The sequence below is a fragment of the Kogia breviceps genome, chromosome 12 (genome assembly GCF_026419965.1).
Source record: "Kogia breviceps isolate mKogBre1 chromosome 12, mKogBre1 haplotype 1, whole genome shotgun sequence".
Classification (NCBI taxonomy): Eukaryota; Metazoa; Chordata; class Mammalia; order Artiodactyla; family Physeteridae; genus Kogia; species Kogia breviceps.
In genome coordinates, this window is record NC_081321.1 from 40,566,266 (window position 1) to 40,851,913 (window position 285,648).

A 285,648-nucleotide genomic window follows, 5' to 3' on the forward strand; every position below is an offset into this window, starting at 1 on the left:
AATGGTAGCCCCAGAAGTTTCAGAAGACAGAAAAGAACAGGCAAAAATAAACTCCAGGTGAATGAAAGACCTGAAGTTAAAAAACAAAACAAAACCTTCAAAATTATCTGAAAAACAAATAGAATATCCTCATGATCTAATTTCTTAAATCAAATTAAGAAAAAGCAAAAGTATGAAAAATGGACAATTTTGATAAAATTTACTATAACAAATATTAAAATCTCCTACATAAAAGACATCTCAAACAAGGTTAAAATACAAGTGACAGGGAGATGGGGAGAAGGTATCTGCAACATACATGTATATCAGAAAAAGATGGGTATCTGTAAAGGACTCCTACAAACCAACAACAATAAAGAAGAAGAGAAACAACCCTATAAAAAAATGGACAAAAGGTATAAATAGACAATTTCCAGAAGAAGAAATCCAAATAACCAATAATACATAGAAAAACCTACTCTACCTCTCTAGTAATCGGGGAAATGAAAATAAACTGACAATGAGATTCATTTCACATCTACTGGATTAGTAATAACCTGAAAGTCTGACCATTTTAAGTGTTGGTGAGGATGTGGAGAAACTAGGACTCTTATATCCTGTAAAACTGACACAATCACTTTGGAGAGCAACTTGACAATACATATTTACTGAGGTTGAAAATGCACATATCTTTTGACCCAGAAACTCTACTGCCTTACAGCAGTGTTTTTCAATCCATTTAGTAGGTCATGAAATAAATTTATTGGGTCACATCCAGCATTTTACAAAAATGAAATAGAATAGGAAATAGAGTGTATTTAGCAAAAATAGGTATTTTTTTTAAACTTTTATTTCATATATTTACTGGGTCTTGATATAAAATGCATTTCTTATTGTGTTACACTTAAAAAGAAATAAAAACACTGTCTAAGAGAAATTCTCATTAATAAGGACAAGAAGGCATGTTTGAGGATGTTCCCTGTGATGTAGAGTTTGTAATAATGAAACATTGAAAACAAAGTATATGTCTATTAGCAGCAAATAGATAAACAAATTGGAGTGTATTCATGTGATGGAACACCACACAGAAGCTACAATTAATGAACTTGTTCTATATGGATGAATTTTGAAAACAAGTTTGAGGGGAAACAAAACAGAAAAATGTCACACTAAACCAATTATATGAATTTTTAAAACATATAAAAATACTATATCCTATATATATACCACAAGTAGTATATGGTACACATATTTTTTTTTTTTTTTTTTTGCGGTATGCGGGCCTCTCATTGTTGTGGCCTCTCCCATCGCGGAGCACAGGCTCCGGACGCGCAGGCCCAGCGGCCACGGCTCACGGGCCCAGCCGCTCCGCGGCATGTGGGATATTCCCGGACCGGGGCACGAACCCGCGTCCCCTGCATCGGCAGGCGGACTCCCAACCACTGCGCCACCAGGGAAACCCGGTACACATATTTTTTTAAAGTATTAAAAGTGGACTGGTATAAAAGGGATGCCTAAAGGAAGGAAGGGAAATGGAACTTGGGAGGAGAAAATAAGTATGATATTATTTATTCATTTTGGGTGGTGGACACATAGATGAATGTAATAATATTCTTTGTTCTTTTCCTTTAAAAAATTTTTTAACACATAAGGAAAAATAAATGGAATTATAAAGTTTTTAATCTTGCTCTGAGATGCAATAAAATAAAAATTGCATTAACCATTGGTTATTAAAACCCTTTGGGGAATTCCCTGGTGGTCCAGTGGTTAGGACTCTGTGCTTCCACTGCAGGGGACATGGGTTCAGTCCCTGGGTCTGGGAACTAAGAGCCTGCATGCCATGAGGTGTGGCCAAAACAAACAAAAAACTCTTTCATCCCTCGATTTTTTTCAGTACCTTAAGAATAATCTGCACCACATCAGCCTGTCAAACTCAGTAAATTAGTACCTAGAGGTGGCAAATCACTATGTTTATTATCTGTACTAGCAAAAGAGATTTATCTTTCCCTGAAGCTTCAGTCTTTGCTCTTCACACATGCTGTTCCCTCTTCTCAGAAAGCCCTTTTCCTCTATTGTCTGCCAGTCAATCTCCTCCATCATCTAGTTCAGACCTGACTTCTCTTCATGGTGAAGCCAGAGGCTGAGACCTATCTTTGGCTGTGGGTACAAGGCCACGCACCTTCCCAGGCCTCTCCTAGATACTCTCGCAGTTTCCCTCCCCCCACAGGAAAGTCTGAGGTCGACACTGAATTGGATATCCTTGAGCAACAGGCGTTAAGCAGTTTGGGACATGGAGATTAACATCTAAAATGAAAGGGGTGGGCCAGAGGCTAACCATATTCACTGCATATGGTTTTCAACATATGAGCTCTATAAATATACATGCAGAAAAAATTAAGTAGATGCCCTTCTTTTCTCTCCCTTCCCTTCATCAACTCCTGGGGATGAGCTTCTCCTCCTCTTTCTCAAAAAAGAAAGTCTTCATGGATGACCCCACCACCACCAGAATTTAATTTACTACTCCTTCCTTTAACTTTCACTGTACCTTGACATTTCTCTGTTATAACATCTATCACATTAGAGCACAATTATTTTTGAATGTCGATTATCTCTACTAATCCTCTGGGTTTTTTGAAGGAAAGGCCTGCCTCATATTTGCCTTTATTTTCCTGGAACCTAGCAGAATGGCTGCAGAGCAGGCCCTCAATGTTTGCTGAATGAATAGCAAATGCTGATGACAAGCTAAACGACGCATAGGTTTGGGAAGCTCAAACTGAATCCCACTTATTGTACCACAAAACTGGAACCACTTAAAGATGGTCATCATTTGGGGGCAGTCTGATGGTTTCTATCTCTTCTCCAGACCCTTGTAATAACCTTACTGGTATCCTTAACCTCCCATCTTTTCCCACTCTTATACATCCTGGAGGACACTTCTCCAGGCTAATTTTTACAAAACATCCTTTTCACCTTGTCACTCCCTTGGGCAAAATGCATTATGATTCCCTAATACCTTTCAAATCAAATCCAAATCCCTAATCTTCACACATAAGTCTGCCCAAGCATCCTCCCTTGCTCTAGTATTCCAAATGTATCTCCCAATCATTTTATTTTATTTTAATATGTTCCTTATCAATGAATACTGTATCCTTTTTTTAATTGGAGTATAATTTCTTTACAATGTTGTGTTAGTTTTTGCTGTAGAACAACGTGAAAAAGCTATATGTATAAATATTTATCCCTTCCCTCTCGAGCCTCCCTCCCACCCCCTCTCCCAATCACTCTATAATGTGAAATATACTGGGGCTGGAATCTATCTGTCTGACCTCTGAGTTATTCCAATCAATAAGAACAATGCCTGGCCTGGGGGTGATGCTCAATAATTGTGGAATTAATGAATAAACAGACTATTTCTAAAATATAACCATTTGTTTCAGCCAAGCTAGTTTTCTTTTTGTTCTCTGCAAGCTCTTATCAGCCCATCTTTGTGTCTGCTAATACTTAATAAACAACACCTAATAAAACATACTGCACATTTTAATATATGTGCCCAAATATAATGCAACCCTGTTTCCCCAAAGAGAACTAAAAAAATAGTTTTTGGTCAACCTGATATACATGAGATAGTCAAACGGCTACTTTAAATAGTTACTAATTTAGTGAATATTTAAGTCTAATACTATTTAGAAACACATTTTAAATCACTTATAAAATATTTAGATATAATGCTTTTCCACTCAAATTTTATAACAATTTAATTCAAATTATCAGTGCCTTCATCATCATTCAAGTCACTTTTATTGTCAACTTGCTCAATTTGCATATGTCATCCTACATATATCTGAATTGTTTGAGGACAGTTGTTTTTTCCTTTTTAATTCATGCTATGCTTGCATATTCCTGATATCCATAATATAACCTCTGTTACTTTTTTTTTTCTGTTGCTTTTAATATTTATTTGTTTGCACCAGGTCTTAGTCACGGCTCCAGGGCTCCTTAGTTGCAGCAGGCGGGCTCCTTAGTTGTGGCATGCTCACTCTTAGTTGTGGCATGCATGTGGGATCTAGCTCCCTGACCAGGGATTGAACCCTCGCCCCCTCCATTGGGAGCACGGAGTCTTATCCACTGCGCCACCAGGGAAGTCCCTCTGTTACTTTTAAAACGCTTATTTGTAACAATATCTAACACCTAAAACTGTGAGGTCCTAACCCGAGAATATTAATTAAATTTGTGTTAAATTTTTTTCCTTTTCTTTTTTTCTTTTTGCCACACCACCCGGCTTGCACCTTGCAGGGATCTTAGTTACTTTACTTGACCCGGGATTTAACCCAGGCCACAGCAGTGAAAGTGCCAAGTCCTAACCAACGGACCACTAGGAAATTCCCCCTTTTGTCTTTTTAAGTGATTCCATCCAGTGACCTCTATATGCTTGCAGAACTAGCACTGACTGAAGTTATCTCAGGCTGCATTCTCCCAAGCAATACTTTGATTCAAAACAAAATATCATATATTAAAAAAATCAGACATTGTGGACTATAATAGGAGACTTTGTAAGAACACAAAATATAAGGCAACTTCCTGAGGAATTATTTTGAGAGGAAAAACAGTACCTTATATTCAGGTATTAAGGTATTTATTAATTTAATAAATATTTAATGAGCACTGCTTGTGTGCTAGGCACTGTGCTAGGAACTGGAAATACAGTGAGCTTAGAATCTCACAGGGAAGACAGTCATTAAATGTATAATGCCACAGTTAATTAATTATGATCATTTAAGTACTATGAGGGATAAGTTTAGATAGCTACAAGATGAATAACTAGGGAACCTAGGTCTGTGGGGTTAAGAGTCTCCTATACCACGCTGTTTATGTACAATGCAGCAATAATTCATGTGCCCAGTCAGTCTGGGTTTAAATCTTGACTCAAACCTTGAGTAGGTTATTTAACCTCATTTTCCTCATTTATAAAGTGGAACAATAGTATCTACCTTATGAAGTTATAGTGAGGATTAAATGAGTTAATAATACACTTAGAACAATGATGGCACTCAGAACCTGCTCAATAAATGTTAGCTATTGTTACCATTTCAGCTGAAACCTGAAAGACAAGCCAAGAGGAAGGGAAGAAGGAAGAAACTCTAAGCAGAGCAACATGTGCAAAAGTCCAGAGGCATAAGGTTGCCTGGCCTATTCTAGAACGGAAAGGCCAATGTTTCTTAGCATAGAAAGCTAAGGGGGATTCACTTTGTTATAAAGCAGAAACTAACAAACCATTGTAAAGCAATTATACTCCAATAAAGATATTTTTTAAAAAAAGAAAGCTAAGGGGAAAGAGATACCATGAGATGTGAGGTGAGGCTGGTAAGGTAGGCTGAGATCAATTATGCAAGGCCTTGTAGGCCAGGATAAGGAGTCTGAACTTTATCCCCCGAGTCAGAGGAAAGTTGAAAGGTTTTACAATCGCGAGTAACAAGCTTAGATTTGCAACTTCAAAGGCAGTCTCTGGCTACAGCATAGAGAACTGGTTGGAGGGAGGCCAAAATAGATGAAAGGAAAACCAGCAAGGAGCCTACTCTGGTAATCTAGATTAGAGGCTTGTCGCTTAGACTAGGGAAGTGGCACAGAAGAGAGAAGGAAGCTGGATGATTGAAGAAACAGAAGACAGAACCAACAAGGCTTAGTGTATGTATGGTAGGGTGAGAGGGCATGGAGGGAGAGGCCCTAAACAGTATATAAACATTTAAGGAAGAAATGAATGAATTTGTGTTCCTGCCATATTATTTTACCACATGAAATGTCTTCCTTCTACTCCATCCTTCCAGGCAAAATTCCTTCTCATTTCCTCCACAAAACTGTCTGAATGATCTTAGCCCCTTCTTTCTGGGAGTGTTCTAGAATTTTGGAGCTGAACTTCTTTTTGGCCTTAAGAAGCGGCATGTGGAACTTCCACGATGAGGGACTGAACCCGTGCCCCCTGCACTGGAAGTGTGGAGTCTTAACCATTGGACCACCAGGGAAGTCTTAGAACTGAACATTCTTGAGAAATACACTGAGGGCTGTTGAGAGAACTTAGAAATTGTCTGAAGATGGAGATCATGTTTTAGTCAACTTTCTATCCCACCCACTCCCATATACCTAACACTTGTAGAAATCCACCCATTTATTTTTCCTCTGAATACATGAGTGGTTCAAGCATAAACAGTCTATGCTAACATAAAGCTCTGTGACCCATAAAGCATTATACAGATGCGGGAGCTTTCACAACCATTTTCTTCTCGGGTCTTCACAGAACTCTTATAAAATAGGTACTACTGTAGAGGAAATAATCTCATAACTAAAGTGACATGTCCAGGGCTTCCCTGCTGGTGCAGTAGTTAAAAATCCACCTGCCACGGACAGGAATAAAGACACAGACATAGAGAATGGACTTGAGGACACAGGGAAGCGGAAGGGTAAGCTGGGACGAAGTGAGAGAGTGGCTCCGAACTCAGAAATATTTCCAATTCAGTGTCTATTCTCCAAATTGAGGCAGGACTATGTCCCATTTTAGCACGAAGAGGCAAGAGCCATCGTCGCCAAGTTTCCTGAATTAAAACTGAACAGGACTCTGAGGGGCTCAGGAATACAAATCCCTTCTGTGTCCCCTGTTTCTTGTTTATAGGATATAGACTTCATTCAGCCTCCTTGACCTTCCCTGAATTCCAAAGGGCAGATTCAAACAGTTGCTAATCAGGAAAGGGAGGGGATGCAAAAACAGGGGAGAAACAGTCAAATGGTGGTGCAGCCTTGGGCAGGGTCCTGGCTCCTCCTCAAGGAGTATGCATAACTATATCTTTGAGTTCTTCTGCAGAACCGGGACCCCACCCAGGTGGAGGATGGTAACTTCAGGCTGAGTGCAAGATTCCTAGAGCACCGTCCTGTTACCTCACCGCCAAACAATGAGAAGAAGCCTGTAGCCCTCACCCCAAATTTTGCCTTCCTTTTCTGGGCCCAGCAATGACCATCCTTTTAGGCCTCCTGTTTGGCCCATCTGTTTCAACTGTTTACAAGGTTCATCTCCAACAGGGTCCAACAGTTTCAGACTAAATTTAGCTAAATTTGTTACTACGAGGGTGAATGCTGGTTTCGGCCGCAGAATTTAGATCAATTTAGATCAGGTGGCGAGAGACTTCTACTCTACTAGGCAGGACTACGCCCATTCTCAGCAGAAAGTAGTTACAGAAGAAAAGAGACCTCCTCCCCAATTCCCAAGAAGTATCTTGACTATGAAGTCTCTCAGGGGGGAGTTGTTAGGGGAACCACTGACTGAAACCACCCTCCCTGGCTAGGCAAGATAGTAACCACGTGCATGAGTTATCTTACAACAGGAGGTCCTGGTAAGAAACGTGGAACTAATGAGCTAGAATTCAGAAAAGGTCAAAAGGAGAGAGGAGACGCCAGTCCATATGTCTTACCAACCTTCCAGAATCCTTCTCGCAGGAATACAGCTTGGCTGAGCAATGCCTGCACCACCGGGAAGGCCCCTGAGTCAGAGTGATTGGCCAGAGACAACCCGGAAACTAACCCCATCACCATAAAACCTGAGACTGTGAGCCACCACGTGGCAGAGCAGTTCTCTTGGGTTCCCTTACCCTGCTGCTCTCCACCGGGGTTCTCCTTCCCAATAAAGTCTCTTGCTTTGTCGGCACGGTGTGTCTCCTTGGACAATTCATTTCCGAGTGTTAGACAAGAGCCCACTCTCCCCCTTCCTGCAATACCACTTCTGGGAAATCGTCCCAGTTTCAGATATTAATTAATGTAGTCAAACATGTTTATTGAGCAACTATTAGGTGCCAGGCTTGACACCTAGCGGTGGGGTTAAGGTACAGCAGTGAACAAGGCAAGAAGGTGCTTGCCCTCAGTCTGGTTCAGGGAGCCGGTCAAAAGAAACAAATGTATAAATGATGTGGGTAAGTGCTATAAAAAAAATACACAGGGTGATGGGAGAAAATGTATGTCCCTCTAGTCAGAGACAGCCTCTCAGAAAAGTGACAGTAAGGTTGAGACCCGAGCTTGGTCTTCAGGAGGCACTTACCTTAAGACATTATTCCCACAGACCTACTTTGAAAAACGCCTACAAAACGAAAGAGCGACCTTGGTCCACAGAGGGGCGGCTCCCAGGCATCCAACCTTAGCTGCAAACTTTGACCGGCACTAGAGGGCGCCGCGGGTCCTCCTAACCCCCATGAGGCACCGTGGACACAGGCCCTGCCTAACAGACCTCCGGCACCTGCCGCGCCAAGGCCCCGAAGTCCGCATACGGACAGAGAGCAAGGGCGGTGGCGAAGGCCCTAGAGCATCGCGAGGGGTCACGAAGCCCTCAAAGAGAGGACATTCTCAGGATCACAACCCAACCAAGGGCAGATACTCTCTAGCTTCCTTCGGGACAGCCGGTTTCCGGAGCCTCTAAACCAGGAAGTGCTGGCGGCGTCCAATCCTGGCCCTCCTTCCGAATTGAGCCTTAGCGTCCGCTCCTCTCCCGGGCAGCGCGAGGCGAACGGTCTATTATTACCAATCAGCTCTTAGGAAAGGCGCATGCGTTGTCAAACGAACGCAACGTACGGGAACTTTGACCCGAAGACGACTTACTCTCGTCTGCCCCTCCCTCACTGCGAAGATGGCGGTCTCCAGAGTGTGCTGGGCTCGGGCTGCTTTGTGGGGTTCGGCGGGGCCCTCTGGACCTTATGTCGCCCGGAGGCTGCAGTTTGTTCGCTCTGGCCTGGCCTGTGGGGCCCCTCGGTGAGGGACTTGGAGAGAGAAAAGCATTTTTGACGTTCAGGCTCTTCCACTGTCTCAGTTTTGTTTGCATGCTGTCTCTTAATTCTCAGGGCTCCACGCCCCGGCTCCTGGATTTTTATTCTGCCGCTCAGAATTCTCACCGGGATCCCTGCTAGAGACCTGGCTTCGTGACCCTCTCAATTCTCAGTGCCCCATGTTGTCTGAATTCCCCACGTGTCTTGAGCCTCCCTTTTTCGGCTCAGATTTTACTGCTACCTATCTGGATCTCACCTCTCTGGCTTTAGCCTGCTGCTCAGATTGTCCCTCAGGCCTTCCGCTCTCTCCAGACTCACCACTTCCCCGATATCCATTCTTGCCTGGCCTGTCATCTGCCCTATCTGTTTTTCTCAGTCTGACTGCTTATCTCTCCATGATCTCAAGATCTTTGGATTTCAGAAGTTTCAGGTCTTAGCATACATTGTCTGAAGCAGATGTTTTACATTATGGACCCCAGGCGTGAAGGAGCTTCCAGGGCTGGTTCCCAGATAGTCTCTTTCATCTTCCTTGTAGGTCTTCAAAGCTTCACCTTTCTCCAAAGGCAGATGTGAAGAGCTTGATCTCTTATGTGGTGACCAAGGCAAAAGTGATTAATGGGAAATACCATCGTTTCTTGGGTCGTCATTTCCCCCGCTTCTATGTCCTGTATACAATCTTCATGAAAGGTAAAGACAAAACTAAAATAAAAATCCATTGAATCAGCTCTTGGGCAGTGTCGGAGAGTTAGAATAAGTAAGATCACTTGCAGGCTCTGCGATGGGGGTGTAAGCTGGTATGTCTTCTGTTTCATAAATGCTTCAGCATTAAACTATTTCTTATAAGTTAGCCCTTCTTGATGTTTCTAGAAAGGTATGTTGAGAAACAACTTCTGACAACACCCGGGAAGATTATAGGTATTTTTGCACTTTTCTTAACCACACATCTGACTACAGTAGAAATTATTTGTCGTGCACAAGGGCAGAGATCTATAGCTGCACAGACCTGCCCTGTGATTTACCAGTTGACTTGGCTTGTAAGAAAATGTGGTCTAATGTTTGTCACAGATCTCTCCTGGGTAGCACGTTGCGGAAACAGCACTACGCGTACTTGGTTTCTGAATGTTTTGGTTCAGATCAGAGCTCTGCTAGTTACTAGGAGATGGTACAGTGTCAAGTGTCCACTCTGGAGCCTGACTGCCTGGGTTCAAATCCCATCTAGTCACTAGCTGTGTGAGTGGACTTGTTACTTAACCTCTCTGTTCTTTGGTTTTCCCATCTGTAAAATAAGGGTAGTAATAGAACCTACCAATTGACTGCATGGCTATGAAGATTAAATAAATCATACATGTAAAGTCCTTAGGACCTGATTCATAGTAAGTGCTCAATAAGTGTAGCTATAACTATTATACTCTATACTTTTTTTTATCATAACACCAATTACAGTAAACTCCCACATTGTCAGCTGTGAATATTATCATAATTATTACTAGCTTCATGTACTTGCAAAAGCTGTAAAGTGGAGATAAGAATGGCTGCTTTGTCTGCTCCCCGATTTATAACTAGAATCAAGTGAAAAAAAGAGTCTGAAAGCATTTTGGTTGTTTGTGTTTAAGCCTTTTATTATAGAAAATTTCAAACATAACACAGAAGTAGAGTAATACAGTGAACTTCCATATTCTCAACTCACTTCAACAATTATTGACTCACGGCCACCAGTCTTATATCATTTATACGTTGGCTTTCTCCTGTATTATTTTGAAGCCAACCTAGACATTATACCATTTCATTCATAAATTAGAAAGCATTTTTATAAACTAAAGTTCTAGATCAGTGTAAGGATTATCTTGGAATGAAGAGAAAATGCAATCTTACAAATATGTTGAATTCCAGTAATTATAAAAGTGTTCTAGAAAGGAGATAAGTTAATATCTGGTTGAGATATACAAAGGGTTAATTGAGCAAGACTTCCTGAGGTTAAAGAGCTTTGAATTTTTATTTTTAAAAGGGAATGAGTGGGCTTCCCTGGTGGTGCAGTGGTTGAGAGTCCACCTGCCGATGCAGGGGACACGGGTTCGTGCCCAGGTCCGGGAAGATCCCGCATGCCACGGAGTGGCTGGGCCTGTGAGCCATGGCTGCTGAGCCTGCGCGTCCGGAGCCTGTGCTCCACAACGGGAGAGGCCACAGCGGTGAGAGGCCCGCATACCAGGGGGAAAAAAAAAAAAAAAAAAAAGAGAGTGAGTAATGAACCAGAAGAGGGAGACCATTCCCTGGTAGATCACAGAACGTCAGCTTGGCAGGAAGAGAGTTGATATGCTGGGGGCAGTGGGGTGGAAGGGGGCAGAGGGGAGAAGGATAAGAAACGAAATATAGGTCAGCCTCACAAGAGTTTCAAGTGACCTAGTTTAAAGCTTTGATTTAGAGCAGCATTGGGGAGGGAGGGACAAGTGTGTGTTGTGGGTGAACATGGAACAAAAGGCTGTGGTAATCAGATTGGGATAACATCACACTCTGTCCTCTACTTTAATGAGGTAGGATTGCAGATGTTATGGGCTGATGCCAAAAAGGCTAGAAGAATAAAGACAAATATGTGGAAGCACAATATAAAGTTTCATCAACTTTCATACCGGGAGATGGAGCATTTGAGACAGGTATGCGCCAAGGGCAGATATCCAGAAGTTCACAGTGATAGAATTAAAGTTAACCCAGAACTCAAGTCTTTTCGTTCCTATTTTCTTCACCACTGACCAAGTTGTTGCCCCTTGCCATGAGATCAGATCATTTGTCAGAATCAGTTCATTCAGAGTTGTGAGCCTCCATAGCAGAGCTCCGTAGAGTTTCTGGAACACTTTCTGAATAAAAGTTGTGAACAGTAAAGTCCAGTTTGTTTCTGAACATATGAAAATCTGCAAGGAAGTATCCAAAGGCAGCAGGAAAGTAGTATTTGGTGGTAACTTGATGGTAGTTTTGAAGCTGAGAGTAAGAATCTAGGACCATTCTGCAGATCAGGAAGAATTTACTTAGGGATTTGGTATACTGTCAGGCCCTGTACTAGACATTGTTTGGGATACAAAAGTAAACAGATCAGGGCTCCTGTCCTTAAGGAACTTACCAACTAGAGGTAGATAGAAATAACCTTGATCCTTACCTGGGCTCTAATAGAAGTTTACTGCACAGTGGGGTGGAGGGATTGTCCATTGTACTAAAAACTTACTTGGGTTAAAACTGCATCTGTGTTTATTTCTGCTTAGTTCCGTCGAGACGTCACCAAGTGTCTTTTCCTAGGTATTCTTTCCATTCCACCCTTTGCCAACTACCTGGTCTTCTTGCTAATGTGAGTACAGAGTTCTGTCTCTCCGGCATACTGAAGATATGTAGATTTTTTTTAAATTACAAATTAAGAACTTTCCATTTCAGAAGTTAGACAGAGGTTATCAAACTTCTGCTCCAATTTTCTCATTAGCCCAAGGTTCATAAAAGCCACCTGGGTTATTGCGACGGCTGTAGGAGTAGGTGGCCTGGCTTCTCCCTGTCTCTTAGCTGCTCCTGTGTGATGTGAAATAAGATAATGATCTTTTCCATCATCCCTAGAGGCAGCAACCCACTCTCTTAGAGGCATAGCAACTTGGGACAGATTTTTTTCTTCAGGAGAAAAATGCATTTCCTGTTCTGATAATACAAATCTTTATTACTTTACCTTATATCTGAAGATGACAGTTTTAAATTATGACCTTGCATGTTGTTCTAGTTGTCTGTTTTTGTATAACAAACAACCTCAAAGCTTAATAGCTTAAAACAACCACCATTTTCATGATTTTATGGGGCAGGAATTTGGGCAGAGCTCAGGTGGGTGAAAAATTTTTCTCCCGTGTCCCTCAGTGATAGTTAAAAGTGGTGAATGGACTAGTCTGGACAGTCTAAGGTCACTCTTAGGTCTGGTGCCTTAGCCGGGATGGCTTTGGAAGACTGGAACTGTCTACTAGGGTGCCTGCATATGGCCTCTGTAATATGGTGGCTTCAGGGCAGCGGGACTTCTTACATGGCAGCTTAGGGCTCCAAGAATGAGTGTTCCAGCAAATAAGAATCTGCATGGGGCTTCCCTGGTGCCACAGTGGTTAAGAATCCGCCTGCCAGTGCAGGGGACACGGGTTCAAGCCCTAGTATGGGAAGATCCCACATGCCGCGGAGCAACTAAGCCTGTGCACCACAACTACGGAGCCTGCGCTCTAGAGCCCGCGAGCCACAACTGCCAAGCCCATATGCTGCAACTACTGAAGCCCATGCGCCTAGAGCCCATGCTCTGCAACAGGAGAAGCCCCTGCAATGAGAAGCCTGCACGCCACAACGAAGAGTAGCCCCTGCTCGCCGCAACTAGAGAAAGCCTGCGTGCAGCAACGATGACCCAACACAGCCAAAAATAAAATTAATTAATTATTTTTAAAAAGTTTCAAGAAACTTAAAAAAAGAGAGAGAATCTGCATGGCCTTTTTATAACCTAGCCTTGGAAGTCACAAAGACTTCTGCTCTATTCTGTTGGTTGATGCACTCACCCAGATTTTTAAAACCAGAGACACAGACCTCACTTCTCAATAAGAGGAGTGCCAGGGAATTTGTGACCATGTTTTAAAACCACCACCTGTATAGAGAACTGAATTAGAGGAATTCCATTTTGTATACACATAGGGACTATGAACAGTTCGAGGTTGTCAACATCACATACAAAGTCCAGCTCTGTCTGCAGCTTTGTCCAAAATATGTTCATCACATGCTTTGATTCAAAAGGAGTCATTTATCTGATCGCTGCGTACAAGGCTGTTCCCTTACTGCTTCCTTTTACATAACCTCAGTTATGTTGCTTGAAATTGGGCTTCAGTGTATCTTTAAACCTTGGTCTGACACTCATTTACAGGAAAGAACAGTAAGGTAGGGAAATAGTGTTTCCATCTCTTCCTCCAAGCATTCATGTCTGCTAAATGCTTTCTTAGCTCACTTTGAAAGATGCCAGTTTCAGCAAGTGACTTTGTGATTCCTTTTCTTTTCAGGTACCTGTTTCCTAGGCAACTGCTGATCCAACATTTCTGGACCCCAAAGCAACAAATTGATTTCTTAGATATCTATCATGCTCTCCGGAAGCAGTCCCACCCAGAAATTCTTTGTTATTTAGAAAAGGTTATCCCTCTCATTTCTGATTCAGGACTCCAGTGGCATATGACAGAATTGTGCACCAAGGTATTCCTCCAATTAACACTTCCTGCAAACCAGGAATCTTGTTAGATCCAGCGTGCACTAAAACTGGGTAAGAAGGCTAGTCTGGACCTTCCTAACATCTGCCCATCTCTTGCCTCTCCCAAGATGCAACGTGGTACCCACCCAGCAATACATGATATCCTGGCTCTGAGAGAGTGTTTCTCTAACCATCCTCTGGGCATGAACCATCTCCATGCTTTGCAGATGGTGAGCACTGAGACTTTCTGTATTCCATGGCCTCACCTCGCTTCAGGTCTTACTTGCAGTAACACCGAGTTGACTTTCTCCCCCTATATTGTGTCACAGAAAGCCTTGAGCCGAGCAATGCTTCTCACACCTTATCTGCCTCCTGTCTTGTTGAGATACCGTTTAAAGACTCATACCACTGTGATTCACCAGCTGGACAAGGCTTTGGCAAAGTTGGGGATTGGTCAGCTGACTGCCCAGGAGGTGAAGTCGGTAAGCGCTTGATTGCAATATCAACCTGCAGTCCTTGGTGGGCTTCTGAGCTCACGGGGCTGGGAGCTTCCAAGGAGCTCCTTGTCTTGCTTGTTAAAGCAGAGCCCAGGTTCTTTATTCTTTCACCTCATTTCTATGTCTTTTTTTCTGAGTGAACTTAACTAGTGGGAAGGAGTTGCCCACAGTAATTTTGGTTTATGTATGTTTTCTTCTGGCCCTTCAAAAAGCAAGGACACTACACTTTAGATCTGTTGTTTTAGATTTGCTTCTCATCCTGTCCATCAGAGTTCATGTTGCCATGGTGAAAGGTTTCTTGTGGGGATGAGGTTTTTTAACTTACTTAAAGAGGATTTGGGATTCTCTGTGGGTTTATATTTCCTTGGCATACTTGCTCTGTGATAATTAAGGATTGTTTCTCTTCTGATCTATCTAGGCTTGTTATCTTCGTGGCCTGAATTCCACCCATATTGCTGAAGAGAGGTGTCGAACTTGGCTGGGAGAATGGCTGCAGCTTTCCTGCAGCCTGAAAGGTGAGACAAATGCCTGTGGTTATGCCACTAATATCCAAGTCATTTTTGTATTTTATTCTGAGGTTTTATTTGGGAGTTAATTATTAAGTAGCGTGAGACCCTTATCTAAAACATATGTCTAATTGAAAGGGCGCAGACTCACTTTCCTACAGGGGCTAGGCAGGTAATGAAGTAGACTGTGCAAGACAAGAGGGAGGACTAGGGATTGTGGGAACCTGAGCGTGAAGCAGGGTTGCCCAACGTTGGCACTACTGATGCTTTGCTGTGGAGGCTGTCACGTGCATTTTAAGACGATACAGCAGGCATCCCTGACCTCTGTCCACTAGATGACAGTAGCACCCCCTCACCCAGTTCTGACAACCAGAATTGTCTCCAGACGTTGCCATGTAACTCGGGGAGAAGCGCCAGTCCCAAGGCATTCAGATTCAGAATGAAAACACTCAATTGCCTAAACAAAAAGTATCTGTGGGTGGGTATTAGACCTGTGGGTCTCCTGTTTGGAACCTTTGGCTAGGCCTTGATATCTTCTAAGCCTCTGAACATCAGGATAGGCCTACTAATCTCCTTGGGGCTGAGAAATGTCCCTCGAGGACCAGCTTCTACCGGAAAATTCCAAAGGGTGACAGTGGGGTTTAGTACCATTACCATCTCTGAATTTTCTCCTGCCATCACATGAGAATCAAGTAGATATAGATATTTGCTGGAAGGAAAGACAGTGTACATGCAGGGACTAGAATGAAGCAGGGGAGCTTTGAGAACAGTGGCCTCTTAATGTCACACCTCCCTGCACTTGGCTTTCTGCCTCTGGTGTCAAGCCCTGCATAACAAGGTAACTGGAAGGCAGACTCTTCCCTGGCCAAACCATTAACGTTGATGTTGTTTTCAGAAGCTGAGCTGTCCCTCTTGCTACACAATGTGGTCCTGCTTTCCATCAACTACATTGGGACAAGGCACTGAGCCGACAAGGAGCGGGTAGCATTGTCCTGCATGCAGTCACATAGTCCAGCAGCGTGGGACCAAACAGCACTTGTCAGCAAAGAGTGTGTGCCCTGTTAGGCGTGTGCAAGGCAGAGGAGCAGGTGCCCGTGTGGCAGCTGGAACTGAAAGAAACCCTCCTACCGGGGCGGCCCACGAGAGGTGTCATCCCAACTTCCTGAGAGTTCGCTGGAGCTGGCAGCAGCTTTTGTACTGGGCTTTTACTATGGTGGTTTTTTTTTTTTTTTTTTTTTTTTTTTGTGATACGCGGGCCTCTCACTGTCGTGGCCTCTCCCGTTGAGGAGCACAGGCTCCGGACACGCAGGCCCAGCGGCCATGGCTCACGGGCCCAGCCGCTCCGCGGCACGTGGGATCCTCCCGGACCGGGGCACGAACCCGTGACCCCTGCATCGGCAGGCGGACTCTCAACCACTGCGCCACCAGGGAAGCCCTACTATGGTGTTTTAAGTTCGGATCCCAGGAAGTGAGCTTTTGCCCCAGGTGGGAATCCTCATTTGGCCTAGGACTTACCCACGGCCACATTCGTTACAGCTGTTTTTGTTCAAGACAGTTTCTGGCTGATGAGGGGAACAGCACTACTTAAACTGGAGCCCTTATATCCGTGCATGTACTTTGAAGCCCCTGTCAGCACTTTGATATGACCAAAAATAGGGATTTTTATTTTTTGTTCCCCTCACAGGTCTAACCACTTCCCTTTTTTTCAAATCCTTTGAGCACCTTAACTTTTTTTGGTTGTTGTTAAGTAAATAACTTATGGGAACATTCTAATGGAAAGATAAAAGGAAATACAAGCACTTCTTGACTCAAGTGTTTATAGCCTTCCCCTCCCTCTCTTAATTTCTGGACTGGGCTACAGCCCCTGTGGATCTAAACGCTTTGCTACTTCCACTGTGTTGCAGCGATCCAACTGTAGCTGACAGTGGCTGCCTTCTTTGGGCTGTGGATCAATCCTGTAAGGTACTAATTACTGCCCAGCCCCGGAGACCAGGAGAGGTCTACTTTGAGATAGTAAGTTGGGTTCAGCTTTTGTCTGTGTGTATCAGTGACCTGTAGTAACTTATTGTAAATGCATGAAGCACTGTTTTTAAGCTCAAGTAAAGACTGCCTGAAACCAGTTGCTGGAAATTACTTATGCATACCCTAATCATTTTACTAAGGCTCCTTTTACAAGACTGACTGACATAAGCTAACTAATGGCGAGGTAACTGGTTGGAATAGAACCTTCTGATGGGATGGAAATGACAAAGGAGCTAATTTGAAGTTGATCCTCTTGCTGGATTTTAAGATGGTAACCAGGAATAGAGAATTTCATATATATAAGGTAATGGAATTACAAAGTGGGCCCCAAGAGTAGGGGCTGAGGTGGGAAAAGCTCCAGCAGGGCAGATCAAGGCCTGCTTCAGCTGAAAAGGTATGTTAGGGCATATGATGCAAGTCAAGCTCTTGATGCTCCAAAGAATGTTCTATTTTTCCACCATAAAACATTCCTATTGTTAACATTAATCCTTAACTGACCTAACTGGTTTTATATACAATGCTAGAGAAGCATCTTTTCTCTAACAAGTAACTGACTTGTGGTCTGCCAAGATAAAGAATAACACACCATTCTTTTGAATATTTCTTTAATATTACATTTAAATATTCTCTTTAAATACAGCATTATCACAATGTAAAGGACCTAAAAGGCAAAAAAAAAAAAATTTTTTTTTCAGAGAACCAGACAAGCTTTGGATTCACATTGAAAATACTACCTGTGTACAGTATGTGAGAAAGGAAATTGGAAAATAATTAAGCGTTGTAATAATGAATAATTTTTTATCTAGGCCTAGACTAAGCGGGACTGAAGCTCTCTGCCTCTGTGATCAGAGGCCTAGCCTTTCTAGCAACCATGAACTATAATTCTGTCCAACTCAGGTAGCACCAGAAACGAGATGGATCAGGTTTGTAGAAGAGGCCCTTTGCCTGACAAGACAGTTAATGCTAAACGTTAATATTTAGCATTTAAAAGCTTGGGATAGGTGAGTCAGAATTGCAGAGTTAATGAAGGGATGGACTTACATTAAGAAACCAGTTTTTCAGAAAAATCAAATTATCTTGGAGGTTGGCAGAGTCTAGTTACACGCAAATTGTTGGTTTGATCCCAAATGCGTGTCTTACTGAACAGGTGAAATCCACTCCCTAGCTTAGGCTGGAGCCTTCCTAAGGAGGGAATGTATAACGCTCACCTTCACCTTCCAACACAAACTTCTAGATTTTTCTCCAGTCAAATTCCCAATTAAACTTCAGTCTTATATCTGAGGGGACCAGTCTAAGGTGGCAGAGTGTAGTTCAGTTCAGGATAGCACCTAGATCTCAGGTACTTCAGACTCTCAACTCCATTTCGTGAGACTAGAGGATGGGGAGAGATAAGGGCCTATGACTTATTAACTCCCCTGCAAATGTAAAACCCAGCAAAAACTGGAATGAACAGGAGAGGCAGAATGCATTAAAAGATGTATCTGTGTTGAATATGAGGCCTTTCAGGCTCAGTTTAGGTTTGATAGGTGAAATGCTGCTGCGATGTACATGAATGTTGCTTTCAGACACCAGGGCCTTAAGATCCCACAAGAAAAGGCTTTATGAGCAAGATAAGTAGGAACAGTTATCTCCTCCACCAAAAAAAAAAGTTTTTTTCCTGGTTAATAAACCATAGCAGTAATGAAGCATGGTGTAAAGGATGCTAAAGAAGAGTGTTTCGCTCCCTACTGCCTCCCTCTTCAAACAGAGGCCATAAAAAAAAGAGTGAAATAAAACAAAGATAACTTTGCTAGTAAAAAGATTTCAGTGGTGTTCAATGGAGGACATCCTGGAACATAAGCAGGACGTAAGAGAACAGGAACTGTATCCCCCCTAATTCAGGTACAAATTGAGTCCCACTCTATAGACCACTCTACAGTCAGAACTTCTTCAGAACCTGGAAGTTGTATGTAGCATTTAAGAACTGAGTTTGGCTTCCAATCTTTATATATCGAGATGGGAGGGATCCAATAAGCATTTGCAGTTATTGGGGGTGAACAGTATAAGAATATAGTATAAGAACTCTAACCCTGTATATCCAAGAGGGTCCACGAGGGCAGATACAAGGAAACAAAACCTAGTTGGTGAACTTGCCACATCCTACATTCCTTTAAAGCTCAAATTTCTCCAATTGGGGTGGGGGGGACAACCTGGGTGAAAAAGCAAGCATGGCACAGTCATCTTTCCAGACAGCAGCCTGTTCCTGCCGCCTCCTTTGGACACAGGTTAATCCTCTATATAGGCCTCCCATGGGATGTGTGAGCCCCAGACTAAAGCTGCCTGATGGAGCTGGGGTTAGACATATACAGAAGACTCAGGCTCTTGATGCCACATCCCCAGCCAATCTAGCTCTTTCCCTTCAAAGGAAAAAGGACAGAGGGGTTTTAAAAAAAAAAAAAAAAAAAAAAAAAAAGACCTGTTTAACTCTAGTACCTAAGAACACGTGAAAGAAACAATTCAAGTTAAGACCAGGAATCCCCAGTGTGGGGAACAGGTCAGAGAACACCAAACATGTCAAATATTAACTTATTTACCAAACAGGGGCCCAGGGAACGCAGGTTAAATTTTTATAGATCCTGGATGTTTTGTACAGAAGCAGAGACCCTTTCACCCCCTCCTCTCTAGACTCAACCAGCTGATGATTCCAACTGTATTATTATGATACACCAAAGTGGGGTATCAGAGTAACCACTGAGGAAAATGAGCTTGCTCCCCACCTGGAGCTCAGGAGAGGGAAGGGGCTCTGTCATGCTGTTCCAATTGTGTTCTGGTCCCTACGTGAACAGCTGTTTCAATTACCCAGCTTCTCCTGTGAGACTGTAGTGCTGTTCCAATGGCCCAGAAAGCTCAGTATGCAGCCTCCTCTGCCCCAAGACTCTATCCCCAGATCGAGCTGAGGCTGGTCTCCTTGGTTCTGTTGGCCCTTTAAAAAATATTTGTACAGACAATCCTTTCCCACCCGTTCCCCAAAGACCCCAATAAAATAACATGGGAGCAGCAGCTGCTTCTACAGTTTTGTTTTTGAAATGGTGTTAGATAAAATAAGGGAATAAATAGAGAATGGGTAAGAGGCATAATCTCCATCCCCGTGTCACACTGCCAGAGGGAGCTCCAGGGAAGGCTCTTCAGGGGGCCGGTCCTCACTCTGCTGTGCAGTCTTCTCCACCACACAGCCCTCGTCATTGTCCGTGCGCAAGGGGAGGTTTGAGGGGGACCAAGAGGGGCGGAAGTCTTCATCCTCAGGCTCCTCGGGGTTACGATCTTCGGGCACTAGCGCTTCTAGAGTGGATGTTTTCCCCACCTCTGACTTACAGAGGGCAGCCGGGTCTGTGGGGCCACAAGCCACCAGTGAGGTAACCGGGAGAGAGAAGACACTCAGATCCTTCTCCTTGGGGAACGAGGGCGGGACTTCTTCCGTACCAGGCTCTCCTTTCACCCCCAGGACTGGCCTCTGCTCCACCTGGTAGTAGACCAGGGGCCCACTGTTCAAGTAGGATGGGTTGTTCACGGCTGAGGCAGTTGGCTGGTCCGAGTTCTCAGCAAAACACAGCACGGAGGAGCCTGGGGGCAGCTGAGCCTGGATGAGGATGGGGGCTGTCAGGCCTGGGCACAGCTCTTCGGGAACAGCCAGGGGCTCCTCCAGGATGCACACGCCCAGGCTCTCTATGCTGGAGTCCAGGCTGGCACTGGAGCCACTCGAGTCCTCCTCGGCCTGGAGCCGCTCCAGCTCCTCTGCACTCTGCAGGTGCAGCACCGCCGTCTCATTCTCAGCGATGAACTCCTGGAAGTCCTGTGTCTCTGAGCCCTGTGTTGCCGCCAGGCTGCAGCTGGCAGCGGGGGAGGGCTCCTCGTCTGGGGCTGGCGGGCGGCTCACCTGCCGCTTGCTCTCCAGCTCCAGCTTCATGATGGTGTGGAGGTAATGAGTCCGGACCCGGATCGGGTTGAATTCAATGCGCCCAGCCATGTTCCCACAGCCGTCCCGGGAGCAGCCACATGGAAAGGACATGCGATCCACCTGAGGAGGGGACAAGGAGGTTGAGGCCAGATGAGATACGAGACGTTAGCTGGCGAACACAGGGAGTCAGGGTTTGAGGTCCTCTTACAAGAGAAACAACCAATTCAAAACATAACCTGCAGCGTGAGCTACCGGAGCACTAGATGGGGAGTTATCAGACCACCTGCCTTTCCATTCTAGCACAGCCACTAATTAGTAGTGTGACCTCAAGAAAGTCATTTCTCTCTCTAGGGCTTTGTTTCCTCTTCTAAACAAAAAGAAGACAAAGATCATGTCAAAGGGCCCTTCCAGTCAAAAGACCGGAGATACCTCTCTGAAAGCTGACAGTTCTCAGAGAAAAGAAATGTGTATGCCTCAGAGACTTTTCTAGAACCTACCTACTTTATTAAAAAAAGAAAAGGCCAGAGCCCAAGCCTACTGTGTTCTTTGATGACAGTCATGGGAAAGGAGGTAGAAGATCTCGCTAGTCCAAAGCCAATATATAATGAGGAAACTAGGCAAAAGTGCCTTTGTTTGCCAAGGTGCTATAGTGAAGGTTCGAACAAAATAATGGCCAGCTTTTCACTACCTGCTTCATTTTCCCCTGACGGTTGGCCAGCTTGGTTTGGAAGCAGTTATCAAGATAATTAACGTATACACCAGGGATATCTGGAAAGGAGATGCTTTCTACCTCCTTATCTCCCTTTTGAATCCCCCAAATGAAAACACCCCATACATATCAAAAATAAAATTTAAAATGTGAGAAGACAAATAAGTCTGAACAAATACAGTGTCTTCCTATGAAATCAACTTCTAGAACTCTCCCCTTCCAGTTCTTAGGAACAGTCCATTTCTTAGGACTGTCCTCAGGTCTGTGTATAACAGACTGATTCATTACAGGACTCAGTCTGAAAAGCATTATCTGGTCAGACCTGCTATAGCTATCTGATACCAAGCTGAAAATAAGAAAGAAAAGGTTAGGGTAAATCCAACCACAAGGACTCAGCACCACAGCCTCAGTATACAGGTTCCAGATAAATTTCATTCTTTGGGATGGTACTGCCATTTTCAGTTGAGATGTGTCTTCCAAACTGTCCCTTGTCAGACGGCCCTCTGGGGGATGATGCTTTCTATCTTTTAGGACACTATGGATTTAAGCCCAAATCTGATCCTGAATTAGATTCTGAGGACTATTCTGATTTTTACAAAATTGGAGTAGAGATACTGTGAATAAGTGTTTGTAGGATAAAATCTAAAGGCCTACCTCAGTTCTCTGCTTCCATTTACCTCAAGGAATCAGTCAATATTCAAGGACAGCTATTAAATGTTAAACTCACTAACCCCTGTTCCTCCATGTGCCAACAACTGCTTATCACCTCTGAGGTGAGATACACAGAAAAAAAAAAAGATCACTGCTATCTCCACAGCCTAAGAATCCCGTCATACTTGTTTTCTTTGTTGGTGGAGGAGGGCTGTAGAACTGAAGTGTTCACCCGTGCATGGGCATCTCCCACATAAACTGGCACCCACACTAGACACCCCTGACTCTAGGGTGGATATACTGTCACAGCAAAACGTGGACCGACCTGGCATTTAATCCCAGCCTGGCTACAGGCACACGCTTCCGGGTCACAATACAGTCGACAGTCACAACCACACTCTTCCCGCGACAGTCGGATGGCTCGAAGTTCTTGCTTCTCTTCAGCATCAATGCGGTGGACCCCAGAAGCCCTCAGCAGGGCCCGTCGCCGTTTGGTGGGCAGAGGCTGCAGGAAGAAGTAATCATCCACCTCCACGTTTTCCACATCAATATCTTCATCTGAAACATCATCCAATGTCAGGCAGTCGGCCTCCACCGACTCCACTGTCCCGTTCTTGGTCAGCTGCCAAGAGACAGGAAGGAAGGTCAGGCTCTAGAGCATTATTAGCAGGAGCCTTCTCACCGGGTGCACCTAGAGCAGCTTGGGCCAAGTGAACTTTCTGCCATGACGGAGATATCCAAGGCAGCCCATCCTGACGCACGTGTGGCTACCGAGCACTATAAATAGGGCTAGTGCAACTGAGAAACGGAACTTTTACCTTTATTTAATTTTTTTTTTTTTTTTTTTTTTTTTTTTTTTTGTGGTACACGGGCCTCTCACTGTTGTGGCCTCTCCCGTTGCGGAGCACAGGCTCCGGACGCGCAGGCTCAGTGGCCATGGCTCATGGGCCCAGGTGCTCCGCGGCATGTGGGATCTTCCCAGACCGGGGCACGAACCCGTGTCCCCTGCATCGGCAGGCGGACTCTCAACCACTGTGCCACCAGGGAAGCCCCTTTATTTAATTTTAATTACGTATAAATAGCCACTAGTATGGCTGGTGGCTACCGTACTGCATAGAGTCGGTCAAGAGAACAATTCTAGAGCAGGAAGACAGGAAGCCTGTGCAGCTCTAACACCAGCCCGTCAACACAAGGGACATCACCTTTCTGGATCAACGTTTCTTAAAACCTCTGTCTCACCTTCCCTCCCAGAAGATAATCTTTTCCCACAAATATACCCTCCATTCCCAGGCTTGTGTCCCTTAGCTTCAGCTAACCTGCCTTCTCATACACGGAAGGAGAGAAGGTATTTCAATGGCTAGATGCTCCTTAGATGTAAACAACCTTGCAAAACACCTTTCAGTTTGCACCCTAAAGGACCCCAAACCACACTCTGGGAAGAAGAGTACATTTAAGTATAGCACAAGACTACCTACCAGTCTTTGTCAATGAACCTGAATCCCCACAGTGTGAATAACTTTCTGTGCATACACAGAAGAGCTTCATTTTATGTGGAGGAGAAAAAAAATGAAAGAAAGCCCTCACTTCCAAGCCATGGCCTAGAAGAAATATATTCTTTCTCCTTTCTTTTTCTTTGGCCGTGCCGCGTGCCTTGTGGGATCTTAGTTCCCCAACCAGGGACTGAACCTGGGCCCTCGGCAGTGAAAGCGCCAAGTCCTAACCACTGGACCACCAGGGAATTCCCTCTTTCTCCTTACTAATCCTTTTTTATTTGGTTTCAAAAAAAGTCTGTATGTGAGGTAGGGTGGCATATATGATACTGAGTGTACTCTCTGCAGGCAGAAATCTGGGTTCTCTGGGTAAGAAGGACAGAGAGCCAGGAAAGGGAATCTTAGTGGAAGGACAGGCTGAAGACAATGTGTGGCTGAATGAGTTTTGAAAACTCACTAGAGAATTCAGGTAAAGAAAATGAGGCCTCACAATCTCCAGGGCTCTGGAAGCTACTAGCAGGATAAAAGCCCAGCTTTTGGCAGGTTTGGCTTATTTCATCAGCCAGCCAGAAAAGTGCTGGTAAAGGAACAACTCCTGGGAGAGATGTGATACAAGAGACCTGGCTAATAAGGTATAGACCTGTTTTGTTTGTTTGCGGGGGAGGTGATAAGAGAAATGAGAGAAATAAAGTGGCGCTTCTGGGGATCCCCTAGACTATTATTTCTGTCCCAGGCAGGCCAACTACGAGGGGCCTTTCCACAGACGCTAACATTGCTCCTGCCTGTTTCACCAGGGTCGGCCTCCTCCGAGGCACCCTCCCTCCTTGCGATCCTCTCAAAGGAAAGAGATGAGACATGCAGTACAAAGAAACTCATGTAGATATGAGAATTTAATATATTCCAGCAGAGGTGGCATTTCAAATCAGTAAGGAAAAGACTCTTCTAGTCATTAAACGGTATTGGGACAACTGTATATTCTTTTGAAAAAGTAAGTTAGATTCCCAATTCATACTATTCATAATAATGAATTCCATATGGATAAAAGGCCAAAAAAAGTAATAAAAATATTAGAAAAATTATAGTTACTAATACTGATGCAAAGCACCAGCAGCTTTTTTTTGGAGGGGGTGGAAGTCCAACGGGAAAACAAATATTTGATGGCATATGGGAGATGTAAAATGTATATTTTTTGAGACCAACTGCCTCCCCTATAGGGTGCTAAACAAGGAAGAATTTCTAAGAAAAGAGTTAAGTGGACCAAAGTAAGGGTGTTCTCTTGACATAGAAAGATGTGTTAGATGCCACCATTGTGCTGCTCACTAAATCTGCTTAATAAGTAGCAGTCCTGTTTCTCAGTCTCAAGTTTGCCTGGCTTTGTCCCTAGACCTCCTACAAGGGAGGACACAGAACAGGGTGTCTGCTCTGACATGTCATCCCTCTACCAGATTTAGGGGAGATGTTTCTTCTTAGGGAATAGGAAGAAAACCTTCATTACAAATGATAAGAGTGTTTATTTGCCCAGCTGTTGCTATAGCAGCAGGAAGGTGATAGGGCCAGTGACAGAATTCCTCAGACAGAATAAAGGGAAACCTGAATGTCGTTCTAGTTAGAAAAACAGGTATAAGTCTTTAGGCATAGACTTTGGGCAGCAGACATAGAGCTCTCAAAGGGAGAGAGCAGCGAGATCTGGTTCACATACATCCTCTGCCACCAGTTCTCCAACCCTACCACATTCTGGTGTGTCTCATTAGGATTTCACCCACAACCCTGGAAATAATGCAGCCACCTGTTTTAACGTGGGTCCGCATACTTTGAGCCCAGAAGAACTTGGCCAGGCCTGAAGCAGTGTTCTCCAAATTTGGAACTAGGAACTCTGGGGGCAATTTTTGCAGACTGGTGGAAACCATGGCTATGGGTGCCAAGCAGTGCTGAGAGCAAATGTGTAGCTATAAAGAGCCTTCTGAGATGGGTCTTCCAGCCCTGTTCTCCTCCTAAACTTGAAGCGCTGGTGTGGCATCAGACTGCAGGCCCAGTACTATACAGATCGAAATAACTATTTGGTAATGCTATTGTTTATACCTGAAAAACTATCACCTAGAAGCAATGGGAGTTACAGAATAAGCAGGATCCTTTTCAGAGGATGTAAAAGATCCAAAACCTGTTCTGTGCATCAGGCCAATGGACAATCATTTGATGAGAAACCGAAACACTGCTTCCTCAGGGTCCAGGGGTGGCAGACTTGAATATCCTCAGGTATTCACACTTTAAACTTTAAAAACACTTGCAGAGCGGGCGAGAATAGGGAATTCTAGGGAAGCCATTTTGCTATCTCTGCTAGACTCCCTACCAGAGACAAAAAGAATGCCATCTCAGACTGAGATTTGAATCCAAATCTGAGATTTCTCACTAGAAAGATATGGAATCTCTATGTACCAAAGGCAACAGTCCAAAACCAAAACAAAACAAAAACACCACATGATAGACCTAGATGGTTTCCTGCTTTATCTTGGCACATGGGAAGTACCAGACCCTAGACCCCTTAGGCACCTTCATCTTCTTGGCGTGGAGTTTCTCCTCCTTCAGGTGTTCACGAAGAATCTCCCGATGGTTCACCTCCTGCTCCTGAGCAAACTCACAGAGCGTGTAGCTGCGTACAGAGTTATGGCGCTGGGCCATGCCCAGAGAGCTGCCGCCCTGGCTGGGCACGCTGGTGAAACCCTGGCGCCGGGCAAAGTAGTACACAGTCACCTGGTCAAAGCGCACATTCTTCCTCCGCAGCTGCTTCTGCCGCTTCAGGATGGATGTGGCTGAGAAGGGAGCACAGAAAGAAAACTTTAACCCAGAGATGGCCTGTTTGGGGACCTCATTCTTTCTCATTCATCTAGGCTCTCAACTCTTCTCCAAAGGTGCTCCCTGTATCTAGAGACCTTCCTAATTTTCAAATCTTAAAAGAACAGTTGGAAGGGACCTTGACAATCAGCTGGTCCATACCACTGCCTCCAGACTGACTTCACCCAAACAGATGATCACAAAATCTATTTTTAGACATCAGCTGGGAAGAGAATCTCTAGGTAATCTTTTCAGGATGTAACAACCTACATAGCTTCATTGTCCAATACAGCAGCTACTAGTCACATGTGGCAATTTAAATTAATTAAAGTGAAATAAAACTGAAAATTTAGCTCCTCAGTTACACTAATCACACTTCAAGTGCTCAATAGCCACATGTGGCTAACGGCTATCACAGTGGACAGTTGCAGATATAGAACATTTCTATGATAACAGAAAATTGTTTTGGACGGTGTTTTGTTGTTGTTTTGGCCGCGCCACATGGCTTGCAGGATCTCAGTTCCCTGACCAGGGGCTGAACCCGGGCCACAGCAGTGAAAATGCCGAATCCTAACCACTAGATGACCAGGCAACACGCCCTGGATAGTGTTGCTCTATAGCAGGAGATGGCAAACTTCTGTAAAGGTCCAGGTAGTAAATATTTTAGGCTTTGCAAGCCATGAGGTCTCTGTTGCCAACTACCACTCAATTCTGCCATTGTAGCATGAAAAGCCATCATAAACACTGGGTGTGGCTGTGTTCCAATAAAACTTTATTTACAAAAACAGGCAGTGAGCCAGATTTAGCCCACAGACAACCCCTGATCTACAGAATCGGAAGTTCTTTCCAAGAACCTAATTGAACCATAAGAATTAAGAAGTGTGGAGATGCCCCAGTTGTCCAGGCAGTAAGCATTTATGTCCTGCTAGAGCTACAATTTTGTGGAACTCTATAGGACTCTGGTGGGGAAGCGTAGACTCCTAGACTCCTCCTTCTTCAGTTTAATTCAACCCATTCTGGGGACTCACAAAGCACAGCAGAAGTAAAACCAGCTAGAATAATTCACATTTAATAGAAGTCTATGATATTAGAGCAATGAGGTCCTCCAAAGAGCAAGGCTGAGCTAAGGGTGGGAGAGATTACGAATAAGGGAAAATCTCCAAGCTGGACAAAAGCTGTCTCAAAGAGCTACAGTGGACTCCAGTGCTTGGGGTACATGCGGGTAGGCAGGGAGGGAGCAGCTCACTCACGTGTGAAGCTGGCAGTTGTGGGAGGATTGAGGCTGTCGCAGCTGTCAGCGCTGTCACTGCTGGAGATCTCATCATCGGAGTTGGAAACTGATGAACCCACATCCACATCATCAAACTTCCTCTTGAGACCCGAGCCCGTGAATGCATCCATTGGTTTCAAAGGGGTTTCCTTGGGAAGCCCACCACGTTGGCCCCAAAGCCCCTGCTCACCACCAGTCAGTCAGCCAGGTGCATTAGGATTCTGCCCAGGGGAAAAGAGGAGTCAGCGCTCCTGTCCTCAGACAGACCCCTCCCAAGTCTATACACAAGGCTCTCCAACTGAAGAAAGCACCCGAGCTAGCACTGATGTCTGCTCTCTAGAAACAAGGTCATCTCTCTCCAGCCAGCAGTCTCCTACTTTTGTCTCTCCCCAGCCCTCCAGTCTCAGTCACTCTCAGGATAATGAGATGACTAGCGGCAGCACCTTCCCAGTGGAGTGAAGGCCTTTGCTTCCAAGCCGGCTGGACTCTAGGCTTCATTAGCCCTGGGGTAACAGTAGCTGCTCTTCTGCTCACCCAGGAGAGCTCTCTACAGGGTCAGCAGGAGGGACTGGGGATCAAAGGCAGAATTAGGCTGTGCCTAAACCTAGACTAGATCCAATTATTTTTCCTAGTGGAAATATAGCCTGGCATTTCCTAAAGTGTATCCATTAAATAAACTACTTCCATAGATATTAATAGCTTTTACATGGAAATGGGACCGCTGTGTCAAAATACTTTAGAAAACTGCTTATGGAAGACCTTTTAGAGGCTTTTAATATGCTAATGAACCTGGTGGAGGGTGGGAGGAAATAGAATGCAGCGTTTTGCACCCATGATTAGGGAACCCTTTGTTTCTAGAGTATCTTGGTGGGGGGCAAATGGTCCTGGGAACACACTTTGGGAAATACTACTCTAGGCTTTCAATTTCAAAGTACATTGGCAGTCAGGGAAATGCTTTACCCAGATCTTCACAAATGTAAAGTGTCTCACCAGGCTCCTAAAAAGGTCAAATTGGGCTCTAAAGAATGGACTGAAGATTAGAATCTGCACTGGCTTCAAAACCCAGACTTTCGCAATCACCTACAGCTCCATAAAATAGGGCTCAGCTGACCTACCATCATCCTCTGTGCAAGGAAGATGTAGCTTTACAATCTTTGCCCTCTATAAAGAAACCAGCAAGGGCACAACAAACAGCAAAAGGAGTGACAATTTACTCTGGTTACATTGATATGGCAGGCAGTGTTTTCAACATGCTGCCACACAACCAAGGAATCTGGGATATTCCATTTCCCAGGTACAAATGTTTCTCCTCCATCTTTGGACCTAAGTTTCCAAGGATATGAATCTGCTCAGCAGAAACGCTGTCAAAGCTGGAGCCACAAGTGAAGATCTGAAACCTCCCTGCTTTTGCCTCAGTAATGCCAGAATCTCCCCAGACTATGATCTCACTAGTTGCTAATTTATGCAGCAGGAATAACAACACTGCCCAGAAAGCCAGGGCTGCATTACTGCAGAGCAGCTACCCAGAATATACTGTGGTGTCAAGAGATGCCTGCTACAGAGCTGTTTTTCTAGACTGTCTCTTGGAAGCGATTTGCCTGCTCTTGGGTCAGCTCTACAGTCAACCAGACCTAATGAGTACTTTAGGAACTTCCTAATTTATCTAGCCAGATCTCATCAAAATTCTGCATTCAAGTCACAAGATGCACCTAAGAAACCTGTCATCATAGGTCTCAGAAAAGCACATTCCTGAAATAAATTGGCCAGAAAGAAAAAAAATAATCAAGCACTAGATAAGAATTGTAATTAAATTTAAAAATGAAACCAAAGTATCAATTTTGTTCTTCAGGTTACTGATCTTACCATCAGAGGTCACATTCCTAGGACATGGGTAAGAATGGAGACAGCCAAGGACTTTTATGGGTTAAGATTTCAGCTGCGCTTAAAGATACCTATTAACTAACAAATTTCTCATTCCATTCTATTATTGTGGGAGGGGAGACCTTTGCTATTGAGTACATATGTGGGTGGAATAAAAAAAAATAAAAGAATGTTGACCACTGAATTTAATATTTCCTCCCCACTTAAAAATCTTATCAACCACATGAAAAAGCAGACTGAGCTCAAAATCCTTCTCAGAAAGGACGTTAAGTCTGGCTTCAGGGTATCCCTTCTCTTCAGGTCACTTTTTGTGCACTCTCATGCAGCCAGGATTGCAGGCTGCTTGTTCTATTCTCTTTCTCTCTTTTTTCTACGTCTTCCTCACTTCCATTTCTGGAATAGAGGTTTCTGGGCAATGACAGGAGGCAGGTAAGAAAGAAGAAAAAAGACGTGAAACCTAGAAAAAAAGTATTTGCCTTAAAATGTCTGAACGGCTATATATGTAAATAATGTGCATATTGACTGAGCTCTCTTTACCCTATCCAGGATGTTAGCATCACTTTTTATGCCATTAACCCATTCTTAAAAAAAAAAAAAAAAAATCCGACGATTCTGTCCTGACAACCAATATGTTTAAATTTCAACCCAGCTCTCCCCATCCAACTCTCTGGTGTGAACTGACTTGTTAGATAAAGATGTCCCCCGGGCACCAAGAAACCTCCCATCCACTTCCACTGTGGCCTGAAAAAATCTTTCTCTGAAATAGCAACAACAAGAATAGGCTCCACTTTCCAGTTTATCAATTCAACTTCCTTTCAAACCACAATTAGAAATCAGTCATTCCCACTTCTCTCAACTATTTATTCATTGGCAGAGGATCGGTGCTTATGTTGGAGAAAATCACTTCTAAGTTATACTCCAAGCACTTAAACCCATACAGAAATAAACATGATGAGACTGGAAATGCAGGTCATAACTGACAGTTAACTGTCAAAACGACCAACCCAAACAACAAATGCTTCTGGAGAAAATAATGCAAATCTCTATAAAAGCTTTTATGCCAGTAAAATGAAAGGTCAGCTGACCCTTTCTAGCTACATGTCTTTCTGCCTTTTCTTAAGTGTTTCTACTAGTTGAACACTTCCCAAAGGTACATGAAATAATTTTGATCCATAGTATATAGAAGTTTTTAGGCTAGCACCAAATAAAATAGATCTACAGCATATCTGTACTCTAGTATTAAACTTAAGCCCTTTCAGGCCTTTGTGGATTCCTATAACCACCCCCAAAAACAAAAGCCCAAATATGTGAGACTAGCAAAAAAGGAACTGCCCCTCCCCCCAAGTTTGTGGATGCAGAATGTATTGACAAAGTTTAGGTAATGAAAGCCTCTCTCATAAATGAGTCCAAAATAAGACAACGTACATCTCACAGGGGAAGGCCTCTCTACTCAAGTGAAACCCAACCTGCTAAAGGTCAAGGGTCAAAAATCTCTAGTAAGATCGTCAGTGCTACCAGCTGTAGGGTTAGAGGAAGGAAGGCTTGCTGCTAAGTGTCAGGATCAACCTAAATAACCTAAATAAGATGACAGGTCCTGTTTCTCCTTTTACAGGTCCTGTTTCTCCTTTTACAAAATACTGTGAGTTGCTTCTCAAATACTATGAATTTCGTGGATCCATGTGTCCGTGTGATTACCAGGATCATGGACTTACAAAGTGCTCAAGTGAAAACTAGGTATTTCAGGGAAGCCCCCTTACAACCGTCACTCCCTGGTTTTTATCCCTTCACTGACACAAGGTTAGAATTTGGCTTTCCATGTTTAACCTCCCAACGTATGAAGGACATGAGATCTTTGTGGTAGAAATGGAACATGATGCTGCAGGAGCCATTAACTCTCAAGGATATCCAGTCATTTATAACTCTGGCACACAACAACATCCTCCTGGCTTTGGACATTTGCAAAATGGGAAGTCAGTAAAGAAAAGGAAAATCTGAATCAACTATGGATTTACCTTGAACTGAAAACTGCAGGACAAGGGGACACTGTGTCTCTTAGGGATAACTTCTAACGTTTCATACTGAAGAACGGTTTGTGTGTCACACTGCCACTCTAAACCCCTTTAAAAGGATGAATCAAGAACATGGCACTAAAAGGAATGGATGGCAGTCAGCTGCGTGTTTGGGCCTGTGAAAAAAGATCAAGCTAGCAACCAGGGAAAGTGATGCTTTCGTTTTCCCACACAACGCCAGAAAAAATGGGAGACATCAGGAACCTGGGTTGAAAGGACATGTCAAGTCACCAGTTCCCTTTAACGGACACCCCCGCTGAACACTTTAGCTCCGGGGCACCTTTTCTGATTCCTGCTAACCTTCCCGCTCATTCCAATCGTCTGCAGACCCTACCCGGTTTCCCATCCCTTCCTGCCTGCAACTCACAAATTCCCAACCACTCCTCCCACATTTTCCTCTTTTTCCCCCCTCCCATTCCTTCACTTCCCTCCATCGTACATCATCTCCACTCCATTCCGAACTCAACCCGCATCCGAATTCCTGCCGGCTTCTAAGCCGCCCGTCGGTCTCCCTCAAGCTGCCCCCGCAGTCCGGGCCCGCGTCCTCCGTGCCCCTCGCTCCCACGCCTCTCCCGAGTCCTTCCCTTCCCAGCGGCGCCCTAGCTCCCCGCCCCCCCACCCCCGACCGCTCCCGTTCGTGCCTCCCTCACTTCTGACCCCTCCATCCCCGCGGCTCTGGGTTGACCACTCCTCCACAGCTGCCGGGAGGCCGATCCCGAGAAAGGACGAGGCGGCACCCTCCGCCCCGCACCCCCAGGCCCATTACCGGCTCCGCCGCAGCTGCCTCCTCCCGTGATGGTCTCTGCCGCCCCCGCTGCCGCCGCCGTCGCCGCCCTAGCCCGAGTGGGAAGGAGGGAGGAGAGAGAGAGTCCCGGGGCCGCGGAGACAGTCTGGGTGTTCTCAAGGCGGCAGGGCGGAGAGAGACGGTGGGTGGGCAGGTCGGCCGGCAGGCGGCGGAGGGCGGGCGGCGCCGGCAACTCGGGCGCCCCCGGCAGCAGCCGCCCAGAACCGCCCCGGCTCCGGCTAACAATAGGCTTTGGCCGCAGCGTTCAGGGTCTTATAGGCGCCGGCACGTCCGGACCTAGCCCCGGGGCAGGCTGGGAAATGGAGTCTACGTGCTGGCCCCACGCCCAGCGGCATGCCGGGAGTTGGAGGCGGCTACCAGCGCAAAGCCGAAACTCGCCCGCAAACAGGCTCAGGAGGCGGTGACTCCGCTGCAGCGGACCCTGGGAAAGCGAGTTGACGCCACTGCAGCCTTTTGAAGAGGAAAAGCGGAGACCCTCAGCTACAGATCTTCGGTGACTAAACAAATTCTCCTCTATATCTCCCCTTTTCCTTTCGCCAGGCCCACACTCCCATGCCTAAGGAACTTAATCCCCCTTATCCTTGCTCAGGGGATCTAAGTCTTAAGCAGCATGACGTGCTGCAGCCTGCCCAAGGTATAAAGAAAATACAAGCAATGCAGAGTAATCTCAATATGTATTGATGGATTGTTTTCTTTCCAGAAATTTCTTACATGACTTCTGATCTTCACAACTGTGCAATCTTTTTTTTTTTTTTTTTTTTTTTTTTGCGGTACGGGGGCCTCTCACTGTTGTGGCCTCTCCCATTGCAGAGCACAGGCTCTGGACGCGCAGGCTCAGCGGCCATGGCTCACGGGCCCAGCCGTTCCGCGGCATGTGGGATCTTCGCGGACCGGGGCACGAACCCATGTCCCCTGCATCGGCAGGCGGACTCTCAACCACTGCGCCACCAGGGAAGCCCAATCCATTTTTAAAACGGGACAAAGACTCAGAAGCTGTACGTCTAGAGTCGCTTATTCACCATATTTCATTGTCTTGATAGCATCACTAGGTAAGTTATTACAATGGTGCCAGTTCGCCCATTACTTCCCTGTGCCTTGGCTTCCTCATCTGCAAAATGGGGTTAAAAGTATGTATCTCATAGGGTTTTGTGGAGATTAAATAGTTAGTAGTATAAAATGTTTGCAACAGTGCAATGTGTTTTTCCTGGACACACAGAAATCAAAAAGGAAGAGAAGACCCCAGACGCTGTAGAATCAGTGGGCTGAGTAACAAAAAAACAGCCTAAAGGCCATGCTGGGTAGGCTAAAAGTGTTTCATATGCCTACACATCTAGAATTTGAGCAGTCATGGAAATTTGTCAGAGTACCATCAGCCTCAATGCCCAAGCTTAGCCAAAGCAAAATTAGGCACATCCTTTGAGGAGACAGCAGAATCCAACCTGGCAGTAAGCTCTAAATCAGTCAAAAAGATCATCTGGACTTACAAACATCACAACTACTTATCACAGAGTCGCTTATTCACCATATTTCATTGTCTTGATAGGATCACTAGGTAAGTTAAGCTTAAGAGCAGTAGAACAGAAGATACAAGGAAAAGTGAAAAGAAATGCTAATATTATTAATATGTAAATTATAACAATGGACATCTAATTCTAAATGTGACTGCTTTGTTCCAGACCATGCATAATTCATGGATGGGTGGGGTTTAGGGACAAAAAAGTCAAGTAGGAAGAAAAGACAGATGATCAAGAACAACAGACGAAGATGAAAACCAAAGGTCAGATTTTATGTCCTGGTTTATACGTGTTTATACGTCTGTCTTGCAGTCATGTCTACATGTAAAGGTGATCTTGTAGTCAATAGTATCCTAAATTTATTAAGCAACTGAATAAGTATATTACGTACAAAATAAAACTGCTTTACACTCATTATCCTTTGTAATCTCCCTGACAACCCTATGAATTAAGCATTATCTCCTTTTTAAGATGAGAAAGTTAAGGTTTAAGAGATTATTTTGTCCAAGGTCACATCCAGGAAGAGCAAGACCTGGGATTTGAACAGAGGCTTATCTGACACTAAGTATGTACTGCATCAACTACTCTTTACCAAACAAAAGATAAAGAGTACACTCTCCAGGGAGGTTGAAAATGAATCGATCACAGGACACTATGTGCTGAGCTTCTTAGAGAAAAAGAGTTAAGTAAAATCTAAGCCATTTCATGTACTTCCCTGGTGGTCCAGTGGTTAAGAATCCCCCTGCTAATGCAGGGGACACGGGTTCGATCCCCGGTCAGGGAACTAAGATCCTACGTGCCGCGGGGCAGCTAAGCCTGCATGCCACAACTAATGAGCCTGCGTGCCACAACTAGAGAGAAGCCCGTGCACTGCAAGGAAGAGCCCACACGCCACAATGAAAGATCCCACCTGCCACAATTAAGACCCAATGCAGCCAAAAAATAAATATTTAAAAAAAAATTTTTTTTTAATCCAAACCATTGCATTTGTTTTTCTGAAAGGGAATTTGTAGATTTAGCCCTGAAGTTTTATGTTACTTTACTAATTTACATTTAATTAGAATCCAGATCTAGAGAGACCGGCACTTCTTTGTGACTAATTCCACACTAACCAAAAGAGATCAATACAGCAAATCTGCGAAAAAGACAGGGCCATAGCAACTTAAAAGCACAAAAAATCGAAGCAGCTGTGTGTTTTATCAAGGAAGGTTTCAAAAAAGACACACAAATTGATCTATATATGTGCATAACACACACAAAAACCCTATTAAAAAAGCAAAATAACCAGGTTTGAGGGGGTAGAGTGCAAGGGTGAGTTTAGAGAGGTCAAGCTTAATAAGCTTAAAAAAGGTGAATGAAAGTCTGAAGTAAAGTTATAAAGATGTCTAGGGAAAGATATTAACTAAACCCTCAAATGAAAAATTAGACATTAGAACTCAGAAAGAGGGGGTTCCCTGGAGGTCCAGTGGTTAGGACTCCGTGCTGTCACTGCCAAGGGCCTGGGTTCAATTCCTGGTCGGGGAACTAAGATCCCACAAGCCACACAGCACAGCCAAAAGAAAAAAAAAAACTCAGGAAGGAAACAGGAATCTGTAGTGATTAAAATGAGGAATGTGTATCTCATCTTATGCAAATATATGAAAACAGATTCACAAGATAAACTGGTTATTACTCATGTCCCAAAATAATACAAATAGTCCCATATAATACAAAATACTTCAACAATACAATAGTATTTTTAAAATAGCAAGTTCCTTTATAAAATTGACTTTAATCCAATTGAAAAATTTAATTCATATACAACTTTTAAATCTCTGAATTTGAGAATGCAAGTGCTAGACTTCGTTGCAATTTCCAAATTAATTTGTTGAACAGGCCAGAATTCATAAGGAACAATCAATACAGAGGAGATCTGGAAGTGAAGAGGAAAGATGCGGATAAAAGAAGGAAGTAGAAATAGATGGAAGTTTAAGGTCAAAGGCAAAATACAAGGTCATTAAAGAAGCATACAGGAGAAATAAAGTATTAACAAAACAGAAAACAAGTGCTGATAGCATTAACCTCACATCACATAGGGCATCTTTCTTCCTCATTTAAGTCTTGGAGTTTGTATAATGAAACAATAATTTAATCACAAACTAAAAATAAATATTCTAGCAGGAAAAGCCTTAGCTCACGACTAAGAAAATAGAGCATTTTTAGGAGAAGCAGAAGAATGAAGCAGGATTACTTTATACGAATTAGTATATAAAAAGATGCAGCTAGGTGGGGCATTTGTGCCATTCCTGCTGAGACTAGAGTTCTCATAACAGAGCAGCAGACCCCATAACAAATCAAATTCCCATAGAGGTACCATCCATGGCCAGGTAAGACAACTAAAGATTCAGAAAAATGATAAAAAGGCTCAACTGCAGCTCTCTGGTCCCAAGTTATCTGGAATTGTTAGGTATTGGCCAGAGAAAAAAGCTTCAGCGAAGGAGGAGAAACTCGGTCTTGTTTTCAAATATTTGCACCTGAAGTTTGTGTTGCTTTCAAAACTGAATGCTGAAGCTTCAGTCAGTCCTTCATGGTAGGTTGAAGATAGCCCAAATCTCTGCAGCAACCCTATATGAGTTTCTCAGGAGACTTGGAGATACAAAGGGTTTTCAGAACACTCTTTCATTAGGCCTAAATGAAAAATGGCTAGGCTCATTATGTCAAGCCTTCTTCACTTGCCATGCTCCTCCAGCTCACAGTGGTGAGATCATGCTCTGCCCCTCACAACGTACCCAGTGCCTGACAGTGCCTGACTTCCAGGAATCAGGTCTGCCCCCTCAAGAGAACCTCACCTTCTCAGGTCTTTCAGACTCTACTTGCCTTGTATCTGTCGTACTGTGATCTCTTTCCAGACAAGATGACCACCCCCATTTCCCCTCCCTTTAAGTGGCGTCTTAAATAAATCATATATGTGGGCAAACATTCTTATTACTGGGGTATAATATTGGACAATCTTATTACTTAATAGCCACATTTTACGTAGTGACTGGTATTCAGTCCTTAAGAGTTCTGCAGTGACCCTTTTACTTCCCAATAACTCCCTTTTAACTATCAAGTCTTTATACAATAGATTCTTCTAGATGGAACCTATCATACCAAGGAAACAGTACAAACAATGGTAAGTTAAACAGGATGCTACTCCACTTCTCAGGAGGGCCTAAAATCCAACCATTCTCCTTCTCATATACCCTCACTCTAATGGAAACATTAAACCACCTCCTTTATTTTAAATATCAACCATCACATGGTTAAAGAGGGAAAATCCAGCAAATTTTACTTTTAGGAATATATCTTAGAGATACACGCAAAAAACTTATGAGAATACATGTTTAAATGGGCTTAACCTAAATGGTATCCATAAGGAATGGCCATTTTTTTCTTCCAAAAGAATGATGTCAGGGCTTCCCTGGTGGCGCAGTGGTTGAGAATCCGCCTGCCGTTGCAGGGGACATGGGTTCGTGCCCCGGTCCGGGAAGATCCCACATGCCGCGGAGCGGCTGGGCCCGTGAGCCATGGCCGCTGAGCCTGTGTGTCCGGAGCCTGTGCTCCGCAACGGGAGAGGCCACAACAGAGAGAGGCCCGCGTACCACAAAAAAAAAAAAAAGAATGATGTCAAACTATAAATCCTAACATAGAGAGATGTTCAAGTCATATTAAACATAAAAAGAAAACTGCAGATCATTAGTACTACATGAGCCCATCTCTGTGTGTGTGTGAGAGAGAGAGAGAGAGAGAGGGAGGGAGGGAGGGAAAGAGAAACTTTTTTGCAATGGCTACCTCTATAGAGTGGGACAAGGAGATAAGTTATACCTTTATTGTTCGAATTTATCACTTTGTGTATTACTTTCATTATGAAAAAGCTAGTTTAAAATTTTCATTTAACTGCAAGGATCAATAGTGAACAAACGCAATTTTTTAAAGCAAGTTGAATAATTACAATGTTCTATCACTACACCAATTCTTACCAGTTATATAGCATTAGCACTATAAATATTTGTTTGAAGCTAAAGAAAGCCTAAGAGATTTTCTAGTTAATTTAAGGATCTATGATTACAAACTTAAATAAATTCATTTCTATATAAATTTGAAAACTACTCTTAAAAACCCCTCTATCGCCAAGTAAAAATTAGTAAGTGTAAATTTATAGTAAATATATTAATAGAATTTTGTGTATCATTTACAGTAAACAAGAGTCACAGATTCAGATTTAGAAGGGACCGTGAAAGTGCAACCCTCCCAGCCTAACATTCAGAAATAATTAGAATAAATAAATAAATAAAAATAAAAAATAGCAGCCTGCTGGGGAGAGAGCTGACTTCCCTGAAGCTGAGAACCAGTCCTAGGAACATAATACAATTAGAAATGTCCCCCCAAAATGGGGACATCTGGTAATCAGTCACTAAAAAAGTATTTTGGCCTAATATGTCAAGTTGTCCAGGTTGATTTTAAACAAGTCATTTGACTTAATTTTCTAGTTTCAAAATTTTCAATTTCTTTCAAACCAAAAGAAAACAGACCATGTTGAAGGTTGATTTTAATGAACGAAAATCTCTGTATAAAAACATTTAAACTTTATCAAATGCTTTAAAAATACACACACACACACACAGATCCAAATCCAATACAGAATCTTTTGAACATTATCATTTTTCACCTCAGCATAACATGTAGAGGGATTTCTGGATAAAACTTTACATGTGAAAAAAGACCCATAGTCTTACACATGCACACACGCAAAAGCACACAATCACAATCAGGAAGAACTAAAGTATATGGTAAGAATGCAAACAGGATGGGAATGAATTTCTTGTAAAGCTTATATAAAAGAACGCTACATGAGTAAAAGAACTTTCTATACCAAGAGAAGATGCAGAGAGGGGAAAGAGAAAGCAGAGGTTAGTCTAACTCATTAATAGTTTGAGAAGGTCATTCAAAAACAGTGAATTTGGGGAGTTACAGATAATCCCTAGTTTTCACCACCTCAAATTCTGTGAATCTGATAACTGATGATGCTTTGAAAGTGTCTATGTTTTCATTTTTTTTGTAGGTCGTGATTTGTTCATCATTATTTAGGTGTGGTTTGTCCCTTTTGGTGTTAATTCCTCAGTTCTCGCTCAGTGTTATATCCAATTCACCAGAAGAGCCACAGTAAGAAACGGTGGCAAGCACAGAGGACTGCAAGGGTGGCAGTCACGGATGGCACTTAATAAGAGCCAGACGGCCTGGGTTTGCATTTCAGTGTCACTAGCTGCTAGCTGCCTGTTACTCAGCAAGCTCCTTGGCCACTCTATGTCTCCATTCCCTCATCTTCAATTAGGGATCATTATTACCTACTTCATATAGGGCTATTAAGAGGATTTAAACAAGATAATCCATTTAAAGAATTTATCACACTGCCTGACACAACTAAATGTGCAATAAATGTTACCTAAAATTACTATTAGTCATAGAATTACAGGGGAATCAAAAGAAGAATTTTCTTCTTTCTCTGTATTTCTCTTTAATGAGGTTTTCAGGGGCAAAAAAGGTTAGGGATCTAATCTTATGAATATAGATGTTTGCTTTTATGTTAGAAAAAAAAATTACATGGCTCCATAGCACAAAGTTTAACATCTTTCCATTAAACATCACACAATTCTCATCACCATTATGCCCTACACACACCCTAAATGATGTGAGGTTTCTATTGATATTCAACAACAACAGGGTCCAGAAATTTTAAATAAGAAATAGTTGCAGAAATGCATGTTGGGCAGTAATCTGTAGGTGCCCTAAGAACCTGGGCCAACACAGATGCCTGGGATTCTGCCTCCAAGGCCTGGACACAGTCAGATGGGTCAGGTTCTTGCAGCCCTTCAAAGCTCCATTTGAGACCCCCCCCTTCAAGAGGGGAGTTCCCAATAGGTGAAAGCAGCAGCAGCCACTGAGGATGGAATGCCCCACACCTACTTCAGTATGATATGATAGCTATCATTGGTTTCTGCTGTAAAAAAAAAAAAAAAAAAAAGAAAGAAAAAGGAAAAAAGAATAATCTTTAGTTACCTCTAAAACACAGCAGGAGAAAAATATATGTGGTAAGGTTCTTTAGAGAAAGAAAAAAACAGAAGGACAAAGGGCAGTATACTTAATTATCACAGAATACTTGTAATAAATATGCATTATAAGAACAACATGCCTCTGTTTCATCCTTTGTCCATGGAAGGTGGAAGAAAATGGCAGGAAGTCATCAGTTACTCTTTGTCTACTCTAATAATGGCAAGAAGCCAATTCATAAAAAGGAACAATCTCTAATAATGTCACTTTCCTTACCTCAAATATGGCAGTTAATACTTTCCCTCTCTCCTCAAGTACTATAAAAAAAAAAAACCTCAAACTCCTTCGAGAAAGGCATTTGTCTTACTACTTCATTACCTTTCATTGTGTCCAGAATAAAACAGGCTTCTTCCTGAAAGTTCTGTATCATCTGAAAAGAGCAAGAAATTTTGCTGATTATTAAAACCTTGGTTTGCTCTATTTATTTTGCCTGTGTGTTTTTTTACTATATTAGATATAAGTGAAGAATAATCCTTTGTTTTGTTTTCTCTCCTATTTAGTTTCCAAAAGCTTTAAAAGCTAAGCATTCTAAAACAGCTTTCTTAAAATTCGAGTGTGCATTTTTCTGGGCTAACCCCAAGACTTTCCAAGGGGTATACAGATACCGATAGGCCCATATGGGAGGAATTAAACTTCCATATCTGTTTCTTCCCTAAAACCATCTGAGAACCTCTTCAGTTTTCCTTTCCCACTTCCCTTCTCAAACTCCCTTTTCCCATTTTATAAAATAAAGGCAAGAGTTTCACCCTCCTGAAATCCTGTGAAGATGTACTGCCCTGGGGTATAAAGTCTCCAGGATGCAAAAGTGTAATTGCAAATGGGAACTCAAATGACTGGGTAGTAAAGTCTTATTTTCAATTTTTTCTTTTCACCAGAATTGAAGTGATCTAATCACAAATTGTCAAATGACAGATGATTCAAAATAATTTTTGATAATATCACTATGCAATTTTTGGCACATAACTCAGAAGTTAAAAAAAAAAAAATCCAGCAATGCTGTTACAGCAAACTCCATCCATTCCTGTCTATCAATTTATATGAAACAGATTCCACAGCACTTATATCTAGGGAGAAAAAAACAGGATGGAATTGATGTTGAACTCTATTTCATTCTAACAATCAATAGGCAGTATTTATCTATGGATGAATTAATTGTCTGTGGGAGAGAGGGTAAGGAATCAAGTAATCCCATCCATCTCATTAACAGATGCACTTTTATTGTATTTATTTATTTATTTTTGGCCACACCATACGGCTTGCAGTATCTCAGTTCCCTGACCGGGGATTGAACCCCAGGCCCTGGCACTGAAAGCTGAGAATCCTAACCACTAGGCTACCAGGGAACTCCCTAGATGCACTAATGCATTAATAATTTTTTTCTTAATGTTTAATAATTACTTATAAAAACATATAATACATTTATGTTATTTTAATCCATTGTATAATTATGATGATAATTCTATTCAGAAGAGGTATTATTTACTTTTATTGAAGCAAATTTTTGTTTTAAAGAAATATGGTAGGACAATTAATAAAAGATATTCAAGCATAAAAGTAAGCTATGGTAAGATGAAATTCTATGGGGGAAGTGAATGAAAATATGAGTTTAAGGAAGCAGAGAAATGATATAAAAATTCTGTTAAAAAAGTATATTCAAGTACTTTTTTAAACAGATGACAGTATTAAATTACTCTTGGATTTAGGTTACATGGAATATAGCTAGAGTAGTGAAGTAATCATTTCATTTTTAAATGTCATATAATATGCCCAGAAATGACAACTTTTGCAACTATTTAAACTTAAAAAATTTTAAGTCAACCTAAAAATGTGCAAGGGGATACACAGTTTTTAAAAATCACTGTAGGAGGTAAGCAAACGAAAACATTTGAAAACCTCTTGTCTTAGAAAACAGAGCACTCTGCCCCAGTAGAACGGCTCCTGCTCCTGTCATATGCCCAGACAAATCATTGTCATCTGGTGATTCAGCTGTGCTGAAAATCTACCTCATCACTAATGAGCACATGGATTCCTGTTGGCCCCTGCTTGTAGATCTGGCTGATCTGGCAAGGGGAAATGCTGAAAAGCTGAGCAATTTTTTCTGTCAGTTCAACAGCTGTCAGTTCTTCTAGGTAGATGGCATGATAAACTGCAAAAAGGAGAAAGCAGAGGCAGTCAGTACCGAGTGTCTCTGGTCTGAAACGTAATCTGATCACTAGGAATGCCCACTTTTCGGAAGGACTCAGAGGCAGACTGCCTGAATTGAAATCCCAGCTCAACCACTCGCTAGCTGTGTGACCTGGGGCAAGTTACTTAACATCCCTAAGCCTCATCATCTTCCTCACCGAAATGTTGGCAACAACAATAAAATCTACTGGAAAGAGGAAAACACCAGTTGTAAAAATCAAAACATGTAAAAGTGGGCTTCCCTGGTGGCGCAGTGGTTGAGAGTCCGCCTGCCAATGGAGAGGACACGGGTTCGTGTCCCGGTCCGGGAAGATCCCACATGCTGTGGAGTGGCTGGGCCTGTGAGCCATGGCCTCTGAGCCTGTGCGTCCGGAGCCTGTGCTCCGCAAGGGGTGAGGCCACAACAGTGAGAGGCCCGCGTACCGCAAAAAAAAAAAAAAAAACACCACATGTAAAAGTGCTGAGAATAGTGCCTGGCATATATTAGGAACTCTAATAAACATTACTTCTAGCAAATGCTGGATCTGCTGTTTGATAAATTCCCATCACACATGCTCATAAGTCATCTCCACTTTTCTTCATATCTGTCCTGGCCTGTCCAGAACGACCTACCGAAGAAAGTACCATTTGAGTCTCCGTCCTCATGCTTCTGCTGCTGTTGCTGCTGCTGTTGCTGCTGCTCCCTCAGCTGCAAGGATTCCTGACAAACATAAATGGTTAGCCTTGGGCGCACCATCCTAAGGAGGAAAAACAAAAAACTGTTACTCAAATTTTTCATGGTGAGCACATTTTAAGGAAGAACTTGTGTGTCTACATTAATACTATCGAGCAGGGGTTGAAAACTGGCAGCCCTTGGACAAATGCAGCTCATTTGCTCTGTTTTATTAGCTCCCCACTGGGGGGGGTTGTGGGTGTGGGTGTGGGTGTGTGTGTGGGGGGTGTGGGTGTGTGGGTGGGGGTGTGTGTGGGTGTGGGTGTGGGTGTGTGTGGGTGGGGGTGTAGGGGTGTGTTTTTAACTGAATTCATTCCAAAAGAAGCCCTCATGTAAACCTCTGGTTTTCCTTGAAAAATCAGATCTGGTGATCCAAGGCCCCAATTCTTACAAAACTCCCAATCAGCTGTTCTACTTGAGTGGTGCATGCATTCTTCAGTACACCCCAGACTTGACTGTCACTCATTTACATGTGGTCTCTGTAATCATTTGAGTTTGTAACCTTTGATGTAAAGGTTAGAAAGATTCAAAATGTGTGAGCCACTGTTTTGTGGGTCAGTTCAAGACATACCTTCTACTGATACTTAAAAGTACCAATACGATAAACTAGAAAATCTTATTTCCCTCATTTCTCCTTCAGCCTTCTTTTTGTTCTTTCTTCTTAGACAACAATATTGAATTACCTCTTGCTCTGATCATCTTATTCCTTCCTATTTCTAAATGCTCTGTAGGTAATACTTTTTTAAAAAGTAAATTTATTTATTGTATTTATTTATTTTTGGCTGTGTTGGGTTTTCGCTGCTGCACACGGGCTTTCTCTAGTTGCGGTGAGCATGGGCTACTCTTCGTTGCAGTGTGCAGGTTTCTCATGGTGGTGGCTTCTCATTGCGGAGCATGGGCTCTAGGCACGCGGGCTTCAGTAGTTGCGGCACATGGGCTCAGTAGTTGTGGCTCATGGGCTGTAGAGCACAGGCTCAATAATTGTGGCACACGAGCTTAGTTGCTCCGCGGCATGTGGGATCTTCCCAGACCAGGGATCGAACCCATGTCCCCTGCATTGGCAGGCGGATTCTCAACCACTGTGCCACCCGGGGAAGCCCCTCTGTAGGTAATACTTTTAAAAATGAAAGATCTATTCTTTTCCTCCCAGTCATCAACCCTGGAATTTCACCTCTTTCCTTAAAAGTTTCCAACTTGATTCAATTATCTCTTGAAATATACACAAACACAAATACTTCACAATCTGTTTCATTATTTAGTCACTGATTTGGTTCTATGGCACTGACCTGTAGGTTTTTTCCATCAATATTACTATTTCCTATTTTAAACTGTAAATCCCAAACAGAGACTAGAAATTCCTCTGTATTACATGTAATATTTGTAAGCAGACGCTTAATCAATTCCTACCCAAACTTAAGAATAATCTCTTCTCTAGTAAAACTGAGTTCAGGACCTTTGCACGCACTGTTTCTTCTGCATAGAATGTTCTTCCCTCATGACTGCAAAGCCTCTGTCCTTCTTATAACTCAGTTTAAATGCCCCCTCCTCAGAGAGGTCTTTCCTGACTATATTCTGAATACTCTGTAGGCCACAACCTTGTTTTTTTTGTTTGTTTGGTTGGTTGGTTTTTTTTTTTTTTTTTTTTTTTTTTTGCGGTCGCGGGCCTCTCACTGCTGTGGCCTCTCCCGTTGCGGAGCACAGGCTCCGGACGCACAGGCTCAGCGGCCATGGCTCATGGGCCTAGCCGCTCTGTGGCATGTGGGATCTTCCCGGACCAGGGCATGAACCCATGTCCCCTGCATCGGCAGGCGGACTCTCAACCACTGCGCCACCAGGGAAGACCCACAACCTTGTTTTTGTTTATTTGTTTGTTTTGTTTTCCTTCGAAATACTTATCACTATTCAAAATACTTATAGTTTATAATCTTTATCTCTCTCCCCATCAGAAAGCTCATCAATGTATCACCAAAGCTTAATGGTTCATAACAGGGATAATGGATATTTAACTCAATGAAAAAAAACTAATGCAAAATGGAATATCATGAGGAATTCCTTGGATCAAGTACAGGAAAAGATATTTTTCATCTTTATTTGGCACATAGCTGGCATTCAAAAAGAATGTTTCGACAAGATGTATTTAGCTGTACAAAAAGTATTGTGAAGAGTCCCTGAATCCAAATCCATTTGAAATCCAGCCCCACTGATACTTTAACACTAATTACATACCGGCCTTTTAATGCATTAAAAAGTCTGATTCCATCTGCAGGGCCACAGATTTGAATCACATCATCTCTGGTTAGTTTCAATAAATCTGCCCCTGGAATAAATATAAGAAAATGGGTGATAAAGGCAAAGATTCTCCTTGTTAATGACTTAAAATGGACTCTGTTACAAGGACACCTCATTACTAGTATGCTACAGTCATAATCTCTTGCATGGCATATAGGGCCCTCCATGACCTGGCCCCTGCATCCTCTCCCACCTCAATTCCCACCCAATTAACTTATTCATTTAACCCTATGCTTTCATCATGCTGATATCATGCCTAATAAGCAAGTTGTTCCTCCTGCCTGAAATATCCTTCCACTATCTGACCAACAGACTCTTCCTCAGCCCTCAAGATTTACCTCACGCATCACACATCACACATGTTCCCAAACTCCAGACCCTTACATTTATCTATTGCACCACAACTATTTGTTTACCTTTTTCAGGGTTTTATTTTGATTTGGCTTTTCTTTGATACTAGATGGTGACTGATCAGGAAATATGCCTTATCCATTTGTGTATTCCTACCATACCTGGTACACAGAAGGTGCTAAATAAGAGTGGAATGTGCAAAGAAAACATAATGTAGTGATATCAAGGCGAAAATTTCCGACTACCTGCAATGCTCCTTGATAAAATACTTTATGGATAATATATTTTAAAGTATTGTACAGAATAAATATTTTAAAATTAAAATGAGTTTAAACTAAGAGGTCTTTCTTTTTAGAGCATTTCACAGCACAGCTGCAGCTGGTGAGAAAGTCTGAAGGGTTCAATGAAATTCATTTAATCAGAAAAATGCATTAAGATCTCCCCCCTCTACACACAAAACAACACAGGGATACCAGGAGGCCCTGGAATGTAAAGGAAATCCCATGCTGGGGAAAACAAAAGGACAAGCAAATTTAACCTGAGAAGTTTGTAAAAAGCCTTGTGAATGTGGAAAAACGGTTTCGATGCAACCACTGCTGAGCCTCCTGAGGTGTGGTTGTTGGCAAGAGGTTCTGAAAGAGGGAAAGCATTTTTTTTTTGTAACTAAATAGACTCAACTTTAAAAAGGTAAATGTTACATCATTAGGTAACAACAGCCAAATACACCCACATTCAGACAGGCTGAGTTTGCTTGGAAGTTGTTTATACATCAGTCTTCTTTCTCTAACCATGCAAGATATCCATGGAATTCCATCCTTATCTTCCCCACTAGACTGAAAGTTCCTTAAATACAGCACAGTATCTGGTTCAGGCCAAAATTCAATAAATGTTTGCTTAGTGAATAAATGAATAATACTTCCTAAAAGTTGGGCATTTCTACTGAATCACAGAGGCACCAAAGTATTATTAGACATTAGACTTTTAGACTATACTGACATTTATATAACTTTAGACTTACATCTGTGACTGGAGGGGGTGGCTCTGGCTGGTGGTTTGGTGAACCATTTCTAAAGAAACATTTAAAATGAAAGGATGAGTTCATGACACATACTAGGGTTCATCACCTCATTCGTCATCATTGTAAGTCTTAAGCTAGACATTTAAGGGAATCTGTGCTATCTCATAAAACATTCTTACTCTTGGACCCAATACTTCTATTATCTATTATTTTAGCATAAAGACTTTTGTGTGTTGGGGGGGTAGCAGCAGAAACTATCATTTTTTATTATTGCAGAAACTGAAAATAATGCCAAAATTCCAGTAAGTTGAGACTGATTAGATAAATTATGGCATAAACAATACTTAACATAAGCTTATTAGAATGTAAACTAAAAATATCAGAATATAAAAGTAATCAATATATTACTACTGTATGAAGTGTATAAATATACACACAAACAGATACAGGAAAAAATTAGAATAAAAAGTATACAATGCAGTGTGATCACATACTTTTATAATAAAAAACACAATAATTATTTTTAAAATAGCTTCAAAAATTAGTGCTAATTTGTGATCCAAGGGTTATCTCCACAGCCTTGATCTTGCCCTATACTTCCTTTTGCTCTACAGATTGTCTCTCTTCCCTAATGATTACTTCTTTTATGGGAGAAAAATTTGAGCCTAATAATGAACTACATGACAGAAGAATATTTTAAATCTCTTAAATTCTATATAATATTTTAAATTGCCTATAAGTAGACTGCATAATCTACAGGTTGGTAACAGATTTTTCTTTTAAAAAGGATCTTTTTCTTCTTTTTTTTTATTTTGGCCTTAGCTGCAAAATTCAAATTCGGTAATCAAATTTAGTAATTAACTTATCTCAGGGCCCTAGTTATCTATTTTTTCTACAATTTCTACCTAGTTTTATTCTTAACTGTTACAATTTGAATATTTAAGCTACTTTTTTTTTTTTTTTTTTTGGCCACACTGCACGGGCTGTGGGATTCTAGTTCCTGACCAGGGACTGAACCTGTGCCCCTGCGGCGGAAGCAGAGTCCCAGCCACTGGACCGCCAGAGACTTCCCTAAGCAACCTTAATTAAATACTTTCAGAAGTAGGATGAACATAGAGCCTAAATAAATTCAAAAACGAACATTACAACCAAACAATATACTCACACATTTCACAAACTAACTATTTCAAATTTCAATATGACCTATGTAGAATATGTGTTAAATGCTCGAACTATAAGACAACTTTCTTTAACTGGAGTAGGCATCTATACCAACTTTCAATTATCTCTGATGGTAAAACACAATAAGACTAAATGCATCCCATAGATAATTCCCAAACTTCATTTTAGCTCTCATCTTCACCTTCTTCCCCCAATTATCAAAAATTCATAATAATTAGGTGTTGGGATCATTCTTAGTAAGTAACCAAACAGATTTTCCTGTTTGCACAACTGTGTTTCAATTCCCAACGACCACTCTGATCAGGAAGTGAAATAACCTCAAGAGAAACAGTAAGAGGGAGAAGGGAAAGACCCAGAAAATTCAGTCCCTGAATCACTAAAAACTGACCATAAATGCTGTTTTCTAATAGTGGGGAAAAGGGAATTCCCTGGAGGTCCAGAGGTTAGGACTCTGCGCTCTCACTGCCGAGGGCCGTAAGGGCAATGAAGAACTAAAATCCCATAAGCTTTGTGGCGTGGCCAAAAAAAATGCAATAAAATAAAATAAATAAATAATAGGGGAGAAAAAAGGCTACATAAAACTCTTTCAGTCTCTTTTGAAGATAATCCAAACCTCAGTTAATATATCAGTCCATCAAAGACTGACCAAATAGAAGGTCTTATTGATTTGGAAAGATTTTGTTTATGGAGACACAATGAAAGAATACATATTTAGGACAAACACAAGCCAATTTCCCAGACTTACCCTTCTCCAAGCGAAAAACTGCTATGGGAACTGTTGAAGCCAGGTGATGGGGAATTATTGACATATGTGATCTCGGGCCATGGAGAACACTAAAAACAAAGGACAACTTAGACACAGAAAGTACATTTGACTCTTTCTGTGTCAAATTCCACAAAGATGTACTACTGTTACTCAAATAGCACATCTTTTTTTTTTTTTTTAATTTTATTGGAGTATAGTTGATTTACAATGCTGTGTTAGTTTCAGGTATACAGCAAAGTGAATCAGTTATACATCTACGTATATCCACTCTTTTTAAGATTCTTTTCCCATATAGGCCATTACAGAATATTGAGTAGAGTTCCCTGTGCTATACAGTAGGTCCTTATTAGTTATCTATTTTTTATACAGTAGTGTGTATATGTCAATCTCAGTCTCCCAATTTATCCCACCCCCCGCTTACTCCCTGGTAACCGTAAGTTTGTTTTCTACATTTGTAACTCTATTTCTATTTTGTAGATAAGTTCACTTGTCGAATAGCACATCTTGATTAATAAATCTTAATTCCTCAGAGGCCCTCACAACTAAGAGGACAAGTAAGTTTTGAGCAGACTGTAAGTGATGTTTCTTTTTTTTTTAAATTGAAATATAATTGACATAAACATTGTATTAGTTTTAGGTATATAACATAATGATATATGTATACAGTTGACCCTTGAACAACGCAGGTATTAGGAGCACCGTCTCCCCCTCCACAGTCAAAAACCCGGGTATAACTTGACAGTCAGCCCTTTGTATTTGCATCCTTGGATTGAACAAACTGCAAACCATGTAGTACTGTAGTACATATTTAGTGGGGAAAAAAAAAAAATCTATGTATAAATGAACCCATGCAGTTCAACCTGTGTTGTTCAAGGGTCAACTGTATATTGCAAAATAATTGTATTTTTCTTTTAAGAGTAGAAAGTACTGATCGAAATTGTCACCAAAAGAAATCCTTTTACCTCTGTGAGTATAGTTGTCTCATAGGAAGGTTGATATTTCTCCTTCTCATGAGGTGTTCGTTTCTCCATTTTCTCCCTATCTGTTTTTTGTTTTCTGTCTGCACCTTTGGGCTAAAACGAGAAATATTTTGTTTCAAACTCACGAACTCACCCTTCGACTCAACAATATTACTTCTACGAACTTAAAATAGTCACATGTGCAACAAAAAGGTATGTACAATGAGGTAAAGACAAGATCCATCATTACATCTAAGTCTGAAAACAGGATATTTAAATGTGTGATGGAGTTGAAAAAGAATAAGAGATCTATAGCTACAGACATGGAAAAATCTCTAAAGCACATAGTTAATTGAAAAAAGCAAGCTTCAAAACAATTCATATAATATAATCCCATTTATGTTTCAAAGTAAAGAAAATATGTGTTTATCTAGGTACCTGTGTATATAAGAGCACAGAAGAGAACTAGAAAGATACATATGAAATTATTGACAGTGGTCACCTCTGGGGAGAGGGTGGGGAGTCAGGGTAAGAGTGGTAAAGGGGGACTTCAGTGTCATGCTCTGAATACTGCTGTATTAATGAATCTTTCGCAATGAGAAGATATTTATCCATATGATATCCATATGATCCCTTTTCCAAGTTCCCCTTCTCCCACGACCATCCCTATTTAAATTTCTTTACCGGGCATATCAGTAATTATTTCAATAACTCTCATTTAGGCTGAGCTTTCATAGTTTTTGAAAAAGGGACAAGTTGACTTTCTCACTTGGTGACTAATGTTGCAAATGAAAGACAAGAGAGACAGTTCCAAGGGCCAGCACAGCGCCCGGGAGTACCTTGAAGACTTTGATCTGGCAGCTGGCTGAGTGTAAGTGCTCAGTATATTCCCCGTTCTCATTCTCCTTGAAGGTATCGATTTGTACTCGAAATGGCACTCCCTTCTCTCCACCATGTTTCCTCATAGTGAACTCTGTGCTAATACAATGCACCTGAAAAGAATATAACATCCAGCCAGGTTTCAGTACTGTTAGCCAGCCAAACCAGTCAGCAACATTTTTGGGGCAACTACTAACAGCAAAACCTTTAAACACCTACAAAAAAACTTTTACTCTCTTTTTGATCATGAAGAATTTACACTCTCATGAGGAGATGAGGAAAACTTAAAATGATTTACAAATGCAAACAAAGTAAATATACAGATCTAATGTTAACAAAAAGCTACTGTGAGCAATTCATTAATCGTTTCAGAAAAGACAGAGTTAACATAAAAGAGAAACGGTTTCTGTGAGTAAAACTTTCCTGAACTTTAAGGTAGATTTCAGAAAGCACAGGCACCATCCATGCTGGGAAAACAGTAAATATGAAAGCTCACAAGCAATAGGAAAAAAGAGGTTTGCTAGGCTACTGCATAAAGTCCAAGATCTTGGTAATCTTAATAGTGGAATCTTTTTTTTTTTTTTTTTCTTTTTGCGGTACACGGGCCTCTCACTGTTGTGGACTCTCCCGTTGTGGAGCACAGGCTCCGGACGCGCAGGCTCAGTGCCCATGGCTCACAGGCCCAGCCACTCCACGGCATGTGGGATCTTCCCGGACCGGGGCACGAACCCACGTCCCCTGCATCGGCAGGCGGACTCTCAACCACTGAGCCACCAGGGAAGCCCAATAGTGGAATCTTAGTTGACCAAATACTAGCTTGGGTAAGTTATTTTCTCTAAGCCTCAAGGACTATTCTTACAACACAGGATTATTTTTGAAAGTCTTAAATAAAATCATGTATAAAAAGTATTTACTTAACACAGTGACTACCTGATGAGAAGTGCTCAAACTATTGGCTATCATACAAATAAACTCTAACAAATAAGACTTTTCAAGCAATCTACCCAAAGGACATAATCAGATATGCAATCAAATTTTAAGTATAAAGATGTTCAAAATAACTTCTTGGATAATAGTTAAAAATTAGAACATTCTCAATGCTAAATAATTGTTAGGTAAGTACATCCAAAGAATAAAATATTATGCAACCATTAGCAAGTATTTTTGAGAGAAACAAATAAATTAATTGGGGAAATGAGAAGAGCAATTCAGAAACTCCTCACTGCTTTCAGGCACATGTTGAGTAAGTCTGCACTTGCTGAGAGATTCAACCCTGTAAAGATTTCAAATTCAACATGTTTTATCCTTTAAGAACCAAACTGGTAGTAAGAGATCCTCTTCAAAACTGGAGTCCTATCTGCAGTGTCTTACCTGAATAAACACAGATGTCCTCTTTGCAGGGTCCCACAGGAACTCCACTGTATTTAGTTGGTTTGGATTAGCCCTAGGATCGATTATACCCACAGACATTGGGATATCTGAGAAACAAATGGTTACCATTGAACAATTCTGAGTGCTACTGGGTTTAAATAAGAAAGCACCAATTCTTATATTATTGGTCCCTAGTTACCAAGATTTTTGTGTATCCTAGCTTAAACCTTTTTTTGCCAATAAAGAGTTTGATTAGACCTAACATTGACCTAAATGCTTTCCTTTTGAGTATCTTTTCCATTTTAAAAAGTTTTTACAATAAGACAATTTAAAAGTAGTTTCCTTTTAATTTGCCAAAATTCTATTTAAAGATAGATTTAGTCTACACACTGGCTCTAGTTTCATGAAAAACTTAATTTACAATCTGCTTCACTTACAGTTTTAAGGTTAGTATTACTGCTAGAAGTAAACTAAGAGGATTGTTATAGAAGGATAAAGCAGAGTGTCTGAATAAAGGCAGAAAGTGTTGTATCACAAATATAAGTGGGGAAAATTTAATGTAACAATTGATGCTGACTTATGAAGTCATCAAAGAATCCTATAACAGAGTGACACATCTTATTCTCAGGAGGGAAGAAAAATGAATGGGCTTTAGAACTTTGCTTTCCATTCCATATGGCATATATTTAAATATCATTCCCTGACTTCTATTAATATTCAAACTGGGGGATAAGGCCAGGCTGATATTTATTATCATAACTATGCTATAAGTTTTCTACTGTTTTAGTATCAATGATTCAAACAAGAAAGCATTAAGTGGGTCCCACTCCACAGCATTAGCTATGTTGGATTTATCCTAAAGCCAGTTAGTTTATCAAATGGACATCAAGATATCTGTAGGAGAACCAGTGTTTTCTCAGATAAAAATAGTAGTACTTAGATTTGTTTAACAACTATGCTTACCAACAGGAGATAAGAACCAATAAGAGATCAAAGACACAGATGCCAGAATTAAAAGTACATTCATGAAGAGAGGCTGCATGTGTTTGTAAAGATCCTTCCCTTTATGATTTAAGAAAAACAAATTCTTTTTTGTTTTATTCACTAGTTTGTTGTATTTTTTAGATTCCAAATATAAGTGATATCATACAGCATTTGTCTTTCCCTATCTGACTTATTTCACTTAGCATAATGACCTCCAAGTCCATCCATGTTGCTGCAAATGGTAAAATTTCGTTCTTTTTTATGGCTAATATTCCATTGTGTGTATATGTGTGTATAAATATATATATGTATGTACGTGTATATATATCTCACATCTTTTTTATCCATTTATCTGTTGATGGACACTTAGGTTGCTTCCATATCTTGGCAATTGTAAATAATGCTGCTATGAACATTGGGGTGCATGTATCTTTTTGAACTGTTTTTGTTTCTTTTGGATATATACCCAGGAGTAGAATTGCTGGGTCATATGGTAGTTCTATTTTCAGCTTTTTGAGAAACCTCCATACTGTTTTCCACAGTGGCTGTACCAACTTACATTCCCACATCAGTGCACAATGGTTCCCCAAAATAAGGAAATTGTGGCACATGCTACTATATGTATGAATCTTGAGGATTATGGTAACTGAAATAACCCAATCACAAAAAAGGCAAATACTGAATGATTTCACTTATCTGAGGCACCTACAGTTGTCACAGTGATACAGACAAAAAGTAGAATGGTGGTTACCAGGGACTGGGGAGAGGAGGGAATGGGAAGTTATTGTTTCATGGGTACAGAGTTTCAGTTTTGCAAGATGAAAAAAGTTCTAGAGATGGATGGTAGTGATGGTTGCACAACAATGTGAATGTACTTAATGCAACTGAAATGTACACTTAAAAATGGTTAAAATGGTAAATTTTATGTTATGTATATTTTACCACAACTAAATTTAAAAACAAAAAATCACCCTCAAGTTATGGATGTGATTGTTACAGAACTGAAGTGTCTACACTTTCAACTTCAGCTGTGGAATCATTATACCAGTAATTTCTTATGCTTAATCAATAACCACTTCTAGGTTCATGTTAATTGAGCCCCTGAAGCATTTTGAATCAAAGTAAACATCAAGGAAAGAAAACCTTCTCGGACCATAGTTATAGGCATTTCCTGGCCAATAGATTCTCTTAACTTACCTATGTCAAGAATTCTATCTCCAGGTCGGTTCCACCTCCAGCCCTCCAGCTGCTGATGTTCAGTGTATTGTAGCCGTCTGTCATGGAACACAACACGGAATATACTCTAAAAGGAAGCAACAAAATCAAATGATAACAGGATCCCTTAAAAATCAGTGCTGACAAAGGAAAACTAGCAGGAGTCACCCCCAGCTGGTTTCCAGACACAACTTAAAATTATTTTTCTTGAGACCTGTTATACTCTAAAACCCATACCATACTGTATTTCAAGGCAAACTTTATAAATGCTCAAATATAATCTATATTATAGTTAACTAGTACCATATTTAAAACTTGGCTTAAACATCAGCCTTGATTGGTAACTAGGCATAAAGGACTCCATTGGAAGCATTTCTACATGCCTCTACTGTTACCGTGTAATATCTGGCTCAGCTCTTCAGATACATATGAAAATCTCACCAAGTCGCCTGCTTGCTAACCCACCATACAACCTGTAAACATTGAGGGTAGGTAGGGGCTGTTTCCATCAACTTTCCTTTTGTGGAAGTGCCTATTAATATCCCTCTCATCATCTTCTACAGAAGCTGACCAAACCCCTCTGTCTCAATTATACTGTGAATTCATTACTGTCAGTCCAGACTAAGAAAACTGCTATTCATTAACAGTAGCTTCTGGTTTCTTTGCCACTAGACCAAGTATCCAAAGAGACACTGGAACTTCTCTAAAGATCTCAAGGAGGTTACTTTATTCCACCCAAAAAGAACTTCAGTGAGCCATGAGACTCTCCTGACATGGAGTGCTAAGCTTTCGTTTCTGCAGCTCTGAAAAATCCATGTGAATAGGTGGGCTCACTCTGACCCCAAAGAAGTAACACAACAGTTTACCACTCTGCTAGCAAACTGTAGCAGGTAAGAGATACCACCAAGCCCTTTATGAAAGAAAAAATATTAATCCAAAAAGGGTCAGTAAAAGGATATTATGGAGAGGAACGATTTACTTGTTTTCTTTTACCTTCACCAACTTGCCATTAATTTCTGGAAGTTCTCCAAGTTTCCTATTGTCTAGCATTCGGATTTCATAAGACTGGCCTAGAACAAAAAGTAACTACATATTATATTCATCATAAATTAACTTCCCAAGATTCAGAAAGAATGAAATTCAGTTGGTTGAGTATACAAGAGTATATAACATTATTAGTATTAGTAACAACCATAATCCTTTACTTTATGCTAGGCACAGTGCTAAGTGTTTTCATAAATTATATCATTTAATTGATACAATTCTCTAAGGTATTATCAATTCCAGTTTCACATATAAGGAAACTGAAACATATAATTTAATCAACTTGTCCAAGGCCACACAACTGGTAAATAATAGAGCTGGATACAGTCATACTTCTCAGACAGTGACCAGTGGGGATGTCCAGGGAACATGGATTAGAAAGAGCGAGACTGGAACTAAAAATGGATAGGTAGACAAAAAAAAAAAACAGTAATATATATCAAATACGACACTGAGGCTTTGACTTTAACAGGTCACACTAGAACGATGTACTTTTTACATATAAGTGTACCTAATTAAATATCATGAATCCAGCAGGTCTGCAATAATACTAAGGAATAACACCACATCTAACCTTGATTGAGATATGTCAGGGTTTCATCATGGAGTTTCACTGCTGGAGAGGTGGCAGCACAAAGCACGTATTGAAAAGGGAGGATTTTATTCTCATTATCTGGAGGCAAACTTGACTCTTCTTGCTTAAAAATGGGCAATGCTAGGACATCACTGAAATAAAACAAACAAATGACTTACTTTAACATCTGACAATGGTGTAAGAGCCGATTTATTACTGAAACCATTAACTGCAATTCACTTTGGAAAACCATAAACATTACACACCTTGGAGAAGTTTCTTCCTAACCATTCAGTTCAAATTACCTGCTGTAATATCCCTCTGACCACAACAATGTGGGCAATGACAGACATTCACTACTAAAACCACTTAAGTGTCCAAAGAGAGTGTTTCTAGGAATCATAGACAGGGGCTCCTAAAAGGGCTCTGAAAATTGTATGCAGAGTTCCCAAATGTCAATTTAGGATACTCAGTAATGTAGTTGTTCCCAGAAAGGTACCAACTGCAGAATCTTTATAACCATGTCAGCTCATCTACTCTAAGGATTAAAACAATAACCAAAATTCCAAGAAACCACATGAAAAGCACAAATCAATGACCAGTATATATTTCAAGGTCAGTTTACATTCTGTGGACTACAACTAATATTGATATATCCCTACCAGCTATCTTCTCCAAGAAAAAGCTTCTTATACCTCTCAGTTTACATAAATTTGCAAACCAAAGAGACACATCCAATGAATTCTAATATGTTGCTCATTCTTATGTGCTAAAGAGTACTGGACCAAGTTTGAAATCCTAGCTTTCAGTCTCTAGAAACTTTGGGCAAATCTTGGGCAAGCTCTCTTGAGTCTTCATTCCTTCATCTATAAAATGGGAACCACATTTGCTGCAAAGAGTAAATATACGAGAAAACATTTCGGAAACAATAAGGGGCTACAATGGATGGAAAAGATTAGAAATAATTTTCCCTCAGGGAGAGATATACCATGTTCTTGGATTGGAAGAATCAACATTGGGAAAATGTCTATACTACCCAAAGCAATCTACAGATTCAATGCAATCCCTATCAAACTACCAATGGCATTTTTCACAGAACTAGAACAAAAAAATTTCACAATTTGTACGGAAACACAGAAGACCCCGAATAGCCAAAGCAAACTTGAGAACAAAAAACGGAGCTGGAGGAATCAGGCTCCCTGACTTCAGACTATATTACAAAGCTACAGTAATCAAGACAGTATGGTACTGGCACAAAAACAGAAATATAAATCAATGGAACAGGACAGAAAGCCCAGAGATATACCCACACACATATGGTCACCTTATTTTTGATAAAGGGGGCAAGAATATACAATGGAGAAAAGATAGCCTCTTCAAAAAGTGGTGCTGGGAAAACTGGACACCTGCATGTAAAAGAATGAAATTAGAACACTCCCTAACACCATACACAAAAATAAACTCAAAATGGATTAAAGGCCTAAATGTAAGGCCAGACACTATCAAACTCTTAGAGGAAAACACAGGCAGAACATTCTATGACATAAATCACAGCAAGATCCTTTTTAACCCACCTTCTAGAGAAATGGAAATAAAAACAAAAATAAACAAATGGGACCTAATGAAACTTAAAAGCTTTTGCACAGCAAAGGAAACCATAAACAAGATGAAAAGACAACCCTCTGAATGGGAGAAGATATTTGCAAATGAAGCGACTGACAAAGAATTAATCTCCAAAATTTACAAGCAGCTCATGCAGCTCAATATCAAAAAAAAAACAAACAACCCAATCCAAAAATGGGCAGAAGACCTAAATAGACATTTCTCCAAAGAAGATATACAGATGGCCAATAAACACATGAAAGAATGCTCAACATCATTAATCATTAGAGAAATGCAAATCAAAACTACAATAAGGTATCACCTCACACCAGTCAGAATGGCCATCATAAAAAATCTACAAACAGGGCTTCCCTGGTGGCGCAGTGGTTGAGAATCCGCCTGCCGATGCAGGGGACACGGGTTCGTGCCCCGGTCTGGGAAGATCCCACGTGCCGCGGAGCGGCTGGGCCCGTGAGCCATGGCCGCTGAGCCTGCGCATCCGGAGCCTGTGCTCCGCAACGGGAGAGGCCACAACAGTGAGAGGCCCGCGTACCGCAAAAAAAAAAAAAAAAAAATCTACAAACAGTAAATGCTGGAGAGGGTGTGGAGAAAAGGAAACCCTCTTACACTGTTGGTGGGAAGGTAAACTTATACAGCCACTATGGAGAACAGTATGGAAGTTCCTTTAAAAACTAAAAATAGAACTACCATACGACCCAGCAATCCCACTATGGGGCATATACCCTGAGAAAACCATAATTCAAAAAGAGTCATGTACCACAATGTTCACTGCAGCTCTATTTACAGTGGCCAGGACATGGAAGCAACCTAAGTGTCCATCGACAGATGAATGGATAAAGAAGATGTGGCACATATATACAATGGAATATTACTCAGCCATAAAAAGAAACAAAATTGAGATTTGTAGTGAGGTGGATGGACCTAGAGTCTGTCATACAGTTAAGTAAGTCAGAAGAGAAAAACAAATACCGTATACTAACACATATATATGGAATCTAAAAAAAAAAAAAAAAGGTTCTGAAGAACCTAGGGGCAGGACAGGAATAAAGAACAGACGTAGAGAATGGACTTGAGGACACGGGGAGGGGGAAGGGTAAGCTGGAATGAAGTGAGAGAGTGGCATGGACATATATACACTACCAAATGTAAAATAGATAGCTAGTGAGAAGCAGCTGCATAGCACAGGGAGATAAGCTCGGTGCTTTGTGACCACCTAGATGGGTGGGATAGGGAGGGTGGGAGGGAGACGCAAGAGGGAGGAGATGTGGGGATATATGTATATCTGATTCACTTTGTTATACAGCAGAAACTAACATACCATTGTAAAGCAATTATACTCCAATAAAGATGTTTAAAAAAAAATTTTTTTTTTCCCTCAGAAGTCCTAACTATGGTTAGGGAGAAAGAATATTCTGGGCCCTGGAGACCAACTGTTGTGATCAGCATTCAGTCCAGATCAAACTCTAAAAGGATCTTAAGAGCTGTACCAAATTAAAGAGTATTTCAAATTATCTCAAGACATGCCACGAAATTCTCAAAATAAAATGTATTTTAATTTTAAAAATATGTATATATACTCACTAGAACAGTTAAAATGAAAAAGAATGACAACCCAAATGTTGGCAAGGCTGTAGAGCAACTTGGACTCTCATACTTTGCCAGTAGGAATATAAAATGATACAACCACTTTAGAAAAAGGTTAGGCAGTCTCTTACAAGAGTAAACATGCATCAGCCCTTTGATCCAGCAATTCTACTCATATGTATTTATCCAAAAGAAATGAAAATATAAGACCAACCACAGACTTATACATGAATGTCCATGGCATAAAAGCAAAAACTGTAAAGAATCCAAATGTTCATAATTAAGAAAATGGATTACAAACTGTGGTATACTCATACAACGGAATACTACTCAGCAAAACAAGGAATGCAACAAAATGGATGAATCTCACAGACATGATACTGAACAAAAGAAGCCAGAAAAAAAGACTATATCATGCATGATCCCATTTATATGATGTTCTAAAACAGGCAAAATTAAAGAGCACAGTGGCTTGCTAGCAGGGTGGGGATTGACTTGGAAGGTATACAGGGAACTTCCTGGGAAGATAAAAGTGTTCTATATTATGTTTAGATGTGTGTGGGTTACATGGTCGTAACTGTACAGCTGAAATTAGTACATTTCAACCCATATAAATTTTACCTAAAAGAAAAAAATAAATTATTGACTGGAGGATGGGAAATGGTATAAATGATAAAATAGTAGTAACATGTTGTAATTTTTAAAGCTGGGGAATAGGTACAAGAGGGTTTATTACACTATTTTGTTTACATATGTTTGAAATTTTCTACAATGAAGTTTTTTTTTTAATAGAAAAAATATGTATAGGCCACAGTGTACTTCCAGGTATAAAAGAAAGGCAACAAATACATAACATAAAAAAAACAACTGAGATTCTAAGGGGTTAGAGGTCAGGGATCCAGTGATCCTTGTCAACATTCCTCACATTCAAAATGAAATACACTCAAACCTTTACCTGTAATTTAAATATTATGCTTATACTGTAAAACAAAGAGATCAAAATCAATTTTACTATCCACAGATGGAAAGGCATTCCTTATATGCACCTACATCCCTCAGCAGTCTACATTATCCCCAAACATTAGACTATAAGGTTATTACACTCAGGCAAAAACAACAATTGATAGAAAAGTGACTGCAATCACATGAATCATATATATAACATTATAAATTCTTATTGGAATATGAAACAAGCAGCAAGTGTTCTGATTATTGACCTAAGAATACACATAAGTACAATAAAAATTTAATGGCATGAATGTTAAAAAAAAAAAAAAAAAAGGGAAGGTTAGAAAAGAAATTTCTTTCTGCTGATGTCTAAATAGCAAAGACATGTATGTTATGAGTTGAATCCAGTCAGCAGAGATACAAACCAGTGTTTATGAAACACAGGTTTCTTGTTGCTAAAAAGTATTTCAAAGGCAAGAAAAACAAACGGTGCTTTCCTCTTCCTTAGGCCTGAAGGTGTGTGTGCTTTGCTTACACGGGTGGGATTAAGAGTGGAGAAGGTGTGGAATCCTTCTTTCTGTCCATATTAATTTGTCAGGCGAAACATACTATTGTTCCCATGAGATTATACAAAACTGCAGAAGCAGTGGGGTTTCTAAAAAAGTACTCTGTCCCAGTTCTTCCTCTTCTCAAAATCAGGAAGCTACCACTCTGCTCCCACAGCAAACAGTATAGAAAATAAAGCAAAACACTACAAAATTAAGAAACATGAGGTTAGTCTTTAGGAGACTTTGTTGCCTTATCATCCTCAAATGCATCATATCTGGTAATTCCTTGAAAGATTAGTAGCTATTACCAGGAATCAAGGCAAACTGGATTTTGCAACATAGCAACAGCTAAAACATTATGAATGTAGGGGTTTTTTTCTTCTCAAGTATCAGTGCCTAGTAAGGTTAATATATAACAACAGTTCCTAGTCTTCTCAATATAATGTGGCATTACACCTAACCCCTCATGACTAAGCAAAGGACTGTCATTTGAGGCCGGAATTCTAAAATTCATTCTAAAAGTTACCCTTAAAATTAACTCAAAACAGCACAGCCAACCCAAATACACAAAACTGTATTATCGGGGCCTTCCCTGGTGGTCCAGTGGTTAGGAGTCCGCGTTCCAATGCAGGGGACGCGGGTTCGAGCCCTGGTCAGGGAACTTAGGATCCCACATGCCGCAGAGCAACTAAGCCTGCACGATGCAACTAAGACCCAATGCAGCCAAATAAACAAATAAATTTTAAAAAATAAAATAAAATAAAATAAAACTGTATTATCTCATGAGATTTTAAAATCTAAAATGCTCAAATATATTTGAATTACTCATGTTCCCACCACACTGTGTTGCTTTCACTCTGCTGCGGGAGCAAGAATACCCCTCAGTTCCACATTCCTAGAGGTGGGGGCTAAAGGTCACTGGCAAACCCAGCTCTAGGCCCCTGTTTACACCAAAACAATAACAAACATTCAGCGAGAAACAATTTTAGAAATACAGAAGGCTGCTCCTTCTTAGACATAAACTGAGTACAGAGTTGGAAAACCAACTCTAGTGGACTCTAAGTAGTTGCTACCAATGTATAATTTAGCATTTTATTATATTCTTTGATTGCCTCATCTACTTAATTCATTCCAATGAAACATGAGCTATTTAAAGGGAGTAACTTCTCTTTTGTGTGCTTAGTAAACACTTGTTGACATGATTTATATTTTTATTTGTTTCTCCAGAATATTCAGCCCTAATACATTTTTTTAAAATAAATTTATTTCTTTATTTATTTTTGGCTGCATTGGGTCTTCATTGCTGCATATGGGCTTTCTGTAGTTGCAGTGAGCGGGGGCTGCTCTTTGTTGCGTGTGTGGGCTTCTCATTGTGGTGGCTACTCTTGTTGAGGACCACGGGCTCTAGGCTCTAGGCCCTAGGCTCAGTAGTTGTGGCTCGCAGGCTCTAGAGCACAGGTTCAGTAGTTGTGGCGCATGGGCTTAGCTGCTCCACAGCATGTGGGATCTGCCAGGACCAGGGCTCAAAACCGTGTCCCCTGCATTGGCAGGCGGATTCCCAACCACTGCGCCACCAGGGAAGTCCAGCCCTAATACATTTTGATCATTTTCGAATTTTCAACATCTCACAGTATCTCTGATCAAATATAAGGATACAGAAATCTGAACTGTTAAAAATAAGTTAAGTATATGTTAAAAATGTGCACTGCTAAGTAGAAATCCACACATGGAGTAGAGGCCTAGCAGAAAGCATTTGAGTGGAAGTAATTGAGGAACAGAAACAATATCAGGTATGATCTTTCCTGTACATAACTGGGATTCCATGAAGAGCTGCTTCAGGGTCCTCTGAGGTATAAGTTACCCTGTGACATAAGACAGCCTCTTAATGGTCTCTACTAATGCACAGCTATGGTTTAACCTTCTCCCCCAGGCTTACCATCTCTTGAAACCCTCTTCTAGACAGCCTGGAGCAAGGAGAGGGTGAGGTTTGATGAACTTTACCTTGAGTAAGAGGCAAACAGACAGATGTCCACAGCACCTAAGGAAATTAGAAACTAACTTGGGACAATAAGATGCCATGAACTTCTGGGCTTCCCTGATGGTGCAGTGGTTAAGAATCCGCCTGCCAATGCTGGGGACACGGGTTTGAGACCTGGTCTGGGAAGATCTCACATGCCGCGGAGTTAACTAAACCTGTGTGCCACAACTACTGAGCCTGTGCTCTAGAGCCTTCAAGCCACAGCTACCGAAGCCCGCATACCTAGAGCCCGTGCTCCGCAACAAAGCCACAGCAATGAGAAGCCCTCACACCACAATGAAGAGTAGCCCCTGCTCGCTGCAACTAGAGAAAGCCCACGCACAGCAACAAAGACCCACCTCAGCCAAAAATAAATAAATAATTTATTTTTTAATGCCATGCACTTCTACTTCCCTATTTATAACACTTTAGACTCCATCATTATGAAAATAAAACATGAAATAAAACATGTCAATATCCCTATGTTAGTTACAGAATGAAAGGGCAAGAACTGAAAAGACCACACCCTACACTGAGGTCAGCTTCAAAAGAAAAAAATATCCAGTAAATAACTGGTCATAACACTTTTAAAGAGGAGAGGACAGCAGACTGATTTCCTTGGATTTGTGGGAAGGATGGAAGGGCAGATCAGGGAGGACACCTGGCCAGGAGAGATAGCCCTGCAAGTTTTAACATGAAGCCAGTGAGATGCCCTAACTATCGAGTAATGGTGAAATTAACTGACTTTCTTGGTAGGAGCCCTCTGTCACAAAGTGGTAAAAGATTTTTGCTACCTGAACGTCTGGTGAAAAATCTCATTCAACTAGAAAGCAGCATATATAGTAAAAAATTTGCCTTGCTAATTGTTCTATCATCCAGATGGCAGAATAAGTAGAATTATAATTCTGAACCTAAGTTGACCAATCAACTTAGGTTCAGAAAGAGAAACTGATCAGAAAAGAGGAAGTGGTGAGAGCCTCAAAAGAAAGCAACCAAAGCAGGTAGGCTGGAAGAAGAAGGAACACAGTGAGAGCAGGCTTCAAACAGTGAAGAAGACAGGACTCAATCTCAAAGTCTGAGATGGGAAAAAGTTCTCAAAAATGAAATCTGCCAACCCCACATTATCTGAGATAGAGAGAAAAAAGAAGGGAGGCCCCGTACGTGGGCCTCTCACTGTTGTGGCCTCTCCCGTCGCGTAGCACAGGCTCTGGACGCACAGCCTCAGCGGCCATGGCTCACGGGCCTAGTCGCTCCGTGGCATGTGGGATCCTCCCGGACCGGGGCACGAATCCGTGTCCCCTGCATCGGCAGGCGGACTCCCAACCACTGCTCCACCAGGGAAGCCCTGAAAGAAACTATTTTTTAGAAAGTGGCAACAATATATATAAAAAGCAAGCTTGAGCTGAAGCCCAGAATGTGCTGAGGCTTGCAAATCAGGTAAGAGAAGGCACAGGTACACTCTTTGATGTAAATGGCATATTACTAATTAATATAAAGCAGAGACAGAAGAACATCTCAATTCCTGTTTCTTCTTCTATCTTTTCTGTAAAGAAAAACCATCTTGAGAATAGAAAAAGAAGACCAAATATGGGATTAATAGATCATGATACATAAGACTATCAAAAAGTGCCTGGGGGCTTTCCTGGTGGAGCAGTGGTTGAGAGTCCGCCTGCCGATGCAGGGGACATGGGTTTGTGCCCCAGTCTGGGAAGATCCCACATGCCGCGGCTAGGCCCATGAGCCATGGCCGCTGAGCCTGCGCGTCCGGAGCCTGTGCTCTGCAACGGGAGAGGCCACAACAGTGAGAGGCCCGCGTACCGAAAAAAAAAAAAAAAAAAGTGCCTGGAATGAAATTATATACCTGGATGAAATTATATACCAGGAGAATTAAAGAATGTGCAGATGAGATCCATTGGTGACACTGTGGGTGTACACTCAGACAAATCTCATGATTCTGATAATGCCAAATATCATATTAGCTTTTTATGTCTGTAGTAGCAATTTTCAAAATGAAAAAAGAGTATATTCTTCATACCTTATACCAGAGCGATCTGATATGAAGTCCAAGGCAAGACTGCAGAAAAGGTTATTCAAAGAATAGTTTATGAGTTATCTAGGCAGGGCATCAAAAATCACTGGAAGCCATAACCAAACTACCTCATTTTCCTTTTTTAATATGGTTTGACCAGGGAATGCTATAAGCATAAATATATCTGGATTTCAGCAATGCATAAAAGTCTCTCTTGATATCCTTGCTGAAGGTGAAAAATATGCATTTTATAAGTGGCTTTAAGATAACTATACAACTGCACCTAGAGTGCAGGTAAGTCTAGAAGAAGGTTTAGTGATATGCCACAGGACCGCAGAGAAACCTGTCCTCTGCAACATGTTTTATAAATAAATGACTTCGATGAGGACACTAAAGAGGACGATGATCAAATATGCAAATGACAGGAATCTGGGATGGGAAAGTAATTTCATACATGATAGGATCAACTTTTAAAGTAATTCTAATTGGCTGGAATAGGAGGCTAAATCTAACAGGATAAAATGTAATAAGGATAAATATAAAGTCATGCACTTAGAACTAACAACAGCAACAACAAAATGGCCCAATATATGTGAGAAAGACTAGGACTTTAAAAAAAAAATTATTTGTGAGACAAGCAATGTGACATGGCTGCCAAAAATGCTGATATCAGGTTTCATCAAAAGTGAAGTCTGAGGGGCTTGGCTTCCCTGGTGGCGCAGTGGTTAAGAATCCGCTTGCCAATGCAGGGGACACGGGTTCAAGCCCTGGTCCGGGAAGATGCCACATGCCGCGGAGCAACTAAGCCTGTGTGCCACGACTATGAGTCTGCGTTCTAGAGCCCGTGAGCCACAACTACTGAGCCTGCATGCCACAACTACTGAAGCTCATGCATCTAGAGCCCGTGCTCCACAACAAGAGAAGCCACTGCAATGAAAAGCCTGCACACCGCAATGAAGAGTAGCCCCCACTCACCACAATTAGAGAGAAGCCTATGCGCAGCAACAAAGCCCAATGTAGCCAAAAATAAATTAATTTAAATTTAAAAGTTATAGATAAGATCCCCTTACAGAGCACACAGCATCATTGTCATCTAAATTTCTATCTCTGCACAGCAACAAATCTTACTAAATTATTCTACAAACACCTAGTGTTTTCCTACATTCCAGTTCATTGTCCTTACGGTATTACTAATACTTGAGGAAGCACAAATGAATTATTTAAAAATAGTAAAGATTACGTAACTCAAAAGGGCCTACTATGTTTATAGTAGGTGCTTTATACAACTCTGCCCTGAGTAGTTTAACCCTACTCCCCTGGAACTTCAAACTTCAACTTCAAACCTGGAAAAGGGACTGTTCGATATGACTTCCAAACACAAGCAAGCAGTAGATAAAAACAACACATCTGGATTTTATGCTGATGATGTCCTTGAAAGAGATATTGTTCATCTGACAGCCCTTCTTTATGAATATTGTTTCTGGAACTTTTTTCCAGATCTCAAAACTGGGCTTAATGTTCTTTAAGCACTTTAAGAAGTGCTTCTAGGTATAAACCATTCTTTAGCAGTTAGGAGACCAGAAATTTGAATTGTTGTCATTTATTATGTACATCTCAAAGTTTACCCAAAAATGAAGCTAATTTCTTTTTTCCCTCCAAGTCTTTGTTGTTGTTTTAAATATTTATTTATTTATTTGGCCGCACTGGGTCTTGGTTGCAGCACACGGGATCTTTTTAGTTGCAGCACACGGGATCTTTAGTTGCAGCATGTGGGATCTAGTTCCCTGACCAGGGATCGAACCTGGGCCCCCTGCATTGGGAGTGTGGAGTCTTAGCAACTGGACCACCAGGGAAGTCCCCCTCCAAGTTCTTGAATCTCCCTCATTTCTGCCATGCTGAATTATTTGCCAATTACCACTTATTTCCTTCTATAAGCAATGTGTTTTTTATTTTCCTTTAAAAACTTCTCATTTCAAATCTGTCTAGAAGCCTTACTTACTTTGGAAGCTGAAAAGTATCTGACCAATATCAGATACAAATTTACTTCCAGAGAGCTTGTAAGATATTAAAAGTTTAGTCAAAGCAATCTGAATCAGCAAAGCCCCACCTCAGGAGATTTGCCAGATATAGGCCTGCTTTCTGTTTTTTTCCAACATTACAGGATTAGCTCTTACAGCCTACAAATCTCATTAAAACACTGCTAATTGAAAACATCACCTGTGGCATCATTAGTACCAGGCTCTTTCATTAAATTTCTGAAATCACCGACTCTTCCCATTTAGGTGATGGATGACAACCATGGGTTATATATTCCAGGGAATCTGGCAGTTTTGATATAAAAAAAATAGAGCTCCCATTTCAGTATTCAAAGATCTGATATCCAGCATCATATTATGACCTATCTGGGAAAACAACAATAGTTTTTTGTTTTTGTTTTCCTGTGACTAACGGAAACCACGCTTAGCCCCTTATATTGCCGAACCTCAAAGCTTCTTTTCAGGTCCAAAATGTCTACCAGTTCTTTTGTTTTTGTTTTTGTTTTTGTCTTTGTTTTGCAGTTAAGCTTCCCTCCTTCTTCACTAGCAAGAATCACTCACCACCTTTGAGGTTCTTCTTCTGCCTTGCTCATTCCATCCCCGCTACCAAGCCCAGCTAGCCAGCTTCAAAGCTGGACAATCTCCCTAGTCCCCCATTCCTCCCTGCAGTGAAAGACACACACAGACATTTTTCTGTTTGTTAATGCTTTAATCACTAATGACTTTTGGGGAACTCCTAAAAGTATCAGAATACCAGACCCATGAAATGGTAAAAAGACTTTAGCTATCCCTCTCCCCTTTATACTCAAGAGTGGCAGGGCTTATGAAAATTCCTCCTCCTTCAGACCACATCTTTTTGTGTGTGTGTGTGTGCGTGGTACGGGGGCCCCTCACTGTTGTGGCCTCTCCTGTTGCGGAGCACAGGCTCCAGATGTGCAGGCTCAGCGGCCATGGAACACGGACCCAGCCGCTCCGCAGCACTTGGGATCCTCCCAGACCGGGGCACGAACCCGTGTCCCCTGCATCGGCAGGCGGACTCTCAACCACTGCGCCACCAGGGAAGCCTCCAGACCGCATCTCTGAGGAAGGCCCTTTCTTCTAAAATGGCCAACATATTCCCTGGAGATGATGCAGTCAAAGCAGATCTGTTACTTGCTCCCTTCCTCTTATAGACAGAAGGCAGATAGGTAGGTAGGTAGGTAGATGAATAGACAGATGATAGAGAATTAATTTGCATTTCTAAGGATATGCAGAGCAAAAGACACCCAGTTCACTAAGCTTCAACCCTTCTCAGGAATGATAACTAGCTTTTTATCATTATCCTCCAATCTACAGCCAGAGTAACCTTTAAAAATGTAAATCTAAAGTGGCTTCCCAATGAAATCATGATAAAGCACTAGCTCCTCAACACAGCACTCGAGGCCCTTCCAAACGACCCAGGTTACCTGTTCAGTCTCATCACTCAATATACTCCCCACCTCTCTTTTCCCTCTTTAAAAGTTTCAGCTGACAAACTGTAGCTCTCTTCCCTTGCTCCCCTCCACTCCCACTCAACTACTACCATTGATTTTTTTTACGTGTAAACTAGCACTTAATCCAAACAATAATACTGTGGGGTAGGAGCAACTGTCTCCCCTCCTTATTTGCCAGTTGAAGAAACTGAGGATCAAGTAATTTGAGATGTTGAATAATTTGCCCATGGTTAAATGGCTAGTAAATAGCAAATATAAATCCAAGTTTATTTATCCATTCATTCAATATTTTGTGTGCACTTATGGGCCTGGCACTGTTTTGGGCAGAGAGGAAACAGTAAACAAATTTTATCCAAGTTTTATCCTTCTTTATTATTACTCAATGCCTGGCATAAAGCAGTACCTGTTCAAAACATTCCTGAGGAAAAAATGTAATCAAGAGCTCCTGTTCAATGGTCCAAAGATATTTCTAAAGGTGATGCACGGTAATACTCCGCACATGGCTATTTGTGCAATTCATACTAATAGAATGATAGTATCAATTAACTGATTTCACAAAAAGGACTCAAAGATTTTGCAATGGTTGATTCCTCTGTCCAGAAGCTAAACTTCCAGAATTCTGCCTGCCTGATTCGTTTTCATCCTTCAGGTCTCTGCTATACTGTCATGTCTACACAGAGACATTCCTGGTCACTCTACCTAAAGCAGACTGTACGCATTTTCATCATGGCACTTTTTTCCTGAAATTACCTATCTATCTGTTTTCTATCTATCTATCTATCTATCTATCTATCTATCTATCTATCTATCTAACTATCTATCTAACTACCTACCTATCTACTATTTACCTATCTATTTACTTCTCCTCCCATAAGAATGCAAACTCCGAAGAGTGCAAGGACCTCATCTGTCTTGTCATCCTAGTATTAACAAGGCCTGGCCGTAGTAGGTACTCAATAAATACTGTTTAAATGATTACAACAACAGTTATAATAGGAATAGTAATAATCCCATTAGAAAAATCCAGGTCTTTATAATTAGGCTACTCAGCAATGATTGGGTTATACTTGTGGATGGAATAGTCCAGAAAATGCTGCTATCATTTATTATCAAATCTCTATTGAGCACTTGGCTGTCTACCACCCCTGTGAAGAGCTTCTGAGTATTTGCATGTTACTTACAACTGCCTCCCCACATACAATTTTACTAATTAAATCTCTCACACAATATTTCTAAGCATCTTTCACTACCAAACCTACAACCTTGAAAGCATCTTTTCTTTTGCTCCTGATACAATGAACACAAAATTCCTCCTCCTAGGAAAGGCTAATCCTTACCCATAGACTTAGAATCCATGCATTCTCAATTCCCAAGAACTTTATTCCCTTGTTTGTCCCCATGCATGTACCACCAATCTCCCTTTATTGGATTATACCCATTAGCATATATTCACATTTGAGTATCACCCATCTTTAAAAAAAAAAATCTTCTCACACCTCCCTTCAACTACTGTTACACTTTGTATCTTTCATAACTAAAATTATCTATATGCATTCAGAGTGTCCATTTCCTCATCTCTGATTCATTCCTCAAACCATGACAATTAGGCTTTCACTCCCCATGGAAAGTGCTTGTCTTGTTCACCAATGACTTCCACGCAGCCAAACTAAAAGTCACTTCTCTGGGCTCATCTTACTTCGACTCTCAGAAGCATTCAACATAGCTGTAAGTGGGATTTCCCTGGTGGTTCAGTGGGTAAGATTCTGAGCTCCCAAAGGAGAGGGCCCAGATTCAATCCCTGGTCGGGCAACTAGATCCCACATGCATGCCGCAACTAAGAAGTCTGCATGCCACAACTAAAGATCCCACATGCCACGATGAAGATCCTGTGTGCCCAACTAAGACCCGGTGCAGCCTAAATAAATAAATATGAAAAAACAAAAACAGGGGCTTCCTTGGTGGCGCAGTGGTTGAGAGTCCGCCTGCTGATGCAGGGGAGAAGGGTTCGTGCCCCGGTCCAGGAAGATCCCACATGCCGTGGAGCGACTGGGCCCGTGAGCCATGGCCGCTGAGCCTGCGCGTCTGGAGCTTGTGCTCCACAACAGGAGAGGCCACACAGTGGGGAGCCCGCATACCACACACACACACAAAAAGAAAACCTAAAAAACAAAAACAAAAACCATAGCTGTTAACTCCTACACTGGCTATTCTCCTCTCTGGCCTCCTGAATATCCTCTCCTAATTTTCTTCCTACCTTACCAGCAATGCCTCAACTCCCTTGTGACAACCCCTCTTCCTCCATAAAACCTCAGGGCTTGATTTTGGCTCTTCTCTGTCTACACTCCCAGATGATCTCATTAATTCCCATACACTTAAATAATACCTTATTCTGATGACTCCCAAACATATCTACTAGGTCCAGACTTCTATTTTGAACTTCAAATTCCATATTTAAATACCTATCTAACATCTCCTCTTTGATGTCTCTCAAGGATATCGAATGGGCCAGGTCCAAAAGAGAACTCTCAATCTTCCTCCAAACCTGCTCAGCCTACCTCCCCTCCCCCTATGCCTCCCACCCTTGTACTGGATGGCAAACGATTCATCAGAATGTTCAAACTAGAACCCTTGAAGGTATCCTAGATTGATACTTTCCCCTTATCTTCATGCCCATTAACAAGTCCTATGAATTTTTATCTGAAAAATGTATCTTGAACTCATCTTCCTTTCAGTAAAGTATAGGAATTAAGAGTGTAAGCACTGGAGTTAGACTACTAGAATTTAAATCACAGCAATACTAACAGCTAGCATTTATTGAGCATTTACTGTTTGCCTAACATTGTCCTAATTATTTTATAACATGTATATTAACTCATTTAATTTTCATAAGAACTTGATGAGGTGGGTACTATTATTATTATTTCTATTTTAAATTAAAGCAACAGAGGTTAAGGAACTTGTCCAATCCTGATAGAACCAGAATTCATACTCCTAAATATAGTTCCAGATCTCACTATGCTAGGCTGCCTCTTGGAAAAAGGAGACAAAAGATAGGGAGATCAGTTTAAAGCTAAGGCAACAGTCTGGGTAAGAAATAATGAGAATCTGAATCAGTAATGAAAGTAGGGAAAAATTTATGAAATATTCAAGTAAGTCCTAAATAGAGAGTTATATCATGTTCAAAGACTGAAAGACTGAGTATTATAAAGATGTCAATTTTTCCCAAACTGATTGTAGATTCAATCCCACTCAATATTCCAACAGATTCAACATGACAAGTTGATTCTAAAATTTTATCAATTAACAAAACCAAGAATAGCCAAGATACTCCTTAAGAAGAAAAAAACGTAAGAGATTTACCCTGTCAGATATCAAATATTATTTTGAAGTTTTTAGTAATTAAGACAGAATGGTATTGACTCAGATAGATAAACTAAACTATATAACAGAATACAGAACCCATAAACTGACCCCACATATATAAAAATTTGATTTATGACAGAGCTGATATCACTGGTCAGTGAAAAAAGGACTGACTTTTTAATTAACAATATTGGAAAAACTGGATATCTATATGGGGAAAAATGAAATTGGATCCTTAACAATACCCAATACAAAATTCAACTAAAAAAACCAATTCTGGGAGTTCCCTAGAGGTCCACTGGTTAGGACTTGGCTCTTTCACTGCCATGGCCCGGGCTCAATCCCTGGTTGGGGAACTAAGATCCCACAAGCTGCATGGTGCACTCAAAAAAATAACACAAACACAAACAAAAAAACTAAGTGGATTAAAGAGTTAAGTGTGAAGCAAAAATGTAAAACTTTTAGAAGACAATAAAAAAGAATAATTCTATGGTCTAGAGTAGGGAAGAATTTCTTAAGACATTAAAGTCATATACCATAAAGGAGAAGACTGATAAATTATAATACACTAAATTAATAACTTTGGAACCAGTGACAAATGAAATGATAAGCCATAAACCAGAAGAAGATACCAGCTATACACATAACTGACAAAAGATGAGGATCCAAAATATATTTTAAATTTCTATAAATTAATATAAAAAAGACCAACCCCTCTGCTCACCACAAATAAAAACTTGAATACTTACTTCTCAGGAGACAACATGAATAACATAACATATGAAAAGGTGCTCAGACTCACAAGAAATCAGGAAAACACAAATTAAAACCACAATAAAATCCATACCCACTAGATTGACAAAAATTAAAATACGGACTAAATAATGTATTGGCTAGGATATAGAACAACAAAAACACTTAAAGTATACCAGGAAAAACGCACAGGCTCAGTGGCCATGGCTCACACGTCCAGCCGCTCCACAACACGTGGGATCATCCCGGACCGGGGCACGAACCCATGTCCCCTGCATTGGCAGGCAGACTCCCAACCACTGCACCACGGGGGAAGCCCAGGAAAAACAATTTAGTATTATTTTTTATGAAGATGCACAAACTTCATAATCAGCAATTCCATTATTCCTACAATCCCTCTCTGCCTGGAACAGATTCTCTAACTTTGCATGACCAAATCTTACTCTTTTTTTTTTTTTTTTTTTTTTTGTGGTATGCGGGCCTCACTGTTGTGGCCTCTCCCGTTGTGGAGCACAGGCTCCGGACGCTCAGGCTCAGCGGCCATGGCTCACGGGCCCAGCGGCTCCGCGGCATGTGGGATCTTCCCGGACCAGGGCACGAACCCGTGTCCCCTGCATCAGCAGGCAGATTCTCAACCACTGCGCCACCAGGGAAGCCCCCAAATCTTACTCTTGAGATACCACCTTCAGAAGGTAGAAGTAGTATTTCTATGTTCTGAACTCCTATAGCACTTTATAAGTGTTTTTGGTAAACCAATTTCTAGCCTGCATCATACATATTTATATTCAAGTCTTATCTTCTCTACCAAATTGTAAGCAAATAGAGAACAAGAACCTGCTTGATTTGTCTTTTAATCACCATAGCACTAGATACAGCACCTGCATAAGGGAGCATATGATAAAAACTCAAAGCTACAGAATCAAGCTGTACAAAACCTAGCACATACAAGGCACTCAAATATTTGTTGAATGGGTGAATAAAAATTTGCTTAGTGATTAACTGAATCAACCAGGGATTGCTGTGCATACCAAACATGAACTAGTGGTGAAATAAAAAATCAGAACACTGATTTGTGTATCCAAAGTCCCAAACGAATTTTTCTCCCAGATTCTAGCCTGATGATGCATAGGGAGTCAACTACCAGCTACAACTGGAAACTACTGCCAACAAAGCAGATAAAGAATGAGGGCAGGATAGGAGGAGGTGGAAAAAAGAAAAAGAAGGTAATAAAGTAGGATAAGTAAGGAATGGCAACATTATTGGATTGTAGGTCATCTTCCATAAGAATTATAAAAGGGCAAGAAAACTAAGAAAGCAAAGAAACATTTATAGGGGCTTCCCTGGTGGCGCAGTGGTTGAGAATCTGCCTGCCAATGCAGGGGATATGGGTTCGAGCCCTGGTCCAGGAAGATCCCACATGCCGCGGAGCAACTAAGCCCGTGCACCACAACTACTGAGCCTGTGCTCTAGAGCCTGTGAGCCACAACTACTGAGCCTGTGTGCCACAACTACTGAAGCCCTCACACCTAGAGCCCAGGCTCCACAACAAGAGAAGCCACCGCAATGAGAAACCCGCACACTGCAACAAAGAGTAGCCCCCACTCCCGCAACTAGAGAAAGTCCACGCGCAGCAACAAAGATCCAACACAGCCAAAAATAGATAAATAAAATAAATAAATGTATATATATATAAAAAGAGACATCTATAGACCTTTAGTAAGAAAACAACGAATGGGATAGGACGATTTTAAAGATGAGGAAAGCTAGCCAGCAATAGATCATGCAGTAGAGACTTTTTTCCTTAAATTTATTATGCAGTATTTCAGACACATAAAAAGGTTATTAAAAAAAGTATAACAAATACCTGTGTATACTCCACTCAGATTAAGAAATAGAGCATTAACAGTTAAAGCCCTCTGTATACTTCCTCAGTTATAGTCCCCTTCAACTCTCAGAGGCAACAGTATCCTGAATTTGGAGTTAAACATTCTTACTCACTTCTTTATATTTTTACAGCGGTGCCATTTTTTTAAAAAGTAGTGGATAAATTTTGTGACAAAGGGAGGAATTTCATCTGTCCATCATAAGAGACTCTGAATGAAAGGGAAAGAAAAAGAACAGTTAGTAACAACTGATTAACTCAGGACAAAAAGATGAAGCTTTGGAAGATGGACAGGTGACAGCTGAAGGGGAAAAAAATGAAAGCAAACAGTACTGAAAAAGTAGCACAGCAAAAAAGAAACACCAAAAAAAAAACAAAACAAAAATCAGTGTGAATGGAGAGAAACAGTTGCCTCAGAAACTGCTATACTATTGTACTTGCCTTTGAAACAAAACAGAGTGAGAGTGAGTTCAGTTCATTCACTCAACAAATCAGCACAAACTATTTACTAGACACTCTTCTAAGGTACTAGGGATATAGCAGAGAACAGAACAAAGTCTCTGCCTTCAAGGAACATTTATTCTAGTTGGGCAAAGAGGCAAACAAATGAATAACACATCAAATATTGCAGAAAAGATAAAGAAGAACAGAGAAGGCAGAGTGCTGGTGTGAGGGGAAGGAGATGCTTGCTATTTTATGTGATGGTAGTTAGAGAAGGCCTCTCTGATAAAGTGACATTTAGGCAGAAACCTCAAGGCAGTGAGGAATGTAGAAGACTATCACAGGAAGAGTTACAGCAAATACAAAGGCCCTGAGGTGGGAGTGTGCATAGCATTTGAGGAACCAAAAGGTGGCTAGATGTGGCTGGGGTCAGCAGCAAGGAGAAGGGTAGATACAGACAAGATGGTCACAGAGGCACCACATGTGGAACAATGCCAGAACTGAAGCTTTTACTCAAAGTGAGATGCAAAATCACTGGAGCATTTCCAAGAGAAAAGTAACATGATCTGGTTTACATTTTAAGTAAGATAATCATGTAATTTATCACTCAAACAAGGACACTTTGGTGAGTGAAGGAGGGTGCTATTGATAGTTATGTTAGGACAAAAGGCATTAAGAAGACTTTAATTTTTACAGGCCAGCTGTGTGGAGCCAGCCTGAAGGGGTTCCTCTGGCCAAATCTGGAACAATTGATCAAACAATTGATCTTTTACTATCAGTGATAGTAAAAGACTGCAATCTATTGAATAAAGTAAGAATCTATGAGGCTACACTGATAAAAATGAATAGGAAGGAAAAGCTCTTTCTTTTTTTAAAAAAGTGATTCAGGGGCTTCCTTGGTGGCGCAGTGGTTGAGAGGTCACAGGTTTGTGACCCGGTCCAGGAAGATCCCATATGCCGTGGAGCGGCTGGGCCCGTGAGCCATGGCGGTTGAGCCTGCGCGTCCAGAGCCTGTGCTCTGCAATGGGAGAGGCCACAACAGTGAGAGGCCCACGTACCGCATTAAAAAAAAAGTGATTCAGTTATATATGTATATACATATATATGCATATATATAAATTCTCTTTCATATTCTTTTCCATTATGGTTTATCACAGGATATTGAATACAGTTCCCTCATCCTATATATAATAGTTTGCGTCTGCTAAACCCAAACTCCCAATACTTCCCTCCCCCACCTCCCTCTCCCCCTTGGCAACCACAAGTTGTTCTCTATGCCTGTGAGTCTATTTCTGTTTCATAGATATGTTCATTTGTGTTGTATTTTAGATTCTACATATAAGTGATATCATATGGTATTTGTCTTTCTCTTTCTGACTTACTTTGCTTAGTATGATAATCTCTAGGTCCATCCATGTTGCTGCAAATGGCATTATTTCATTCTTTTTTATTGCTGAGTAATACTCCATTGTATATATATATACGACATCTTCTTTATCCATTCCTTTGTTGATGGACATTTAGGTTGTTTCCATGTCTTGGCTATTGTAAATAGTGCTGCTATGAAGATAGGGATGCACGTTATCTGGAAAAGCTCTTTCATATAGTAGAAAGCCAACTAACAAACTTAGAAGGAAGGACATAATTAGAAAATCATCTATTACCCACCATCATAATGATAACTGATTAGGGCAAGAATCATCAATAAACACTAAAATTGATAGGTAAAAGTCTGAAAAGTAATAGGATATTTACATAGTCTCGAAGTATCTCCCCACAAGATACTTATCAATTACAAAAGACAAATTTACAAGGGAGAAAACTGGCATATGCCACTTTCTAAATGGCCAAAGTTAACATTGCCAGTAATGGAACCAATCAATAGCATGTGCATCCTAATATGATACACAGAGAAGAATTCAGCATCACTTCTTAGGTATTACTACCCAAAGAGCATTAACTGAATTTAATCATGAGAAAACAAGAAACCCAAAGTGAGGGATATTCTACAAAATAACTGCCCTGTATTCATCGAATTGTCAATGCCATGAAAATACAAAGAAAGACTCAGGAACTATTCTAGATTAAGAACAAGAAAGACATGTCAGATGACTGACATGAGATGACTAGCGAAATGTGAGTACGTTCCATAGCTCGATAATGGTATTGTGTCAGCGTCAAGTTCCTGATTTTGATCATTGTACTGTGGTTGCACTAAGAGATTTTCTTGTTTCAAAAAAAGGCACACTGAAGTATTCAGGTGTTAAGGGGCATCATATCTGCAACTTACTCTTTAACAGTTCAGAAAAAGAATAATTCTAGGTGTCTGGAAAGAGGCAGGAAGATAAAGCAAACAGTAAAAGTTAACATTTAACGAATCTGGGTGAAGGGTATGCAGAAATTCTTCAGACTATTTTTGCAAATCTTCCGCAAGTCTGAAATTATTTTTTATTTAAATGAACAAAATACACACACACAAAGGTTTCAGTGTAGACAGACTGGGTGGGGGGTGGTGAGTGCAGAGTTAAAAGCAGGGTTGGACCAATTAAAAGGCTATTATACCTAGCTTTTTTTTTTTTTTTTTTTTGTGGTACGCAGGCCTCTCACTGTTGTGGCCTCTACCGTTGTGGAGCACAGGCTCTGGACGCACAGGCTCAGCAGCCATGGCTCACGGGCCCAGCCACTCCGTGGCATGTGGGATCTTCCTGGACAGGGGCACGAACCCATGTCCCCTGCATAGGCAGGCGGATTCTCAACCACTGCGCCACCAGGGAAGCCCTAAAAGGCTATTGTAGATTAAGGACAGAGGTCATGGAAGATAGCAGAGTAGGAAGCTCTAAGAATTGGTCCTTTCACCAAAAGAACTATTGAGCTGGCAAGAAATGCTTAAAGTAATTACTTTGAAACTCTGAAATCTAGTCCAACACTTTCAGCATCCAAGGGAGTGCCTGATGAAGAAAAAGACTGGTAAATTTTATTTAATTTCAGCATTTGGCATAGCACCTATCATCCTCCAGCTCCCAGTCCCATGCGAGGCAGCAGTGGGAACAACAGCCCAAGATCCTGTTGCAGCTTGCTGGTGCTAGGGTGGGCAATAGGGATCTTGTCCTCCAAAAATAAAGGTTATGTGTCTTTCTTTCTTTCCTTCTTTTTTTTTTTTGGCCACACTACACAGCTTGTGGGATCTCAGTTCCCCAACCAGGAACTGAACCCAGGCTACAGCAGTGAAAGCCCAGAACCCTAGCCACTAGGCCAGCAGGGAACTCCCAAGGTTATGTGTCTTGATCACTGATTTTGATTGCTGAGGAGCTGGCAAAGAGGCTCACCATTGTTTCAATCCCTATGGCTGAAGTGGCTTCCCTAACAAAGTGAGATGAATAGATTCAAAAAAAGAGAACACTCTCTTTTTTCCTTGTCTTTTCTTATTGGATCCAGGAATTTAAGGAAATCTCTGTCAAGTCACTGACAGGGCGGAGATAACAGAAGAGACTTCAGTGACCATATACAGCAAGGAATACAGTCTTTGCAAAACTAGTTTGGAAGAGTCACTAAACTTAAAGACAACTGCAGCTTTCATGCAGTAATGACAGTAATCTCTAAGAAGGGAGTAGAATCTGATTTCCAGAGACATCACATTATAATACTCAAAATGTCCAGTTATCAATGAAAAATTACAAAGCATACAAGCACATGAAAAAATACTCAATGTTGCTAATTATTAGAGATATGAAAATCAAAACCACAATGAGGTATCACCTTACACCAGTCAGAATGGCTATCATCAAAAAGTCTACAAACAATAAATGCTGGAGAGGGTGTGGAGATAAAGGAACCCTCCTACACTGTAGGTGGGAATGTAAACGGTGCAGCCACTGTGGAAAAAATTATGGAGCTTCCTCAAAAAACTAAAAATAGAGCTACCATAAGATCCAGCAATCCTGCTCCTGGGCATATATCCAGAAAAGACAAAAACTATAATTCGAAGAGATACATGCAGCACTATTTACAATAGCCAAGACATGGAAAGGACCCAAGTAACCATCAACGAATGATTGGTTTAAGAAGATGTGATATATGTAGATACACACACACACACACACACACACACACACACACACACACAATGGAATACTACTCAGTCATAAAAAAGAATTAAATATTGCCATTTGCAGCTACATGGATGGACCTGGAGAAAATTATACTAAGTTAAGTAAATCAGACAGAGAAAGACAAATATTATATGATATCACCTGTATGTTGAATCTAAAAAAATAATACAAATGGATCTACAGGCAAAACAGAAAAAGACTCACAGACATAGAAAACAAACTCATGGTTAGCAAAGGGTAAAGGGAGTAAGGAGGGACAAATTAGGAGTATGCAATTAACAGATACAAACTACTATAAATAAAATAGATTTAAAAAAACAAAAAAATAAAATAAAATAAAATAGATAAGCAACAAAGATTTACTGCATAACACAGGGACTTAACTATACTTCAATTAAGAACAAATTACAAAGCATACAAAGACAAAGGAAAATACATCCTATTCACAGGAAAAAAGAAATTGACTGAAACCATCCTCTAGCAAGCCCAGATACTAGACTTACTAGATAAAGATTTAAGTTAACTGTCTTTAACATGCTCAAAGAGCTGAAGGAAACCATGGGCAAATAAATAAAGGAAACCAGGGGAACAATGTATGAATAAGTACAGAATAGCAACAGAAAGACAGGAAGTATAAAAAGCAACCAAACAGAAATTCTGTACAAAAAAGTACAATAGCAGGAATTAAAAATTCACTAGAGGGGTTCAATATCTGATTCAACCAGGCAGAAGAAAGAGTTAGTGAACTTGAAGACAGGAAAACTGAAATTACTCAGGCTGAATTATAGAGTACTGAGTAGAGTTCCCTGTGCTATACAGTAGGTCCTTATTAGGTATTTATTTTATATACAGTAGTGTGTATATATCACATTTTGTTTATCCATTCATCTGTCAATGGACCCATGGGTAAATTCTGATATTTGGCTATTGTGAATAGTGCTGTCATGAACATGGGTGTATAAATATCTCTTTGAGACTCTGCTTTAAAAAAAAGCAGAGGAGGAAAGAAGGAAAGAAAGGAAGGAAAGAAATTACTCAGGCTGAGGAGCACAAAGAAAAATGAAGGGACTTCCCTGGTGGCCCAGTGGGTAAGACTCCATGCTCCCAATGCAGGGGACCCAGGTTTGAACCCTGGTTGGGGAACTAGATCCCGCAGACACACTGCAACTAAGAGTTCACATGCCGCAAACTAAGAAGTCCGCATGCTGCAACTAAGAAGTCCACATGAAGCAAGCAAGAGTCTGCATGCTGCAGCTAAGAAGTCTGCATGTTGCAACTAAAAGATCCCACATGCCACAACTAAGACCCAGTGCAGCCAAAATAAATAAATAAATAAATAAATAAATAAATAAATAAATAAATAAATATTTTTAAATTTTTTTTAAAAGAATGAAGAGGGACTTCCCTGGCAGTCCAGTGGTTAAGACTCCATGCTCCCACTGCAGAGGGTGCAGGTTCAATCCCTGGTTGGGGAACCAGGATCTTGTATGTCTTGTGGCATGACCAAAAAAGAAACAAATAAAAAGAAAAATGAACAGAGTGTAAAGGGTCTATGGTACACCATCAATATGTACCAACACACATATTCTGGGAGTCCCAGGAAGAAAAGAGGCAAAAAAAAAAAAAAAAAATTTAAAGAAAAATTCATCAAAAACAGTCCAAATAGATGAAAGACATGAATCTACACACCCAAGAAGCTCAACAAACTTAAACAGGATAAATCCAAAGAATTCCACACCAAAATGCATTATATTCAAACTAGTGAAAAACAAAGAGAATATTCAAAGCAACAGAAAGGAAGTAACTCATCATATATGAGGGACCCTCAATAAGATTAACAGCCAATATCTCATCAGAAACCATAGAGGCCAGAAGGCCGGGGATAATACATTTAAAGTGCTGAAGGTAGGGGCTTCCCTGGTGGCGCAGTGGTTGAGAGTCCGCCTGCTGATGCAGGGGACGCGGGTTCGTGCCCTGGTCCGGGAGGATCCCACATGCCACAGAGCGGCTGGGCCCGTGAGCCATGGCCGCTGAGCCTGCATCTCCGGAGGCTGTGCTCCGCAACGGGATATGCCACAACAGTGAGAGGCCCACATAGCGCAAAAAAAATTTTTTTAAATAAATAAATAAAAATAAAGTGCTGAAGGTAAAAACTATCAACCAAAAATTCTAAAATAGGACTTCCCTGGTGGTGCAGTGGTTAAGAATCCACCTGCCAATCCACCTGTGCAGGGGACACAGGTTTGAGCCCTGGTCTGGGAAAATCCCACATGCCGTGGACCAACTAAGCCCGTGAGCCACAACTGCTGAGTCTGCACTCTACAGCCTGTGAGCAACAACTACTGAGCCCACATGCCACAACTACTGAAGCCCGTGCACCTGAAGCCTGTGCACCTAAAGCCCATGTACCTAGAGCCCATGCTCCACAACAAGAGAAGCCACCACAATGAGAAGCCCACACACTGCAACGAAGAGTAGCCCCCACTCACCGCAACTAGAGAAAGCCCGCACACAACAATGAAGACCTAATAAATAAATAAATTAAATAGCCATATGTAGGAAATGTTTTTTTTTAAAGAATTCTAAAATCAAAGAGAAATCAAGACATTCCTCAACAAAAGCTAAGGGAATTCATCACCAGTTCACCTGCCCTATAAGAAATGCTAAGGGGAAATGAAAGGGAAAAGCTAAAATGAAAGAATACTAAGTGGTAACTCAAAGTCATACAAAAAAATAAAGATCATTATTATCATCAAAAGTCTACAAACAATAAATGCTGGAGAGGGTATGGAGAAAAGGGAACACTGTTGGTGGGAATGTAAATTGGTACAATCACTATGGAGAACCCTAAGGAGGTTCCTAAAAAAACTAAAAATAGAACTATCATGTGATCCATCAATCCCACTCCTGGGCATATATCCAGAGGAAACCATAATTCAAAAAGATACATGCACCCTAACGTTCAATGCAGCACTACTTACAATAGCCAGGACATGGAAGCAACAGAGGAATGGTTAAAGAAGATGTGCTACATATATACAATGGAATATTACTCAGCCATAATAAAGAATGAAATAATGCCATTTGCAGCAACATGAGTGGACCTAGAGATTACCATACTAAGCAAAGTAAGTCAGACAAATATCATATATCTAGAAAGATGACACAAATGAACTGATTTACAAAACAGAAACAGACTCCCAGACTTCAAAAACAAACTTATGGTGACCAAAGGGGAAAGGTGGGGGGAGAGATAAATTAGGAGTTTCAGATTAACATATATACACTACTATATATAAAAGAGATAATCAGCAAGGACCTACTGTATAGCACAGAGAACTCTACTCAATATTCTGTAATAACCTATATGGGAAAAGAATCTGAAAAAGAATGGATACATGTATATGTATAACTGAACTACTTTGCTGTGCACCTGAAACTAACACAACACTGTAAATCAACCATACCCCAATATAAAATAAAAATAAATTTAATGATTTCATATTTTAAAAAAGATCATTACAAAGGTTATAAATACACAAGATAGTATACTGTATTTTTGGTATGTAACTCCTCTTTTTGTTTCTTATATGATTTAAAAGACAAATGCATAAAATAATAACTATAAATCAACAGTAACAGGTACCTGATGCATAAAGATGTAATTTGTGACAATAACAATATAAAGAGGGGAAATGGAGTTAATGTATGCTCTTTTTTATTAATTGAGATATAACTGACATACAACATTAGTTTCAGGTATACAACATAATGATTTGATGTTCATATATACTGCAAAATGATCACCACAATAAATGTAGTTTAATGTATGCTCATGGTGCTAAGTTGGCATCATTTCAAATTAGATTGCTATAAACTCAAGATATTAACTGTAATCCCCAGAGTAATCACTAAGAAAGTAACTTTAAAAATATACAAAAAAGAAAATGAAGAGGGAAACAAAATGGTACAATAGAAAAAAATCAAACACAAAAGAAGGCCATATTGGAGGAACTGAGAAACAAAAAAGATATGACATATAGAAAACTATCGATGGCAGAAATAAGTCCTTCATTATCACTAATCACTTTAAGTACAAATGGGTTATCTGACCAATTAAAGACACAGATTGGCAGAAAAGAGGTAAGAAAAAAAAGGCCAACCACATGCTCCTTACAAAGACTCACTTTAGATACAACACACAATAGGGTGAAAATGAAAATATTCCATGCAAATAGTAAACAAAAGAGAGCTGGAGTAACTATACAAGTATCAGACAAAATAGAACTTAAGTCATAAATTGTTACAAGAGACACAAAGAAAAAGAGAGAGACACACAAAAGACATTTTATATTGATTTAAAAGGCCAATTTATCAAGAAGATAGAATAACTATAAACATGTACACACCCAAACAACAGAGCCCCCCAAAATAAGAATCTAAAACACTGATAGAATTGAAGAGATAAACAGACATTTCTACCACTGAGGACTTCAATACCCTACTTTAAATAATGAGTGGGACATCTGGACAGAATATCAATAAGGTAACAAAGGATTTGAACAACACTATAAACGAACCAGGCCTAACAGACATATACAGAACACTCCACCCAACAACAACAGAATATACTATCTTCTCAAGGACACATAAAACATTCTCCAGGAAAGACCACGTTAGGCCATAAACCAATTTTCAGTAAGTTTAAAAAGATCAAAATCATACAAACTATCTTCTCTGACCACAACGGAAGAAAGCTAGAAATCAGTAAAATAAGGAAAGCTGGAAATTTTGCAAATACATGGAAATTAGCTCAGTTTTGTTTTTTTTTTAAGCTCACTCTTTTTTTTTTTTTTTTTGCGGTACGTGGGCCTCTCACTGTTGTGGCCTCTCCTGTTGCAGAGCACAGGCTCCAGATGTGCAGGCTCAGTGGCCATGGCTCACGAGCCTATCTGCTCAGCGGCATGTGGGATCTTCCCAGACCGGGGCACAAACCCATGTCCCCTGCATCAGTAGGAGGACTCTCAACCACTGTGTCACCAGGGAAGCCCCTTAAGCTCACTCTTAAACAACCAATGGATGAAAGAAGAAATCACTAGGGAAATTTAAAAATACTTTGAGACAAATGAAAATGAAATCACAACATACTAAAACTTACAGGACACAGTGAAAGCAGTACTTAAGGGGAATTTTATAGCTGTAAATGCCCACATAAAAAGGAAGAAAGACCTCAAATCAAATAAACTAACTTTACATCTTAAGGGACTAGAAAAAGAGCAAACTAAATCCAAAACTAGCAGAAAGAAGGAAATAACAAAGATGAGCAGGATAAAAATAGAGAATTTTAAAAATAGTAAAGGGGACTTCCCTGGTGGTCCAGTGGTTGAGAATCTGCCTTCCAATGCAGGGAACACAGGTTTGATCCCTGGTTGGGGCACTAAGATCCCACATACTGCGGGGCAACTAAGCCCATATGCCACATCTACTGAGCCTGCACACTCTAGAGCCCGCACAACACAACTAGAGAGCCCATGCAACTGCAACTACTGAGCCTGTGTGCTCTGGAACCCACACACCACAACGAATCATGCCGCATGCCTCAACGAGGATCCTGTGTGCCACAACTAAGACCCAACAAAGCCAAATAAGTAAATAAATATTTTTTTTTTAAATAGCAGAGGATCAAAACCAAAAGTCAGTTCTTTTTTTTTTTTTTTTTTTTTTTTTTTTGTGGTACGCGGGCCTCTCACTGTTGGGGCCTCTCCCGTTGCGGAGCACAGGCCCCAGACGTGCAGGCTCAGCGGCCATGGCTCACGGGCCCAGCCGCTCCGCGGCATGTGGGATCTTCCCGGAGCAGGGCACGAACCCACGTCCCCTGCATCGGCAGGCGGACTCTCAACCACTGCGCCACCAGGGAAGCCCCCAAAAGTCAGTTCTTTAAAAAGATAAACAAAATTGAAAAACTTTTAGCTACACTGTCCAAGGAAAAAAAGAGAGAAGATACACATAAATTAAATCGGAAATGAAAGTAGGATATTACTACCAACCTTGTAGAAATTAAAGGATTATAAGAAAACACTATGAATAATTATATACACACAAATTAGATAATCTAGATAAAACAGATTTCTAGAAACACATAAAGTACCAAAACTGACTCAAGAAGAAATTTAAAAATCTCAATAGACCTGTTAACAAGCAATGGAATCAATGATAAAAAAAACCTCTTGGGGCTTCCCTGGTGGCGCAGTGGTTGGGAGTCCGCCTGCTGATGCAGGGGACGCGGGTTCGTGCCCCAGTCCGGAAAGATCCCACATGCCGCGGAGCGGCTGGGCCTGTGAGCCATGGCCGCTGGGCCTGCGTGTCCAGAGACTGTGCTCCGCAATGGGAGAGGCCACAGCACTGAGAGGCCCGTGCACCAAAAACAAACAAACAAACAAACAAACCTCTCAACAAAGAAAAGTCTAGGACCAGATGACTTCATTGGTAAATTCTACCAAACTTTTAAAGAATTAACACCGGACTTCCCTGGTGGCACAGTGGTTAAGAATCCATCTGTCATTGCAAGGGACATGGGTTCAAGCCCTGGTCTGGGAAGATCCCACATGCTACGTTGCAATGAAGCTCGTGCACCACAACTACTGAGCCTGCACTCAAGACCCTGCAAGCCACAACTACTGAGCCTGCGTGCCACAACTACTGAAGTCCACGCGCCTAGAGCATGTGCTCCACAACAAGAGAAGCCACCACAATGAGAAGCCTGCGCACAACAAAGAGTAGTCCCTGCTCGCCGCAGCTAGAGAAAGCCCACACGCAGCAACAAAAGACCCAACACAGCCAAATAAATAAACTTTAAAAAAATAAATAAGTAAATAAAGGCTTAACACCATTCTTACTCAAGCTCTTCCAAAAGAAGAGAGAGAGAGGTAAGAGGAGGAACACTTCCTAACATTCTGTGAAGCCACATTATCCTAATACCAAAGCCAGAAAAAGATACAAGAAAAGAACACTACAGACCAATATCCCTTATGAATAAAGAAACAAAATTCTCAACAAAATACTAGCAAACTGAATCCAACAGCACATTAAAATGATTCTAAACTATGACCAAGTGGGATTTATCCCAGGAATTTAAGGGTAGTTCAGATAAGGAAATCACTCAATGCAATACCCCACACAATCATCTCAATAGAAAAGGCACTGGACAAAATTTAATACCATTTTATGAAACAAACACTGAGCAAAACCTTGAAGACACTATGCTAAGTAAAAAAAGCAGTCCCAATAACATCCAAAAGAATAAAATACGTAGGAATAAATTTAACCAAGGATGTAAAAGACTTGTACATTGGGCTTCCCTGGTGGCGCAGTGGTTGAGAATCCGCCTGCCGATGCAGGGGACACGGGTTCGTGCCCCAGTCCGGGAAGATCCCACATGCCGCGGAGCGGCTGGGCCCGTGAGCCATGGCCGCTGAGCCTGCGCGTCCAGAGCCTGTGCTCCTTAACGGGAGAGGCCACAACAGCGAGAGGCCCGCGTACCACAAAAAAAAAAAAAAAAAAAAAAAAAGACTTGTACATTGAAAACTATAAAACACTGCTTAAAGAAATTAAAGATGACCTAAATAAATGGAAAGACATCCCATGTTCATGGATTGATAAACTCAATATTGTTAAGATGGCAATACTCCCAAAGCTATTTACAGATTCAATGAAATCCCTATCAAAATTCCAATGATATGTTTTGCAGAAACAGAAAAGCTTACCCTCAAATTTGTATGGAACTACAAGAGGCCTAAATAGCAAAAAACAATATTGGAAAAGAAAAACAAAATAAGAGGAATCACATTTCCCAATTTCAGAGCTTATTACAAAGCTGTGGTAATCAAAACAGTGTGGTACTGGCAAAATAGACATATCAACCAATGGAACAGAACAGAGTCCACAAATAAATCTTTACATGTATGGCCAATTGATTTTCAATGAGGCTACAAAGAACATTCAATGGGAAACGAACATATGGCTGGGACAACTGGATATCCACATACAAACAAATGATGCTGGAACCCTACCTCACTTTAGATACAAAAATTAACTCAAAATGGATCAATGACCTAAACATAAGAGCTTACACTATAATCTCTTAGAAGAAATCACAGGGTAAATCACCATGACCTGAATTTGGCAATAGATACTTAGAGTTAACATCAAAAGCACAAGCAACAAAAATAATAGATAAATTGGACTTCATCGAAATTAAACACTTTTGTGAATCAAACAAAGGACATTATCAAGAATGTGAAAAGACAACCTGCAGAAAGGGAGAAAGTATCTACAAACCATATATCTGATAATGATCTAGTAACCAGAATATATAAAAAACCCTTATAGCTCAACAACAAAAGGACAACAACCCAATTTAAAACCGGGCAAAGGACTTGAAGAGACACTTCTCCAAAGAAGATATACAAATGGCCAACAAGCAGATGAAAGGATGTCAACATCACGGTCATCAAGGAAATGTAGAACAAATAATAACAGATACTACTTCACACTCACTAGGATGACTTTAATAAAAAACAGAAAACAACAAATGTTGGTAAGGATGTAGAGAAGTATGAACCCTTGTACATTGCTGGTGAGAATGTAACATGGTTCAGCTGCTGTGCAAAACTGCTTAGCAGTTCTTGAAAAAGTTAAGCATACACTACACACCTTTTACAATGGCCAAAATCCAGAACAGCGACACCACCACATCCTGACAAGATGTGGAGTAACACAGGAACTCTCACTCATTGCTGGCAGGAATGCAAAATGGTACAGCCACTTTGGAGGACAGTTTGGCAGTTTTTTACAAAACTAAATATACTCATACCATATGATCCAGCAATGCCATTTCTTGGTATTTACCCAAAGAAGATGAAAACTATCTGCATACAAAAATCTGCACAGAGATGTTTATAACAGCTTTATTTATAATGCCAAAACTTGGAAGCAACCAAGATGTCCTTCAGGGTTTCCCTGGTGGTGCAGTGGTTAAGAATCCACCTGCCAATGCAGGGTACATGGCTTCAAGCCCTGGTCCAGGAAGATCCCACATGCCACGGAGCAACTAAGCCCATGCGCCACAACTACTGAGCCTGGGCTCTAGAGCCCGTGAGCCGCAACTATGAGCCCGCATGCCACAACTACAGAAGCCCATGCACCTAGAGCCCATGCTCCGCAACAAGAGAAGCCACTGAAATGAGAAGCCTGCACACTGCAACGAAGAGTAGCCCCCACTCGCCGCAACTAGAGGAAGCCCGCGTGCAGCAACGAAGACCTGATGCAGCCAAAAATAAATAAAATAAAGAAATTTATTAAAAGAAAAAAAAAGTCCTTCAGTGGTGAATGGATAAATAAACTGATACATACAGACAATGATATATTATTCAGTGCTAAAAAAAAAGAAATGAGCTATCAAGCCATGAAAAAGACATGGAGGAATGTCAAATGCATATTACTAAGTGAAAGAAGCTGATATGAAAAGGGCTACATACTGTATGATTTCAGTTATATGATATTCCAAAACTATGGAGACAATAAAAAGATCAATGGTAGCAAGGGGTTGGGGTAGTGGTGGGTGAATGAATCAGCAGAGCACAGAGGATTTTTAGGGCAGTGAAAATACTTTGGATGATACTGCATTGATGGATACATGTCATCATATATTTGTCCAAACCTACAGAACATTCAATACCAAGAGTGAACCCTAAGATAAACTATGGACTTTGGGTGATTATGCTCTGGCAATGTAGGTTCGTAGGTACAGAGTGTGTACCACTCTGGTGGAAGATGTTGATAATAGGGGAGGCTGTACATGTGTAAAGGCTGGGGATATATGGGAAATTTCTATACTTTCCTCTCAATACTGCTATGATCCTAAAACTGCTCTTTAAAAACAAACAAAAAAACCTCTTTCAGTTACATAAAATAAAAAAATTAAGTGTAGCATTACCACATGGCTCAAAAATTCCAATCCTAGGTATATACCCAAAAGAAATGAAAACATACGTCTAGTACAGCATGGTGAATATAGTTAACAATATTGTATTGCATATTTTAAAGTTGCTGAGACTAAACCTTAAAAGTTCACATTCTAAGAAAAAAAAATTTTGTAACTATATATGGTAATGAATGTTAACTAGACTTACTGTGGTGATCATTTCACAACATATACAAACATGGAACAATTATGTTGTACACCTGAAACTAATACAATGCTATGCGTCAATTATACTTCAATTTAAAAATGTCTACACAGAAACTTGAACACAAATGTTTATAAACATTTTCTTTATAAACATAGTGCTATGTTAGCATTATTTGTAATAGTCGTCCATCAGTGGATGAATGGTTAAACAAATTGTGATATATACATACGATGGCATATTATTCAGCCATAAAAAGGAACAAATTACTGAAGTATTGACACATGCTACAACACGGATGAACCCTGGAAACATTATGCTCAGTGAAAGAAGCCAGACACAAAAAGTCACACATTATATGATTCTATTTATGTGAAATCCAGAATAGGTAAATGCATAGAGCCAGAACGCATATTAGTGGGTACCAAGGAGAAGGGAAGAAGAAATGGGGAGCAATTGCTTAACGGGTATAGGGCTTTCTTTGGGGTGATGAAAATGTTTGGGAACTAGATAGACGTGGTGGTTGTGCAACATTGTGAACATACTAACTGCCACTGAACTGTTCACTTTAAAATGGTTAACTTTATGTAATATGAATTCCACCTCAACCTTAAAAAAGATGAAAGAAAAAAGTTTTAAGAAAATTTTAATGTTTACTCTTTTAATAATAGCTTTATTGAGATACAATTCATATACCATACAATTCAGCCATTTAAAGTGTACAATTTGGGCTTCCCTGGTGGCGCAGTGGTTGAGAGTCCGCCTGCCAATGCAGGGGACACAGGTTCGTGCCCCGGTCCGGGAAGATCCCACATGCCGCGGAGCAGCTGGGCCCGTGAGCCATGGCCGCTGAGCCTGCGCGTCCGGAGCCTGTGCTCCGCAACGGGAGAGGCCACAACAGTGAGAGGCCCGCGTACCGCAAAAAATAAAAAATTTTTTTAAAAAATAAATAAATAGGGCTTCCCTGGTGGCGCAGTGGTTGCGAGTCCGCCTGCCGATGCAGGGGACACGGGTTCGTGCCCCGGTCCGGGAAGATCCCACATGCCACGAAGAGGCTGGGCCCGTGAGCCATGGCCGCTGCGCCTGCGCGTCCGGAGCCTGTGCCCCGCAACGGGAGAGGCCACAACAGTGAGAGGCCCACGTACCAAAAAATAATAATAATAAATAAATAAATAAATAAATAAATAAAAATAAAGTGTACAATTTAATTGTTTTTACTGTAGTCAGAGTTATGCAATCATCATCACAATTTTAAAACATTTTTATCAGCCCCCTCCACAAAAAACCCCCAGTACCTATTAGCAGTCACTCCCCATTCCCTCCTCTCCTACAGTCAACCACTAATCTACTTTCTGTCTCTATAGATTTGCCTATTTTGTACACTTCTAAGAAACAGAATCATATGTAGTCTTATGTGACTGGCTTCTTTCACTCAGCATGTTTTCATGGAATTTCCTTTATTTTAAATATAAAGTTTGTGCCATGTATTAAAACGTAAGGAAAAAAGTAAGGAGACTATTAAAGGACCACTTATGAAAAGAATACAATCACTGAATGCAATGGCAGATCAAGAATCAAAAACAGAAATCCAGCTAAGATGAATTTTTATAAAATAAAAAACAATAGATGTGAAGCAAAACTATTATAAGATGCAGTAGAAGTAATCAAATCAAGGTAAAACAAATACGTTAGGGAAAATATTTTATAAAACAAATTGCTGTCAAAGAGAAAATTTTCCCTAAAAAAGGTTTAGGAAAAGTAATCACAAGTTTAGTTAAAAAAAGAAACAGGGAGAGCAAAGAATCATTGTCTTTGAGTATAAAAACTCCTCCAATCAGTGTTTCCCAAAATTTGGTTCCCTGGACTATGTGCATCAAAATCATCTAAGAACTTGTTTTTAAAAAATCAGGGCTTCCCTTGTGGCGCAGTGGCTGGGAATCCGCCTGCCAATGCAAGGTACGTGGGTTTGAACCCTGGTCCGGGAAGATCCTCCATGCCACGGAACAACTAAGCCCGTGCACCACAACTACTGAGCCGGCGCTCTAGAGCCCGCAAGCCACAACTACTGAGACTGCAAACCACAACTCCTGAAGTCCATGCACCTAGAGCCCACACTCCACAACAAGAGAGGCCACCTCAATGAGAAGCCTGCACACAGCAACTAAGAGTAGCCCCCGCTCGCCACAACTAGAGAAAGCCCACATGCAGCAACGAAGACCCAATGCAGCCAAAAATAAAATAATTTATTTTTAAGAAAATTTAGATTTCTGGTCTGTACCAAAGATGGGACGCTGTAAACTATTTTTTATAAGTTTCCAGATGACTCTCATAAACGCTAAAGTTTGAGAACTAACTTAATATCTAATTAACACAAATTAATGCAAATGATTAAATGTGTGTAAGAGACAAAAGAATCATGACAGCAGTGAAGTGCATGAAAAAGAGCAAGGTGAAAGAGAGCAAAGAAAAAAAAAGAAAAAAATTTTGCACATTGCACTGTTGAGAAAACATAAAGTGATGTTTGGAAACTCCTGTTGATTTGATCTTAGAAAAAAATTCCAAATGTGTAAATATGCAAGCCATTCTACTAATACTTGTGAGGATCACTCAGGATATGAATAGGAAAGCACTCATAAATGTAAAGTTGCATGGCAGAGAGAGCACATGGTTGATACCCAAGTGTTTGTTAATGTTAGACTATTTTTTTTTAAACATCTTTATTGGAGTATAACTGTTTTACAATAGTGTGTTAGTTTTTCCTTTACAACAAAGTGAATCAGTTTTACATATACATATGTTCCCATATCTCTTCCCTCTTGCATCACCCTCCCTCCCACCCTCCCTATCCCACCGCTCTAGGTGGTCACAAAGCACAGAGGTGATCTCCCTGTGCTATGCGGCAGCTTCCCACTAGCTATCTAATTTACATTTGATAGTGTATATATGTCCCTGCCACTCTCTCACTTCGTCACAGCTTACCCTTCCCCCTCCCCATATCCTCAAGTCCATGCTCTAGTAAGTCTGTGTTTTATTCCCGTCCTACCACTAATCTCTTCATGACATTTTTTTTTCCGTAGAGTCTCAGACTATTTTTATAACAAGTACTGTTACATTTAATTATCTCCATTCTTAACTCTGATAACCTAGACAAAACTAAACTTTTTGCAGTAGAAATCTTTACATGAACAACAGCATAAATTGTCAACTATTATGTCACATACTGACGTGCAAGCTCAGGGTCAGGACATTTACTTTCAGACCAAGTTAATCTCCGTTTTTATGGTAAGACTTATGTAAACAAGGACAGACAAAATTAGAGTTAAATTTCTCAAGGCTAAGAGCACTGCATGATAGAACTCAAATTTCCCTGAAAATCACTAAAATATGCATTCAAGGATAGCCTTTATTATTTTAACTGTAAGCAAAGATTCCTGAAGATGAAGTATTAAGTTCTAATTCATAATTTTACTTCAGTGAGGAAATTCCACTTTGGCTTAGCAGAGTTAAAGAAAGGAAGTTCACTTTTATAAAAGGTGCTCACTAACAGAATGCAAAATTTGTCCATTTTCCCCATAAAAGGCATCCTCCCACTATAAACTCATAAACCTAATTAAAGTGCTAAATTCTTAAGTCTCTTTGACTCATTTAGATTAAGCCTTACAGTGCATCTGGAAACCCAATTATATTCCTTCAAACATTAAGAAGCAGATGTTTCAACATTTCCAGACATGGCTCTTGCACATCTTGTAAGTGAAACAAACTATATTGGGGGAATGAAGTAGCTAACGCATGCAAATATATTACATGGGAGGTTATGTTGCTTTCAAAGGAGATTTTGATTTCTTATCAACATTTGGCTTGATACTTGAAGGTCTAGAAGCATCTAAAAGTTCTTTTTGACACTTTTTCATTTTACAGCTTATGTTTCAAAAGTCAGAAACCCTAGAATTGAGTAAAGCCTGAAAGCAGGTTAAGATACAGATGTGTGAACTTCTTCATTAAAGGTTTCACATTTCCTCCCAAGAAGCAGTCAACCAGCATTCAATTAAGCCCCAACTCCCTAAACATCTCTCACATGTTCAATGTGGCCTCTTCTTCACACAAGTCCAGTGCAACCTATCCACACGCGCACACACACCAACAGTCTGCAAGTCACCCACATTGGCACAAAAGCCTCTCAACATTCATCTGGTTGCTGATCAAGGGCTATTCTTCTTGACACTGCCTGTAATCTCTTTTTCCCTTTCTACCGCAATACTCACTACTCAAAACGACAAAAGAAACAAGTTCGTTTTCTCTAACCACTGAGAGCTTCTCTAACTCTATACACCTCTCTCTCTTTTCCCCCCTTATTCTCTATCCTGCCTTTGTTATTCAGAAGGTGCAGGGTCTGGGAAAATCTCACTCACCTCATGCTATAGGCACCAGCACCCAGTTCCTGGCCGATCCCGGATAGACTAGCATCAAAGTCCTGCACCAGCCCGGATTCAATCACCTCATCGGCCAGAGGCAGCTTCAGAGCCCAGGCCATCCTGGCTCCTTCCTTGCCTCAGGAGACACCGTTTCTTGTACAAAGACGAGCAGTGTGATTCTACCCAACAGGGGCAAGACTGCAAGACTGTAGAAAACTCCAAACCAAGATCTCCCCCGCAGTACTCACCAGCCGCCCCAAGCCCCACCCGCACTGCCCACACAACTAATCTCCCGCACCCTTGTCTCCTCGCTCTTGGCTGCCCTGACTTCCAAACTCCCTACCCCCACCCCCACCGCCACCCCCGCCCAGCTCTCTGGAGCCGCGCGAGGGTCCTTTGGCTTCACTCTTCCAGACTGCCCAAAGGCAACCCTGGACTCCTCGCACTCCCACTCTTTGGGCTCTCCCCTTGAATTCGTGGTGGTCACTCGCTGCTTTCTAAACAGACCAGCAGCAGCGACCCGCTACCTACCCTGCGCACCCACGCCGCTTTCGCACCTTTTCCCCCGCCCCTTTCTGCGGGAAACCCCCCTCCCTCCCGTTAACCAGTCTCCCTTTCCCCTCCAGGCCTCGCTTCCGGTCAATCCCAAAATCACTTCCGGTCACCCCTTCTCAATCCCACGGCTCTTAGAACCAAATCCAGGTTTCCGCTGAGTCGACTCCGAGCCCTCTGCAGCCCCCCACGGCCTCGAAGCATGGGTGGAGAAAGCCCAGCCCCGGTTTGAATCCCAGACTCGCCAAGCTCCTCCACCGCCCACCGCCCCAGCGCCAACCAATCATGGCGCCCTCTTCCTTCGCCGGTCCGGAGAACGTGAATCACCCTGACGCTAGCCAATGAAGAAGCGATTTCGCCGGCCTCGGCAGTGATGATAGGCTGGTTACGCCACGGCTCTCTGCCGGCAGGAGATGGGCTGGGGGGGATCTGGCAGAGGAAAGCGCGTGCGTCAGGTGCCTCGGTTTAAACGTCCCTCCTAGGGGCTACCTGAGTTCTGGCGTCCGCTAAGTAAGAGAGTCAGCACCCTAAGGCGTGGGTGGAGCTTTCTCTCTCTAGTCTTGTTGAACCCACACCCACACCCTGGCTGACTTACTTAAACTCTCCTAACACGCGTTTGTTTGCTCCTGGAATACTGTCTCATTAAACTCACCTCTGAAGGGGTCAGGACTGCTTCAGTCCCACTTCCCTGGATAGTCTTTTTATCTTCCTCATTCTCCCTTAATGCTTTTCAACAGGAAAGGTTGAGATAGGTGAAAGTGTCGTAGTTTTTAAAAGGTGGTGGTCTGAAAATCAGGATTTGTGCTGGCGTCATTTACTAGCTTGGTGACCAAAATAATAGTTTAATCACACCGAGATTTAGCTTTCTCATATTTAAAAAGTGGGGATAGGGCTTCCCTGGTGGTGCAGTGGTTGAGAGTCTGCCTGCCGATGCAGGGGACACGGGTTCGTGCCCCGGTCCGGGAAGATCCCACATGCAGTGGAGCGCCTGGGCCCGTGAGCCATGGCCGCTGAGCCTGCGCGTCCGGAGACTATGCTCCGCAACGGGAGAGGCCACAACAGTGAGAGGCCCGCGTACCGCAAAAAAAAAAAAAAAAAAAAAAAAAGATTGGGTTGGTATTATCCTGTTTAAAAACATTAGCTTACCTTGTTTGATGTGCTATGATTTTAGTAGCACTTTAATATATATATTTTTTCTCATTTGATCCCCATAAAAGTTTTCATTTTATTTTTTAACATGAGGAAACTGAGACTCAAAAGGACAGAGTGATTAAGCAGACTACAACCTCTTTAGAAATTATCCTGAAAGTGATTCTGATTCAGCAACTCCACTCTACATATATACCCTAGAGAACTCTTGTGCATACATACCAGGAGACTTGTATGAGAATGTTCATGGCAGCACTATTTATAGCAGCAAAACAGAACAAAACAAATGTATGACCACAAGAGAAAGGACAAACTGGAGTGTAATAGATTATTATACAGCAGTGAACATGAATATAGCTACACTCAAACACAGGAATAAATCAATCAGAATTGTGGGGGAAATGCAGAAGTGCTCATACAGTGTAACATCACTTTATAAAGCTCAAAAAACAGCAAAATTAAGCAATATATCATTTAGGGAAATATATATATATATATATTCCTAAATATATATATATGTATATATATTCCTTTTAAAAGGAATGAAATGAGGGGCTTCCCTGATGGCACAGTGGTTGAGAATCCGCCTGCCAATGCAGGGGACACGGGTTCAAGCCCTGGTCCGGGAAGATCCCACATGCCGCGGAGCAGTTAAGGCCGTGCACCACAACTCCTGAGCCTGCACTCTAGAGCCCGCTAGCCACAACTACTGAGCCCACACACCACAACTACTGAAGCCTGTGCGCCTAGACCCCGTGCTCTGCAACAAGAGAAGCCACCGCAATAAGTCCACGCATCGCAACTAGAGAAAGCCCGCGTGCAGCAACGAAGCCCCAACGCAGTCAGAAGTAAAGAAAATTTAAGAATTTACATATTAAAAAAAGATACACGGGCTTCCCTGGTGGCGCAGTGGTTGAGAATCCGCCTGCCGATGCAGGGGACACGGGTTCGTGCCCCGGTCCGGGAAGATCCCACATGCCGCGGAGCGGCTGGGCCCGTGAGCCATGGCCGCTGAGCCTGAGCGTCCGGAGCCTGTGCTCCACAACGGGAGAGGCCACAACAGTGAGGCCCGCATACCACAAAAAAAAAAAAAAAAAAAAAATACACATGTACTTCTTCCAAGGTTTGAGCCTAAGTTTTAATTCTGAACCGAAACAAAGATTTCACAAAGGTCCTCCTTGCCACTTATTAATTCTAAAACAAACAGGTGAAATGAAAAGTGACTCCTAAGGCTTGGCCCCTACCAACTGGAATACAGATCAGCCTTGAGATTTAGATCCTTGGGCCCGGGTCCCCCTGAGGGGAGAAGACCTTAGGCAGAGTGTTTACTCCTGGAATTCTGTGACTGTGGGGGGTTGACTTTTTCCCTCCTCTCCCTTCCCCATTGTAACTACTCTTGAAATTGGAGTGCCTGGGCTGGAAACAGGAATTCCAGGGGCAGCCCTGGGGGCTCTGCCTCCAAGAAAAATCACCAGGTGTTCCCCTGGAAATCCAGCAACATCTATCAAGAAACCAAAATTTTGTACCTGTAAATTCATCCCACAACAAAAATCATGGTTCCTGGGCTTCCCTGGTGGCGTAGTGGTTGAGAGTCCGCCTGCCGATGCAGGGGACGCGGGTTCGTGCCCCGGTCCGGGAAGATCCCACGTGCCGCGGGGCGGCTGGGCCCGTGAGCCATGGCCGCTGAGCCTGCGCGTCCGGAGCCTGTGCTCTGCGGTGGGAGAGACCACAGCAGTGAGAGGCCCGCGTACCGCGAAAAAAAAAAAAAAAAAAAAAAAAAAAAAAATCATGGTTCCTGTTAGACATAATAAATATGACTAATTAACCAGAGCACCTGTGGCACAGAGCTCCGAATTCAGTATTCTGGACCATTGGGATCATGGTAAAGGGTTCATTTCCCTAGATTAAGTCCTGAAACTAGACACTGTTTAGATGGAACATAGCAAGACCTACCCTGGTGGGTGGAAACATGGAAATCCTACCCCAAAGATCAGGACAGATAGCACCCCCAGGTCCCATCTTATATGATGTAAGGTTAGGCACACAGGCTTTAGAGATAGCACATCTTGGTTTTAAGACCTGGTTCTGCTGCTCACAAACAAAACAACCCTGACTTGATTTCTCATCTTCTCTGAACCTCAATTTTTTATCTGTAAAATGGGTATAATAATAGTTCTTACTTTATAGAATTATGGTGCTAATTATGGTGCTAATGCATGTTAAGTGCTTATAAGAGTGTCTAGCACACAGTCAGTGATCAGTCAGGGTTAGCTATTATTATGATTGACAAAAAGAGAACCCTAGCACTTGTCCTGCCTACCTCTTAAGATTAATCAATTCTCTCAGAGGCTTGAGGGCTCAAGCTCCCTGGAGGATCAGTACCTATCCATTCCCTAGGTTTTCTTTCTCATTCATTTAAGAAAGTCAGTCACTGTTGCTGGGTCCCCAAGTCAATCACTGGGCATTTTCCTCCAGGTACAGGAAGAGACCATTATCCAGGCAGGCTTTTTTTAGGACTGACTATCTAGTTGTTTTCTTTGTTTGTTTGTTTTAATTGTTATTGGAGTATAGTTGATTTACAATGTTGCGTTAGTTTCAGGTATACAGCAAAATGAATTAGTCATACATATACATACATATATCCACTCTTTTTTTTTTTTAGGTTCTTTTCCTATATAGGTCATTACAGAGTATTGAGTAGGGTTCCCTGTGCTATACAGTAGGTTCTTATTAGTTATCTATTTTATATGTAGCAGTGTGTATATGTCAATCCCAATCTCCCAATTTATCCCTCCCCCCCTTATCCCCTGGGAACCATAAGTTTTTTTCCTACATCCGTGACTCTACTTCTGTTTTGTAAATAAGTTCATTTGTACCCTTTTTTTTTAGATTCCACATAAGTAATATCATATGATATTTGTCTTTCTGTGTCTGACTTACTTCACTCAGGATGACAATCTCTAGGTCCCTCCATGTTGCTGCAAATGGCATTATTTTGTTCTTTTTTATGGCTGAGTAATATTCCATTGTATATATGTACCACATCTTATTTATCCATTCCTCTGTTGATGGAGATTTAGGTTGCTTCCATGCCCTGGCTATTGTAAATAGTGCTGCAATGAACATTGGGGTGCATGCATCTTTTCAAATTATGGTTTTCTCCAGGTATATGCCCAGGAGTGGGATTGCTGGATCATATGGTTAGTTTTTTAAGGAAACTCCATACTGTTCTCCATAATGGTTGTACCAATTTACGTTCCCACCAACAGTGTAGGAGGGTTTCCTTTACTCCACACGCTCTCCAGTATTTATTGTTTGTAGATTTTTTGGTGATGGCCATTCTGACCTGTGTGAGGTGATACCTTACTGTAGTTTTAATTTGCACTTCTCTAATAATTAGTGATGTTGAGCATCTTTTCATGTGTGACTATCTAGTTTTAACTCTTCACATCTTCCTACACTCCAGACAGCAAGTCTTTGAGGCCCAGTCTGGCTTTTTTGATGGACCCTGCAGTTGAGAGAAAAGGCATCTGAAGTATAGGGCAGTCTTTTGGGACTGAGCCCTTTACCTGTGGAATCTGATGCCATCTCTGGGCAGGTAATGTCAGAATTGAACTGAGTTCTCAGACACACTGCTAGTGCCTGAGAAATGCTTTTTGGTGTGGGGAAGCCTGCACACACACTCATTGGAGTTGGGTTCAGAAGCCCAGAGGAACATCCCAGACTTGGGAATAGAAACTGCAGTCGCTCCACAAACCCACCCCTCTTCCTTTAAAGCCTTCCTGGGACAGTTTGCCAGGAACCATACTCAAACTGGTCTGAGCCAGTGGTTAACAGCTTCCACTGACTCTTCTGCTGGGAGCTGTTGGGAGATGCCTCTCTCCATTCAGGACCAGTTGCCGCCCAGATTCCATTCACTCCCATATCACAGTCCAAACCTTGCAGCGCTAATGCTAAAGCCTCTGTACCTGCTTTCTCCCAGTAGCTTGAAGTCAGGGACTCAGCTCTTATTGTTTCCTTGAAAAGGAGGGTAAACATGCATTCAGTCATCTAACTGATATTTATCAAGCACCTGCTCTGTGCCCTTGGCCTCGGTCCTGAGGGGTTGCAGTCTAGTGTGGACAGCCAATATTAGGGTTGTGAGATCTATGCAGGGGTAAGTGCTGGCTTCTGTGTCATTTTGGGGTTCATTATGTTGAGTGCTGTAAAGCTCCTCTGATCCCCAAGCCTGAAGTCAGAGTCTTAGACATCTCTTGTCCCTTGGGTTGGGGAGGGGGGTGGAGCATGATCTAGAACCCAGCACGGTGCCTGGCTCAGGAATGCTGGTTGGGTGGAATCAAAGGTGATACCTTGTTCTCACCAGTTTAGATTATGTAGCCCGAGACCTCATCAATACCAAGGAGGGCAGAGGGGAGGGAGCGTTGCAGGGGAGCATGGCATGAACTCTACTCCTAGGAGGGAGAGACCCTTTTTACAGCCATGCTCTCCCAGCCCTGAGCTCAGGTGGCAGGCCTGCCCATAACATTTGCAGGCCTGGGGAAAAGCACAAAGGAAGACTCATTTACCATATATCTAAATTTTTATAAAGCATAATCAGCCTAATTGTGACTGTTCTCACCTCCTATCATGATAAGCATACCTTCATAATGACCAGGAAGGCCAGGTTTGAATTTGGACTTCTAAGACTCCTTGAAGTTCTGTGCTAGAATGTGCCCCAGTCCTGGCCCCCAGCCTGCAGCCTGTCTTCTCTTCCCCCTCGCAGCGCCCCCTCACATTGCAAAGGGCTTTGTGTATATGTATAGGCATCCAGCCTGCATAGCCAAGCTCCATCCACCCAGCTTTCTGACAAACAGCTGCCTCTTGGTCACCTCTTGGGCCAGGAGTGTGTACACCAACAGCACAATCTATTTTCAGGACCTGCGGAAGAGGGGTTAGAAAGTGGGCTTGGCAGGGAATTGTGGGATCCTAGGTATCAGGGGGCGGTCTAGAAAGAGAAAGGGCACATCCCCCTGACCCTGCACCCCATGGGGAGAGACCTGGCTGGAGGGCCTGGGCGGGGAAGGAGTTCAGGGCACTGATCCTTATCCACTTGCAATGGGATTTTCCAGGCCACAAACTCTGACAGCAAAGCCAGCTCCTCCCCTGGTCTCTGACACTGATTCCCTCACATCACCCTGAGAGGTAGAAGAGAAACAAGCAGACCAGTACAAAAGAAAAAATACTGTTTATTCCACACAACTACATCAAGTGCTTCTCCCCCATTCTCCCCTCCTCACCCCTCACTCCAGCTCTCAGCAGACTTTGTCCCATGTCCGGGATCAGTTAGAACCTCAGCATCAGAGCCTGGCCTAGGAGACAGGAAGGGAATCTAGGCATAGGAAGGTGATTGGATTTCCAAGGACACAAAAATGTCAGGGTCTCTCATTCCAAAGTCAAATGGGTTCCTTAACCCATGTGGCTGAATTCTTTCCCTGGACCCCACCTGGATAAAATGCCTTGATTAGTGCAGGGTCAAAGGCCCCAGCCAATTCATTAAGCCATAGAAAGGTTTGGTCTTTGAAACAATAACAAACAAAACACATGCAAACAGTTAAGCCATTTCTGCCCTCTCCTGCCTTTCCATGGTAAAGGAGCCACTGAGATCTGGCTGATAACCAGAGAGGTGCTTTCAAAACAAAATTGATATCAACTCCCTTCAGAGCCTGATGCTACTCAAAACAAAAATATAAACAAAACAAAAAACCCACCTCAGGGCCATCGCTGCTTTCCAGGGGCCCTGTGGTAGGAGGACAAGAGCAGAGATCAGGCTGGTGAGCTCTGGTTTGGGCACACTTCAGGGACATCCTGTACCCCCCTGCCTGGGGAATTCAGCCTGCAAACATTCTGCCCCTGGACTTGTTCCTCTGAAAGACCAACCGTCATTCCAGCAGAGGAAAAAATGCTTCTAGTTCTAGCCCAGCCTTGGGAAGACACATTTAGATGTGGGAGGAGCTAAGAAAGCATGGCCAGGCCTAATTTAGAGCAGCAGTTCATCAGCTTTTTCCTGCCGTTTGACACAGGACAGATGGTGTCCTCCTGCATATCCACTGCCACGGACACGCCCTGGGTTATATGCTACTCCCAGGGCACCAGCCACGACCCACTTCCATGACCCACTTGTCTCTCCTAAAAAAGAAAGCATCTCTGAACACAAGGGCTTGAGGGTAAAAACCCATATCTGTCTAACTTATTGAACTATAAGTGATTGAATCCTTTACAAACTCTGGCACTACTTTATTCTTACTGAAAACTTGTTTACAACACCCCTCTCAAGTGAGCTTGTCATCTCACTGAGACAGGCTGATACCCCTGAACTTCAGTGTGGAGCCTTACCCTTGGAGACGTAGTCTCTCCTGGGAGGCTGGGGCAGACAAGGTGCCCACCTGCTTCCTCATCCTCCACCACACTGGAGCGCGTTTGGTTGGTCAGGATGCAGTGGCGTGGGGTAGGCGGGAGCGGGCCATTGGACACACAGCTGCCCTCTCACTGGCAGAGCTACCAAGAGGGCGGCCACACTGGCTTTGTAGGGCCTGGGAGGGGGCAGCTGCAGGCAGGAAAGGAAACACAGCATACCAGAGGAAGCGAGGCTAGGCTCTGCACCAGTGTCCGACAGAGATGGTGATGTGCCCTCGCCTGGCAGTCTCTCCTTCAGGGTTTATTGTAGAGACCTAGATACCTGGCTCTGTGAGGACAGGAGTTGTGAAAGGAGGGGGCTGCTGACCCCTGTGACTTGTGTGGGACCCTTTAAGTCTAGTCTACACAGCAAGTCTGGGCTCATCTCAGCAAACCTTGCAGTGCTCTCCTGATCCCCTACTGAATTCCAGGGGAGGCCCAGCCACAGTGAGGCTGGGAAACTCACTTAACAGCTTGGATGAGATGCCAACCCCCAATGTACCATAGCTACCCGCTCTGAAGGCAAAACCCAGCCTGCTCCAGGGGTATTCTTAGCTCAGAAGCTCACTGGGGGGATTGCTTACACAAACACGTGGTCTAAGACTCTGGACAAAGTTAGATTTCTCCTCCAGTATCCAAGACTTCAAGTTCCAAAGAAAATTAGAGTTAAATCACTTTCCACAGAGACCTTCCAGGGCTGCCATCAGCTCTTTCTGGATCTTGGCTTTTGTTCCCCAGGGCCTTGCTGTCTGGCTTCTTGTTTAATTTGCTGCTCTGAGAAGGGCCCGGACTTGGGGGGACGGTGAGTGTGAGGACAAGAGAGAGTCAGCATTCCTTTCCTCATTCCGCACCCCCCCCCCCCCCCCAGTGCCTGCTTAGCTGGGCCGGGGGATTTTCCAGGCTGCAAGCTCTCTTAACCACACCATTCTGATGTGGAGATGGCCACGGACAGAGATCAGATTAAAATCTGGGAGGATGGCCTTATTTACTAAATTCCCAACCTGCTATAGACCCAGGTCAACTCCAGGACAGCTAGAGTTCACTGTTGCTTCCTTCCAACATGATTTACAAAAGAAAAGGTTCCATTTTAGGGCAATTTTCCACCCTCCCAAAGGAACCAGGGAGAGATGGGAGAGGAGATCACATGTTCTGGCCCCAGGGCTGTGAAAACCTTCTGACCTTGAGGTCGAGGCAGACATGGCATCTGACCTTCTGAGCAGCACATCACCCTTTTCAGAATTGTATGTGTTGGGTTCTTTCAGGGGACAGTGTACCCGCAGGCAGAGGGCGGGGGACAGGGGGTGTGTGAGGCTGTGTTTTCCGGCTGGACTAGCCGCTGTACCTGCCAGAGGAGCAAAGGAGGAGGGAGAGTGGAGAGAGAATGCCGTCGAAAACAAGAGCTAATGGCCAGTGGTCCTCAGAGGCTGCTGCAGCCCTGCCCCAGAGAGGGGAGTTTCTGGTTCCCAACCAGAATTCACCCTTCAAAAACCACATTAGCAAAGTGCTTCTTCAAGTGACACCACAAATCCCCGCCCTTGGCGTGACCATCCCCAAGCCTGGGGGCCTCAGGAGGGCCCGCCCCACTGCCCTCCCCAGGATGTGGATGACATGGGGGGAGGGGGAGGGGGCTGGGGCTGAAACACAGGCACACAGTGTAGTCTCACGACCCAGGACAAACACAGCCACGCGTGGCAGAATGACAGACGCCGCAGGGTGGTGGCTGCAGCCGGGGTGCCAAGGGAAGGTACAAAGTGCTGGAACACAGGGCTGGGGGCTCAGCCCTAAGGGATCTGAAAGACATTCAGCTTGCTGGTGTTCTTGAGCGTCTGGCGCCGGTTGCAGAACCAGACCCGCACGACCTCCCGGTCGTAGTTGAGCTCCTTAGCAATCTCGGTGATCTCCTGGCCTGTGGGCAGCGGGTTCTTCTCGAAGTAGGCATTAAGAGCCTCTATGGCCTGGGGGGTAAAGGAGGTGCGGCGCTTGCGTTTCTTGGAGGGCTCACCTCCCACAAACTCCATCAGGTTCTGCTGGCCTTCCTGGTTCCGGAGTTCGGCTTCATTCAGCCACTTCTCCAGCACTGGCTTCAGCTTCTGCGCACTCTTGGGCGTGATGTCCAGCTTCTCAAACCTGTAGGTGACCCAAGCCCAGGAAGGAACAGTGAGAGTGTCCTACTCCCCACACCAGGCGTGAGCGCTGTCCCCCAGGGGCTGTCCTCTTGGGGCTGGTGGGGCTGTGCTCAGTGTTCCCCCCACCACCTCCACTAAAACGCCCTGGCTCAGCCAAGCCCAGACTCCTCAGACTGTCCTGTATCCCAGGTCATAACAGGGAGACCATTCCCATGGCCTCGGTTCAGTAGTGCGATGATAACAGGGCAACTGTTTTAATGAGCACCATTCCAGAACTTTCATATCCACATGGGGGGGGGTCCTTTAAGGAGTCATCTTGAGAGGCCTCCAGAGATGCCAGACGGATGCTGTAAGTACTGCCCTCCTCCAACTGCAGCATCTCTAAGTCAGAATACTCTTTCTGGCTGAGACCGGATGTGATTACAGAATTTCCAACATGGCACGGTAGTCTAATAGTCACTGTAGTCTAATCTATAGAATTGGCAGGCAGATGAAACCTTTTGGCCATCCCTGAACCGTGTGTTTTTTCGTGTCTGAAACCCTCGGCTATCCTTCATTTCTTTTGTTTGTTTGTTTGTTTGTTTGTTTTTGGCCATGTAACGTGGCTTGCGGGATCTCAGTTCCCCGAACAGGGATCGAAACTGGGCCCCTAGCAGTGTCCTAACCACTAGACCGGCAGGGAATTCCCTACCCCTCCTTTAACACCGGCACCAGCACCAGTCTGTACGCTTGCACACAGAAAAATCAGCTACATCACTTTATAGTCATGCCTCAAAAGAGGGGGAGATGGGAGCATGATGGGGGTGACAGTGGGTTATAATTGAGAACCAAGCCAGAACTGAAGTTCTCACTTTTGTGACTAATTTCAGAAGCTGTACTCCTGTCCCTCTAGGATTCCTAAATGGATTAGGATCCTGGCTTTCCCAAAAAAGACAGGATTTGGGGCTAAACTTCAGAGGGCCCCCAGAAAGACTTTGGCTACTCTCGGTGTTCATGTGTACCCTTAGAACAGCTTTCTTTGTCCGGAAGAGGGCAGAAGCCAGGGAGAATATAGAAAAGGGCCAGATACCTGGGCCCCTGTGAGTGCCCTGACCTTGTCCAAGGCAGCCTTACTCACCGGCAGATGGCTGACTGGCTGTAGGCTGGGCCTTCCGTCGCGGTCAGAGCCTGACCCACCTGGGTCTGTGTGAGGCCCAGGGATAGCCGCCGGATCTTAAAGTTCTTGGCAAACTCCCGGATCTCTTCTAAGTTGATCCCGTCCTCATCCAGACTCGGGGTATGTGGCTCTAGGCCAGAGGAAGGGGGCAGGGGTGTGTGTAAGACAGACAATCATCACTGCTTATCTTGCCCATTGGCCTAGCCTGGTGCTGTAGTGAGGGATAAGGACATTTGACAAAAGGCCTATGTACCCTTAAGACCCTCATCACCCCTGTCCCCAAGACAAATAATAATTGGGGGTAAGGGGCCAGGACCAATGTGTATAGAGGTACAGGCCTATTTTCAAGTTCTTCCACCTCTAACTGTTGATCCTCCCCCATTCTCCCCAGCCTGGCCCCAAGCACACCTGTTGGCCATCCACATTCCTCAAATACTGGGTTAGAGACCATAGGGGAGACAGCCAATGGCTCGGCTTCTCAGAGAAGCAGCCAGACAGCTGGCTAAGCAGCCTCCACCATCATCATGCTTAGAAACCAGCTCCACAGAATAAGAAAGCCAATTCCTGGCAATGGGCCTGTGCCCTTCCCCTGTGGACTCCAGGAAGTTTATTAAGGAGAGCGTCATCTAATGAGGTCAGCGTGTCCAAATAAATGCCTCTCCCCTTCTCCACAACCTTCTCTAGAAGCCACTTACTGGATACCAGCTGGCTGACAGTAGGGGTCTCTGAGCAGGTGATCGGGATGGGAACAGAGGCAGCTGGCTTGGCCGCTGGGGCTGGGCTGGCGATGACCACTGCTGGCTGGGGCATGGCTGCCGGGGGCTGGATGGGCTGCACCTGCGAGGAGAAGAACCAACAAACCCCGCTGCCCGCCTGCCTGTTTCATGGGGGTGTTGTCTCTGGTGGGGCCAGAGGCAGGGCAAAAGTGGGCATGGAGGGACTTCCCTGGTGGCGCAGTGGTTAAGAATCCGGCTGCCAATGCAGGGGACACGGGTTCGAGCCCTGGTCTGGGAAGATCCCACATGCCCGTGGAGCAACTGAGCCCACGAGCCACAGCTACTGAAGCCCATGCACCTAGAGCCTGTGCTCCGCAACAAGAGAAGCCACCGTGATGAGAAGCCTGCGCACCGCAACGAAGAGTAGCCCCCGCTCGCTGCAACTAGAGGAAGCCCGCGCGCAGCAACGAAGACCCAACGCAGCCAAAAATAAATAAATAAATAAATAAATTTTTTTAAAAAGTGGGCATGGGGCTTCCCTGGTGGCGCAGTGGTTGAGAATCCGCCTGCCGATGCAGGGGACACGGGTTCGTGCCCCGGTCCGGGAAGATCCCACATGCCGCAGAGCGGCTGGGCCCGTGAGCCATGGCCGCTGAGCCTGCGCGTCCGGAGCCTGTGCTCCACAACGGGAGAGGCCACAACAGTGAGAGGCCCGCGTATCACAAAAAAAAAATTAAAAAAAATTTTTTTAAAAAGTGGGCATGGAATCCTCACTCACCCAGCACACTCCTACCTGTGCCCCATCAAAAAGCAAGACTAGAAGCTACGCATTAGCACCCACCCAATGATAATGACCTCCAAAATAAGCATAGAACGTGCCCCACCAAGCCGGAGCCTTGTTGCTGCCTATGACCCGGGAAGGTCAGAGGCTCAGAAAGGTTCAGCACACCTGGTCAAAGCCCCAACAAGTGTCCGCCCTTGAGATAACTGCTCTCAAATCTCTGCCCTCAAAGGAGAAACCTGAACCTGATTCTAGAGCCTCCAGGCCCCAAATATCCATTAATAGGGAAATGGCAAATGACTTCTGGGACCTCTCTACATTAAGATACTGTGCAGCCATGACAAAGAATAAGGTTTATCTCTTAACTGCTGCCATGGAAAGAGCTCTGAGTCACAGTGCTAAGTGAAAGAAAAATAAGTAAGGTGAAAAACAGTTTTTATGGAATAATTCCTTTAAAAAGACATATGAATTTCGCGGGAAAAAAAAAAATCTTGAGGCATATAAAGCAAACTGTCGACAGAAGTCATCTCTGGAAGTAGAGTTAGAAGGGATTTTTACTTTTTGACATCACACATAATGTTGGAATTTTTATAAATAACATGTATCGAATTTATAATCAGGAGAAACTATAAATATACGAAATTAGTATTTTTAGTATGGTTTTTTTTAAAGCTTCCTGAAAGTGCAGATTTCTTTAGGATGGGTCCTGTTCCCTGAATTCTACCTCCTGGTAGCTTCAAGTCATTCCCTCGTCATCCCCAGGGCCTTGTTCAGAGCTCCTTGTCTCTGGCTAGAATTGTTTAAGCTGTCTCCTAACAGGGACGATGACTCAAGTCTCACCACGATTCTTGGCTCCACCTGGATAATGGAGGGGATTCTTTAAATGCAAATCTAATCAGCCACTTCCCTGCTCAAAACCCTCCCGCGACTCCCCACTACCTAATATTAGTGATGACAATAAAAGCACCCTTTTTCAAGTGCTCTCTGTGTACCAGAGAGCCTGATGTGTAATCTATCCTTTAACATTCATAACCTTCTGAAGTTGGTACTCTTATCACCTCCATTTTATAGATGAGGCTAAGAGGTTATTCAGTGAAGATGGGAAGCTACATACCACTAACTTGTTAGAGATGTGAATTCTTGGATGCCACTTCAGACCTACTAAATCAGAGGCTCTGGGGTGGGGCCCGGGAATCTGCATCCCAGCAAGCCCTCCAGGTGGTTCTGCGGCACACTCACGTTTGAGAACCCCTGCTCTGGCACACTGTGCTTCCTGCAATTCCGTGGAGGTAGAATACTCTCTCATCCAACTCATCCCTTTAGATTAGTTCAGTGCCCTACTCTCCGAAGCCTTGTCAAAGCCCCCAGTGTGCTGAGAGCTCCCTTCTCTGGGTTCCCAAAGCACCTTATCCTGCCCCTAACATAGCCGTTGTCACGCTGACTTATAACTGTCTCTGACGCTGGGCTACCTAAGGTTAGGAAGGGCATCTCATTCATCTCTACATCTTCAGCACCTGGAATACAGTAGGCACTCAAAAACTGCTCCTAGAATGAACACATAAATGAATAATCAATGCCACAGTGCAGGGCGGAGGGGTGGAGGGATGAAGGGGTGAAGAGGGAGAAGGTACAGAACGAACCTCCCAGGGCCTTTCTAGCGATTTGTTCACCCTGGAGCTGACCAAGGCCCAGTTGACTTTGACCACCCCTGTCTGGCTTTCTCAGAGTGCTATTGACCTCTGAGGGCACATATACACATGTTCGGTGTGTGTGTAGGTAAGGGGTCGGGGGACGGTGGTGCTGTTTTCCCAGGCAGAGAATGCGTGGACTCATGTGGACCTTCTACCCTGGAACCTCCCCCCGCTTTAGGGAGGTGCCCTGCTTTCCCAGGGCCTTCAGAAAATAGTGTTGCCCTGCTCACAGCCTGCAGGGAGGCCACCCATGCCAGACAGCACTGCCTGCCCCCATCCCCCAACCCAGCCCTTGTACCTCACTCTTAGCGGGGGACTCAGGAGTGCTTGGCTTCCGGACAGCCATGGGAGAAGGCAGGGGGCTGCTGGCCAGGGCTGCGATCACCTGGCCCTGGGCGTTCAACAACAGCTGCGGGGTCACAGCCTGGACCTGCAGGCTTTGGGCTGGTGCTGGGGCCGCCATGCTAGCCGAGTTCACTACCCACGGAAGTGTTCCAATAACCTGGGAGGAAACATAGGGACCCCAAGTGTGAGGGCAGCATCCAGGTCCACTCCCAACCCAAATCCCCACATTGGCAGGAGGGGACTTAGACAAATCACTTAACCCCTCTGGGCCTGTTTCCTCACAAGAAAAGTGAAGGATTCACACTCTAGGGGCCGCTTCCTTTATTCTTTCTCCAGAGCCGTGGCGGGGCAGGAGTAGGTCTGCATGTGCATTCAGACAGATCTGGAGGTGAATCCCTGCTCTGCCACATTTTAACAGTGCGGCTTAATTTCTCTGAACCTCAGCCTTCTCCCCTGTAAAACGGGAATAAAAATCTCCACCCAGGGCTTCCCTGGTGGCGCAGTGGTTGAGGGTCCACCTGCCGATGCAGGGGACACGGGTTCGTGCCCCGGTCCGGGAAGATCCCACATGCCGCAGAGCGGCTGGGCCCGTGAGCCATGGCCGCTGGGCCTGCGTGTCCGGAGCCTGTGCTCTGCAACGGGAGAGGCCACAACAGTGAGAGGCCCGCGTACGGGGTTGGGGGGTGGGGGGAATCTCCACCCAGTAGGTGTGTTCTCAAAAAGAAGTGGGATAATGTATGAGAAAGCACCTAGCACAGAGGCTGGTCACAAAGTGAGTGCTCCATAAACAAAAACCCCCAGCTAGAGTGAGTACCACCAGGGCTGGAAGGGGGCTATACACCTGCCTGGTCTCAGCATCGGCAAAGAGCTGTCACACAAGACGTACGAACAGCAGCTTGTCACCCTAGTTGAGTTCCTATGACCCTCAACCCAAGTCCTGCCCCTCCTCCACAGCCAGCATCTCCACCAGTCCCCACCCCTCAGCCTGGCTTTGACCACTTGCCTGTCCCTGAGCGTTGGTGAGGATCTGACTGCTGATCCCCGGCATGCTGGGAACGGCGTTGGCAATGACCGGAGTTGTAGTGAGGGAGCCCAGGATCTGGGTCTGTCCCCCGAGGGAAGCAGCACTGATCTGTGGGTGGAGGAAGAGCCTTGCTCAGAGGCGATGGGGCGAGAAAGAGCCCAAGGCAGAGGGAAGAGGGCTGAGGGTACCGGGGCGGGGGGTATGGATGCTGGGTAGATGTAAATGTGGGCTGCAGGCCCAAGTCCACCAGCTGAACAGTGTCCAGGGCCAGGGGCTGCAAGGGGTGAGCAGGGAAGGGTGGGGTCGCAGTCATGGAGGAGTAACTCTGGCTGATCTTTCGGGCTAGCCCTGGGAGAGTAGAAAGGCCAGACTGGAGGGGCTGATGTGACTCTAGTCACATCTAACAGCCTCTAGCTCCACCTTAGCGACAGCTCACAAGTTTGCAATCCCCAGACATCATCCCACCCTCCAAGGCTGGTCCAGTGGTTCAGGTTCTGGAGGATATGCCCAGCGCTCTTGGCAGAGGTTGTCTGCTCTTGTCTGGGACGGATGGGCTGGCAGCTGCAGGGCAAGGCCTCAGAAGGAGCCTATCTCTGCCGAAGTGTTGGAAGAGAGCCGTGTTCAGGGGGCTGGTCCTCCACCTCCTTCCTCCCCCAAGGGAAGGGTCAGGTTCACCCTTGGCCAGAGATTCGGTCCATCCCCGTTTAGCCCCCGGCGAGGGCAGCAGCTTACGATTCCTGGGCTAAATGCGAAGCCTGCAGGCTGAACGGTGATCTGTGGGGGGCTGTCCACTGGCTTGGGGGTGGGGGCAGTTGCGGTGGCAGCAGTGGGCTGCGGCAGAATGGCAGGTGTGGTCTGCAGCAGCGGCTGGGTCTGGATCAGCGTCTGGGGCTGGGCTGGCGGTCGGGGCCGGGTGGGCGAGGAGGCCTGGGCCGGTGGGGCAGCTTGTACAGGTGCCGGGAGAGCGGCGTTCAGCACGGCAGCTGCTATGGAGCAAGGCAGAGACAGAGGTGCTCAAATGTCGAGCCGTAGCCCAGGGAGGTTCCAATCCCAAGGGATCTGGCACGAGAACGAGGGGGGGTTGGGGCAGGGGCGACAGGCAGCTGTGATTCACTTGATCTTGGCCGGGGGCAGCACATGCCAACTTCTCTCATCCCCCCTCCCGTGGGCCTGGAGAGGTGTAGATTCAAAACCAGAAGTTGAATCTTCTTGCAGTCCTTCTCGGGAGGCTGGTCACGGGGTGAGTTCTGGCGTAGGGGGGGAGGGGTAGTCTCAGACAGTTGGCTGAAGGAAGAGAGGCCTGCTGGGCCAGCACGGTGCCATGGCCTAGAGTCCCGAGGTGGTGCAGCAGCTCTGTGGCTGGGTGCCTGGGACACCAGATGCAGACTCCAGGGCTGTCGCCCTGGCGCAGGGCCGAGGGTTTGGAGTCCAACATGGCAAGCACACGTGCAGGGATGGTAGTGTAAGGTGGTGGGGAGCCTGGTGCAGTCCTGGGGAGAGTTGCCGTTACCTTGGAGACCGGCTAAAGGTGGCTTGAAAACTCCCCCCGTGGGAGAAGCAGCGGTCAGTCCTGGGAGGGCAGCCACGGTTGCTGTAGGAATTGTCCACACGGCCAGCCCCTGCTGACCAGCCACTTGACCTGCAATACTGATGGGGATAAGAAGAGGTTGAGTAACTGCCCCTGCTGGAACCATAACTCCTGTCAGAACTGTGGCTAAGTTTTCCTGAGTCAAGACCTGCAAAAGCAAACGAGATTTCAGAAAGAAAAGAAAAAATAAAAAAATCAACATTGACAGCGCAAACACTGGGTCTCTCAGACCCAGCTGAGCACACACAAAGCATTCTGAGGGCACTGGGAAAAGGCCACGTGAGGGCGGGGAAGAGACAAGCCCTAGCTGGAGGCCCCACCCCGCCCGAGGGGGCACCTGGACTGGACTATCCCGCCTTCAGAGAAGCAGCCCGTATCAGGGACAGGGCCTAGCCCTGCTCAAGGACCAGAAAGGGTCACAGGCCTCTCCCACCACGGTCTGGCGCCTCCCAAGCCTTCCCCAGGCCCTTGTCCACAGGACCAATGCTTTGTGGCCAGGAAGCAGGGGGCAGGGGCTGGTGGAACCAAGTGGTCAAGACCCGCAGGGGCCTCCGGGAAGTTCTGATGGAGGACAATCCTGATGGATGCCTTGGAGAACTGTGCTTGCAGTGAAAGGTCACAGGGAGCTCAGCATGCCTGGAGGCCCCTGGAGACCGCTTCTCACTGAGCTGAGGCTGCCCCTGGCTCTAAATGAGGACCCAAAATCCATTAACTCTTCTAGGCATCCCCTAGAGGGGCTGACAAGGGTATTCACCCACTTAGTCATTAGATGACTTGAAGGAGTTAATGTAATCTCTATAATCCTTCCTGGACCCAAGGAGATTACCTGGCAAATGCAGATCTACTTTTCTCAGGGGGCCTGATCTGGGGCAGGGGAGAGGCCAGGGGTACCTAGTAGGAGATTCCCTCCCTTCAAGCCACAGCCCCTTCCCTGTCCTGCCTCATGAAGTTCCCAGATCCCATGGCCAGCCCATGTTAGCTATCCCATGCCTTGCTCCTGCCCACTGCCCTCTGTCCAGCTCCCTGGGGTGGCCCTTACCTGGGGGGCAGCTTGTACAGCCAGTGGCGTCAGGGTCTGCGATGCCTGAGGCTGGCATGGGGCTTGGCTGAAGGTGGCAACGGCAGGGGCAGGGCTCGGAGGCATCCCCGGGAGTGACTTCACTTCAAGTGGCATTGGGAGAAAGAGGGACAAGGAGTGAGCCTGGATGAGTGTGACAACCTCAGCCCTACGTTGTATTTCTGCATAACCCGAGCCAATCACTGGCCTTCCCTGGCCCACGGAGGCAGCTTCCCAAAAGCTACGGGTAGTGAGAATAGGAGGCTGGAGGACCCTGTGCCAGACCTGGAAGGTAGGCCACCCTCTTCCCACATGTGGATGAAGAAAATGCAGACCCAGGCACAGCTGGGTATCAGTCTCTCATCTCCTGGCTCTGTAGGATGCTAGGACCTATCACATAATCAGTAGGAGAAAGGAACATGTGTCAGGGAGAGGAGGAGCTAGAATCAATGGGATTGACTGGCTCATCCAGCAACTGGATCATTGTTCACCCTACCTTCAGGCTACTTTTTGGATGCAGGTGCTGGCTTGGGGAAGGGGCAGGACTCCTGTAGGGTGAAGTCTTGGAAGTGACATGTCTTGGCCACACTCAGGATTACAGGGGCTCTCCAGGCCAGGCAGCTTTTCTTCTTGCCATTCCCTGAGGTCTGAAGTCTGGGTGAGCAGCTTCCAGGAAGTTCTAAAGGAACTTCCCATGCATTGGAACTTTTCACCCAGGTGAGAGCTTCCTCTTGCCACCTGGATTTAGTTAGGTACTGGGACCCGTGCCAGGAAACCTCTTTAAAGCCACAAAACAATGCGGAGAGGGGTTATTATTTAATATATGGTGAGACATTAAAGAGAATCTAGGTGTTGTGTGTTCGACCAGATCAGTGGTTTCTTTTTTTTTTAATTTTTTTTTTTAATACAGCAGGTTCTCATTAGTTATCCATTTCTTACATATTAGTGTATATATGTCAATCCCAATCTCCCAATTCATCACACCAGTGGCTTCTAAATACTGACTGGGTATAGGTTTCCAGGCCCTAGTCTAGGCCTACTGAGTCAGAATGTCCAGGAGTGGAGGCCAGGAACATTTCATCTCTCTCGTTTGCTTTTAAGCTCCCTTGTGATACAGCACACAGACAAAGTGGGAACCACTGAACTAGATAACCTTCCAAGCCTGCATTCCCAGCCTGTGTTTTAATCTGGAAAGGCACCAACCTAAGTAAGGACTAGACTGTTTACAGTATATAATTTAAAAATCCAGATTGCTTAAAGAATGAAAGAGACAAGCAATGACCACAAAAGCCTTATAAAATACTAAAGAAAACAAAATGGCAGATTTATCTCCACTGTGAAGGGGAGATACATTTCTAACTATTGAAAAAAAAATCAGAGAAGGATAATCTGAACCTCTGGAAATTTAAAAAATATTTTGCTTGACAAAGTGTAATGAAACCTAAAAAGGAAAGTGAGGAAATGGGAATGTGATAAACACGAGTGATGAAAGCTTACCATCTGTATAGTCATTTCATTAGGATATGCTGTATTTCCAGAGTAGGACCATGGGCCCTAGGGTTTACCTACATTTAGGGCTTTTGTAGCTTCCTGCTAGACTGCTTTTCAGGAAGACTGAACCAACTTACAGCACCATCAAAAATGTACCTGTTTCCCCACAGCACCACCCAATTTAGGTTTTATCACTGTTTATTTATTTTTCTGGCTTAATAGGCATAGGTGGTACCTCATAGCCAATTACTTTTTCTCTCATTGATAGCAAGATTTTGTATTTTTCCGTGTGATGACTTCCTTCTATGTAAACAATTGGCTTCTCTTCAAAAGGAATTTGGGTGGACTACACCTCAAAGAAAAATAAAATTAAAGGGCTATTCAAAGCAGCACTGTTGGGCTTCCCTGGTGGCGCAGTGGTTGAGAGTCCACCTGCCGTTTCAGGGGACACGAGTTCGTGTCCCGGTCCGGGAAGATCCCACATGCCGCAGAGCGGCTGGGCCCGTGAGCCATGGACGCTAAGCCTGTGCGTCTTGGGCCTGTGCTCCGCAACGGGAGAGGCCACAGCAGTGAGAGGCCCGCGTACCATAAAAAAAACCAAAACACACCAAAACAAACAAACAAACAAAAACAAAGCAGCACTGTTTATGACAATGAAAAATCAGACAGTTTGATAATAGCCAAAACCAGAATCAGATGAGTGAATCTGTCAATAAAGGACATGGAATATGAAATAATACGGTGGTGGGCTTCCCTGGTGGCGCCGTGGTTGAGAGTCCGCCTGCCAATGCAGGGGACGCCGGTTCGTGCCCCGGTCCGGGAAAATCCCACATGCCGCGGAGCGCCTGGGCCCGTGAGCCATGGCCGCTGAGCCTGCATGTCCGGAGCCTGTGCTCCGCAACGGGAGAGGCCACGACAGTGAGAGGCCCACGTAAAAAAATAATAATAAAATTAAATAAATAAATAAATAAATAAAAATATGGTGGTAAGTGTCATGCTACTTAGGCTGCCCTCAGGGGCCACACCTATAAAAATGTGTATGTGTGACAAGGTCTGGGTAATAATTTAGAGTGACACAAATCACTAGATTCTTTTCTCATCCTGAAAAAGTTTCCTCTTACTTAGTTTTATTTTGTTTTAAGAGGAAACACTTCTCAATATTGCATACACAGAAACGTTCCATCAAAGCCACCGTTTAAGCTGGCAGCTCCTTAGGAGGTACCATCAACATACCCCCCCTCCCTGCTTGACAACGACTGAAATTCCTTTATAAAGAAGACTTTAGTGGACAGCTTAAGTATACAAACTTCTGGAAGAAGATGCACACCACCATGAACTCTCATGCTAAGGTGTAAATAATTGATCTCCGATCAATTCCTGAGAGCAGGTTTTGGATAAGGAGCACAATTAAGGCGTCAGAAGAAATGAGATACGGAACATGGATGAAAGGGTAAAAAAGGAAGTTAACACACTGTGGGTAAACCTGGAAAGAAATGGAAAGGGTGGCCAAGATGGAGAATCCTGGTCTTTCCTGCCTGCTCACCAGGGCACTGGCCCATGGGAGCAGGTGATGGCTCATCCTGGCCTCAACAAGGAAGCAGAACATTTCCAGGCTAGGGGAAAATGGTCACGTTTCTTGTCATTCCTTTACTCAAAAGGAGAAAAGACAACCCGGGTTACTAGGGTCCCAAATGGATCTGCACACTGATTTGCGAGTAGAGCGAGGGAGGTGAGATCTGGCAGGGGTTTTGTTAAAGAGTTGCCTGTTCTCTTTGCTCTCTTCTTGTCTCCTCCTCTTGGCCCACACCCTCTCCCCCAACCACATCTCCAATCTAGGGAAGGGGTGAAGTTCAGCACAAAGCGAGGGGAGATGAATCATGGCTTTCTGGGGGAATTGGCAAGGGGGGCCCCAGGCTTCCTGCAAAAGGCATTAATAAGGTGCTAATGAGGAAAGTCAATGAAAGGGTGCCCTGTGCCCAGAGAGCAGTGCCTAGGACCAGCCCCAGCTTCTAGAACAGCCCAGGCTGTCTCACAGCTGTACTGCAGGGTCATTAGGGGAGACGGTGTGAGTCAATCAGCCATATACATTCCACATGCAGGAGAATCAAAACTCATGCCCGAAGTCATCTTTGGAGAATAAGAGCACAGATAAGCCCACCAGGCTAGACTCATGCCAGGCCAGCTGGGAGAGAGGAGCTGGGATTCTACGAGACCCTCCCTAACACACACATCCTTAGTCCAAGGTGGGTACGATGGCCTCCCATCCCCAACTCCTGGCACCACCCAGCTCCACCTCAAAAGGTACTGATTTGGAAGGGCTGGCAGGATCCTGAAGGCTTAGTCCTCTCCGCCTTGAGCTTAATTAAGGGTCTGGTTTAGACCTGGAGCCCTCTCTGAGGCTAATTCAATCCCCTCACCCTGACCCATCCCAGTTTAGGTCTCTGAGTGACTGAAACCAGAACTAAAGTTCCAGGGATGAGGAGTGGCCTAGGAGCTGACCAACAGTACAGACTGTGTGACCAGAGGCTGTCCAGTAGAGAAGAGGACAGTGAGACCCTAAAGCCACCTAGCCCCCTCCGGCTTCAGGCTTCATGCTGGCTCTCCAGGGGGAACATAGGAGGGGACTCAGGCGGAGCAATGCCACACGGGAGCAGGTAGCCTCATACCAGTTGCCTCTGTGGAGGAGTCTGGGTTGTCTGGCCCAGTTTCACCAGCAGCTTCACCGGCTTTGGTGGGGCCTCCGCTCTGGGGGCCCTCGGCGGCCACACCTTCCAGTGCTTTGCCCTCCTCCTCAGCAGGGATCTGGGCATCCACTCCAACCTCCAGAACTCGGATGGTCTCATGGCCTGACATCACGATGACCTGCAGACAGAGGACGGGGACACTGCTGGGGGGAGGGGCAGATCAGCCCTGGGGAACCGCGGAGCTCTAGGTATGGCTGAGGGAGAGAGGAGAGAGCATGTCAGTGTGCAGACTTCCTGTCTCAAGGACCGTGTGCTCTGTGAGAATTCCAGAGCCTGGAGCAGACTGCAGCTCCCTGATTCCAGGGAAGGAGGTACTAGGAGAAAGTAGGCCCTGGTGACAGGGAGAAGGGCCTGACACAAGCTAGGAAAAGTCCCACAGAGCCAGACCACTTGGGGACATTTCTATTTGCTTCCTCTCTTGGACTCAGTTCAGGGAGTGGTAAATGGCCTCTCCCACAGCCTTGCAAGGTCATCTTCTTGGCTGCTAGGATATTGGAGTTGTGATTACGATGGCCCCTAACACCGTATCCACAGCTTAAGCTGGGACAAGAAGCAAATACCTCTTCATGTCCCTCGAGTTATTACAGGAGTAGAAAATGAATGCTCCACGATACTGAGTAACTTTTTAAGCTTAAGTTACTTTTTAAGTAACTTTTTATGGTTCCTTTATTTCCAAAACTCTGGGGTATGGGCCAAGGTTTCCCTCCAAACCAACTTCCTGCAGCGAGGGTCAGGAATCCTGAAGACGTGGCCTCCCGCTGGCACTCCTGGACTGGAGCTTTGTACCCTGTGGGCCTGCAGCTCCAGTGTGCCTTCTGCTGTGGGCGTGCTCTGACCTGGAGGGGAGCCCCCATGCCCAGCAATGCAGGCAGCCCCTGGGCCTCCTCGGAACACTGGGTCCCCTTTCCTGCTCGAAGAGCCAGCACTCAGCGCTTTATGTCCAGCACTGACATGCTTCCAACTGGGCCATGCAAGAGTCAGGGACACGCAGTACATTAAAAAGCTCTGTGTCAGGCCTTCCCTGTGCTCCGCCTAGGCCTGAAGGCACTCCCACAACAGGCTCCTTAGGCCTGAAAACTGGATCCAGCCAGAGACTGCTGGAAAAAAAAGCAACACTGTGACCCATCAGGGGAGTTTGGTTGCAATACCCCCCAGGCAGTTCCCTTTCTGACTCAAACTTGACCTATGAAGGACTTTACTCCCATCACATTTTAAGAGATGTTAGTTAATCTTTTTTCTCCTTTTAAAAATTACATAAGTCGGAAATTCCCTGGCGTCTCACTGCCACCGGCCTGGGTTCGATCCCTGGTTAGGGAACTAAGATTCCATAAGCCACGCTCTCAAAAGAAAAAAAAAAAATTACATAAGTAATAAAAGGTCATTGCAAGAAAAATTAGGAAATGATATATAAGCAAGAAAAAAAATTAATTCACTGATATCCAAATCTTTCCCCATGTTAACTTATACATATTTTCACATTTTAATTTCACTTTTTAAAGTCACAGCTTAAGTCCCCAAACCCAGCCCCTGAGAAATCCTAGCTGGCAACTATATCTGGATAGGTAAGGTGACGATCTGGACGGGTGTTTCTGGTAAGAAACAGACAACGAGGGGCTCTATGGAGTTTTCCTCCTTGCCCACACCCCTTGGTCCATTACCCTCACTCCCCCACCTCTTCCTGCTCCAGAAGATACCTGCTCATTGACAGTCAGAGATGAGTCTGGCCCAGCTCCAGGATCCATGGTCACTTGTCAGGGTAGGGGGGTGCTGGCCCACACCTACACATCCTGCAGGGTGAGATGAGATGGGAAAAGCAAAGGCTGATGCGACATAGTAATAAAATTTCCATGCCATCTCAAAAAGTCAGAAGTAGAATGGAAGGATGAGAAAGAAGCTAAGGTCTCCCGGGTATGTGCAGAGGTAAAGGAAATAGTATTCTAAGGATTTTAAACTTAAAGTGTCTCACTTCCTACAGCATCCTAGGAGAACCTACACTCAGGAGGAGCGAGGGTGACGAGAGGAAAGAGGCGGCCAGGCATCTTTCCCTGGGAGTTCCCCAGTCCAGTGGGAAGGAACAGACCCAGCAGAACCCAAGGTGTCTTTGACCCAGACTCTCAGAACCAGACACAAGTAAGGAGCACACTGGATATCAGAGCATTTCTCAGGGGAGGGGTCTGAGTGGACTTCCTGGAAGAGATGGTAAAGATAGGAATAAATTAAAACAGTTGTCTCAAACTAATGTGTCTGATTATCACCTGGAACCCATTAAAAATGCAGGACCCCCCTACCCCGATTTCCCCAGACCAAACATCCCCAGAGTCTGATTTAGTAGGTAGGTGTCCCCAAATCAGCACTCGGGATTCTGTGGCAGTGGTCCAACAACCATACTGGCCTTTTTTTGTTTGTTTGTTTGTTTGTTTGTTTTTTGCGGTACGCGGGCCTCTCACTGTTGTGGCCTCTCCCGTGGCGGAGCACAGGCTCCGGACGCGCAGGCTCAGCGGCCATGGCTCACGGGCCCAGCCGCTCCGCGGCACGTGGGATCTTCCCGGACCGGGGCACGAACCCGCGTCTCCTGCATCGGCAGGCGGACTCTCAACCACCGCGCCACCAGGGAAGCCCCATACTGGCCTTTAACATGGGGGGCAGGACAACATCCCAGATGGTGCAGCAGCTGCCACATGCAGTGAGACAGAGTGAAACAAGCCCTGGTGAGAAACAGGTGGTCTTGCTGGAGCCACAAACCACAGTCACAAGAAACAGGTAATAAAGGGGACAACTAGTTTTAGACACTTATATAGAAAAGAGTAAATTAACCTCTATTCTGAGTGTCCACTATGCTAAGCATTTTATGGAACACGAATTCACATTATTACTCATGCCAGCTGGGGGATGGGAGCATTAGTATCACCACGTTATGGATGAGGATACTAAGCTCAGAGAAGTGTTCTGGATTCCTCACCTTTCTCTTCCTCTTCCTCTTCTACCCCTGGGTCCGTTTCGTTTGCTTTCCTTTTTTTTTTTTTTTTTTTTTTTGTTATTTTATTAATTGAGGTAAAATTCACATAACATCAAGTTTACCATTTTAACCATTTTAAAGTGTATGACTCAATGGAATTCAGTACATTTACAATGTTGTGCAACGATCACCACTATTTAGTTCCAGAATATTTTCATCATCCAAAAGGAAATCCCATACCCATTAGCAGTCACTCCCTTTCCCTGCCAACCCCCAGCCCCTGGCAACCACGAATCTGCTTTGTCTCTGTGGATTTGCCTATTCCTAATATTTCATATAAATGGAATCATACAATATGGGGCCTTTTTGTGTCTGGCTTCTTTTACTTTGCAGAATGTTTTCAAGGTTCATCTGTGATGCAGCATGTATCAGTGCTTCATTTCTTTTCACAGAAAAGAACTGTGAAAAAATTCCATTGTATGGGCTCTCACACTCTCTGGGAAAGGCGGAAGCACAGGTAAACCAAGATTTCATTTCCAAGATGGAAAGTCCATCAGACTCAGCTGTGACTTTACCCCAGAGCTCCACAGGTCTGTGCCAATCCATCACCTCCCCACACAAATAGTTCAAGAAAACAATCTGTGAGTGCAACACTTAGAGACCAATTAAGGAAAACAAGATCTTCATTTAATTTCCATAATTAAATGGCGTGGTAAAATGTCTTAAAGTCAAGAATGAAAAAAAACAATCATTTTGACCTGCCTCCTAGAGTAATGGAAATAAAACCAAAAATAAACAAATGGGACCTAATGAAACTTAAAAGCTTTTGCATAGCAAAGGAAACTATAAACAAGACGAAAAGACAACCCTCAGAATGGGAGAAAATATTTGCAAATGAATCAACAAAGGATTAATCTCCAAAATATATAAACAGCTCATGCAGCTCAATATTAAAAAAACAAACAACCCAATCAAAAAATAGGCAGAAGACCTAAATAAACATTTCTCCAAAGAAGACATACAGATGACCAAGAGGCACATGAAAAGCTGCTCAACATCACTAATTATTAGAGAAATGCAAATCAAAACTACAATGAGGTATCACCTCACACCGGTTAGAATGGGCATCACCAGAAAATCTACAAACAACAAATGCTAGAGAGGGTATGGAGAAAAGGGAACCCTCTTGCACTGTTGGTGGGAATGTAAATTTACACAGCCACTATGGAGAACAGTATGGAGGTTCCTTAAAAAACTAAAAATAGGGCTTCCCTTGTGGCACAGTGGTTAAGAATCTGCCTGCCAACGCAGGGGACACAGGTTTGAGCCCTGGTCCAGGAAGATCTCACATGCCTTGGAGCAACTAAGCCCGTGCGCCACAGCTACCGAAGTCCACGTGCCTAGCGCCTGTGCTCCGCAACAAGAGAAGCCACTGCTATGAGAAGTCCACGCACCGCAAAGAAGAGTAGCCCCTGCTCGCCACAACTAGAGAAAGTTGTTGCTGCTGTACGCAGCAACAAAGACCCAACACAGCCAAAAATAAAATCAATAAATTTTTAAAAGAGTTCCACTGTAAAAAAAAAAAAAAACTAAAAATAGAATTACCGGCGCTTCCCTGGTGGCGCAGTGGTTGAGAATCCGCCTGCCGATGCAGGGGACACGGGTTCGTGCCCGGGTCCGGGAAGATCCCACATGCCGTGGAGCGGCTGGGCCCGTGAGCCATGGCCTCTGAGCCTGCGCGTCCGGAGCCTGTGCTCCGCAACGGGAGAGGCCACAACAGTGAGAGGCCCGCATACCACAAAAAAAAAAAAAAAAAAAAAAAAAAAGAATTACCATATGACCCAGCAATCCCACTACTGGGCGTATACCCAGAGAAAACCGTAATTCAAAAAGACACATGGGGCTTCCCTGGTGGCGCAGTGGTTGAGAATCCGCCTGTCGATGCAGGAGACACGGGTTCGTGCCCTGGTCCGGGAAGATCCCACATGCCGCGGAGCAACTAAGCCCGTGAGCCATGGCCGCTAGGCCTGCGCGTCCGGAGCCTGTGCTCCGCAACGGGAGAGGCCACAACAGTGAGAGGCCCGCATACCGCAAAAAAAAAAAAAAAAAAAAGACACATGCACCCCAATGTTCATTGCAGTACTATTTACAATAGCCAGGTCACGGAAGCAACCTAAATGCCCATCGACTGATGAATGGATATAGAAGATGTGGTACATATATACAATGGAATATTACTCAGCCATAAAAAGCAATGAAATTGGGTCATTTGTAGAGACGTGGATGGTCTTAGAGACTGTCATACAGAGTAAAGTAAGTCAGAAAGAGAAAAACAAATAATCGTATATTAACGCATATATGTGGAACCTAGAAAAATGGTACAGATGAACTGGTTTGCAGGGCAGAAATGGAGACACAGATGTAGAGAACAAACGTATGGACACCAAGGGGGGAAAGTGGGAGGCGGGTGGAGGGGAGGGATGAACTGGGAGATTGGGATTGACATGTATACACTAATATGTATAAAATGGATAACTAATAAGAACCTGCTGTATAAAAATAAATAAATAAAATTTTTAAAAATCAGATCTTTTCAGAGAAGCCAGCATCTTTAGCAGAAGAAAACTGGAATTTCAAGAAAATTTAAACACATAGTGAGGTAGAAGAAAATACACATTTGAAAAATACTTTTAAGAATATCGATTCAAGTGAATCTAAATCACTGGATACTGGGTCACGCAGAGGTCTCCAAAATGATTTTGTGAATGAGAATTCTTCCCAAACAAGTATTAAATGAAGAAAAAGCAAAATCGGTGGAGATTCGGGAGAAAGAAGACCTTCTTCACAGGCTAAAACTAGTCAAAATGTATCACTCAAAGAATGACCTGTCCCAGTTACAGCTGTTAATAAGGAAGTGAAGAAGTTGTAGGCAGATGTTGCTCTGTGAGTTACAATCAACTATGTCTGAAAAGAACAAGAAACTGAGCCTCACCCATTTGATAGATCACTATGTGTAAGATGATAAATTGCTCCACTCTAACAGAAATGAAGAAGAATTCGCAAGAGTTTCATTCATAATTTTTTCTTCAGAGTATCTCTGAGAATGACAACATAATAAAAAAGATGCTTATATATTTTAAAGAGAAGGTATCAACCACTAAAGCTTAGAGAAAGGTATCCTGATGAAAGCCAATTTAGGAACTCTGTTATTATCTAAATATAAACCAAGTTCTAAAATGAAAATTCTGTATTTTGGATAAATTTGCTAAAGGAAACAACATTTAAATAAATATGAAAAATGTTAATAATGATTAAAAAATAATTTGGACAATCCTGGAAGTATTTTTAATACATTGTTTTGTTTATTGTGGTTAAATAAAAAAGTTTTATTGTAAATGTTAAAAAACAGTCCAAGCTGGTGAACATCTAAACCAAAATGGGTCTAAAAATGCCTGCCTCTCTCATTTTATGACCCTTGTTTCCATCCATTTATCACATATTTCCATCTGGATGGTCTAGTAAATAAACTCATATATCAAAAAAATTCCAACGTATAGATATGCCATATTTTGTTTATCCATTCATCTGCTGATGGACGTTTGGGTTGCTTCTACATTTTGGCTACTGTGAATAGGGCATCTATGAATCTTTGTGTACAAGTTTTTGTTGCAACACCTGTTTTCAATTTGGGGTTATATACCTAGGAGTGCAATTGCTGGCTCACCCTAGGGGTTTTAGGGTTTTCACCCCAATGACTGTGGTAAATAGCACATCTGGATGGCCTCCTTTGAGCTCATGATGCCATGCAGTGTCCACAGGCTCACAGCAGTGAAGAGAGATGATCGACTGTCTTAAGAGAAGGGGCTCTTATGATCACCCCAGCAGTAGAACTCCAGTACACACATAGATCATGGTTAAAGCTGGGACAGGAAGCAGTGCCCAGCCAGAGTTTCCTCCTTTGCCCTCTTTTTTTTTTTTTTTTTTTTTAATTTTTGATTGGCTGCGCTTTGGGTCTTCGTTGCTGCGCGTGCGCTTTCTGTAGTTGCGGCGAACAGGGGTTACTCTTCATTGCGGTGCGTGGGCTTCTCATGGCGGTGGCTCTCTTTCTGCGGAGCATGGACTCTAGGTGTGCAGGCTTCATTAGTTGTGGCTTGCGGGCTCTAGAGCGCAGACTCAGTAGTTGTGGCACACCAGCTTAGTTGCTCCGTGGCATGTGGGATCTTCTCAGACAAGGGCACGAACCTGTGTCCCCTTCATTGGCAGGCAGATTCTTTTATTTATTTATTTATTTATTTATTTATTTATGGCTGCGTTGGGTCTTCATTGCTGTGTGCAGGCTTTCTCTAGTTGCAGCGAGTGGGTGTTACTCTTCCTTGTAGTGTGCGAGCTTCATTGTGGGCTACTCTTGTTGTGGAGCACGGGTTCTAGGCGCTCAGGCTTCAGTAGTTGTGACACACAGGCTCAGTAGTGGGCTTAGCTGCTCCACGGCTTGTGGGATCTTCCCAGACCAGGGCTTGAACCCGCATCCCCTGCATTGGCAGGTGGATTCTTAACCACTGCACCACCAGGAGAGTCCCCTCCTTTACCTTCTTTCTCCAGTGAGCTGAGTTTGAAAAACACCTTAATCAAACCTGGCAAGGCTAACAGATGGCTCACTTGTCCCTGAGTTTCCTGTGTTTACATCTAAAAATGCAGGCAGGGACTTCCCTGGCGGTCCAGTGGTTAAGACTCTGCACTCCCAAGGCACGGAGCACGGGTTCGATCCATGGTCAGGGAATTAAGATCGTGCATGCCGCGTGGCTTAGACAAAAAAAAAAAACCCAAAAACCCGCAAAAAAAACCACAGGAAACCTCAGAGGGAGAATGAAACTGCAGGTGCTGAGGCATTTGTCTGCAACCCAAAAATCCAGAGGTCCAGGGCCATCCACGACTTTCAGTGGAAGGAACTGAGTTAGAGGACATGGTTCTATTTATCATTCTCCTTTGGGAACTGCTCTGGACTTGGGGTAATCTTCCAAGACACCCAGGAGGAGCACTGGGAAATCTCAAACAAATCAGAACCTTTAGAACAGCCTGAGATCCTACTAAGAAAAATCCTGAAATGCTTCGTCCTTCGTTTATTCAACAAATACTTCAGTGATTACTATGTGCTGGTTGTTGGGGATTCAGTGGAGGAAAAAACACATTCCCTAGCTTTGTCAAGAAGCTGAGAATCTAATATGGGCATCAAGGAAACAAAAGACAACTACAGTATAGTATGTTTAAGTGTCATGATGGATGAATAGAGGGTGGCAGATGATTCACAGAAGGGATATCTAATGCAGTGTTGTGAGGTCCTTTGCCCCTTGTTCCAGGGTGGCATGTGTTTCAGACATGAAATTTGGTAGTATATGAAGAATTTTGTGCCACGTAGAGGAAAATGGAATTTGTTGTATGGGATTCAGACTTTTTTTTCCCTCTTTTAAAATTTATTTATTCATTTATTTTTGGCTGCATTGGGTCTTTGTTGCTGCATGGTGCGCAGGCTTCTCATTGCGGTGGCTTCTCGTGTGTGGAGCACGGGCTCTAGGCGTTTGGGCTTCAGTAGTTGGGGCTCGTGAGCTCTAGAGCGCAGGCTCAGTAGTTGTGGCGCACGGGCCTACTTGCTCCACGGCACATGGGATCTTCCCGGATCAGGGCTTGAACCCGTGTCCCCTGCATTGGCAGGCGGATTCTTAACCACTGAGCCACCCCCGGGATTCAGACTTTTAGCTCAGACTCATTTCTGTGCTTTTAATCACTTTACACTTAATGTGTCTGAGGTTTTCAAGGTGTAAAGTACCTTCTCATTATAATCACTTTTGGGGGTGAAGGGTACTCTGCGTGTATTGAAAGAATGGCTGGTTAAGCCGGAATGAGTTTTACTGGTATTCACGGGAAAGAAAGTCACATTTGTTATGGGAAATTACCTTTCAAATGTTTGACATAATCCTCTCCAGCGAGGCTGTTTGTTGACATCAGCATCTCCAGCTCTACACCACTTTTATATTTAAATTGTGCACCTACTTACTTCCTGCAGAGCTGCCATCTAAAAAGGCCACAAGGACAGGAAGCAGGAGATTAGTATAGATTGGTAGCTGGGACTGAGCTCTGGGTCATCCAGACAATGCTCCCAAGATGGTCTCACCCAGTCGGACAATCACCAAGTCTAACTCTCCAACTTAGACCTCACCTGGGAACTTCAGACTCATATAGGCAACCACCTACTGATTGCTCACCTCATCTCCTACTCAACGTGTTCAAAACCAAACTCCTGATTTCTACCCCAAACCTGCTCCATCTGCCTGTAGCCTTCCCCATCTCAGCAAATGGCAGCTTCATCCTTCCACAGATGCTCAGGCCCCAAACCTTGCCATCATCTTTGCCTTCTCTCTTACATCTACCTATACATCTAATAGTAACTCCTTCAAATGGTGTTGGTTCTCCCCTCCAGTGCGCCCAGAATCCTCCCACTTCCTATCACTACCACCATGGTCCATGCGGATGCAGTACCTGTGTAAAGAAACATGAGACGACCTCCCCTCCTGCTTGCAAGCATCATCTGCCTTGTTCTTCAATCGTCAGTCTCCAGGCAGGTTGCTACCTCTTTCAGGTTTTCATTGTCTGATGGATTTTCTGCCTATCCTCCCGCCCTTCTCCATTTCTGGCCCCAGGACATAGATTTCCCTTCCCACCTGCTGAAAAACAATCATCATCAATAGTTTATTGGTCCTGGGATAAACCATAATGGAAAGAATATAAAACAGAATGTATATGTGTGTATAACTGAGTCACTTTGCTGTACAACAGAAATTAACACAACATTGTAAATCAACTATGTTTCAATTAAAAAATAGTTTATTGGAACCCAGCCCCTTTACAAATAGTATTACAGTGAGCACTCTTTGGAGACAGACTTCTGGGTTCACAATCTCAGCTTTGATATTCACTAGCTGTGGGACTCGGGTCAGATGACTTAACCTCTCTGCCTCAGTTTCCTCATCTGTAAAAATGAGAGTAATAACACCTACTTCATAGGGCTATTATGAGGACTGAATAAATTAATGCATGTAAAAAGTTTAGATCCATGCCTGGCACATAGTGCTCAGAAGATGGTAGCTATTATAAAAATTTACATACATGATCTAATTTAAATTTAGTATAGCATTTAGGAACCTAGGTTCACCTCTCAGTTTCACCATTTCTTAGCTGTGAGGCCTTGGACAAGGACCTAGCCTCTCCATGCCTCAGTTACCATAATTGAAATGGGGATAGCTAGCGTTGTAGTGAATTGTATAAGGGTTCAATAAATGTTAACTGGGCTTCCCTGGTGGCGCACTGGTTGAGAATCTGCCGGCCAATGCAGGGGACACGGGTTCGAGCCCTGGTCTGGGAGGATCCCACATGCCGCGGAGCAACTAGGCCCGTGAGCCACAACTACTGAGCCTGCGCATCCGGAGCCTGTGCTCCGCAACAAGAGAGGACGCAACAGTGAGAGGCCCGCGCACCGCAATGAAGAGTGGCCCCCACTTGCCACAACTAGAGAAAGCCCTCGCACAGAAACGAAGACCCAACACAGCAAAAATTAATTAATTAATTAATAATCTCCTACCCCAATATCTTCTAAATAAATAAATAAATGTTAACTATTGTTATTCAGTTTTGACACCGGCCCCATGAGACCACAGAGCAAACACATAGTGAAGCTTGACCAATTGTGTCACTGTCTGCAGGTGGGAGGATTACTTCTCTGTTTTTTCCAGGGATAAACAATAAGAGTTTATCTTGGAATTATCGTACAAAGCACAAATAACAATTAGCTATTACGATCCCCATTTTTATTGATGAGAAAGTTGATGATCAAAGAGAGATAAGGGCATAGGCTTAGGAGAAAAACCTAAAACAAATCCCGGCTTGGTCATGAAATAGCTGTGCCATCCTGGGCAAATGATTTAATCTCTTTGAAGTTTAATCTCCTTATCTTTAAAATGCTGATTAAATGGGCAAGACTTGTGGGGTTGTTATGATGATGATATGAGATCTGTAAGTAAGATGCTTAACATGGTATTCTTACTATGATCTTCATTTTTATCTATAGGAAGATGGAGGTTGAGAGAGGTCAGGTGACTTGCCCAAGGGCACAGAAGAGTCGGTGGCAGACTTCAAACTTCAAGGCCACATCCACCTGCTCCAGATTCCTGTCCTCCTGACACCACACTAAGCCTCCATTCAGGAAATGGGAGGAAGGCTGACCGGGGCTGCTCTGACCCCCAAGAATCAGGACACACTGGAAAATGGAAGCTCTCAGTTCTGCTCCAGAGTTAATTTATTAACTTCCCTCCCCACACCCCAATTCATGGACAGAGATAAATGACTTGCCAAGCTACTGGTAGACCGGCTAGGCACACATATGGGCCAGAAGGAAAGGAAAGGGCAAAAGATAGGAAAGTAGTGAACAACTTTATTTCTCCTTTCCCAACCTACCATTTGTAATCTTACACATATATAGTCAAACAGTAAAGACTAGTTTAACAGGACACATTTAGATTTAGTTTCTGCCCCCATCCCCTTGTGCCCAAACTTGATTCACCCAGGCAGGGGGAAAGGAAGGGGCAAATGAAACGTGAAAAATAGCAAGTAGGTATGTTCCCCCACTAGACTGTAAAGACCAAGAAGGCATATCCACTTATCATCATATCCCAGAGTCTAGTATAATTCCTGGTACACAGAGGTTAATGAATATGAGCTGAAAACATAAATTATGGTATCAGATCATATCATTTAGCCTGCTCATATTTCCTACCTTCTCCTCAAAACACATAGCCTATTTCAAATTTTGTGCCCTCATTCCCAATGCTAGGGCTGCTTAAAAGTGATTTCAAAGAAGTAGTATTAAGTTCTGGAGAACCCCAGTCACACTCGCCCCTTCCTTACGTGACGGTCCAGCTCCTCATTCCCAAGCCTTCCGTCATTTGTCCAGTTTCTCCCGAGTCCCACTCCACCTGTGGCCTCACTGACCCTCATTTTGACACAGAAGGAGCTTGGGGTTAAAAGGCAGAAGACCCACATTGAGTACTGCTTCCGTTTCAGATAACCCCTCAAAGCCTCAGTTTCGCTATCTATGAAATGGGGCTAAATTATAGTACCTACCCTATTGGCTATTGTTAAATCGATAACATTTATGGAAGGCTCTTGGAACAGGGCCTGGCACACAGCAAACACTTTAAATGTAATTGCTTTAAATTGAAGTAAAGCATGCATATAAAATGTTTTTAATTGTAAAGTGTTATAAAAAATGTGTAAGATTACTACTATGACTTTATAGGGAGTAAATCTTCTGAGGGGGGGATATGATCTTGTCCCAAGTTCCTTCATAATGCAGAGAATCCTTAGAGAAGCAAATTTCTTCTGACTCATTTCTTAATTGCTAGGTAGTACTCCAAGAAGAGAATAGCCCATCTCTCTCTCTCTCTCTTTCTCACACACACACAGACACAGTATCACTCTATATTATCTTGTTTGTTTTCATGTTTATGATCTGCCTGTCCCCACCTCCACCCCCAAACTGGAATTAAAACTCCAAGACAGGGTTAGTTCTGTCTGTATGGTTCAGAATTGGCACAGAGTGGATATTTTTGTTGCACTAATGAACAAATGAATGAAGGTGTACCACAGATATGCAAAGAAGTACCAGGTCACAGAAATACCACGCTGAGAACCAACCCAGACGTCAATCAAAATGGAATATACAAAATTATTCCTCAGAAGGCCCTGCTGGTCGATGGTGGCTGCCTTAGATTATCAAGAAAAGGGAGGTGGGATATTGTCTATGAACAATTGAAGACCAGCCTTCTACTTTTGGAACAAGGAATATGGAAGAGCAGAATTCTAGCTCTCTGCAAAGAGCTTCTTTTCATTTGCCCACGAAGGCTGCCCGACCGCGTTTTATTGCCCCCCCACGCGCCCGCACCGGGAGGCTGTTCTGTGAAGATTTGGGGCTTCCAATGACAAATGAGTAGGGGATCCCAACGCTAAAGCGGAGGTTTACAAGGCACCCTGGGGCTCCCCCGGCCTTGCCAGGTGAGAATGCCCAGGGAAGCACATATCAGGTCCATTATGATGACTATTTATTAATAATAATATTGTTACTAAATATTTATGAAGTGCTCATGCTCAGCTATACGGTGACACTCCCACCACTCCGCCACCCTTCCAGCAGCACCCAGGTCCCTAACCCCGGGCCCCACAGTCCTCCCAGTGCACTGTGGTTGGAGAGAATTATGACAGGTAGCTCTGGCCGCCTCAGTTGACCTTAACTGCTGGGAACCCAGGCGTCCGGGTCCTCCAGTGGGGCGAGAATCCGTTCGCGGTCGCCACGGGGTCTTGTAAAAACGTCCCCTTGGTCCGTACCCCACCTGGGCTCCAGGAGCAGAAATGGGGAGGGGCCAGGTCCAAGCTCCCCACGGGGTCCACCTGGCGGCTGCCCCCTCCTCTCCTCGGTCCGGACCAGCCCGCAGGCAGGCGAGGGCGCGGCCCCCGGGGTCTCCGGTCCACAGCAGGCGGCCGCTAGCCATCCCACTCCCAGAGCTCCCCGCCGCTCCGGCCCAGCATCCTGGAGCCCCGGCCCCGCGGCATTTTTTCTCTTTATCATAAATATATAAATTATGCTAATTATGGGCATTGCATATTAACCAAACCCGAAACCTCCCCTGCCCGGCCCCCTCCCCCTCCGTACAAACCCCTCCCCGCCCCGGACCCCGCTACTTACCGGAGCCCGAGCCGCCTTCGCCCCGGGTGCCCGGCGTCCACCGATTAGAGATTCATCTCACAGCTCGAGACAGGGGGCCGGGGGCCGGGGGCCGGGGCCGGGGCAGCCGCCGCCCGCAGACAAAGAAGCCAGTGCGGCTTGGCTGGGCTCGGCTCGGCCCGGGAGCCGGTCTGGACCCGCCGCCGCCCCCGGGCCCCCAGCCCGGGCTGGGCAGAGCCGAAGGGGACTCCGCGGGCTGCGCTGGGCGGAGAGGGGACGGGCGGGAAGCGAGAAGGGGGAGCGGTGTGGGGGGGCGGTCAGGTATATATATTTTTTCTCCTCTCCCCCCACTTACACGGCCCCCCTCCTTTTTCTCCCCCCCCTCCCTTTTTCCCTCCTTCTGCTACTTGGATTTTTTTAGCTGCTGCGTCATAAGCATAATTTATGCAAAGAGCTTTGCCGCATGCTGCACCGCGCGCGCCAGCCGCCGGGGGCGGCGGGCTGGGCGGGCCGGCGAGGAAGGGAGGGGATCTGGGGAGCCGAGAACGAGCGATTGGGGCGGGGAGCCGGGGGACTCAGACCCTTGCCACCCTGGAGGCCCCAGAGGCTCCCTTCCCGGACAGGAGTGGAAGGCCGGTGGGGCGGGTCACGCAGCCCTCTCCGAGTGCCGCTTGAGGTCGTTCCATCTTGGAAGGTGCGAGAGTGGGAGCGTGAGTCCGGACTGGGGACCCTGTGCTACGTTCCCGTTAGCCTAGGGTTGGGGCCGTGACTCCCAGCGGCCGCCTTTCCTCTCTGGGTTAGTCAGTTGCCCTCCTCAACGTTGAAAGTCAAGTCCATGTCCATTCCCAAGCCCCAGGCCGGGACCCCACTGCGAGAAAAGGGAGGGAACGCAGACATCGCTAAGCCAGGGCCTAACCAACCTTCTGAGCAGCTGTGCCGCAGCTCCATCTCACGGAGGGGACCCTGGGCCTGAAAGCTCCCTCACCCCCACCTCAAGAGCAGTTGTGGGCTGGCTTGACTAAAGACAGCTTGCCTGCTTTCTTGACCAAGTCGACTAGGAAAGGTAAAATATAGACAAAGTTCTGTGGCATGGAGAAAAAACAACGTTCTGCTTTTGGTGGTGGTGATGGCGAGGAGGGTTTGGTTTATTTAATAGAAGCTCTTGAAGGTATGGAAAGGGGAAGGGATAAGACGAGGCACCGTTTGGGGCTGAGGGCAAATGGACGGAGAAGTAGTTGACACATGAAAGAGGAAGGAGTTGGAAGAACAAAGGGGAAGAGAAAGAATGAGGGGAGGCGAGTTGGGGAGGAAAGAGCACTGTAAATCCAGTAAGCTGTGGATCCCCACATTGAGGCAGCCTGGACTGCTTCCCCTTTGCCCCTCCATCCACTGCCACCGCTCCCCGCTTGTGATGAGGTAAGCATAGAGGTAGGGTGAGAATAGAGGTGGAGCCCTCAGCCCATTGTTGCTTAAGGCCTCCTCCCATGGAAGAACACTGGGAGGGGCGAGAAGAGAGCAGCACCAAATGATAGACCATCACTACACACTTTTCGAGAATGTTACCTGCAACTGGCAGATTTAAGAGTAACCAGATGGATCAGGAGTCAGAATATTTAGGTTTTAGTCCCAACTCTTCCACTAGAAGTTCAGGTAGGTAGTTTAACTTCTTCATTACTTTAAAAAAAAGAGGGTGATATCTGTAGTCATTACTTCACAGGGTTAAGAAGTTTAATTGTGAGCCTGTATGTGAAAAAACTTTGGAAAACGCTAATCGCTCTAGGATTGTAAGGTATCATTATCTGTACAATAGTTTTAATGTTTTAACTGGCCTTGTGAAACTAATACATGACATGGTATTATAGTTCTTGGGGGGTTTTGTTTGGTCTGTAGTCCCTATGGTCCTTCCTCTCAGACTGTAAATTCCTCAAAAGCACAGATTGTGACTTACTAATTTTTGGATTTCCTACTGCTCTTTATGTGAAGAAGAGGCTCAGTATTGTTATTGAATGTTGTCACACGAAGACAAAAACTCTTAGTCTATGTGACTTGGTTTGGTGCTACACACAGATAAATCAAATGCTTTGGATGACATGAATATCAGGGATAGTATGAAGAAAGAAATGGATGTGATCCAAGGGTTTCATGGACACACACACATAAAAATGTTAATTGTGGGGCTTCCCTGGTGGCGCAGTGGTTAAGAATCCTCCTGCCAATGCAGGGGACATAGGTTCGAGCCCTGGTCCGGGAAGATCCCACATGCCGTGGAGCAACTAAGCCCATGCGCCACATCTGTTGTAGCTGCGCTCTAGAGCCGGTGAGCCACAACTACTGAAGCCCGCACACCTAGAGCCCATGCTCCGCAACAAGACCACGAAGAGAAGCCCGCGCACCACAACAAACAGTAGCCCCCGCTCGCTCGCCGCAACTAAAGAAAGACCGCGAGTAGCAACGGAGACCCACAGCCAAAAATAAATTTATTTTTTTTAAAATGTTAATTGTGGTTTTCTTTGGGAAAAGGAAGCCTTAATTTTATATTGTATACACTTCTTAAATTTTTGATGCTGAACATATACTACGTTTTTGTTTGTTTAAATTTTTTATTGGGGTATAACATGCACACAGCAAAGTACACAAATCTTTTTTTTTTTTTTTTTTTTTTCCAGTACGCGGGCCTCTCACTGTTGTGGTCTCTCCCATTGCGGAGCACGGGCTCCGGACGCGCAGGCTCAGCGGCCATGGCTCACGGGCCCAGCCGCTCCGCGGCATGTGGGATCTTCCCGGACCGGGGCACGAACCCGTGTCCCCTGCACCGGCAGGCGGATTCTCAACCACTGCGCCACCAGGGAAGCCCCACAAATCTTAAATGTACATCTTGATGAATTATTTATATATATATAAAATATCTACATATATTACTTGCATACATCTACATATATAATAGATTACATATATTATTTATATATTATAATCACTATGTTTTATTATATCACACACACATATATATATTTTATAAATATATACAAAATCACCACCCATAACATGATGTAGAGCATTTCCAACAGCTGAGAAGACTCCCCTGTGTTCCTTGTTAAGTAAACTTCCAGTTATCACCATAGCTTAATTTTGCTGGTTCTTGAACTTCATATAAATGGAATCAGCATGTGTACTCTTGTGTCTGGCTTCTGTTACTCAACATATGTTTTTGAGATTCACCCATGTTGTTGTGTCTAACAGTATTATTTGTTCTTTTTTATCACTGCATATATTCCATTGTATAATTATACCACAGTTTATACATTCTATTATTGATGGGCATTTGGGTTGTTTCTTTTTGTCTTTTATGAATAAAGCTGCTGTGAATATTCTTGCATAAGTCTTTTAGTGAATATACGCACATATTTCTCCTGGGTAGATACTGAGGAATGGGATTGCTAGGTTTGGGGTATATGTTTAACTTTTGTAGATACTGCTAAATACTTTTCCAAAATGTTTGAACCAATTTATATCCTTACTAGTAAGTATGAGAATTCTAGTTGTTCCACACCCTCACCAATACTTGCAATACAGTCTCTATTTTTGAAATATTGAAATATAAGATTTTTAGAATGAGTATATATTTTATAATCAGAAAAAATGTCAACAATGCAAATATTTCCATGACTGAGCTGGGAGAAGATGTCACTAGTGACATGCCATGCCAAAGAAAACTCATCAACAGCATCCTCAGCCCAGCACATTTTCTTTTTCTCCTTCACTCCACTTCCCATGCCTCTGAGCCTACATTTATTCAACAAATATTTATTGTTTACTATGTGCCAAACACTGGGCTGGATGCTAAGTGTCCAGTGGTAAACAAAACAGACAGCTTTCTTGGAATTTATAGTCTTCTGGGGAAACACATGTTAAACAAAAAATAAACACAGAAATATATCATTACATGTGATGATTAAGAAAACCAAAAGGTGATATGAGAGAGAATAACACTGGGGGCAGGGAAGGCCTCCCTGAGGAAGTCATATATAAGGCAAAGTTTAAAAGATGTAATAAGCAGGAGACCGAAGGAACAGCAGAGGCAATGACGCAGGAATAAATATGTTGTTCAAGAAACTGAAAGAGGATCAACGGCTGGAACACAGCAAGTGACAGGAGAGAATTGCACAAAATGAAGTTGGAAAGATAGGGCCCAGATCAGGAAGGCCTGGCCATATATACCGCCAATATTTCCGTTCAGTTGGGTCCTTTCTTTCTTTGCAAACTCTACTCAAGATTTATCCCGTCCAAGAGGTCTTCTTGAATAATACCGAATTGTTCTAATTAATATTATTATTTTAATTACATCATTGCTCCAATAATTTCATTATATAATTTGTAGTTAATAGGCCTTTCATTCTGTTTCCTGAGAATATATTGGTTTACCCAACAGACAGGACAGGGCCTTCTGTTTCCTCTTTTACCCAGTCTCCTCCAAGCACCTAGCATATCAGGGATGCTCTGTTGACAGTAAGAGTCTCCCTTGGCCCTGTACTCTATTCCTAGAAAGCTCTTGGAATCTAAGTAGATAATCCTTAGGATCCTGTTTTACCTGGTTTGAGAACTGACCCAATTTCAAATCTTCAAAACTTGCCCTGGAGCAACCAAATTTCTCCAGGATCCAGGCATATTTTTCCAAACACCTTCCTTAACTGCGTAGTTAATTTTGCCCCTCCCCACTCCAATCACCAGATTAAAGGCATCTCTGCTGTTGCTAAGGGACGGAGGCTTGGGCAGGTGGTGGGAGTGAGTTGAAGGATGATACAGCAGGGAGTCAGGTTGGTCAGCAGGAAAAAAACCTCTCAGCTGTGAGAAAAGACAGCAATGCAAATGTATTTTCAAGTGCTTCTGGGCCAGGTCCCGCCCAGCCTCCACCCGCCCCCCCTTCCCCCCTTCCCCCACCTGCCATGTGTTTATCTGCTTGTTCTCTGAAAGCTTTTAGGACTTTCTTTTTTAAAAATCTCTGATGTCTTAAATTTTACAATGTCAACAGTTTGTGGTTAGCCAGCTTTCATAAAACAAGGAAGCTATTGTCCACCTTGACTGTTATATTGAAGTCCTTATGAGAAGAATGGGCCGTCAAAGAGAAGGTACTGTTAACAATACAGGGCTATTTTAAGGTGAGAAGCCAGAGTTCTGACAAATTTGCATGTGGCAAGGAGTGTGGCTGGGCATGCTCCATTTTTTATAGACTTCCCACCCTGAAATGCATATATTCTATTTACTTTAATTTTAGCAATGATGTAAAATTATTGCTGGGCTGCTGTCACTCTGACAGATCACCTTACCAGCTCAAAGGGTAAATATGGGGTTTTTTTCCATAATTTTTGTACAGTAACAAGGTAAGGAACATTTTAGCTCATAAATTATTCACCAAACCTCACAGGCATAATAGGCTGTGTGCATATTCATCAGGTTATCATCCATTATTCATAAGAAGTTCACTTCAACTGTTAGAAGAAAATGAGGTTGTTGATTGAAATCCTGAAGAAATGTGGGCTTTTATTCTCCCCTCTCCTTTTTCCCATCTGAGTAAGTCTGGAAGTTTCCATCAAAAAATGATATTGTAGGGGAAAATATTTATTCCTGACATGTAGATGTATAGATATGAGGAAAATAAAACTTGGAGTAGGAAATAAATTGGCAAGATCAACCATCATTCATTTAACTTGGCTAAAGGCCTCTGACTCCTGCTTCCACAGAAACTGTGTCCAGGAAGTGGCCAAAGGGGGTCCCCTTTCTTGCAGCAAAAAAGTAGCTTCATCAAATCTGATAGACTTAATACTTATATTAAGATCCAGGTTGCCTTCTACAGCCCAAGAAGTATTATCATTTATCTTCTTATTTGACCTTCACACCAAGTCTGTGAGATAGGAATAATTTTTTTTTTTTTTTTTTTTTTTTTTGCGGTATGCGGGCCTCTCACTGTTGTGGCCTCTCCCGTTGCGGAGCACAGGCTCCGGACGCACAGGCCTAGCGGCCATGGCTCACGGGCTTAGTTGCTCCGCGGCATGTGGGATCTTCCCGGACCAGGGCACGAACCCGTGTCTCCTGCATCGGCAGGCGGATTCTCAACCACTGCGCCACCAGGGAAGCCCAGGAATAATTTTCAAGATGAGAAAACTGAGGCTCAGAGAGGTTAAGTGACTTATCTAAAGCCAAACAGCTGGTGAGCAGACCAGGACTGGAACCTTCATTTTCTTCCATATTCCATGTTCCTTATACTCTGTCTTCCTAAATCCTCTGAATGATAAAACTCACCACTCCCAAGATAGAGGCATTTCACATTGTTTTCCAAGAACCATTAATTTTATTTTCTCTTTTTATTATTTATTTTAAAATATTTATTTTGGCTGTGTTGGGTCTTCATTGCTGCACGCGGGCTTTCTCTAGTTCCAGCAAGCCTGGGCTACTCTTCATTGTGGTGTGCGGCTTCTTACTGTGGTGGCTTCTCTTGTTGCGGAGCACGGGCTCTAGGCGCACAGGCTTCAGTAGCTACGGCACGCGGGCTCAGTAGTTGTGGCACACAGGCTTAGTTGCTCGGCAGCATGTGGGATCTTCCCGGACCAGGGCTTGAACCCGTGTCCCCTGCATTGGCAGGTGGATTCTCTTGCACTGCACCCCAGGGAAGCCCCTGTTTTCTCTTTGTAATACCTTTATTATTTCTGTGAACTACAGAAGCAATATAGGCTTGAAGGCATCAAATAAAACAAAGTTCTATAGAATAGAGAATAACAAATGGACAGTTAACTGCCACGACTGCCAACCTCCTTCACCACAGGAGCCAGGAGGAGATATTATAATTCAGTCAAATCCACAGATCTGAGTTCAGATCTGATCGTGGTCACTGACTAGCTGTGTAATTTGCGGCAAGACAGCCTCTTTAGGTTGTAGTTTCTCATTTGTAAAATGGGGATAATGCTTACTTCTAGAGTTTTTTGTGTTAAATGAGATAATGTATATGAAACCCAAGTGTCCGCATTTTCCTCCATTTTAAAGGTCCCCTCCTTCTAGCACAGTTGGCCCCCCAGTATCCACGGGTTCTGCATCAGAGGATTCATCCAATCAAGGATTGAAAATATTTGGAAAACAAATTCCAGAAGGTCCCCAAAAGCAAAAGTTGAATTTGCCTCAAACCAGCAACTATCTACATAGTATTTACATTGTATTTACAACAATTTACATAGCATTTACATTGTATTAGGTGTTACAAGTAATCTAGAGATGATTTCAAGTTACACATGAGAAAGTGCATAGGTTTTAGGCAAGTACTATTTTACCATTTATGCAAATACCATCTTATGTAAGGGACCTGAGCATCCTCGGATTTTGATCTATGAAGGGGAGGGAGTCCTGGAACCAATCCCCCGTGGATATGGAAGAAAGACTGTACGTTTGGGGAAGTGGAATGGAAGGCAAGGCTTGTCGCATGCCTTTCCCCCAAGTCTTTCGCTTGACCCTCTGTTTCATTCTGTTTTCAGCCACTCATTTGGCTGCCAGTCACCTGGTACGGTCCCTCTGCATGAAATGCAGCTGTAGTCACAGTGGGGCACAGCTGTGAATTCTCCCCAACATGACTACACAAGGTCGTTCTTTACAGAAGAGTTAGGGAAAAACTAAAGAGAATTCCAAAGAATAGAGGAACGCATTAAATTTTTTATTTTAACTTTCCCTATAATCCAAGTGAAAACCAGCTGAGACGTTCAGCTTCATTAGTTGTGGCACGCAGGTTCAGTAGTTGTGGCTCACGGGCTCTAGAGTGCAGGCTCAGTAGTTGTAGCGCACGGGCTTAGTTGCTCCGTGGCATGTAGGATCTTCCTGGACCAGAGTTAGAACCTGTGTCCACTACATTGGCAGGCGTATTCTTAACTACTGTGCTACCAGGGAAGCCCAAGGAGCATGGAGTCTTAACCACTGCACCACCAGGGAAGTCCCAACTTCCCTGGTGCAGAAGCACTAAATGATTCTGATGCAGGTGGTTTGGGATTTCACACGGAGAAAAATTGCTCAAAACCCCAAAAGAAGAGATGCTGCCCCAGGATTTACTAAGCTGCTGTAGCCACAGTGGAGTGAGGCCTTTACATTATCATACAGAGCAGTGTTAGTGCCTCTCCTACAAAGGCTTGCCAGCAATAAGAAAGGAGGATCCATTTCTGAGTCGTATATCTTGTAATCCTTGTTCCCTTAGCTACACAATGACCAGCCAAAGCTTTGAAAAGGCTGCTTCAGAGCCTGATTGGATTCCTCCACAAACCTCCACACTCCCTCTTTGGGTTGGGGAATAGGAGGTAGTTTGTTCTCTAGTTACACAAGTGAAGAGCCCAATACATAGTAGGTGTTCAATAAAGGTGCATTAAAAAGCTCTAATTAGCCTAATTAACTGGGACTAGGAGACCCTGCAGGAAGAGGCATGTCATTCTCTGAGTCCTCAGAGGACAGTTTATCCATCTCTACTGTAGCACTTACTGAGTTCTGCTGTAATTTTCCTTTCAGCATCCCTCTTGCCCAAACTCACTAAAAGAGTTCATTAGCCATCATCCTTGGCTATTCTCTCTCCTTCATCCCAACATTATTTTAAAAAACACCTTTGTTAAGGCATAACTGACATACAATAAACTACACGTTTAAAGTGTACTATTTGATAAATTTTGACACTTGTACACACCCATAAAACCATCACTACAGTCAAGATAGTGAACACATCCATGACCCCCAAAAGCTTCCCGAAGTCCATCTCTTCCCTCTTGTTCCTCCCCATCTTTTTACACAGGCAACTACTACTCTGCTTTTTTTTTTTTTTTTTTTGCTGTACGCGGGCCTCTCACTGCTGTGGCCCCTCCCGTTGCGGAGCACAGGCTCCGGACGCGCAGGCTCAGTGGCCATGGCTCACGGGCCCAGCCGCTTCGCGGCATGTGGGATCCTCCCGGACCGGGGCACGAACCCGCGTCCCCTGCATCGGCAGGCGGACTCCCAACCACTGCGCCACCAGGGAAGCCCCTGCTCTGCTTTTTATCACTATGGTTTGTACCTTCCAAAATTTTATATAAATGGAATCCCTTAGAGTGCACTCTTCTTTTATCTGGTTTCTTTGCCTCAGCATAACTGAGATTATCCATGTTGTTGTGTCGACCCGCAGTTCATTGAATTGGTTTATCCATTTATCACATTGTGATAAATGTTTTGAATTGGTAAGCATTCACATGGTTCAAAAATTAAAAAAAAAAATTTTTAAGGTGTATAGTGAAAAGTCACTCCCACCCCTGTCTCCCCACCCTACCCAGTAACCACTTTTGTAGGTATCTTGTGTAATCTTCCAGAATTTCTTTACTCAAATACTAATGAATACAGCTTTCCTGCTCTTTTACACAAAAGCCATCATGCTATGAAATATTTTGGAGAGCTTCCTCATTCTTTGTTACAGCCATGCAGTGTTTAATTATATGGATAAACTAAGATTTATTTTACCAGTTCCCTATTGATGGATATATAGGTTATTTCTAATCTTTTGCTATTACAAACAATGCTGCAGTAAACAGCCTTATATACACAGTATTTCTCATGAATGCAAATATAACTGTAAGAATCATTCTTAGAAGTGGGGATGGTAATTTGGAATTTTGATAGACATTTGCCAATCAGCCCTATAGGAGTTGTACTCCCACCATCAATAAATTAGAGTGTCCGCTTATCCACAGCCTCACAATTGAGGTTAGTAAATGTTTGGATTTTTGCCAATCTGATAATGGTATCTGTGTGGTTTTAATTTGCCTTCTTATTAAGAGTGAGGCTGAACATCTTTTCATATGTTTAGAAGCCATTTGCATTTCCTTTTCTGTGAACTGTCTGTAAATGTCATTTGCTACTTTTTCTTTTTTTTTTTTTATAAATTTGGTTAAATTTTTTTCCCCAGTTTTATGGAGATATAACTGACATATATCACTATATAAGTTTAAGGTGTACAACAAAATGATCTGACTTACGTACATCATGAAATGATGACCACAATAGGTTAAGTTAGCGGATATCCGTCATCTCATGCAAATACAAAATTTAAAAAAAATAGAAAAAATGTTTTTCCTTGTGATGAGAACTCAGGATTTACTGTCTTAAGAACTTTCATTTATAATGTACAGCAGTGTTAATGATCTGTATCATGTTACATTCCCTAGTACTTATTTATAACTGGAAGTTTGTACCTTTTGACTACCTTCATCTAACTCCCCCTCCTCCCAGCTACTTTTTCTAATGGTTGGCCATATACTTATTGATCTCTAGGAGCTATTACTATTTAGGGGAATTAGCCCTTTGTGATGCAAATTTCATTTTTTTTTTCCAATTTGTCATTTTTCTTTTGACTTTATGGAGTTTTCATCCCTGACATTAATCCTGTTAATTAACCCTGGACATTAATCCCAATATTAGTCCAGTTGTTTTGCCTCCTAAATATTTCTGGAATCCCCCCACTTCTTTCTACCCAAATACCATTTTCCTAGGCTAGTCTGCCATCATCAGTCACATAAATTACTGCATTGTATCCTAACTGTGTCTCCCAGGCACACCTCAACTCTTGCCCCTTTCTAATCTATTTTACATTTGGTAGCCAGAAAGATATTTCTAAAATAAAAACATAATCATGTCACTTTTCTGCTGAAAACTCTTGGTGGCTAACTAGTGCCTGTAAGATAGACTCCATTATCTTAAGATAGAATCCTCCATGGGCTCCAAGGCCCCCTGCATGGAAATGCACCTGTTTACCTCTTCAGCTTCATCTCTGACCAGTCCTCACCTCCCATTCCATGTACCGGCCATACTGAACTGTAGTCACATCCTCCCTCTCCATAAGCCCTCCCATTTGTAGGCCTTCGCATAACACTGTTCCCTATTTGGGGACCCCTCTTCACTTGCTTAAATTCCACCCACCCTTCAGATTTCATCTCAGACATCACTGCCAGCATGACACCTTCCTTGATCACAGTAGAAAAGATTAGATACCTCACCCAAGTGTTCTCGTAACACCCCATACTGTCCTTATGGCAGTATTAATCATGCTATATTTTGATTATCTGTTTACATTTCTGTCTCTCCCATTAGGTAGACTAAGTTCCATGAGGATAGGGACTAAGTGTGCTTCTTCACTATTGTTTCCCTAGTGTCTATTACAGGGTCTGGCACATAACAGGTGCTTGATAAATAGTTGTTAAATTAACTCAAGAAACATGTTTGATGACTTAATGACATCTTCATCTCATTGGGGGACCAAGCAGAATGAAGAAAACAGAAAGGCTCTTGACACCTGTTCAAGAAAGTGGCCAGATGCCCCTTAACCCCACCTGCCAGAGAAAACAGTGGCTTGTAGCCCCTTGGTAATTTCATTTGGCTCCACCCTGGCTTTCAGGAGACCCTGGTCCCAGCGTGTTAAGCAAAATACCTAACATCCTGTAGAGGAGGCAATGAACAATCTGAGGGCAGCTTGTCTTAGCTGGACCTAGGTCCTGCAGGCTTCCTGGGTGTCAAGAGTTAACCCTTTAGGGACTTCCCTGGTGGTCCAGTGGTTAAGAATCCGCCTTCCAATGCAGGGGACACGCGTTCGATCTCCTGTCAGGGAACTAAGATTCCACATGCCGTGGGGCTTCCGCGCACTCTTGAGCCCTCATGCCACAACTAGAGAGAAGCCCACGCGCCGAAACAAAAGATCCCGTATGCTGCAACGAAGATCCCGACACAGCTAAATTAGTTAATTAAAAAACAATTTTAAAAAAGAGTTAACCCTTTAATTACTGGACCATGGAAAGGTCTGGGGAGGAGGGGTTTCAGTGGAGGGCTGGAGCAGAGGAGGGCATTTGGGGAGAGGGCTCGGGGCAATGGCTGTTTACCATCCAGTAGAAGTATTTGTACTTTTATCTAGGGCCTGATCAGAATTTACAACCTGATTATCAGCTTGGCCTACTTCCCCTCTGCCTTCTCAGGCTCCTCTTTGCTTTTTCCTTCCCTAAAACATAGTCTAGATTTAGAGCCTGAGGTGACACAAGGATCATGTGAATTTTCTGGCAGATGATGAAATTGAGACCTTTGGGAGGCAGCAGAGTAAAAACAATGTAAATAGATTAAACAATGTAAACATTAGAAACAAGGCTTGTAAAATCAAGCAAAGCTGAGTTTGAACACCAGCTCTGCAGCTGTATAACTTAGTTCAGCTACTTAACCTCTCTGAAATACAGTCCGCTTGCCTGCACTTTTCCTTGATCTGCTATGGACACGAGGTGGATAATATCTGCAAGGACAGTGGTGCAGTATCTGATTCCTACATGACAAGGAATAAGTGGGAGCTGAGGAGACGAGGACCGAAGGTAGTTGGTGACACAGTGAGGACTGGAACTAGCATCCCTCTCCTACACTCTCACTGACGTGGGCTGCTATAGTCAACACAATTTCAGGGTCCCTGAGGGCCCAGTAAGAGAAAAAAAAGGTAAGTTTCCTTTCTCAGGTTCACTCCTTTATTTTCTGAGGCCCAGAGCACAGGTTAAGATGGGTATAGGTTAATGACCCCTCCAGTTTTAGGCTTTAGGGTGGAATCAGTTTAGGATCTGACTTGTAAAAGTTAGGTTACAAGAAAGAAGATTTGACTGATCTGACCTCCAAGGATGTTCATTCAAATTAACCAACTACTGCTTGCAAATTTCATGCTAAGAAAAACGCAAGGCCCTGAGGGTAAGTCCACTAAAAAAAAAAGTGTTTTTCAAACTGTGAGTCCTGACTTGTTACTAGGATGTGAAATCACAACCAGAATTGAAAAAAGGAAATAGGAGAAAATAGAAAATATGACAGTGCATTATACACAGAAGGAGGTATCAGATCATAAAATTTTCAGTTACGTATATTTATAAATGCGTGTGTACTGGATCATGATTTAAAGTGTATTACTGTCAATTTTGGTCCAAAAAGTTTGCAAGCCCCTTTACCAGAAGGTGAGATTCAGGAGAGCAAGAGCTTTGTTTTGTTTTAGAACAATGCCTGGCATTTGTAAGTGTTCTCTGAAGAACTGTTGAATGAGTGAATATCTAACACTGTGCCTGTCTTCAAGATTAGAGTCAGAAATACAGGAAAAGGTAAATATCATAGGCTTTAACATACTAATATTAATCTGAATTAAATAAACCATATGAATCTACTGAAAGGGAAGGAACCTAAAAGAACTCCAAATACAAACAGTCTTGGAAATTGGGCTTTTAGAGTATTTTAGCCATGATAGGCAGAGTGAAGTGATAAGAACAAAACAAAACTGACTTGGGAACCTGGGAACCAGGATACAAGACCTGACTTTGTAACCTGCTTACTGTGTGACTTAGGGCAAATCTCTTTAATCAATTCTCTCATTTGAAAAACAGGAATGATCAAACAAGCCCCATCTGCCACACAGGTTTGCTGTGAAGACCTGTGATGACCCCATAAAACCGTGCATTTTAAGGGTGCTCTCCAAACTGTAATACGATACTGGAGAGAAAAACAAGGGATTGCTGAGTTGAAATGGGTACAGCTCTTTTCAGTGGTTTAAGTCATTCATCAGCAAGTATTTATCAGGCTTCCAATGTTTACTGAGAACTTTTCTTTCCAAAGCTTTCTCTTTTCAGATGCTTTTCTAATATTCTTCCTACAGTACAGAATGTAAACTCCATGAGGAAATAGTGTTGGGCTGGTTTGTTCAGCTCCATCTCTGTACTTGCACATAGCAAGCGCTCAGCAGATATCGTAATATGAAGAACGGAAGGAAAAACTTAATTGCTGCCTTAAAGGATGCGGGAGGGACACAACACTGCATACCCTTCTTTATGGTGAGAAGGCGACACAGAAATAAATACCGACCGTCTGTCGGCCGGACAGGCAGCGAAGATTCGAGTGAGGGTAACGCGTGATCGATAAATCAAGGGTTGTGGAGGGGAGCGTATCTCAAGCAGTTAGAGACGTTTGTAGAAATCCATGCCCCTCGTGGAAAGACTGTCAAGGTGAGATGACCTTGAGGTGCTGTGCGTAGATGGAAAAAGGTTCCGGAGAATCGTTTAATGGTACTGCCTCCGAGCGCCCAACGGAGAGAAATTCCTGTTTCGAAACAATACCTGTATTTGGTTTTCTTCCAGCCGAGAGACAAGGGTAGGGGTTGGAGGACAAGACCCAAGGGGCGGGGCCAACACGGGCGGGCGGGATCACGTGGGCCCTCCCTCCAGCTAGTGGAGGCCGGGCGAAGGGGCGGGGTTTCCGGTGGCAGCGGCATTCGGGCGTCGGGTGACGCTAGGAGGACAAATCGTCACGTGACACGGAAGTGACTACGAACAGGAAGAGGACGAAAAAAATAACCGTCCGCGACGCCGAGCCGAACCGGACCCGCAGCCACCATGAACAGCAAAGGCAAGGACAGGGGGCGGTTGAGGCCGCCGGGGGAAGTAGTGCTGGCCCGGAGCGAGCGGGCCCGGAGCCCAGGGTCACTAGACGCCAGGCCTGGGGAGAGCTGCGTCGCGCTCCTGGGTCAGCTGCAGTGCCCGGGGCTGCGCCGGACGCCTTTGTCACCCCCGAACTACGGCTGCTCGCTCCCTCCCGGCCCTTTCCCCCTTAAACTCTGTGGCGCAGTTTGGAGCTGCGGGCTCGGGTTGGGGGGGCAGTGGGGGGGGGAAAGGCTTGTCGAGATGGGCATCTGCAGGAGCAAATGGGAAGCTAGAGGTGAGATTTGGGTGGGCCAATGGAGAGCTGGCAGAGGCGGGGCGCCGCGCTCCGGAACCACAGGCAGGCCCCCGGGCTTAACTAGTGAAGTGCCGGCGCTGGTGGGCGGGCCAGGCGGGCCCGACGGGTCTCTTTCCCCTTACCCTCGCTGTTGGCCAGAACGTCTCCCGGTTCCTGTGTTAGGACATTCCCCTCAACCCCCTCTCCGATCTCAAGGTTTACTTCCACCACTCACTTTTTTTATTTGGAAGTCGACCTTGAGTAGGAACCTGTGAGGTCGATGACCACAACCACTGTTACTCATGAGGTCTTGGTCAGTTAAAACCAGATCTTTGGAGACCACCCAGAGTAGAGACAGGACACACTCTTGAAACATCGGCAAGAAGGGGTTCCCAGAGCTGCCCTGCATTCTGGAAGGATCTTGGGCCCAGCTAGACTTTCCCCTGACACCAGTCTTCTCCTGGAAAGAGCTTTTCCTGTCCAGTTAGAATCTAGCATCTTGTTATAAGGGTGCAAAGAGGATGTTTATTTTCTTGGCTCCAGGGATCAGGCCCTTCAGGGCAATGGGTCTGTTTGCAAATCTCTTTCTGCTTGTTCCGGCTAGGTTAGCTACCCAGTATGCCCTGCCTTATTTTGGTGACTCTGTATTGTAGGCAACATGCATTGTTTTCTTATCTTCCAGGTCAATACCCAACGCAGCCAACCTACCCAGTGCAGCCTCCTGGGAATCCTGTGTACCCTCAGACCTTGCATCTTCCTCAGGCTCCACCCTATACTGATGCTCCACCTGCCTACTCAGAGGTGCTTCCAGTTTATTAGACTCTATTAATGGAATACTCTTGGATCATGTTTTCAGTCTTTAGCTAAGTCTGACTCCACACATTTATTTACTCTCCACAAACGGGAAAGAATGCTCACATGAATAATCTAAAACATTATTTAGTTCACCAATTTCTGTTAGGGTTGAGAATGCATTATCTGATTTTATGTTATTTGGCATAGGCTGAGGTTACGAAGATGAGTTTGCGTTCCTTGAGCCTAACATTAGCTATAGCAGAAGGTGATCCAGGAGATTATTTAGTGGCAGTGGAAAGGCAGCTTGTGTAACTCAGAGTGTAATCTGCACAAGGAGAATTAAGAATTGACTTATTAAAGAGATCTGAAATACGAATGTCATAAAGTAACCAGTTGCCTTCTCTTCTGCCTCTTTTAGCTCTATCGTCCGAGCTTTGTGCACCCGGGGGCTGCCACGGTTCCCACCATGTCAGCTGCATTTCCTGGCGCCTCACTGTATCTTCCCATGGCCCAGTCTGTGGCTGTTGGACCTTTAGGTTCCACAATCCCTATGGCTTATTATCCAGTTGGTCCCATCTATCCACCTGGTTCAGCAGTGCTGGTGGAAGGAGGGTATGATGCAGGTGCCAGATTTGGAGCTGGTGCTACTGCTGGAAACATTCCTGTGAGTATGACTTTGTCACAAAAAACTCAACCCTTGCGTATTTTAACTTTCTGAAATGACTACATAGTCATTCTTTCATCATCCCTGGGTAATAGTTGCTGGTATTGGTGCAAGCACTGACGTCCAGTAGTCAGGCGGAAAGCACTTGAGGGGGGCAGGAGAACTGTGGCAAGTCAGTAGCATCTGGCACATTCACCGGTGTCTAAGTTAATCAGATTCCTTTGTTTTCCTGTCTTAGGAGTCCTGCCTGCTGCTTTTCCAGTTCACTTTGGTACTGGTCTAGTAACAATGCTCATTCATTCCATAAGCATTTACTTAATATTTGCCATCAGTATGGCATTGTATTAGGAACCATGATGATTAAAAAAGTAGAATGTACAACCCCCATTAGATTACATTTAGAAAGATACTAGGGCTTTTAGTTATGTCTCCTGCTTAGTTCTCCTATGTATGGGAGTTAGAGCCCAGATGGTCCTTGCTAGGACCATCTACTCAATAACCACAGGCTAGGGATGAGGTGAGAATGTTGTCATCAGGTAGAGCTTTCAGATTATCCAGGGCCATTTGAAAACTGTTAGACCCTGTGACATAAGGCCCTGGACCTAGAACCCGCTCCCTGTATTTTAGAATGTGAGTAGGAGTGACTTTCCGCCCTGAAAATGTCTATGGGCCTGGACTACCCACACTCAGAAGGTATCCATAGGCTTTATCTTGGACCTGGAACCCTTTAAATGAGTGAGTTTCCTGTTTATATCTTTGGGCTCACAGAGACTGGGCTCACAGAGACTAGAGACCTGCTGTACCCGAATTGGTGGCATAGCTAGCTCTTTGAGATGCCATGGGTTAGCACATTGCCGTCTTCCTGACTGGTCCTCTTTCACCTTTGTCCACTTCCCTTCCACAGCTACCCTGTGTCTAAACCTTGTCTTTTCCTTTCAGCCTCCTCCCCCTGGATGCCCTCCCAATGCTGCTCAGCTTGCAGTCATGCAGGGAGCCAATGTCCTTGTAACTCAGCGGAAGGGAAACTTCTTCATGGGTGGCTCAGATGGTGGTTACACCATCTGGTGAAGAACCAAGGCCACCTCTGTGCCGGGAAAGACATCACATACCTTCAGCACTTCTCACAATGTAACTGCTTTAGTCATATTAACCTGAAGTTGCAGTTTAGACACATGTTGTCGGGGTGTCTTTCTGGTGCCCAAACTTTCAGGCACTTTTCAAACGTAATAAGGAACCACGTAATGGTAGCAGTACCACCCTAAAGCATTTTGAGGTAGGGGAGGTATCCATTCAGAAAATGAATGTGGGTAAAGCAGCCCTAAGGATCTTCCTTTATTTCCTCTGGAGTAATACTGTACCATACTGGTCTTTGCTTTTAGTAATAAAACATCAAATTAGGTTTGGAGGGAACTTTGATCTTCCTAAGAATTAAAGTTGCCAAATTATTCTGATTGGTCTTTAATCTCCTTTAAGTCTTTGATTTATATTACTTGTTATAAATGAACCGCATTAGTTATCTGCCTTTTCCTTTCCGTCCTTTGCCCCACGTCCTACCCTCAACCCTCATCTTCCATTCCTTCCCACCGATCTCCATTGAATCAATGGTGCAGGACAGAAAGCCAGTCAGACTAATTTCCTTCTCTCCTTGCACTTCTCCCCACCTGTCATCTTTTAACTAGTCTTTCACAAAGGATCCTCTGAAACCCCCTCTGTGCCCCAAGCACAGACCCCATTACTTCTGCTTTTGCGTCTCCTTAAGCAAAAGGGGAGGGTGCCTTTTGGACCCTCCTCGTAGGTTGTCTCTTCATACAAGAACCAAATTTGCAAACCCAAATTTGCTTTGGTGCCAGAAAAACTGAGCTTTGTTTTAACAAAGGATGCAAACTATATTGTAAACAGCAGTTTATAATTTGAGGGGCGAGGAGGAGGATGCATTTAAAAGCCTGATGACTCTAGAGCCAAATTAAGGGGAGTTTTCAGATCAAAAATTGGTTACCATTTCTTGTCAGTGTCTGATGTAGCCACTCATGGCTCCCAAGAATTCCTGAGCTGGGTTAATGGGGTCATATTGTGAATGCCTCACTACTAAATGACTTTTGAGTCCAGTGAAATCTCATTAGGGTTAAGAATATTTCAGGGATCCTTAATATTTTGATTTTTGTTCTCTAAAATTGGATTTTATTTTATTTTATCTTATAATTTCAGTTCATCTAAATTTTGTGTTCTGTACATGTGATGTTTGACTGTACCATTGACTGTTATGGAAGTTCAGCGTTGTATGTCTCTCTCTACACTGTGGTGCACTTAACTTGTGGATTTTTTATACTAAAAATGTAGAATAAAGACTATTTTGAAGATTTGAATAAAGTGATGAAGTTGCATTACACCTCACTTCAAGGATTCTTTACTCAGCTTGTTTTTAGATCTCTTCTGTATATATCTTCTTTTATATCCCACCTAGAATTCAGATAAGTGCTGCTGTCATTCTGTTTTTTTTAAATGAAGCCTTTCAACTAAATGCAGCAGTACAAGGCTAAGATTTGACCATTTTCATGAGTTCCATTCTAAATGTTTAACTTTTCTTCATTTTACTTCCTAAGCTCTTTCAGATGCTTATGAGCCTATTATGCCAGAGGAATTCAGAACATAAACTTAGAAATAAGGGAACAGTTGATTCTCCTAACTTGTCCTTAAGTTTGACTTGAGGAAGACGTTTTTTAGTATAACAGTTTGTGTAAGTTCAGGATGACCTTCAGTTTTTCCAAAATCCTGTTGGAGAAATACTGAAAACTCCTGGAATCTAGGTTGCCAAGATTGATCCCTCAACTCTTGGGTCTCACCTTGGGTGGACTTGAGCTTGAACAATGGAGGCAATATATTTAAGACCTTGAAAGAGATACAGCTTAATTGCAAAGTAAACAATACCTGAAGAGCTAATGATTTCTACCAAAACATTGTACCTTTTAAACATACCTCATTTTGAGACGAAGTTAGCTCCAAGAAGCCTCTTTGGGCTTGATATAAAGGGCACTGGTGGGAAAAGTTATAGGTAGGTTGTTCCTGGTTCCCTCTGTGTGTACGCAGAATGGGTCTGGGAAATTCTGGCCCTTGCCAGGATGCAGGCGTAACAACTAATCCCCCAGGGTATGTTTCTAATGACATTCTTCTAGGACAAACTTCCCAGGACCATCTTTGTTTCAAGACCCTGAGATTGTTCTGGGAACTTCCGAAACTTCCCTGGGGCCCCCTTTGCTTGGGAGAGAACACAGGCAAAGGAGTTAAGTGAGCAAAAGAAACTGTCAAAGTTTAAGCAAAGATAAAGTGTAAAGGTAGTTATTTCTTGCACATGAGAATCTGATTTCTGTATCAATGAAAGATTTTAATTCTGAGATAAATAGCATAAGTCTGGCTTGCTGGGGAATATGGAAAGGAAGGGCTCAGATTAAGGGATGTGGCACATTCATCAGGAGAGAGGTCTCCACAGTCTCCTGCCCCTCCTGGCCTGGTCTTTCACTGTGGTGTCCGGCCTCTGGGAAGAACTTCTATGGGACACTATTTCCACTTGCGCTGTCACTAGGTGACCAGGTATGGGACAGAGGAGCATCCAGTGACCCCCAACTCTCCTCCTTCCCTTCGACCTGTGAAAAAAGTGAAGATGACTGGGCACATACTCCAGTGTTGCCTGGTACAGCTCAACCTCGTTGGTCAGCCAGAAGCACCGGCTGCATGACAAAGGCCTGGCTAGAGACGTCATGAGCAGCTTTCTTCGTGTCCCCGGTCCCTGGCGTCGGTGATGTTAGCACTTGTGCCTGTGTCCCAGAAGGAGGTCAGTTCTGCCCATATCAGTCGATGCTTCTCACCGGTTTCAGATAAAACTTTCACCTAATGAATTGTGTGTTAGCACTGGAGCCTGGATAAGCTCCTTGGGGTCTGGGAACCTTAGATGAAATATTCCTCCTTCGCCCTGCCCTGGGCTGAGTTGCTCTCCATCTGGAGGACGGCGCCGGGCTCGCCTTCTGCAGGTTCGTAGGTGATGTAGCTGCCTTTGTTCTTGTACAGGTAAAAGAAGATCAAGATCACGACTGAGAGCAGCGTGAGGAAGACCACTGTGATAACAACTTGGAAAGGAGAGGGAAAATGCAGAGATGTTTCAGGATTGAGGACGTCTCAGTAACTCACAAGGTCCCCTGCATTAGACGATTCCCTCACTCTTGGTGAGGATCCTCCTGCTGAAGTTAACTAGCGTCCACTTCCAAATCCATATTCTCCCACCAAGCCCGACTTCCTTGGTACATGATATTTGGAGTCTCTTTGTGCTTAGGGACACAAGGCTGTTGATTTCTGACAAAACTGAACTCCCTCTCAACTAGTTCCTGATGATTATGATAGAAACAGGAAGGAGGGAAACAGGAAATCGCTTATCCCAACAGGAAGGGTTTTAAAATTCATAGCCTCCGGTAGGGGTTTCTGATCCCTCCCATCCCCTTTCTCACCCACTCAACAAACTGCACACATCCTTATCCCTACCCCCATACTCAACTGTAGTGCCCAGATGCACTGCAGCTATTTGTGGCCACATCCCAACCTGTCATTTACTGGCAGTACCTCTGACATGAAGCCTCTAAGAGTCTTTTATAACCTTGTGTGTGTGTGTGTGTGTGTGTGTGTGTGTGTGTGTGTGTGTGTCTAATATAACTTGCATGCCAAAACGAACCCATTAATGGATTTGGTCTAATTTGTGGTGCTTTCCCATGTAGGGAAAATCCTGGTCTATCACATTGTCTCTGGAGCAACAGAGCCCCTGAGCTCAGAAGGTGCCTTGATTTGGCTCAGAGCCTGTTACCTGCAATGAGTGCTGTGCTGGCTTCAGCTTCTGGGGACAGGGCCTCAGTGGCCTGTAGGATTCGGGTGGCCATCAGTTCTTCTGGAAAATTTAGCAAAGTGGAAAAGGAAATGGGGTGAATTCTTTTGTTCTAAAACACATGTTTGTCCTTCAATTTCACTACCCCACCTTCCTCCCTCTTCAGACTTTTATCATTTAACTCGTATAGGACCATCTGTATAGAAAAACCTCGACAATAGAGGAGAAAACAAACCACCGCCAAAGATGATAAACATTTTGATGGATTTCTCTCTAACATAGTGGTTAAAGTATGGGCTCTAGAGCTGACTGACGAGGTTCCAATCTGAGCTCTTTTTTTTTTTTTTTGCAGTACGCGGGCCTCTTACTGTTGTGGCCTCCCCCGTTGCGGAGCACGGGCTCCGGACGCGCAGGCTCAATGGCCATGGCTCACAGGCCCAGCCACTCCGCGGCATGTGGGATCCTCCTGGACCGGGGCACGAACCTGCATCCCCTGCATTGGCAGGCAGACTCTCAACCACTGCGCCACCAGGGAAGCCCCAATCTGAGCTCTTTTACTAGCTGTGTGATCTTCAGAAAATTACCTAACCCCTCTGTGCATCAGCATCCTCATCTGGAAAATAGAGATAATAGTACCTACTTTATAGGGTTGTTGTGACATGTATTAAGTAATTCAATAAGGGTAAGCTATTATTAGGAATACATTTTTGCATAAATGAGATCAAATGATAAATGTACAGGGCTTCCCTGGTGGCGCAGTAGTTGAGAGTCCGCCTGCCGATGCAGGGGATGCGGGTTCGTGCCCTGGTCCGGGAAGATCCCACATGCCACGGAGCGGCTGGGCCCGTGAGCCATGGCCGCTGAGCCTGCGCGTCCGGAGCCTGTGCTCTGCAAAGGGAGAGGCCACAACAGTGAGAGGCCCGAGTACCGTAAAAAAAAAAAAAAAAAGATAAATGTATATACATGTATATATCAATATATTTATATTATATGCCACATGCATTTCTTCACTGTTTTTATAAACTCTTTGTAAACATTTTTTAATAATGAAATAATGCTCCTTCCCTTATTAAAACCTTTTTCTATGCTTCCAGAGTAAGCCCTGCAATTTGAAAGGTTCTGAAATAAGGCCTCTCCTACCCTAAAATATATTCCATATCTCCTTCTGCTATTGGTCTATCTGTCCTTCAGAGCCTGAAAGTCCCACTCCTAAAGTCACTACCCAGACTTCTAAGTGTTTCCAAAAGAAGTCAGGAAGCCCTTCAGTTCTCTCCTAGTTAGCATTTTAGTGTAGGGGTTTGAAAAGGTTAGTTACTGCAGGACAGAGGTATCCTGGGGAAAACAGTCTGACTGACCCTAAAATCACCCACAGGAGGCACCTTAGTATTCATTCAATAAACAATAATAGCAGCACTCATTAACTCTCTACTCTCTGCCAGGTGTGTGCCAGGCACACTGGGGGCAAGCGAAACAGACATGGTCCACCTTCCCCGAGGCTCAGCCTCCACCACAGCAAGTTAACAGTTAAGAACTGTGATATGTGTGGCAAAGGCAACATCTGGAGCTTAGGAGGGCATGTGGCAGAGGGGCCTGAGCTAGTCTTCCAGCAGAACAGCCTCCTCAGGAAGCAGGATTTGAGCTGGGGGCTGAAGCAGGGGTAGGAGTTTACAGGATGAAAGGGGCGGGAGGTGGGGCACATTCTAGGCAGCGGGAAGAGCCTGGATCAAAAGCTCCAAGATGAGAGGACCCAAAGGCCAGTGTGGCCGGAGCACAGGGCCTGAGCCTGATTCCTGTCTCTCGCCCAACACCTTCAGGATTCCATCCAGGACGAGGGAAATTCAGTCACTAGCGGTGGTCTGGTGAGCCTGGGAGCAGTGCCAAGAGGGGTCAGTGGTGTTGAAAGACCTTCTCACACAGGCCAGGGGAGGCTTGTTGAACCGTCCTGGTCTTGCCACAGGAAAAAAAGCAAGATGTGGGCTGCCTGGATCGCCACCCTGCTCCCAGGGCCAGGCCAAACCCTTCTCCACTCTTTCTTTAGGAGCGGTGATACAGTCAGCTACTTTGTGGCTTCGGGCAATTCAATGGATTCATCCATCCATTTTCACCTGTAACCAGTAGGAACTATATAAACCAACTCCGCAGGGCTATCGTGAAGGCTAAATGAGAAAACGTGCAGGCAAGCATCATGAAAAGGGAAAGCCGCTCTAGGTTTGAATCCTGCCCCAGTGTAGTCCTAGGTAACCTTGAGGAAGTTACCAAACCTCTCCGAGCCTCAGTTTCTCTCCCATGCGTAAAAAAGGAGTGTGGTAGGCAGCTTCTAAGATGAATCCCAATGATTCCCACCTCCTGGTGTTTATATCCTTGTGTAAGCCCCTCTCCCCGTGTGTCAGCTGGACCCAGTGACTAGGTTCTAACAAACAGAATACAGCCAAAGTGATGGGCTATCACTTCTGAGATTATACTGTGACTTCCATCAAAGATAAGCCCTGAAGCTTACCCACCTGACCACTGCTTCAGACCGCTGCCCCTCACCATGCACGCTTTCCTCCCCCAAATGTCCTGGGGCTGGACACCATCTTCCCACCATTGATCTAGAGTTCTATACAGCTGCTCTCAGTTTTGTCTTTCTTAAACATTTGAGAACTTAAGATACACAAAGCACCGAGAAGAATAATGTATGTACAGAAGCTTCAATAAAAAGATGTGTAAGATTCAGTTCAATCGATCAACAAGAATTTAGTTTGCACCTACCATGTGCCAGAGGCACTGTCATAGATTCTGGGCAGGCAGCAGTGATGAGGGTCACCAGGGACCCAACCACAGAGCTGAATTTTAGTGAGGCTTCAGAGAACAGATATGTATGAGTCCTCGGAAAGAGAATCCAGGAGGGTAGATGACTCCTAGTTGGGAAATTCTGCAAATAATCCCAATTATAACAGCTGCCATTTGCTAAGTCCCTGCTTTGTGCTGGGCATTTCGTATACATAATTATTAATCCTTAGAATACCAACCACTTCACAGCAGGTGTTTTTATTTGCCAATGTGGACCCTGAGGCCCGGGAAGAGTTAAGTGACATCCCTTGTATTACATATGAAGGAACAGTGGATGGAGCCAAGATCTGAATCCAGGACTAGCCCCTCCAAAGCCCAAGCAAGGTATTTATACTAAGCCTTCCTACCACTGTCCTTTTCTTTTCTTTTCCAATAGGGAAAAAGAGGAAGAGGTAACAAAAGATAACAATGAGGCAGCACAACGAGCTTTCCAAAAGTGCAAGGTTTTAAAAGATATGGACAGTTGCGGAAGAAAAACCAGAGGACCACAATCAAATACAGACCGTTGCATTACAAAGAGTGCTCCTATAATGTGAACTTGCTCACAGGCGACGGGTGAGCAGGGAATTATATCAGAATGATATCAGTCACGTTGGTTCATATGCAACCTCAAGCTTTCTACAACTGAAGAGTACATTTCATCAATAAAGACCTTAAGAAACATAAAATGCACTAGAAGTACCTTCCTTGGACACAGTTATCAGTTGGTTTCCACTTATATTAAGCCATCTGGTGACACACTAAGTACAAATGAAGGAGGTACAAAAAACAATTACTTCTATACACAAACGTTAGAAGAAGGCAGAGCCATGTAAGAAATTTACCTTTATATGAAATCTACCTCTATGAGAAAACACTAGAAGAAGGCAGATCCTACATCAGATTTTTATTTTTGATGAAAATAATCTCTGTTGAAAGTTAAGTCTCTCTGGAACCAACTTCTAAAAGGAGGAAGCACACTCCCCAGGGCACAGGGGGTCTAGGACAGACAGGGATTCAAGGTTCAATGCTGGTGGAGATTTAACTGCCAATATTTTAATTCAGACTGTTGTATTTTTAGGGTTCTCATTACAATGTTTCATAAGTTTTGAGTGTTCTGTCCCAATTCTGTCTTTCCTGTAAGCCCATTTCCAGTAATGTGATTTCAGAATTTGAATCTTTTCAAAAATGCACATAAAGGTTAAAAGCAGAAACTTAAAAGAATAGTGTCAGGAAGCTCTATACAGCTCAAGTTGGCAAACACATTGGAAGGACAATTTTAAAAGTGTTATATTTGGAGCAAAAACAAGGAAATGGGCCAGGCTTGCTGTCTGGGCCTGAACAGAGGTAACAGAGAAACTAGAATTCTCCCAGCCCATTTTGCCTCTGTCTCCTATCAAAGAGAATGATTTCTGCACTACAGGAGAGCAGGAGCCTTGGTGACGTGGGGAAGTAGGCTCAAGAGAAGGGACACAACCCAGAAAGCACCAAGCTAATCTAAAAGGGATCCAGGTAAGTGACAGCCAAGGGCACCGAAAGAACATGTAAATGGGATCGCTATTGATGATACAGGAGCTTCTGAGAAAGACAGAGGGGCCAGGAGCCTGAAGGGCCAAAGAAAGAGGTGTATTCTGTAAACAACTGGTGAAATTGATATAGTTCCTCAGCAAAATTCTAGAACAAGTTATAAGGAACTGCTTTGGGGGTCCTGAACTTGAAACCACAAGCATTAAGAGTTAATGTGAGACCACTAGGAGCAAGCTGGGTCAGACAAGTCACACAGCCTTTTTAGACTGAGGTTCCAGGTTCATAGACAGAGAAATTAAAAGGCTAATTCAACAAGTATTTACGGAGTGTGTACTTCGTGCCAGGGTTCTTTCAAGGTCCTGGGCATACATTAGTGAACACAACAAGCAAAAATTCACACCTTCACAGTTCCTTAAAAAACTAAACAGAATTATCATATGATCCAGCAATTTTACTTCTGAGTATCTACGCAAAAGAAATGAAAGCAGGAACTCAAACAGATATTTGTACACCAATATTCACAGCAGCATTATTCACAGTAACTAAAAAGTGAAACAACTCAAATGTCCATCAACAGATGAACAGATAGACAAAATATGGTATATATAAACACACACAATGGAATATTATTCAGCCTTAAAAAGGAATGACGTTCTGACACATGCTACTATGTGGATGAACTTTGAAGACATCATGCTAACTGAAATAATCCAGTCACAAAAGGACAAATATCATATGATTCCACTTGTCTGAGGTACCTAGAATAGTGAAATTCATAGAGAGAGACAGTGTTATCAAGAGCTGGGAAGAGGGGAGAATGAGGAGTTATTGTTTAATGGCTACCATGTTTCAGTTTGGGATGATGAGAAAGTTCTAGAGGGATGATGGTGATGGTTGCACAACAATGTGAATGTACATAATGCCACTGAACTGTATCCTTTAAAATGGTAAATTTTAGGATTGGTTCAAGATGGTGGAGTAGAAGGACGTGCACTCACTCCCTCTTGAGAGAGCACTGGAATCACAACTAACTGCTGAACAATCATCGACAGGAAGACACTGGAACTCAACAAAAAAGATACCCCACATCCAAAGACAAAGGAGAAGCCACAATGAGATGGTAGGAGGGGTGCAATCACAATAAAATCAAATCCCATAACTGCTGGGTGGGTGACTCACAAACTGGAGAACACTTATACCACAGAAGTCCACCCAGTGGAGTGAAGGTTCTGAGCCCCATGTCAGGCTTCCTCACCTGGGGGTCTGGCACTGGGAGGAGGAATTCCCAGAGAATCAGACTTTGAAGGCCAGCAGGATTTGATTGCAGGACTTTGACAGGACTGGGGGAAACAGAGACTCCATTCTTGGAGGGCACACACAAAGTAGTGTGCGCACCAGGACCCAGGGGGAAGGAGCAGTGACCCCATAGAAGACTGAACCAGACTTACCTGCTAGTGTTGGAGGGTCTCCTGCAGAGGCGGGGGGTGGCTGTGGCTCACCACGGGGACAAGGACACTGGCAGCAGAAGTTCCTCCTTGGCATGAGCCATCCAGGAGTCTGCCATTAGCCCCACCAAAGAGCCTGCAGCCTCCAGTGGTGGGTTGCCTCAGGCCAAACAACCAACAGGGAGGGAACCCAGCTCCACCCATCAGCAGAGAAGCAGATTAAAGTTTTACTGAGCTCTGCCCATCAGAGCAACACCCCGCTCTACCCACCACGAGTACCTCCCATCAGGAAGCTTGCACAAGCCTCTTAGATAGCCTCATCCACCAGAGGGCAGACAGCAGAAGCAAGAAGAACTACAATCCTGCAGCCTGTGGAACTAAAACCACATTCACAGAAAGACAGACAAAATGAAAAGGCATAGGACTATGCACCAGATGAAGGAACAATATAAAACCCCAGAAAAACAACTGAATGAAGTGGAGATAGGCAACCTTCCAGAAAAAGAATTCAGAATAATGATAGTGAAGATGATCCATGATCGAGGACCTTGGAAAAAGAATAGAGGCAAAGATCAAGAAGATGCAAGAAATGTTTAACAAAGACCTAGAAGAATTAAAGAACAAACACCTAGAAGAATCAAAGAACAAACAAACAAAGATGAACAATACAATAACTGAAATAAAAAATACACTAGAGGAATCAATAGCAGAATAACTGAGGGAGAAGAACGGATAAGTGACGTGGAAGACAGAATGGTGGAATTCACTGCCATGGAACAGATTAAAGAAAAAAGAATGAAAAGAAATGAAGACAGCCTAAGAGACCTCTGGGACAGTATTAAATGCACCAACATTCTCATTATAGGGGTCCCAGGAGGAGAAGATGGAGAAAAAGGACCCAGGAAAATATTTGAAGAGATTATAGTCGAAAACTTCCCTAACATGGGAAAGGAAATAGCCACCCAAGTCCAGGAAGCACAGAGAGTCCTAGGTAGGATAAACCCAAGGAGAAACACGCCAAGACACATATTAATCAAACTGACAAGAATTAAAGACAAAGAAAAAGTATTAAAAGCAACAAGGGAAAAATGACAAACAACATACAAGAGAACTCCCGTAAGGTTAACAGCTGATTTCTCAGCAGAAACTCTACAAGCCAGAAGGGAGTGGCATGATATATTTACGGTGATGAAAGGCAAGAAGCTACAACAAAGATTATTCTACCTGGCAAGGATCTCATTCCGATTCGAAAGAGAAATCAAAAGCTTTACAGGCAAGCAAAAGCTAAGAGAATTCAGCACCACTAAACCAGCTCTACAACAATGCTAAAGGAACTTCTCTAAGTGGGAGACACAAGAGAAGAAAAGGACCTACAGAAACAAAACCGTAACAATTAAGAAAATGGTAACAGGAACATACATATTGATAATTACCTTAAACATGAATGGATTAAATGCTCCAACCAAAAGACACAGGCTTGCTGAATGGATACAAAAACAAGACCAATATATATGCTATCTAAAAGAGACTTACTTCAGACCTAGGGACACATACAGACTGAAAGTGAGGGGATGGAAAAATATATTCCATGCAAATGGAAATCAAAAGAAAGCTGGAGTAGCAATACTCATATCAGATAAAATGACTTCAAAATAAAGACTGTTACAAGAGACAAGGAAGGACACTACATAATGATCAAGGGCTCAATCCAAGAAGGAGATACAACAATTATAAATATATATGCACCCAACATAGGTGCTCCTCAATACATAAGGCAACCGCTAACAGATATAAAAGAGGAAATTGACAGTAACACAATAATAGTGGGGGACTTTAACACCTCACTTACACCAATGGACAGATCATCCAGACAGAAAATTAACAAGGAAACATAAGCTTTAAATGACACAATAGACCAGAAAGATTTTTTGTGTGTGTGCTACGCGGGCCTCTCACTGTTGTGGCCCCTCCCATTGCAGAGCACAGGCTCCAGACGCGCAGGCCCAGGAGCCATGGCTCACAGGCCCAGCCGCTCCGCGGCACGTGGGATCTTCCCGGGCCAGGGCACGAATCCGTGTCCCCTGCATCGGCAGGCGGACTCTCAACCACTGTGCCACGAGGGAAGCCCAACCAGAAAGATTTAATTGACATTTACAGGACATTCCATCCAAAAACAGCAGATTACACTTTCTTCTCAAGTGCACATGGAACATTCTCCAGGATAGATCACATCTTGGGTCACAAATCAAGCCTTGGTAAATTTAAGAAAAATGAAATCATATCAAGCAGCTTTTCCGACCACAACGCTATGAGATTAGAAATAAATTACAGGGAAAAATGTAAAAAGCACAAGCACATGGAGGCTAAACAATACGTTACTAAATAACCAAGAGATCACTGAAGAAATCAAAGAGGAAATCAAAATATATCTAGAGACAAATGACAATGAAAACACGACGATCCAAAACCCATGGGATGCAGCAAAAGCAGTTCTAAGAGGGAAGTTTATAGCAATACAATCCTACCTCAAGAAACACGAAAAAACTCAAATAAACAGTCTAATTTTATACCTAAAGGAACTGAAGAAGAACAAACAAAACCTGAAGTTAGTAGAAGGAAACAAATCATAAAGATCAGAGCAGAAATAAATGAAATAGAAACAAAGAAAACAATAGCATAGATTAATAAAACTAAAAGGTGATTCTTTGAGAAGATTAACAAAATTGATAACCTTTCGCCAGACTCATCAAGAAAAAGATGGAGAGACTCATATCAATAAAATTAGAAATGAAAAAGGAGCAGTTACAATGGACACCGCAGAAATACAAAGCATCCTAAGAGACTACTACAGGCAACTCTATGCCAATAAAATGGACAATCTGGAAGAAACGGACAAATTCTTAGAAAGGTATAACCTTCCAAAACTGAACCAGGAAGAAACAGAAAATATGAACAGACCAATCAGAAGTAATGAAATTGAAACTGTGATTAAAAATCTTACAAAAAACAAAAGTCCAGGACCAGATGGCTTCACAGGTGAATTCTACCAAACATTTAGAGAAGAGCTAACACCCTTCCTTCTCAAACTCTTCCAAAAAATTGCAGAGGAAGGAACACTCCCAAACTCATTCTATGAGGCCACCATCACCCTGATACTAAAACCGGACAAATATACTACAAAAAAACAAAATTACAGACCAATATCACTGATGAATATAGATGCAAAAATCCTCAACAAAATACTAGCAAACAGAATACAACAACACATTAAAAGGATCATACACCATGATCTAGTGGGATTTATCCCAGGGATCCAAGGATTCTTAAATATAAGCAATCCAATCAATGTGATACACCATATTAACAAATTGAAGGATGAAAACCATATGATCATCTCAATAGATGCAGAAAAAGCTTTTGACAAAATTCAACACCCATTTATGATAAAAACTCTCCAGAAAGTGGGCATAGAGGGAACCTACCTCAACATAATAAAGGCCATATACGACAAAACCCACAGCAAACATCATTCTCAATGGTGAAAAACTGAAAGCATTTCCTCTAAGTTCAGGAACAAGACAAGGATGTGCACTCTCACCACTATTATTCAACATAGTTTTGGAGGTCCTAGCCATGGCAATCAGAGAGGAAAAAGAAATAAAAGGAATACAAACTGGAAAAGAAGTAAAGCTGTCACTGTTTGCAGATGACATGATACTATACATAGATAACCCTAAACATGCCACCAGAAAACTACTAGAGCTAATCAATCAATTTGGTGCAGTTGCAGGATACAAAATTAACGCACAGAAATCTCTTGCATTCCTATACACTAACAATGAAAGATTAGAAAGAGAAATTAAGGGGAAAATCCCATTCACCACTGCAACCAAAAGAATAAAATACCTAGGAATAAACCTACCTAAGGAGGTAAAAGACCTGTACTCAGAAAACTGTAAGACACTGATGAAAGAAATCAAAGATGACACAAACAGATGGAGAGATATACCATGTTCTTGGATTGGAAGAATCAATATTGTGAAAATGACTATACTACCCAAAGCAATCTACAGATTCAGTGTAATCCCTATCAAATTACCAATGGCATTTTTCAGAACTAGAACAAAAAAATCTTAAAATTTGCGTGGAGACACAAAAGACCCCGAATAGCCAAAGCAATCTTGAGGGAAAAAAAAAACAAGAGCTGGAGGAATCAGACTCCCTGACTTCACACTATACTACAAAGCTACAGTAATCAAGACAATGTGGTACTGGCACAAAAACAGAAATATAGATCTTTGGAACAGGATAGAAAGCCCGAGATAGACCCACACACCTATGGTCAACTAATCTATGGCAAAGGAGGCAAGGATATACAATGGAGAAAAGAGAGTCTCTTCAATAAGTGGTACTGGGAAAACTGGACAGCTACATGTAAAAGAATGAAATTAGAATCCTCCCTAACACCATACACAAAAATCAACTCAAAATGGATTAAAGACCTAAATGTAAGACTGGACACCATAAAACTCTTAGAGGAAAATATAGGAAGAACACTCTTTGACATAAATCAGAGCAAGATCTTTTTTGACCCACCTCCCAGAGTAATGGAAATAAAAACAAAAATAAACAAACGGGACCTGATGAAATTTAAAAGCTTTTGCATAGCAAAGGAAACTATAAACAAGACGAAAAGACAGTCCTCAGAATGGGAGAAAATATTTGCAAACGAATCAGTGGACAAAGGATTTATCTCCAAAATATATAAAAGCTCATGCAGCTCAATATTTAAAAAAAGAACCCAATAAAAAAATGGGCAGATGGGCTTCCCTAGTGGCGCAGTGGTTGAATTTGCCTGCCGATTCAGGGGACACAGGTTCATGCCCCAGTCTGGGAAGATCCCACATGCCGCAGAGCAGCTGGGCCTGTGAGCCATGGCCGCTGAGCCTGCGCGTCTGGAGCCTGTGCTCCTCAACGGGAGAGGCCACAACAGTGAGAGGACCACGTACTGCAAAAAAAAAAAAAAAAAAAAAAAACTAAAAATAGAATTACCATATGACCCAGCAATCCCACTCCTGGGCATATACCCAGAGAAAACTGTAATTCAAAAAGACACATGCACCCCAATGTTCATTGCAGCAGTATTTACAATAGCCAGGTCATGGAAGCAACCTAAATGCCCATTGACTGGACAAAGAAGATATGGTACATATATACAGTGGAATATTAGCCATAAAAAGGAACGAAATTGGGTCACTTGTAGAGATGTGGATGGACTTAGAGACTGTCATACAGGGTGAAGTAAGTCAGAAAGAGAAAATCAAATATCATATATTAATGCATATATGTGGAATCTAGAAAAATGGTACAGATGAACAGGTTTGCAGGGCAGAAACTGAGACACAGATGTAGAGAACAAATGTATGGACACCAAGGGGGGAAAGCAGGGGGGCAGGGGTGTGGTGGTGTGATGAACTGGGAGATTGGGATTTACATGTATACACTAATATGTATAAAACAGATAACTAATAAGAACCTGCTGTATAAAAAATAAAATTCAAAAAAAGTAATTAAAAAAAGGTAAATTTTATGTTATGTATAATTTTACCACACCTTAAAAAACATTTTGTCATACAATATACATCATGAGGGGGGAAGACGGACAATAAACAGGTTAAAGAAGTAAAAGATATACTATATTAGATGTTGGTTAGTGCCATACAGAAAATAAAATCAGGAAGGGGGATAAGGAGTTGGGATGTGGATAGGGGTGGTCAGGGAGTGTCCCTGACGAGGCGACTTGAGTAAAATAAACACCTATAGAAGGAGAGGGAGGCAGCCATGAGGAGACGTGGGAGAGGAACATTCCAGGCAGAGGGAACAGCAAGTTCAAGGTAAGGCCATCAAATACTGAAAAGCACCTGGAGCCGTCACAGGCTCAGCATGTTAAAGGTGCATCATGGAGGTCACTTGGAAGGAGCAAAGGGGAGCGGAGGAGCAGGTGAAGTCGAGGGGGCTGTAGAAGAGGGGTGTTGAAGGTCATGGAAAGCCTTTGGCATTTTCAGTGAGTGAGATGCAACCCTTTTAGAGGTTTCTGAGCAGAGACTGGATTTACATTTCAAAGGGGTGCTTCTCAAACTCTGCAGTGCATAAGAATCTCCCAGGGAGCTTGTTAAAATGCAGACTATAGGGGCTTCCCTGGTGGCACAGTGGTTAAGAATCTGCCTGCCAATGAAGGGGACACGGGTTCGAGCCCTGGCCCGGGAAGATCCCACATGCCGCAGAGCAACTAAGCCCATGCGCCACAACTACTGAGCCTGCGCTCTAGAGTCCACAAGCCGCAACTACTGAGACCGTGTGCCTAGAGCCCGTGCTCCGCAACAAGAGAAGCCACCGCGGTGAGAAGCCTGTGCACCACAACAAAGAGTAGCCCCCACTCACTGCAACTAGAGAACGCCCCCATGCAGCAACAAAGACCCAACGCAGCCAAAAATAAAAAAATTAAAATAAAATAATGAAAAAAAAATACAGACTATGGTTCATTAAGTCTAGGGTGGGGCCTGAAATTCTAAAGACTACCCTTTTGAAACACGGAGACCATCATGGTGTAAGGAAGACCAGTCTGGCTCACTGGAGGATAAGAGGCCACATGGAGGAAAACTGAGGCATCCCCAGCTCAGCCGACAGCCAGTACCAACTGGTAGACATGTGATGGAGGTCATTTTGGACCTTCTAGCCCAGTGGACCTTCCAGCAGATTGCAGCTGCATGAGTGAGCACTGATGAAAACAGCAGAGGAGTGCCCAGCCAACTCCCAGAATGGTAAGAAATAATAAATTGCTGTTGTTTTAATTCACTAAGTGTTGACATGGTTTGTTACACAGCAATAGGTAATTGAAACAGAAACTGAGTTTTAAAGGATCTCTTTGCATGTGGACAACGGGCTGTGGGAAGGTGGAGACAGGAAGAGAAGCAGATTATACCCAGCACATGGGCACAGCTGAATCCACCCAAAGTGGGGAGTCTTTTTCTAGTTTGCACAAAGGCACTGGCTGGGTCTAGCAGCAGTCCCGTGAGAAAGCAGTGGGATTCTGGAGACTTCTTGGGTGGTCCAGTGGTTGAGAATCCACCTTCCAAGGCAGGGGATGTGGGTTCGATCCCTGGTAGGGGAACTAAGATCCCACATGCTGCGGGGTAATTACCGAGCCTGTGTGCTGCAATGAAAGATCCCACATGTGTCGACGAAGATCCCACATGTCGCGACAAAGATCCCGCATGCTGCAACTGAGACCCAATGCAGCCAAATAAATGAATAAATAAATTTTTAAAAAAATTTTTTTTTAGAAGAAAGTGGTGGATTCTGGATATATTCTGAAGTTAAGGCTGAGGATGTGGGGTGAAGTCACGAATAACACCAAGGTTTGGGGCCTGGGTAACTGGAGGGAGAGAAGGCCTGCTGTTACCTGAGATGCAAAGCCTGCAGGTGGAACAGGTTTAGAGGGGAAGATCCAGAGTTCAATTTTGGACATGATTGCAGACATCAAGACTGGAATTTGGGGGAATTCACTGGTGGTCCAGTGGTTAGGACTGCACTTTCACTGCTGAGGGCATGGGTTCAACCCCTGGTCAGGGAACTAGGATCCCATGAGCTGTGTGGTGTGGGGAAAAAAAAAAAGACTGGAATTTGGGGAAGAGGTCTGGATTGGAGATTTTAAAAGTCAGCATCTTTACAACCATGAGACTGAATGAGATCACCAAGGGAGTAAGTACAGATAAAGAGGACCAAGGACTGAGCCCAGGGAGGAAACAGCAAAGGAAGCTGAGGAGTAGCAGCCAAAGAGACCAAGTACAAGGACCACCAGGTTTTCCCACAGAGGTCATGAGTGACCTTGACAAGAGAAGCTTGGTGAAGTGCTGAGTATAAACGCCTGGTTTAGAGTGGGTTCAAGAATAAAAGAAAGCAACCTAAGTGTCAATTGACAGATGAATGGATAAAGAAGATGTGGTGTATATATACATACACATAAACACACACACACATGCATGCACGCACACACACACACAATGGAACTCAGCCATAAAAAGAATGAAATAATGCCACTTGCAGCAACATGGATGGACCTAGAGATTATCATACTAAGTGAAGTAAGCCAGACAAAAACAAATATATGATATCGCTTATACGTAGAATCTAAAAAAACAAAAAAAGCAAATGAACTTATTTATAATACAGAAATAGACAGACAGACACAGAAAACAAAGTTATGGTTACCAAAGGGGAAAGGGGGGGAGGGGTAAATTAGGAGCTTGGGATTAACAAATACACACTACTATCTATAAAATAGATAACCAACAAGGACCTACCATATAGCACAGGACACTAAACTCAGTATTTTGTAATAACCTATAAGGGAAAAGAACCTGAAAAAGAATAGATATATATGTATAACTGAATCATTTTGCTGTATACCTGAAACTAACACAACATGTAAATCAATTATACTTCAATAAAAAAAAAAAGAAAGAGGAAAAAAAGGGAAGGAGAAGCACTGAAGGCAGAATATAAACTTTTTTTTTCCTGTAAAGTTGAGCAGGGAAATAGGGCTATAGCTGGAGGGGGAAGAGAGTTCAAGTTTTTTGTTTATTTTTGCTTTTTTTAGATGGGAGAAATGACAGCCTGTTTATGTATGGACAGGAATGACTCAGATGAGAGGGAACAACTGACGGCTGGAGCCATGTCCTTGAAGGGATGGGACCCAGTGCACGGATGAAGGGATTGGTTGCAGACACCAGAGACCATTCATGACTAATGTGCACATGGGCACAGAGGTTGGCAGTAGATACATGGGGGGAGTGGAGTCTTTGGCAGTTCTCTTCTGAGAACTTTAATTTGCTCCAGAAAATAGCAGGCCGTGTCATCAGCTGAGAGTAAGCATGGGGAGAGGGTTAGACGAGTTGAAGGTGCTGCCTGAATAGCCAACGTCTCATCCCAGAACCGTGATAGAGTGTTGCCAATATCCCTGTGGAGTAACACAGCCTGGCTTTATTAAGGACTAAGTTGGGTAGGGACTTCCCCGGAGGTCCAGTGGTTAAGATTCCACCCTCCAATGCAGGGGGCACGGGTTCTATCCCTGGTCCGGGAACTAAGATCCTGCATGCTCTGCAGTGCGGCCAAAAATTTTTTTTAAAAAAAAGGACTAAGTGGGGAGGAGTAACTGGCCATCAGGGAATGGAGTGATGCCACTCGAAACAGAGCTTCTTCCACTGGGATTTGACCTTCATTCTTTTTGAATTGATATTATTATGTCAGACCATGCCAGGGCCAAATTAAGGCCTTTGTGTAATTCAAAATAAAAATACGGACTTCCCTGGCGGCGCAGTGGTTGAGAGTCCGCCTGCCAATGCAGGGGACACGGGTTCGAGCCCTGGTCTGGGAAGATCCCACATGCCGCGGAGCAACTAAGCCCGTGGGCCACAACTACTGAGCCTGTGCTCTGGAGCCCGCTAGCCACAACTACTGAGTCCACATGACACAACTACTGAAGCCTGTGCGCCTAGAGCCCGTGCTCCACAGCGGGAGAAGCCACCGCAATGAGAAGCCTGCGCACCACAATGAAGAGTAGGCCCTGCCCGTCTCAACTAGAGAAAGCCCGCACACAGCAATGAAAACCCAACACAGCCATAAATATATAAATAAATAATAAAAATAAATAGTTATTTTTAAAAATAAAAAAATAAAAATACTAAATCACAAGACAGTTATAAGAAAGTCCGATAATACATTTTCCCTTTATGGTAACAACTCTTGGCTTTTTTGCTTGTTTTTAAAATATAGTGAGGGAATTCCCTGGCTGTCCAGTTGTTAGGACTCTGAGCTCTCCCTGCCGAGGGCCCAGGTTCAATCCCTGGTCGAGGAACTAAGATCCCACAAGCCAGGAAGCACAGCCAAAAAAAAAAAAAGTGAATATTAAGTCCTTTGTGAGAGCTTTTGTTTTGGTGTTCTGCCTTACTGGTGCCTTCCACACAGGCTGAGTGTGGAAGGGTTTAGTGTCCTTTGGGTAAATACAGACCCCAGTAGACTCAGGGAAGGTTCAACAAATCTGTGAAGGATTCAAAGTTAGAGGGGCAACTAGTAAGCTGATAAACAAGAGATTTAAAATGACTGGAGAAATTGGCCAAATTGAACAAGATGAGAATTCAACACACACCTTGCTCTTAGGTCCGGGAAATCAACTACTCACAAATAATGGGGAAGCCACAGCTTAGCAGCATCTATAAAAGACTTACAGTGGGATCACTAGAAATTCACCGACACTGGAAGGATAGAACCCCAAATAGCAGCAGAGTGATAGGAAGGTTATAGAATTTTGGATGCTTTTTATTTTCTTTCTTTTCCTTTATCTTTCAAATTTCTTATGATGATAATGACTTTTATAATCATAAAATATTTAAAACTTGCTGTTATTTTAGGCACCATGAATATAAATGCGGTCTCTACAATGGCATCAACAGTGTAGCCCTACTCTGCACTATTCCTAGACTGCTGAGTTGCATCTGGGTGCCAGTTTTGAGCTGAGCAGCCAACACAGTGAATGGCTTGGAAACCATATCAGATCAGGAAAGCCTGCAAGAGAAAGCTGAGTGAAAACTTAGTTGGGGATGGAGGGTTAGGACTTGAATGCTGTCTTTGAATATACCAACGATGACCTGTACAAGAGAACTAATGGCAGAAACTAATGGGAGATGGATGTCTTCCCCAGAGAACGAAGAGCAAAACTGGGCAGATGCTTCATGGGGAACTGCAGAGAGAATTCCAGCACAGAACGGGTAGTTGAACTATCAGACCCTCAGTACCTTTCTCATCCTTAATGTTAGAATTTTTATAAATTGAAAATGTTCTATCAGAATTCTCTACAAAATCAAATTTTCAAACTTGTGAACTCTCAATGAAGTCTGTAGTTTAATTAACAGTATCGTACCAATGTTGGGACTTCCCTGGTGGTCCAGTGGGTAAGAAGACTCTGCACTTATGGCTTCCCTGGTGGCGCAGTGGTTGAGAGTCCGCCTGCCGATGTAGGGGACATGGGTTCGTGCCCTGATCCGGGAAGATCCCACATGCCGCGGAGCGGCTGGGCCCGTGAGTCATGGCCGCTGAGCCTGCGCGTCGGGAGCCTGTGCTCCGCAACAGGAGAGGCCACAACAGTGAGAGGCCCCCGTAGCACACACACACACAAAAAAAAGACTCTGCACTTACAATGCAGAGGTCCCGGGTTTGATCCCTGGTCGGGGAACTAGATCCCACATGCATGCCGCAACTAAGAGTCCTCATGCTGAGACTAAACATGCCACGATGAAGATCTCGTGTGCTGCAACTAAGACCCAGTGCAGCCAAAATAAATAAATAAATAATTTAAAAATAAATTAATTAAAATTAAAAAGAATAATATATTAAAAAAAAAAACCAGTATCATACCAATGTTAATTTCCTGGTCTTCACAAATGTATTGTGGTCACCTCTATCGATGTCAAATGTACCAAATGACATTTGAGGAAACAAGGCTGAAGGGTATACAAACTCTCTGTACTATTTTTGCAACTTTTCTATAAATCTAAAATTATTCCAAAATAAAATGTCTATTAAAAAATCAAAAATTCAAAAGAATCTAAAAAAGAGTGGATATGTGTATATGTATAACTGATTCGCTTTACTGTACAACAGAAACTAATACAACATTGTAAATCAACTATAGTCTAATAAAAATTTTATAACAAATCAGGGACTTCCCTGGTGGTCCAGTGTGTAAGACTCTGTGCTTCCACTGCGGGGGGGCATGGGTTCGATCCCTGGTTGGGGAGCTAAGATCCTGCATGCCGTGCAGCAAGGCCCCCCCAAAAAAGTCAAGAATTTGAATTCTACTCCACACAGAAGAGCTTTTCTCAGACTAAAAGTCACAGGGTGTCCGAGCTAATGAGCTCCAGCCTTCGGGCTTTAAGTATCAGAACGATAATCTATATTTGTGACTTACAGTTTGCAAAACATACATTATTTTATCCCTACCCCAAGAATGTGATGTAAGTAGGGTTGTTATTCTCATTATGTACAAGCCAGAAAATTGAGGTAGCTCAGCAAGCTTCGTCAACCAGCCCACCATCACTCAGTGGTTGGCCCAGCTAGGCTTTAAATCTATCTCCTCACTTCAAGGTTCTTTGCAACTTCTGGGACCATCCCTGCTCTGCCTCCAGCTAAACATTTTGTTGATGTGTCCACTGGGTTTGGTTCTCAGAGTTTTATTGCAGGATGGGTGTTCACTAAAGCACTGTTTGCAAGAGTGACACATATCTGAATGTCTATCAGCAGAGGAATGATTAAATAAATGACAGGTCATTCATTCTGGAAATAGTACACAGTTGTTAAAAAGAATGTGGTAGATCTGCAATTACTGGGACAGAATATATGGTTAGACGAAAAAAGCAAATTGCTAGAGCAGTATGTGTTATATGATTACATGTTTGTAAAAAAATGTAAAGTAGGGCTTCTCTGGTGGCACAGTGGTTAAGAATCTGTCTGCCAATGCAGGGGACACGGGTTCGAGCCCTGGTCCAGGAAGACCCCAAATGCCGTGGAGCAACTAAGCTGGTGTGCCACAACCATTGAGCCTGTGCTCTAGAGCCTGCGAACCACAACTACTGAAGCCTGCGCGCCTAGAGAAAGCCCGCGTGCAGCAATGAAGACCCAATGCAGCCAAAAATAAATAAATAAATATTTTTAAAAAGAGAAAAAAAAAGTAAAGTAAAATAAAACTATAAACATACACACACACACACACACACACACACACACACACACACACACACACACACACACACACAAAGTCTAGAAGGTTATTCCCTGAGGGCCATGTAACAGCTTTGTAATGAAAGAACAACAACGAAGTAAACTAAGTTCAGGAAACCTGGCCTACAAGGGGGGAAATGGTTTACAGCTTTCCCTCCATTATCTCCTGTTCCTACCCCATTTCTCTCATGTCTCCTCTTCCAAACAAAGGAATAAGAATGTTACTTTGGGGACTTCCCTGGCAGTCCAGTGAGTAAGACTCCGTGCTCCCAATGCAGGGGGCCTGGGTTCGATCCCTGATCAGGGAACTAGATCCCGCATACATGCCTCAACTATGAGTCTGCATGCTGCAACTAAGAGTCTGCATGCCGCAACTAATAAGTCTGCACACCGCAATTAAAAGATCCTGCATGCCTCAATGAAGATCCCGTGTGCCACAACCAAGACCCAGCACAGACTAAATAAATAAATAAATAAATAAATAAGAAAGGCAATATACTAAGGAAAGAAGAAATATTTTTTTAAAAAAGAATGTTACTTTGTTCCTTCCCTTCTCAAGCTTAGAAAGACTGTAGCACCTATTTTCTTTAAGGAGGGAGGCCTGGGGCTGAGGACCACAAGATTTGAGATTTGAGGCTCCACCCAAATCCTAACCTACAGCAAATGAACTTCAAGATCTATTTGGTGGGCTTCCCTGGTGGCGCAGTGGTTGAGAGTCCGCCTGCCGATACAGGGGACGCGGGTTTGTGCCCCGGTCTGGGAAGATCCCACATTCCGTGGAGCGGCTGGGCCAGTGAGCCATGGCCGCTGAGCCTGCGCTCCGCAACGGGAGAGGCCACAACAGTGAGAGGCCCGCGTACCGCAAAAAAAAAGATCTATTTGGCTCACTCACCTTTTTTTTTTTTTTTTTTTTGTTAACCTAGATACCGGTTGGTTTGTTTGTGGCCCTTGTTCCTGGGCTAAATCTCTTATCACTGAGGCATCAGATCCTTTGCCACCTGAGTCTGACAACCTATTTATTTGCTCTAGCCCTGCCCAGCAAAGGGCGGCTCCCCCAATTCTCCTTTCCATGGGAACCCGCCCTAGAATTCTGCTCCCTTTCTCCTTCCTTCTCTTTCATGTGCCCCAGCCATGGGGTGGACTGGCTGAGAGCAGTATACCATGACAGAAAGAATACAGGACTTGGCACAACATCCTGCCTCTGCAGTTATTAGCTGTGTGACCTTGGGAAAATTTCCTAACCTCTGAAAATTTCTTAACTTCCCTGAACCTCAGTTTTTGCTTCTGTAAAATGAGAATGCAACGCGTTCACAGGGTTGTGATGAGGAATAAGCGAGATGAACAACACTGAGTGTCTAATCTAGAGTGAGGACAGCCTAGGATGTAGCTAGTGTGACGACATGGCAAGGGATGGGCTTCACCCAGTGGGGTAGGCAGAGTGGACAGTGCCTATTCCACCTCACTCTCCTTCCAAGAGGGCAACTTATGCACTAGGCACAGCAGGCAATGCGCCTAGGGTCCACCATACTTCTAGGGGCCCATGAAAATGTTTTTTAATGATCTTAATTTCTTTTTAAGTCAGAAGAAAAAAATTGAATGTTTATGTCAAGGAAATTATAATATTGCTATATCAATCAATTATAACCATTAATGACTTTATTGTATATTAATATTGTATTCTTCCTTATACCAACATAGTTGTAAAATACAATTTTTAACATATTACCTTTTTAAATGGAGGAATGGTCCACAAAGGCAAAAGTGCCAAGGGCCCCTGAAAGTTCTAATGTGGCCCTCACTTTCAGCCCTCTTAAAGGATTATCTCCTTTAGGAGATCTTTATAGATTGGGGAAAAGGGATGTGAGAGGGCATAGGTGGGGAGGTGGGGAAGAGACATGCAAGACCCTCAATGATCCCATTCTTCAAAGTACAAGCCCTCACCCTGTCTGTAATTTCTCCATTTCTGTCCCTGAACTTAGATTTGCTTGGACCCAGTGGGTAGGGGACTATATGATATGTCCTAAAATACCACTCCACTCATGTCATTTGTTGGGTTGAAAATTTAAATATACAACTCAACAACAACAAAACCAGACAACTGAAAAATGGGCAAGGACTTGAATAGACATTTCTCCAAAAGATATACAGTTGCCAATAAACACATGAAAAGATGTTCAACATCACTAATCAACAGGGAAATGTAAATCAAAACCACAATGAGATACCATTCACACCCATTAGGATAGCCACTATAAAAAATCAGAAAATAACAAGTGTTGTCAAGGATGTGGAGAAATTAGAACCCTATGCATTGCTGGTAGGAATGTAAAATGGTATAGCTACCCTGGGAAACAGTATGGCAGTGCCTCAAAAAACTAAACAGAATTACCACACTTCTGGGTATATACCCAAAAGAATTGAAAGCAGGGACTCGAAGAGATATTTGTACACCAACGTTCAAGCAGCAGTATTCACAACAGCCAAAAGGTGGAAGCAACCCAAGTATCTATTGATGTATGAGTGGATAAACAAAATGATATACATTATATACATATAATATTATTCAGCCTTAAAAATGAAGGAAATTCTGACACATGCTACAAAATGGATGAGCCTCGGAAATGTTATGCTAGTGAAATAAGCCAGACACAAAAGGACAAATTTTGTATGATTACACTTATACTAGGTACCTAGTCAAATTTATACAGATAGGAAGTATAATGGTGGTAGCCAGGGGCTGTGGGAAAGGGGGAATAAGGAGTTATTATTTAATGGATACAGAGTTTCAGTTTGGGAAGATGAAAAAGTTCTGGAGATGGATGGTAGTAACAGTTGCACAGCAATGTGAATATCACTGAATACTTAATACCACTGAACTGTACACCAAAAATTAATAAAAATGGTAACATTTATATTATGTTTATCTTACCACAAAATTTCAAAAAAAATGTATATAGTTCTGCTTTTGTCCAAGTCCTAATTTCTCAGCTGCCCAAGCAAGCATCACCTCTCTTCCTTACAAGAAGGTTTACTCTGTAGGTCCTCTGCCCTGTCCCCCAGAATACCTTGCAAGGTAAGTAAGCACAGTCTCTGTAGTTTCAGAAGTGGCGGCGCTACCTTTATCTGGAATCCCTGCTGCACCCCTCTTTGCCTGTATAAACCTCACCCATCCTTCAAGGGTAAGGGCTCCATCCCTTCCCCACTCATGAAGCCTGTACTAACTAATCTAGACTGCTGCCCATTTCTCCCTTTTCTTATCTCCAGCAGGCAACTAAGGGTCTGAATTGCTATATCACCAGTCACAGAGGACACTGCCTTTGACTTCCCCTGGGGTTCTCACTCACCTGTTTCCACATCAGTAAAGCAGAGAATGTCTGTCCTAATGACAAATGAGGCCGCATAAGGAAACAAAGGTGTATAGACCAACCAAGGTTTTGTTCCTCCCTTACCCTAATTAACATGTAATGAAAACAACCAATGAATATCTGATGGTTTGTCCAGCTCAGCTTGGTTATGAAATGAAAGGTAGGAATCCATTCTCATTCTCTCCTTTTTTTTTTTTTTTGGTGGGGAATCCATTCTTAACGTGAAGGGGAAAGAGGGGGATCCTTGACTAGGGAATGAGGGTAACAATAGTTCCGGGGAACAAGGGATTCTTGATGCTGGAGTGAATCATCAGAGGAGTGGAATTAGAAAGCAGGCAGACGGACTTTCCTGGCGGTCCAGGGGTGAAGACTCTGCGCTTTCAAAGCAGGGGGCACCGCGGGTTTGATCCCTGGTGGGGGCACCAAGATCCCACGTGCCGCAGGATTCCTTTCTAGGAATAGGTGGGCTTTTCTAACAAGCACCCAGTAATAATAACCGATGTTACTGAGTGCTTGCTAGATATGAGACACTGTGCTAGGTGTTTTACATGGATTACCTCATTTAATCCTCACATATAAGGTACTATTTCCCCCGTTTTACAAATGAGACTGGAGCTTAGAGGGTAGGTCACAAGGTCACAAAGCTCTAAGTGGTAGTACCAGGAAATCGGTCCAGGTCCATGAAACTTCAGATTCAAACTGCACTAAAGTGTGCACGCTGGTTGCCTTCTGCTTCCTCTCAGGACCTTTTCTGGTGTGAGGCAGGTGGAGTAGTGGGAGCCTTTCCACCTGGGCAGAGGGCTCAGGCAATTCCAGGACTGGGCTGGGGTGGGGCAGTTTAAGTGGGAAAGGCCTTCAACCTACCTCCTGGAGAAGGCGTGGTTGGGAGGCTACTCATCTCGGCAGGTGGACGGGCACCTGCAGGGAGGTGCAGATCTGTAGGAAGAGGGACAAAGAGCGGAATGAGGTGGATGGGCCCATGCCTGGGGCTGAAGACGACTGGAAATCCCAGGAAAGCCTTTGGAGCCAGGTTTTCCCGAGTCCCTTACCCAACTCTCCCCCCGCACCCCCCACCCCCGCCCTATTGAACGTCAATCCGGGGATCCTTTCACTGGGCCACCACATTCACCTAGGAGGTTTCTCAAGGCCTGAGAAAGTTAAGTAGATGTATGCAAATTAGCAGCGGACCCAGTTTCACTCAGGCGGGAAAACAGGTCCCCGGTTCTCTCCCACCCCTTAGTCTGGGGGGAGCTGTCCACTAGGTGTCAGGAGAGCGCAGGGAGGTCAGGCCCCCGGCCCAGGCTCGGGGCCGGCGCGGGGGCAGCGGCGGGGCCGGGCCGGGCCGGGCCGGGGAGCTAGGCGCCGGGCACCGGAGGGAGGGTCGTCAGTCGCCCTCTGGCCCGCCCGAGAAGGCCAGTTGTGGGGGCTCAGGCCTCCACCCCCGGTGCCCCCTCGGTCGTCCGCTGCAACGTCCGCGCGGTCCACCGAGCCCCGCTGGCCGGGCCCCCGCGGCCGCCCACCACCGGCCCGGCCGATACTCTCGCACCCTGAGGCCCTCGCGGCGTCCACGGACGTCGGGGCTCGAGCCCGCGGCACCGCCCCCCGCGCCCCGACCCCGGTCCAGAGCCCTCCTGCGTTACCCGCGCCAGGCAGGGCTCGCTGCGCTCCGAGGGCGGCTCGTCCCGAGAACCGGTTCCGAGCCGCCGCGACGGGAGGCTCCAGCCGAGGCCCAAGCTCGGCCGCTCTCGGTTTCAGTTCTTGACGCGGCCGCGGCGGCTGCAGCGTGAGTGTGGTCGACCGGGCTCGCCTGGCCCTCCGGCCCTGCCCGGCTCCCCACCTCCGCGTGCTCACCTTACCAGTCGGACGGGCTGCAGGGGAAGGGCAGGCGCCGCGCCGCGCCGCGCGTCCTGCTCAACTGGACGGGGGCGGGAACCGCAGGCACCGCGGGGACCCGCCAGGGACCCAGAGCTGAGGAAGCAACGCCGAGACGCTCTGAGTTAGCTGCCGAGGCCGGCCGGGGGCGGGGGGGCGGCCGACTGGGTGGGACAGGAAAAGAGGAGAGAAACCGCCCTCTGCAGGTTCCCTCTGCCCGCCGGGCCGCCTCAGCTCCCCCGGGAGGAAAGGCTGCTTTTCCTTCCCCGATTGTCACTTTACTCTCCATCCGGAGCCGCTTCCTCCCCCGCCTGCCTCGAGGCACCGGAGGGCACGGGATCAGAGTGAGCCCGGAGCTAATGGGATCTGTCCGCTTTCCCGCCATCGACGTTATTTGAATTTTCAGCAAATGTGCAAAATTACATTTACTTGCGTTTGCATATCACTTACGTAAATAGGTCTGTATCCAGAAGCTTGGAACATAAGCTAACTTAGTGGGCACACCCCGGGCCGGGGAGCGGGGTGTGAGGTGGGGAGAGGAACGATTGCCCCATTCGGATCTTCCTTGCCCGAATTCATCTGAGGCAGTGTAGTGTAGAGGTTAAGAGTGTTGTGGACTTTGGACTCAAACAGTCCCAGCTCCGCTGCTTCTTAGCTGTGTGACTTCGGGCAAATTACTTAACATCTTTAAAAGCTGTTCCCTCATCCCTGAAATGGGGGACTGAAAAATCATGTCATTTCATAGCGTGGTTCTAGCACCTGGGAAGCACATCAATTTAACTACTAATTAATGCCATAGTTTAGTCACCTCTTGACTCGCTACTTTCTGGCAGGAAATGTTCCCAAATTAATGAGAAATTCAATGAGTAAGGATGTAAAGCATAAACACAGGCTCTGGAATCTGCTCTGCTGTGTGATCTTAGACAGTTTTGTTTCATTTCTCTTATCTGGGGCAGTATCTACTGTGGGGATGGAATGAGTTAATATTGATACATTTAAAGCAATTCGAAGCTTACCTGGCACACAGTAAGTGCTCAGTAAATGCTATCTTGGCTTCCTGTTTAGGGTTAGAACTCTTGTGGTTATTCTGTCTTCCCTCCCAGTGATACAGAATTCTGTGCTTACTTCTTATTCCTGGGAGGCAGTCTCTAGGTTTGGGAATCAATATTTATTTATATAGATCGATAGAGACAGGAATTGTGCATGTTCATTTGGGAGACAAAGACTGAAAAAGTCTCAGAGAATGGGGGCACAGAGTGAGAAAAACAGCAAAGAAAGAAAGAAAAGAAGGGAGGGAGGGAGGGAGGGAGGAAGAAAGGAAGGAAAGAAAAGAAAGAAAGCATAGTTGCTTTCATTCTTAAAGGTGTTATGTGGTTGGAAAAAAAATAAAAACAGAAAAAACAGACTAAATTGACTAAATTCATTTACTTGAATATATTTTTAAAGGCATAGTAGTTATCAGTGAGGAAGAAGAAAGCCCATGTGTGGGAAAACTACCAATCCAACCAAGAAAGGCAAAGAAAGTAACACGTAGGCAAGGTGGATGTAAGTTAATAAAAAGGTAAGGCTGGCCAGTCCTCAGATAAAAGAAAACCCAAGAGAAAAGGAAATTCAAATCCTAACGGCTAAGTTGCAAAGGTGGACAACTGCTTGCATTTATTGACAAGCTGACCATGAATTACAGGAAAAGTTGAGATGTTTCTTGTTATCTGGGTCAGTCTCCCGCATGGCATATTCCATTATGCCTTAAGATTGTTAAGAACCACAGACTCTCATAGGCCATCCAGCCCAACTGAATACTGATTTGCTGTGTTACTTTTACAATTTAATTTGATGGCTAATAGTCTCTCACAAGCATCTTTTTTGTTTAAAATGCAACCTTAAAAGTTTTCCTGCTACATGATTTTAACCCTGTAGGCACATGCTATTCATTTTGAAAGTGTAAACATGCAGAAAAACAGGATCCAATATGTACATGCTCAGCACCCAATTTAGCATAAAATAAGCAATACTGTAAGCAGTGTGTACTCTGCTCTTTGGGGTGTCCCATATATCCTGGATGTGTGCTGTTCCTAGTGCTCTCTAGATATCTTACCTAGTCTGTCAGTATTGTCCTTCACGTTGCTGGAAGGCAGGGACTGGGTGATGTTCTTGCAATTAATTCTAGATAGAGATGCATACAGATAGATGATGAATGAAGCCTCAAGTGGTGGTGAGCTACCAGTGTTCTCCAAGGATTAAATGCTAAACTTCAGAAACTGGAACAGCCATCCTTGTGTTAACAGACCTCCAGGGTCCTAAGGGCAGGGGATAAGAGATATTCATCTCTACCCAATTTTATCATCTTTCAGCCGGGTCTTGCACTGCTGCCAGGATGGCAGTCTTCTAAGTCCTAGTCTAATAAGTTCTGTTAATGCACTACCATTGGACCAACCACAACTTTACTATTTTGTAAATTAGAGTAAACAATTTGGTCCCTGGCTGGGACTATCTACCCTAGATAAGCAAAATTATTACTCATGCCCAGCTTACTGGCCCTTTTCCCTATCTTCCTGGAGCCTCCAGGAGGGCCATATGCAAATGAAGTGTCAGTCTCACAGTTTAGTAAAATTTTCCACTTCATTTGTGCCTCTTTTGTAGCAGTTACCTTGAGTGCTTATCTTCCCACCACCAGGCCATAAGTCCCCAGAAGTACTCTCTGGCACACTCTCCAAAGAGGCAGTTTCCTAGGAGATGAGGGTCAGGGAAAGCCTGGTAAAGAAAAGGCTCGAACTGGGTTTTGCCTTGGGAGGGGTATTCTAAGTAGGTCTTGAAGGACCTTGGACAGCCAGAAGCCTGTATCCCTAGCATATCCCCGACCCTTCCATTAGCCCTGAGTATCACTGCCAGCAGTAACTGAGTGCCACGGGAGTGGGATGCCTTCTAGGAGAGGAATTAAAATACAGACAGTAGGGCTTTTATAGGGGGATATGCAACCTCCTCTCCATTACAGCAGTAGAGATCCTTTGAAAGTTTTTAAATGGAAGAGTAACAGGATAGATCTTAGAAAAATGACTCCTAAATACAAATATGCATTACCAGCTCCCTAAGGGACATGTCTACTGAAAAGTCATGCAAGTTCTCAAGCTCTTTGTATCAATGTTTGTATGGGACACCCAATAAACTGCCCATAAAGGGTACAATTTGATCAGTTTTGACACATGTATACACATTAAACTATCACAATCAAAATTAGGAACATTTCTATCACCCTAAAATCTTCCTTGCGCTTCTTCGTAATCCCCCTCCCTACTCCCACCCCATATCACCACCACCACTGGTCTTCCTGTCACTGTAGACCCTAACATGCCTCCCCCCAAACTGGGCCAGTCAGATTCTTTCTCCAGGGAATCTGCATCTGGAAAGGACACAGTGGCAGGAGGCAGCTGAAGCTGAGTCTTCCAATGACAGCTGCCTGGAGGGGCAGTCCACACATTCCTGGTACAGACATCCGAGGGTTCTTTCTGCAGCCTCGTGGTTCTTTCAGTTCTATGAGCTGCGTAATATCCTTCCAACATATCCTTTAGTGCTTAACTGTGTCAGTTTGTTGCTTGCAATGAGAAAACTCACATATAATGCACTACCTCCTACAGTCACCACTTCAGAAAATGACACCATCAAATTCTAGTCTCTCACGCCTAACCTAGAATAATTCCTTAAAACTTCAGTCTTCATCACGTCTCCTCTCACTCATTGCTAAATCTGGCCTGTCTGCTCCCTGCTCAGTATTCTGTCTCTATAACATTCTTACTTTTTTTCCTCATCATTATTTCTCTAGTACCTAGTACAGTGCTTGGCAGAGTACTCAATAAATTCTTGCTGAATGACTGAATGAACAGTGACATCATCCATCACCCCCAGAAACAAAAGCAAAGATGGATGAGTGAGTGCTTGCATATGTGTGCATGTTTATCAGGGTGGCACGACTTCAAAGTTAGTTTTTAATGTTTTCACAGAAGCACATGATGGGACTTGAAGCCAAGACTTCTGACTCCAACTTCCACACCATTTCCATTATACTTTGTACCTATACCATGTATCCTTTCCCTTCACTTGGAGTTCCCTTTCTTCTTCCATCCTGCTCAGATCCTTATTTACTTACACCAAGTACCAAACTGTAGGCACTAGATACAGCTCTAAAATATAAACCCTTTCCAAGAATATTTGCTTATTAACCAAAGGGCGGGGGTGGGGTCAGGCAATAAAGCATCTAGATTGAGGAGGGGAGCCTGTGGCCCCTGGCATCATCAAAGAGTTCTAGCCAGGAGGTAGGGTGAGCTGGGGGTCAGGGATGCGACTGAAGCTTTCTGAACCTGGGGTAGAGTCAATAACCTTGCCTAAGTGGAGGATAGTTTGCTGGGCTGGAGCAATTCCCTGTGTCAAACAAAAAATCCACATATACATCATCAGAACAATACTTTATTTAACAATCTGAAAATCTGTTCTTTTGGTTTTAAGTCTTGCCAAATGAGTGGTAAATCAAAGATCTGTTCACTATTCTCTGAGTATGTGTGCTTATATGCCCATGGGGGGACAAATGTCTATGTCTACAGATGCTTTTGCTTTTTATAGTCATTTTAGCCCCACTTCATTAGGATATAAAGTCTTATTATTCTAACAATGCTAAAACCTGAGTTAAATATTCCGAGTCTAACAGTCTCTTCTCTCAAGACTGCCTCCCTCCCTCCCCTAAGTCTGCTCCTCAGCCTCCATTAATGCTAGGTCTTTAGAGACCGCCAGCATTCATAGTTTGAGAAGCCAGAAATGAATGCTGGATCTCAAGTCTCTCTGACTTACATCCTCTAGCTGAGGGGCTTTTCTGGGGAGGTGTGTGTGGGGAGGTCTTGGCAGTGCCTCTTCAGAGTTGTACATTTTGAATGGTAGACACCTAGAAAGGAAACATGATTGCATTAGATGCTGACCTGCCCTCCCACTAACCAATTAATAAGGGTGGGGGGGTGAAAACTCCATTTTCTTGTCCTGAATTATATTTCATGTAATGCACTGGCCTGTATGGAGGTGGGGGCGATGTGAAACTGGCTGTTAGGATTATTCTAAAGACTTGTTGCAGATACTGTGCATTATGTCATTCACCATCTCTTTATGAGGATTCGCAGAAGAGATTTCTTTTTCATCTTAGTAGCAGGAGTTGTTCTCCTAAGGAATGGGCATCATAAACTGTGTGAACTGATCAGGCTTTTCCTCTTCTTCTTGGATGTTAGTCTGGAACCAATTTGTGGTCCATCGTTAGTAAGTCTATTTTATAGAATGCACATATGTACTTGCCTAGTTCATGGCTCCATTTTATGTCACTCTCACTATACACTCCTGAGTTACTTTACTACATTTCATGTGGGTGCCTGTATGTATTTACTTTTTGTATGCCTTTTGTAGCTCTTAACTCCTTTTTGAAGTAAGTTCAGGTATAACTAAATAAATTCTTAGGAGATAGGGCTATGGGAAGAGGTCAGGAGGTTCAAAGCCAGTTGGGAAATGGGCACAAAGGAACCACAAAGTGCAGTCACTCTTGGTTCTTCTGGCTCCCACCTGCTTGACTTTTCCCTAAGGATACCGTTCACTGCTGGATTCCCCTCACAGCCCACAACGAGGATGCCAGCCTGTAGCCAAGCACCTGTCCATCCGCAATCCCAGTCTCACCACCCCTCCTGTTCTCCGCATATCTGGACTCCTTACCTCTTCTTGAGGCTCGGGTGCTATGATGCTGCTCTCTTCTGGAACCGCAGAGACATGAAGCTGAAGACCTTGGTTCTACAAAAAGAAGAGTTCTGCCAGTGAGACGTGTCTCAACCTCCCAACCTCTCAGCTTAGAAGGGTCTTTTGTGCCTTACACTTCATAAGGGTCATAGATAATACTAAGGGCAATCATACGATGTTTCACTACAGCCTGAACGCAACAGGGAAGGCTTTACTGCCATCCTCCCTCGTATCAGTAAACCAAGATTTGAAGGGTGAAATGACTTGCTGGGACAGGAAGCCAGGTCTTCAGATTCCAGAGTTGTTTCCATGATTTGTGTGACATGGCAACTATACGTATAGCTAGGTGAGACTCTGTAACTGTATAAATATAGGTCTTAAAACCACTACCTATCACTTTTAGGCTAATCCTCCTCAAGAATGCACAGTTCTCACACTTAGATGATCCTAACCCACAGCAGTTAGGAGAGGCAAGTGGTAGGATGGTTTCCTTGGGAAAAGGTCTAGGTTCTGAGATGGGAGCCCAGGGCGTGGAAAAAGCCGTCTCTAGTAACTACTAAGCCAGGGGAAGACCTTGGCACTCTAAGGTTTAGGATGAACTTTTTAAAAATGAAATTTATTTAACACACTATAAAATTCACCCTTCTAAAGTAGAACCAATTTCTAACAGTATGACAGCCACTTGAAATTCTGTGATTTCTCCTTTCAGCAAAATTTCCTTCTTTGTACTCCCTCTGCTGATTCTAGGCCATGAACTACCTCAAAGGTAATACTATTAATACCTCCAAGAAAGTTATCAACATCTTCATTTTCTCTCAGGTGAGTCAAATGCTGAGCAAGAACAGATTTTCTCACAGTTATCTTTTTATTTACCCATTTTTATATGTGGTATGTCCATAATTCTGCTTGAGAGAAAATATGATTTATGATGCATCTGTGAGGGAGATGAACAAACCTTATAGGACACAAGCTTCAGAGGATTGATAATACTGATACACTAGGATCTAAGATGCTCTATTGCTTAATTCCATAGGAAAAATATGTCTCCTTAGCCAATGACCAAAGCAACCCCACAGGAGAGGCTGGGAGTAAATCTCAAATATACGGAGGTAACCTCAGGGGAAGGAAGTTGTGTCCTGTACCTCATTTCCAAGGAGGACAGTGTTACTAGCCTGTTCCTCCAAATAGTCAGACAGCATCCTGGTCCCCATAATCCCTTCAGTAAAATTACTCTAAGAATGCAAACTTGTTTTATTATTCACCTGAGCCAAACAGGTCATTCTATTGTCTCTATACTAAAATCATATAACATATTACAAAGTCAAATTTAAATTAATTTTGGATTTTCCATACAGTTGAGTTGCTCTTTTCAGTGCAGAAGTGGCTATACTCTTCATCTATGCAAAATCCCACATTTATCTTGGGCTTATTCACTATCCACATGCCCTGCATATCTCTCACTCAGCTAGCTACCTCAGACCGGAAACCAGCCAAGGGAAAGTTTTATATTATGCTCTGTTAGGACCTTCAGTACCTCACGTGAATCAAGACTGAGGGCATAATACTGTTGATGACTCAGATTTTAGTATCTCAGGGGAGTCAACTGAGATAAGTCTATTGTCCTCTTGTCTTCTACCTTCCTTGCCCTGCCAGGCATCACACCCTTGTTCCCTCTGTCCATGTGAGTTCCTCTCAGACAGAAGGAGGCTCCCAAGATAGCCTGGTCAACCTTCAGGTAGGCATATTCAGTAGTAGGGTGGTATGATCTGAGGGGTACCAGACATCTCACACTCCCAGATATCCACATGGCTCATGCCCTGGCCTCCTTCATTGCCCAGATGTCACCTTCTCTGATCACTCTGTTTAAAGCTGCAATTCGGCCCCCAATCCCTATGCCTCTCCTTGCTTAATTTTTCTCCCTAACTCATATCACCACTAAACTGTAATTTTACTTACTTATTCTATTTCTTCTCTATCTTCCCCTCCACTAGAATGTAAGCAGCTGGAAGGCAGAGAATTTTGTTTTGTTCACTGTAATACCCCATTTCCTAGAAAAGTGCCTGGCACATAGTAGGGGTTTAATGAGTGATTGTGGAATGAATGAATGAATCTGGGTGCCATCTAGTCAGATGTTGCCCCATAATCCTCTCTACAATGCACCCGACAGGGAACCATATAGCCTTAGCTTTTTGGTTCTTTTTTTTTTTTTTTTTTTTTTTGCGGTACGCGGGCCTCTCACTGTTGTGGCCTCTCCCATCGTGGAGCACAGGCTCTGGACGCGCAGGCTCAGCGGCCATGGCTCACGGGCCCAGCAGCTCCGCGGCATGTGGGATCTTCCCAGACCGGGGCATGAACCCATGTCCCCTGCATCGGCAGGCGGACTCTCAACCACTGTGCCACCAGGGAAGCCTAGCCTTAGCTTTTAACATCAAGGAAGGGGAACTAGTTTTCAAGGTGGCCCAGCCCATTTTGGTTTTTGGATGCCCCTTGTGCCCCCTTTCCTCTGTATTAAAAAAAAAAGTTTTCCCATACCACTTCTTAGAGCTAATTGCTGAAAGTTCCTCTTACATTGATCCAAAATGTACTTAAAAAAAACAAAAACACTTTACACACAGGGCCTTCTTCTGTCCTCAGGAGTCTTATAGAACAAGTCAGATCTCTCCTCTATATGACAGACTTCCATGTAATTTGAATAGAATATGACTTGATTTCCAGATCCTTCACGGAACTGGTTGCTCTCCAGAGGGTCTGTGTGTCTCTATTTTAACAGAATCCTTTTCTCATCCATATTTTCATCTTTCAAAAGACCATCCCTTTTGCTTTACCTTCCCTTTGTGAGTTCCTTCTTCTAGGCCTCTCTCATCAAAGAAGATATACCTTGGAAATTTGCTGATGCCATTTTGCTTGGGGTCTATTCACCATAATCACAAGTATGACAAAGTGAAGTGAGACCTTCCTCCCTCTCCCACATTGAAAAAGGAAAGATCAGGATCCAGTTGTAGGCTCTTTACGTTGGGAACTCCCAGAACTTGGAGCAAAAGAAAGAAATTAGTAAGAGTCTGCTTATATTAGAGATAAGCCCTTTGCCGAAGCCAATTACCCTGGGAGTACAGGTCGCTAAATTAGTTGCTATGAAGATGTGCAATCCCCAGAACCAAAAAAGGTGTCCAAGAGTATCCTTGAAACTGTAATATAATGACATAAAGTCTTAGCTACTGTGGGGCAACCTGACCATAGTAAAAATAATCTACATGGAGGTTATAAAAGGGAATAAAGACTCAGCCAGATCCATTCTCACCTGACAGATCATCAAGGTTGGGGCAGTACAAAGTTCTTCTGGGTTCAGATTATCGGTGTTTTCCTTTTCTCCAACCTCAGGAGTTCTTGCTGGCTTCTCTGGTGGCTGTGGATCAGGAGAGGCCTCTAAGGAGGCCCTAGGGCTGGTGGGTGAACTCGGTTCAGAGGCTGTAGGGCTGTAGGGAATGTTCCCTACGGAGGACCTGGGGCTGGGAGTGGCTCTGGGTGGAGGAGGCCTATCAGGCGGTGCTGAGGCCCTCTGCAAAGAGGCTCTCTTTGGCTGTTCAGATCCTTCGCTTGAGGTGCGGGTTCGGAGGACTACTTCTGGGAAAGATGAGGCCTGCTCTGAAGGGATCAGAGCTCTGCCTGGTGATGGAGCTGGGGAGCAAGGGAGAATTTCCTCGTGGGACTCTCCACCCTCAACGGTGGGTGAGGGCTGGGCCTGGGAGGGGCCATTGAAAGCTAGCAGAGGCTCTTCCTCCTCAGAGGAGCTTGTTTCAGCCTCCTCCTCTATTTCCTTGTCTTTTAAGGGCTCTTTTTTAATATCCGAGTCGTCTTCTCCCTGCGCCGGATCAGATGCCAGCTCTTCCTCACTTGCTGAGGTGGAGTCCTTCTCACTCTTCAAGGAAAGTGCAGAGGGACTGGTAGGTGAGGTAAGAGGGCTGGAGACTGTAGATGTTCGAACTGGGGGAGAGATGACTAGAGAGCGTCTGTTGCTGCTAAAAAAAGAAGGGCATTTAGATTCAGAAGAGCTAAAAACTGGAAGTAACCTAAATCGCCAAATAAATAATGATATATTCACATAATAATAAAACAGAATAAAGCAATTTAAAATGGTATTAGAAAGTTTGTATAATTTGCAGTAATGCTTATATTATAAAGTGAATTGGAAAAAGGCTATAAAATTTTATCCATATCACGATCTTGATTATCTAAAAATATATAAAGAAAAAGAAACTAGAAAAACACTCAGCAATATATTAACAAAGTATTTTGGGGAAAAGATTCACGAGTGATATACAGTTGATCCTCATGGATTCTGTATCTGCAAATGCACCTACCCCCTGAAATTTATTTATAACCTCAAAATCAACACTCATGGTTCTTTTGCGGTCATTCATGGACATGTGCCAGCTGTGAAGAATGAGTGCCTGACCAGTACTTTCCCAGCTGAGGTCTAACAGGGCAAGCCTCTGCCTTCCTGTTTTAGCTCTCTTACTGTAAATATGTCCTGTTGGCCAAGTTTTTCGTTGTGCTTTTTGTTGGTGATTTTGCTGTTTAAAATGGCCTCCAAGTATAGTGCTAAAGTGCTGTTTGAGAGCAGAAAGTCTGTGATGTGCCTTACAGAGAAAATACATGTTAGATAAGCTTCATTCAGGCATTGTGCTGGTGGCTGTGAGTTCAATAGGAATGAATCAACAATATGTATTAAATGAGGTGTATTTAAACAAAAACACACACAAGGTTATGTATTGATTGATTGATGAAAATGTTAGGACCAGCGGCTCACAGGAAACTAACCCTGTGTTTCCCCTAGGAGCAATGGTTCAGTATTCACTAATTCAGTGCTCATGGTGACTTAGAACAAAACTACCACGAACAATGAAAACTGACTATAACATTTATCGAGTATGCTGGCTACTGTGCTGAGTGCTTCTACAGCAACGTCAGCTTGACTCCTACTCACCTCCTTAAGGGCCTCCCATGTACCATCTACTAACAGATTAAGCAACTCACAAATATTTACTTGACATGTATCAACTATGTGCTGTGTCCTGGGTTCAAGAATGGGAGATGGTTATAGGAAGAGAATGAGAAAAACTTAGTTCCAGCCCTGTGGGAGTTTCTGACCTAAGATAAGCTAAGTGACATAAGGTTCTTTCTAGCACTTAGCATTCTATGGGTCAGCAGGTTTAGAAGGCCCAGGACATAGCAAGAAAAGACCAGATTTCCCTAAAAGGTTCTGGGACATCTTGGTGTAAATGATGGTAAGTTTCAGATGAATGGACACGTAGAGAGAACTCTGGTTTTCAATGCTGCGAAGAGAAGAAAAAGAGTTTTTGGAGTAAAAGGGAAGTCTATATTGGCCTGTTAGTGATTCTTTTTAACAGTCTGTAACTAACTGCTAAATGAGGAATAGAAAAAACAAACAGACCCATTCTTCCTGCAAATCTCAAGCTCAGTTTCACCACCTCCTCAAAGCCTTCCCTGACCATCTATCTGCACACTACTGCAATTACTTAACTCTTTGAATTCCTACTGGTTTCCTCAGGCCCTTAGTATGTGCAATCTTATATTGTTCCTTGTTTCCTTAGGCACATTTTTGTGTCCTTCCAACCTTTTTTAAAAAATAAATTTATTTACTTATTTTTGGCTGCGTTGGGTCTTTGTTGGTGAGCATGGGCTTTCTCTAGTTGCGGCAAGTGGGGGCCACTCTGCATTGCGGTGCGTGGGCTTCTCAATGCAGTGGCTTCTCTTGCTGCAGAACAAGGGCTCTAGGTGCACGGGCTTCAGTAGTTGCAGCACGTGGGCTTCAGTAGTTGTGGCTCGCAGGCTTAGTTGCTCCATGGCACGTGGAAAGTTCCTGGACCTGGGATCGAACCCGTGTCCCCTGCATTGGCAGGCGGATACTTAACCACTGCGCCACCAGGGAAGTCCCCCTTCCAACATTTGTAAATCACTTCAGGAGAAAGACAAGTCACCTATGTCCTTAGATGCCTAACTCTCAGCATAAAACCTTGTGTGTAGAAGGAACTTAAATAAAACTTCTTAAACAAAGGCATCAGAATAAGAAAATGATCACATTCTGAGGGACCAGTGAATTGCTTACATTTACCAGCATAAAGAATGCATGGGGCTTCCCTGGTGGCGCAGTGGTTGAGTCCGCCTGCCGATGCAGGGGACACGGGTTTGTGCCCCGGTCCAGGAAGATCCCACATGCCGCGGAGCGGCTAGGCCCATCCAGCTCTGCGCGTCTGGAGCCTATGCTCCGCAATGGGAGAGGCCACAACAGTGAGAGGCCCGCGTACCACAAAAACAAAACAAAACAAAATAAAAACAAAAACAAAGAATGCTTGAAGGCAACAGACACACCACATACACACACACAGAAAAGCAAGCTGTAACAGGTTAAGAAAAGATATTTGCGGGACTTCCCTGGTGGTCCAGTGGGTAAGACTCCACGCTCCCAGTGCAGGGGACCCGGGTTCGATCCCTGGTTGGGGAATTAGATCCCACATGCATACCACAACTAAGAAGTCCGCATGCTGCAACTAAGAGCCCACATGCCGCAACGAAGATCCTACTTGCCGCAACTAAGACCCAGAGCAGCTGAAATAAATAAATATTTTTTTTAAAAAAGAAAGAAAAGATATTTGCAGTACGTATCATTAAAGGATTAATATCCAGAATATACAAAAAACCCCATCTCATGTAAATCATTTTTTTAAAAGGGTAAACAATCCAAATGAAAAATGTGAAGAAAGGATAAACATGAAAGTCACACAAAAGGAACCTTAAAAGGCCAATAACACGAAAAGATGTTCAAGCTAACCAGCCACTGTGGAGACGTAACTAAAACTGCAAAAATTCCATTTCATACCCATTACCGTAGAAAAATTAAGAAGTCTGACAATGTCGCATGTAGCAAGAATATGGAGCAATGAGGGCTTTTATTCACTTCCGGTGAGTTGTAAATTGGAACAATCACTCTGGAGAGCAATCTGGCAATGGTAATATCTAGTAAGGCTGAAGAAACCCAAATGCACAGACCCTATGACTCAGCAATTCGACACCCAGTATACATCCTAAAGAAACTCTTCATAATATTCACAAGGCGAAATGTGAAACGCGTTCACTGCACCATTATTTGTAATAGCATAAAACTATAAGACAACCCAAATGTCCACTAGCAGTTCAGAGAAATAAACTGTGAACTAGCCATACAATAGCATCCATAACAATTATGAAAAGGAAAGATCAGAGCTGGCAACATGTAGCAACAAGGATAAGTTATCTTACAAACAATACTAAGAGAACAAAAGTAGTTGCAAAAGAATACATACAGTATAATTCTATTTAAATAAATTTTTAAACCATGCAAAATAATATTTTCTATGTGTGCATATATATGTATATAATAAAAGTAAAAAGACATGCATGGTAATAATAAATACTAAATTTAAGATAGTGGTTACACTTGGTGGGGGGACAGGAAGAGAAAGTGAGTGGGGAAGGGACACTGGGAGATTTAATTATATATATATAATAGTTGATTTCTTTTCTTTCTTTTTTTTTTTTGGCTGTACCACACGGCATACAGGATCTTAGTTCCCCGACCAGGGATCGAACCTGTGCCCCCTGTGTTGGGAGTGCAGAGTCTTAACCACCGGACCGCCAGGGAAGTCCCAATAGTTGATTTCTTAAATTTGGTGGTGGGTATATGACTCTTTGTTGTATTATTCTTTATACGTTTAGCTACCACTAAAATATTTCGTAAAAATACTTTATATAGGGGTGTAGCACCAACAAAAAACAGTATTATGTACATGAACAGAAAGGAAAGGTCAGGACTTGGGATTGGAGGTGAGAGTGTTGAATGTGTTCACACACAGGACAAACCAAGCAGAAATGTGTGTCAGAAGTGGCTCACCTTGAGAGTCCCTTCACCACAAAGACTTTGTCAGAATGTTGCTTCTCCAGTTTGCTCATCACCTCATACAGATTGTGGTTCAGCTGGAGTAAGCAAGAGAGAAGGAGATGCTAGGCCACGTGGGAACCTGAGACTGGTATATCCCTTCTCTCCCCAAAATAAAACCTTCCTACCCTTAATGATAAAATTCCTTATCCCTTTTGCACTAGTGTCCAGGGTCCTGTCCCACCACCCCTTCTCCCTTTACTATGTCTAAAGTTCTGCCTCTTCCATCAGACTGGCAGCTCTCTCAAGGCTGGGTCCTTGGTATCTGATGCTGATTTGAGGTTCTAGCATCTCTCAGGTGATCCAGGGAATGAAAACTCATTGTAATATTTACTAGGCAAATCATAATTTAGCCAAAGAAACTGTGGAGAGGAATGTGTGTGGATGTGGATGTGAATATAATTAATATTTTAACAGCAAAGAGTCTTGGAATCGCAGGACTAGAAGTGACCCCGTGAGGTCATGTTCTGTGGCTGCCCGTCATTGAATAGGATTGGCCCTATTCAAGATGAACTACCTGAGAAACTGACCTGTGCCTAAACACTGCCCTCTCTGCTCCCCAGCAACAGAAGATAGAGATTGAACTTGGGTCCCCATTTCAGCTGTTCCTTCCATAAGTCTAATCTCTTTTATGCATCTGAAGCCCATCTGGATGCCATTATTCAGTTGTTAATGGAGATGGAGAGGGCCCTCTGACATTATACAAACATGTGCTTTTTTTTTTTTTTAATTTTCTTCAGTGTATTAAAAACAAACAAAAACTCAGTACACTAGAAATAGGGAAGAATTTCTGTTAACTTATGAAGGGTATTTACAAATATCCTAAAGCAAACATCATACCTAGAAATGAAACACTGAAAAATTTCCCCTGAAACTGGAAACAAGAACGTCCACTATCACCCCTTCATTCCGCGTTCTTTTAATTTATATTTGTTTTTTTCCCATATAATTACTGATCATTTAGGTTTCTAGCTCTTACCTCACTCTGTAAGTTTGTCAGTAATTTGGTTTCCCTTTGCTAAAATCTCCTATGAAGATTTATCAATTTCTCCTTATAGGACCTTTCAGCTTTTTATACTATGTATTTTTTAACATCTTTATTGAGATGTAATTCACATTTAAAATATACAATTCATCCTTTTTAAGATGTGCTTTAATACGGTTCAACACAGTCCATCAAGTGCTATTATTTCATCATGAGAAAGAAGTAAAAATTTGTGATGCCAATATGGATATCTAATGAGGTTATGTAAATTAGAGCGACCTTCATTATTTATTAGAAAAACCCTCCTAGATGTCTAAATTGGCCGGATGTTTCTCACCTTGCTCATTTCCCTGAAGAAGACGTCTCTCAAGTTGGAAATGTTTTGGAAGATGGTCACATAACAGCCAATACGACTATCAAGAGGCAAAACAACAAACACGTAAAGTAAGTGTTGGTAAAGGAAGTCTTTGAAGTACAAGGTAGGAGCGTAAGCCAAAGCCACCGCCGGCTCTGCACAGAAAAGCACCTCACAGCCTAGGATCAGGACGTTCTGGGATCTGGATTCATCAGAGCCAGGCCAGGAGTACACTTGACTCTCAGGGTGGGAAGGCCAGAGAAGACATGACCAGCCTAGGCTGACACCAAAGTATAACAGATCTCTGTGAAAGAAGTTATCTGATTCAGGCTCTTTAGGTTCTGAAGTAGATATGAAAGTGCTTTGAAGAATTTTTAAAGTGTCGTACAAATATAAGGCCATACAAGTATAATTATTATAGTAAGTATTCTTTCTCAGTATACAATACTTGGACTTCTATGAAGCTGTATGTACATTAATGGAATTCTACCGTAAATGAATTGGGGAAGTTTACATTTAAAGAAACTATTAAATTTCAATTCTGTTTAAATTAGGAATCACATAATTAATGTTTTAGAATACATGTAGTCATTAAAAAGGCTCCCTCATTCATAGACTAATATAAAATACTCTAACTACAATTTCATTAAAGCATATCTTTTTTTTTTTTTTTTTGGCTGCGTTGGGTCTTCGTTGCTGTGTGCGGGCTTTCTCTAGTCGCAGTGAGCGGGAGCTACTCCTCGTTGTGGTACGCGGGCTTCTCATTGCAGTGGTTTCTCTTGTTGTGGAGCACAGGCTGTAGGGCGCATGGGCTTCAGTAGTTGTGGCACACAGGCTCAGTAGTTGTGGCTCGCAGGCTCAGTAGTTGTGGCACATGGGCTTAGTTGCTCCACGGCATGAGGGATCTTCCCGGACCAGGGCTTGAACCCGTGGGCCCTGCATTGGCAGGCGGATTCTTAACCACTGCGCCACCAGGAAGTCCCTTAAAGCATATCTTGTACAATGAAAAGGAAATAGGACACAAACAGAGCTTCTGTTCAGATTCTTCCAATGTGGAAAATTTACATCTAAAACATTTTTACCTACTGTGAAGCAAAGACATCTTCATTAATGGAAATACTCATCCCGTGGTGTATCTTCTACATGAATCCGGATGTTCACTAACCAAGCTTGTTTAAAACAATACATGCTTGAGCAGAAAACCAGATACTCCTAGTATGCATGATGACAGCACTTTACTTGCTAAGCTCTCTCCTATCCAAGAAGCATCTTGTCTTTAAACAAAAGTTTAAAGAAAAGCTGGTAAGGCAAGGATGGTAATCTCTGTATTGCAGACGAAGAAACCAGGGTCGAGAGAGAAAGGTGGCTTGCCTAATATCACACAGCAAGTTACGAGCAGGGCTGAGGCTACATTCCACTCTTGGACCAAGGCTCTTTTCATGAGGACATGTTTGGTCTGCCAGGTGGCCTGGGACTCCACTGGCCCGAGGGTCTAGCCCTTTCCTGAATCTTAATCATTACCTATTATAAAGAACAGGCAGCTCCTCTAGTAGTTCCTGGTTCAGATCTTCAAATACAACCTGGGCTTTGTTGAACTCTTCCTCTGCCTAGGTGGTAAAAGAAACAGGACAATTCCCCTCATTCCTGAACCCAAAGCTAGAGGCTGCTTCCTTTATTCTCTGCATGTTTTCAGGGACGGGGCTTACTTGGAACCATGCCTCCCTTCCCCAGACCTATGTCCTCCCCAACCTCAAGTCTCTGACCATCCTTAAGTCTCTGACCATCCTTAGAGCATCAGTGTCAGAGGGGACAGGATTTCCTTCAGGACACTGGAGGCTGAATTAATCGTTTCTTAAACCCAGCTTGGCCCAGCCACTTGCCACCATTATGGGGAGAAGGAGGGCAGGGAGGTTTTACCAGCCTCTTCTTTACCTTGGCAGTCTTGGCCTCATCTTTCTTCTTGGCATTCTGTACCGCCTCCAGGTGGTGTCGGGCACTGTCATAGTCCACGAGTTTCCGGCTCCGTTTGGCAATTCTTTCCTAACCCAGAGTCAAGAGAGAGGGCCTTGATACTCACTTTTCGGTGGCCAGGATGTGGGTAACGGAGTATCAAACAGAGAAGCAAGATTCCTGTCCTAGTATCAAATTTTACTCTCTAACAGGGTTTTGTGCCAAAGGGATCGCCCTCATTATCTGGAAAGAATAGGAATTCTCAGGGGGAGAGAGAGTAGAGGGGAATTCTCCAGAGCACCTGGAAGCCTGCACTGAATTTTAATATATCCTGTGAACCCACTAGAAACTGGTTCAGCATCCGGAAGAAATGGCCTTGAGAATCCTACTAAATTCAAAGTCCGGAGTCTTGGGTTTTACTTCCAATGCTGCCATTTATTAGCCTTGTCACCTAGGGCAAGGTACACCTCTTCTGGAGCCTAAGTAGCCTCATCTGCCCTATAGTGTTATTTTAAAGATCACATGCTGAATATAAAGGGCTTTGAAAAGCCTAAGGCATAATACAAATAGTAAATTATTATGAGCACTGAGAGAATGTGTACTCAATCTCATCCCAATTGCAAATTATACCAGGGAGAGGCAAACAATGTTAATGGCTTTGTCTTGTTCTCTCAACCACAGAATTTGAAAGGATCTTGGTGATTATCTGATCCAATTTCCTATTCAATACACAAAGCTTCTCTACAATATCCAAGATAAGTAGTTCGACTTCTTCTTGAACAGAGAATAGAGAACTATCTCACAGTATATTTCATTTCTTTTTTGGAAAGCTTTAGCTATGAGAAATTTAAGTGAGGCTTCCTTTAATTTTTTCCTATATTAATCCAAAACCAGCACAGTGCCCAAGAGAGTAGACATTTAATAAATATGAGTTGAATGAATTAATGAATTCTAATTCTATTTTATGGAACAGTTTAGAACAGGCTGAATTCCTCTTTTATCTAATAGACTTTCAAGTATTTGAAGATAATTATTATAACTCCTCCAAGTTTCCTCTTCTCTACAATAAACGTCTATAGTCCCACCAATTGTTTCTTACAACAAAATGGGATGCCCTGACCTGGATCTAATTCAAAGCCAGCCCAAATCTAGTTCACTGAAACCTAAGTCTAAATGTAACCTTCACACTACCTCTAACCCTCCTCCCTAACCTCTTGTCTAACCCTCGACTTTCAATCTTTTTCCTAACCTATCCAACTTCATTCCTAACCATGGGCTCTAACTCTGCTTATACTTTTAACCCAACATGTTTTCTAACTTATATGGGCCACCCATAACCCATCCTTGATTCTGTAAATTGATTACCTTAATCTCGCTGAATTGGGCTACATAGTTTTCCATGGTTCTCAAAGCCTGGTCAGATAGTTTCTCTTCATAGTCTTCCCAAAGGAGATCATTATTCTGTGGGATAGAGGCAGAGGGGAGTGGTGAGGGCTCCACTTCTCAACAGCAACTGCATTCCAGGGAAATACCCAAATTCTTCCTGCAACAAACTTCCTTTTTGGAGCACTGATATTTTTAGAATATCATTTTGGATTCTGGGGAAGAGTCAGATGAAGAAACAGCCCTTCCCCAAGGAACTGCCATATAAGAGACTGGACATGCACTCAAGGGATTAAGAACAGGAACCAATGGTCAAGAGTCTTGGACTCTAGAGCTTGAAGGATAGGGAAGTTTGGGAGCAAATAACTGCATGAAACTGGTTCTCAAAAACAACCAATTGGTTTTGTGTAGGTAAAACTCCCTACGGTTTTAAAGAGAGGAAGAGGGTAAAAAACAGAGGAATCCACAGATTACAGAAAACTTGTTTTTAACTTCATATAATATTTTCCTGTTACAGCTTTTTCCTACCACCTGTGACCACAGCTATACAAATGAACAGTGTGAACTGGCTCCTTTGTTTTCCTATTTGCTTGGACAGAGAGGCTGGGGTGAGGTTGAGATGAGGGTAGAGCGAGTGTTGAAGAGCTGTAAAGCCCGGAATACTCTTACCGCTACGATGGCCTTCAGCTCCTCATGACCATCCCACTTGCTGCTGTAGATCTCCTGCAGGGTTTCTGACACTCTCTTTGAACTTTCATGCATCACTGAAAAGGAGAGAACTCAGTCCTACCATAAAGCAGTTTGGTATCATCATATGGGTGACAGACAAATCAGTGGCTCCAGTCCAAAAGGACAAACTCAGAAGGTTTGGGTTATCAGTCAGAGAAGCTGGATGGGGCTGGGATAGGAAAAGTTACTCTTCCTTGGCCCACAAAGATCCAGGAGTCAGGCACAGGCAAGTGATGAAAAGCCTGAGTACGGCTGTTTTTTTTTCCATCCCCCCATACCTCTTAGTAGCTGCATAAATGCCCTCTGGATCCCCCTGTGCTCCGATACCCACCTTTGACTGCACTGAGGAAGTTCTTCAGGTCCTTGTATAGCTTGTGGCCTTCCACCTGAAAGGGAGAAATGCCTTTGATGACTCAAGAGATATATTTGGAAAGATGCTCCAGAAGTCAAAGTTGAAAAGTAGGTTAAAAGCAGAAATCAATCCTGGAATTTCTTCAAACATTTGCAATTGTTATATATTAGCCTCTACTCTCGTTACCAAGAAGTTGTTGATTGTCTCTTTTGGGGCAAATTTTAAGTTGGGAAATCGCTCCCATTGCACTGGCGTGTCTTCTTTCCTCTGTTTGTTCTCCCTTCCAGTGAACTAGAACCTATAGTTCCTCTGTTGGAATTTAAGAGTCCTGTGTGACACTATATACGTGATCCTCTGACTTACACCTTCCTCTCTGGGTAGAAAAACTGCTACCATTTTCTACAGACACCAGGCCCTCTTCTTCTCTGCAGCCTCACACAGGCCATTCCTCTTCTCCCGTGCACTTCATTTTTTTTTTTTCCTGTATTATATGTTTTAATCAATAACACTCTTTACCAGGCCTAATTATAGGCAGGTCTTAGGAAAATTTAGGTTCATCATCATGAAACTAAATTGTGTCATCTCTAGGAAGATTTTGACCAATGTATAGGTTTTTTTTTTTTAATTAACTTTTTTTTTTTTTTTTTTTTTTTGCAATACGCGGGCCTCTCACTGTTGTGGCCTCTCCCGTTGCGGAGCACAGGCTCCGGACGCGCAGGCTCAGCGGCCACGGCTCACGGGCCCAGCCGCTCTGCGGCTTGTGGGATCTTCCCGGACCGGGGCACAAACCCGTATCCCCTGCGTCGGCAGGTGGACTCTCAACCACTGCGCCACCAGGGAAGCCCTGCACTTCATTTCTTAATAGCTCTATTAGAACTTCAGCCCACTGGTCTTCGGTTGGCCTTCTGTATTTGGAGCAGACTAATTTCTCTTGCACACAGGATTGAAGATGTCTCTCACGTGGCTTGCACCGAGTCCTCTGTTTCAGATGCTTCCTCAGTTGTTCCTCATGGTGTTGTCTAAAGCCCATTCCCATTCTGGTCTCTTTCCTCTATGTGAACTCTGGTTTCCAGTTGGGCGAGAAGGAATTTTGAGGCCAGGCTGTTGACATTTTGGAGCTTGACTTCAGGAGCGTGAGACTGGACTGAAAAGTGCAGCCCACATCAAGGGTATCGTACAGGGCCAGGCCTACAGACCAGGACAGTGATCCTCACACCAGTTCAGATGATTTGAGCTAAGATCCATTTTGCAGGACATGATAAAAAGACTTGTGAACTTGTTCACTTGTTTTATTTGCTTATGTTCATTATAGGTAGGCTATTGAGCATACCAAAAGTATAAAAAATTTATGAGAGAAAAGCTGAAAATTCAGAAAATTCTATCTAATAACTTCCATTTTTAATTTTTTTTTTTTTTTTTTTTTTTTTGTGGTACGCGGGCCTCTCACCGTTGTGGCCTCTCCCATTGCAGAGCGCAGGCTCCGGACGCGCAGGCTCAGCGGCCATGGCTCACGGGCCCAGCTGCTCCGCGGCATGTGGGATCTTCCCGGACCGGGGCACGAACCCGTGTCCCCTGCATCGGCAGGCGGACTCTCAACCACTGCGCCACCAGGGAAGCCCCATTTTTAATTTTTTAATCTGTGCAATTCTTTGAGGGAAAAATCATTATTATTTAATTTCAGCAGCAGAAAACCCAGGTCTACTTGGTCAAGTAAACAAAGGAAACTGGACTAATTATTTTATTCATCTTCTTGCCTCCAGATGTCACCTCTGAGCCAGTCCAAACTCTTGACCATACCTCAGGTTAAAAGTCCTTTTCAAGAGGCTGAATGCCAGGGCTCAAGGGACACGAAGACACAGTCTCAAGGGAATCTAAGGCGCTGTCAAAGAGGTAGGAGAAGAACTGGGATCAATGGTGTGTTATAGCAAATGAGGATCAAGACAGCATCCTTGGTTTTCCCTGGTGGTGCAGTGGTTGAGAGTCCACCTGCTGATGCAGGGGACATGGGTTCATGCCCGTGTCCGGGAGGATCCCACATGCCGCAGACCAGCTGGTCCTGTGAGCCATGGCCGCTGAGCCTGTGCACCCGGAGCCTGTGCTCCACAACGGGAGAGGCCACAACAGTGAGAGGCCGGCGTACCGCAAAAAAAAAAAAAAAAAAAAAGACAGCATCCTCTGATGACTGAAGAAGGATCAGATACTACAGAGAGGTTAGAATGCATGAAGAATCAGTAAATCACTGAACTTCGTAATTGGAGGTCACTGGTGACCTTGAGAAAGTGCTTTCAACAACACGATAGAGACAGATTCAGTCAGTTAACAAAATTCAGAAACACTTAGCATTCACCAGGAAAGACGTCTCACTTCCTCTTTGCTTTTCATTCACAGAAAAAAAAGTTTAAACAGTCTAAGATGTTAAATGTACATAATAGCTTTTAAATATGGATATGGTAGGTAGGTATAACTTTGAGAGTTTTGAAAATGTGATAACCATGGTTTGAAAGAGCTTTGGGGATTATAAAAGTTAAGGGCTTCCCTGGTGGCGCAGTGGTTGAGAATCCGCCTGCTGATGCAGGGGACGCGGGTTTGTGCCCCAGTCCGGGAAGATCCCACATGCCGTGGAGCGGCTGGGCCCGTGGGCCATGGCCGCGGAGGCTGCGCATCCGGAGCCTGTGCTCCGCAACGGGAGAGGCCACAACAGTGAGAGGCCCGCGTACCTCAAAATAAATAAATAAATAAAGTTAACAAGGACTTTAATTTCTTGGAAAACAACATGGACCCAACTTTTTACTTCACCATGAAGATTTGGTCTCCAAAATACATGTTTGAATAACAAAAGCTGTTAAACGATCTTGCATAATTCTACAAATGAAATTCTTCATTTTCTTATCCCACTAGATATTATATGGCCTGAAAAATCAGATCAGTGATCAAGGCTACCACGTATGGTGGTACAGGTTGTATGTACACTGTTCAAAACTAAGGGTACTATTTATACCATAGTCCATGTTTTAGAATCAAGTCTTTTGGTCAAAGTTCTTCTTTTCTGCTCCTGTTTCCTTTGAGAGGAGAGAGAGAGAGGGAGAGAGACAGAGAGAGAGGTGGTGGTAGTAGAGGGTGGGGTGGTGGGATAGCACCTGTGTCTTTTTATTCCTTTGACCTGAAATGTCTCCAGGCTGAATAATCCCAGCATCTTGGCTGAATAATCCCAGCATCTTTCTTCTCTCCTGACAGATGTGACTCTCACAGTCTTAGCTTTCCACTGGTTTGGGAGTCAAAAACTTGTTCCTACTACCAACTAGCAAGTGATTCCACTTCTCTGGCTTTAATTTTCTCATCTGTAAATACCAGGTAAGACTAGCTCTAAATGTTATGATTTTATCACTTCTGCTGTCTAAGTCCTTGCAAAATTCTTGGCAGTACCATAAGGAGTCTGAGTTAGTCCTTCCCATCCCTTATATTGATACAAAGTCCCAGCCCTCAGTTAATGAATCACTCACTCTGGAAGTGCGTCCTAAGCACTCAGGTAGCAGAGCTATGTCCTAAGCGACTGAGGTTCTGAGGATGGAGAAGTGCCTGTCCTGGGGTTCCCAACTTGCTAGAGAAAAATGGACTCAGAATCCCAAACACTCAGCAAAATAAGAGCATGACCAACCCTGAGCAAGTGCTGACAGTTCTTGATCTAATCGAGGTCCAGAAGGGAAAGATGAAGCTCGATTGTTAGATGTGATTTTAAAGGCAATGAACTGGAAGCAGCTGTCACTACCAGAAATAAGAGATTAAAATGTTGCTTGACGAAAATAATTCTTTCCCATTGGCTTGGCCAAAAAGTTTGCTCGGGTTTTTCCATAAGATGTTATGGAAAAATCAACCCGATATATGTTTTGAGGAAAGGGAAAGAGGGGAGGAAGATCCCACATGCCCCGGAGCAACTAAGCCTGTGCACCACAACTACTGAGCCTGTGCTCGAGAGCCCGTGAGCCACAACTACTGAACCCGTATGCCACAACTACTGAAGCCCACGCACCTAGAGCCCATGTTCCACAATAAGAGAAGCCACCGCAGTGAGAAGCCTGCGCACTGCAACGAAGAGTAGCCCCCACTCGCCACAACTAGAGAAAACCATGCGCAGAAAGGAAGACCCAATGCAGCCAAAAATAAATAAATTTTTTTAAAAAATTTACCTACAAACTGGTTGCAAGTGAAAGGTAGGGCACATGACCAACTGGTCCAACTTCTGGAATACTTCACTTTCAATTTCCTTGTCCTTTTTCCTCCCGTTCAACTTAGACAGCTAGGTCCAGCTTCAGACCTGACTTTTTTCACTGTCTTTCTCCTTAAACGGTGAGAGCCTTGAGAACAGGCATGTTGTCTTATTCAAGTTGAAGTCCCGGCATCTAGCACAGTGCCTGGCATACAGCAGGTACTTATGAAATGTTTGTTAAATAAACTTCCCAAGCATGTTCAAACACCAGTTACTATGTGTATCATTCTCTCAGGAGAAAAGTTTTTCCTTATTCCTAGACTAACTCCATTTCATTTCTCAAATTATTTCCCTGCTCAAGTGGTGCTTAGTTGGTAGGCTCACATAGGGAATTCTGAGGGGGCTGTCCCATCTGATCCTCTTATCCTGCTTGTTTTTTTTAAAATTTTGGGCTGCATTGGGTCTGTTGCTGTGCGCGGGCTTTTCTCTAGTTGCGGTGAGCGCAGGCTTCTCCTTGCGGTGGCTTCTCTTGTTGAAAGAGCATGGGCTCTAGTAGTTGCGGCACATGGGCTCAGTTGTTGCGGCCTGTGGGCTCTAGAGTGCAGGCTCAGTAGCTGTGGCGCACAGGCTTAGTTGCTCCACGGCATGTGGGATCTTCCCGGACCAGGGCTCTAACCCATGTCCCCTGCATTGGCAGGCAGATTCTTAACCACTGCGCCACCAGGGAAGCCCCCTCTTATTCTTCTTAATGGCCCTTCCTTCATCTCCTACCCTTTCCACCCACACATCTGCCACTGTAGGTCTATCCTATAAGTTAGAGAAAGGACTGAGGGACAGAATGGGCCAAGAGTCAGAAACCTTTCAAAGCGGGTGTCAACTTACTGATTCCTATCCTGGAGTTGGAAGTAGAACAGTAACTGGAGTTGTGAAGAGGCCCAGAGAGGCCTGCTTGTGAGGTAGAGGGGAAAAAGCACAGGGTTTAAGTTAGAATCCTAGCTCCGCAACTCTTATGGTATTATTACCTTGATTATATTACTTCTCTCTCAATCAGATCCTATTTCCCTTTGATGGAGTTAGACTAGATCAGTGGTTGCCAAATGCTGTTCTCAGACTAGCTGCTACATAATAAACACAGAAAGCTTAAGGTAAAATACAGATTCTCTAGTTAATGATCACCTATGGTTAATACCACACAAAAAAGGAGACGACCAGACATTATGTGCCTCCAGATGGAAGAATATAACACCTATAATAACAAGTATGCTTGCCTCCAAAACAAACAAAAACAAAAATCTGAATCTCATCAAGCCTCTAAATCTAACTATTAATTTACAGAAAATACGAGACGGAGTAACATGTTAAACAATACCATGGAGATTCAATCAGCAAAATTTAGAGACTGCAGGAAACTGCAGGAAAACCACCTAGTATCATCAACAAATAAACTGCAAAAAGGAGGGATTAGAAACCTACAGACTAAGAGATTTATTAAACATGGCAACAAATTGCTGATTTAAACAAATTGTTATAAAAATGACACAGAAGAGTGTGAACACTGAATATTTTATGATATTAAAAAATTATTGCTAATTTTTTTTTTTTTTTTTTTTTTTTGCGGTACGTGGGCCTCTCACTGCTGTGGCCTCTCCCGTTGCAGAGCACAGGCTCCGGACGTGCAGGTCCAGTGGCCATGGCTCACGGGCCTAGCCACTCCGCGGCATGTGGGATCTTCCCAGACCCGGGCACAAATCCGTGTCCCCTGCATCGGCAGGCGGACTCTCAACCACTGCACCACCAGGGAAGCCCCATGCTAATTTTTAAGATATTACTAAAATTTATGTTTTAGCTGGATATTTAATCTGAAATATCTGAAAAGATATTTGTATTAAATTAAGTAAAAAAGTTACAAAACCATAAGAATGGAAGTTTCACTTGTAAACCTATTTATTTGTTGTGGATATATTTAGAGATCATACACATACATAGCAAAGTAATTGTAAGCATAAAAAAAACAGTAGTTGTAGCATGGGAGGTGTGAAATCATTATTTTTTAATTCACTTTTTTCTTGATATACTTTGTGGGGTTTTTTGGCCATGCGGCTTGTGGGATTTTAGTTCCCCAACCTGGGACTGAACCCAGGCCCTGGGCTGTGAGAGCACAGCGTCCTAACCACTAGACCACCCGGGAATTCCCTCTTGATATACCTTCTGATTTGTTGTAATGATTAAATGTTTTATAGAAAAATATTTTTAGGTGTGATAATGATTTTGTGGTTATATTTTAAGTTTTTATCTTTAGAGACTGATAATGAAATTTTTATAGATAAAATGCTATCTAGAATCTGCTTCATAATGATCAAGGATGGGGAAAGTGGGTAGAGACATAGATGAAACAAGATTCCCAAGAGATGAAACAAGATTCCCAAGAGTTGATAAATTATTGAAGTTGGGTAATGGGTACCTGTGGATTCATTATACAGGTTTTTCTATCTTAGTATATATTTGAAATCTTCCATTAAAACAAGTTTAAAATATAGATTCCCGGGCTTCCCTGGTGGCGCAGTGGTTGAGAATCTGCCTGCCAATGCAGGGGACACGGGTTCGAGCCCTGGTCTGGGAAGATCCCACATGCCGCGGAGCAACTGGGCCCGTGAGCCACAACTACTGAGCCTGCGCGTCTGGAGCCTGTGCTCCGCAACAAGAGAGGCCGTGACAGTGAGAGGCCCGCACACCGCGATGAAGAGTGGCCCCCACTTGCCACAACTAGAGAAAGCCCTCGCACAGAAACGAAGACCCAACACAGCCAAAAATAAATAAATAAATTTATAAAAAAAATATATATATATAGATTCCCAAGCCCTACTGCCAGAGATGTTGCAGTATTTCTCAAATGATCCTGATACAGTCAACTACTGAATTAGATTATAGCTAATATCCTTTTAATATAATTTTTAAAAAATAAATTTATTTATTTTTTGGCTGCATTGGGTCTTCATTGCTGCGCATGGACTTTCTCTAGTTGTGGCGAGCAGGGGCTACTCTTGGTGCATGCGCGGGCTTCTCAATGCAGTGTCTTATTGCAAAACATGGGCCCTAGGTGGGTGGGCTTCAGCAGTTGCAGTATGCAGGCTCAGTAGCTGTGGCACACGGGCTCAGTAGTTGTGGCTTGCGGGCTCTAGAAAGCAGCCTTGGTAGTTGTGGCACACGGGCTTAGTTGCTCCGCAGCATGAGGGATCTTCCCGGACCAGGGCTCGAACCCATGTCCCCTGCATTGGCAGGCGGATTCTTAACCACTGCACCACCAGGAAAGTCCCTAATATAATTTTAAAGAATTATTTTCCATATAATTCTTACATTATACCATAAAGAATCTGACTGGTCTTTGGCCCTGGTTTCTGAGAAGTAACTTCTAAATCCTTGGGATTTTGTTATTCATGGTGGGCCTCTCAGATCATACCTGTGTCTATGCTAAACAAATGACTCAGGATGGTGGCTGGTCAGGTGGGAAAGGTGAACCAAGTGATTAGAGGGTTGGGGCTTTCATACAGGTGATATCAGTATGACCTTCAGAAAGGAGAGGAGGGAAGTTAGAGATTAAGTTCAATCACAAGGCCTATGATTCACTATGTAATGAAATCACAATAAAAACTCTAGACACCTGAAGTTTAGGTGAGCTTCCCTGGTTGGTAATCCTACATCAATGTGCTGGGAAGGTGACGTGTCTTGAGAACACAGAAGCTTCATGTTTGGGATCCTCCCAGACCTCACCTTGTATGTCTCTTCATTTGGCTGGTCCTGATTTGTACCCTTTATAATAAAACTGTAATTGTAAGTAGAGCACTTTCCTGAGTTCTGTGAGCCATTCTAGTGAATTACAGAAGATGAATGGTTGGTAGGAACCCCCAGATTTGTAGCCAGTTTGTCAAAAGTGCAGGTGGCCTGGGAACTTTGGAGCTTTACAGATGGTGTCTGAAGTGAGGTAGTCTAGTGGCAGACTATGCCCTCAACCTGTGAAATCTGAACTAACTCTGGGTATTTAGTGTCAGAATTGCATTGCAACTGGATATTCATTTAATAACTAACTCCCTTCTATTATAAGGAGGGGATCCAATCTCCAGGACTCATGTCAGAATTAAATGAGATAAATGTGATGCCTGGCACACAGAGATGGAAAGTCAATATCCCATAGGTTAAACCTCTGTAATCCACTTCTTTTCCCCCCATTTTTAAAAAATGAGCCACAAGTTTATTCTACAATTTTTCTGTATCAGGTAATCAATTCTGCAGAAGAATGCAAACATCACCTTTATTGTTAATATTTACATTTGGTTTTGTTAACAAACTTGGCAAAAAAAAAAACCCATAAGAATTTTTATACAAATTTTTAAAATTTCAAGAATATGATCTTCATCACTTCTGAAAGCTATTTAAGTCAAAAGCCAGTAAATATACAGGTTGAAAGGGAAGAGAAAAACATTGACAACAGATTATTTGAATTTCCCTCTTCCCAAATATCTAAAACATCACATATACCACTGTTTTCAGCATAGCTTGTGAAATCTAAAAATTTTGACTTCACTAGTCTGAAATAAATTCAGTAGAGATTGTAGTGGTGAACTACAGATTGTTTTCTTCTTGTGTAGTAAGAAGTTCAGTTCTCTTCTTATCAAACTCCACATTTGGTTCCAGATTTTTTTTTCTTCCTTGTAATATTTTCACTCTCCAATGGATTTTACCAGAAGGTAAACTACCTGTATTCTTGATGTCACATTCACTGGGTTCCTAGGAGGACTCTGGAATGGAGTCTTTGCCTGAATTGTTAGATGTTCCTGTAAACTGTTTATTGCTAACAGACTAGAATCATGACCAAATACTGAATGAAGGTCCTTTTCCTTCAGATCCTTTGCTGGAAAATGCACAGCACCTGACTTTCGTTTTGGCTGAGATGCACTCTTTTGTGTGTGTGTGTGTGTGATACACGGGCCTCTCACTGTTGTGGCCTCTCCCGTTGCGGAGCACAGGCTCCGGACGCGCAGGCTCAGCGGCCATGGCCCACAGGCCCAGCCGCTCCACGGCATGTGGGATCTTCCCGGACCGGGGCATGAACCGTGTCCCCTGCATCGGCAGGCGGACTCTCAACCACTGCGCCACCAGGGAAGCCCTGAGATGCACTCTTATCCATATTGAAATTAGAAACTTATATGTCTGTGGCCCACATGGATAGTGATCTACCCTTACTTCTAAGTCATTTTCATGTATAATTAATTTATGTTCAGAAATGTCAGGAATGCATTCCTGTTCATTTTTATGTGGAGGTAGATGTGTAAAATTTTGTTTTATGTCATTTTCGGCTGGATTTAACATGGAACATTTATTAGATGTTTTCTCATCAAGCCCTCTCAATTCACTGGAAAAGTAGGGAATATGTTCTGAAATAAACACAAATTTTGTTCAGGTTCCTGGGTTTCTTCATATAGGAAACTCTGCTCAATCACTTGTACGTTATTTTCCCTGAAGTCTGAGATGTATGTTGCAATTCTAGCTTTTCTTTATATTCAAGCTTTTTCAGGACAGTTGCAGTAATAGGAGAAATGGATCTAATACTGTATTTTATTCTTTTAGGCATGTCCCTTTCATATGCCACAAAGTCAAAAACTAACTTAGTTACAGCATCATCAACAACTTGATAGTGATTACTCTGTGCAAAGTTTTTGTGCTGCTCACTTAGAATATGTGGCTGATATCTTCTTCCTTTACAAAAGGCTTTTTGAGTCTACTTGTTCTTGCTTTTTGTGGACCAATACCTCTTCTTTTCCCCACATCGCTTACAGAAGTGCTTGATTTCTTGAGTAAATACAACTCTTTTTTTCTTTTATTCAGTGTAGCATCTAATGTCATCAATATGAAGAATTTTTACTCCCCGTGACAAGGCATTTGATAATATACTATTTGAAGGAAAAAAATCATGGTCATTTCTAGCCTTTTTTTTTTTTTTTTTTCCAGTACACGGGCCTCTCACTGCTGTGGCCTCTCCCGTTGCGGAGCACAGGCTCTGGACATGCAGGCCCAGCGGCCATGGCTCAAGGGCCCAGCTGCTCCGCGGCACATGGGACCCTCCCGGACTGGGGCACGAACCCATGTCCCCTGCATCGGCAGGCGGACTCTCAATCACTGTGCCACCAGGGAAGCCCCATCTCTAGGTTTTTCGACTACTAATTTTCCTCTGATCAAACACACTGAATCTGGAGACTCAAATGAACTTCCATCATGGCTAGAATGAGGTGAAGTGGTTTCTGCACTATACGCAAATTCAGGGCTTGGTACACGAGAAATTTGTCCTTTTTATTTGAAATAAGATAACTGATATCTTTACTGAGAAATTCTTCAACTCGCCATCCCAGATCCTTAATGTCCTTTGGCAGTTTTTCAGATACAGTGACAGAAGGTAAGTCAATGTAAAATACTTTTCCCCAAAGTGGCTTACATTTGGATTTTTCTGGTTTTTGATCAGTTTTCAGAGTTTAAAGATGGCTATTTTTTTCATTTTCGACATGGATTCCACCCTGGAAATGTCCTTTGCTGTAGATCCTCATGGCTCCATAGTTTGTGGCAGCCACCTGGCATTCATATGCTGGGTCTGGAGAGGGTGTCACATCCCCCAGTTCTGGAAACACAACTCTCCAAGGCCCGCTGACTGGCCTGTTGCCTCTCTCCTTTTGCAGGCCACCAACTGTTGTCCACTTTTTTTTTTTAACGTTACTATATATGAATTATATACTTTTTCTTGTTCCAATTGCATGTGTACTATAGAATTTTCAGAGTTGGCTGCAGTGAACTGTTATCCACTTCTTAAAGTTAAGTTTTCTACATAAAATTACCCATAAATCCAGTGAAGACAGAAGGAACAGTGAGAACAGGAGGTTTGGGTGAGACTGACAGGTAAAAGATGGAGGTATTATTTTAGAATAAATGGCTTTGGTGAGGTAGATGCAGTGGACATAGAGGCAACAAAACATGGGGCCACTGAGATGAGAAGACCTTTAGGGTAGGAGAGAGGCAGCCTAGGGAAGATAGTAAGCCAGAAACTAAGGTGACAGGGACTTGTTTTGATTTTGTCTAAGGACCTGGTGATGTCACTGTACCCTGGGGGAACCACCAAGAGAAAAAAAGAACTTTCGTCTGTCCCCCTAAACCCAGAGTGAGCAGGAACAGAAAAGGTAATTTTCTGTGGTTCCCAGGAGAAGGATAAGCAGCAGGTCACCCTGTGGCCCTTACTCCCGGGGGGAGGATGGGTTAGTAGGGATGCTTGCTGATTTGTAGAACCTGCTGTTCTTCTGCCACTCGGCCCTCATATCTTCTTTCTTCCTCCAAGCTCCCCTTTCCCACCCTCCAGATTACCTGTTGTTGGTAGAAGTTATTGGCATTTTGTTCAAACCGTTCATCTTTGGTTTCCACAGTTTTCCCCAACTTCTGCAGTACCTGGGGATATAAATCAGAGAGGTGCACACTGTTATAGTCAAGCCTCTCTTAACTGTTGGCCTCATTTGACCCTGGCTTCTCTCAGAGTCTCAGATGCAACTTAAGGGATGTACTCATATCAACCCAACAGAATTAGAAATATAGCATGTTGCTAAAAAATCAATCATGTTTTATGGTTCTTCTCAAATTGGGGTACTCCTGGGGATGTGCAGCAGTGTACTAGGGGGTATATATAAAGACCAGAATAAATATGGTATATGTTCCTGGAATGAAACTGTTATTTACAGTGGTTTTCGGCGTGGGGGAGAGTATTATATTAAAACAAGAATTAATTAGAAAAATGCAAAATGTGCATGGCTTTTAAAGATAAAACATGAGCCTTGAAGATATTTTTTTACTTGAGAGACCCTCTTCCAGCCATAGCAGCAGATGATTCCTTTAGATAGATGAGGTCAGAGAGGTGAGCAGGAGACTCTTTTCTTCTGAAGGCCCTTGTGGAAAACTTTGAGAAGCCCTGATATTATGCATTTGAAACTCAGCTAGAAGTGAGTGCTGTCCATATTGATCTCCTCTCCCCTGGGACTGGGAGAGCCAACCATCATACTAATCTGAGTGCTGATGCAAAGGACATGGAAATGAGAAAGGCACAGCTCCTGTTCTCATAGGGGACACTCACTTATAACAAGGAAGAAAACCCTGACTCTTTTATCTGTAATCCCATTTTGGAAGGAGGCACCACCATCCCCCAGGCCCAAGTCAGAATCAGGAGCTGCCCTCAACTACTTCTCTCACTTCCTTCATGGAATCCCTCACCATCTGGAAACCATCCCATGACTTCCAGTCTCACTGCCATAGCTTTATTCCAGGCCTTCATTGTTTTCCACCTGGCCTGGTCTATCATGCTGCTGCTTAAAACCTTCTGATGATTCTCCATTCATCTGCTCAACAGATTTTTATTAAATGCCCAATATGGGACTTCCCTGGCGGCGCAGGGGTTAAGAATCCACCTGCCAATGCAGGGGACATGGGTTTGATCCCTGGTCTGGGAAGATCCCACATGTCACAGAGCAACTAAAGCCCGTGAGCCCTAGAGCCCATGCTCTGCAACAAGAGAAGCCACCGCAATGAGAATCCTGCGCACTGAGATGAAGAGCAGCCCCGGCTCGCCACAACTAGGGAAAGCCCATGTGTAGCAACGAAGACTCAACACAGCCAAAAAAAAAAAAAAAAGTATCTACAAGTTACAGTTCTAACTCTAGCATACATATGGGTCTCAATGATCTGACCCTTCATTGAGCCTCAGCTCTCTCAGTATTCCTTCTTCCGACCGGCCTCTCTCTCTCACACTTCTTTAGTTTTCTAATAAGCCATAGTGTTACTTGTTGTAGATGCTGTTATTTACAGTGGTTTTCGGCGTGGGGGAGAGTATTATATTAAATAAACCCATAACCCAATGCCCTCTTTCCAGAATGCTCTTCCTCACCTTATCATCAGCCAACTATCTAAAAAGACGTAATTCATACTCTATACCCTTTGTGACACTTAATCACATCTACTTCATCCCATTAATCAAGCTAAATCGCTCCCTCCTAAGCAGTTACAACTTCTGTACCTATATACACTTTTGTTACTGGTTTATGTTTTTTTGTTTCTTTTGGCCATGCTGTGCTGCTTGCGGAGTATCTTAGTTCCCCAACCAGGGACTGAACTCGGGCCCCAGCAGTGAAAGCGCTGAGTCCTAACCACTGGACCACCAGAGAATTCCCCTATTACTATTTTATTATTTGCATTTATCTATGTCTCCTTCTAAACTGTGAGCCCCTTGAGGACTGAGCACTTGCCTTATCTGTATTTCTCCATATCCAGCAAATAGATACTTTAATACTTACAACAGGAAGGAGAGTGAGACTGATACAGAAGGGAACCAATGGACTGGGCCTTGAATTAAGATTTTTTTTTTTTTTTTTTTTTTTTTTTTTTTGTGGTACGCGGGCCTCTCACTGTTGTGGCCTCTCCCGTTGCGGAGCACAGGCTCCGGACGTGCAGGCCCAGCGGCCATGGCTCACGGGCTCAGTTGCTCCGCGGCATGTGGGATCTTCCCGGACCAGGGCACGAACCCGTGTCTCCTGCATCGGCAGGCGGATTCTCAACCACTGCGCCACCAGGGAAGCCCTGAATTAAGATTTTGCTAGGGACTTCCCCGGTGGCACAGTGGATAAGACTCCGCGCTCCCAATGCAGGGAGCCAGGGTTCAATCCCTGGTCAGAGAACTAGATCCCACATGCATGACGCAACTAAGAGGTCACATGCCACAACTAAGGAGCCTGCCTGCTGCTACAAAGGAGACCGCGTGCCACAACTAAGGAGCAGGCAAGCCACAACCAAGGAGCCCATCTGCTGCAACTAAGAGCTGGTGCAACCAAATAAATAAATAAATATTTTTTTCAAAAAAAGATTTTGCTAGACTGCAGGTAAAAAGGGTGAGGTTAGAAAGAGGATTTCAGGCAAAGACAACATCAGCAAAGTCACAGGCGTATGCAAATTCATGGCAGTTTCATGAGATAGTTCAGCATGACTGGTTTAGGGTGTGTTATGGGGAGTGATGGGTAAGGAAACTAGAAAGGGAGATTGGAGTCTCATTGTGAAGGACTCTGAATCTTATGAAAGAGTGCCCAGGTCTTGGGTGTGAGACCGGCTCTATGTAGACTCTGACTAAGGTGTCTCCATTCTTAATCCTGAGGCTAACATCTCTCACTTCTGGAGCTCTCTCTATGGTGGTTAAGCTCAAGGTTGCTGGAGTGAGACAGATATATGCCCCTATCTTGGCTTTTCCACTTACTGGCTATAAGCCTTTGGGCAAATCACTTCCACTCTAGAGCCTCAGTTTACAGAACTCTCTTTTCCCCACTAAGATGATAATATCTCCTGGAGCTGTTGGGAGAATTAAATGATATTATACACATAAATTGTTTTCACAGTGCTGCCCTATGGTGAGTACTTAATACAAATGCTATCATTGTGTCTAGTTCCACTCCCTTCCCTATAAATACCTGTCTTTATTTCCTTTTCAGTTTAGCCATACGTGTTTGTCTGTGTCTCTCTACTCCACCTCACTTGACTGCCGGCCCTGGGTGTGCTCATCTTCCAAGGCTCCACCCTCTCCCCCCAACCAAACACCGTCCTCTACCAGAAAGTTGCAACACCACCTGTTTAGTGGTAATGGCAGCTCTCACTTCCTTCCTGCCACCCCTCCCTTCCTTTGTCTGGGGCTTGGTTCTTCTGCTGGGGGGTGGGGTGGGGGGAGAGGTGCTGAAAGGAGAGAGGTGTCAATTCAGTCTAGAGTCAGTGTGGCACACCCTGGAGCAGACCAATATCCCCAAACCCCGAAAGGCTCAAGGCAAAAAGGCTTGGAGGGTGTGGGAGTGTGTGTGTTGAGGGAACACTCCCACATTCAATTCTGAAACGGAAAAGATGAGTATGATCACCCTGAAAACATAACCCAATGCCCTGGGCCCAAAGTATTTGTTGCCTTAAGCAAGAGGGCCGGGCTTCCCTGGTGGCGCAGTGGTTGAGAGTCTGCCTGCCGATGCAGGGGACACGGGTTCGTGCCCCGGTCCAGGAAGATCCCACATGCTGCGGAGCGGCTGGGCCCGTGAGCCATGGCCGCTGAGCCTGCGCGTCCGGAGCCTGTGCTCTGCAACGGAGAGGCCACGACAGTGAGAGGCCGGCGCACCGCAAAAAAAAAAAAAAAAAGCAAGAGGGCCATGTGTTAGGGCACCTACACTATGTTGTAGATGTTCTTCCTCAACTAGAGTTCCTTGAGGAGGGAGGATGTATGGATACTCTACAGATGTTTGTTGAAAGAATTAATAATTCTACCTTTGGATTATTTACTAATGAAAGCCCATATAATGCCAATCCTTAAAGTCCTGCACTGAGAATTTTGCCCCAGTTTGCCTGGCCTAGCAGATAAGAAGTTAGAATACAGATTATTTAAAGAGAAAGAGAAGGGACAAGAGAGAAAGTAAATGTGGCAAAATGTTAACACTTGGTGAAACAGGTGAAGTATATTCCAGTGTTCATTGACCTATTTTAATTTTTGTGTAAGTTGGGGTGGAAGTATAAAGCTTAAAAAAAAAAAATCACTGCAGACATGTTTTATAGTTTAGTTAATTCTGTCAATTGGAGTAATTTGAAGAGGGGTTGGATATTAGACATTATGGAATTTTGTTACAAAATTTTTTCTTAGATGTGATAATACTGTAGTTATGTAAAAAACCCTTATTTTCAAGATATATTCTAAAGTAGGCTCTCCTTGATATGGCCCTAATATATTTTCCAGCCTTTTCTCCCACAACTCCCTGAGCTCCAGCTCAGTTGCATTTCTCCCTATTCCGCCTAAAAGGATTTCCAGATTCCATGCCTTGCTCATGCTGGCATTCCTCAGCTGGACTGCTCTCTCACCACTTGCCTGAGGAACTACTAATAAGCTATAATTCCTATCTCAAATTCAGCCTTCACTACAAAACCTCCCTCTATTCTCAATTCTTCTGTCCTCTGAATTCCCACGGACAAGCAGATCTCTCAGGTCACTTATTTTACTTTAAACAAACAAACAAACTACAACAACAAAAAAAACCCAACTGGACTGTAAGCTTCTAGCAGGCAAGAATGCTTCTTGCTCATCTCTAAATTCCCTCCTGGGTCCAGCCCAGTATCTCGGACAAAGGAGTTTTTCTGTAAATATTGCTGATTGAACCCTCTGGGATACAAGCTGAGTAAAAGTCAACATCAGAAAAGACCAACAAGGAGTGTTAAACAATGAATGCCCTTTCTTGGGGGAGATCTGAGAAGTCTGCCACAGGGAAATCACAAACAGATGGTGAAAGTATTAGTTTGAAATGTGAAGATGTATCATACTGTAAAAACACAATAAAGCCAGACTCCAGTTGAGTCTGAGTAGGAACTGGAAAATAAAACAAGAATGCTTCATCTTCATTGTGTTTAACAGTCACCAGACCTTCACTCCTAGGTTTGCTCCTTCGAAAAGATCAGCAGGAAGTGGGCAGGCACAGCAGGAAGTGGGGAGACACAGATGTTAGAGTGGTTTTTCAGGAAACTTGTAAAGAGAGCAGCCTGCAATTGGGATCCTAAGGCAGGACACCTGAGTTTCAGCGATAATTCTGCAACTTGCCAATCTCTTTAGAGACTTATTTCCTCATTTCTAAAGTTGGGATATTAATAGCGTGCTTAAAGAGTTGAAAAGATGAAGAGAGATCATATCACAAGAATGTGGGCTCCATAAAGAGAGATATCACATCCTTCTTATATTCCTGTGCTTTGTCCATAGCAGGCACTTGATATTTGACACATTAGTTGTTACATATTACTCAGATGATTACAGTCAACTGCTTATAGTAAAATTGCAGTGTTCCAGTGAGTCCTTTCTTTTGACTATATCATTGTCCCTCTATATCTTGCCTTCAATAACTTCCCAAGACTCAAAAACTCTGGCAGGCTGAGTTGAGCTCTTTCTCCCAAACCTAGGCCATTCCCATTCTATCCAGGTAACATCCACTACCTCTAGGGTGCCAGCTGTACAGCTCGAAGTTCAATGTCTGCCTGCCTTTGTGTCTAAGTCTGGGTTCAGAGTATCTCCTTGTTTTCTGCAACAACCTGGGAGTTCCTCAGGGCAGATTTGAGTTTGTGCCTCTCTCTGCTTTCTCAGGGTTCAGACTAGGAAGAAAGAACAGGGTGTACCTGGGCAGCTGGTTCTCTTTTGGGGATATACTTGACTCTGAGGTTTGAGGAGCCCTCTCCCCTTCTCACTTTGGTGTCCTCACCAAATTGAGTTTCCAAATCACGAAACATCAATTCTCATTTTACAGATGCAGAATCTGAAGCTCAGAGCAGGGATGTTATTTACCTGAGGCTTTGGAGCCCATGCTAAAAAAGGAAAGAAATCCTAAAGCAAGGGCGTAGTGTTGACAGGCTAGATGAAGACAGAAGGTGAAAGAGTGAGGTAAAATCAATTGCTGTGTCTTTTAAACATAACTATTATCCACGAGTTTTTGGTCTCTGGCGATTTCTTTTTGTTTTTCCAACCCATAGAGTAGCTGGCCTTCTCTTCTCTAGTACCTCCTTTTCCTCCACAAACCATTTCTAACTAGACCTTCCCGTAGGCTCTGATCACTATCAGATTTGTAACTCGACAGCCTTTGGAGAGACTGAAACCATGATCAAGGTGAAGTTAGGGTAAAGTAACAAAGTCTAGCCACACAAAAATCTTTTCCTTTTCCTCTGCTCTTTCACATGACCCCAGCTTCCTCAGACAAAGACCGGGGAAAAAACACACATTCTCCCTACCCCTCCACTGTGAACCTCTTAAACATAGGGACTACATCTATATTCTATCAATTCTCTGTTGATAATCCCACTTGGGAGAGCTGGCTGCCTTTAATCCTTCCCAGCACTCAAGCTAGTGCTCCGCTTTTAGAAGGTGATACAAATATTTAAATATTTAAATTCTTAAGCATATGGTGTTCATTCAAATGCTTCTAAGACCACAAAGTCTTAGAAAACCAAAATTCTCTCCCAGGTCCTTATCGCTCTCTCCCTCCGGTTTTTCTTCTAGCCTATTCATTTACCCATACCATCTCACCTACCAGAGTGTTGGTGGGTTCGGAGAGCAGGGGTTCAGGTTAGAAGCAAAGAAATTACTCTGAACGGGTAGAAACAGTAATGCCACTGAAATGTGTGGAGCAGCATCCACACCATCTCCGTAGGTGGGCAAGTTATAAACGGACATACAGACAGCCTACCTAGATGGAGCAGGGCCACCCACAGCTAACCGAAGATACAATGCAAAAAGAAGTGCTCCTTCCCCACCCTGAACAGGGTACTCTCCAACGCCAAAGCGAGGCACAGGAAGCAGATACGGGCTTCTGCTTACATCAGCTTAAGCAACGCCCCGCGCCCAGGCCGGGTCAGGTACAGAGTGAATTGGGCATAATTCCTCTAGTCCTCCTGGACTCCCGGTCCCAGCTAATGGGTGATGCTCGCTGGCAGGCCAGCTGGTCAGTACTGTCTTATGACTCTGGGAAATGACCCTCTTTGAACCTTCAATTTCATCATCTGTAAAAAATACCACCTTCGCTGGGTTGCGAGGCCAAAATCTGCTACACAGCAGTCACCAACGTTAGTTCCCCTTTCCTGGGTCAGCTTGGGCGTTGTTTAAGGTTCCTGAGAGAGGCCGCGAGACCCGTTTCCCAGCTTCGCCCATCCCTAACCAAGACCAGGCAAGGATCTGCCTTCTCTCAAATCTGTCTGATTCAATGGAAACCCAGTCCCTGTTCGCGTTTCCCGAGGTCAGCCGGATACCCGAGGGCGGTCCAGCCTCCCGGCTCCAAGCACTCTGCACGCCCTGGTCGCCCCGTTGGGCCTCGGCCTCGGCTCCCGGCTGCCTACCTTCTCCTGGGCCCTGCTGAACTTCTTCTGCACCTGCTTGGCGAAGAGGCCGGCGGCGCCGCTCGCCCTGCCCTCAGCCATCCTGCCGGCTCCCCAGGGGCAGCACGCCCTGGCCCGGAGCCCTGTGGTTTTCTCGGGGCCCCTGAGGAGGAAGTGAGGTTCCCGGCATGCCTCGCATCCGGTCGGGCGGGCCTTGCGACGCACACCCCGCCCCGCCGCCACTTCTGGCTCACCCTGGGCTGCCCGAGGCTGCCTGAGGCCCAGGGCGCCCGGCCGTCACGGAGACCCTGGCGAGGCCCACTCGAGGCCCAGCCGGTGGCGCCCTTGGGCCCTCCCCCCAAGCCCATCGCAGTCCGGCTTCCGGGTGCGGCCCGGGGAGGGGCCAATAGGGCACCTGAAGGGCTCAGGCTGGGGCTGGGGCTGGGCCTGTTCCCACGAGGCGGGAAAGGCGGGCCTGCCCTCAGGTGGCGCTCCAAACCCTCCGGCCCTGAGATAGAGGAACACCAGCCCTGTTGAAGAGTTTGCAAATGTGTGCCAAGACTCAGTGTTCCCGGAGAGCCAATTATCTGTAACCGATCAGCGGGGGAGGATAACTGAAACAAGGTAATAGAAAATACTGTGATTTCCACTCAGTAAGAGGGTTGTATAAGGGATTTCCCTGGTGGTGCAGTGGTTGAGAGTCCGCCTGCCAATGCAGGCACACGGGTTCGAGCCCGGTTTCGAGCCCTGGTCCTCGAAGATCCCACATGCTGCTGAGCAACTAAACCCGTGCGCCACAACTACTGAGCCTGCACTCTAGAGCTGGTGAGCCACAACTACTGAGCTCCGTGTGCCACAACTACTGAAGCCTGTGCTCTGCAGCAAGAGAAGGCACTGCAATGAGAAGCCCATGCACTGCAAGGAAGAGTAGCCCCCGCTCAATGCTCTAGAGAAAGCCTGAGTGCAGCAATGAAGACCCAGCACAGCCAAAAATAAATAAATTTTTTTAAAAAAAGAACGTTGTATGGGAAAACGGGTTTGACTTATATGGGTATGTGTACTGGTCACCAAGTAAAATTTCTTACTCCAGGGTGCAGTTTTTAAAGATGGAAACCATCTACCGGAGAGGTTCGCTCTGTCAACTGAAAAAAAAAAAAAAAAAGCACAACCTAAAAGTTGAGAATTACGTTTTATTTTGCGGACAAACCGAGGACTTAAGCCTGGGACACCGCCTCTCAAGTAGGTCTGAGAGACTGCCGGGAAGAGGTAAGGTTGGAGCCTGGATATATAGGAGTTTTTGCAACAAAGACCAGGTTATCAGAACATCAGAAGATTATGGTTAATTAAAGAAAACCAGATATCTCAAGTTAAGGAATTTGGTGCTCTTCTATTTGTGGGAAGATGCAAGAGTCTGGGCTCGCTGAAATCGAAATCGCTCCTTTGATAAGCACCTCTGCTATCTGGGGCCAGTATCCTGTGCTTTCTCATCCTGAGTCTCCTCAGGGTAAACTGTTGGGGCTGGGGGTGGCTTCAGTGGCTGATGGCTTGATGGTCGGCATCTTGTTTCTATCCTGAGTTCCCTCAGGGCTCACCACTGGGGGAGGGGGTGCTGTAGTGTGATGGCTTGTTGGCTGCAACATCCTTTGTTTACTGATATGGCAGGCAACATTCTTTCACTCACAGCTCTAAACCTAGATCTGGTAGGGGTAGGCTGAGCAAAGGGGACAGAACTCCAGATCTGGACTTGAAAGGGAGGAACAACTGAGCTAGAAGTAGAAACAAGGATGCTTAGGAAAGGAGAGGACCTTTATTGAAAAAAGGCTGAGGAGGAGGGTATGGAAGCCTGTGCTGGGGATGGGGAGCAAATTTTTCTAGCTGGAGGAACTAGTACAGTGTACTAGATGGAGAGAGGATATCAATTGTGTAACGGGGTGGGATTGCTCAGATTATAACAGTTTCTTCTCTAGGTAGAAGGTCTCCAAATGAGTTACTCCCTGGGACTTCCCTGGTGGCACAGTGGTTAAGAATCCCGCCTGCTAACACAGGGGACAGGGGTTCAAGCCCTGGTCCGGGAAGATCCCACATGCCGCGGAGCAACTAAGCCCATACGCCACAACCACTGAGCCTGTGCCACAACTACTGAAGGCCACACTCCACAACAAGAGAAGCCACCGCAATGAGAAGCCCACGCATTGCAACGAAGAGTAGCCCCTGCTTGCCTCAACTAGAGAAAGCCTGCATGCAGCAACGAAGACCCAGCATAGCCCAAAATTAATTAATTAATTTTAAAAAAACCTCAATCTCTAATGCAGAGAGGACCACATTAAAAAAAAAAAAGAAAAGAAAAGAAAGTTACTCCCTGACATGTTTGAGGGGATAGCTGGAAATTAGGACTCTGGGTTTTGAGGAACTGCTTACTCAAGGATTTTATAGTACAGGTAAAATTCCCCGTAAGAAAGGAAGAGGGACAAAATACACTTCCTAAGGACTGGAGAGGGAAGCTGGAGGTCTGAGACGAAATTGGAGGGCCTTCTCTGCTATTGTTTTTCAGGTCATTCCCCAAAAAAGGCATACTGCACTCAGGGTCAACCATGTGACAGGCATTGCTGGGTGTTGGGGAAGCCAAGAATGAATTTTAAAAATGTGATCCCTGACTTCAAGACGCTTAATGTCTGGAAGTGGAGGTAGGTCGTTAATCAGATGTTTATAATGTTATGTTCTTAATTCATTTCTAGAGATGGATACAAAAATTTCAGGTAATAGGTCATTAGGGTTTATTCTGTTATAACGCTAGCTGTGGGGATGGTCTAGAAGAGGTAAAGCGAAGAAAATGGAAGGACTTCACGTTGGGTGGGGAGAAGTGGGGGCAAGTGGGAGGACTGTGGTGCTGTGGGAACACTGAGGAGAGATGGTGATGACAACAGGTGTGCCACTAACAGAAGGAGGCTGATACCTGGGTCACTGTCAGGAATCCTCAGCATCCTCAGCAGTGCAGCCGAGCCACTGCTTCCTAAGAAACCGTCTTCAGTGCCAATCCCTTGGGAACTGAAATTGGTCGCCACCAAATCATATAGTATTATTAGAGCAGGAAAAAATCTTTAGAAGTTAACTAGGTAGGGAAACTGAGTAACAGAAAGGGCTGGTGACTTGCCCAAGGTTACCCAGTTCCTCAGTGGTAGAAGTGAGTTGGGAATAAAGGTGTCCTGTCTAGCCCAGCTTCTTTTGGTGTATACACTGTTCTAGGGGCCTCTGCTGACAAAGCGGCCTATAAATTGCGAGACCGGTCTTAGCCAGTTTCTCCTGCTGTAATGTTAACTATCCTGGTACCTCTTGTCTGGTCCTCAGAGATTGCTATGAAAAGCTACTTCTCACCCTCTTAGCCTTTCAGTTCCCTCTTCACTCTATCACAGGCCACTCTAACAGACTGAGCCCTGGCCAGGATAGGACAGAATTATCAGCTTCCCAGTTCTCTGTGGTTTAGAGAACCCCGGATCTGGTTGCTTATTTTTGTCCAGCCTTGAAGTGCTGACTCATACTTAGTTTGAGACCACATATTATTTTCCCCTCAACCCTTTCCTTTCTTTGTTCCTTATCTTCTTTTCTCCTTTTTTCTATTCTTTCCTCTCTGTCTCCTTTCTAATTTGTCACTTATGTTGTCTGCTGGCATCTGACCTACCACCTAATCCTGTACTCTTATCTCTAATGTATCCTTGTAGTTGCCAAGACTCAGAACCTTGGGGTGGGCACCGTTCTAGGCACTGAAGGGAGAAACAAAAGAAGGACAAGCCTACAGTCTACTTGGGAGAGTCAGGGCACATTTAGTCACTCAGGAACATTTTAAAGCCCTCTGTGCCTTTGAATATAGCAAAGATGTTTGGGAGGAGGGACAGATGGGAAGATTAATGGATGAGTAGGTCCTAACATAATCCAAAAAGGACAATGTAAGACCACTCTCACTTGGCTTAGTTTGTGAACTGATAGAGATGGCAGCAAATGGAAGAACGAGCCCAGAAATGTGGTGAAATCCAACTCAGGCCCTATAGCTACATTTCCACTAGAGGTCTTAATTACAAATAAAAAGACACAGGGTAATATATATATTCAATTTTATTTGCATTTCTGCATCTGGCTCAATAGTCTGTTAGAATGGTTTTTTCCTTGATGGCCTCAAGTCCTGCTGTGGATCTAAGAATCATCTTGGCAAGGCCGTTGGACATAAGAAAATGTTCAGTTGTTGGCAGTGACCTGAAGGAAAAACCGGTTATATCCAGTCAGTAACTTCTGCCCACCTCCTTACTTTTTCCTTCAGGGCTCCCAGTTGAGTATGGCCCTGTACTGGGTTAATGGTGGGGGGGGGGGGGGGGCGGGCAGGAAGTAGTTCTCAGCTGTGTCAGGACAATTCAATATTATAGGCACATATTCAAGACTTAGCGTCAAGGGCAGACCTTGAACCCGTTGTGAGTCAAGGTTCATGCCACAAGACTCCAGAATGTGTTTGAAGACTGGAGGGTATAGGTGGGATAACTGTGAGGCTCTACCACCAGGTCAGTGTAGGTATAGCCTCACCTAACCCTCAAGCATTGTTTAAGGTGGTAAAACCTCTTGGCAAAGGGTAGAGCAAATTCTCATGATGCCCTTAGAAAGAACTGGTAGAGGAGAAGGTTAGTGCCTCTTCCCTCGCCCAGGAGAGGGAAGCCGTTTTCCCCTTGGCTTTGACTTTGGACAGCACTGATATGTACCTGGTTCAGATCTGCTGTTGCCACCACCCACCTTACCCTAAGCAGTAAACAATACAGTGAAGCATTCTTAGTGGGTATGTGAAGTGGCACTCAGGATGGCAACGTCATCGAGCGAAAGTACACTATGGAGGAAGGGAAAGGAGTAAACATTTGAATGCGGTGAGGAAGAGGATGGCTTCCCCTGCTTAATTTTTGCTCCCCACCCCAGCCTGTGCATGGGTCTCCAGGTAACCCTATTTCAAACCATCATTTGAGAGGACTCACGTTACTTATCCAAGAGATGTAAGCAGAGACCCGAGTGAAGACTGTGGGCTTCCTGGAGACATTACAGCCCAGGCTGGACACAAAGCTGGTCACACCGTGGACAGTATACTGGCCATTCACCAAGCAATGAAGGGGGCCCCCAGAATCACCCTGTGGAGAGGAGCAGCAGTGTCCTAAAACTCCAGATCTTTGGCTCTTTGGGCCTTTGTTTCTGCTTACACCCACCCACCCCCATCTCTGTTTGTACAATCCTGTACTGTTTAAAAGCTCCAATTAAAATCCCCACTTCCTTCATATCCCCTCAATCAAGATGAATCTCCTCTTCCTTTCTAAAGGACCATAGCACTTCTTCCTTTCTTTTGTAGCACTCATGTCATGTTCTGCCTTGTATTTTGGTTTCATAATTTGTTTCTATCTCCCACGCTTAACTGTGAGCTTCTTGAGACAGGAACTACATCGTACTGACATTTTCCTCTCCACAATGCTAGCATAGAACTTTGAACATCTTAGGCTCAATAGCTGTTACTGACTTAAATTGAACCTGGGGTGAGGGGAATAGGTTGTTCTAATGATTTATTTATCCCCAGCATTCAGACCAACGGGTCTAATTAGACTTAGCCTTTAGACACAGGGTAGGTAGTCAAATCATGTTAAACTAAGCTGGTGTAAAGAGAAGAGAAAGTGATGTATTGGGTAGTGGTTACGTGCTCGGGCTTAGAATCTGACAAATCGGAGTTTACAGACTGTGACCTTGACACTCATTTCCTTACTCAGTTCCCAGAATGTGAGTTCTGTGATTCCAGACATAAAATTAGAAGATATTTCTTTGGAGAATCTGACCAGAACAAGAGGGAAGATCTAAAGATACTAACATTGGAAGTCCCCCAATGAAATGGCCTAGCCAGATCCCCTGACAAAGCAGTTCACTATAGATGAACACCACCTAAGGCTCAGAGCTACCTATCAGCTCTTCACTGTCCCACTCTGAAATAAGAGCATATGGTCAAGGATGACCAAACATCTGAAGAAAGCCTCAATATAAAAATAAAGATCGGGGCTTCCCTGGTGGCGCAGTGGTTGAGAATCTGCCTGCCAATGCAGGGGACACGGGTTCGAGCCCCGGTTCGGGAGGATCCCACGTGCCGCGGAGCGACTGGGCCCGTGAGCCACAATTACTGAGCCTGCGCGTCTGGAGCCTGTGCTCTGCAACAAGAGGGGCCGCGACAGTGAGAGGCCCGCGCACCGCGATGAAGAGTGGCCCCTGCTCGCCACAACTAGAGAAAGCCCTCGCACAGAAACGAAGACCCAACACAGCCGTAAATAAATAATTTTTTTTTTTAAAAAAAATAAAGATCAAGGGGCTTCCCTGGTGGCGCAATGGTTAAGAATCACCGGCCAACGCAGGGGACACAGGTTCGAGCCCTGGTCCGGGAAGATCCCACATGCCGCAGTGCAACTAAGCCCGTGCGCCACAACTACTGAAGCCCGCACGCCTAGAGCCTGTGCTCTGCAGTAAGAGAAGCCACTGCAATGAGAAGCCCGTGCATCGCAACAAAGAGTAGCCCCCACTCACGGCAACTAGAGAAAGCCCGCGTGCAGCAACAAAGACCCAATGCAGGCAAAAATAAAATAAATTTAAAAATAAATAAATGAATAAATTAAACCTTATTAAAAATAAATAAATATATAAAGATCAAAACAAGAGAAAGAAATAAAAAATGAAGGCAACCAAGATTATGCAGGGAGAAGAATATAAACAACAAAACTATGATTAACATTGCATCCATGATACAAGAACAGCAAGCTATTAGAGCATTCAGAAAACAAAAAGAGCCTTTGGAAATTATGAATATGATAGAAATGTAAGATTGGGTTAGGAGATTAAGCAGACAAAATATATAGAGAGAAAAATATGAAAATAAGAGGACCAATTTAGGAGGTAGATGTGTGAATAATGGAAATTCTAGAAAGAGAAAATAAAAATGGAGGGGAGGAAATGATCAATAAATAAACATTTTCAGAAGCGAAGGTCTGGAGTTTCCAGAATGAAAAAACCCACTAAGTGTCCCTCAAAATGAATGCAGATCGACCCACACCAAGACACAGAACACTAGGGTCAAGAGAAGATAAAATAGGTCACTTATAAATTAGTGGAGAGTTTTGAGGCCAAACTGGTGATAAATTAAGTATACATTATGCAAATTTAAAAAGACAATTATTAACCCCAGGGAAAACAAAATTATGCAAGGAAATCATAATAAATACTAAATGTTAATTTAACCAAAATTGTTTGGGGAGGTTGGGGGTGCAGATAGAAAAGTTCATGCTGGGCGCAAGTATAGATGTGTAAAAGGAAGAGAGGTTGCACATCTTGCATAATGCCTGAGCTGAAAAATTAAGTGGCAATATATATGCTTTTAGAGAGGTGGAAGTAGACACTGAAAGAAATCAGCTGAAGAGTTGAAAGTGGTCCCCTCTAGGGAGGGAGAACTTGAGGTGGTAGAAGGAACACTATGACTGTTCTTTCCCACTATTAAGCCTCATAGTTTTATTGGCCACCTTAAGCAGTTGAATACCCATAGCTTCAATAAAAATTAAAACTTAAAAAATAAAGAACTAGGGAAAGAGACCAAAAGTTCAAATTGGGGATAATTCTTTTAAAAAAGAAACAGCTGTACACCATCCCAACTATGTTTAGGAAAAGACGATGCTTCCTTTAGATTATTGTACTCAACACAAAACAAAACAGTTTAAATATCTTCCATCCAAATTCTAATAGGGGTTTGATAGTATTTCTATAGAGGAATGGAAGGTAATTGAATTGTATATCATACGATTTTCTTATGCTAATTGACCTGAAAAGAAGCAAAGACTGTAGCAATGGAGAGTGTGGCTGAGGATTTTAGGGCTGAAGGAAGAGCTGGGAAAGAGCTCAGTGGGAGACGGAGGATTGAGGTGAGAGGGGCTTAGTGAATCCACTCTGAGAAGGGCTGGGACCCAGAAATCTGAAAGCCCAGAAAACAAAGACACAATATTTGGGAAATTCCAGTGGGAAGAGACCTGGCGACACAATCACCTCAGAGAATTGCCTATCTGGAGTGGCAGCCAGAAGAAAAGTACTCTAGTTTTTCGGAGTTCAAGGCCTTGAGAGAGAGCAGAGGAAAGTGAATTAAACTCAGAAAGGTTAAACCTTAAGAGGTTATAGGTGAAGGTGGCTGGTGAAGACCTGTAAGAGCTAGACTTATGTGTTCATCTTTTTTTTTTTTTTGCCCCAACTTGCAGGTAGGGTTCCCAGGATATAGGACTTTTAAGTTTTGACGCTGGTGTGGACAAAAAAATGTTGCCTGCCATGTCAGTAAACAAAGAATTTGCTTTCCATTCTGGGAAACGAATGTTGCCCGCCATCAAGCCACCAGCCACTGCAGGCACCTTCCACATCCTGAGGGGATTTCAGGATGGAGAAAAATGATACTGGCCCTAGATAGTTATGATGCATATCAAAGGAATGATTTCTGTAAGCCCAGACTCTTGCATCTTCCCATACACAGAAAAACACTAAAATCATTCACTTGAAATGTGCTTCCTGTTATTAGCAGTAATCTTTGATGGCTGTCTCCAGGTTTTTTTTCAGCAAAAACTCCAATATATCCTGGCTCCTCCCTTACCTCTTTGGAACAGTTGTTCAGAGTTGTCTGAGAGGCTGTCTCCCGGGCTATAGTCCTTAGTAAGATCACTGAATAAAACATAACTCTCAACTTTTAGGCAGTGCGGTTTTGTTTTGTTTTGTTTTCAGTTGACACTGGGGAAGTCCTGGAAAAATTGGGATGAGTTGCTCACCTTCCGTAGTTCTAAGTGCTCACAAAAAAAAAAAACCCTTTAGGGACTTCCCTGGAGGCCCAGGGCTTGGGACTTAGTCTTCCAGTGCGGGGGCGGGGGTGTGGGTTCGAGCTCTGGTTGGGGAGCCAAAAAAAAAAGGTCCACATCAAAGAAAAAGAAATCTTTAAAACAAACACACAAAAAAACCTTTAATCTTTTTTTTTTTAATTTTTTTATTTTTTTTTGCGGTACGCGGGCCTCTCACTGTTGTGGCCTCTCCCGTTGCGGAGCACAGGCTCCGGACGCACAGGCTCAGCAGCCATGGCTCACGGGCCCAGCCGCTCCGCGGCATGTGGGATCTTCCCGGACCGGGGCACGAACCCGTGACCCCTGCATCGGCAGGCGGATTCTCAACCACTGCGCCACCAGGGAAGCCCAAAACCTTTAATCTTTGATTCTACTATTTCAGCCAGCCTACCAGCCTCCTTCTGGCTTCTCTTCCTTCTCCACCTAGCTTGGAGCTTGCATTTGATCTGCAATCCTGTCTTTATGTCCCAATAATGCATGAAACCCCAGCCCTGGGTTAATCCATTCCCTACAACTAGATCTTTGAATGGAGTGAATCATATATCCATTATGATTATTGCATGGTCTCCAACCTCATCCTATCAGTAACATCATGGAGGCCAGTCTTTCTAAACCCATTCACCTTAATTAATCCAGACACAAACAACCCTTGTCCCTTCATTTTCAGCATTTAATCTGACTCCTAGTTCATGAATAAATAGAAGCAAGATTGCAGAACACCTGCCAGCTTCCAGCTACCCAGCCTGCACTCTCTTTCATGTCCATGCACATTTTTGTGTCCCTATTCTGTTCAAGGCCAGCTCCACCTGTGCTCTTAGTTCATCTCTTCCTTCTCCTCCGGGATCTTGTATCATCCATTTTTTCCCTCTCTCCAACTCTACAGGATCCTTTTCTCTCCGCCCAGAAACACTCGATTTTCTTCCCTCTTAAAAGATCCACCCCCTCCATGACTGTCATCCTCCTTAAAGCTACCAGACTTTTAAAATTCCTCACTTTCATCCAAGATTCTTGAAAGAGTATTCTACATTCTTTGCTACCTTTCTTTCTTCCCTTCTTTCTCCCTTCCTTCCTTCCTTCCTTCCTTCCTTTCTTTCTCTCTCTCTCTCTTTCTTTCTTTCTTATTGGAGTATAATTGCTTTACAATGATGTGCTAGCTTCTGCTGTACAACAAAGTGAATCAGCTATATGTATACATCTATCCCCTCCCTCTTGGACCCCGCCCCCATTCCACCCATCTAGGTCATCACAGAGCACCGAGCTGAGCTCCCTGTGCTATACAGCAGGTTCCCACTAGCTATCTATTTTACACATGGTAGTGTATTTATGTCAAACCTAATCTACCAATCCATCCTACCCACCCCTTCCCCAGCCCCCGCCCCATGTCCACACGTCTGCGTCTCTATTCATGCTCTGCAAATAGGTTCATCTGTACCATTTTTCTAGATTCCACATATATGTGTTAATATACGATATTTGTTTTTCTCCTTCTGACTTACTTCACCCTGTATGACAGACTCTAGGTCCATCCACATCTCTACAAATGACCCAGTGTTGCCTCTTCATTCCTTACCCTTCAGTCAAGCTTCTGCCCTCACCACTCCACTGAAACTGTTCTAGCCGTAGTTACCAGTGACCCGCCAACTGCCGAAGTAGCCACTTTCAGTTATCCACCATGGCTCCTGGCTGCAATGTATACTATGTGATGACCTATCAGTATTTCCTGAGATTTTGTAAAACCTTTATTTACTATGCTTTTCTCTTACCTCTTTTTTAGATCCTTAGGGGTCCTTTGTCCTCCACCTATCTCTGAAGCACTCAAATATTTATGTTATCACAGTTCTTCCCCCCAGCTCACTGTTTGTTTGTTTGTTTGTTTTTTCTCATTCTACCACTTTTCCCTTGGGGAGGTGGGGATGGGGGGTGGGGGACTTTGAGGGATCTCATTTCCTGTTAAGCTTATCTCTAGCCTAGCTTTCTCCTTCAGGCTCCACTCTCTTTATATATAGTTTCTTACCAGTTAACTATAACTGAATGTCCCACTGGGATCTCAGACTCAATTTGTCAGACTCAACCTTCCCTCCTAAATCCTATAAATAATTGTCTCATAGAGGCAACAAACACCTCCCCCAAATCACTTAAATTAGATGCCTGGAAGTCATTCCTGATCCTCCTTCCTCCTCTCCACTGCCCTAATTCCGGCCCTCAGATTTCTTGCCTAGATAATTGCAATTGTCTCCTAAGCAGTCTCCCTGCAAATTTTGCTCTCTTCAAAAACATGCTTACCTTGTCATCAGAGAGTGCTTCTAAAAGGCAAATCTGATCCTGCTGTTCTCCTGTTTAGAACTCTTCAGTGGTTTCCCAGTGCCTAAGATAAAGGTTCATGTCCCCAAGCATGACATTTGAAGGCCTAAGTCAGAGACAGGCTCCTACCTGTCTCTAGTGTCGCCTCCTGACATTCCCTAGTATGGTAATAGTTTATGTTCTAGCCCAGAGGTTAGCAAACTTTTTCTGTAAAGAGTCAAAGAGTAAATATCTCAGGCTTTGCAGGCCAGTCTCTCTCGCAACAGTTCAACTTCATGAAAGCAGCCATAAACAATACGTAATGAACAAGTAAGCCTGTGTTCCAATAAAACTTTTTTTTAACGAACATTGAAATTTTATATTTTTCATGTGCCATGACATATTATTCCTTTCTTAATTTTTTCCCAACCATTAAAAAATGTGAAAAACATTCTTAGCTCACGGACCATGCAAAAACAGGCAGCAAGCTGGGATTGGAGGCTGTGGGCCCTGACCTCTGCTCTAATGGTAGGGAATGCCCTATAATTCTCTTTGTGTTCTAGCTTCTTGGGCCTTGCCTTTCTTCATGTTCCCTCTCTCTGAATATCTTTTCCTCTTTTTTTTGCCTGGCTTTCTCTTATTTAAGCTTTGTGACTCAGTACAGACTCTAGTTTCTCAGGGAAGGCAGGTCTTTTCCAACACCAACAGGTAGAAGTAAGTACCTGTCTTTTGGACTCCCATATCACCCTATGCATATTTTTGTTATAATACTTAACCTCACTGTATTACAATGTTCTGTCCTTTGTCTGCTCTTCCCATTCCTCCACTAGACACTGTGTTTATATTTATCTTTGTATCTTTTGTATCTTTAATACAAAGATGAATCAAACACAGTGCCTAGTATTTAGCAGATGATCAAGAATATTTGTTGAACTGCATTAAGAAATCTGCAAACTTATGGTCACCAGGGGATAAGGGTGGGGGAGGGATAAATTCAGAGATTGGGATTGACATATACACACTACTATATATAAAATAGATAACTAATAAGAACCTTCTGTATAGCACAGGGAACTCTACTCAATACTCTGTAATGGCTTATATGGGAAAAGAATCTAAAAAAAAAAAAAAAAAAAAGAGTGGATAAATGTATATGTATAACTGATTCACTTTGCTGTACACCTGAAACTAACATAACATTGTAAATCAACTATACTCCAATTTAAAAAAAAAAGAAATCTGTAAGATGGTGCATTGCTGATTGATCTTGTCTAAACAGAAGATGATTTATATATATATATAATTATATATACTATTATAAAACTATTTTGTGCACTTTCCCGTACCATATTCACCTGTATACATTCTGCTATCAATAATATCGGGTCAAAAGGGTGGTGGTGGAGGGGCTATAAGAAAAATTGGGGTTGATGGGAGGGAAGCTACCTTATACACAATTACAACCACCACTCCAGGCCTAGCCCCATGGCAGCCATTAAAAATCTAGGGCACAGGGGCTTCCCTGGTGGCACAGTGGTTAATAATCTGCCTGCCAGGGCTTCCCTGGTGGCGCAGTGGTTGAGAATCCGCCTGCCGATGCAGGGGACACGGGTTCGTGCCCTGGTCTGGGAAGATCCCACGTGCCGCGGAGCGGCTGGGCCCATGAGCCATGGCCACTGAGCCTGCGTGTCCGGAGCCTGTGCTCCGCAATGGGAGAGGCCACAACAGTGAGAGGCCCGCGTACCACAAAAAAAAAACACAAAAAACCCCAATAATCTGCCTGCCAATGCAGGGGACACAGGTTCAAGCCCTGGTCCGGGAAGATCTCACATGCCCCAGAGCAACTAAGCCCTTGCGCCATTACTACTGAGCCTGCGCTCTAGAACCCGTGAGCCACAGCTACTGAAGCCCGCGTGCCGAGAGCCCGTGTTCCCCAACAAGAGAAGCCCGTGCACTACACAAAGAGTAGCTTCTACTCGCTGCAACTAGAGAAAGCCCACGCACAGCAACAAAGACCCAACACAGCCAAAAATGGATAAAAATAAAATAAATAAATTTATAAAAAAAAAATCTAGAGCACAAATAACTTCTAAAGAACACTCACATATACCAACACACAAATGTTGGGCCACATACAAACTTTTGAGGTGGGGGAGGGCAACAGGCAAGATGAATTTTAAGGCTCCTTTCAACTTGGAGATTCTGTGAATATAGACCTAGTAGCACAGAATCATTCTCCTTCAGATGCTAGAATAGAAAGTTTAGTCTGTACATAGGAGTGGGAGTAGGTGTGAAATAGGTGAGTAAAAGGTGGGGGATGGGAAACAGAGAGGGGAGGGACCTGGGGTGAGACTTCTGACGCTTCCCGCCTGTGTTCACCTGGCATCCAGAGCGAACTCCGTCTCCTCCAGCGCACACCATGGTATTCTTCACGGTGGAGCCCCAGTAAGAGGAGCTGGAGCAGGTGGCGTAGTCCACGGTGGGCAGGTAAGCCTGCTGCAGGGTCTGGGCCAGCTGCCCACTGGCTGAACAGGACACACAGCATTGGAGGTCAGCCCCAGATGCTATCCAGGGAAAAAAAAACCTTCAACACCTGGCCAAACCTTCCCAAGCTCTGATGAAAGCTGAAGTTGCGGCAAGTTCCTTTTCTCTGCCCATTGCATGTCATAGATCCTCCTTTGTCTCTCTTTATATAAAAGCTACAGGCGGGCTTCCCTGGTGGCGCAGTGGTTGAGAATCCGCCTGCTGATGCAGGGGACGTGGGTTTGTGCCCCGGTCCGGGAGGATCCCACATGCCGCGGAGCGGCTGGGCCCGTGAGCCATGGCCGCTGAGCCTGCGCGTCCAGAGCCTGTGCTTCGCAACGGGAGAGGCCACAACAGTGAGAGGCCCGCATATCACAAAAAAAAAAAAAAAAGCTACAGGCACCTTCCTTTAAGGAGTCATCCTTGACTACTGTTCCCAGGTTCCAAACCACTAAACCTATGCCTGCTTTTTTTTTCTTTTTAAATCTCATGGATACCTTAATTAAGTAACTAGAATGGTCTTATTTGTTAATAACTTATCTGTCCTGCTTCCTCCTTACACTGTAAACCCTGTGAAGCAGAACTGGGACTATGTACCCTTGTTTCCATTTCTTAAGAGCTTTCCTTTATCTGCAGTTTTTGACTTTTCAAAGCCTTTGCACATGAATTACTTCTTTGGATACTTACAATAATCCTTTCATGTTATATATAGATCAGGAAATTGAACTACAATGACATTGAGTGAACTGGGAGCAGAGCTAGATTAGAAGCATGTCTCTCTCAGCCCCAGGTTTCCCCCGTAGACTGGCTGCTCCCAGCAAGGCCTTGCCTCTCCTCCAGAGCTCAGATCCTGTCTGATGGCTGACAGCCTTCTGTATGCCAGGCCTGCTGTCTCTGCCCTTGTTAACTATCTCTGCTCATAACCTCTCCCACCTTTCCATGTCATCTAATGACTTTTCCTTCCAGAAATCTTCCCATGATTGACTGGAAGAAGCTAAGGCCTCCTCTGCCTCAACTTCTCTGGACCTGCAGCCACATCTGGCTCATTCACTCCAACCCACAGCCCATAGACTGTCTATGAAGGTAGTGTGATGGCGTAATGACCACCAAAGCGGAAGCCAGGATACCTGCGTTCTGGGCCCAGCTAACTAGTTACTAACTAGTCATGTGATTTTTTTTTTTTTTTTTTTTTTTTGCGGTATGCGGGCCTCTCACTGCTGTGGCCTCTCCCGTTGCGGAGCACAGGCTCCGGACGCGCAGGCCTAGCGGCCATGGCTCACGGGCTTAGTTGCTCCGCGGCATGTGGGATCTTCCCGGACCAGGGCACGAACCCGTGACCCCTGCATCGGCAGGCGGATTCTCAACCACTGCGCCACCAGGGAAGCCCAGTCATGTGATTTTTAAAAAAAAATATTTATTTATTTGGCTGTGCTGGGTCTCACTTGCAGCACATGGGATCTTTGCTGCCGCGTGAGAGATCTTCTTTGTGGCACGCGGCATCTTTTAGTTGCGGCACGCGGTATCTTTTAGTTGCGGCATGCGTCATCTTTTAGTCGCAGCATGCAGGCTTTTAGTTGTGCCATGCCCAATCTATGTTCCCTGACCAGGGATCGAACCTGGCCCCCTGCAATGGGAGCGTGGAGTCTTAACCGCTGGACTACCAGGGAAGTCCCTGGTCATGTGATCTTGAACAAGGTCTTTAATTTCTTTGGGCCTCAGTTTCCTTATGTATAAAATGAGAGGCTGGTAACAAAATACTCTGAGGTAAGGTGTCTATCTTTTTTTTTTTTTTTTTTTTTGGTTATAAGTATCTGAGAATCTCTGACTTGACTATTCCATGGCTTGTTCTTAGCTTGATTTCATGAACCAGTTATCTTATCTCTGGTTCCTGGTCTTTGGCTCTGAACACCTAGGACCACAGAAAAAGTGCCCCAGAAGCTCAGCTACCTAATCAAGATCCATGTGGTGGATGGTGCCAATGTAGGCGACTTACTCCTGGTCCTGCCCCAACCTGTGATGTAGCAGGGGCTGTTATTAGCCAGGATGGTTCCCTCCTTTGGCAGAACACCCAGCTGGACATAGCTGTTGAGGGTAACGTTCTGGGCCAGGCGCAGCAGGGCGATGTCATAGCTGCGGGAGGAAAGGAGACCGCTCGCTTGCAGGACCAGGCCTTCCTTTAAGTCAGCATAGGGACAAGCCCTCCCTAAACCTTGTGTGCCCATGGAATTGGAAACCAATGACTTCGAAGAAGGAGGGGACTGACTCGCCAAGACTCAAATTTGAGGAACTACGCACTTAGATTGTAGGATATTCTACGTTTAACAGCAGCCCCTGCTGGTGAGGTCTCAGCATTGTCGCCTAGCTCTGGTCTGCAACCCAGGGGAAGTGGAGCTCACTCCTTTCAGTTGTGAATAGGGACTCAGAAAGGAGCAGAGTGCTTTGATCTTCGTAGCAGAGAAGAGTTCTCAAAGGAGAAAGATGTCAAATGCTCTGCAGAAATATCCGAATTACTTGAACCCACGCTATAGAATTGGCTACCATCTTAACTACTTCCTTTCCAAAAGTTTACAGCTCAGTCTTGCAGGAGTTTTCTCATTGTGAGATTCATTTTAAGAAATCTACTTTTGCTGATGGAGTCTATTCCATAAAATGAATAATAACTAACAATAAAAACAGGAACATTAAACTCTGCAGAAAAGGAGATTCAGGGGATCCAATCATGCAAACCAGTGTAGATCAAACAAATCCCCCAAGATCTTCAAACATTCTCAAGTCCTCCAACATCTTAATTCTCAAAGTCCTCCTGGATGAATGTGAAGGAAGCCAAGACCCCATTGCTGGCCAGTCAGCCCTCCACCTCCCAGCCCCAGGCCAGCCCCGCCTTGCCACTACCCTGCAGCCACATTATGGCTGTTCCAGTAGGGATGTACCACGATCCTCTGCACTCTCACGTACTGCTCTGTGCCATCGTTCTGGCTCAGGTTGTGGTCTCCAACCACCACACGGAAGCTCATTTGCCTGGAGGGAGAGAGGGAAGCCCTGAGTGATCCTTCTTTTTCCCCTGCTGGTTGGTAGAGAAAAGTTGGGAAGCCATCTTACATCTTATCTTTAGGACAGGAACCCATATTATCTGGCCCAGGCAGTGGAAGGATGGAAGACCCTGGAAGATGAGGAAGTAACCAACCCTCTCATCCCCAATTTGCTAACCTGTGTAAGTGACAAAAACTACCATCAACTTCATTTTCCCAATTTACTAAGCTAAACATCAGAGGCTGAATATCTCATAACTTGGGAGAGGTGTGGTGAGCATAAATGAAATAATGGCTCTCAGCCCATAGAGGGATTTCGAGGGACATATAAACTTCTAGACCAGTAGCAGTAGTTCTTTTGTTTTTAAAATTTTTTGGCCACCCCACATGGCATGTGGGATCTTAGTCCCCCCCGACCAGGGATTGAACCCATGCCCCCTGCATTGGAAGCATGGAGCCTTAACCACTGGAACTCCTAGACCAGTAGTTCTTAAAGCACGGTCCCTGGACCAGCAGCATCAATATAACCTGGAAACTTGTTAGAAATGCAGATTATCAGGCCTCAACCTGGACCTTCCTATCAGAAACTCTACTGGGTGGGGCCCAGCAATCTGTGCCTTGCAGGTGATTCTCATCCATGCTCAAATTTAAGAACCATTGCTCACTATAAATATGAAAAAATGGTTACCAGTCAGGCATTACTAGGCACTTAAATATTTACCTACTTAATTCTCACAATAATTCTACAAAGTAGGTAGAGATAAGAGAGTGAGAGCTTAGAGAGCTAAGCAAGCCATCCAAGTTCACATAGCTAGAAGAAGCCGGGACAGGAGGTGAACCTGAGTTTGCCTGACATCATAGTTTGTACTTTCCATTATATCCTACTACCTCCCCGCAGGCCCCCAAACACCTCCTTAGTCTTGCCCTGAGTGGTCAAAGATACGTATTCCTCCAGAAGGACCAGACTCTTCCCCTCCCAGGGGCTCAGAAAAGCTGGTCTTTGTTTTTCTCACTTGTCCACACAGTGAGCAGCTGTCATCACCCAGTTCCGTCTGATGAGGGTCCCTCCACAGGTGTGAAACCAGGAACCTCCAGACTGGTACTGGAGGGAAATCTAGATGGGGAGAGAAGAAAAGAGGGATAGGTTGGTGTTTCTTGGAAGGCATTGACGCAAGCCACGTGTTATCTCCTTAAACTCCTGTCATACCTCAAAACATCCCCCAACTTTCTGGGCTAGAGATGGCGAATTGTTTTCATTTGACCTGTTGCTATTGATTGGTTGGTAGTGGCTACCTGGAGTAGTGGTGAGAAAGGGCATGTAGATGCCCCTGGGACCAGCAGAAAACAGTGGTCCGTCGTTTGGTGATGTTTGCTGTGTACATGGAAGGGGGAGTAAAGACATACACACACAGTGCATTCAGCATCCTTACCCTATATTATTGCAAAGGGCCAGGAACCCAGGTCTTTCTACCTCCATTTCCTCCTGGGAAGGAAATGTAGCCATGGAATTGCTCCATCACCTAAGCCACAAACTTAGGTCCCCAGAACTCCCCTCCAAAGTTTTTTGTTTTTTTTGGCGGTATGCGGGCCTCTCACTGCTGTGGCCTCTCCCGTTGCGGAGCGCAGACTCCGGACGCGCAGGCTCAGTGGCCATGGCTCACGGGCCCAGCCACTCCACAGCATGTGGGATCTTCCCAGACCGGGGCACAAACCCGTGTCCCCTGCATCGGCAGGCGGACTCCCAACCACTGCACCAGCAGGGAAGCCTCCCTCCGAAGTTTTTAAGATACACCCTGTCCCCTCACCCCAGCAGATATTTAGAAACACCACTGGAGTATTCATTTTTATCAGTTCACGCCTCCTCCTTCATTGCCTCATATCACACAATAGCTCTACCCCTGAAAATTGGGGCACAAAAGTTTGTAAATTGAATTTAATTCTAATCGCAGTGATTCCTCTCAAAGTATGGCTATTCACCAGTTAATTTGCCAGTTTTACACTTTTAGAATTGCTTACTTAAATCGCAGCCTAGCTGCCCTATTTTGAAAGCGGAAACTCTTTAAATAGCCAAATAAGCAACGTGCTCCATTTGGGGGCAGAGGTGTGTTTGCATGTGTGACACGCACTGTGTGGAGTGGGGTGTGTGTGTGTGTGTGTGTGTGTGTGTGTGTATGTGTGAAGGTGTCTAGAGTCTGAGGTGTGGGTCTGGCACACAGTCTTGCTAGTGTGGCACAAGATGTATTGCTAGGAGTGTAAATGTGGTTTGTGTTTGGGTGTGTGTGCCTGGGAGGGTGAGTGTGGTTGGTGTTTAAATCCTTTCCTCCAAGACTTTTGCACTTAGAAACAAACTCCTAAGCCTGGTCCCATTCATCCTTTAAAGCTAGAATCCAGGCGGTTGGAGAGCTTCCTGTTGATAAGGATATACACAAACATACATAATACTGCATATCAGGACACAGGCAACTCTTTATTTCGTTGGCAGTCTGGGGCTGTGAAGGAACACCCACCTGAGAGGGCCAAGAATGCCTCCGGGCCTCAGTCCCTCCAACTACCCGGGCGTTGGTTTCTGGAAAGTCCTGGGCACTATGTCCTTTGTGGAGCAGAAGAAAAGTGAGTGATGACTAAGCATGGGGTCAGCTCAGGGTGGGAGCGCGGGTGGCAGTTGTGCTTTGTCGGCAAACTCACAGTTCCTCCCTAGCAAACGAGGGGCCCGGCTGTGAGTTCTCTGAGCCCCTTTTGAAAGCAGGTAAGTCGAAGTGCCTTTTGCTTTTCTGCTTCCCCTAGGCGTCCCCAGAACTTTGGCATGCTATGGAGGACCCATGTCACATTGCTGCGCCAGGCCCCAGAGCCTCCACATGGTCTCAGCCTTGCTTAGGGTCACCCCTTGGCCTGAGGTGACTCCCTGCTCCCTACCCCCCACCCCTGACCCCACCCTCCCCCTTCCCCCCACAGTGCTTTGGCGGGATTCTCCAGGGGGCAGGGACAGCAGTGCACATGCCACCAGATGCCCGCTGAGGATGTCTTCCTGTCAGTGGGGTTGGTGGGGGAGCCCAGGGCTCTGGAAGAGGCTTCTCTCTGCTTCATGGCTCAGGGACCTTTCAACCAGAGGCCCCCGACCTTGGCTATCATGGGCTCCAGCAGAATAAAGTTTTGGCTAGACTCACAGGCAGTCTCCTTCCCATCCTGGGATAGAGAGCAGACCTGGGCTTAAGGAAAGCTTTGCAACCCTCCTGCTCAATCTCCCTCCCTCCAGAACTCCAGCCAGATGACCCACTTACCATAAAGGACCAGCGTGGTGAACACCAGCAAGCGCAGCATGTTGCCAGCATGTAGACCACTGCCCCCTTGCCACGAACCAAGCGCTCTTTATGCTCCTCTTATCAGCAGCTTTGCTGACCTTCCTATCAACTGGCAGGGTTGCGGGTGGAAGGCAGGGCAAATCACAGGTGATATGGAAATGAAAATGAAAAGGTTTCTTTTCAAGTAAAAGAATTTATCTATGAACAAAGACAGAACAAGGTCAGGGCTGAATTAATCATCTCTTTCAGTTGAAAAGCATCCAACAAAGTCTTTTTCAGAAACAAGATGGAATAGCACAGGGAGATCAGCTTGGTGGTTTGTGACCACCTAGAGGGGTGGGATAGGGAGGGTGGGAGGGAGGGAGACGCAAGAGGGAAGAGATATGGGGATATATGTATATGTATAACTGATTCACTTTGTTATAAAGCAGAAACTAACACACCATTGTAAAGCAATTATACTCAAATAAATATGTTAAAAAAATTTAAAAAAGAAGAAATAGGGCTTCTCTGGTGGCGCAGTGATTGAGAGTCCGCCTACCCATGCAGGGGACGCGGGTTCGTGCCCCGGTCCAGGAGGAACCCACATGCCGCAGAGCTGCTGGGCCCGTGAGCCATGGCTGCTGAGCCTGCGCGTCTGGAGCCTGTGCTCCACAATGGGAGAGACCACAGCAGTGAGAGGCCCGAGAAAGAAAGAAAGAAAGAAAGAGAGAGAGAGAGAGAAAGAGAGAGAGAGAGAAAGGAAGGAAGGAAGGAAGGGAGGAAGAAATAAGATGGAGAAACAGGACTGACATTTCCCTTGGGATGCTCCACTTGCTTGTAGCCTGCCACCGTCTCACTGCCCTTGGGGGCACTGTAAGTGCAGAGACCTACCTGTGCACCAGGGGTTGGAGGCATGGGGGGCTGGAGGAGGGAAGTGTGCAAGGAGAGCAAGAAGGAAGAAACAGCAAAGAGGGAAATGGCACGTGCCCCCAGAACGCAGACAGTGGGGTAAAATGCAAGGAGACAAAAGCAGAGTAGATGCAGTGGAGAGAGAATTCTGATGGAAGAGGGTACTAGTGAAACCTCACCATGCACCGCAGATTGGGACTTGAACCTACGCGGCTGGGACTCGAACCTGGCCAAAACCCACAGTCTGCCAACTGAGATCACACACCTGGTTTCAGGACTTAATGAAGCTCAGGTTCTTAATGTGTCACTGCAGAAAGAATTCAGTGAGAGATAAAGTGATAGGTAAGAAGTGGAGTTATTTAGAGAGAAACACACTCCACAGAGAGAGCGTGGGCCATCTTAGAAGGCGAGAAAGGCACCAGGGTATGGGGTTGTCAGTTTTTATAGGAGTGGGTAATTTCATAGGCTAATGAGTGGGAGGAGTATTCCAGCTATTTTAGGAAGGGAAGGGGATTTCCAGGAACTGGATCACTGTTTGATCCTTATTGTAGGTCTTGGAACTGTCATGGCACCTGTGGGTGTGTCATTTAGCTTGATGTGTTACAGTGAGCGTATCCTGAGGCTCAAGGTCTAGTGGAAGTCGACTCTCTGCCTCTTGGACCCATTTGGTTCTAATAAGTTTATGTCGTGTCCTCGGGCTATGTCATTCTTTCAAAGGTTGTGCCCTGCCCCCTTCCCTCCTGCTTCACTAGGAAACAGATTTGGGGAGACTCATCTGGAGAGCAGATAAAAGAGAGCTCCCAGAGAAGGAGAGTGTCGGCGAGAAGAGGGATCCCTCAGGATAGGGAGCTAGTCTTTGTACTATGAGGGTGGAGGGCAGGAGAGCAGGAGTTGCAGGGCAGAAGTGTCTTGGGCAGAGAACTTCGGGTTGGGAGGTCCCAGAGTGAGGACTGTGGGTGGAGCTGCGACTTAGGCTAAGAGAAGCCAGGAAGCCCAGGGGGAGGCAGGCAGGAAAGTCTGCCGGTCCACCTGGGGACTTTTGTTGCCTAGACACTCCAGAATTCAAGTTTCATGCCCGCAGGTGTGGGAGAGGCCTGGAAAAGGCTGAGGAAGGATTTGTGTACAGATGGTCACCTTTTCAGGTCCTTGAGCTGGGTGGGTGGGGGGCGGAATGGGTGGGAATTGCACTAAGGGCTCCCTCTCCAGCCCCAGCCCCAGCATTCTAACCCAAAGGAGACGGGGGTGGGGTGGTGGGGCCCCTGAAAGGGTTGAGCTGGCTGAGGAATCCAGCCTCCTTTGTCATTCTCCAACCCCCCACCCCTGCCTCTTCTGGAGAATAGGGAGACAGCTCTAGCCCCCAGGATCAGGAGTCCAAGGGGAGGCACAAGGGCCTCTTAAAGGTTACGCCTCCACATCACTGATTCCAAAGTGAGCCCTTGAGTGCAGGGTCAATATCACATCCATCGCTGAACCCTTGGCAAGCCTAATCTGTATTTGCTTAAAAACCAAACTGTTTAGCATTGCACTTAATGCTCCCAAGCCATCGACTAATCACACCCAGCCTCATCTCCCACGCTGGTCAGATTCTTTTTATTTTTTATTTTTTTGGCATTATTTTATTTTATTTTTATTTATTTATTTTTTAAACATCTTTGAGTATAACTGTTTTTACAATAGTGTGTTAGTTTCTCCTTTACAACAAAGTGAATCAGTTATACGTATACATATGTTCCCATATCTCTTCAGCCTCTTGCGTCACCCTCCCTCCCACCCTTCCTATCCCACCCCTCTAGGTGGTCAGATTCTTTTCCTCCTCTTAGGGTGAGGTGTAGAGGAGGGCTTTGGCTTTCATTCTGAGGCACTGCATATTTTCCAAAAGGAATGTGTCCTTTTGAAATAAACACGGGTACAGAAATAAATGTACAAGGATGTGGGTTCTAGTATAGTCTGTCACCAAACTTTGTGTAGGTTGTCATAAAGTTTGTCACAAAATTGGGCAAAACCCAAGTATTCATCAATAGGTGAAGGTTAGAGAAATTGGATTTAATCATATTAAGGAATACTATCCAGCTTTAAAAAAAAATAAATTTATTTATTTATTTGTTTTTATTTTTGGCTGCATTGGGTCTTTGTTGCTGCGTGGGGGCTTTCTCTAGCTGCGGTGAGCGGCGGCTACTCTTTGTTGCAGTGCGCGGGCTTCTCATTGCGGTGGCTTCTCTTGTTGTGGAGTATGGGCTCTAGGTGCGCGGCCTTCAGTAGTTGTGGCTCACGGGCTCTAGAGCACAGGCTCAGTAGTTGTGGCACACAGGCTTTGTTGCTGCGCAGCATGTGGGATCTTCCCGGACCAGGGATCGAACCACCAGGGCTTCACTACCAAGGAAGCCCAATACTATCCAGCTTTTAAAAAGAATGAGTTAGACTTAAATGACCTGACATGAAAAAATGTCCTTGGTATATTAAATGAAGACATCAAGTTTCAAACAATATGGTACTCTGTGTGTATTTATATATGTATCATGTATATTCATAGAAAAAGGGTATAGAAAGTTTATACCTAGAAATTATTACTTTTCTAGAAGTTATTACTTCTAGAGAATGAATCAATAGGTATGGCAGCAGTGTGAGGATCAATTTCACTTTTTTTTTTTTTTGTAATTTTTTGGCCATATTGCATGGCTTGTAGGATCTCAGTTCCCAGAGCAGGGATCGAACCCGTGTCCCCTGCATTGGAAGTGAGGAGTCTTAACCGCTGGACTGCCAGGGAAGTCCCTTATTTTTGTAATTAAAAATAAGAATATATTTTGGGACATTTATCTATTTTTGGCAATGGCGCCAATACTCTTCAAGTGGGAAATAGATCCCCAGAGGAGACGAGCCATTCAGTGCTAAGGGGAGAGAGGTTCCTGGAACCAGGAGATAGTAGCACAGGGCTAGTTAGCATCAAGATTTCAAGCAGGACTTGGGCGTCCCTGGTGGCGCAGTGGTTAAAAAAGTCCACCTGCCAATGCAGGGGACACAGGTTCGAGCCCTGGTCCCGGAAGATCCCACATGCTGCCGAGCAATTAAGCCTGTGAGCCACAACTACTGAGCCCGTGAGCCACAACTCCTGAAGCCTGCACACCTAGAGCCCATGCTCTGCAATGAGAAGCCACTGCAATGAGAAGGCCCGCACACTGCAACGAAGAGTAACCCCCACTTGCCGCGATTAGAGAAAGGCCGTGTGCAGCAACGTAGACCCAATGCGGCCAAAAATAAATAAATAAATAAATAAAAATATTTTAAGCAGGACTTAAGGTTTTAGGTTAGCCTGAGAATGGTCAGAGGGGTGGATTTTAATAGTGCAGATGTGGGCTTAGGGCAAGGCCATCCTCGGTTAAGGGGAGGCCAAGAAGCTGGTTTCTTGAGTCCTCTCACCGCCCTGTTCGTGCCCTCTCCCTCTTCTTGGGCACCTCTCTTCCCTAGTCCTCCCTTCACCCCCCAAACCTGCTGCATCTCTCAGTCCCTGTGGGTTACCCTTAGCTGACCGCCCTTGCGAGATGCTCTGCTGTTGTGTGGTCGGGGTGAGGAAACTGAGCATCACAGCAGGGCACCTCAGTTGGGCATGCATTATAAGATCTGGCTGGAGAGCTGTTGAGTGATGCTATAGAGAGTATGAGGGATATTAGGATAAATGGCAAACAAACAGTGCCTGATAAATGTTTGGATGTTTAATGCAACCAAGAGTAGGGCTAAGATTGGAGTTAAGGACTAAGGCTCCCTAGGATTTACCGGATTTATTAGCATGGCATTCAAAGCCTTTTCAATTGGGCCCCAAGCCACTGTTCTACAGGGCCGACTAACTCAGTAAGCACAGCAGGTACAGTGCCTGAGGCCCACAATACTTTTAGGCCCACAAAAATGTTTCAGTTTCTTTTAAAATCAGCATACAATCATCCTGGATTATATTCGGCGTTATATTAATGCAGTTGTAAAACATACTCTTTTAACACTTTTTTAATGAAGGCACAAGTGCCTAGGGCTCATGAAAGCCATAATGTGGTCCTGATCTTCTAGTTTCTACATTCACTGCACCCTCACCCTGAAGTCCTCCTGGTTCTCTGCATCCACTTGTACTGTTGTCCCTCTGTGACTTTTCTCACACTTGAGATCTTTGCTTACTGAGCTCTTCCTACCTGAGGATCCATCCTTTGAGGTCTAAGGTCAAATGTCACCAACTTTGTGAGGCTTCCCTAAATGGAAGGAATTGTTCTAATTCATGTAGCACATCTCTGAACATCTCCAGGCTTGGCGTGACTTGCTTACATCTCTGTTTTCCCAGCTGAAGTATGAGTTCCATGGGGGAAGAGCCTTATTATCTCCTCATGTCTACATGTGCTTGACACAGCGTGTAGGCTAAATTGGGGGCCAGAGGATATTTGGAGATGAGACAGTGGCTGTGACAGAACTTTTCAGATGTGTGTGATTCTTCACAGCTTCAATCAGCTGATCCTGCAAACGGATCAGCTAAGGGGCATTGCAGGGGAGGAGGAACCCAATGCAAAGTTCCTTCCTTTACCAATGCCATAAGACCTTTATTTCCACTGGGATCACATGTGCAATTCTCTTCTCTTTCTAGGAGAGAACTTTTCCCTTTCCCCACTCCAGGACACATCCTGGCCACTCTCTCCTCTCCCTTTGGCTGGGCTGCCCCACGGGACCTAGGAGACTTCCTGCTGCCGGGGAGTTGCGTGGGAAGCAGAGGCAGCTGTGGTCCCATGGCACCCCCATGTGGTGCTGTCCAAGATGACAGCCTGCTACTCAAAGGAGGAAGCCCTCCAAGAAGGAATGAGTCCTCTGGGCAGCTGGGCTCTCCACTTCAGGCAAAGCAGCCATGCATGGTGGGGTCCAACTTGCTTGGGGAAGAGCTGACACGCACGGCAGGTCTGCTGTGTGCAGGCAGTTCACTCGAGAACCGCAGACAAGGCCAGTCATGCAGTCATGCATGCTCCACACTACCCGCTGTCCCGGCTCCCTCAGACTTCCTAGGGCCCTTGTTAGCCTTATCTGGGTCCTAGCCTCAGGGCTGCCAATACTGGTTGTGTGGCCTGGGGCAAATAACTTCACTTATCTGGCCTTGGTTTCATAATATGAAAATGATAGGGTTGGACTAAAACGATGATTTTCAAATTGTGCTCGCAGACTTTTAGAAAAGTTCAGGGGCTGGTGGGCAATGCCCTCACCCACCCTCAGTTTCATCCATGGCTATTTTGCTTCTGAACTACATTATACATGGGGCACTGAAAAAAGGTTCTGGGACTTAAACCTGAGAATCACTGGCTCCACAAGCTTTCTTTCCAAACGAACATCCCAGGATTCCTAAATGTGGTCTCCCTCACGGCTGCCTGGCTGCACTGCTCTAGGCTTTATGGAGACCAGCCAGCCAGAAATGATCAGACTGGAGGGAAGAGAGTGGGGAGCTGATGGCTAGTTGCCTAGTGTTCTTGTGGTGTGGTGGGAGGAGCCCAGGTTCAGGATACAGACCAGCTCCTTTATTTCTCTCTGCCTCAGCTTTCTTGTCTATAAAATGGGCACGGTGGTTCCCGTCGTTCTCACAGGACTGTCGTGCAGATGAGAGAAGATAAAGGATTCCTGTCAAGGAGCTTCAGGTAATGTCAGCAAGGGAGACTCTTAGACCTCTAATCCCTCTGGTAGAATATACTGTTTCACTGGATTCTGTGGGTGTTCTAGATGACCAGAGATTCAGGATGTGGCTGCAGAGGTACTTTTCTTGAATTCAGCATTGCTGCCCTGGGCTCTAGCCCAGCTGCGTCCTCTGCTTTGGAAGTCTGTTTCTAAGGCAGAAGGAGAGCTCTAGGTCACGTATTATGTGTTCTAATGGTCTCTTCCACCAACGTGGAGGAAAGGAAATGGGCCCAATGTTGTTGCAAGGAGGAGGAAGGTCCTGCCTTGATTCGCATGGGGTTTGAAATCCATCTTTAAGGCCGACAGGGAACTGGTGATCAGGTTCTCAAACATCAGGTTCCCCCAAAATCCTGTTTCCTAAGAGGCTTGTGGGATCTCCCACAGCGGGGGTGATCCAGGGCCTAGACGAAGAGCCAGTGCTGGTGGGGATCACTGGGGTTGCAGGTGGCCATGGCTGGCTTTTTGTCCTTGGATGTCAGGCAGGTACCAGATCCTAAGTTCCTGATGAGTTGATCCTAAAAAAATGACACGGCAAAGGGTCAACCTGGGCCTCAGACCTCTGACAGTGCTACTAGGGGGCAAGGAAATAGGGGTCAGTAGACAAAAGGCAGAGGAAACCCAATGAGGCACAGAGAGGGCACTTCCAAATTCCTTTCCTTGGATGCCAGATACTCTGATGGGATGCATTCCTGAGTTTCCACCTGTGCGTGGTACCAATTCTCCACCCCCAGCTTTAGCATGAGTGGCTGGAACAGAGGAAGGCAGGGCCATGGGCTAAGTGAAAAAGGCTTTCAGGCCCCCCCCCCCTCCTCCAGATGGCCAGTCTCAAAGACCTGGGCCACTGCTGCCCACCTGCGCCTTCTGTCTTTGATCATATTCAGACTCCTCCCTTCCCTGTAGTGCCAAGGTTAGGCTCCTCGTTCCCTAAGGCAAGGACTGGGGATTGGGGTGGAGTGGGGTGTGGACGCTCATTGGGGGCTGCTAGTTTGGGCCCAATCCTCTAGAAGTTACATCATTTCTCCCGAGGCAGTGCAGTGTAATGGAAAGAACCCATGCTTTCGAGTCAGATCTATCTAGATCAGAACCCCAGGCCTACCATTTACTAGTGAAGGGTCTTGGGCCAGTCACAAACTTGCTGAGCTTCAGCGGGCCCCTCTCTAGTGATGGGGACACCACTTACTTGGGAAGAGCCTCTGGAAGATTAACCAAACCAATGCATGTGAGTGCATAGCCTTGTGCCTGGCACACAGAGGCCAGGCAGGAACGACAAGTGACTCTTCAACTTCATCTACTTGTGTTCGGCCTAAAAATACGTGAGCTAGGACAGAGCTGGTCCTGGACCATAACCCCGACCCCATCTTTATATCAAGCAGAACCAGCCATCACCAAACCTTACTTAAGCCCTGAGAACCCTGCCTGTGACCAAGCCCACATTCTCCATACTTGCTACTGTACATTGTCCGGATCCACCCCGTAGTATCTCAGGCAGAAGATGCAGAAGGAAGGGAGGGGGCAGTTCTTGATTCTGAGCTTTCTGGGCAGCTGACTCACCTGGGTGAATTCCCATTCCTCATCCTCGGGCACTTGGCTGTTCTTGCCAGAGAAGTGGCAGCCCCTAAGGCCCAGAGAGCCAGCACTTGCATACAGACACAGCTGCTTCCCAATGTTGTGGCGAAGGTCCCTCTGGGTTGTGTATTCAAAGTACTAGAACGCAAGATAAGAGGAGGTCCTGAGGGGCAGGCAGAGTTTGCCCACCACCTTCCAATGCCAACTGCCTTGGGATGCCAACCACAGATGGCCTCCTGGGGAGGAAAGTGAGTAGGTGCCAAGACTTTTAGTAATTCATGGGCCACCGCGTCTGGGTGATACTGGAATGATAGATAATAGTTAGTAAATGTTTTTTCTTTAGTTAACAACTTAACTTAGGGACTTCCCTGGCGGTCCAGTGGTCAGGACTCCACGCTCCCACTGCAGGGGGCACGGGTTCTATCCCTGGTCTGGGAACTAAGATCCCAAACGCTGTAAGCCATGACCAAAAAAAAAAAGGTAAAAAAAAAAAAAATTAGCCTCATTTAAAGCATTATTGGTGAAATCATGTGCTAGTTCTTTTTCTGCTAATAGATTACTATTGCAAAAACGTTCATCAGTGTACCACCTAAAATCACTACGCAGGCCGGTGGTACAGAAAATTGCTCCAGAATGACTTTGTCTTCATTTGCACATCCTGCTGGCATCCTGTTCAGTGGCCCATGCCACTCCTTTCCTTGTTTCAGCTCTGTTTCAAGTGCCTCTTACTTACCAAATGCTGGGCATTCAGGGTAGATCGAGGGGCTGGGTCTAGGGAGGCTATTAGTTATTCCTCAGGGAAGAGCTGGGCATTGTAGGGCATGGGGGAAATTCCCAGGATGCCAGGTAGCTGTGAGATGTCAGTAGGTGGTTGTTTTGGGGTCACTGATGAGTTCTAGGATCACAGTGGTAGCTTCTGGGCAGGGAAGGCATTGAAGATAGAAGTTGAGTGTAGCTGAGGGAAAGTGCTCAAAAATTTTCCACAGTCACCCTAAAACATCACTCAGCAGCCGGCATCCTCCAGGAAGCCTCCTCTGATGAACAATCCTCCCCTCCCGAGATGGGGAGTGTGGGAAAAAAAAAAAAAACCAAACCAAAAAACAATCCTCCACCCCAGCCCCTCTCTAGCAGCCAGCACTGCTGCCCATTCCTCTCTGGATGCCCCCGATCCATACTTAAGACCTTGTCAGTCGGTATCATGCAATCCCCCTCAGACTGGGAGCTTTCTGAGGGCAGGGCTGGTATCTCCCCCTGTCTCTGGATCTCCCCTACCCTAGTCCTCAGGACAGGACAATTCTGAGTGGAGGAAGGGGGCCTGTGAAGGGAGAAGATGCCCCAGAGACAGGCTTGCCTCGGGCTGGGCTCTGTACCTGGTTGCCGCCAAGGCCATGGCAGGTGTACATGATGAGGGGCTTTCCTCCATTGTTATTCTCTCCCACATCCAGGCAATGATCCATGCCGAGGTTCTTGAGCTGCAGCATGTTGCGAAGAGAGGGGAACCAGGGGAGCACAGTTAGGAAGTTTTTGGTTTGTGGTGTGGGATCCATCTGGGATAAATCTGCACAGCTGGATTTCTCCTCTGTGACTTTCCTCCTCTGCTCATTAAGGCAGACGCCTGAAGTGAATAGTAAAGTGAGGTGCAGAGCCCAGGGGTTGGGCAAGGTCAGGGGGGGGCAAGCTGCCAGGTCCCGGGGAGCAGCCCTCAGCATATGGGAATATCCTTAAGAGCAGTGGTTCTCAAAGTGTGATCCCCAGACCATCAGCATCACCTGAAGGCTTGTTAGAAATGCAAATTTTCAGGCCCCAACCCAGTCCTACTGAATCAACAGCCTGTGTCTTAACAGGCCTTCCTGGTGATTCTGATGCATGTGAGTATTTGAGAACTGCTGCTTAGGGGCTGTTTCTTCCTTATAAGGTTTTTAGCTAGCTCCAGAAGCCCAGGGTGGCCTCTCGGTCCTCCTCCTGGATAAGGGAGTGTGGAGAGTAAAAATCAGCTGTTTGTCATCCAGCCGCGGGGTAAGTGGTCCTGAACTTCTCCTGGGGGTTCTGTGATGATGGGTAGGCACATTGGTTCTCAAGACTCACAGCTCCATAGAAGGTGGGCTTCAGGTCAGGAACAAACATCTCTGGGTAAATGTTGTGCAGGAACCAGGAAAAGTTGTGACAGTTTAATCGTTCCCTCAGCTGCAGTCGTTCCGAAATGTCACCGAAGGATTTCTGTCAACCAAGCCAGCCCCCTAAGGGTCAGTTCCACCAGCCTTGACCTTCTTGTCTGGGTGGAGGTAGCCCAGAGTTTCTGGGACTACTTTCTCCCAGAGTGGGTCTCCTGTTCATTCCTGCTCAGGACCGGTTGGGCCCCATATCTAATCCCAAACCCCCTGCCTTGGCTTTGGGACCCGTGCCCATAGCACCACCCCCACCTCCTGTGAACACCCAGATTTCTCCCAGTCTTCAATTCCTAGTTTCTCAGAGTAAAGCCATTCTTCCCGTAAGAGGTTCTTCCTCCAAATCTTTTCTCCCTCCCCTCCTAAAAGATACTGGGGCTCTCCAGGCAGGGACAACAAAGCCTCCTCTCCCATTCTCTAGCCTCCAAAATAGAGCCTGGGCTCTAGCTCCCAAGGTCTGAGGGGGTAAAGACACCGGGTGGTGGAGATGGGTGGGTCTCTGTCATCATTAAGCTCTTGACCAGGCGCTGGGATTCTGCCCTTCTTCTATTCATCTAAACACCTCCTGGGCACCCTCCCCTCTCACCTCTCGGGCCATCTTTGCTGCCTGCAGATTCCTCCTGTAGAAAATCTCCTTGTAGCTATCCATCCAGACCTCAGCCAGGCGCACTTGGTTGCGAGCAATGACACTGATGCCCTTGGGGAAGGTGTGAGGGCTCTTGGTACGGAACACGTGGCCGACCACAGAGCAGGGAATGATCTCCAGCTGGCCCCCGCACTGCCACACCTGCCGTAAGAGGATATGGGATGGGGTTTGCAGGGGGTGGGTGGGAAAACCTCCCCCCAAGCAGCTCTGTTCCATTCCCAGGGTGCCAGACCCCAGGTCCACGGACTCAGGGAAATGCTGCGCCGTCTCCCTGGAAAAAAAAGACACTGACCAGGCTTCTTCCCAGGCCATAACTATACAATCTCTGGCTCTCTGATGTTGGTTCACTCTGATTAAAGCAAACAGAAATTTGCAGGGTCCTGAGGGTTACCAGGGCCCGCTTTGGAGAAAAGACAGTTGGCGAATTTTATGTCCATCTACCTACTGTGAGCTCTGGCCACCTGGCTTTTTGACCTGGAAATGTGATTTTGTCAGTTCACGCAGGTGTTACTGGAAACTCAAGCTCCTCCAAATCGAGATCAACTTGTGACCTAATCAAAGCATCAATTCATTAATTAATAGCCACCATCAGGTGGCTTGTGGTGATCGCCTGGACCTTTAGCACACTAGCTTCCTTGCAGAGAGACTGAACAGAGGTCAGAGGCTCATGGACGAGCCTAGGATCAGAACCATGGCAGTTGTGGTGACTGAGCTGGTGACCCTCCTCTGGCAGAGGGCTGGTTTACGACATCCCTTCCACCTGTGTCTTCTCCTTTTATTAGGTTTTAGATTGGGAGGTATGTTGTCATTCATTTTAGCATAGCAGCAACAGAAATACATAATCATAGCCATAGTAACAGCAGGTATCAATGATGTGTTTGCAGGTGCCAAGCACTGTGAGAGGTGATTTCATAAACAAGCTCATTTACTTGTTAATTACTCTCTACTGGATGGGGATCTGTGTAGATTTCATGAAGAGGCAAGCCTTTCTTCCAACCTAATCCTGATTTTCCTTATTCCTGGAATCCCTCAGAGTTCTGGGGCCCACCAGAATTTGGCCATCATCTCCTACGGTTATGAAGGGCTTGCTGAACACAGGGGAGGGAAACTCCTAAGGCTACCAAGGCATGAGGTCTCTGACCTGGAAAGCAGAGCCTGATTTTTCCAGAAAAAGGAGGGTGACTGCTTACTGACCTGTTCCACCTTCACCCTAACCTTTTTCCAACAGACATCATGAAAGATGTCACCAGTCTCCAGATGTCTGGTCCCTATTACCTCTATTATCCCTTCCCTCTGAGGAGTTCTGCCCAGTAATTTGTTCTCAGTTGTCCAATCTGACTCCCAAGGCCCTACTGCCATGGACAGGGAGGGGGCCGAGGGAAGGCGGAGCCATGACGGGAAACAGCCACCCTTCCAAGTTCAGCTGAAGAGCTGATATCCCTGCCACCGCCTAAGAGACAGGTTCTCAGGCCATACCCTGGGACGTTGAGGTTCCCCCGCGAAGCCCTCTTCACTCTCACCCGGAATGACATTTCCACGTTCTCCCCTCCCCAGATCTCCATCTGATTATCATAGGTACCGATGTGCTCAAAGTAGGACTTGGAGATGGAGAAGAGGCCACCAGCAAACGTCGGGGATCTGGAGAGACAGAGGGAGAAGCATGTGCATCTTCTGGGGGGAAGAGGGGCCAGAACCTGGCGTGGAAAGCTGTGAACTCACCGATGACACCTCTTAAACTCCCTCCCTCCTCCTCTCCTCTCACCTGGGATAGGCAGCCCCTCTTCCACTAGCTTATGCACTTAGCAGATGTTTATTGAGCTTTTATTATGTTCCCTTCACCTTCTAAGATCAGGTTGAGGAGAGATGTAATTATCATTACTCTCTTCTAAAAGGCATGCATTCATTCATTCATTCAACCAAGGATGTGTTACACACGGGCTTCCAGGGCCTGTGCTGCGTGTTAGTCGTACAGAGTAAAGAGAGACAGATCTTGTCCTCTGAGAGCTCAGTGTAGTAGCTGAGGGAAAAGCCACAATCGTTTGCTTTTTGGCAGCAAAGTTCCTAAAGCATAGTAGACTCTCGGTTATCAGAAGCTATGTGAAATTGTTTTTGGACATAGGTGCTCCCAGAAACAGTAGGAAGCGAGGTGAAATTAAGCTCAACTTGAACTACAGGGAGCATTTGGAGGCGACAGCAAGATTCTGGCTTTCAGACAAAGGCAGGGAGGCACAGACCCATGTTTAGATAAATTGACAAAAACATCTAGAACTTAGATACCACGTTGCTCATGAGAGGGGCTGGGCTAAGGGTTGAAGGCCGGGGTGGGAGACAGGGCAGGAGTGCACACAGATCATTAGCTGTTGGCCTCTGTGCCACGCCAGGCTGGCTTGGATGGCGCTTTGCTGCCCTCAGTGGGTGGCTCCATGTGGCACAACCAAGCAGAAACCTCTGTCAGCCCAAGACCGGTCAAGGTGCTTCACACACAGCAGGGGTTCAATCAGTGTTCACTGGACTGACGGGTCAAGACTATTACCCAGGACCTTGGTGTTACCCTATGGCTGTTGTTGTCGCCCTGAAGTTGGCTCCTGCAGCCACTTTCTGGAAGGAATTTTGGTTGGGAAACCCTCAAGCTCAGGCAAGCTTTCTGTCACTGGTTGTGGCCTCCCCCAGGGGCTCTAAGCCAGCCCAAGTAAGGCCAGGAAAGCCTCAGAAAGTCCTGGGATTCTAGATGAGCATTTTGGAACTAACTTGCTGCTTCCTTTTTTTTTTTTGCGGTACGCGGGCCACTCACTGTTGTGGCCTCTCCCGTTGCGGAGCCTGTGCTCCGGACGTGCAGGCCCAGCGGCCATGGCTCACGGGCCCAGGCGCTCCGCGGCATATGGGATCTTCCCGGACCAGGGCACGAACCCGCGTCCCCTGCCTCGGCAGGCGGACTCTCAACCACTGCGCCACCAGGGAAGCCCTCCTTATTTTAAAATAATTTTATTTATTTATTTGTTTTGGGGTGCATTGGGTCTTCGTTGCTTTGTGCGGGCTTTCTCTAGTTGTGATGAGCTGGGGCTACTCTTCATTGCGGTGCGTGGGCTTCTCATTGCGGTGGCTTCTTTTGTTTCGGAGCACGGGCTCTAGGTGCACGGGCTTCAGTAGTTGTGGCACATGGGCTCAGTAGTTGTGGCTCACGGGCTCTAGAGCACAAGCTCAGTAGTTGTGGTGCACAGGCTTAGTTGTTCCGCAGCATGTGGGATCATCCCGGACCAGGGATCGAACCCGTGTTCCCTGCATTGGCAGGTGGATTCTTAACCACTGCGCCACTGGGCAAGTCCCTAACCTGCTACTTCTTCAGGGTTTCCCCGACCTGGGCCTGTCTCTTGGCTTTGAGAGGTCCCTCTGACCAATAAGCCACTGACAAATTATCTCTGAGGATAAACTCTACACGGGGAACTTCACTGCAGACCCACAACCAACAGGCAACCTCTGGGAAACACTCTGCATTTCCTGGCCTGCTTCCTAGGGTCCCCTGGGTCCTCACCTCTCCTCTTGGCCTCCCCATTGACTTTGGGAGTGGAGGAAGGGACGGTGCTGCCTGCAGACCTCCTAGTGGGTACTATGCCAAGTGCCTCAGGCAAGCCCTGCATGCCACCAGGGCATTTGGACCAGAGAGCAAATTAATTCCTCAAACACTGGAGCTTTGTCTTCCAGTTGTATGTTCCTCGGACGTCAGAGCGGGGGACGTCAGTGATGGGTGGGGGCCAGGTGCCCTGTCCCTGACTGTGCCACTGTGTGCCTGGCCCCCAGCTTGGGGGAAGGGGGTTTTGTTGATGTACATCTCAAACAAAAGACATCTGGGCTTCCCTGGTGGCGCGGTGGTTGAGAGTCCGCCTGCTGATGCAGGGGACGCGGGTTCGTGCCCCGGTCTGGGAAGATCCCACATGCCGCGGAGCGGCTGGGCCCGTGAGCCATGGCCGCTGGGCCTGCGCGTCCGGAGCCTGTGCTCTGCAACGGGAGAGGCCACAACGGTGAGAGGCCCGCGTACTGCAAAAAAAAAAAAAAAAAAAAAGACATGTATGAACCAAGCAGAGGGTCTATCGGGAGTTCTGATTTCTCTCTCCTGCCTTCTCCTTTCCCCTCTGCCCTTTCTGCTGCTTCTTCTCTTCCTTCTAAAGGACACAGAGCAGCTGGCTGCTCAGGATCCATGGGATTCCTTCCTGTAGCCCACCTGAGCCCTCTCTACTGATGCTCTGGGCAGCATTTCTTAGGATTTGGGCATGTGCATGGGTAGGAAGCCTTCCCTTTTATCTCTGCTCACCGTATCCCCAAACTCTGCTTCCCTCCATCCCTGGTATATATATTTGGTTGACCCTTCAGTTTCCTGGCCAGGATAGGAACGCAATGGCACAGATAATCCAGAAGCAAAGGGTACTCTAAAAGTCACTCCCCAACTCAGTTTAGCTGAGACGTCTGTGGTCTCTACCAACACCAACAGGCAATCTGGAGAGGGAGGGGCAGGGCGTGTGTGTGAAGGGAAGGCAAACCCAGCTGGGCATCAAACAATGGGTAAACTTTCAAGCATCTGCCCTCTAGCTCAGGGGTTGGCAGACTGTGGCCTGTGGACCAAAGCTGGCCTGGCTTTCTAAGGTTCTGGCAAAGAATGGTTTTTACATTTTGAAAGGATTATTTTTTGTAGCTGGCAAAACCTAAAATATCTGCTATCTAGCCCTTTTCCCGAATAAGTTCAGGGCAACTGCAACACACTGTAAACTGCAGGACATTTGTCTATTTTCCTTTAATATGTTCTCAGTCTTTTCAAAGACGGTGACCTGGGTGCACACACCACCCCCTCTTATCATAATGGCTATTTTACAATGGCCTCTACCCTCCATCTCTCTGAAAGCAGCAGTCACCCCCTTCTACATGTAGGGAGGAATAAATGGGATAAGGTGTGGAAAGCCCTTAGCCCAGGGCCTGGCACACAGAAGGTGGTGAGTGAGAGCCAGCTGCTACGGTGAGAGGTAGGACAGAGCCATGGTGGGGACACGGGTCTGGGGCCAGATTGGCGGGATGGGCATCCTTGTTCCACCGCTTTCTGGTGTATAGTCTGAGGCCAACTGTTCATCACCAGGAGCCTCAGCGTTCTCACCTGCAAACCAGGCTAATCACAGTACCTACCTCATAGGGGATGATGATTAAATATGTCAAGTGCTTCATAGAGCACCTCACAAATGCTGACCTGAGATGGCCCAGGTCCCTGGGACCGCAGAGACCAGGGTGTGGGCCCACCAGGCCACAGTACTTACTTGATGGGGTAGGTCTCATCCTTGCGCCTCTGCCTCCCATGTAAAGGTATGGTCTCCCAGCCGAAGGTCAAGCTCCAGTCAAAGTTGCCACGACTCTGGACTCGGCCCCTCTGGATGGGCTTGGAGAACTCAAAAGTGTTCAGGTCTATAGTGACAATGTTTGGACTCACCACCACCGTCTCGTCCTCGGCGATGCGAGCCAGGAGGGGCTCCAGCCAGCCATAGAAGCACTCACCTGCAGGTCGGCACCAGGAGACATCAGTCAGGGTCCTGCCCACAGCTGAGCCCGTGCCCCCCACCAGTGGGGAGCCCCAGGAGGACAAGCGCCCACTCCCTAGCTGTAGACAGGGAAACACACGCAAGCTCCACGGCCACAGAGAGTGGACAGAGATCTCCCAGGACCCTCCTACACCTGCCCTCTCCCCACCAAAAAGGTGGAGGTGGCTTTGGAGGGGAGAATGGAGGTCTCAGGGGAGTAACATGGTGGACCCAAAGGCACAGGGAAGGCCCTGGAGGGGTGTCTTCAGGGTCTGTAGCCTATCCACTCAGTCGGCCCTCCCCGCCCAAGTGTGGGTTTCACAGTGGGGGAGTGTCCCCTCTCCCAGGGATCTCTGCACCTCACGCTTCAGCTTGAGCTATAGAATAATCATCCCTTTGGGATTTTCGATGAACTGCATATATGACTTTTTCTTTTTTTTTTGTGGTACGCGGGCCTCTCACTGTTGTGGCCTCTCCCGTTGCAGAGCACAGGCTGCGGACGCGCAGGCCCAGCATTCATGGCCCACAGGCCCAGCTGCTCCGCGGCATGTGGGATCCTCCTGGACTGGGGCACGAACCCACGTCCCCTGCATCGGCAGGCGGACTCCCAACCACCGCGCCACCAGGGAAGCCCTGCATATATGACTTGACTTAGCCTTCATTTTGTTGGTAAGGTTGGCATCCTCATCCCACTTGATAGAAGAGAAAACTGAGGCCTGGTTAGTGGCAGGGCCAGGACACAAATCTAGGCCTTCTGACTCCAAGGCTATAGCTTCTCAGAATATGTATCACTGCTTTTAGGGAACATTTCTTTCCCTGACAATGGTGGGGAAGTGTTGTGTTTTGGGGCAAGAAGCAGGCCTTCCTGGCCCCAGGTGGCCCTGCAGGAAAGTGCCACGCCAACCAGTGCCCAGTGGCGACAGGAGGCCTCTCCGGGGGGCTGAGCTCAGAATGAGGTTCAGATGATGTGGGGGAGAGAGGAACGTCTGGGGCTCCAGAACACACTCCCAGCAACTGTGGGGTCACCAGTTGTTTTAGGGCTGTGTGTGCCTCCTGATAACCGTCCTTGGCGCTGGGGTGAGAAAAGGGGTAGAAGAAGCTAGGGGAGTCCCAAGCCTGCTTCGATCCTGGGACAGCAGAGCTGGAAGGTGCTCTGCTGATGCCATGGTCCCAGCTCTTCAATCTGCCAGGGAGGGAAGGGGGACAGAGCCAGGCCGGCCCTCTTCTACTCACAGTGGGCATCCAGGAAGGTGAGCACCTCCGCCTGGGCCTCGCTGGCTCCCAGCAGCCGGGCGGTGATCAGCCCCTTCCGCTCCTCCTGCCGCACCACCTTCACCACCTGCAGCCGCTTCACGTACTGCTCCAGCGGCTCCTTCAAGTACTCTGGAAGGGACAGGGTCATTGTCGCCAGCTCACCCACTTTGCTGCAAACCTAATCCTCCGTGTGCACCAAGTCTGGGTGCTGTCAGGCCTCCAGCGGGCCTGCATTTTAACCCTCCCGCCCACACTGCGCTGAGCAACTCCATAGAAGCCCAAGGCGTGGGGGGGATGGAAGGACGAGGTCCCCTGTGTGGTCCTACTGCCCGCGGCCGCCTTGCCAGGACATTCCACCGGCTCTGTTGGGCCCATTCTGTGTCTGCTTACCGGGGCGCCTTCTCTGACGTCTGAGACAGGACCTCAGAGTTGTGTTCCTTTGCTCTCAGATCAAGTATCAACTTCTGACAAAGGCTCTCAGATGCCCCTCTTGGTCTCTGCACCCTCTCAGCCCCCCATCTTTTCAGAGCTGGGACTCGGGCCTCCCCTTCTTTCCACACCTGGGGGTTGTGGCAGTCATTTCTCCCTGTCTGAGTCCCTGTCTCCCAGGCTCTTCACAGTAAGTCTGACGGGTAGAGCGGACACAAGTATTGATTTCTGGCTTCTGGGGCAGCAGCAAGGAGTCTTACTCTAATCCTCTTTTTAAAATAATAGGGCTTCCCTGGTGGCTCAGTGGTTTAGAGTCCACCTGCCAATGCAGGGGACACAGGTTCGTGCCCCGGTCCGGGAAGATCCCACATGCCGCGGAGTGGCTGGGCCCGTGAGCCATGGCTGCTGAGCCTGTGTGTCCGGAGCCTGTGCTCTGCAACGGGAGAGGCCACAACAGTGAGAGGCCCGTGTACCGCAAAAAAAAAAAAAAAATATATATATATATATATATATATATTTACTTATTTTTGGCTGCGTTGGGTCTTCGTTGCTGTGCGTGGGCTTTCTCTAGTTGCGGCAAGCGGGGGCTGCTCTTCATCGCGGCGCGCGGGCTTCTCATTGCGGTGGCTTCTCTTGTTGAGGAGCATGGGCTCTAGGTGCGCGGGCTTCAGTAGTTGTGGCTCGCGGGCTTAGCGGTTGTGGCTTGCAGGCTCTAGAGTTCAGGCTTCAGTAGTTGTGGCGCACGGGCTTAGTTGCTCTGCAGCATATCTTCCCAGACCAGGGCTCGAACCCGTGTCCCCGGCATTAGCAGGCGGATTCTTAACCACTGAGCCACCAGGGAAGTCCCCACTCTAATCCTCTTTATTACTTCCTCTGCACATGGAATTCTTTAGGAAGATGAAAAGCTGCTGAGCGGCTTTTTAATTACATTTAAAAACCATTTACCCAGCACCTCCATGAGCCAGGCACAGTGGTGAGCCTGGCCACCCAGGGAACGGGCGATGGCAGGGTAGGTGATGAGTGACCTGCCAGAGGTGGTGCAGGGCTGGGGGAGTCTCCAGGAGGGGCAACCATCCTGAATTGGAGGGGGTGGGGAAAGCGCTTTGAAGGGAGGGGTATCTGCTGAGATCTCCAGCCCCCTCTGAAAGGGGGCTCGCTTCATGACTCTTGTTATTTAGTCGGAAATCCTCAGAGCATGAAATATAGCCCTATTCTGAAGCAATCCACCTTGGAACATAGTCCAAATCTTAGTGATGTTTCAGTAACTGCTGGTTTGGTTTATCTGTGCCACTGTTCTGTTCCCCACTGTGCAGAATGGAGTTGCCTGTGGTTTCAGAAGTGGCGGCGCGGGGCAGGTGTGACGGCTGACTGTGTCCTTTCTCTTGAGGGCTGTGGGAGGGGCCAAGGCTTAGGCCTCGCTCTCAACGCAGTGTCACACAAACTGGGGTCCTAAGTCAGTTTTGTGGAGGCGCGATTGATCTCTCGCTCTACTCGTTTTGTTTTTCTTTTTGGCCACACCGCGTAGAATGCGGGATCTTAGTTCCCCCACCAGGGATCGAACCCGGGCCCCGCAGTGGAAACTCGGGCTCTTAAGCACTGGACCGTCAGGGAAGTCACTCTCTCTCTACTTTGACACAGTCACACACACACACACACACACACACACACACACACACACACACACACACACAGTGCCCAAATACTTGAGCACTAATGTGTGCCACTCATGGAACTAGGTGCTTCCATGTTGACTTTCTTATTTAATCTTCTCTGTGAAGATTAAAGCGCTATGAAATAGGGAGTATTGTCCCCAATGTTTATGAGTCAAAATTAGCCTCATTTGGCAGCTTCAGCCCAGCACTCACTTAGCAAACACCTGTGAACACGCTGCCAGGTGTCAGCCACTATCCTGGGCAGGGAGGGCCGGGGTCTGGGTCCTGCCTTCACGGAGCTCCTAGGCTCATCCTCCAAGCACAGCCCCGAGTGCTGCCTCTAACAGGGAGGTGGGAGGATCCCTGTGTGGGAGTCTTACTTTCTCGGCGCGGCTGACGGCAGACATTTCCCCTGAGAACATAACTGTGCTTACAGGAAGTTCATGGTGGTGGAGATAACCCAGGGACAAAACATCATAGGAAGTGGGTTTTGTGGTAAGAGCACTCCAAGCATTGAGCTGTGAACGTCAGGGCAGCCTGAGCTCTACAGAGCCCTTCTCCCACGCCTTCCCTCCAATCTCGGGTGGCTAGGTGGGACCTGGGAATTCTGAGCATAAGCCTCAGGCCCTTTGATGGGGGGGGCAGTGAGATAGCTCTCCTAAGTCATGCGCCTCCCTGGACCCACTAGACATAAACCCAAGAGCTGAGTACAGCAGAGCCGAGTGTGGAAAGACAGACGGGCCCAACCATTCTCCCGTAGGTCCCCCAGACGAGACCCTCCTCATTCAGGTTCAACACCACACCACCCCAGCCCGGCTTCATTCCTCACGACTGGAGTCTACGAGACTCCTGTGACCTCCCCCACACATGCCTTACTCAGTCCCATGTTTGAAATACCATCTACATGCAGATGCTCCTGGGCCTTTTTTCCTGGCCTTGCCATCTTCTCTTGGATGTCTAACAAAACCACAAACCTAACACGCCTGAAATGGAGCCCCAGATTTCTTCCCTACCTGCCCTCCCAGCCTCCCCCCATGTAAATACACGGTACCAGCATCCCTCCAGCTGCTCTAAACTAGGAATCGTGCTGGATTCTCCCCCTCTCTCCCGCTCCACAAACAGTCCTTCAGCAAATATGGCCAGTTATCTCTCTCCATCCCCACCGTCACCGCAGCAATCATGTCTTAAGTGGTCTCCCGGCCTCTACTCTACACTCCTCTTCCCAATCAACTTGTGACACAGCAGCCACAGTGAGTTCTCTCTTAAAACTAGAAATCACATCATGTCACTACGGTGGTTTAAAATTGCACTTAAAAAACGAATCCAAACAGTATGATGGTTCCTCAAAAAATTAAACAAAGAACTACCATATGGTCCAGTAATTCCACTTCTGGGTATACAGCCAAAATAACTGAGAGCAGGGGCTCAAAAAAATATTTGTACAGCCATGTTGATAGCAGCATTATTCACAAGAGTAAAAAATGTGGAAACGATCCATATGTCCATGGGTGGATGAATGAATAAACAGATGTGGTCTACACAAACAATGTTATAGTCAGCCTTAAAAAGGAAGCAAGTTCTGACATGCTACAACATGGATGAACCTTGAAGACATTATGCTAAGTGAAATAAGCCAGACACAAAAGGTCACATACTGTATGATACCACCTATACAAGGTACCTCCAGTAGTAAAATTCATAGACAGAAAGTGGAATGGGGGTTTCCAGGGGTTGGGGGGCTAGGGAATGGGGAGTTATTGTTTAATGGGCATAGAGTTTCAATTTGGGAAGATGAAAGAGTTCTGGTGATGGTTTCACAACAATAAGAATGTATTTAATGCCACTGAATGGTACACTTACAACCGGTTAAAATGGTAAATTTTATGTATATTTTACCACACACATTCAAAAATCCAAACACTACACTATTGCTTAAAAAGGTCTTGTGATTTCGTTCTGCTCACCTTTGTAAGCTCACTTTGTACCGGTGCTGTTTCTGCTTCCTTGCTTGCTTCTCTGCAGCCATCCTGACCTTATTTCTGCCCCATTAACACACTAAGCCTCAGGGCCTTTGCACTGGCTGTTCCCTTTGTGGGGAGCACTCAGAGTAGCCTTTCTTGGCTACTCTGACTAAAAAAGCTGCCTAATTACTGAGTAGCCCATCACCTGCATTCTTATTTTTCTTCTAATTTAATTTCTTCCTAGCACTTATTACTATCTGCAATTATTTATTTTCTGTCTTTCCCATTAAAAAAGTAAGCTCTAAAAAGACAGACACCTTGTTCAACTGTTCACTGTTATACCCCTGGAGGCTGCCCAGGGTCTGGTGCTCAGTAGGTACTGATAAATACTTATTAAGCACATCAGTGAACTGCCTTTATTTACTCTTCTCTTGTGGACTCTCCCCCTCTTCTTTGGCTGTTGAAAAATCTAGAAAAGAAAAACAAAACAGAAAGCCTTTCTTGTAGAGAGGACTTCCTCTCTTAACTTTTCCTCTCTCGTTTTATGTTGTTTTCATTTCATGCCCATCTATACTCTATCCAGCCTCAAATCGAACTGCAATGGGGAAATTTTCCTTGATTAATCCTTTTGCAAGGAGAACAGGAGAAAGGAACGAGTGTTAACACCCTTTGGGCGTATTCTACAATCCTCCTGCCCAGATGGAACATTTATTTATTTATTTATTTATTTAATTTATTTTTTTTTTTGCGGTACGCAGGCCTCTCACTGTTGTGGCCTCTCCCGTTGCGGAGCACAGGCTCCGGACGCGCAGGCCTAGCGGCCGTGGCTCACGGGCTTAGTTGCTCCGCGGCATGTGGGATTTTCCCGGACCAGGGCACGAACCCGTGTCTCCTGCATCGGCAGGCGTATTCTCAACCACTGCGCCACCAGGGAAGCCCCAGATGGAACATTTAGACACTGGGCTACATTTTCGAACCCAAATCCAGACTCATTATCGGCCTCTTTCCATCTCCAAGCGTGAGGATTAAACTGGCAGGTGAAACTGACATGCGGGAATAGCAGAATTTCTTTATGGGGAAGAAAATATCGAATGGAAACTTTCCTAGAAAATCCAGGACGTAGAGTTACTACAGAGACATCTTCCTATATTAAACAACAAGGAAAGAGGTAAGAGATAGCAGTAATAAAGCAACTTTACCTGTTAGAATAGACACTGCAAGTTGTAATTCAACTAGAATTGGAGGCTTTGAATAATTCCTGACTTGCATTACTGGTGTCTCTTAGGAGTTGAGGGGGCCACGAGAGGAACTGCCCCTCACTTCAGTTCTGACCCGTCAGGGCAGATGGCAGTGGGGGAAATCGTGGGCTTAATCCAAAGTGCTCCCAATGTCTCCTCCCCTGCGTCTCTCACAGTGTGTTTCCTGACGTCAGGGCTGCCCCTCAGCTCCTTTCCTTTCCCTGCTGATCCTTCCTCCCCTTCCTACAGCCCCTCCCAGGCCAACCCCGTCTCCCCACTCCTCCTCTCTCCTTGAGGAACTTGCTCACAGAGGATCCTGTTCATATCTCGGCTCTCTGGGTCCTTGGTAAGTGTCTGATTTCCTCCCAACCATCTAGCGAATTCCCAGAGGAGGGAGGCGTAGGTTCTACTACTCAGCCTCCCTGCCAAGGGCGGGGCAGGGCTTTGGACAAGGAGTTGCCCTGTCTGGGGCATGGTAGACCAACAGGCTTGGGGTGGGGGCAGTGTTTAGGAGCTTGTGGAATGTGCCAGACCAAGAGTGGACCTCGGCTGCTGACCTGGCCACGCAGGAGGGAAGTCTGTGCCTGGGGACGGACTGTGAAGTGGGAAAGAAAAAGTTCCCCAGCCTGGCACCAGGGCCTCTTTCTGATACCCACCCCCCAGTATCAAATGCCCGTCCACTTGTGATCAAACCGTGCTGCCAGGCACCTGGATAGGAGGACAGAGAGCAAAGACGTTGAATTTCAGCAGGGACACAGCCATTGTTTGTGTGTGCGTATCATGAGAGCCAGGTGATCTGATCAAACGGTCAAACGTGTGGGAAATTTTATCCCACCGTGGACTGCAGAGATTTCTGACCATGGATCTGAGGGTATTTTTCTTTCTTTGCTGAACTGAACATTGCTGAAAGTATACCCAGAGTCCCAAAGCCCTCAAGGTAGGGTGGTTTATCCCGGAGTCCACAAATTCTCTGGAATTACATGCACAAATGTGGGTGTGTGCACACTTGTGGCAGTTGTGCACTGTTCTAGAGAGAGGGGCATAGCTTTTAACAGATCGTCAAAGGAGGCCAGGACCCAGGAAACTAAGAATAATGGCTGGTTTCGTTTTTTCAGGCAAGTGATTCCGAGATGCTGGAGTTGGCTGTATGAGAGAGTCCAGGGCAACAAGGGAGAGGCCACCAGAAGGAACGGGAACAGGTCGGGTGGCCCGAGAGGGGTGGGCTCTTTGCCAAGCCCACCCTACTAGGCACAGGCCACTCTGCCCTCTCAAAGCTGTCCGTGGCAGCCTGGTACTACGTCACTGGCTGGCCTGGTCATAGGAACTGCCCAACTGTGCCTTCGGGATGTACACAATTTGGAGTGACACGTTGAAACTGTTGAGAACTTCCACCACATGGGATTCAAGGGAAGAAGCTTCTGAGGGATAGGCTGCTCAGGGCTGTGGGGAGAAGGGTTAGGAGAGAGCCCAGTTTGCGAGGAGGGGCAGCTGATACGTTGGTTCCCACTCCTTACAACCAATCTACGGCTACTGAGATTCCCCGGGGGCCATTCTCTAGCCCCAACCCTCTCCGCCAAACTCTCTGCCCCTCCCTTTCCAGAAGCTAATCTCTCTGCTCCTTATATCCACCAGACCCTTTCACGGCATCGCTGATACTTGTCTGCTTTTGCTCTGTAAGTGCTGCTAGGTGTCTGTCCTTCCCGGGGAAACGTGAGCTCCCTGAAGAAATGGACTCAACAGTGCCCATACTCAGCTCCTCCTCCCGCTGACCTCCCCGGCCCTAGTCCTCTTATCCAGAGGGCAGGAGGGGGCTGGGGGAGAGGACGGGGCATCAGCAGCTCCACGAGAGGGGCCGCACAGTTCCTGCCCTCAGTACGGGAGCATGGGCACAGGAAGCCAACCCGGGAGAGCCTCAGCCCCCATGTGCCACCTGGGAGGAGGGCTCAGCTCCTGGAGGACCCCGCTCCACCGATGCATGGGTCCCGCAGTCCCTTTCCTAGTTCTGGCCCCGGCATCCCATGCTCAAGTGATTTCTGAACTTCCTCTCTGGACTCGGGATCCTCTTCCTCTCTTCCTGACAATTACCCTCCCCAAAGCTGCCATCCTTCTGAGATAAGGTCACTCTCCAGCTTAAGCACCTTCAATGATACCTTGTTTTATTCCCCCCCCCCCAAATAAATACTTTTAGCACGGTATGGATTTCATTCAACATCTTTTTAGTGTCATTTCCCACAGCACAAACACGGTGATGTCTCCAGGGCTCCGCTGATGCTGTTCTCTTCCGGGACTGCTCTTCAACACCTCTTCTCTCCCTAAACACTCAGGCTTTCAGGCGCCGCTCTAATCTGGCCTCCATAGTGGACAGCCCTAGCCATGCCACACAGAAATAACACCTTCCATAGCGCCTTGCTCCCATACAAAGAATAAAATGAAACTAATGCACACGAGCTCTTACTCGAGACTAAGGGCTCTGTAGCACAGGAATGATCTCATTTACCACCTATCTCTGAGCCCTCGGCCACCAATGTCTTCATTTTTAGAAGAGGGGACTGAGGTTCAGAGAGGCTAAGTGTCTTGCCCAAGGTCACAGAGCTAGGAAGAGTCAGAGCTGGGACTTGAGTTCCTGGGTGTCAGGCTCTCAAGTCCATGCCCTTTCGCGTCCGTTGGGGTGTGTTACAGGCCACACCATGGTGGCTGGTGTTGTTAGCAGTCATCTGACTACGGGGGCTGTTAGCCTACTCAGGGCAAGATCTGTCTCATTTGTCATTTGTCTTTTCTTTTGGCCACATGGCACGTGGCATCTTAGTTCCCCGACCAGGGATCGAACCTGAGCCCCCTGCATTGGAGACGTGGAGTCTTAACCACTGGACTGCCAGGGAAGTCCCTCATTTGTCATACTATCCCCTGTGCCTAAGTCAGTGCCAGGCACAAAGTACTCCGTAGATGTTTCTGGAATTGCTTTGAATGGTGGAAGTTTGGCGAGCAACCTCACTTGTCTATTACCAACTATAGCAAAGGGCTTCTGAGGTGGAATCTTCAAGAGCAAAGGAATGGTACGGCAGGTAGGAAACAGAGGGAAGGCCGTCCCCACCCTCTGCCCTGCCCTGACCTCTCCTGGCATTTCTAACTTGGGGTTGGGCTTGGCAGCTCTAAGGGAGTCCTTGAAGCCAGAACTGCTAAGCTTTTGGAGCTTTGGGGGTAAAATGTGAATGAAGCTTGGGCTCTAGAAATGTGGTCTACCTGCCCCCTGGGCCCCACTTACCTTCTTCCTGCTCCTTGCCTCTATGATGAGCTGTGATGCCAGACAACAGGCCATGAGGCAGTGCCTCTTCCCTCAGGAGCACCTGCCCTCTTTCACAGAATACCAGGGGAGACCCCAGGCCTCTCCTTGGGGGGCCCCTTAGCCTCACCTTCCGTGCTGGCATCATCCACTAGAATGATCTCCTTCAGCAGGATGGCTGGGGTGGTGTGCAGGACACTGTACACCGTCCGCAGCAGCGTGGACCAGGCCTCGTTGTGGAACACAATGATGACGCTGGTGGCAGGCAGTGGGGGGCAGCGCCGGAACTTCTGGTCGACACATCTGCAAGGATGAACGTGTAGATACAGCTCTCCAGGTCCCTGCGAGTTCCGGGGGCAGGAAGGGCTCGGTCCACAGATTCCTATAACCATCCTTTGCTCCTTGGATTCCCCCGGCCTCCATTCCCCATTGGAGCTGGGAATAGCTGTTCCCTGTTTCCAGCTTCCCCACTATTTGCCACCTACTCTGAGCCTCTGCACAGGTCCTACCCAACCCACTCCAAAACTGTCTCCGCCAGAGCTGGCTCGGTACCCCAGCGGTGATGCTGAGGGCATCCCTCTCACTTCTTGCATCTGCTCTAGGAGTTCCCAGGGCTGACTCTCTCTTCCTCAGTGATATGTGTGCTGCATAAAGTGTAATCCAATCCAGAGGTCCCAGAGGGGAAGTAATAAAAGGCAACTCTGACATCTGAGAAAAGTGACTACAATTTCCATACTCAATAAGAGGAAAAGGCTTTTCTCTTTATGATGTACAGTTTCTCTCTAATCCATTTCCTCATGAATTCCCTGGAATCTGATACTATTATCACAAACAATTTCCTGTGACCTTTTCTCTATCCTCATCCACTCCAGCCACTCTGTGGCACTTGGCCACACTGCCACCCTCTCTGACACACCATCTCGGCTGGGGGCAGGAATGTGTGAATGCTGGATCTCAAGGAGTCATGTGGCCTAATGACTTTTCTTTCTTTTTTTTTTTTTTAAATCATTATAGTTTTTAAAAAAATATATTTATTTTATTCATTTATTTTTGTTGTGACAGGTCTTAGTTGAGGCTTGTGGGCTCCTTAGTTGTGGCACATGGGCTCCTTGGTTGCAGCAGGTGGGCTCCTTAGTTGTTGAATGAGAACTCTTAGTTGTGGCATGCATGTGGGATCTAGTTCCCTGACCAGGCCAGGGATCAAACCCAGGCCCCCTGCATTGGGAGTGCGGAGTCTTAACCACTGCGCCGCCAGGGAAGCCCCCTGATGCCCTTTCTTAACCCCGTCTGCTGATCAGAGAGATTTCTCAGGGGCCTTCCAGAGGAGACTCCCAGACTTCCTCCACTGGCGGCCCTCATGCCCACTGCTCTTCCCTGCTAGGAGCCCTGATAACTTGGGTTGTTTCCATGTTCTAGGCCTCCATACTAGGTCCTAGTCTGAGGAACCCCAGGTTCAAAGTCCTAAAGAATCATGAACTTGAGGACAGGAACTGCCATGTAAGAAAAGGCCAAAAAGGGTATTACCCTTGAGTTGGGAATGACAAAGTCTACATGAGAAAGACACAAAACCTTTGACGTGAGGACAGTATGAACACAGACTGAAGTGGCTACAGCTCAAAGATCTAAGAACTGGTTCATTGCCTGGGATTGAAAGTACAAACAGCTTCACATAAAGACTGGAATGAATTCTTGGCCCTGTGTCTTCACTGAAAGAAACCAGGAGGTGTGGGGATAATCCTGACCACCAGGGCTGCTGTTGGGAAATGCCCTTTGCCAAGAGCTCAGCAGCGGAGACCTGCAGTCTCTGGGGCAGGCCTCAGCATGGGGCAAAGCCACCAAATATGTGGCCTGCAGTCAGGCCATCCCAGTCACCCCTAGGCCAGGTCTGGTCCCAGCCTGGACAGAGGTCCTTTTTCTGTACCCTGTCACCTTCACAATTGTGTTTCACTCTCACAGGTCTCCCTGAGCCTCTGGCCTGACCATAATACGAACCCCACACAAAATCTTTGATGTGAATATACAAAATCTTTTTGTATCAAAAGATAGAAAATCTTTTGTGCCCTGGGATAAGGGCAATTGATTAGGAAAAGTGAGGGCTTAGAGGAAATCCTTGCCCATACTCTAAAATCCCTGTCAGCCCTATACCTGGCACTCAGCCTGTGGCCATGGCCATACCAGCCACGCCTTTGGCAGACCCCTGGCCTCACCCCAGGACACGGCGCTACTTACTCAGGGGGCCGGGTGTCCGGGCCCAGGGCCCTCTGCAGGGAGATGCGGTCACTGGCAAAGGCGTTGAAGCAGTGCTTCTTATAGCCCTCTTTCTTTTCCTGGGTCTCCTGGGGCGTCCACTGTTTCTTCTGAAATGCTTTCCCATCTGCCCCAGGGCCATTGGGGTCCTGTGGTGGCCGTTCCCAGAAGGGCTTCAGCTCAGCTGGGGCATAGAACTCGGGGAGGCAGGTCCGGTTTGTGGAGGCCAGTGTCTGCTGGGGCTCCGGAGCCCTGATCTGGAACTTGGGCATTGAATCTCTAAGGTTGTGCACGGCCCCCAGCATGAGGTCCAGGACATGATCCTTCTGGCTCACCAAGGACTTCAGCCATGGTTTCTCTGTGGCCTGTTCCCTGCCACTTACATCCCTCTGCAGGATGAAGAGGAAGAGCACGAAGGCGCTGCCCACCATGGCCAGGCGCACGGCCACGTGGCGTCTGCGGAGCAGCCTCATCCTCTGGAACCAATGGGAACCCCGGCTGGGTCAGCTCCAAGCGCTGGCCCGGCCCTGGAAATAGCCTGATGGGTCGTGGTGGCCACACCCTGGGGCCTCGGCCTGAGAAGGGGGGGGATGAGAGAGAGAAATGACCCAAGGCAGTGGTGGGGAGGGAGTCGGGGGATTCGGGGTTCGCGTCCAGGCTCTGCTGCTGAATGGTGACATCACCTTAGCCCAGTCACGTCACTTTCCTGCACCTAAATTTCCTCCATCCAGAAAATGAGGAAAATGGACTCTGTTTCTTTTCTGCCCTAAGATTCTGACATTCATGGATCTAGAATAATTGCAACACTGAAACTCTACATGAAGAGATTTAATCAACTTAACACACTTGGAGAAACAATTTGGCATTCTCTAGAAAAATTTAAAACGTACATACCCCATGACCCCACAATTCCTCTCCTGGTTTTACATCCCAGATAAACTCTGGCGCACGTATGCCAGGAGGCATGCACAAGAACATTTCTAGCAGCACTGATGAAAAAGGCAAAAATCAGAAACAATCCAAATGTCTGTCAGCGTTATAATGAATAAATAGCGTGAAATATCCACAGCACGGAGGACCGCACAGCAGTGACAAAGAATGAACCACTTCTACATGCCACAACTTGTATGCAATGTTGAGTGAAAAAAATCATGTTGCAGAAAGATATATCCAGTGCTCGCTTCTGCAGCACATATACTAAAATTGGAACCATACAGAGAAAATTAGCATGGCCCCTGTGCAAGGATGACATGCAAATTTGTGAAACGTTCCATACTTTTTGCAGCACTATTTATAATAGCCAGGACATGGGAGCAACCTAAGTGTCCATCGACAGATGAATGGATAAAGAAGATGTGGTACATTTATACAATGGAAAATTACTCGGCCATAAAAAGAAATGAAATTGAATTATTTGTAGTGAGGTGGATGGACCTAGAGTCTGTCATACAGAGTGAAGCAAGTCAGAAAGAGAAAAACAAATACCGTATGCTAACACATATATATGGAATCTAAACAAACAAATAAAAAAGGCTCTGAAGAACCTAGGGGCAGGACAGAAATAAAGACGCAGATGTAGAGGATGGACTTGAGGACACAGGGAGGGGGAAGGGTAAGCTGGGATGAAGTGAGAGAGTGGCACTGACATATATACATGACCAAATGTAAAATAGCTAGTGGGAAGCAGCTGCATAGCACAGGGAGATCAGCTCAGTGTTTTGTGACCACCTAGAGGGGTGGGATAGGGAGGATGGGAGGGAGATGCAAGAGGGAGGGGATATGGGGATATATGTATATGTACAGCTGATTCACTTTGTTACACAGCAGAAACTAACACACCATTGTAAAGCAATTATACTCCAATAAAGATGTTAAAAAAAAGAGATACATCCAGTATGATTCTATTTATAGAAAATTTTAAAACACATAAAACTAAGCAACATATGTTTTATGAATACAAAAATGAGTATGTGTGGGACTTCCCTGGCAGTCCAGTGGTTAGGACTCCGTGATTTCACTGCCATGGGCCTGGGTTCAATTCCTAGTCAGGGAACTAAGATTCCCGCAAGCTGAGAGGAGTGGCCAAAAAAAAAAAAAAAAAGAATATGTGGTAGAGCTACATATAAAGAAACAGTGAAACCGGGGGCTTCCCTGGTGGCGCAGTGGTTGAGGGTCCGCCTGCTAATGCAGGCGACTTGGGTTCGTGCCCCGGTCTGGGAGGATCCCACATGCTGTGGAGCGGCTGGGCCCGTGAGCCATGGCCGCTGAGCCTGCGTGTCCAGAGCCTGGGCTCCGCAATGGGAGAGGCCACAGCAGTGAGAGGCCCACGTACCGCAAAAAAAAAAAAAAAGAAAAAAGAAACAGTGAAACCGACATTTCTGAAGAGGGAGGAAAGATATGGGAATAATACAGGGGACTTCTAAGTGAAGTGATTTTTTAAAAAAGTGGATGGTGGCGGGATTTCCCTGGTGATCCAGTGGGTAAGACTCCTCGCTCCCAATGTAGGGGGCCCAGTTTCGATCGCTGGTCAGGGAACTAGATCCCACATACATGCTGCAACTAAGAAGTCTGCATCCGTAACTAAAGATCCCTCATGCCGCAACTAAACAAGTTCCTTCATGCTGCGACTAAAAAAGATCCCGAGTGCCTCAACTAGGATCCTGAGCAGCCTAAATAAATATTTAAAAAAATAGTGGATGGTGGTTGCTGGTGGCACTGCTCTTCTTTGTACCCTACACATATTTGATAAATATTCTTCTGTATCTGCTCATATTTAATTAAGAAAATATTTTTTAAAATCTAAGATTCTAATGATAGCACTTTCTGGCAGGAACATGGCTCCCAGCATCTACCCTCATGTACGTGGTCCCAGACCTCAGAGGAAGAGTGATTGTAAAACTTTCTGTACACAGCTCTGCAAGTATAAGGCTCAGGAGTTAAGGACTAGACATTGGTGGCAACGAAGCTGGGCACAAATTCTGGATCTGCCGCTTCTAATAATAACAGCACCTACTTCCTAGGGTTGTTTGTTGTAAGCACTAAGTTCAATGAAATAATTCATGGAAAAAGCTTAGCACTCTCTGCACCCAGTAAGTGCTCTAAAAGTGTTAGTTTCTATCAGTAGCAGCTGTGTGACCCTTGGGCAAATGATTTAATCTAAGCCTCAACTTCCTCATCTATAAAATGGGGGCAACTAATACCTAACCCACAGGGTGGTGGGAAGGATTAAATCAGAAATAATGTATGTAAAATTCTCGGCAGAGTGTCTGGCACAGACTCAGCCTTCAACTAGTTCTATTATTATCATTAATAAATCCCTGCTCAGCCATACTCCCTACTCTGTTGTACTTAAAAGTAACTCCAGCTGAGCTGTGCTGTTATTTAAACATACACGCTGCTGCCTATGGAGAAGCCTGGTGTTCGGAGTCACTTGGATCCACTTGGGGCCCACGTGGCTGTCATGATATCAAGGGGGAACAGGGGTCACTTTGGGCGGGGGGCAGACAGGTCGTTTTCTTTTAAAACGTCAGATGCAGCAGCAGAAGCAGCAGCAAAGATCAAATCAAATCAAATCTCTCTGAGTGTCTATTTTATATTAGGTGTTGTCTGGGAGACAGAAGAGATATGTTCACTGTGCCAGTATTGACTGAGTTCCTGCTTCACGCCAGGTGCTCTATCAGATGGAGGAGATACAGAGTTGAGCAAGCCCAGCCTTCAGGGAGCGTACAGTCAACTGGGGGAGTCAAATTTAAAACAGAGATCGCCCAGTGAGAAGACACCATGAGAAAGGCACCCTTGGGGCCTGAAGGAGAGAGGATGAAGTCAAGTCAGCCAGTGCGGGAGGGTGATGTTTGTGAAGTCCCTCGGGGGAGAAGCTTGGGCTGAGCACTAACCCACAAGTAGGGGCTGGCCAGTGAGGTGAGCACATTTCAAGCAGAGGGAACAGCACACAGAAAGCCCTAGAGGCAGGACACAGCATGGCCCATCAGAGAATTCCAAGTAGTTTGTTTTGGTGGGAGTAGCAAATGATGGGTCTGGAGAGGTGGCTGAAACCAAGTCATCATGGCAGGGAGTTTGCCCTTGACCTGAGCTATGGGGAGCAGTAAAGGATTAGTGGGAGCCCAGCATTACAGGAAGTGTAGTAGGACAGCTGGTGGAGCGTGTCCAGGAAATGGACCTGACTGGCAGCTGGATGGCCAGTTAAGAGGAGCTTGGGGGTCTGACCCAAGACAGCAGCAATACGGATGAGGAGGGACCATATGGTGTTAGGAAAACTCCCTTGGGTGATGGGGTGGGACAATTCATCCCAGCTGGGACACAGACGGACACAGAGAGGTGTGAGACCATCCCTCTCCCCGTGGGATTTTAAAATCTAGTTAGAGAACAAGAATCAGTAGCACCGGGTTCAGGTAGGGAACCAGGGAGGGAACAGGAGTAGGAAAAAGATCTTTCACTGAATACCCTTTTGCTCTTTGAACCCTGACTACATTACCTATTCAAAAATCAATAAAATTAGAACTGAAGAATAGCACAGACAAGTTGATAACTGTTGGAAGCCAACCTGGAGCCTCTGTGCCCTGACAGGGTCACGGAACAACAATCCAAGACAGCGCGGCAGGGCAGTGCTGCGCCCAGGAAGCTGACTACACCTCTTCTGATCTGCTTTGTAATTTTGTGCTTCTGCCTTGAAAAAGTACATGGGGGATTTGCGCCCCCGTCCCAAGCTTAACCGTGTAAAACATCCTCTCCCCCCTCCCAAACCAAAACCTACGAATTGGGACTTTTTAACAACAGCCCTTGCTGGTGGGAGAAAAAACAAACCACCTGGAAATGTAGGGTTGTTTCTATGGAAAACACCAATAATAAAAAAACAATGGCCCTACATGGGAGTAATAAATGATTATGGGTATTGTTGGTTCTGGTATAAGGATAAATTAATCATACAGAGTCAACTGCCAACATTGGAACTGTTGACTCGTGCATTCAAACAAGGCGTCATGCCCAGAGAAACACAGTGATGGATTAAATTGTGAAATATATTGTAGATAATTTAGGGGTACATTGTTAAGACTTGTCCATGCGGACCTCTGGGACACACAGGAAAGTTTAGGAAACTTCCTCCTCCATAGTTTCTTTTAATGGCTTGTTACATATTAGCTTGGCTTTGTTATTAGTATGGATTGATCCTACTCTAAGAAAAAACAATGATGTTTTTTTTTTTTTTTTTTTAATTTATTTTATTTTTTTTGCTGTACGCGGGCCTCTCACTGCTGTGGCCTATCCCTTTGCGGAGCACAGGCTCCAGACGCACAGGCTCAGCGGCCATGGCCCACGGGCCCAGCCGCTCCGCGGCATGTGGGATCTTCCCTAACCGGGGCACGAACCCGCGTCCCCTGCATCGGCAGGCAGACTCTCAACCACTGCGCCACCAGGGAAGCCCCAACAATGATGTTTTGAGAACCTTTAGAATTACTTTAAAAGCACATCTAGAAATATTAGGTACAATCTATTGTGAATATCTTCTGAGGTTTTAGTTAAACATCTGATGATGTAATCACTTAGGGTATATAAATCTGACTGTGAGAAAATAAAGATAGAGAGATCATGCTTGTACATACACAGTGTTATTGATTTATTTAACTTCCCCTTGCCAACGCTGTCCATCCCTCGGGTATTCCTGGACCTGCAGGAGCTGGACTCCCGCAGATAACGGTAGAGTTCCCTGTGGGCTTGAAGAAGGCTTCGAGGGGAAAATGGAGATTCAGTGTAGAGGCGGTGTCCTGTCCCAGGGGTTGCTGGGCCGGCACAAAGGGTTCTGCCCGACACTGATACCTCATCAGTTCTGCAACTGCCCCAGCTAAGCAAAAACCAAGGGCCACAGAATGGGGAAGTGTTCGCCATGACAGTGTTGAACCATCCTGCAGGCTGCATCTTCCCTGATACTTTGTCTGCCTTCCACTCCAGCAAGAAAGAGGGAGCACAGTTAGAAACAAAGGCGTGGTACAGGCATATCTCGGAGATATTTTGGGTTCAGTTTCAGACCACTGCGAGAAAGTGAGTCACACAATTTTTTGATTTCCCAGTGCATATAAAAGTTATGTTTATACTATGCTGTAGTCTATTAAGTGTGCAATAGCATTGCGTCAAAGAAAAAGGAAAAACCTTAATTAAAAAGTAACGCTGGGGGCTTCCCTGGTGGCGCAGTGGTTGAGAGTCCGCCTGCCGATGCAGGGGACACGGGTTCGTGCCCCGGTCCGGGAAGATCCCACGTGCCGCGGAGCGGCTGGGCCTGTGAGCCATGGCCGCTGAGCCTGCACGTCCGGAGCCTGTGCTCCACGCAACGGGAGAGGCCACAACAGTGAGAGGCCCGCATACCCCCCCCCAAAAAAAAAAAAAAGTAACGCTGGGGCTTCCCTGGTGGCGCGGTGGTTGAGAGCCCGCCTGCCGATTCAGGGGACGCGGGTTCGTGCCCCGGTCCGGGAAGATCCCACATGCCGCGGAGCGGCTGGGCCCATGAGCCATGGCCGCTGAGCCTGCGCGTCCGGAGCCTGTGCTCTGCAAAGGGAGAGGCCACAACAGTGAGAGGCCCGCGTACCGCAAAAAAAAAAAAAAAAAAAAAAAAAGTAACGCTGGGGCTTCCCTGGTGGCGCAGTGGTCGAGAGTCCTCCTGCTGATGTAGGGGACATGGGTTCATGCCCCGGTCCGGGAAGATCCCACATGCCGCGGAGCGGCTAGGCCCGTGAGCCATGGCTGCTGAGCTTGCGCATCCAGAGCCTGTGCTCCGCAACGGGAGAGGCCACAACAGTGAGAGGCCCGCGTACCGCAAAAAAAAAAAAAAAAAAGTAACGCTGTTGGGAAAGTGGCAGTGACAGACTTGCTCAACACAGGGTTGCCACAAACCTTCAATTTGCAAAAAAACCCCGCAGTATCTGTGAAGCAAAATACAGCAAAGCACAATGAAAGGAGGTTTGCCTGTAAAGCTTAGTTACCAGCTGTTGCCAAGTGCTTAAGACTCACCTCTTCCAGGAAGGCCTCCCTGACTGACTCACACAGAATCACCCAGGTCACTCCAACTCCCTCATCCTGGCACTGCCTTGTAGTCCCTTGCAGTGTGGTTTCCCTTTGTTCCTTTTTTTCCCTCCTGGAGAGATACTTGGGGTTAAGTTGAGCGCTTCCCAGGCATCTGCTCTCTCGATCCAACCTGGCTGTCTAAGGCTTTCTCTCTGGTGCCTGAAGTTCCTCAAGGTACTAACCACATTCTGAAATGAAACAAGACACCTGTGATTAGCCTTGGAAGGGACTCAGTCAGTGGTTTGCTCAGCATGCGAGAGATGGGAAAGAGTCCCTTAGAATGGACACATAATCCTATGGAAGCCAGAAGACTTTGGGTTTAAGGATTCCTGCTCTCTGCGTAAGAGACGATTCCCAGAAGTGTGGCTGGCAAGGTGAGGGAGGTCACCAGCCTCGGGGAAGAAATAGCCCCTATTGTACACAGTCCGCTGTCAAAAGCAGGGCTTCACATGGTCCTCCCCGCAGTGTAGCTCCCTCACCTTCAGGCTGGCCATCAGGTCCACTGGCAAGTATGCCCATTGGCCCTCACCCACTCATTCCCCACCTGCTGCTGCTGAGTGTTCATTCCCGACTCTTTTTCCTCCAACCACCCTTGGGATTGCAACACATCAGACGGTCTTGGTTTTAGTAGTGAGATGACGCCAGAAATCCTCTTATTCTAGGAAGATTTCCTAGGCTGAACAAATCAGACCTGTTTTCCTGGCCTCACCAGTCAGAACACAAATTTACCTTCCTTCCCTGGTATAAGGGAACTAAGGCTTCACCCAGTGCATTTTCTATCAAACTGTTGATTGCAACTCATTATAGGATTGTGAAATAAATTTAAAGTGTTGCAAGTCAGCAAGAAAAAAAAAATTCTTTAAAAGATCAGACTGGGGCTTCCCCGGTGGCACAGTGGTTAAGAATCCGCCTGCCAATGCAGGGGTCATGGGTTCAAGCCCTGATCTGGGAAGATCCCACATGTCGTGGAGCAACTAGGCCCGTGCGTCACAACTATTGAGCTGTGCTCTAGAGCCTGTGAGCCACAACTACTGAGCCTGCGGGCCAGAACTACTGAAACCCACACGCCTAGAGCCCATGCTCTGCAACAGGAGAAGCCACTGCAATGAGAAGCCTGCGCACTGCAACAGAGTAGCCCCTGCTCGCCGCAAAGCCTGGGCGCAGCAACAAAGACCCTACACAGCCCAAAGTAAAAAAATTAAAAAAAAATAAATGTATTAAAAGAAGATTAGACTAGAACAAAAAAGAAAATACCAACTGCCATTACATCACATGTAACATGGGTAACTATTGTTTCATTCAAATTTCATTTCAGTTACTATAAATACGTATATAGAGTGTATTGAAAGTCCTAGTATGGTTTTAAGCTTTAATAACTTCAGAAGTATAAATGCGACAGACTTACAAAGAACATCATTTGAAAGTTTTATTTAAATTTCTTTCACCTTATTTTTATGAATTTTGAATAATAAATTTGTATTCTAATGTTTGTCTCTGTCCATTGAAGATGATAAACATTTCCTGTAAAAGGAAAATTTTGTTATTCAAAATTCACATAGGTAAAAGAAATTTAAATTATTACATTTTCAAATGATGTTTTTTGTTAGTTTGTAGAATTCATACCTCTTATGCGATTAAAGTATAAAACTTTTCTAAGGATATTCCCTGGTGGTCCAGTGGTTAGGACTCGGCACTTTCACTGCTGTGGCCTGGGTTTATACTTCTACTTTGGCCTTATCACAGTCTGTCCTGTCTCACACCTTTGTGAACTCCTGGACCAGAGAGGACAGGTTATTTTCACCTTTTTAATCACTTGCAAAGTCTAGCACAAGGTTCGTATGTAGCAGATATTCCATAAACTCTTATTTATTTATTTTTAAAATTTATTTATTTATTTATTTTTGGCTGCTTTGGTTCTTCGTTGCTGTGTGCGGGCTTTTTCTAGTTGTGGCAAGCAGGGGCTACTCTTTGTTGTGGTGTGTGGGCTTCTCATTGGGGTGACTTCTCTTGTTGCGGAGCACGGGCTCTAGGCCTGCGGGCTTCAGTAGTTGTGGCTTGCAGGCTCTAGAGCACAAGCTCAGTAGTTGCGGCACATGAGCTTAGTTGCTCCGTGGCATGTGGGATCTTTCTGGACCAGGGCTCGAACCCGTGTCCCCTGCATTGGCAGGCGGATTCTTAACCACTGAGCCACCACGGAAGCCCTCCATAAACTCTTTTAAATGAGATGAGGCCTGTGGGGTTAACATGACCCCTTTAAAGCAACAAGGGTGAGGGCTGGCTTCACTAAATGATGTTTTGAATGCACTCGCCAACAAGCATGTGAGTTACATGATGTTCTGTTGTTACACACCAGCCTGGCACTTAGACTAGGTCTGAGTCCAGTACTCTCATTTGACAGTGAGGTCAGAGTGGTTAGGTGACTTCTCTTGTGTCACACAGCTCACAGCCCTCCCAACTCCCAGGCCACTGCTCTGTTCCCACACTCTTATCTCCCCCTTGGAGGTCACCTGGGGAGTTTGGGGACCAGGTTTGGCTCTCCTGAGCCTGCGGCAGGGCGATTTTCAGAACCTCCCAATTCCACTCATAGACAACCCCCCAGCATCTCCCCCTCCCTCTCCCCTCCCCCCTCCTTCCACCACCCGCCGGGGCTTGCCCTCCTCCAACTCCCACCTAGGACTACAAATGCTTTAAAGATGCCGCCCCTGGTAAAGTTTCGGTTTTTGTGAAAGCCCCGGTTAGCTACCCAGAACATGCTCTTGCCGGTCAGGTGGCCTCTTTGTAACAAAGTTTCTTTCTGTTTATCAGCGGAGCTGCTGACCTCCTGGAGACGTGGCGGCCAGGAAGTTAGCAGTGGCAACACCACCAACAGGGATGTTTGCTCAGGTTAGTCAGACTACCGGTCAATTACAGGTTTATTCTTTGAAAAGTGATGACTGTTGCCGCTCTCACCCTGAGCATGTGTGTGGAGGAGCTAACACCACGCTGGGGGGTGGGGGGGGGACGGGTCAATTTCAAGCTATTGGTTGGGGGGAGGGAGCCAAGAGGCTGTTTTGGACAAATGATTCTCCTTTTCTTCCCTGCCAGCACTTTCTCGACATCAAACCCTGCCTGCATTTCACTTCCTCTGTTCTCATGCTGTGAACAAAGTAGCAAACTATCTGCTCCAAACTCCTCCTCCCACCTCTGACCCTTTGAATTACAGAATGCCGGGAGGTTTTCACTTTTCTCCATAATTACACTTTCAAGACACTTCAGCTTCCCCCGGAGACTAAAGCTGCAGTACGTGGTTATTTTCCCAGAAAGATGCACTGAAAGTTATTTCAGTAGCTAGTCTGTCAGGTTTTCTCCCGGGCAGATGTAGGTTCATGTTTTGTTTGCATAACATTTAAAGCTTTAGTTACCCAAACAGATTTTTCCATTGAAAAACCCAAACCTGTACACCTAGAATATGCTTGGCATATAGTAGGTGCTCAGTAAATATTCCTTGATTTTTTTCTAAGTTTGTAAAAGTCACTGAAAATCAAAATAATATGGGACCAAGCAGGAAGTTCAACAGCTCACAGGGTTTTGTTACTGGAGGCCCTCCAGGCCCTGCCAGGTGAGGCAGTGTGCCACTATCTCAAACTGAGCCTTGAGACTCCTCGGAATCCGGGGATAAAGAAGGACCCCAGGTGGGCATGAGCTGGGATTCCCTAATTATCTAGGAACCCTGGTGACAATCAGGCTGGGTTTGAGAGAAGGCAAAAAAAAAGAACTCGGATTGAGTCTTCTCATCTTTTGATTGTCAGAGGAAGGGGTACGGATGGGGGAGTTTAACAGGAGGGGTATTCCTGAAGGCTTGTGCTGGCCTCCAGATTGGGGGGCAGGTGATGGTGAGGACAGAACCGACGTTTTCCCTTCTGTCCTCACCACACAGGGTGCTCCTGGCTGTAGGACTTCTGTCTAGGGCCACTGGATACTCAACGTGCTACACCCTGAACTCAGTGTCTGTGCCCTGCCCCCTAAGCTAGCCAGCCTTCCCAATTTCCCCATTGCTGCCAGTAGTGTAGAGATCCTGGAAACAACTCTTGGCCCTGCTCTACTCCCAGGCACGGAGTTTCTAAACAGTTTTCAACATCAGGTTCACTCCATGCCCACGCCCAAGTCCTGCTGATTCATTCTCTGCCTCCTGGATCCTCCTCTTCCTCTCCACTTTCAAAACCGTCATCTGAGACTGTGCTGTTATCGCCCAATATCTGGAGGATAAGCAGACGCTGCCTGCCAGCCTCCTCTGCCTCAGGCCTCTCTCTCTCCCTTTCACAATCAGAAGAGCCATATTCATATTCCTTTAGTGCCATTTGATTGTAGCAGAAACATGGCCTGGGCAGTCGGCTTCCTGTTTGCTACTCACCCTCACCATCTATCTTTTCCTCTTCAAAGTGTTTCCCTTATATTCTTGCTAAGCAAGCCATGTTCCCTTTCTCTCTCAAGTTCTTACCTGAAACTCCCCTCCTCCAAGGAGGCTTCTTAGACTAAGCTGCATCTTACTGCCCTCAGTATCTGGGTGTATTTGTTTCTAAGTTTCACTGCCCATGTTTCTCCATGTGGGACTTCCTCACTAGATTTTTATGGGGGAGGGAGAACCAACAAGTCTAGATATTGGGCCACCTAGATTCTGTTTTCTTTCTTCTTCCCAATCCTTAAATCCCAGCCCCCAATCTTTCGCCTCTAGTATGCTTTTCCCTACCAGTTAACTCAGCTTTCTGATCCCTGCAGCATCTCTCTGTCCTGAGGTATTTGGTTGTTAATTCCACTGCCCTGATCTGTCTGTTCTTTGTTTTCTATCATATGCAGAGCTGAGGGTGAGGATTGGGTTTCTTCCTTTCTTCAAATCTCTACCTAGGGCTCAGGACCAGGTTGCACAGGGCACTGGAGAATAACCCGACCTCCCAGGGCTCTCAGGTGCCACAAAAGAGTCTTGTAACAGTCCTTTTTCTCCCCAGACTGAGCCCATCCTTGTTCACCGGGCAAGCCTTTTACACAGCACAATTACAGCTTTGAGCTCAACACAGTGACAGGCAGTGCCCTGCACTTGACCTCCCATTTATTCAAACCCTCACTCTCATTCCCATCAAATGAGAAAGGACATTTGGGGCCTTCCCAGAGAGGGGCAGAGGGGTGTAGGAGGGGCCAAGTTTGCCCAAATCTTTGGCACAGTCACAGGGTCCCTCTGGTACATAGAAAGCCACTTTGGTCCTCAGCTTCACTTCTAGGGCTGGAGATGTCAGAACATATCCATGGAGCCAGAGGAGGTTCAGGACGATACCACCGCCATTTTTAATATTACTACTTACCATATCAACAAACGGTCGTCTTTTCCATTTTACACATAAGGAAACTGAAGCACAGGGAGGTTTAGTAACCTGACCAAGGTCACAGAGCTAGGAAGTGGCAGAGGCATAATTTGCTCGCAAGCACATGTCTTTCCAAAGCCCACTGTCTTAACCATGACACCAAGTGCTGCCTTGCACTTGTCTGGTGCTTGGAGCGTTGCCAAAGCATTTTCATATACTCCTTCTCATTTGCTCCCACCCAGGGAGTGTTTATGTGATCTGGCCAAGGCTAGACAGCTAAATTGGTGACAGAGCTGAGCCAGCTCTCTGCCTCCATTATACCCACTGCCTCTGCCCTAGGGTGAGCTGCCCCTCCGATTCCTAATTTCTGCTCTAAACAATGGCTACATGGGCTAAGCCCATGGTCATATCTCCTGTTCAGTTTTCTCCCAGCCGAATTTGGACTAAGATGTTTTTGATCTCAGAGGGCATGTGACATTCCTCAGGGCTTCCCCTTTTCAGGCGTGAGTTCTTCCATTCTGCTGTGGGTAGGAATCAGCTATTCTGCTAACTGTGGTTAGTGATTACCAAGGATGAGGCCGCCTCAGGCAGCCCAGTAGCCTTCATGGTTCCTTCGACAGACCTGCCCTGCTTACTGCCCTGCTGCCCCTGAAAGTAGTTTTCTCTTGCTACCTCTGGGTGCCTAAAGTGAATGTCATTGTTGAGAAACAGGAGCTAGGGAAGTACCTGCAATGATACTGGCTTCTGCTGGATAATTCGAACTAAAGTATATTTCAAACCCCTCACCTTAGCTTGTATTATTCATCACACGCATTTGCCAGCCTAATCCTTTTCACCCTTTCTGTGATGGGCAGAGACACTGCTCATCCGTCGGAGAGGAGAACGGGGCGTCAGGAGTGCACACACACATCTCTGGCAAAATGAGCCCCAGGTTCCTTGGTGTGTCCAGAGTCGTTAACTTCATGCAGTGTCTGTAAACTGCATTTGTGGGTCTGGCAGTGCACTGAGAGGGCAGCATTAAAATCCTCCCTGTGAATGTTGCAATGGGTGGTTGGCTAATAGCGGGGTCTGTTCTACGCTTTGCTGGCAAATTGACACCCTCCCTCTACCCCCATACACACAGGAGAGCCCTGTCCTACCTGCTGCAGAGGTCAGGGTCTGGGATGACAGGCTCTGCGGGCAAGTAACAAACTATTTCTCCTTTCGGTTAGTCTGGGGTTTGGAACAAGTGACAGGGAATCAGGAAGTTGGTGACAGTCACAGTCATGAACACCCATCAGACTCCCTCCCCACAATACCATGTACACAGCTCCCATCCCCCAAAGGCCCAAGCCTCCAGAGGGAGAACATCTGAGGCCCTACGCCCACCCCACCGGGAGGCTTCCCACCGCCAGCCCTTTCTGCTCAGAAGCAGCGTGGCACCGGCAGGAGGAAACCTCTCTGAAAGATTTTCTGTAGCGGAGAACAGGGGGTGGCCCAACGTGGGGAGATGGGGCACAGAAGAGATGCCGGGGGATGGATGGGTGAGGGTGGGTGAAGGGCAGCGGCCACAGGGTCCCGAGGGAGTGCGCTGGCTAGTCCCTCTTCATCCTACCCCTCCAGGTCCCAGAGACCTGAGCTTTTCTTTCGTCCTTTCAGGAAGGCGCAAAGGTAAAGGGGGTCCTACCGAGGGAGGAGCTAGAGGCCACCACGACAGATGGACCAGCCCGGTCCTGCCCCTTCATTTTACTGTCGGGGGGTGGCGAGGAAGAACAGGAGGAGCAGAAGGTGGGCGGAGGGGGGAGGTGGGGAGCAAGGACTTGGCAGAAGCGAGCTCGACTGGAGGGAGGTCCCGAGAAGCAGGAGAGCTCTGGGTTCCAAGTCCGGGGGAGGGTCGCGGGCTGCTTCTGCCTCTTACCTGTCGCGCCCAGGCAGAGCCACAGCCGTGCGGCCGTGCAGGTCGCGGGTTTCCCGACGGGAAGTCCTGGAGGGCGGGGCCGGGGCGGGCGCTGCACGGCCGCTGGGGCGCGTCCTCCCCTCCTCTCCCTGGCCAGGTGCAGGCGGCCATCCGCCGCGCCCCTGAGCGCTGCAGCGCGCCGCGGAACGCCCGGCTGCTCCGAGGTCGCCCCCGGCCTTATGCACCCAGCCCGCCGCCGCCGCTGCTGGGAGCCCGGCTGCTCCAGCTTCTCCGGATCTCAGCAAACCCCGGGGGGCAGTCTCCGCGGCCAGGTTCTCAGCGCCGGTAAAGATTTGAGGGTCCTAGTCACTCCAAAGACGACAGGCGTTAGCCGAGCCGCCGGTGGCGGAAGCAGCTTGTTTATGGAACCTCAGCGTGTGGCGCGCGGGCTCAGGGGCTGCGCTGCCGGAGCGCTCAGAGCCGGGCAAAGAGGCGCCCCTGGGCTCCGTCCCAGGTTTGCTTCTCATCGGCGGGGTGGTCTTGAGCAAAAGACTCCTCCCCTCCATCCAACAGTGAGAGCAGGGAATTTGCTGTGTGCCACGAACAATGCTAAAGCCTTCATGTGCCAGGTCTCAGGTAAATCCCAGCCCTAGCAAATACCTACGATTATTGTCCGGAATATACATGGGAGGCGGCTGATCACACAGTTAGCAAGTGCTGCACAAAAGTGTGGTTCCTTGACCAGCAGCGTCAGCGTCATCGGATAATTTGTTAGAAATGCAGATTCTCGGGCCCCACCCCAGACCTAAATAATCCGAAACTCTGGGGATGGGGCCCAGCAATTTTATCTTTAAAAGCCCTCCGGGTGATTCTGGTGCATGCTCAACTTTGAGAACCACTGAACGAGTAGAGGCAGAATCCAAATAAGTAAGTTCTGTTCCTAAACCCACGCTCTGAATCATCCCCCTCAGGCAGCTCACCGGTTCAATCCAGCTCTAGGGTTCTGTGATGTAATCTTTTGGGTCCTTGTCTCAGTAATAGAGAAGGACCACTCCAAATAGCCGATAATTTGGAAATTTTCCGGCGTAGAAAGTTCGACCACCAATTCTGTTTTTCTTCTGTTTTGATATTTAAACGAGTTTGTATTTCTAAGTCCGTAAGACCTGGGAGCAGGGGCGTGGGTGGGTAGATCTGAGCAAGAAGGCAGTTGTGACATGAACTGGGAAGGGCAGGGGAAGCTACTGGGGATTAACAGTTGGATGGAGAGAAGTAACCTTGTTTTCTAATCTGGGACCCCAGGGTAGAACTGAGCTATTCAGAAGGAGGCCAGAGTTATTCCAGTGATGGATTCTGGAGAGAGGAGGCCAGTGGAGCATGGAGAAGAAGATCTTGCCTTGCCCCACTAGATCAGGAAGCAGGTGAAGGATGGACATTCCCAAAGGGGTAGAAAATGGAGGCATCCACTCACACTCAGCCTGGTCACCTATCTCCTCCCCTAACACCAAGCAGCTGAGTAATCCCCCCCCCCCCAGCTCCCTTCCTTTCATATTAGAGACTCTGTCTGGGGTTTAAATTCCTAACAGAGACTTTCTATAGAGTTTGCCTTGATCATCCGTTTTGGTTCCTTTACAGACCCTCAGGGTTCATTCTCATTCCCACTGCTCCAGCTGTCACCCTTGTCACTTGCCTGATTCCACAGCTATTTTTCTCAGAATAAGGGTATTTCCTCTTGAAGACTGTGGGATGCTGCCCTTCATTTCTCTCTTTCCGGGCGCTTGACACTCCTGTGCCCGTCTGACCCTATAGTCTTTGCACCACCCTTCCTCTTGATCCTGATCTGACCCTTGAGCCTTAGTCAGGACGCAGCCTGACCTGAGGGTGATGGGCTCGTCTGGACTCACAGCCTCAGTTCTTCCCCAGGACACAGTCATGACCGCTAACCCCATCCCGGAGTCCCTGAGAGGCTGATGCCCAAGGGAGCAACATTGGTCTGTGTTGTGTGCTCCACATTCTGGAAACAAATTACTCATTCAGTTTTACTTTAGGTGACTCTGATTTTAACCATGACTTTGAGCCCTCAGAACAATGAGCTGCCTGATTTGGAGGCGCATGTAGTCCACAGGATGTGTGACCACACTGACTGAGCTGGGTTTTTTTTTTTAATTAATTAATTAATTTTTAGCTGCGTTGGGTCCTCGTTGCTGCACACAGGCTTTCTCTAATTGTGGTGAGCAGGGGCCACTCTTGGTTGTGGTGCACGGGCTTCTCATTGCGGTGGCTTGTCTTTGTTGTGGAGCATGGGCTCTAGGCGCGCGGGCTTCAGTAGTTGTAACATGTGGGCTCAGTAGTTGTGGCACACGGGCTTAGTTATTCCTCAGCATGTGGGATCTTCCTGGACCAGAGCTCGAACCCGTGTCCCCTGCATTGGCAGGCGGATTCTTAACCACTGCGCCCCCAGGGAAGTCCCATGACTGAGCTGTTCTGTCCTTGCAGGAGGGACTGGAGGCGAGCCACACAGGATGATGACTGCATGGCAGGCCACTTAAAAAATAGTTTTCTTTAATTGAAAACATTATAAAGGCACCTGGTTAAAAAAAATTCAAACACTAGCAAAAGGTATACAGTGAAAGATACATTTCATTCACTCCTCTCTGGAAATCATCTGTGCCTACTCATGACCAAAACTTTCCATCATTAAACTCTTCTGCAGGACAGGCCTGGATTCCCCACTCCTCAAGAAGTCCTCTGAATGTCTTTTTTTTTTTTTTCTTTTCTCAGAATCTTACTCTTATTTCTTGGCCATTTTAGTTTCTGTTTTTGGGTGTTCTGAAGTTTCGCTTTTCACATTGGTGTACTTCAGGGGGTTTCCCCCCCTAAGGCAGGAAGTGTGGTGGGGAGCAGATCGGTGGAAGCAAGCGAGACAAGAACAGCTCTGGGAGGCTTTTTTTTTTTTTTTTTTGCGGTACGCGGGCCTCTCATTGTTGTGGCCTCTCCCATTGCGGAGCACAGGCTCCGGACGCGCAGGCTCAGTGGCCATGGCTCACGGGCTTAGTTGCTCCGCAGCATGTGGGATCCTCCCGGACCGGGGCACGAACCCGTGTCCCCTGCATCGGCAGGCGGACTCTCGACCACCGCGCCACCAGGGAAGGCCCGTCTGGGAGGCTATTGACATCAGCCTTGGCCTTTATTGAGTCTCTCCCTTATGCCCGTGGTCCCTGGCGAGGGGATGCCCACCTCCGGGTGGGGCAGAATGAAGGAGACTTGCCCACCAGGAGGAGGTGCTGGCTTCACTTGGGAGGGAAAGTTTGACCGAGAAGCTGCCACGAGCACCCCAGGGAGGTCAGGAGGGAGGGCAGGCCCACCCACCCTACCCCAGACTGTACCCCTCCCCCACCCTCTGCGGGTGCCTGACCAGCGGAAGGAACCTAACATGTCCCTTGAACTTTAGTCGCAGTTTCTTATCTGTAAGGACTAATGATGCCTTAGGGGTGGTTGTGCAGGTGGAACAGATAACTGATGTGAAAATGGGTTAGTTCAGGTCTTCTGTTACATCCGTTTATCTCTCTTCTCCCCCTATTTCCCCCTTCCTCTTTCTCATCTCATTCCCGTGCTCTGAAGAGAAACCGTCAAAGCGAGAAATGTTTTAGGAACCCAAGCAGAGCTGTTCCAAGTTCTGCCGTAATCACTCATGCATCACAATTCACTCCGCTCTGCGGGCCTCAACTTTCTCATCCGTAAAAAGGTATAATATTATTTTTACTGTTGAGTTGTTACATTAAATAAGTAAAATGTTTAACCCTGTGCCTGGTATACAATAAGCACTCAATAAATGTTAGGATGTCAGTCGTTATCACTAGGTGTTCCCTTCTTCCCTTCCTACCTTCAACAATACCATGTTAGCCCACCATGCTTTAGCTCTGTGCTAGGTATTTAGTAGGACCAGAGACACAAAAGTAAACAATCTACTTCCTTCTCTCAGGACACCCTTAACCTAGGAAGGGAGGTTGATAAATGTAAAAAGGATTATGACAGGGCAGAGCCAGGACTCTAAAGCGAGGCAAGTGCTTTGGGTTTAAGATTGAAGGGGGCACCAAACACTCAGTAATCAAGTAGTATATAATGTAATATTTAAAAACATCAAAATTAGTGCAAAAGAATCTATGATGAACAAAGTATGAACAATTTAAAACAAAGAGTAGTGCTCTGCTGAGCCATATTGGAGCCTGAGGGAAAAGAAAAAATGTGGACCCCATGTCCATGGTTTTTTTCTATTAATTTTTTTTTTGGCCTCGCTGCACGGTTTGCGGGATCTTAGTTCCCCAGCCAGGGATTGAACCCAGCCCCTCATCAGTGAACGTACGGAGTGCTAACTACCGGACCACCAGGTAATTCCCCCATTTTTCTTTTATATAACTGAAGCCTCCTTATATCATACAGTGACTAATTATTTACTCTCTTGGGAAACATGGGATAGGCGCATTATGACTAAGGACACTTCTACTTAAGTTACACATGATTTTCTTCTTAAAAGCACTCAAGATACCCAGGATCTGTGTGTACTTTTAAAAAAGAGAAATTTAATAATTGTGAAGAACATCTACATGCTTGCAAGATTTTGCTATGAGAACTCTTTCTGCTGAAAATTATGATATATTATTGTTTAATAACTTTTTTTGAAAAAGAAAGAGATATGCACATTGAACCTTCTGAAACAAAGGTAACTGTATCTCAACCTGACAAAAATATAAGAATAAACTCTCCACCAGAGCAAACTCTCCCCCAGCTAACTGCAAAACCTCTGTTATCTATCCCTAAAAAATAAGAGAGGAAGGCTTCCCTGGTGGCGCAGTGGTTGAGAGTCCGCCTGCCGATGCAGGAGACACGGGTTCGTGCCCTGGTCCGGGAAGATCCCACATGCTGCGGAGCAACTAAGCCCGTGAGCCATGGCCGCTGGGCCTGCGCGTCCGGAGCCTGTGCTCCGCAACGGGAGAGGCCACAACAGTGAGAGGCCCGCATACCGCAAAAAGGAAAAAAAAAAAATAAGAGAGGAGGTTCCTATCTTCTTATATATTTGAACAGACAATACATTTCCTTACAGAAGGTTGAAATATATATGATGGCACTGGACTGTTGTTTAATATTGTTTCAGATTGAAAGTAAAGGAGAGGTGATGGAATAACTCAATGGCAGGTCTAATGTCCTGATTTTTAATGTCCCCTTAGTGTCCTGAAGTTTTTGCCTCACTGCTTCTTAATTCCCATGGAATCTTATTTATTTATTTTCAATAGGTAATGTGCATATAGCACAATGATCAAAAGTTCATAAGTATAGTGAACTACTCCTATCCCTGGTCACCTAGTTTTCCTCCCCAGAAGCAGCTACTGTTACCAGTTTCTTTTGATTTCTTTCTAGAAACATAGCCCAGCGAAGGAGTCACCCTGATTTTAGCAAGTACCTTAAATAGTAACTTTTTTCATTATATTGTCTGAAGTGGTTAAAGTTATTTTAAAAGCAATTAACTTACTGAGCTCTCTTTGTGGCTCTGATAGATTTCCAGTGGACTCTCTTGGGTTTTCTAGATAGACAGACCCATCAACAGCATAGGATTTTGGCAAAGTGAAAACGGTTTTGGAGTGAGACCTGGGTTGAATCTTGGCTCTGTCTGATTTTAAATCCAGCCTTTAAAAAATGTTGGCACTCTCAAAAAAAAAAAAAAAAAAAAAGTTGGCACTCTCCAAAGGCAGGATGTAAGTACAGAGTGGTCCTTCCCCACAGGTGTGGTGGCTAGAGTGGGCAGAGGCCACACAGAACCAAGTACTGCTTCTCTGCCCTCTCCTGGGTTTGTTTGACCTGGATCTGCATAGATCCAAAGGGCTTTGATCTTGGGGATTTCTAAACAGCCAGTGATCAGGAGGAGAGACTGAAGGGGAAGCCCTAAGCTACAATAACCTTTTCTTTCTCAACAATGGAATGTGAGTTATGTTTGCTGAGAGCAGATTAAGATAGATTTTATTGTTTGAAATCATGGATTTATAGCTCTTTAAAGAGCTGCTAATTATCAGCAAGGCCTACAACCTCAGTCCACCCCCCATGTAGTAGTGGGAAAAAACAGTCCAGCACATGGGAATGTGTCCAGGTCTTCTCACAGATGGGACCCACTGCCAGACAGGGAGTTGGTGGTATTTGGTGAAGAGTGGTACTAAGAAACACCTATAGTTGGTGAGGAAAAAACCCACATTCTCACTTACTCGTGGAATTTTATCAATTTGAAGGGATGCCCCAGGACATCTCTGATTCCTTTATCCACTCCATGGAAAAGATGACTGGGGATGTGGATTATCTAGTTTATTTATATCACATAATTTTTTTCAACAGGACCACAGAGGAGCACGAATGAACTCCTTTATATCTTACACTACCAGGGAAAGACAGACCTGAGGTAGTGCCTTGATATAAGTACAGTCCTACAGACTGCAGTAAGATGGGACAGCATTCTATTGTCATAACGAGGGATGAGCTTAAACTTTGAAAAGATAATTGGCTCCACTTATTAATTATCCAGACTTAAGATATCATGGGGTTCAGCTGTTACACGAGGTTTACGGAAAACTATTCCAGGCTTGCCAAACTACCAAGTGACTTACCAGGTACAAAACAAGGATGCCTTGCGAATAGAAGGAGAAGCCCCGCTGTGGGGAGCTGGAGACAGACTTAGGACCCTGATGGGCTCTGTAATGTGTTATCCTGTCCTGGCGTTCAGTACCCTGAGGAGCCCACAGCTGCTGAATTTTTTGAAAAAAATTAATTTATTCTATTTATTTATTTTTGGCTGCATTGGCTCTTCATTGCGGTGCACGGGCTTCTCGTTGCCGGGGCTTGTCTTGTTGCGGAGCACGGGCTATAGGCGCATGGGCCTCGGTAGTTGTGGCTCGTGGGCTTCAGAGCGCAGGCTCAGTAGCTGTGGCGCACGGGCTTAGTTGCTCGTGGCCTGTGGGATCTTCCCGGACCAGGGCTTGAACCCGTGTCCCCTGCGATGACAGAAGGATACTTAACCACTGTGCCACCAGGGAAGCCCCAGGTGCTGAATTTGAAGGCAGTAGTGGTCAGGGTATTTGACCTCCTGGCATTTTTGGTCCCTTGGCCATTAGCTCAATATGGTGATCTCCTTGCCAGTGATGGGCAAAGAAGTGTGTCTACTGGGGGCCTGTGGGAAAGCTTTCCATTCCTTTGAATGAAACAGATACAAGAATAAGACAGCCTCTTAAAAGCCTATCTGAGAACAAAGCCCACACAGTGACAAGGTGGAGCAAAGGGATGACAGAACCTGGGCCACCACTGACACTGTTTTGTTTTTTTTTAATGTTTATTTATTTGGCTGCGCTGTGTCTTAGTTGCGGCATGTGGGATGTTTGTTGCCACGTGTGAGATCTTCATTGCCACGTGCAGGATCTTCATTGCTACATGTAGGATCTTTAGTTGCGATATGCGGGATCTTTAGTTGTGGCATGCGAACTCTTAGTTGCGGCATGTGGGATCTAGTTCCCTGACTAGGGATCGAACCTGGACCTTCTGCATTGGAGCGTGGAGTCTTAGCCACTGGACCACCAGGGAAGTCCCCACCACTGACACCACTGAGCTGGAGCTTATACTGCTCATGTGGTCCATCCTATCCTGGTATCTGTTATGTGAGATAACTCAGTGGGCTGTTCTGGAGCCAAGGGAAGGATAGGGGGCACCAGTCCAAAGGGACCCAGACCTCCTCTAAGGACATTCAGATTTTGCTTTGAGTGTACAAAAACTAGAATTTTCTACAGAACCTGGAGCACAGCAGTGGAAACAATCCTACCTGGGGAGTCAGAGAACCTCAGAGCTGACATAACCCTCATCTTTTAACTCCCATGGCGAGGAAGCCATGTCTGAATGGGAGCCTTAGCCTGCTGCCCACGTGAGCAGCTCCTCTGAGACCTCTCAGAGGAGGGAAACACTGGAGCTGGAACTCATGCACTTCTTCCTTTGGGACCAGAGAGTAGGAGCCCAGGGAATGTTCTGGAGGTGCCAGGTCACCTCGTCCATTCTTCACAGGGTTACCCCACAGGCAGATGCTATGGGAGAGGCACATCTCAGTATATGGGATAGGAAGCCCTGATAGAACTCCCCCCAAGCAAAGGAAGGACTTGGAGAGTGACGACATGGGGTCCCTCAGTTAGCTGGCAGTTCTGTAATCGTGGGCAAATTGTTTAACCTCAGTTTTCTCTCTCTTTTTTTTTTTAAACATCTTTATTGGAGTATAACTGTTTTACAATAATAGTATGTTAGTTTCTCCTTTACAACAAAGTGAATCAGTTATACATATACATATGTTCCCATATCTCTTCCCTCTTGCATCACCCTCTCTCCCACCCTCCCTATCCCACCCCTCTAGGTGGTCACAAAGCACAGAGGTGATCTCCCTGTGCTATGCGGCAGCTTCCCACTAGCTATCTAATTTACATTTGATAGTGTATATATGTCCCTGCCACTCTCTCACTTCGTCACAGCTTACCCTTCCCCCTCCCCATATCCTCAAGTCCATGCTCTAGTAAGTCTGTGTTTTATTCCCATCCTACCACTAATCTCTTCATGACATTTTTTTCCCCTTAGAGTCCATATATATGTGTTAGCATACAGTATTTGTTTTTCTCCTTCTGACTTACTTCACTCTGTATGACAGACTCCAGGTCCATCCACCTTATTATAAATAACTCAGTTTCATTTCTTTTTATGGCTGAGTAATATTCCATTGTATATATGTGCCACATCTTCTTTATCCATTCATCTGTTGATGGACACTTAGGTTGCTTCCATGTCCTGGCTATTGTAAATAGAGCTGCAATGAACATTTTGGTACATGAGTCTTTTTGAATTATGGTTTTCTCAGGGTATATGCCTAGTAGTGGGATTGCTAGGTCGTATGGTAGTTCTATTTGTAGTTTTTTAAGGAACCTCCATACTGTTCTCCATAGTGGCTGTATCAATTTACATTCCTACCAGCAGTGCAAGAGGGTTCCCTTTTCTCCACACCCTCTCCAGCATTTATTGTTTCTACAGTTTTTGATGATGGCCAATCTGACCAGTGTGAGATGTAGTAGTTTTGTAGTTTTGATTTGCATTTCTGTAATGATTAATGAGGTTGAGCATTCTTTCATGTGTTTGTTGGCAATCTGTATATCTTCTTTGGAGAAATGTCTGTTTAGTTCTTCTGCCCATTTTTGGATTGGGTTGTTTGTTTTTTTGTTATTGAGCTGCATGAGTTGCTTATAAATTTTGGAGATTAATCCTTTGTCAGTTGCTTCATTTGCAAATATTTTCTCCCATTCTGAGGGTTGTCTTTTGGTCTTGTTTATGGTATCCTTTGCTGTGCAAAAGCTTTTAAGTTTCAT

The 285,648-nt window shown here is 44.9% G+C and overlaps 10 protein-coding genes, 1 non-coding gene and 2 pseudogenes across 34 annotated transcripts in view; 5 read left to right on the forward strand and 8 right to left on the reverse strand.

Annotated features, from left to right (window-relative positions):
- The first annotated feature begins 8,611 nt into the window (after positions 1-8,611).
- LETMD1 (LETM1 domain containing 1) lies at positions 8,612-17,114 on the forward strand. 6 transcript variants are annotated; one of them, XM_059082816.2, is made up of 9 exons: positions 8,612-8,757; positions 9,307-9,458; positions 11,304-11,419; positions 12,020-12,102; positions 13,811-13,997; positions 14,121-14,222; positions 14,322-14,474; positions 14,908-15,004; positions 15,891-17,114. In XM_059082816.2, exons 1-9 carry the CDS (start codon positions 8,636-8,638, stop codon positions 15,959-15,961), a joined length of 1,083 nt encoding a protein of 360 aa, XP_058938799.1. In that variant the 5' UTR covers positions 8,612-8,635; the 3' UTR covers positions 15,962-17,114. The 6 variants fall into 6 exon arrangements, with proteins under 6 accessions (XP_058938799.1, XP_066865391.1, XP_058938802.1 ...); XM_067009290.1 differs by having other exon boundaries at positions 15,894-16,061; XM_059082817.2 differs by lacking the exon at positions 8,612-8,757 and having other exon boundaries at positions 9,378-9,458; positions 11,300-11,419.
- A 2,944-nt stretch (positions 17,115-20,058) lies between these two features.
- Positions 20,059-32,918, reverse strand: CSRNP2 (cysteine and serine rich nuclear protein 2). The gene is made up of 5 exons (XM_059082800.2): positions 32,617-32,918; positions 27,881-28,121; positions 26,349-26,608; positions 22,637-22,933; positions 20,059-21,071 (listed from the first exon to the last, which is right to left on the reverse strand). Exons 2-5 carry the CDS (start codon positions 28,029-28,031, stop codon positions 20,148-20,150), a joined length of 1,632 nt encoding a protein of 543 aa, XP_058938783.1. The 5' UTR covers positions 28,032-28,121; positions 32,617-32,918; the 3' UTR covers positions 20,059-20,147.
- A 5,089-nt stretch (positions 32,919-38,007) lies between these two features.
- Positions 38,008-94,102, reverse strand: TFCP2 (transcription factor CP2). 9 transcript variants are annotated; one of them, XM_067009293.1, is made up of 16 exons: positions 93,762-93,787; positions 93,228-93,436; positions 55,827-55,978; positions 55,202-55,278; positions 54,191-54,296; positions 52,010-52,116; positions 50,599-50,751; positions 49,763-49,873; positions 48,780-48,868; positions 46,853-46,901; positions 46,373-46,466; positions 45,421-45,511; positions 43,095-43,219; positions 42,302-42,444; positions 40,617-40,668; positions 38,008-40,188 (listed from the first exon to the last, which is right to left on the reverse strand). In XM_067009293.1, exons 2-16 carry the CDS (start codon positions 93,347-93,349, stop codon positions 40,151-40,153), a joined length of 1,509 nt encoding a protein of 502 aa, XP_066865394.1. In that variant the 5' UTR covers positions 93,350-93,436; positions 93,762-93,787; the 3' UTR covers positions 38,008-40,150. The 9 variants fall into 9 exon arrangements, with proteins under 9 accessions (XP_066865394.1, XP_066865396.1, XP_058938789.1 ...); XM_067009295.1 differs by having other exon boundaries at positions 93,228-93,428; positions 93,762-93,782; XM_067009296.1 differs by having other exon boundaries at positions 38,722-40,185; positions 93,762-93,818.
- Positions 94,103-101,183: 7,081 nt separating this feature from the next.
- POU6F1 (POU class 6 homeobox 1) lies at positions 101,184-130,162 on the reverse strand. 5 transcript variants are annotated; one of them, XM_059082790.2, is made up of 11 exons: positions 129,825-130,162; positions 117,777-117,869; positions 116,005-116,200; positions 111,830-111,951; positions 110,713-110,938; positions 109,935-110,185; positions 109,182-109,310; positions 108,132-108,335; positions 105,341-105,482; positions 104,607-104,775; positions 101,184-103,490 (listed from the first exon to the last, which is right to left on the reverse strand). In XM_059082790.2, the coding sequence occupies exons 2-11, from the start codon at positions 117,822-117,824 to the stop codon at positions 103,145-103,147; spliced, it is 1,833 nt and encodes a 610-aa protein (XP_058938773.1). In that variant the 5' UTR covers positions 117,825-117,869; positions 129,825-130,162; the 3' UTR covers positions 101,184-103,144. The 5 variants fall into 5 exon arrangements, with proteins under 5 accessions (XP_058938773.1, XP_058938771.1, XP_066865402.1 ...); XM_059082788.2 differs by having other exon boundaries at positions 109,935-110,188; XM_067009301.1 differs by lacking the exon at positions 129,825-130,162 and adding an exon at positions 129,472-129,629 and having other exon boundaries at positions 109,935-110,188.
- LOC131767233 (swi5-dependent recombination DNA repair protein 1 homolog pseudogene) lies at positions 119,550-122,139 on the forward strand (annotated as a pseudogene).
- A 13,900-nt stretch (positions 130,163-144,062) lies between the features above and the next one.
- DAZAP2 (DAZ associated protein 2) lies at positions 144,063-148,395 on the forward strand. Of its 2 annotated transcripts, none has more exons than XM_067009303.1 (4): positions 144,063-144,236; positions 145,228-145,346; positions 145,759-146,004; positions 146,944-148,395. In XM_067009303.1, exons 1-4 carry the CDS (start codon positions 144,224-144,226, stop codon positions 147,070-147,072), a joined length of 507 nt encoding a protein of 168 aa, XP_066865404.1. In that variant the 5' UTR covers positions 144,063-144,223; the 3' UTR covers positions 147,073-148,395. The 2 variants fall into 2 exon arrangements, with proteins under 2 accessions (XP_066865404.1, XP_066865405.1); XM_067009304.1 differs by having other exon boundaries at positions 144,145-144,236; positions 145,759-145,927; positions 146,944-148,388.
- A 967-nt stretch (positions 148,396-149,362) lies between these two features.
- Positions 149,363-174,970, reverse strand: SMAGP (small cell adhesion glycoprotein). Of its 3 annotated transcripts, none has more exons than XM_067009305.1 (4): positions 174,699-174,970; positions 173,712-173,783; positions 150,848-150,928; positions 149,363-150,122 (listed from the first exon to the last, which is right to left on the reverse strand). In XM_067009305.1, exons 2-4 carry the CDS (start codon positions 173,743-173,745, stop codon positions 149,944-149,946), a joined length of 294 nt encoding a protein of 97 aa, XP_066865406.1. In that variant the 5' UTR covers positions 173,746-173,783; positions 174,699-174,970; the 3' UTR covers positions 149,363-149,943. The 3 variants fall into 3 exon arrangements, with proteins under 3 accessions (XP_066865406.1, XP_066865407.1, XP_058938828.1); XM_067009306.1 differs by having other exon boundaries at positions 174,704-174,937; XM_059082845.2 differs by having other exon boundaries at positions 174,488-174,817.
- Positions 174,971-179,158: 4,188 nt separating this feature from the next.
- On the reverse strand, positions 179,159-213,533 carry BIN2 (bridging integrator 2). 3 transcript variants are annotated; one of them, XM_059082803.2, is made up of 12 exons: positions 213,371-213,533; positions 205,823-205,903; positions 194,200-194,254; positions 193,809-193,903; positions 193,122-193,217; positions 191,739-191,846; positions 191,328-191,413; positions 189,789-189,864; positions 188,422-188,504; positions 183,772-184,489; positions 180,453-180,527; positions 179,159-179,646 (listed from the first exon to the last, which is right to left on the reverse strand). In XM_059082803.2, exons 1-12 carry the CDS (start codon positions 213,449-213,451, stop codon positions 179,617-179,619), a joined length of 1,584 nt encoding a protein of 527 aa, XP_058938786.1. In that variant the 5' UTR covers positions 213,452-213,533; the 3' UTR covers positions 179,159-179,616. The 3 variants fall into 3 exon arrangements, with proteins under 3 accessions (XP_058938786.1, XP_066865409.1, XP_066865410.1); XM_067009308.1 differs by having other exon boundaries at positions 183,772-184,486; positions 213,371-213,508; XM_067009309.1 differs by lacking the exon at positions 205,823-205,903 and having other exon boundaries at positions 213,371-213,507.
- LOC131767476 (protein DBF4 homolog A-like) lies at positions 204,149-205,017 on the reverse strand (annotated as a pseudogene).
- Positions 213,534-217,576: 4,043 nt separating the features above from the next.
- Positions 217,577-233,405, reverse strand: CELA1 (chymotrypsin like elastase 1). Its single transcript, XM_067010654.1, has 9 exons — positions 233,366-233,405; positions 232,595-232,677; positions 231,295-231,459; positions 231,101-231,201; positions 229,951-230,076; positions 229,048-229,188; positions 226,915-227,056; positions 218,353-218,502; positions 217,577-217,594 (listed from the first exon to the last, which is right to left on the reverse strand). Exons 1-9 carry the CDS (start codon positions 233,403-233,405, stop codon positions 217,577-217,579), a joined length of 966 nt encoding a protein of 321 aa, XP_066866755.1.
- Positions 233,406-237,964: 4,559 nt separating this feature from the next.
- GALNT6 (polypeptide N-acetylgalactosaminyltransferase 6) lies at positions 237,965-276,420 on the reverse strand. 2 transcript variants are annotated; one of them, XM_059082787.2, is made up of 12 exons: positions 276,251-276,420; positions 268,967-269,208; positions 261,932-262,524; positions 259,833-260,005; positions 251,122-251,271; positions 249,631-249,865; positions 245,857-245,974; positions 244,277-244,477; positions 243,611-243,742; positions 242,896-242,997; positions 241,511-241,663; positions 237,965-240,474 (listed from the first exon to the last, which is right to left on the reverse strand). In XM_059082787.2, exons 3-12 carry the CDS (start codon positions 262,420-262,422, stop codon positions 240,361-240,363), a joined length of 1,869 nt encoding a protein of 622 aa, XP_058938770.1. In that variant the 5' UTR covers positions 262,423-262,524; positions 268,967-269,208; positions 276,251-276,420; the 3' UTR covers positions 237,965-240,360. The 2 variants fall into 2 exon arrangements, with proteins under 2 accessions (XP_058938770.1, XP_066865417.1); XM_067009316.1 differs by lacking the exon at positions 268,967-269,208 and having other exon boundaries at positions 276,251-276,317.
- Positions 263,123-263,229, forward strand: LOC131767555 (U6 spliceosomal RNA). The gene has a single exon (XR_009338759.1). It is a non-coding gene; the product is annotated as a U6 spliceosomal RNA (small nuclear RNA).
- The window catches only part of LOC131767234 (rabankyrin-5-like), a 14,254-nt gene continuing 4,464 nt past the window's right edge, over positions 275,859-285,648 (forward strand). Inside the window, exons 1-4 of the mRNA XM_059082448.2 lie at positions 275,859-275,876; positions 275,992-276,120; positions 276,387-276,574; positions 276,664-276,743. Coding sequence (XP_058938431.1) covers positions 275,859-275,876; positions 275,992-276,120; positions 276,387-276,574; positions 276,664-276,743 — 415 coding nt within the window. The remainder of the gene's footprint in view (positions 275,877-275,991; positions 276,121-276,386; positions 276,575-276,663; positions 276,744-285,648) is intronic.

Coding starts and splice junctions, on each gene's coding strand:
- POU6F1 (XM_059082788.2), bottom strand. CDS start 117,824: ATGGATCCTGGAGCTGGGCCAGACTCATCTCTGACTGTCAATGAGCAG. Junction 111,952..116,004: donor CTCCTCCACAGAGGCAACTG/GTATGAGGCTAC, acceptor TGCCACTTGAAG/TGAAGTCACTCCCGGGGATG. Junction 109,311..109,934: donor TCGCATTTAGCCCAGGAATC/GTAAGCTGCTGC, acceptor CTCCACCCACAG/ATCAGTGCTGCTTCCCTCGG.
- GALNT6 (XM_059082787.2), bottom strand. CDS start 262,422: ATGAGGCTGCTCCGCAGACGCCACGTGGCCGTGCGCCTGGCCATGGTG. Junction 245,975..249,630: donor GATGAGACCTACCCCATCAA/GTAAGTACTGTG, acceptor CTGTCTCTCCAG/ATCCCCGACGTTTGCTGGTG. Junction 244,478..245,856: donor ACGTGGAAATGTCATTCCGG/GTGAGAGTGAAG, acceptor CTCTTACGGCAG/GTGTGGCAGTGCGGGGGCCA.
- CSRNP2 (XM_059082800.2), bottom strand. CDS start 28,031: ATGGATGCATTCACGGGCTCGGGTCTCAAGAGGAAGTTTGATGATGTG. Junction 22,934..26,348: donor TCCACGCCAAGAAGATGAAG/GTGCCTAAGGGG, acceptor GTCTCTTGGCAG/CTGACCAAGAACGGGACAGT. Junction 21,072..22,636: donor AGGCTGGGATTAAATGCCAG/GTCGGTCCACGT, acceptor TCCCCTCCTCAG/GTGGATCGCATGTCCTTTCC.
- DAZAP2 (XM_067009304.1), top strand. Junction 145,347..145,758: donor CTCCACCTGCCTACTCAGAG/GTGCTTCCAGTT, acceptor TGCCTCTTTTAG/CTCTATCGTCCGAGCTTTGT. Junction 145,928..146,943: donor TGGTCCCATCTATCCACCTG/GTTCAGCAGTGC, acceptor TTTTCCTTTCAG/CCTCCTCCCCCTGGATGCCC.
- LETMD1 (XM_059082816.2), top strand. CDS start 8,636: ATGGCGGTCTCCAGAGTGTGCTGGGCTCGGGCTGCTTTGTGGGGTTCG. Junction 13,998..14,120: donor TGACAGAATTGTGCACCAAG/GTATTCCTCCAA, acceptor GCCTCTCCCAAG/ATGCAACGTGGTACCCACCC. Junction 14,223..14,321: donor ATCTCCATGCTTTGCAGATG/GTGAGCACTGAG, acceptor ATTGTGTCACAG/AAAGCCTTGAGCCGAGCAAT.
- TFCP2 (XM_059082806.2), bottom strand. CDS start 93,349: ATGGCCTGGGCTCTGAAGCTGCCTCTGGCCGATGAGGTGATTGAATCC. Junction 52,117..54,190: donor AGATAGAATTCTTGACATAG/GTAAGTTAAGAG, acceptor TTTGTTTCTCAG/ATATCCCAATGTCTGTGGGT. Junction 48,869..49,762: donor AGACAACTATACTCACAGAG/GTAAAAGGATTT, acceptor CTTTGTTTTTAG/TGTTCTCCATGGCCCGAGAT.
- BIN2 (XM_059082803.2), bottom strand. CDS start 213,451: ATGGCTGAGGGCAGGGCGAGCGGCGCCGCCGGCCTCTTCGCCAAGCAG. Junction 194,255..205,822: donor ATAACTTCTACCAACAACAG/GTAATCTGGAGG, acceptor TCTCCCTTTCAG/GTGGAAGGCCACAAGCTATA. Junction 191,847..193,121: donor CCCAATTCAGCGAGATTAAG/GTAATCAATTTA, acceptor ACTCTGGGTTAG/GAAAGAATTGCCAAACGGAG.
- CELA1 (XM_067010654.1), bottom strand. CDS start 233,405: ATGCTGCGCTTGCTGGTGTTCACCACGCTGGTCCTTTATG. Junction 232,678..233,365: donor CACCACGCTGGTCCTTTATG/GTAAGTGGGTCA, acceptor TGCTCCACAAAG/GACATAGTGCCCAGGACTTT. Junction 230,077..231,100: donor GCTGCTCACTGTGTGGACAA/GTGAGAAAAACA, acceptor CTCTCCCTCCAG/GCAAATGAGCTTCCGTGTGG.
- SMAGP (XM_067009305.1), bottom strand. CDS start 173,745: ATGAGTAGCCTCCCAACCACGCCTTCTCCAGGAG. Junction 150,929..173,711: donor AACCACGCCTTCTCCAGGAG/GTAGGTTGAAGG, acceptor TAAATTTTCCAG/AAGAACTGATGGCCACCCGA. Junction 150,123..150,847: donor CAGCACAGCACTCATTGCAG/GTAACAGGCTCT, acceptor CTCCTTTCCAAG/TTGTTATCACAGTGGTCTTC.